The sequence below is a fragment of the Phaethon aethereus genome (genome assembly GCF_964289735.1).
Source record: "Phaethon aethereus genome assembly, chromosome: 16".
In the NCBI taxonomy this organism is placed as follows: Eukaryota; Metazoa; Chordata; class Aves; order Phaethontiformes; family Phaethontidae; genus Phaethon; species Phaethon aethereus.
The window spans coordinates 9661033-9949390 of NC_138592.1; the positions used below are offsets into that span (position 1 = coordinate 9661033).

Below are 288358 nucleotides of genomic sequence, written 5' to 3' on the forward strand. Positions count from 1 at the left end.
AGCGGCGCGGCCCAGCCTCACCTGGCGACTCCTTCCGGCGGCGGCGGCAGTAGCGGCGGCTCCGAGAGCTCCGGCTGCGCTTCACATTCAAACGGCGGTGAGAGGGCGCGGCGGCGGCACCGTGAGCGCATCACGCAGGGCGGTGACACCGCTCGGTGTCCGGGCCAATCAGCGGCCTCGCCTTCCCTGACGCGCTTCGCTGTGAGCCAATCATTGCCCCGCTCCCTGCAGGGGCGGCCGACCAATGGCCAGGCTCTTCCCACAAGGCCCCGGGACGCATCTCGGAGCTGCGGCGGGAGCCTTAGCCCCCGCAAGCCCGGGCCTGGGGGTAGGCCGGACGGTTCCCGAGGGCCATGGCGGGCAGAAGCTGCGCCGGGTTGGGACTGAGGGGGCGGCCTAGAGGCCGGACAGAGGGGGCTGTGGGGGTCCTGGCGCCCAGGAGGGCAGAAAGCGAGGGCGGCCGAAGGGCGAGAGCCCTTTTATTTATTAAAAAGGAGTTAAAAAAAAACAACCCAAAAGAAACAAAACCTCTAACAGTGAAAGCCCCATAATTAGCATCAGTGATCTACTGTCATATTGATTAGAGCAGGCTGTAGGTTTACAAGCCTTCTAATAAACTACACAAGAAAGCAAACACCACTTCTTAAAACTTTATTGATTTACCACTTGATTAGAGCATGGAATATTGTAACAGTATTATACATAGTATTTTCATGTAGAAAACTTTACATATTTTTTTCATATTATATAATTCTGGTCTTCTCTCAAAAATGTATACATCCACTGGGCAAGGAATGCTCTTTAAATAATTGATATTAAATGCACTTAATATGGAGATCTTAAAAAAAAAAAGTAGGCATTTTAAATATGTGAAAACATACATTTTACACAGAAATAACATTAAAGGTGCTGAACAAACTGAATTTACACATTAAAGGGAGCTGCACTTTGGCCAGAAAAAGCTTAGTTCTATTTCAGACTAAGTTACTATTGTTAATCTCTCTCAGTCTTACTATTAAGAACAAGATAAAATTTGGGGGTGGGGGGTGGTGGTGTTTGCTTGTATTAGCAGACATTGTTTTCTTCCGTTTACAGTTTGGAAGGTAAGATATGAGACAAACTGCTGCAAAACCCAGTATTTTCTTGTACTGTAAAACAATAGAATCAATATGAAAGGGAGTTTTTAGGGTTTTCCTCATTAGCATCCTCCCCCTGCCTAACTATTTCCTAGAGGGTTCCAAAATAGAAGTAATAATAAATATCATGCAGTCTCCATGTTTATACCATTAGAGGTAAATCAGTTTATAGTTTAGTTTGTTGTATAACACTACATTAGAAGTCTAAGAGGTTATTTCCTATTATTCCATGTATTGCACAGATGTCTCGATCTCTGCCAGGATATGCTGACACAGAACCTTGTTCTCATTCACAGTTCCACTAAAGCCAATAAAACCACTACAGGCCAATAAAGTCAGTGTCAGCAGAGCCAGGACAAGATCAGAACCAGCAGTGACTACTGCAGGAGTTTTGGCTCATCATTTTTAGCTTCATTAAGATGTCTAAGGGTTATGATCTTTCTGACTGTATAAGGGAAAGTAAATAACTGATGGGAATAAAACCATTTCAGGTATTATTTACTCTTATTGCATTTAAACATGTACAGTCAATCAATTCCAGAAAATTGGCAGGATTAAGGCTGTTATAATCCAATTTCATTCCACTCCCCCTTCTCCTTCATGCACTACAGTCTAGTATGCTTTGATGTCACATACCTAATTTCAGCAGTTTATAAATGATATAAATACAATAAAAGCTTTAATTAAGTAAAAGAAGAGTCTCAGAACGAAGGCTGAAGGAAAGGACTGTTAAACGCCCTTATTCTATATGCAGAGATAATACAAATGTTGCACATGACAGTAAAGCAAGCCCAAATTGCAACTATAAAGTAATTCAAGATCTGAAAATTAAGAGACTGGTTTCAAGACATGAACTGTAAGGCTTTCAAAACTCTAAAAGACAGAAGCAGCATGCAATTTTAAGAAGTTCATTATTTGATACGAGATAAGGGTATACATTCAATGAGGCAGTGACACATTCAAAATTTGAAAAGTAAAGTCTCAAATATTTTCTTTAGGACTATCTAGGACCAGAAGAAAGGGAATAGCCTATTCTTAGATTTAAATAGAATGAAAATAAATACCTCATTTTTACTGTAATTGATGCAGTGACATTATCAGAAATGAGCAACTATACTACATGCAACAGAAAAGGACATTTCAAATGCAGTAAGTATCAGCATTGCTTGTTTTTCAGTCTTTTGCTATTGTAAAATAAATCCATATATTACCTTCCACTAAATATTAGTGTATCGATTTAATGTAACGGGCATTTAAAACTTAGAGAGCTACAACCACCATTTACTTTTCTTTGGTTAAAAATAAAAATGTGAAAGCCTTATCACTGATATTGACTGCAAAAACCAGTCCCAAACAATGGTTATATAGAACAAGCCAATTTACTAAAGAGCACCATATGAACCCTTTAGAAACAGCTCGCAAAAGAAAAGGAAAAAAAGGGAAAAGAATCCCAACAGCCAACCCAAAAGAATCCCAACAATCTCAACTAAGGCCATGCTGCCAGGAAACAACTTAAAAAGCAAAGTAACAGGTTAAACACTTAATACTGTTCAAGTAGGTTGGTTTTTTTGTGTGTGTGGTTGGTTGTTGTTGTTTTTTTTTTTTTTTTTTTTTACTACTGTTATATCTTAGGTTTGCTACTATGGATAGCAGAGCAGTTAATATAACACCTTTGTTTACCTTATTTTAGGAAGTGGAACCTCTCCTCCCATCCTGCCACACTACTGCAGTTTAGAGAAGTCTTAAAACTTGAAATTATAATTATTTCAAAGGACAGGCCTCAGTCCTGCATGACTTCAACTGTAAACTAGTATTCTGTCACAGAAACAGTTGTCACTGAAGACTGATGCATTTCAATGAAAGAAGGAAAAATCTCTAGGGCAAGCAAAGCTGCAGTGCTAAGTCATGTTTACTTCACAGATACCAATATATTTCTATGCTTTGAAGGGAACTCTTATACTTACATGAACTTGTTTAATTTTGCTAAAGCAGTTTCATGGGAATTAAATTTTTGTTTTAGATCACAATAGGAACCAATAGTTGAGAACAAAAATCATTTGCACAAAAAGACAATCAGAAGTTGCCTGCAGTAAAGAGACAGAACCTCGTATGTATTAAGGACAGGACTCCTTGCTAAACAGACACAATCACGACTAAATACATAGTACTCAAAGGTAAAAAAGGTGGTTTTGTTTGTTCTGAACCTTGTTTTTAATATTACTGTATACGGTCTGTCCATGATCTGGCAACATATGAAAGTAAATGGAAAGTTTAAATATCCTTTTTTAAAAAAATACCTTTAACTCAAGACTAACAAGCTAAATAGAGTTGCTATTGTGTGCTCCTGATGTAAAACCTTCCATAAAAACAAAAACAAGCCTCAGAAGATGAAGCACTGATATTAAAAAGTTTTTAAAATGACTTGTTTAACAGGAGGAAAACCCTTTCCTCAAATATCCTACAAGTTGTCCACTTCAAAAACCGTAACACACTGCCTAGTCTAGTCATGTACACACAAAGAAAAACCCAGAATGATCTTAGGTGGTCATTAGCCACTGCAGTATAGTTTATTATGAATACATGTGCTAACATCACAAGGCTATACAACTATATTCATTATTTCCAACGGGCATAATTTCTGTTGAGGAATCCAGCTGATTCATCAGATTTAGCTGGGATGCAAGACTGAACAACTGATAAAAGTCTTGAAGAGACAGACTTGATCATAAGGATGACTAGTATTGAAACAAAGAGACTTTATATCTACTGTATTAACTCTGTAAGCAATAACTTAAATAAAACTGCCGGTAGTTTTGTAGGATGGACAGAACAGGATTTTTTTTCCTCCTCAGTGCCACTGTGGTAAGAGTAACTTGCTGCTGTTTTGATACACAAGGGTTCTATTTCTTCCCCATCCACTTTAATCCATCTCTTGAACATAGCCTTATGTACAAACCAAAGTAACCAACCCTCCTTAGGGCTACCATGAAGGTAAGTTCATCCCAGTTGTCCGTATCTGCTCCTCCGTTATACAGATTTTGAACACAACACCTATACGCAGGAAGAACTTCCGTAGCACAGCTCGAAGCTCAGGAATCAGGTCAAATTGCATGATTTCACACAAGTATGGATAATACGTTGAAGCATGTGCCCTAAACTATCAAAGAAAATATGAAAAAAAGAACATTATTACTATAGGAAAGCACAGAGTTTTTCCACATTCATGGCTACACCAACTTGTTAAAACACAAGGTCTCAACCAATTAAAGGCCCCACCAGATGGCCAAAGGGTCATCAAGCACAGTGTCTGTTTTCTGCAGCCACCTTAGCAGATGCCTACAGGAAACCATACACAGAGGGTGCATTTGGCGTTACTTCTCTAAAATAGACTATTTTGTGGCTCAGGGATTTCTCAGGCTAGAGGTGGTAGCAGGGACTACTTGTAGAAACACCCCCCTCTGGTATGAATTTGTCCAGTTGCTTCTCCAGCCTCTTGAAAATATCATTCACAATACATAACAAAGCCTTCCATAGCTGAACCAGTCTGTGAAGAAGTATCTCCATTATGTGTGTGTGTGTTGGGGTTGTTTTCCCCGCCTCCAGTGACTTGCCATCTCCAAAACTCTCATTCACCATCTCTTCCAGTACAAGCATTATCAGTCTTTCCCCTCTTCATGCTAATAATGACTTTATGCACCTCATTTTTATTTCTTTTCTGGATTAAAGATAACTGAGTAAAAGTCTAACCTACATACAGTTCAATGTACGGGAGCCAGTCTACATCCTTCTTCCTGTTACACTCTATCAACCCTTTCAGTGCAGGGGATCAGAACGGCAAACAGTATTTAAGATGCAAATCTGTTATGAATTTACATGACAAGAAGTATGTTTTGTTGTCTATTCCTTTCCTAATAATGCTCAGTATTAGATACAGGGAAAGTTAATGGAACACTTTCACCACAGAACTTTTTATTATAAAAAGATACTGGGATTGTATGCTAAGAAATGGCCAAGGTGCCATTTTAAGCTACAGAGAGTTAAGACTATTCTCACAACACACTGTGACCACAGGGACATCACTGAATTGCTGCTATGTAGAGAAGCCAAGATACTACTATGACTACAAATTTCTTAAAATATTGGTAAACTGCAATAAAATGTACCAAACAACACAAGAGTGAAGTGAAATTACACAGTTTGCAATATAGAAAAAAATACACTGGGGAAAAAAAAATACACTTTAAAATGAAGTTCAACAGTACTGGGAAGCTTAAAAAATAAAGTAAGGAACTTCCAAAAGTTTCCCTCCATGTCCTAATGTACTGACTATTTGCATTCACCTTTTCTTCAATGGGCTGAGATCCTGAAAATTATTTTTTGCCATCACTGTAAAGGAACCAGAATTCCAACTTTATAGTGGTGAAATTTACCTCTACCATTCTTGTGCAGCACAAGCCCATCCTTTATTGCACGCTCATTGCACTTTTATATGAAAGCTCTTTAGTAATTCTATCAATATTTCTATACAGCTGTGAATTTCATGGATGCAGTCTGATTTTTACAGTGTAGAATGCTTGCAAAAAATGGAGATGTAACAATTGCTGTATTTCAAGGAGAGTCCACACTACGTAAGTGAACTAGCCACCTTGCAATACAGATTATAATAAAGACTGAATTCAACAGAAGCAGAAATGAAAAAATACCTGAATACAAACAGACATGACTTCCAGCCTGTTCTTACCTTTTCATCACTGATTTTTAGTGTTTTTGTTAAAAGCAACAGCAGGAGATTGGTCCAAGCTTCTCTGTGGCTTTCTGAGTTGACGGTAATAAAATATGCCAGAGCCTCACTGCATACACTGGAGAGATGAGATAGTTCAGACAAACGATAAAGAAAACCCATTAAAAGTTTTTGTAACATGCACCATTTGTCCCTTCATAGTGTATTTTGTTTTCAAGCAAGATGTGGAAGGGCCTTATTTTCCTCATAAACATTCTGTAATTAAAGTGGTGTCATCTTCAACCTGCAAACATTATTTCCTGAGCCTTACACTGGGACAGCTTAGGCAACAGCAACATGAAAAGAGTTCTCCCTCCAAATCTAGACTGCTTTATTAAAGATCTGCAGAGCTCAGCATCACAGATTAAAGAGGGATTACTGTTTTATTAATAATTTTTTGTCCTTGCTGTAGACTGTCAACACAAGGTACAAACTGTACCACTTACTATGGCTGTTTGGAGTGCTAGTTTAGTTAAAGGGATGGAACCTCCCCTTTTACACACTAAAAAGATTACTATGTCCATAGATGCTGATAAATCAGAATGCTACTGAAATCCACTGCAGTGCCAACAGCAAATTTAAGAGTTCTTTACATTTGATTAGAGATTAGTACTCTGAACGTTTATGTACCAACAACTGACTTTTCAAATAAAGGGGAACCGAATCCCATTTTGTATTCATTTAGCATAATTTTCTACATTTACCTAAGTTCCAGGTACACGGCAGCTTATACTGCACTCTTATTTAGATTACTGTTTCTTATTATACTTCTGAATATCATTATGTACTGAGACATGAAAAATATTCATACACTACCACTTTTGTAAAGAAAAGCTTATGTCAGGCAAGAAGGCGCTTCATTTATTCCAAGTAGATTCTTTATTAAAACTTAATTTAGCAATAAAGAAGCAGTGGTCCCCTATCTGTATCTTCATATACTTTGCATGTTCTGCTCAGCAGCTTAGAACGTTTGTATCCAGGGATACACCACAGCGGCTGAAAACAGAATATATCAGAGCCAAGCCGATACTCTTACCTAAGCAGTCGTTGTTGTACAGCATCCCAGGAGTCTCGGCGGTTTTCATCCACGTACATTCGAAAGAGTATTCTCAAGCAGCAAGCCAAGCTGCTCGTCTCTTGTTTTAAGAGATTGGGTTTTGATTTACCCTTGAACCCTAGAAATCAGTTACACATAGGGAGAGAGGGAACGTTAACTCTTGGCTAGTAACTACAAACGTGAAAGTTTATGAACAATACCTCCACTAGTGAACACTAATGATTTCTTGTCCCAATGGTACTTCCTCCTCCTTGATTTTGACTGAGAGCAAATTTATAAAGATATTTAACTACAGTAGTACCAACTGCGTAGCTCTACTTTAATCAAGAAAGCAAGTAATTCTGTTTCCTATATTATCTAAGTCATCAGGAAGGAGACAAGTAATAAAAGCATGCAATACTGTCAGATAAGCAGTAGAGATTATTGCAATGGTATACTTCCGTATCTCGATAGCTAGAGCTGTAAGTGGAGCTCAGTACTTTTATCAAACTAAAAATAAAAGCCTCACCTGCTCTCCATAACACGGTTCGCTGTTCGTAATTTGAATTAAAGGCTTTTGAAAACGAATGAGACTCTTGCAGGCAATCTAGTAACTTAAAAAGGTGATTTGAAGACATGTATTTATACATTCCTTGGTCTTCTGTGTCAATGTGGATATCTGCATCCAATGCATCTCGCTGGGGGGGAAAGCGAGGGAGAAGGCATGTCAATAATATACCCTTTTTATATGATGTTAAGAGACTTTGATACTTCACATACCATACACCACTAACTCCAGATTCCATTTTTAGATACAAGGGAAATATTAGTGCAATACAAGACAGCAGAATGGTCCTGTCAAATATCAGACGTACTCTAAAAGAGAGAAGTTATGATCTATCCTAGTTACTGCTAAGAAAAAAAAAAATAAAAAATCAAGAACAACAAGAGAAGAACCTCTCTTATCAATGCATAAAAAAAAGTCATAGCAATACAATATAGACTGTTTCCTCTCCTCTAGGAACTGCCCGAGTAGGTCTGCTGAATTCTGAAAAGCATCAAAATGAACCACAAAAATAGTGCAAGTTTAAATGTTGCATAGTGTAGAAATTCCCCATCTTTGGCTAGTGTCAAGTTTCATTAAAATTGGTCAACACTTTTTAGCAAATTAAATTTATAATTTAACTATACCATCTCCAAAACACTGCCTGAATGCACTAGCCCAAACTTTTAGCTTAGTGCTTTATCAACATAGCCAAGTAAGAACTACCCTGCACTATTCCCTAGAATCATAATTTTCAGGGACAAGGACCTTTCCGAGGCAGGTAATGAGTATAATCTTGACTATTAAGCTTGCCGAAGTTCAACTTCTGCATCTCCTCCTGTGTAAACACCTAGAGGCTAAGCAAAGCCTCAACTGCGGCTAAATGAAGACACTCAGCCTAAACAGGAAAGAATGCTCTCCCCAAAACAAACAAAAAGCATTCTTGATGAGTATTTACTCATTATAATATTGATAATAAAAATAATTGCAATACAATTATAATAATCCAACAGGTAGACTGCCAGGAAACACTGGAGGCAGTCAAAGAAATTACAGCTTAAAAGTAACGACACACACATGCAGACTAGTGCTGATAGAAAGAGGAAGAGACTATATACTCTAATTTGTAAACGCACTTCAGAGCATTCTATAGTCTTTGTACTTTACTGCCACAACAAGGTTATAAATAAGTTTGATGGTACCTGAGCTGCAGCCATGTGCTCAGCATCTTCCTTCTTGCTTGTTGCTGGATAGAACACTATATTATCAATGGTCTGTATCAACTCCAGCTGTACTACACACTTTATAAGGAGGCCAGCAAATAGTTTCTGGTCTAATGAAATGGAGAAATGTAACAAGTTTCAGAAGCAACTTATGACAATTCATTTACAACAGGCTAGCTACATTAACATTATCATGTAATATTAATGTAACACTACATAATCATTTTGGTATTTAGTGATGCTGTGAATTATCTTAAAGAGAAAATTTCTCTGCAAGGCATAAACACAGAAGTACCCCAAGATAAATATGTACCCCAAGTTTAACTGCCCAAAAACTTTCTCTAGAGAACTACAGAAGTGGACCGAGTGTCTACAGAGGTTCGTTTAATAAACTTGCATGTTTTCCTTACTTGTATAAGGACCACCTTTCCAGCTGTCATCTGTTGGATTTGAAAATTGACTTTGTCCTCTTTCTGAAGCATTTTTATCCATGCTGCTTAAAGACTGGTGATCTAGGTCTAAATCCTAGAAAATAATGCAGAACAATTCTAGCAATCCAAAACACTAAATACCAACCAGCTATCAGTTTTCAGATGACTTCACTAATCTTAGATTCAAAGGCTTCCTGCATCTATTCTTTACCTTATTTTACAACGACACCAAGTACAAGTAAATGTCAATTCCAGTATTTGTTGTAAAGCACTACTATAAAATATTTCAAAAGCTGAACTAACCCTTCAAGCTCGTTTGTTGCACTGAATTAACTCTTACCAAGTGTTTTTCAGCTGAATCTTCCTCCATTCCCACAGGCCTCCATGTCAACAAGCTTCCCAAAGTAAAAAAAAAAAAGTAAATATTGTTGCTCTGGACTTGGATATTAGTACGAGAATGAGATTTATGAACTTACACATGAGGAATAGTAGTTTTGAAGATTTCTAGCATACAATTGCATGTCTGGCCCCAGACTTCAGGGCTGAATTTCTGTCCATTTAGTATTACCAGGTTTTCTAGGCAGTTTGTACCTGATCGAGCCAACTGCTCATTATCTGTAAAATAAATGTTCCATATTTATCAACTTCTACAATATAAATGAGAAAATTAAGCATTCTCTATTACTGTTCCATTAAACGTTTTTACCAATATTGTGAAATGCATGGTATCTTAGCTCAAAGCCTAATTACAAAGTATATTACAATAGTATCAAGCTTAGGAACCTACTGAATAAAAAACAGTGTTTAAAAATAGACTTCATTAGATTGAAATCCAAACAGGGAAGACAAAGGACAGGAGAGAAACAGAAAGGAAGCATACAGCAAGACAAAGGAAGGAAAAGTATGATCCCCCCACATTCCATGCTAGCAATATGCAGGATTTCAGGCATAAGAGTTGGGAGTCCAAAAGAACACACATTCTTTAGAAAATCATATTTAAAAGTACTAGATGGTTGAGAGAAGGAGGAGGGAAGAGAGGAAAAGAAAAAAAAAATCAGAATGCATTCATGTATAAATATACAGGTGTAAATAAATGTGGAATTTTATCCATACAGCCAAATAGAGAAGTGTTAATCTGCCAACAACCCAACTCTTTAAAAGCTTTTGCTCTGTCACAATAGTACCATAAACACATTAACAGAAGAGCTGTCTAACTGATTAAATTGAATGATGCTCAGGTATTTAAGATACTGCATCCATGTATTACATAACATATTGTCCTAATGGTAGTTTTTATTCTTCCAAAATTCAGTTAACTTTACCCTTCTTGAGTAACAGGCATTTAAAAAATACATTAATCAAAAGATACAAGTAAAGAAGCTACCTTGTTTTACACACCAGTGTAACTGTGCAAGTATGTCAGGAAGAAGGATCTCATTTAAAGCTTCATAAAATTGCGTAAATACATCACAGATGGCATAAAGTGCATGGTTGCATGTAGTGGTCATCCATTCAGATTTCTAGAAGAAAAAAAATTAAAGTCTTTGTTTTTATGTGTGTTCTTCTATGAAGATAGCACTTGGCTTATGCATGGCTATTCAGCAAAGGACATGGCCTCCGAGATGAGGAGTAGAATTTAGATAAAAGTAAAAAGCCTCACTATTGCAGATGTCTTGTCAGAAGCATTTAGTTGGCCACATGAATACTATTTCAGAAAACTATACATTTTCACAGCAAAGTGTGAATATTCTCCTTGAAAATACTTAGACAGGTTGATCACTGGATACTATGAGAAGTTGCATGCATTTCATGCAGAATACAACAACATATCATTATGTTTGGGGCAGTATGGGGTAGAAATACACTGACAAGACAAACAATGCAAACTGCTGCCTTGATTGTTGAGTTCTTAAAACAACAACTTTAAGGTTTGCTTGCTCTTTTTTTTTTTTAATTGTTTTGTTTTTACCTCTGTTTGTTGTTCAGGAAGTTTCATATTATCAAAAATCCGAAACACAATTCTGAACAGATCTTGCCACCAGTGATTTTCAAAGGTATGGCCATAACTCTTCATTATTTCAAACATCACTGTTAAGCCTCTATAACGCAAGCAAATAAAGGAAGAGATGTTAAAAAGTCTACCCGTGATCTCTTCACTAATGGGGGGGGGGGGGGAAAGAGAGAAAAAAAGCTTTATTACCTTGTTCGAACATCTAACTTGCAACGATTGATGATACAAGAAAGTTCAAATAAAATGGGAAACCATCCTCTGACCCATACTCTGTCCCCAGGAGCAACATTCATGTCATCACTTGTGTACTCTCTTAATACCTTGGAGATGGACAGGAAAAAAGAGAATTAAAAAAAAAAAAAATCTCAAAAATCTTTAAGTCTGACAGATTTAGATACTACTAGTGGCACAGACACATTGGAAAAGTTAGCTTAGTTTCTACCGTAACACTCAAATCCTTTGAAATATAAGTATAAATCCAAGACATGACTGTTTGTGAAAATACTGGAAAAAATTATGGAAAATAAATACTTAAATCTGTTTTACTTAAGTCCTACTAAAGGCTTTATGAGTAGCAGAGGTTTAAACTTCAGAAAGCAAGTTTAACAGTGACAGGCAACAATTATACAAATATAGGTAACAAGGAAATCTAAGTTTGGCATAAACCAGTTCCACACCTTTCTGGCATATTGAATACAGCATGCACATCTTGCTATGGTACCATGCAACTGCAATCTAATTCCAGGCTCTTTTCAACAAAGTAATTATTATATTAAGTGTTCGCACAACAGACTGATGTAGAAAAATATGCACGTCTAACCAATTTAACTAGACATAACTAGGGTTAAGAAGTGTTGTTTTCTAAGTCATCCTAACAGTATTAAAAAAAGGACTATTTCATTCAGTATTTCCAATTTGGACAGATGAGACTTAACATTTTTTCATTAGTCCTAGCTTACTGCTTACATAATACCAAAATGACTCCTAATTGTGAATAAGCTTTTAAATACAAACACTTGCTGCTAGAAGACTGAAGTTTCAAGTCTGAAAGCTCTTTCTTAGTTACAAGATTAGTCTCAGTTTAACAGTAGAAGATAGTGTAAGAATACACAAGGGTAAAAATTTAAAAGAAAATACCTGTGGTCTTTCTGAAACATATTTTGCACAATACCGAATAAGTCTAATAGCTTCCATGCTGGTGTCCGGAAATGCAACATTACAGGCAAACTCAGAAAGACATTTTACTGCATCCTGAAATGAGTCAATTGCTGCTGGAAAGTGCTGTTGAAAAATATTTGCTGTGAAGAACAGACAGATACACTTTTTAAAAATTACTGATATCGAAATCCATAGATAAACTGGTATTGATCTACAGATATCGGCCATGGTATGCCACTACCAAATGGACAAACATGAAAGGACCAGATCTTCTAGATTAAATATGGTTCTCTGTCTTCCTTTGCATTCTTCCCCATCCCACCTCACCACCCAAATTTGTCAGCATCACATTTTCTCAGGTTGGATAATTACCAATTTTATAATCTAGGATTATTTCATGGCTTCTTATATGGTTCAGTTTCCTCTCACAGCATATGCAACCCAAAACTCTTAAAATATTTTGAGAAATAGGAATAAAGCTTGATAGCTTGATGTTAGCTTCCCTGCTGTGAACTAAGTTACCTAAATTTACCTAAATTATCTAAGCCTGTAATTATTCATATTCAGTAGCAAGAAAGGAAAAAGCAGTTAAGATTTCAGACTTAAGGGACAGACTAAACATATAACAAATCCAATGTGTACAAGCTTTTGAACAAACTACAACTCCCAAGATCTATGTAATTCAAGTTAGCAAAAATGTTTTGTTACTATTTGCATTTATTAATACTGTCCATAGCTTTTTTCCCTCCACGTTACTTAGTGGGAAAAGGGTAGTTTCAGGACATTTAAGAAAGCTCCAATCAATATTGAAGGTCCATTTCAAGAATATTTGAGCTGGTTGTCTTCCTTTGAAAGTGAGAGCAGTATGTTGTTCAAATATACTTTTAGAGCAGTTAAGGCTGCATGAACTAAACACTATAAGCAGTCACGCATCAGCATCACAAGCTTTATGATCCCCACCATACAATACTGAATCGGCATTTAAATTTCTGAAATGTGTTCCTTAATCCAAAACAACTTATTGTGACAGATGGGCAACATACAAACTTATAGATATCCTGCTACAGAACTTTGGATGTTTGGAATAGACTCAATATCTGTTTTTTCCTGTCCATAGCAATCAGGAAACTTAACAGGTAAGACCTAGCTTCAGAGATTAAACAGTCTGTCTGCAAGGTCTTGTGTTTATTTACCTGGAAATATAAAAGTCTTATTCATATGGGCCTTTTAAACCAGAATCACAGCAGCTGAGCTAATTTGGGTACTCAAATCTGTCAAGCATTACTTACTAACTATGTGTGCTGTAGTTTGAAAGGCCAGCTCCACAATATTCCCATCGTGGTCTGATGCTGCTTGATGAAAGACTGCAAAGATATTCTTCCAGCCTGAACGAATATTACCAGCTTGAGAGTTCACCATCTGAGCAATACAGCGTATTACCATGTCCCGAATAGTTGGAGATCTCAAAAAGAAAAAAAAAGGCTTTCAGGAGTGGCACCATTTTACACTGGCACAAAGTAACCGTGCCATTTCCACGTACACAACAATCTAAGTCACACCAAGTAACATCTTTAAGTACAACCAAAGCAAGCAAGCAGAGACATTGCAGTGCATCACACCTGTTTTTCTTCATAATATGCTCAAAAGGCCTTAGGAAGTCTTTCTGGAAGCGGAAGTTGGCTAACTCGCCCTTCTCAAGAAATTTCATTGACAGCTGCCTTAATGAGTCTACTGCAAATATAGCGACATCTTCATTAGGGTTACATCCAACCTAGAAGAAAAGCATATTTTCAAACACTTACCAGATAACATTACTTATATGAGTAAACAAATTAATCATTCAAGTTTCATGTCAGTCCACGAAAAATCTCTAGCATGTTCTAGTTTTCAGATATTTAGAAGATTGTGTGTTACTTTGAGAGGGCTTTCTCAGTCATTTCATCCAACTAAACAGACCCATGGATTTTTGTATGCAACCACTGCAAAACTGTAATAGCCATCTACACACAAAAAAAAAATTTAACACTTTGGTTCAAAAACCCCACCCAAACGTGGTCCAGTTTCCTAAGGAAAATAACTTTGTTCTTCCAGGATCTTCCGTATATATTTTAGAGGAAAACTAACTTGGCATTTGATCAGAAGGATAAGACAATGGCATAAAGAGAAATTACAAATACAAAATCATATAATGAAGTGATCAAAGATCACTTCCATAAACATTTCCATTTGTATTTATATAGTTTAGCTTTTTAAATAGGTGCTTCCTTTAGGTGCCATTAATGGATTTGTTTTTTTTTTTAAATATCACAACCTACACCACTAAGAACATAAAAGGAAAAAGCTGATTAAAGAAGTCCTGCTATTCATGTACGTTCTGTAACTTGATTTTAAGAAATACCTTATTGAAGTGATCTCCAATCACGTGCCAAATCCTTGACCACTGCAGCCTAATACGATTCATGTTGTAATAGGATATCTCCACTATCTTCTGCAGGCTGAACATGCGTGGATGGTGTGGGGAAGCCAGCTCATCCATGGAAACAGCACATAGCCATCGGACAAAGTCAACTGAACATTAAAACACACTACTGTAAGTTCAGGATGTTACATTAGATGAGTTCCTGTAACCCACCCAGTGGTCAGCATACATACCTATTGCATTTCCATCCAGCCTAGTTGATCCTGTAAATATCCTATGGAACAAATAAATGAGTTGCAGTTTTAGCTGCGCATCCACAAGAGAGTCAATCACATCTTAGTGCTGTAGGCAAGTGTCAGCACATCTCCTGGAGGTAATAACCCGTGCCATGAACTCTGCAACTGTTTTATTCTTACTCCTTGTCAGCAGTTCATGTGCTTCTCCTACTCTTAGCATTTCTCTTCCCTGCTGCAAGTCACAGGCTACTATCCTCCTTCCTCACTGCAGGAAACAGGCACAGACTCACATTGTTATCCAGGGCAAGTAGTGCTGGAACACTCATTTGGGTGACAGTATATTAAATTTCACAGGGTGAATAAAAAGACATTAAGAAAGCTTTGCTGCAGGACTTTACCAGATGCAAGCCACTTGCTTTCTTTACATAGTTCAAGAATACTCTAAGCTGTGGCCATCAAAACAGGTAGCAGGAAGACTATGGATGCACCATTGTCTGTTCTTCCCCTTCAGTTGTTCAGAGTCTTAAGAGGACTTCAGAGGACTGATCGCAGTTCATACAGAACACTGATAAGTGGAGAATATTCTCAAATCGTTGAGGCTTTCATATGGTAATAGACACATTTGTGTTACAATAAATACTAGAAGTCTGAACCTATGATTCTACAGCCTTACCCAATAATTTCCATAACTACAAAAAAAGTCCCCTTCCAACACATAGTTTATGATAGAAGCACCTCTTTCAACAACACTTTAGAAGGACAAATAAGAAAGATAATGATTTGGACAAGAATGCAGTGACTAATGAATAAAGAACTGAAGAACAGCAACTGAAGAAATGGTGAAATACTGAAATTCACAAGACCAAAGAAAATGGCATTATTTAATAGAATAATGGCATTCATTCATTTCGGATACCTGTCCTGTTCAGGCTAAAACAGAGAAAAAAAATACACAGAATACACACACGTAAGTTAGCAACAATTGCCAGACAGATTTCTAAACCAAAAATAGCTAAATACTGCAATACCAACCTAATTCTGTTTTTCACTGGCTTAGTCCAAAAAAAACACATGAAAAACACATGCATACACAGTGCCCTGTCTCACAATACACTACGTTAGTTATACTGCTATTTAATGGCAGTCTGTCTTTTGTGACTATTACATGCCTAAAGAGAGATACTGATGGGATCCATAGAAAGCTTCTAAGTATCAGCATCTTTCCCACAAGAGAAATAGGCTTCAAGAACAAAAGTCTCTGACAGAATCTGCAAACAAAGTGAGGATGGCCAGTAACTTCAAGTCACATTTTCCAAAGAAAGAGATTATGTTCTCACTACCTGTCTACTGCTACCACTACACTCTGTGAACTGGTCTCTCCCACAGACTCTTGAATGCTCGCCATATGCCGTTTATCAGCTCCACTTCCAACGAGGTTACCTGCAATAAAAAGCCATTAAAAACCAGTACCTAGAATCATGAAATTGTGACTTAATATTAACCCAAACTTTATACAAGTAGACAAAAGAAAAGTGACTACTGCTTCCAATTAGCTTGTAATTTACATGGAACAGGTGGTGCCTTTGCCAGATCTGTCCCAGATTATTACAAAATTTAACATCCAGTAAGAAGTACGGTTTGCTTTTCCACCCCCCTGCTTACAGCATTGTGTTTTGACCATCATGTTTATTAAGTTAAGATGATTTAATGCTGTTAATAAGATTGGAAATGAGAAAATAATATTTTAAAATATTAACTTTAAGTCAGATACAAGTAGTTAATGTTGGGCACAGTTCTGTTATATTGAGCATCATGATTACACACAGCATCAACTCCAGAGTATTTTCAAATTAAAGTTTCCTTGATGATTTTACAAAGATTAAGACAAGTTGCCTTGTCCTTCTAATTTACAGCTTAAAATCTAAGCTTTGTTTCTTGCACGTACTGCAGGAACAATAGGAACTGGAACAACAAATCCAACATGCAGAGATAAGAAATTCCTTTGGGAAACAAATTATCAATTATAGAAACATCAGATAAATGGCTTATGTTTTTACTACTAAAAACAGAGCATAAAAAGAACTAACTGGCAATACTGGTAACAAAACCATGACTTCGTAAATATGGTAAAACAGTTTTGACAACATATTCCAACAAATAAATCTGATGAAGTTTTGCTAAATAGCTTAATCCAATTACAAAGTTAGAACAGATTTTGTAATTACGAATACATCTTGAAATATACGGTTCCATTTTTTAAAGTTTCATTAATCCAATATAGCTTCCCCTGGAAGCAAGTAAATATATTTTAATATCTTATAACTGACTTTTTCAGTCATCATACTTCACTTATATGTGCATCTTTGTGAAGTTCAAGATTATTAATCTTACCTAATCCCAAAACCATAAACTCTTCCCCTCCAGATACATAGCCTTTAATGCTTCCTTCCCTTTCACGGCCAGAGCCAGATAAATACCGAGTTTTCACACCAGTTCCTATAAGTTGTGCTAGTTCCAGCTGGCTAATACATTTCAAGATCTAAAACAAAGCAGCAAAAAATAATTAAACATTGTGTTTCTGGAAACGATCATATTTTTATTCCTAGCATATTTACATTTAGTATTTAGAACCTTCCCAGGTTCTCTAACCTTTAAAACAACTTCGACAATGGTAGCAGTTTTGATGTAGCTGAAACATTACTAATACAACTGGAAACTAAGTTGAGCAATTCATTCAAGGTCACCAGCTGCCATGAATCACTCCAATATCAGAAAAAAAAAAAAAAAACAAACAAAAAACCAGTACTCATTGGAGCTCTATAGGAAACCTATAGGAAACCTTTTTATTATTTCTCACAGCATCAAGTTGCAAAACTATAAATACCTTGTAGTTGATGTTCTAGAAAGTTCATTGTCCCAGAGAGATGAAAAGACTGAATTATTGAAGCTACCACTTTGAGTAACGACGTTCCAACGCAGACAGCGAGAATGCCAAAATTGTGCCTTGCCATAAGCACAAAATTGACTCTTCTGTCTTACTCCCCCACTGCAACATCCCTTGAACTGGCACAAGCATTTGTGAGTGTATACTGTAAGCCAGGTCCAAGTAATTTGTCAGCTAGGAGTAGCTTTTGGCTCATATTATCACGTAGCCAAAGAACTAGTGCCAGAGAACATAATGCTCATTTTAGCAGCAGCACAGATTTATGTTTGATTAAAGAGCTCCTGGAAAATATGCTTTAAGAAAATACATATGATCCCAATAGCTTATCTTTACCTATCCCTCACCAAGTTATTTAGCCCTAATTTTTTCATGTGGTCACAATGTAAATGTTGCCAAAAGCTACACAGACAGATCGGGACTCACGAGCTAGAATATTTTTTGTTTACGTGAACAAGAATACAATAGTTTCTGTGAAGAATTCTCTGAAGTCAAACGAGATTTTAATATGGTTTTAATTTCATAGCAAAAGCACTTACAAAAATTACAATATTGGTCACACAGTGTCTATAGGGTCTGTCAAAAAAAATTCAGTGCATTATTTTATATATATACATGCACACATATGAAAAAACCCTAACAAAATAATGCACTTGCATCCACATTTTAAACAAGGTTCTGACACATGCTGAGAGCTAAATGCAGTTACTAAAGACTGAAAGCAGTAGAAGAACAAAATCCTGCAAGTTTTCAAAAGGATAATGCAGCTGCACTATTTAAACTACTCAAGTTTTTACCTCATGCCAAGAGTTTCCAAGATAGTTGCCATCTGTGTGAGCAACTGTAATAAGTGTCTTAATGGTATCTATGTTCTTCTGTTTCATTTCTGTAATACTGGAACTGGCGGTCAACAAGGAAAAACGAGCAAGGGCTTGTACATAAGCATCTCGTTCAAGCTACAAGACAGAGAAAAAAGCATCATAATCAAATCCCTGAAGAGCTACAGAAAGCTACTTCTCCAGCATGCCTACACAATTTTCCTTCTATGTATAGTGGGCAATTACATTAGCGCACTTTCCAGCTGAAGGAAAGTAGGAGGCAAGTTAGCAAACTATCTTAAATAGAGGACTCAGCAATAAATTGAAAGCAGAGTTGAAGAAAAACTTGAGGATAACAAAATCTTAAAACAAAACTAAAAAGAGATAATATTTTATTTTATCATTTCAAGAAATTAGATGAGACGCTGCATTTTCTATGTATAAATTGTTTGTAATTCTTCACCTCCCTCCCAGAGCCTACACTGCCTTTAGGAAGCCCCATGTTAAGTCTTATACAAACCTGCATTCCAAAGATACAGGCTATTCTAATTGCACATCGTATTCCTTCCAAACAAAGGGATGCAACTTCTGTGTCATCACAGTTCTGCAAGCCAACGCTGTAAGCTGCCAGCAGTGGAGTCCATACAAGCTAAAGAACAGAAGAAACTAAGTTCAGAAATCTATTATAATTTTAGCCCAAAACACTAGACAACTGAAACCAAATATATCCAAAGAGTCTACCTATTGCATTACCTAACTCGGAGTAATTTTCCACTTTTTTCCATGCTTAATACTCTTAGCAATGAAGATACAAGGAGAACGTCACACTTACTTTGAACATAGGTCTGACATGATCCAGATGAGTGGCGCTAGTAAAAGGAGCCTTTGCGTGGCTTACGGCCTCCATGAGGGCTTTCGCTGTTTTAGCCATTTGTTCCATCTCCAAGTTGTACAACAACCTCCGCTGCTTCTCGTTAGCTACACCTAAGGGGAACACCACACAGCTGCATTGCTTTCTTTTTTTATAAGAGCATATTCCATGTCATCACTTTTAGCATCACAAAACCTTAAATAAAGGTATTGCAAGTGAAGTCTAAAGATAAAAATCTTCCAGAATGTTAAAATTTGGGAGACTGTCATAGGCTGCAAGCAAGTAAGTCCAGCACTAAAACCCATACCCCAACTTCAGACTTTATTCTATACAAAATAAGTGTTTCAGCCCTTAGTTATGCACCACATGTTATGATCTAATCATTGGAAGTCAGAGGGGCATACATTAAGTTGCTCTGCCTGTAAAAATGGATGGAAAATCCTTTATCTTCTTAGGCTGACATCCTTCAAACAAAACTAGCCCTCACCAACTTCATAAATAATTAGCTTAGTGTTTCTTTATCCTTATACTAAAGGTTGCAACTTCAATTTTCAAGCAAATCTATTTCATTAATATTTTGACCTTGGAAACCTGCAAACAGCACAGAAAACACTGAAAAAGCCCACTATGCTGAAGATTCAGAATTCAATGATTTAAACTAAATTAATAGCAACTAGTCTGAGTAAAAGTAGAGTACAACTGGGGATATTGGTTTCTAGTGTACACTAGACACAGAAGTCCTCATTTGGTCTAGATGAGGATAGGTGGGTATAGAGCATGACAAACTCCCTGATCTCCCCCGTTTCAAAGCTTAGCACTAGGACTGTGGCACATCAGCCTCTGAACTACAACATGCTACTGATCGGGAGAAAAAAAAACCCAACCCAAAACAAAACCCCACCTGTTGCCTAGCACATAAAACCAGTAAGTTAACTTGCAAAGTAAGTGCCGCCTTCATTTATCCTACCATTTTCCCCTCACACTTCCATTTAAAAAGAAAACAAAACAAACAAAACCAATCTAGTTTCTAGTGCCTCTGCAATGGTGCCAGATGCATTTACACAGCTACGTTTCCATCACAGAAGTAGCAGTTTTAAGTAATAACTGAGCCAGTTTCATTCCAAGTATCTACATTAGCCATCCTAAATGTAATTTGTGTATTGCACAAAGATGTTTTCAAAAAGGGATCTGAACTCCACTATGCCATCCTGAAAGTTACTGCAATAGTTCAAGAGCACTGTGGGCTTTCCAGTTTCTAGTTCCTTCTTACTTGGTTTACTACACTTGGTTGTAATTGCATATTCTTTTGTCTCTTTCATCGCAATTTTCTTTCCTTCTATTTCTTCATAGATTGTGGATAAATACTCTACTGGCAGGTCTTTACTGTCATTGATTCCTCGATTCATTTTAATGTATTGCTCCTTTGTCATTTTGTTTTTCACCTGTAAAAGAGAATGGAGGTTGGATATCAGATTTTGAATGCAAGTTCCAGGGAAATTTTAAGTTTTTTGTGGGGGTTTTTTTTTTTTAATCTCTACCTGTGGACTGTGCAAGTCTGTAGTCAGCATTATAATAGAGTATGCCAAAACATAGGCAGTGTCAGCACTAGCAAACAGTGTTTGCCTAAGGGAGGAAAAAAAACAAAACAGGTTTTTAGAGCCCTAACACCTCAATCCATTAGCTCTATTTCTACATGGAAGAAAAATACCCAGAAGTGCTATGTATTCAACCGAAGAACTAACAGAGCCTAAAATTAGTTTTTAGAAACACATGAAGCCCCAAGTGTTTTAAAAAGCAAATAAAAAGGGAAAAAAATATAAAAGCATCTTCTTCACAATGTTGAAAACTACCAATGACTGCAATCTTCAGGTACATTCCCAGAAGATTATACATTATCCTTCTTTGGGTAATCCAATAAAAGCTAAAGAACAGCTTATTTTTCACTCCCAGGGTTTCATAGAGAATTATACAAAACCAACCCAGTGATGCACCAACTGGACTAAGGAATGGGGACCAATTAAGCCTGAACACCTAAGCTAAACATCAATGCTAGCTTTAGAATGCCTTAGAAACAATAGCAACACTGCCTACTAACATACATACATTTTGCTCAACAGCTAATGGGCAAGCAAAAGCATGTGTAATATCTTATTAGCTATTTATGCTATGTATTTTTAATTTTAGCAATTGCTACTTCTTATTACTGTTGTTTACACTTGACTGATCTACATTTGTTTAAAAACAGAACAGTTACTACAGCAGCAATTTAACATAATTAGGGCTTCCCTCTTTGAAGAATTCCTTCTAGCAAGTATTTGGGATTTAAAGAAATACCCGCATCGTATACTTTCTATCCAAAGTTTCCATTTTGCCTAGCTGCTGAAGAAGCTCAGCACCAATATTAGCAACAAGATCTGCTCCTCATACAAGCCTGTAGAAATTCCTGGCCTGGTATGAGTGTGAGTTGCATCTTGCCCCTAAGGGCCACAAACAATACAGCCATGCTTCAGGCACTTCTCCAATACAAAGGTTTTCAATTACCGTTGGTTGCATTCAATATATCTAGCAGCAAACTTCTCCATTAATCTATCGATCTTTTGGGCTTCACCCGGCAGACGAAAACCTTCCAGAAATATACGTAGAGCAGAGACAAAGTCTTTTCCACAGAAATCAAGCTGGTCTACATAGGCATACATCACTTCCTTGTTAAGCTTGTTGCTTTCCCCAAGAAATTCCCCTACTTGAGTCTGAAAACACAAGAAACAGTTATTACTGTGTAATCCAACTGCCAGCTTTACAATAAAGTTTATAATACAGGAATTGCACAGCTGTCAGTTTTGTAAGACTGACACGCTTCACTGCACAGGCAGAGCAACCGTTAGAGAGATGACAAGAAAAAATGTCATTAGAAAATGCCTCTAGTCTGCATATTCCTACTTCCCTCGCTCCCCAAGGCGAGATCTGCATTACTGTAGAGCCAAGGAAAGCTGAATTGTGCCCAGTTTCACATGCAGTAGAGAATGCTTTGCCACTGCAGTACATGATACTCATTTGCTGGCAAGACACTGTTAATGCAGATAAAACACATGCTCCAATTTATGGGGAATCCCTTCAGCACTTTATCGTAAACACAGCTATTTTACTAAAAAGCCTGGGACAGCAAGTAAATAGAAAGTAGCATTGGTATTAAGTACCTTCATTAGAACCCTTACATTTTCAGTTATCTATTAATGAAATATGAACTAAAGAGAGAGTGCAGACATCAGAAGACAGGGGCAAGAGTATCAGCAGAGTCTTACAGAACAGAGGCGTTCTTCTTGGTGCAAAAATTGTGCTATGTCCTCTGATGTAGTGCCAAGCATTCCCTGCTCCTGTAGATATTGTATTCCTCTCTTTGGTTTTTTATTAAACCTATTCATTAAAAAAATGGGGAAATTCAGACATACAACTGAAAAATATCATAGCTTATAAAAATCAGTTTACAGTGCCCTTCTAAACCAAATATTCTGTGCTGTAGCTTTGTGTCTTTTTTTCTAGTTAGAAAAAAAGTCAAAGAATGTGCAATAAGTGTTAACTATATCACACCATAGGCTCCAACTCATAAGGTACATTCAGTTGCTGATAAGCTTAAAAGTTATTGCTGGAAAACCCACATAAAAACTGACCCTTTTGAAATATTAAAAATTAAGATAATTTCCATGAAATACTAAAAATGTTGCTGTTCAAGACCTTTTTACAGCACTTAAAGACATAAATATTTTCAAATTAATGAAGAAGACGTATAGTTGGACAATGATTTAACTTTCTAAACTATGTGTCAATAAGAGACAAGAAATGGTGTAAGAGATGTAAGACAACTGTAGGCCTGCCTGCTCAAATCAATTTCTCTCCAGGTGTATACACACCTTCCTCTCTTGCGAGGCTGAACCAGCAAAGCTGGTTTTGGAAAACAAAGGAAAGCTGTGAAACCACCCAAGATTTTACTGAATTCCTTTTAACTACAGTAGCCTCCACCATTTGCTTTCAACAAAAGCAGGCAAGAGTCTTCAGCATTAAGATCAATTTGCAGGTGTCCCTGCAGGTCTGACTGTGTAAGACCATAAGAAACAATATGGTTGTACACAGGTTCTTTTTTACTAGTGAACTTTTACTTTCCTGTTATACCGGACTTACAGTTCTATCCCATGTTCAATTATTTCCTTTTGTTGCTTGATGACTTCAAATTGCTCAGGATCATCTGGGATAGCGGTCTGGGTACCAACACTTCCAACTCCTGAAGACACAGTGGAGTCCAAGGAACTGACACTACTCCGTCTCCCTCCAGCCTCCAGGCATTTACCTTCAGCCATTTCCTGTTCAGATGGTTTATATGAACCTATTTATAAACAGGGGGAGACTTAAGTTATCCTCTTCAGTCAAAAGGTTTTAGTTATAAAACTTTTTAGTATAAATTTATGAGTCAATATTCTTATTTCATCACATATACTTTTTAGCAGTCTATACTACATGAAGATGTTATATTGATGCAATTCTAAAATAATTCAACAAAAGGCATAAGAGCAGCAAGCAGCTATGGAGAAATTCTTGCACTTCAACTTAGTAACTGCAAGATTTGTCATATGTCTTGTTCTACATAAGCCAGCTTTTACGGTGTAGACAATGGTCTGGCTAAAAACTCTTCAATAGAACCTGGTTATTTGAACCAGACACTTGGAGAGTCAGTTACTGCAACAGTATTAACAATTGTTTGTTAAATACTTCATATATATAAACAAACCATTATGTAAAAACCTAGCATCCACACTTCTGAATAGCTTCTAAACACTGAATAAAAACAGGGACAAACTTATTAACCAAATTAGTCTCTCCACAAGGAAACAATCTTACCCAAGCTAGCCTGATGATTCGGGTTCACATAAAGGTCTTTGCTCCATTCTACCATACATTTTAAAATAGAAACCAAACATTCAAGTCCTTTTTTCCTCAGGCTTAGTTCCTAAAAAACATAAAACAAAAAACCCAAACCAATATATGTATATCCACAAGTTTTTTAGAAGGCACTACATCACACCGTTCAAATCTTACCAAGTTTGTCAGCTTGGGGGAATTCTATTGGTTATAGAAAGTTTCTGCCCCTTGACTATTTAGGCTAGATACATCCAGGCCAAAAGCAACCATAATCAGACTGACACCAGAACACATTCCAGCTGCTTTAAGAAGACAGTCTATTGATGACTGATGAGTACAACCAAGGGACAACATATACCAAATCCTACATGCAGCCCCTTTGTTGTATAAATGATTATGACCATCCAATAAAGCCTCCATAGTGTCAGACCTCTCCACAAGCAAAACAAGTGTCTCACTATCTCACTACCTTAGCTGTCAGTGGTTCTATTCAGAATCTGAAACAAAGGCTTCCTGGTTCTTACATCCCTTTTCTTGTCAAAGGACCACAGGGGGGAGAAAAAATAACATTCGGAAGCATTGACACAATTCTAATCAAAGGTGTGAGGTGCACTCCATTCCGAGACCAACCCTGGCACCAAGTTCACTTCAGCCCTGAAAGCCTTTAGGCTGGGCTAGAAAAAAAAAAAAAAAAAAAAAACAAACAGTGCTCTAGGACAAGGCCAATGTCAGAAATACCTGCTCTTGCTGAAAGCAGTCTATACTCCACTCTTTCTCTAAGGACTTGGAATGTGTAAGTTAAAGAGAAAACAAACAACTTGCAGTGGGGATATGGTACAAGAAGTTTGTGCCAAGCAAAGACAAGATGAAGCTACTGCTGGTTCATAAGCCCCAGAAGGAAAATCATTTGAGTAAGGCAGAGGAAGGCTCATTTGATTGTCTCTCCCATGGCAGCTGAACAAAAGAGCTCAGACCAAGCCTAGTATCACATTGCAAATATACAGCAAAATCAGCAGCATCCAATTGCAAATTAGCTAACTAATAAAAAGTAACATCATTAGGTGACAGACAACATGAACCCCTGGAAGTATCAATAATGACGCAGAGACAGCACCATTTAAGGGAAATAAAAAAAAAAAAAGTACCTTATCTTCAAAGTTGTTTTTCTTACCTGTAAAGGTGTCATTCCCAACTCATGCCCACTTCGTCCCTGCGCAATTTTGGACAAATCATTTACAAGGCGTTCAAATATATTGGCAGCGTTTAAGTCACAGTCATAGTTAACATAAATATCCACTACACACTGGGCATCTTGAAAATAAAAGAAAGTATGAGTATTAGGACTCAGTGTAATAGCATTTTTAAAAGGAATCAGCCACCTGGAGCAGGCAGTGGGGACAAATCCAGACATTTAACCCTAGCACTATGGGGGATCAAATTAATTTTCACACTTAAACATTATATGTAGCATTTGTCTTCAAAATAATTTTCGTCTGCTGCCAAGGAAGTGACTGCTTTTCACAACAATGGAAGTACCTGCACAAATTCTAGTCAAAGTCTGAATCACCATCCATTTGTGTTCAAAGGAGCTTGAAGATGTCTCTAGAATATTCAGGAAGATCTCTTTGAAGAAGACCTGCAAAATAAATGATGTAAAGGACTTGATGATCTGAAACTTATTAGAACCATGTCAAATGTACAAATCCATTTCTATTCAGTAATTTCTCTTGAAGAGTATCATCTCATGTATATTAGAATTTGAATACAGTAGTAATATAATAGTTTAGTAAGCAAACAAAACTAAGACATTCACTTCTAAGTTCCAGCTGTCTTTTTATCATTGCAGTATTTTTATTTGAGAACTAGAGCATCGTACAAATGATAGATAACTAAGTCTCTCACCTCAATCTGCATTTTTAAATGGGTCTTAAAATTCGAAAGCAGCGTGAGAAAGATGGCAAGAGAGAGCTCAAATACATCAGGAACAGAAGAGACCCCATTTTTAGATAACGCTACACAAAGATATTGCTTGATTGCATTGATGAACATTTCGTGTGTCCTGAAAACCGGACCAGCATTTTGCAGTACCGAGAGAAGAAGCTGAAGAGACACAATCTTGGAACGCAATTCATGGGATCTAGAAAAAGTCAACATTAAACAGATTTTTTTTTTCTGAATACATACTTGTATTCAACATGAGCATTATAACATTTCTTCCATGTCAAGAAGAAATGACTGCTATTTTAATTAATTTCAATACCGGGGTCGAGGGGGTGGAAATGAGCCTGCAAGTGATTTTGGACAACATCTACCAATCCAGAAGTATTAACATCTTAGACTAGGATAACAGATGCAACTCAGTGCTACTAAGAAGCATTCCCCCACTCCTCCATTAAAAATTTCACAAATACCATAGTCAAGACCACTTCAACTGACAATATTAATAAGCCTATTACACAAAAAAATCCTCTCAATTGTTAAATTTTTAATAGTTTGAAGCAAGTTTCAATCCTAGATTCATCAAGCTAACTGAAACAAGGGCCTGACAGGTGAATTTTGAATACCTGCTTTACTATGCAGCAGCTACTTAATTGTCTCCAAAAGCTACCTGAAGAGGACAGTGTAATAAATACAGTCTCATTACTTGGGATCTGGTGGTCCATCACCAAGTGGTTTCATGGAGAGCTTGCACAATGACCTGAACACAAGGAAGGCATCCTTTTGTAGAACATGGGAAAATTTGGCAGCAGCTTGATGTCCAGATACATCTGTTTCCTTGAGACCAAGAAACACAACATTAGATCCTTAGTGAGACAAAGGAACAGAGCAACCAGGAAGACTCCACAATTCCTCTGAGGATTAGCTACAGATTAAAAAACCAGTATATTTGGCAAAGTTTAAACTAAACCTGAACAGGACTACAAGTGATCTAGATCTTTTCACACATGTTGACTGACTCTTCCCCTCCACTCCCAACTCTGTATTAAAATACAACTAACATAATCTATTTTAGACCAGTTGTTTTCAATATCTACTTAAATTGCAGTCGGTGCTTCCTTTTTGAACCCTAGCAGAACACATACATTAAAGCTTCTGTCTGATCCCTCCCCAGAATCCTACTGTATTGGTTGGCATCATAAAAACATTTCTCCTTCCCTAAATATACATTAGCATCCAATGAAGTTATTTACCAGATTATCAGTGGAGGAAACAGATTGCCCATCATCTGGAATCCCATTGGTTTGCACATTTTCATTACTAGAGCCAGAAAGAGCAATATCTGCAGTCTCTAATGCAGGTAGAGCCTTAACTGTTTCTGTTACTTGCTTTTCTTCAGCCACTAAATGGGAAAAAGTAAAACTGATTAACATCACTTGTTGAGCTTTTTTTCCCCATGATTTTGTGAAGCTCTACAACCAAATGCGACAGAAGCAGCACTGGTAAACTAGAAAGTTTCTCAGCTACCAGCAAAATAAGAATATTGTGAGACAATAAAAACCTGTCCTTACTGCCTTAGTAGGTGTTCTTGACAAGATACTTAGTAAAAAAAAAAAAAAAAATACCATGCTTTTATAATCACAGGAATAAAAGTTTGGCAATACACATGCATCTGTTTTACTTTAGGAGACTTTACTACCTTTCACAGCTGACTTGACCACATCTTCCAGGATGCCTTTAACCATTTCCTTTCCTCCATCAGTTGTTTCCTCTAATGAAATACACAGAGATAATTTTGAATTCAGTACTTTTGTTTAGGAAGAAGATGGAAAAGAGAAACATGACAGAAGCAGAAGGGTTAGAAATTACAGACTTTCTTTAGTAGTTCTCTAAAGCCATTTCCAAGAAGTCATACAAAATTTGATTTTATTTCCATTGTTTAAAACAAAGCACTGATATTTTTAACGCAGTGGTTTTGTCATTTGTATTTATCAACTGCTATGAACTTTTAGTTTTGGAATAGCCTACGTTCCTAATTTGGATACAGTATATGCTTATCATAAGGTCTTCATAACACACATTATTTTACCACAGGACTTCAATTACCTCAAACTGATTCCGTCACTTCCCATGTACCATGATTATTCTCTTCCTTTCCTTACCCTTTATCAACCTAATCAAGTCAAATTCCATTATAATTCTATACACATAAACTATATATAGTTGTACTAGAATTCTAACGAACACGTGAGCCTTTCTTCAGTGGTTATAATGTTGTAGACAAGCCAAGGATGGGCTGTATACTCCAAATAACTACCGAGAAAATGCAAGCATGATTTGAGCCAATAACCCAAACCATTTCTCCCCAAAATAGCCTACAAGAGCGTTTTCTAATATAAACATTGTATTTGATAGCAATAGACACAACCTATTCTTGTTCACCTGATGCTGAAAGAGTCAGATCCTGCTCCAACTTCACATCTCCATTTTCTGCCCTCTCAGGCTCACCGTTCGTTAATTCCACACTTAGAGGAGCAGTGGGTTTGCCTTCCTGATAACTGTGCTTTAACTGACCAATCTTCGGAGATTTGGACACTACTTGAATTGCTGGAGACTGGGATTTTTGCTGATTTGTTTTTTCTACTTCTCTGGATTCTTGTAGCTTGAAAAACCAATATGAAAAAGTTAATCTAAGGCGCAAAACATGATAAGGGAAAACAGACATCTGTGATGACTGATGTTCCTTTGTGAATTCACATGTTAACAAGAAACAAACAGAGAAGATACAATCACTTAGCCAAATTAAAAATATGCTCTTCAAGCTTATTTTAAACATACCCCATCATTTGTTCATACAAAGCCATTTGGCAGAAACTACAGTATGAAACCAGCTTATCAGCAATAAGCTTCATTTTTTTTTTTTAAATCAGTCAGAATGCTGCATTGCAGGATTTAACAGGGTGGTTTTTTTTTTTTTCAAATTACAAATTAATAGATATCAAACTACCATGACAGGCCCATTAAAAATAATAATAAAAAAGTTTTCTGTTCATTTGTCAAGCCTAAACATTTGAGATGAGCAAAAGTAATAGTTACATACAGCTTGATTTTCCATCCGTGTAAAAATGACATTTAACATCTGCGTAAGGGTAGCTTTGGCAGTTGTCTGATTAATAAGATTTTTACTGGCCAGATAGATGTTGTAACAGGTTCTAACAGTCTGAAGAATTGTTCCTTCATGAATTTCTATATACGGAGATGTTACTGCAGTAAGGAGAGCCTGAAAAAGTCCGTAACACAGTAAAAATGAAATCTAAGCAAGTAGACAGCAATACACTTCAGGCAGGTCTATCACAACAAGTTTTCCACTAAGGGAGATATTCTACCTCCAAATAAAACAGTTACCATTATATTCTATGGCTTAATTTCTATGAAAGGGCCAACTGGTCTACACTGCCATCAAATTAGGTTACTAGAAGGTTCACCAACTTCTAACATCAGCTACATTAGTCCAAATATATTTCAGAACCTAACACACACCACTGGTACTACTATGCCTTGTTGAGAACATACACTGCAGATCTCCCTGGAAAAATGGACATGAGTGCAGACAGGCTAGAGCAACAGGCCATGATACTGCACCACAGTTACAGTGCCTTCAGTTGATGGCCTAATGGAAATGGGCATTACTAGCCTAGAAGATGAACATCAAGGTGTCTGCAAGATAAAGTATCCAGGCCATGGCTCATTGCAAAAAGAAGGACAAACATTTATAAATTATTCCCTTATGTTCTGGAGGAAACACATTTCACACAGCCTGATAGGAATGCATAAAACACATTTCACAAGAGGAAATACATTTCACACAGCAAGTATGACCTGGTGACAGCCTCCCTAAATTCAATGACACATCTAAGTGTAAGAAATGGAGAAACTGGGCCATAAATAGTGCTTCACATGAAATTTTTTTCATTTACATAAATCAAAGACAGAGAATGCAAATTAATATTGCACTAAAATGAACCAAATAAAATACCTTAATTATCTGCAGTTGTACTCCTTCATCTGTTTGAGGACCCTGAAAACAATTGCAAATGGTTTCAACTATTCGGTCAATAAGCCGTTTTCCAGGAGCTCCACTGTCTGGAGCATTGCCAGTGATATGTCCATAGGCAATGAGTTTCTAGGTAGAAAGAATGCAGGTTAGACAACCATATACTGCTAACTAAAACACAGTTAAGTACATCATAAAAAAGGGTGTTTTGGACAGCATACTTAACCATTTCAACACAAAAATTTAACACCATCAGTAGGCTGGCTACCAAGTACTTCGACTGTTCAGACATCTAGACAAAACAGACTTAGTAAGTCTTTTCCACCAGGCCATTTCTTCCTACCATAACCAAAGTTTTCTAACATCAATCTTCATACCCATTCACAACAGAAAGGTTCTGCCCTTAATTGCATTCATTTTTTCTATAAGAACCTAAAGAGCCACAAGGTAGAAAGATTCTAGAGTCTGACCTCCCATCAACATCAACAGTACAAGAAACACCATGATAAATATTCCTTTTATAGAGCACCACAGACAAAACATCTTTACTGAATAATGTAAGCACTCATGGGCTTCAGTAAAGGCTTGTTTCACTATAAAACAATACACACACACACGTTTTTGACTTCGACAAGACACACTTTCAGCCAAGTCTGATCACCTATTTTGCATGGTTTATGCATCTAGGCAGCCATAGTGGCTATCTGCACAGCTGTATGTACTCAGGACAGCATTACTACTTCACTCTAAGAAAGCCAACAGCACACAAGATTTTCAAACTGCATGTTCTTCTATTTCACTCTGTCCAAGTACCTGTAAACAATCCAGCGAAGTACTGACAATGCGTGGAGACTTTGACTGGCAGGCCAGTTCAAATGGAAGGAAATATTTATCTGCTTCAATGAAGTTTGCTTTTGGTGGAGCAGCAGTGCCTTCTCTAGGTCAGATAAGAAGAATTATTAATTTTTCTAACCATGTACATCACGGCAAACTACACTTCCTCCTTCTCTAAATTTAAAGCTGAACGGTACATAGCAGCATACAAATGTAATGCAAGTTTCTCTCACACATGCTTCCTTAAAGGAAGTTTGATTTTCTTTAAAAATCAGTATTGCATCTATCTTTTTCATAAGATTCTTCAGCTTAACTCTTCCCTCACTACACTCCAACACTATCCCGCTACCTGAAATACTGGGGAACTCCTACATAACTTAAATGATAATCTATCAAAGTTATTCTGAATTAATTAGACAGAGCCCATAAGAGGAATACTAAGCAAAGAGAAACACATTAGGGGCTTATTTTAAATCATTGCACAATGCTGGAAAAGTGTTTTAAAATTTGGATTTAAGTAATATTTAAATTGGTATTCTTGGTCTAGGTAGTTAAGAACATATACTGTCAGAGGATACCTACTGCTCTTTATGACTTCCTATCAGGCTATATTAAGCCCAGTAAAAGGAAGTGAGGAAACTAGCACCGTTTAGAAGTCTTGCAATTTTTTCACAGTGAAATTCAGAGGCAGTTGTGGCTTGAGTACCCATACCCACAAACATCGTTCAACTGGAACACACAGACCATATCATATTTTTGGCAGAAAGGTGTGTAACTGGGTGTTCACAAATTCATAGTTGTAATGTATATACACTCCTACATTTCTACTATCAAATTATTCCACTTGCTGTTTTCTGGCATAGTTTACAGCAATGAATAACTTACCTTTGCTTTTCCAGCTCCGTTTTTATTTCATCTGGAAGAAAAAAATTCAAAGCATTTAAACACACAACATAAGGTATCGTCATCAATAACACAAATAAGGAAAATGTAATAAAGCAAAGCTGCTTCAAACCAGAAGACTTACACTTCAGTATTTGCTATTGCTTTCCTATAACATTTTCAGCTTCAGAGATCATAGAAAGTTACACCATTTATTGGAAGGCATCTCTCTCAGCTTCTACATGAAAAAGCTAATTTTTCCAAACATTCTTAACAAAAGATATCTTTAGAAAACACAGGTATAGTATGCAACTTTTATTCAAGAATAAGTCTACGTCATAGAGAGCTCAGGTCTGCAGAAATCTTTAAGCCACTGCATAAACCATTAGTTCGATGCATCAGACCCTCCTGTTAACTACAATGCTAGTTAGCCTGCTTTTGTTAAACCTCACAGCATGACATCAGCTGAACAAACTCCCAACAGATAACAAGTCTTAAATGCATGCTGTCATTTTGCCAAGCTTTTTTTTTTAATTACAATTTTAGGGAACTTCTTATAAAATTAAATACAGAAAAAAGGATGTTTCTTTCTCATTTCTATTGTATACAGCAGCAAATCCCAAAGATGCTAGTATGGCTTTTTGAAGATTTCTAACATATCACCAAGATGCACAATACAGACCAGAACTGCACTACACCAGACATAGCATAAGCATGTGCTGTGAACACTGACAAAAAAATATCAAACACAGCACACACAGTAAGGCTGCACAGCCACAATAATTTGTAACACCATGTGGAATCCTGTCCATCCCACCCTATCTCATGTGCCCGCAAATGATCATGCCTACAAAACTTGTTTCAACTGCAAAGTTATCAGAAACTGAACATTCCCTCAGTACTTGTTCTCCACCACTCTGGAGAGGCACCATTGTTTGGCACTAGGTGTTCAGAGTTCAGGCGATTTCAGTTCTGTGAACCTCAATAATGCCTTCTGTCTCAGAAGCATCAATACACAAAACATACTTACAAACAAGGACTGCAACAAACACTTATTACAGGTTTCTGCACTGTCCTGTTGTTCAATGAATGTTACAGGAATTAATCCTTGCAGAGTATGCCTATTTTGTAACATTACAACCCCTATTTTAATAGGGAAAACAGATGCAAAATGTGGAGGAAATCTGTATAACTACAAGCTGTGTTAAGCTGCATCCAGGACTGGGACTTGGTATTCTGTCTGCCGTACTCTCTCATTAATGAAAGCCAACGCAGTCAGCAGCCAAGAAAGCAGCAGTATGACATCCACCAGCAATAAATGATGTAACAAGAACTGAAGGAACATTGTCCACCCTATAGTCAACAAAAGACTAGACAACAGAAAAATTGAAGATTCAACAGACCCACAATGCGTCACATTCAGAAGCTCACCATTTTCTAATCAGGTCCATCATGCAAATAACACTGCCCAGTAGTTTCAAAGGAGACAATTTTCACTTGCCAGTATTGCACAAGCCAGCGGCAAGGCAACTAGCTGAGCGCATAGCCCCAGTGCCTGGGATTTCAGAATTATAAGTAGCTTTGCAGCTCTGCAACAGTGCAAACCCAGCGTCATCATCCCCCAATACTTCAGGCTTCAACTGGCAAGGAGAGTCAACAGAATGGAGACTGTTGATAAGAAATAACCAAGGTTTCCCATGCCAAACAGACAATGTAAATCTTAACACAGCAACACGTCTTGGATCACTGTTTTCCTCATTCCAGTATCCAGTTGGTTTATTAACAAGATGGCTAGTCAGAAGTTCAATTCATCCAACTTTGATTTCCTCTTGATTTTATTAATTTCCCCATCTTTAGCATCACATCATGATCCACAGAACTACTGAGAACAACATACACTAAAGGACCTACCAATTTATTGTGTCCCTATTTAGATCTGTCTTGTTATTACAGCAGTGTATTCCTGTTGCCTACAGGAACTGGCTGCTTAAAACACAGTTTTCTGGGTAGTTTTACACATTCAGAACACTTAGTCCTACCTCCAGGTCTTGGCAGAGAAAGGCCTATTTTAGCTATAGCCAGAACCCCAAGTACAGCAGGATGCCAGGGTGGTGAGCTATAAACACAGTTAATGCTGTATTTCAGGCACTCTGTAGAACTAGGGTTTAGTTTTTTGAGGGTTTTCCCAGTGTGTCCCCCCCTTTATTTTTAAACACTTGCAAAAACTCACTCTCTGAACCAAGTTTATTTTTTACAAAGCAGAAAGACTGCCCAAGTCAGCCCAGTGGTCCTCCTTGCACTCAAAATGATAACTGGTCTAGTTTGGAAATAAAAGGCTTCCTTGATTTGATAGTATTTTGGTCAAATCAGACTAGACACTTTTTGATTACTCACAGGTATTTCTACAGCACATGAAATAGAAAGCTATTTTACATATAAAAGAGTTGATGCATATTTTTCCCATTGGCAGATCAATAAAGTGATTATCATCAGAGATAGAGTAAAAGAAAAAAAAATCCATGTATGATACGTCTAACTCAGTGAATGCGAGTTTTCTTTAGGGGCTTCCTTTTTTGCGCACTTAACCACTTCCCACGCCTCAGCAGCTGCCACTTCAGAAGTCGTGGACAATCCTAACTTTAGCAATCTTTGAGCTGAAACTGAAATCTGTTTAGTGCCCACTAGTCTGGCCAGCCTATTACTCAAAGCTTGTCTCAGTTCATCCAGTTCAATTTTGGCATCCTTCTTCCCACTGCACCCAGCTGCTGGCAGAAGGCAAGCTGAAGGTGATACACACCATCTTCATTCTGTGAGAGGTGGACAAGGAGGGCGTGTTAGGGAATCAAAATAAAAATTCCTCACCTAAACAGTTTGTTTAAAAACAAACAAAAAATTAATCAAACTATAGTAGGAATATTACAGCAATGAGTCCACCCAAGAAAATAAAAAGGTTATCTTGTAAAATTTAATACTGTGCAAGAAAAAAGTTTCATTGTTAGGATATGTTATTCTCAGCTACAGAATTGCTCACTTCCACACTTAGGGTGTAACCAAGTAAGGCTTTTTTTTCCAAATCTCTATATCTTACTGAAATAATTTCTCTTTCTTTCAAAGAGATCACTTCCCCCCATACTGATTGGTAGCAAAGCAGCAAAAAAAGTTTTGAATTGAAACTTCACAAAGATTTTAGCATCCCATATTAGAGGAATGACAGTTTCACTCTCAGAAATACTCCATAAATTAAAAAAAAAAAAATCTAAGGCCTGACCAAGTTCCCTACAATTTTATTATATAAAGGTTTCTCTCAAGCCATCTAAAAACACCTGCACCACAACAGTATTTTACTAGATAATGCTAGCAGAAAAGAATAAATGAAAGGACAAAAGCAAGTTACAGGCATGCCTCTGCTACTGATTGCATCAAAGCAGTTTGGAAACCTCCACATCTGAAGCGCCCATTTGGTGGTCTGACCACCAAAAGCGGTGGAAACAGAAATCGTTGCCTAACTGAAGTCTGTTGCCATGAACAGCTTGCCAAGCCCTGACCAGGCACAGATGGCTCCCAGAAACCTACTGCCGCTGTCACTCTTCTCTTCCAGCCATAGGATTAAGGGGCACAGCCCAATTCCCTTCCGCAGCTACAGAACACGGTCTGAATTTTGGTCAACATCTGGTCATCACAGCACAACACTGAGCCCTCACTCGCTGCTTTCGGTACTTGAGCCACCTGCTACTTTCAACGCCAGAATATATCAGCATACATCACACCTACTTCAGTCAGAAACATCTTCAACTCCAGGCACTAGGTGCGCTGCCCACTCAACACAAGCCTTTCAGCATTCCTACCAGGCACTGGAATAACAAGCAAGGCCTTGCAGCAATTTCTTCCAGAGCTTCTGGCCATAATAAAAGCAGGATGAAGCTCATGCTAAGAGTAGCTACCATTTTATATTAGATGGATGGTTTAAGTTTGCTTGTATTGAAAACTGTATATTAAAATGGCAGAAAAAATTGCCCGTCTGCAATTAGATGCATCCTATGTTAATGTACAGTCAAGTTTGTCTTCAGTGGAAGCAAACTAGTTCCTGTGCAGAAAATGGCAGAGCTTGTGCTAGCACAAGGACACAAGCAATGTCTTTCCACGGCTTGTCAGAACACCAGACAGCAGTGCCAATACAAACACACAGAGCAGGAGCAAAAGCTTCCCTCCCCCCAACCCAGTAAGCTCTACTGCATTGCCTAGCTCCAGGCTGCCTTCAACTTAAATCAAAAAACCAACACCCCACATTTATTGGTTCTATCCATCTACAGAGACCCCTACAGAAAAGGCTGCCACAGCGAAGCAAGACTATCTCCTCTTTGCCCCAGCGTTCTCAAAACATGCTAGCCAAGAGGCTACTAAACTAAGAAATGCAAACTTACTTTAGGCACCTGTTATTTATACTCAGAGACTTCTTAAACACACAACTAGATTCCTAAGTGAAGGCATGGTTTAAGAGACTTTTTTGTAAAACTCATTAACCACCTAACTAAACAAATTCAGATGTTTACAAAGCTCGAGGACACGTACATGGAGGTGCCTGGGCAACCAAAGAAGGTCACATAACTAAGTTGGCTGCACAGCATGTCATTAAAAACAGCCCTAATGGAGCAAGAGTAATAGTTTACATGAGAGACCTAGGCACACAATTAGCATTAAACCAGTATGAACTGCTGTGATACATACTGCCTGCGTTCCACTGTAAATTTTTCAAGATAGAGATTATTTTAGTAGATTTACTACGAACCACGTGTACCTAGAGCTCCATGTAAATGCCTATTAAGGAACTATTTTTAAACAATACACTGTCTGTCCGTTGAAAACAAGTTTTCTTAAAAACAGTTTTCTAAAGCAGAGCAGAACAGGTTCTCTGTTTAAAAACCTCCATTTCTCCCAATCTCTCCTGGGGTTTACTGGCACTAAGAATACAGGATACAACCGTTACACCTACTGATGAAGCAAGAGACTGAATGAAGGAATCTATTCAAACTCTGCTTACTCAACATTAACACTGTCTATTTCAAAGGAGGGGGTGGACAGAGTAAAAAAAACAGAAACAACCAACCCCAAAAACACCACTGGGAACAGGTTTTGTTCCTTTTCTTCCACACTTCTTATCCTATTTGAGCCTATGTTATTTCTCATTTCTACAAAGTAATGAAGATATTTTGCAGTCCAAAACTGCACAGTATTAGTCCAGTGACAGGTATATTACTGGGAAAGGAAGAGGGGGAAAAAAGGGTAAGAAAAATTTAAAATTAGAACAGTAAAACTATTAGAACAGATTCAAATTAGAATTAAAGAATAGCTGTATTTTCTACATAAGAATGACAGCAATTTTCAGTAGTAACTTGCTTAAGAACTCAGGATTTGAACACATTCAAAACAATAAAGAACTCACGTAAAAGAAAACAAGACCATCATTCACACAGTTCGAAATACATTCCTCTGTCTCACCAAACAAAAAAATTAAAGCATATGTAATGAACAGAAATACTACTACAATAACACTACAGCAGGAATTGTAGAAGCAGTAAAGCAGAAATTGTAGAAATAGTTGCAGGTTAATTTATATTTGGTAGTTCTAAAATACACCAGCTCTTCTCTGTTTCAAAAAAAGATTCATCATAGACTTCCCTAGTCCCAAGCGCAGATATCATTTACACATGACCTGTGCCTGTGTTGACTGGATTATATGTGGTACAATACCTCAAGGCTCCATTAAAGAGACCATTATATAAATAAGACAGCACAGCAAACAGAATTTAGTAAGAGGTAGAAAGGGATTATTCAAAGTATGACACTTAGAAAAGAAAAAAAGACAACAACAGCTGACACAATTACCAGTTTCATAAAGCAAACTTCACATTTCTCTCAAACTGAATTAATTTTACTCAGAGTTAACTGGCCTTTGGCCTTTTTTATTATTCAAAACACTGAGGCTTCTTTCATCCATAACAGTTTGTGTACATTACAAAGTTTGGTCTGAATGCCTCAAGTTACCACAAGTAATGTTCTCCCCACATTTCATAGCATATTTACTATTGCACAGGGCTTGACAGTTAAGCTAACATTTTTGAAACTGAAGTCATAGTCTTAGTTAATATAAAGTATAAACTTAATAAAACTTAAGTATATGTAAGTAAAAGTAATTTTTTTATTTGAGTAAAAAAAAAAGCTTGACTTAAACAGAATAAAGGAGAGGGGGAATCACATGTAAATAAAAGAAACCACATTCATTTTAGCAACTTAAAATAATGCAACGACCTTCACCAAATATAACAGAGGTCTTTTAGTACAGTAATCAAGGCCCTGCTAGGGCAGGACAGTTGGGCAACAGAAGGTTATCTATTCATGCTGACCTCTGCTGTAGTCCAGGAAAGCACATGGACTTTTTTTTTTTCCAAGCAAGACTAGCAAAAAAAAGTCCATCATCACAAGCATTAACTGCCCTTGAGTGTACTGTACCTTAAAATATGCAGACATAGAATAGTTATGATCCAACAGGCAAATACTAATAGGTGGCTATTGCACAATACCCCTCTCCCAAAATCATAATCTTTGATGTGTTAGCAAACGTAAAGACCTTCACTAGTAATCTTCCAAGAAACTTCCCTTTCTCACCCTCTAGATGTATTTACATAGCAGCAAAACAGGTTCCCAGTCCTGTAAATGGGTTGGGTGCATGCTGGGGGAGTTGCGGAAGAAATCAGGAAAATGAAGTAGGAAGTAAGTAGTCTCTAACTGCTAGGGCACACACTATACTATTGCTCACAATGTCAACTTTAAATAATAATTTAAAAATAACCTTCTATCTGACTACTTTTCTCTGGGTATACTATCACGACAATTAGCTCCTACAAATTTCTTGAAGGTAAGGACTGTGGGCAGGAACATTAAAGTGACAGCTATTTTTCAAGCTTGCTTTCACAGTGCACTGGACAGAAATTGCATCTGCCCAGTTTCCTTATGTACTTAACCTGTCTTTTCTTCTGGATACAGTATATGTTCTCAAATTAAAGAAAAATATTCTAATAGATACATCACCTTTGCAGAGTAAGAAAGGCCACAGAGAACTCCAATTGTAAGAGCTATACTGCTTTACCCAATTTATTTTTTCCCCCCTTCACAATATACCATATGTTTTCAGAACTTGAACACAGAGACCTGTATCATCAATTTGTACTTGGAGGAGATTTCAGGACTAGACCACCAACTTTGCAGAAAGTATTTTCAGTTCTGCAAGACACCACAGACATTGTATGTATTTGGCTACACTGCTAACAGTTTTTAGCCAGTCCAACCATGCGTTGGAGATAAGATGTCACAAAATTACTAGCACTGGAAGATTTGAGACGCCACTAGTCGAATGCCTTAAACAGCCCATTTCCTAGTTTAAACGCTTATAATAAATTTTCTCAAAATCACTTCTAAAGTGACAAACACAACCCCCTTTTGTTTCATATCGAGACCAGAACTTAATAAAACAGATACTTGGGGTTTTTCTCCTCGCGTTTGCGCGACTCGTATGATAGAGCGAGCCTTCCCCCAACTCCGAAGTCCCGAGCTCAGCCGGAGCCCCGGCTAGCAGCCTCGCAGCCGGGGGCCCGGGGTCCCCTCGCAGCCGCCGGGGACCCGACGTGGCAGAGGGCACCACCGAGAGTGGTAACACCGCCTCCCGCCCCCGCCGGGCCGGGCGAGCGGGGATTCCTTTCCCCCACCGCCAGCGGCGTCCTCTGCCAGCCCCGCGGGCCGGGCCGGGCCAGGCGGACTCACCCAGCGCCACCTGGCAGGCTCTCCGCAGCTGACCGTGCGGGGGCCGCTTCGCCTCCTTCTCTGCCAGGATCTTCTCCAGGGCCCGCGACACAAACATGCTCTTGGTGCGGGCGTCCTGCTCGCGGGCCGAGGGCTGCATGGCGGAGCGGCCCCGCCGCGGGGCACGGAGGGGATCGCCGGGGCCGGCGCTCAAAACCCGCGGCCGCGCCGCGACCCCATCATCCGGAAGAGACGCACCTCCCTCAGCAGCCGCCACCGCGCCACGGCCACGGCGCCGCCATATTGGCACCGTCACGTGACTCAGGCTACCACCCCGCCTTCCCGCGTTGACCTCCGACCCGATACGCGATGCCGGCACCGTCACGTGACTCAGCCTACCACCCCGCCTTCCCGCGATGACCTCCGACCCCTTACGCGATGCCGATCGTGACAGACGGCGAGGGGTGGGCGGGGCTTTCGGAGGGGGCGGGGCCCGAGGAGGGGCGGTGGCGGCTGTAGTGGGGACGTCGGCGCACCTGGGCGCTGAGAAGGAGCCACTGACTGCGATTAACTAGAATTGGCGCCACCTCCCGCAGCTGCTCGGCCGCTCGTGGCGGTGGGTGCGCGCGCGGCCGCTTCTCTGTGCGGGCGTCTGCGGGCGGGGCCTGCCCGGCATCACCAGCTTCCCCTGGAAACGGGGCTCCCGCACACGCGCTGGGCACTTCCCGGCTGCTTAAAAAAAAAAAGAAATTGGCCCCTTTTCTTGTCCCCACGCTTTCTGGGGGCAAAACCTGACTGAATTCCTTGCTGTAATGCAAAATGCTTCAGTGGAAATTGGTCTGTTGCGGCTCAGGTACAAATTTCAATACCAGTTGCAAGTACCGTTACTTTTGCAATTATTTGTTGTAATTAAGTTATAATTACTAAAAGGGAAATCATGTTAATACAACACTTACAAGGCTTCTAATCTAAGCATCTCAAGATTTAGCATTATTGCCATTAACTTCCACAGAACGAGTCCTGCAAAGAGGCACTGAGAAAGTACATGTGTGAAAGACCCAAAGTTGTACATCAAAGAAGAATCACTAAAAATTGAATTTCAAGTCCCAGAAGTTGAGTGTCATCTTATAACCTTATGCCCAACCACATCTTTTCCCTTTATGCTTTGGCCTACGTGGTAGGGTACCTTACACCCAAAATCAAATTCTGGACTCTTAGAAAGCCAGTATAACCTCTGGAAATAATCTGTAGAAGTAATTTACTCCTTTGACACTCTCCATCATAATCTGGCAACTATCACTGGAATGCAGTCATCTCTTCGATGTCATTCCACAATGGACTTAGTCAAATTTATATGACCACATTTAACTGCGAATGCAGGGACACATTAGATTATCTAGATTGTAATTTTATTTCCATATTTCCCAAGCAGCAGGACTCTAATTCTTTAAAATGTCATTAATGAGTCCTTACTATCAAGTTGTCAAGAGTTGCAATTTTTGTCCTAGAAACCACTAACAAAGGCTCCAAACCCAAAACACCTGTACAAAGCATTAGTTTAGTGTTATTTAACAGGAAAAATGGACAGGTACTTCGTGATCACCTCTATTGCCCAGGGACTTACGTGGACTGGTTCACACAGAGCTGAGGACTCCATTTGTATGGAAAAATATGAGTTAGAGGATAGGAAATCAGAAATTATAACAAGGCCGGATAAAAAGCAGGGAAGGGCCTCTATCTGAAAACAGTTTTTAAGGTTTGTTAGTATCTGATGACTTGGGTTTTCCTTGGAGATCAGCAGTTCAAGTATTGGTGTGATATGAGTGGGATTTCACGGTTTGTCATTAAATCATGATTTATTGGCGTGCAACTGGCTCAAAAATCTGCTAGTTATATCTGTTCTCTTGCCAAGGATAGGATGTTCTGCCTCTTCTGCTACCAGAAAATGTACCATGTAATAAAGGTGAGACACTGTTGGAAAGTTGAAGTCCTTCTGAGAGTTTGTCAGCTGAAGCTGTCACAAGGCAACTGGCTTGAACTTTCCTCTGCATTAAGTGAATAATGTAAGTTCAGAGTGAATCGTTATTCCAAGCCAGAATCACAGAAACGCGAGGCTGGCAAGTACTTCAATAGATCATTTAGTCCTTCTCTAAGCACAAAAGCAGAATGTTGCCTCTTCATTAAAAGCTCTAATAGAGGACATTCAACAGCTTTTCAGCTAGTTGCCTCCAGTGTTTTGCTAACTATCCAATTAGGAAATTCTTCCTAATATCTGCTCTGGATGTTAACTGTTATCCACTAACAGATGGAAGGACTAGGTCATGATAGGAATATCAGAAAAATAGAGACAAATAATGTAGAAATCAGGGCATTAATTTTTTTTTTTTAAAAAAAGACATTTCCACATCGTGACTATAGTTTCATTTTGGTTTTCTACTGAAAGTGTCTTACGGTCTCGTTCCTCCTGTATTTTGTTTGAATTTCTGGTCTCCTATACAAAAGACATTAATTCCTGTTGTCATATAGATGTGATGATTTCACTCTTCTTGTAGCCTCAGTGACATAACTGTTTTCACATTAAGAGTAGATTTCCTCCTCAAGCTTTGTGCTGAGACTCTGTGTGTTAATTTCATTGTACAATACAGTGAAACCATGTAAGGTATGCTTCTTTGGGAGCAACTAACTTCATTAAATATTTAGAAAAATGCAGCTGACTTCAGAATGCTGAAGTAGCCCATGTTTTTTCCTGGTGTTTTCCTAGCAGGATTCAGTATGCTACTATTTTTAAATAGTATCAGCTGTGTAATCATGGTATATATTCGCTCTTTGTTTTTAAGTATGTTATACATCTAAAAGTTTTGGGTATTAAGCCATTACATGATCTAGTTTTTTGTATGGGATATCCAGTCCCATGAGATATTTCATAATATCCTTTGGGCTTGTGATCACCATAAGGTTTTAAACCCTATTTATATATCTTTGTACACCTGTGATCACTTAAGTGTGCCATTTCTGAGTATGATACCACTTCTGGTATCAGGGGGTTGAGAGACAGTTTACATGCCAGGTGGTTCAATTAATTTGCATTGAAGACTAAAATACAAATGGTCTGATGGGGTTTAATTGTAGTTCTCAAAACCTTGCTCCAAAAAGGCAAAGTCTGAAAAATAGGCTTTTCAGGTTAATGCTGATGCAGTGTGTCTCTGGGAGGGAATTAGGAAGGTGGCTTGCTGTGCATCTCATGACTCAGCTGCCTCCTTTAATTCCTGCTCCCAGCTCCACTGTAGCTCTGCTATACCACAGGCTCTCAAATCCTCTCCACAGGGTATCTCAACAACTATCTTACTGACCAGGCAACATCTAATTTAATTTGCTCTGTTCTGAAGGGCAAGAAATTCAGTACAAACCTTAAGAGCCTCATTACTGACTAAAAAAAAAAATGACAAAAAGGAACAATATCAAATTTCTTCTGGCTAGTTTAATTTAACACATCCAAAATAAGAAAAGGCTTCATGTGTCACCATAATAATGCCTGTCTATTACAAAGGGAGAGATGGAGAAATAGCACACAAAAAAGAGAGCACAGCATCACCTGTCACAGAGTCAAGTACTGACATTGAGAGCTCAGAAGTCAAGAGACAAACTGACTGTGCTTGGACTCAAGAGTAATTTCATTTCATTACTAAAATCCACAGTCTTGATATAGATAGGTAAGAATACACATCGGAGAACATGATGGCCAAGTTAGAAGGGAAGATTTGGCTGATACAGTTTAACCAGTAGTCAGACTTGAGTGAACAACAGTCGTGTTGGGAAGGTGACAGAATGTTACAGAATAAAAACTTAGTGGAAGCTAAGTAGTAATGGTAAGGAAATGAGACCTATCTCTCAAAAAGCTATGAGTTCAGCCATAACAAGATAAAATGTGTGGTTATTAGAACAAGAAAAGGAGCAGAGAGCCCAAGAATTAAGGGACGCTTATTCAAAAAGGAGAGCTTTCATTTTCATTTACACCACGGACTATTGTGATTATTAACCTTCTTATGGGTGGGTCCTTTTTACACTCTGAAGCTCCCAAAGAACCTCATCCTTTATTGTTACAGATAATGTTCAGGTAAGTCTCTGCAGACCTTGGTTAGCATCTGGGAAGCCCTTGCCATGCCTTGCCTGCCTTTTATTATTGTAGGATTTGAGGCAGAAGAGAGAAGATTCCCAACACAGACTGATTGCGCACAGACCAAAGTGTGCACAGTTGCCATGGTTGACCACACTGTTATTTCAAACACACATATGTATCCAACACAGCCTGAGAAATGCATATATGGGTATAGACTGTCCCTTGATCCGCTAGTACTAGCTTCTGAAGCAGCTGTCCGAGGAACAGCCTCCTCCCTTCCTTCATCAGCACTGGGTCCCAGGCACAGGGGCAGATGGTTCTAATTGCTAACCCTTTTTTGCAGAAATGTACTTTTTCCCTTGATTAGGCTTAATGCCTGCCTCTGATTTTTGTATGATCATGTGTAATCCATATGCAGTAAACAGATAGCTTGTCATCTATGCTAAACTGTCTCCTTACCAACACTGATGATCTCAGGATGCCCAGGAGGTCTGGAGTACTGACAGAATCTTTATTTTCCTTCTCCAAATGGTAGTGAGAGACCTTTGTGCATTCTTGAAATGTAATGATGCACTGCAGGTTTTGGACAGGCTGAAGGGCAGGACATAGCAATACTCCGCTCCATTTGGGCGAGCAGGCAGAAAGGACACCGGTAAATGTACAAAATCTGTGAAGAAAATAGAGGGTAGAATACCTCGCCTGTGGCATTTGTCTTGTTACATGTGACAGGAGTTGGAAACAAATCATGATCCTTCTTCTTTCTTGTAGGTGCAGCCCACTCAGCAATATCCCGATATCCTCAAGCCAAGTGAGTCTTGGAAGGGAATCTTACACAGGATGTAGTATCTGTGAGAAACACAAGAAAACAAACCCCCTCTTTCTCAGAGAAGAGAAAACTAGAAAAATGCAAAACCTATTAAGATGTTTTCTGTGAATCATGCTAAGATGCAGATGGGCCTTGAGAATGACAAAGAAAACTATGTCCATATGGTAGTCTATAGAAACTGAAATAAGGGCTTTTAATACTTTTTTTAGTTTTCAGTTTTCCAGACTGGTCTAGTGGCTTGAGGAATTCCCAACAGCTCAGTGCATCTGTGTTTAATGCCTCTAGTCAAGGACTTTTACCAGAAGGTCAAAATATACGTTGATCACTAACTTAAGGTGCTGCAGCATGTTTAGCTCCCTCCAAGTGCAATGATACCAATTCTTGCTTATCAACTGGCAGTAAATGGCACTGATGAGCATGATTTCATGTAAGGAGGGAAAAGTTAATATGAGAAGCAGTGAATGTCAGGACAGTTTATTTCCAGGCCAGCAGCATTAAATTGATACCCTGGAGTTCAGATTTCTGCGGTGGGGCTTAGCGTACCACACTGAACTGTTTCTCTTGGCTGAAGTGATCAGCTGTTATTATCAAAATGTAAAGTTCTAATCATGTTGGAACTGCCTGTTCTCTGCTGTTGCATATGTGATAGCAATACTTCTAACACATTTTTCCAGCAAAATGGTTAACCAATCAACGATTGGATGCTGTGCAGTCCAAGACTAGATTTTATGAGAATTCACAGTCAAATTCACTTTCTGAAATGTACCAGTGCAAATAGCCAGATCATTCTCAGGACACCTCCTCAAGGAAACTTTTCTGTTGCCCTTTCATTTCCCCCCAAAGGGTTAGTGCTCTGGGATGTCAACTGATTAGGCCCTCCCACCCATACAGTTTTACTTGGATGCTACTTCTGTCTCAGCAAAACCAATACAGTTCTGCTTTCCTTAGCCTTCCTTAGGCTTCCTTGCCTTCTTTCTACGTGCAGACAGTGGCAAAATAGGAGTAAGACATTAATTTTGGATTCTATCTCCTTTAAAGTGCTTGTGTTTGGAGCCTTTGTTATGAAAGTTCAGATTTATCTTCCCTAAATGCAGGAGCTTAGTGACTGAAGCCCCTAAATCCAATGCCTGGTTCAAAATAGTATAGGTTCCTCATTTAAGCATACCAGTTAAGTGCTTAATGATGGGTGGGATGAAGTGAAGTGGGATGAAGTACTCCTGGGTGAAGTGCAGGTTTCGGTTCTTATTTTGTTTTCTCATATCTAATGGGCATGGAAGTGATCCCATAACATTTAAAAACTTTTTTTAATTTAATGAATTAATAAAATAAATTTTCAATTAATTTAAAAAAATTAATGATGGGGAAAGAATGGCATAGTCTAAATTTTCTCCTTCAGTACTTGAAACTCAAACAGCACAGCATTACATTGCAAAACAATGAAATGGACCAAAATGGATGTAAATAATAATAAGCAACTTCAAAAGGGAAAGAAAATTAATAGGTTGGAAAGGTCATTTAAGGCATTGTAAGTACATAACATAATTTGTTATAATTCTTTAAAATATTTTGTTAGCTTTGCCCACAAACTTTTAGTGTCTGGTGGAATTATTTAAATGGAATATCAAATCTAAGACAAATGAATAAACAGTGAGTGGAATTTAGCAAACCTACTTCCAAGATGCTGGAATTCAGATGGTACTTGGCTGAGCACAGGGCCAAGTCTATACAAGAAGTGCTTTGGCAGTATAAACATATCAGGATGCTATGGGGGTAATTCTAGCAGTGATATTAATGGTGAAGGTCTGAAGCAATGAATCTGCAAAGTTTGCCCAAACAGCTTAGAGATACAGTTCCATGACATGAGGTATCTATTATCCCCCTCCCTGATAAATTCACACTCGTGTGGTACCAGCAAAGCATTCCTAGTGTGAACCACTAGAACTGCTTTGCTGGCAATTCATTCTAGCTAACAGCGAAGTATAGTTTTGTCTTTACAATGTTAACCACAATAGGAAATTTTGCCAGCATAGCTACATTAACTGCAGAACGCACTTCATCGCAATAATTGTTAAGCAGAGACCTGAACCATTTAATAATGAGACTGCTGTATAACATCTTCACTACCCTACCCATTGTAAATTACATTGAATTCACTGGACTTTGGATTTACAGCAATATGAGTCAGAGTGAAATTTAGGCCAAGGAGACACATTTTGAGCTTTCCTATAATTGACATACCTGCTAAAAGATTAAAGTAGTTGATTCCCCTCCAGTTCTCTAATTGTTTTCTAGATTTCATTCATCTATGGGTTTTTTGGTTTGTTTTGTTTCATTTTAGAGGAACTGGGACAGATCATCAACTGAGGTAAACATATACATATAGATGGTGTCCCTTGTACAAATTTGTTTGTTCATCTCCAATATCTGCAGTAAAGAGCAAACGTATTCCTCTGGAATTTAGCTGCAAGCTGTTAGAAAAAAAAGTTCTGAAGCCAGCTGTGTAGTTTATACAGGATTCTGCTTAATGCTATATGGGGATCCAGTGTTTGTTTTATTGTACTGATAGATTGCACCTCCACATGCCAGTATTTTTAGTTGCATATATTTCAAATATGCTCACAATCAAATATGACTGCAAAAACAATCCCCCAAGAACTAACTGCCCACATGTGCTATTGCTCTCTGTACATCTGATTCTTCTTTCACTTACATTGGTGTAAATCAAGGGTAATTCTACTTTTATCAGTGAGATTACAGTGATGCAGAAGTGACATAACTAGAAGGCAAATAAGGCCCTGAATCTTTTTTGAGGGACGCTGACTTAGTTATTGACACAAGAAAAGCTGTAATTACTGTCAGCAGCATTGCAGAACTAATTAAGCGGCAGAAGCTCTTCATGTATTGTCAGCCAAATTATCAGTTCTGATTTTAGGATTTTTATTGTGGGACAGAATTAGTTTTCATGGGAAAAGCAAAATGGATACAGGCTAATTTTTAGGAAATGGATTGAACAGACAGTTTTACAGATAATTTTTTTTTTACTTGTATATCAAGCAAAAAACTTGTGTTTCAAATCATATAGTAGTATCTGAATTCCTAAGTATAGGGTTACAACTGAGGTTATGGTTTTGACTTAAAAGAGACAAGAGTCAATACTAGGCTTCAGTTACAATGAGCTCTTTGACTGTTGTAGTGGCATATGAAGAACATTAATTTGGTGAATGGCAGGCTCTCCTATTTAAAGTTCGAGTTATAGGTAGGCTCAAGTTTGAGACTTACTGAGGTTAAAGAACAGTTGTCTATGGACTTTCACGGAGTAACAAGTGCACATACTGGGAGATGGAGTCTATTTAGTTTCCAGACAACTTTCACCTCCCCTTGTGATTTGCAATAGAATCATTGCTGCGATTGGGATTAGGTTTGTGTAGCTGAAGTTAGATCTGGAGGAGAAGGCATTCTGGAATATAGTGCTTTGTAGTCACAATAAGTTGAGGTTCAGAGTTAGGGGAAGTGTTAGGCCCTTGTAAGACAGGAATTCCTCTGGAATTTGGCTAAATTTAAGGCAGGAAATGTCAATAGGTACTGAAGTATAATTAGTTTTGAACTTTGTCAAGGACTGAGTTTTAGTCAGGATTCTTATTAGAAGTGAAACTCACTGGGGTTTTTTGCTAGGCCTGTTTTACAAGGACAAATTTGCATTAATTGAGGGCTGGTATCATCAGTGGCTACAAACATATGTATGTCAGGCTGAAAGCGGTTGCTTTTTTCAAGTTAACACGAGAATTGAGATTGGGTTTAGGATTGAGATCCAGGTTAAGCTTTGGGTTCTGACTCCTTAAGGGAGGTTAGGCTAGAGTTTAGAATAGGTCTCTGGGTTCACAGTAGCACTCATACCACCAAGGCTTGCCAATTACATTCCTCTTTGGAGATGATAAAGGTCTTTTCTTAGCATTAGAATTATGGTCAAGGTAGAATTAGGGTTAGAGTTCAGACTTATCAAGAGAAGTGAATTAAAGTTAAGCCTGAGTCTGAAAGGGGTGCCTACATGACGTTTACAGCAGGATCTACTGGGATGATGCTGACTGTGTTCAGTTTTAGAGGAGGTTGATGATGGGATTTCCTCCTTAGGTTTAACATAACAGTCAAAGTCAGGACTGGGGTTAATGTTTGGGGTAGGTTCTGATTCTTTTGTGTATACAAGGAATTGTTCAGAAAGGTATTCAAAAAGCAGACAAGACAAGTTTACTGTTGATATCATCAGGTGTTGATGAACAATTGTTTTTCGGACTGCTTTAAGTCAATAGCTGAGAGCCAACAGTGAGGTTAGACTTAGGGCTAGTATTAGGCTTAGATAATAAATTTGCTAGGGAAGATGAGCTAAAATCAGGCCTTCATCTACTGGGATAAAATGAGAGATATTTGGAGTAGTATTAATTTTGTGGAGGAGAAAGACTTCTTACTTAGAGTTATCAACAAGGAGGATGGAGCTTAGTTTAAACATCAGTAAGGTGGTCTCTCAGATGTCCACGAAACTGCATTGAGGAGCTGGAAGATGAAGAGGGATTTAAAGTCTTCCATATAGTTAGAGTCAGAACTAAAGTTAGGTCTGAGCTTACAAGGGACAGCTGAATTTAGGTTATTAACTGTTTAGTTTGTTAACTGTTATAAGTCAGCAAAACAAAAGTAGTTTGGTGACTCACATCCTTTTAGCAATTCCTATTATGCATGACACCAACATCATCATTATTGTAAACCAAAGGAGACAGTCAGTCATCCATGCCAAATGGAACATCTTTCAGGAAACAGTTTCACACATGCAGTATAATCTGGAAAAACAAACAAACAAGCATGTCACTCCTCACTGGGTGCCGTGTGGTAGAAATATCACCATAAAAAAATTTAGGCATCTGAAACAGGTTTGCAAATTTCTTTTCTTGAAACCAGCGTAAAAAATATTGGATGTCCTTTTGTCCCTAGCAAATTCTTTGGACTTGCCCCAGGAGAGTACAATGGATCCTGTATGTTGCATACAGTTTATTTATGGGACCTGTTCTTTCTGCTTGACTTCTCTTCAGTCTGTTCCATTTTCTCACCAGTTTGCTTCTGTACTACTTTTAATGACCTAAGAAAATTTGCTGTGCTGTTTACTCACTGAAAGAGCACACTTGGTAAAAATCTATAGCTTATTCTTGCTAGTGTAATAAAGTAGGAAATTTGAGGAACTGATATGTGATCTGCAGCAGTACTCATTAGGTAGATTAAACCCTTTCGGCAATATCATAGGTCACAAAACACAGTGGAGGAGATAGCTCTCCAGCAGAGGGCCTTCCTCAGCCACAATAAAAGTAACTCAGAAATAGTAGTATTTATGCCATAACAAGACACTCACCCCCATGATGATATTCTGCCTAGGGTAAGGTCCATGACAAAGAATAGCAGGTCTGTTATTTATATTCTTTCCTATTTTATTATTGACGTGTCTCTCACTTGTTTGAGCTATTACAGGTCTGCCACTGTGCACACATGTGACAGGGATCACATGCTAGGAACTCCCACCCACAACCCAGAACCACTCTCATTTCTGTTTTCTTGAAATAGAGCCTTCTTCCTCTTTATTCCTTTCTCTCTTTTTCTCTTTCATAGAAATGTAAGTATTTTTAAAATACAAGCACATTTCTTGAGAAATTGGCTAAAGAGGAGTTAGCATGCAACTGCATATAGAGGCCAAGGATACTTGAATCATTTGTACCAAACTAATGAGTTCACTAGATCACAGACTGTGTGAGGATATAAGAAAGAAAATGTGGAAGAGGTGGAGAATAGTTCTTTTAAAAATCTGTAACTCCAAAGAAAGTGCAACCCCATGGATGCAGCCTTTAAGAGAGATTATGACCTTTTTCCATTACTCACATGCAAAAAAGGTTAGGCTGGGTATTATTCTGAGGAGTTCCTTGAGGAGATTTCTGCTCTCAATGGGTAATATTCTGGGCACACATAACTGTAGACAATTAATTCCCACAAAGCATTTTCCATGCTCACTTAATATAAGGACAACAGCTATAGAAAGATGGGTCAGTTCTGGGTGGGACCTTGTCGGAGTGTCAGAAGTTTAAGACTATGAGCTCACATAGCCAGAGTGCTACTGAATAAAAAATAGTATCTGCATGCAACATTGGCCTTTAAAAAGGCTCAAATCTTCCTCATCCCTGCCTGTTTGAAGCATCACTTACTGCTAAAGAAACTAGTTCTTACTCAACATATTTAGATAGTTTTACTTTGCCCAACTAGAATCCATGGGCGTCTCTAGTTTGTATTTTATGGGCCACTTCATGTCTTCTTTCAAAACAGCTCATGCTGCAGAAAGTCAGCAGGACTGATCCAAAAGTCAACTAGAGGGTATGTTGCAGGTTACACAGTTACCCAGGCAGACTGAGTGGTTTAATATGTCCTTAAACAATCTATGATCAGGTGTTGCAAAGCAGCCATGTAAATGGAAGGCCAGAGCCAGTCTTGTGGCTGCTATTCAGAGGCCACACAGATTAAACCATTTAGTTTTATTTGCACAAAACACTCAGATCTCCTTTTCAATATTCACACTGGGAGTACTATGCATTTTATTGGAGTAAGCATTGCTTGACACAGCTAATAGAAAGTTTCCCTACAGTTTCTTGACTAGAATGCTTCAGCAGTGGCAGTTCAGTGGTACAGGGAGGGATCTGTCTGCACCTTTGGCAAGTAACACTACAAAAAGGCAAGGAACCAAGGAGTATGAAATGAGAATAAATTCAATTCAACATTGTGACAAGCCAACAATCCACAGCACGGCCCAATTCTCTAGGGTCCACAAGGATTGCACAGTGCAGAAGGGAAAAGCTTTCACATTTTCTAAAACACTTTATATCCTTTTTATTTGCTACTTGTGCCTGAACTGCCCTTACAGGTTTTCAAACCACTTCTGCTGAGTGTTGTTCATCCAACTAGGGAATAAAAACATTTTCGTGTGATTTACATAACCAGGTAACACAATCAGCTTGAATTTCAAACATCAACTGTCAGATGGATAAAATGACAGAAAATGATAGATAGAAAATGATCTATAGACAAAACATATATATTCTTTCCCCTCACAAGTATATCATCATGAAAACCACGCTTCACTTTCAAATCCAAATTCTTCAGGCACCGTAGAGAAAATTATGATTATGGAATCAATACATGGAGTGAAAACCAAGCCCCCAAACCTGCAGAAAACAAGTAGAATTTGAAAGACTGCTGAAAATCATGTCTACTTGGGTGCATTCTAGGGAAAGAAAAAAGGGGCAGCACCGCTGAACAAAGCATTCCCTCTGGCTTGCTAACCTTTGCTTATAGCTCCTAGTGAGGTCAGTGTAAGGTTACAACCGATTGGCTCTTTGAAAATCAAGCCTGTTATTTAGGCGGTCAGGAATGCTGTTTGAATTTATCTTAACAGTTAGATGTCATAGCATTTGAAGTATTGTTGCATTTGAAGTATTGTTAGTAGCTGGGAACACATCTGCATTGGGCTTATTAATTTGAAAAAGCCAAGAGAGCTAAACGCCCATACTGAGTAAGATGCACGGTTTCCCATTATACCACCGTTTTCCTTCGGAGTTGTATTAGGTTGGTTTATGCTTTTTCCAGTCTCAGCACTTGTTTAAACCGGTTTTCTTCACGTGAGGGCGCTGAAGGCCTAGCTCCTGAAAGGGCATGCACTGCTTGGGTTTGCAGCAGTACTGCTCCGAAGTAGCACAAGACCAAACCAAAAAAAAAAGAAAGAAAAAAAAAGTAAAAGAAAAAGAAAGGATCATTACAGCGTAAATAATTAATTTTAGTTACACATATTAACATGATGAATCTTGGGTGCTAGAGGTGGGAAGAGACTATTGTCATGCAGATCCTAAGAGAGGGCCATGTGTTCCTCTCTGCCTTGGGTCAGATGACCAGAAGCTCATCCAGGAGAAGTGTGTCGTGTCTGCTTCTCTGTGATCAATACCTCTTCCACACAGGTGAGCAGACAGAGACATGCCAGAGTTAGCCCACTAAGCTAAACAGGGACCTGGAGATTTTGTTTGTATTTGCCTCCATTGCATGGGATCCTAGTTGCCTCCAATCCAAATTCACAGCTACTGTTCAGCTCATTTTAGTTCCAGGAGTTAATATCGAATTCAGCAGCAGATCTGGACCCCTCACAGACTGAAAGAGTTCACTTCATCCAGATTATCTTGCTCTTCCCTCTAGCTTCTCCTTTTCAAAGAGCTTTTTATGGCATTAATCTGCACAGTAGTAAACTTTTTTTTTTTAAAGATCTATAAGCAGAGCATCTACTTTCTGTCACTTCTTCACAATTGAATTGTCATTCAAGCTGTAAAGTACTAGCTAAACTCAAGAGGTAACAAAAGCAATATTCCATTGATGTCATAAGCAAAGCCACTTTTCCTAGCTAAATCACATATGACTAATATATTGGTCATGCTGATGTGCTGGGTTGTGGTTTAAATGTTTCTAATGACGTTCTGTAACTATTTATATGACTACTGCTTCACAATAATCTGGAAGTTAATTTGAAACATTTCCAGTCTGTTTCAGCTAGTGGAAATTCAACTACTTCCCACCATTGGTTCAGATATTTTAAACCCCTCTGTCCTCCTGGAATTTTTCAGCTGTAGCTTGATTTTGCTTACAATACTATATAAATAAAAAAGCAACAAGACAGGATGTGTTAATTATCACACATGCAAAATCAGATCCTGAATGAAGGGGTGCTGTAAACTGTGGGTCCTTTCAATGTTGATTTCTTTGCTAACATTTTTCTGCTACTGATCATAGCACTTTAGCCCTCCTTCCTGGGCTAAAGGCAGGCATATATTCCAGATGACCCTCTCTCTAATAATTTATGCTATTAAAAACCAGATGGCTCAAGTCCCCTTGTAGTCAAGCACAAACACTGAGGTGAGAATGGGGAAGAGTAAGTCTCCCTCCTTCGTTGTGGGGCTTACTCAGTTGCCCATCCTACTGACTGTCTATAGAAAAGCAATTTGTCTTTGAGAGGCTCGTTTCCCACTCACTAGCTGTGAAACAATGATCTCTATGTGGTCACCTGAATTCCCAGGTTTCACTGAAGTGGACATGGAAAGCTGGCAGAAGATTATGAGCACAAAACCTATCAAAAACTGAGAAGCATGAAGGCCCCTTCTAAATGTGCTTGTATGCCCTTTGACAGGTGGGAGGGTTGTCTGCATGTTTTGCTAAGCAAGGCATTTCCAGAATGTCTATGATTATGGATGATGAAGAAAAAACCTGTAAGGGAAAGTGGCAAGAAAGGGAATGCCCTAAATCATCTGAAGATCCTGAACTGTCTTGGGTCTCCTGGGAAGAAAAAAGTGAGATACTCAATGAACATGTCCTCCTGTACCGCACACAGGGAAATTAGGACAGCACTGTCAACAATGGCTGTGTCTAGGATACTTATCACAGTGGGGAGCATAAGCACAATCTTGTCCCTATTACATGACACGGAAACCACACTGCTGTAAATGAGACCAGAGACACAGCTACATTCCCTTAAACCTGCAATATACTGGGCTCTGTCTACCGTGGGTTCATCTAATCAACATTCCTTTTAAGTCCAGTATTGATCAGTGACTTGTATCTACTCAGTAATTTTAAACCAACTGAGCTGTTTTCCTTGACTCTTGTGTCAGCATGTATGAAAAAAGACACGATTTTCAGAAGAGTGTATACCCGATTTGCATACAGTTATGGGGGCAGCACATGTAAATCATCAAAATTTACCATCACTGGCTGCTTGTGACACATTTGCTAACCAAATGGCATGGGAATGCCAAACCTGAACCAAATGCCTATTAGATATCTTGCTTGGGAGAGAGAAGAAAGGCTTGGGAAAAATAAAAATGTTGCAACTATGTACCCAAATTGCACTGTGTTCTATTCAAGGCACTATAGAAATATACAATAAAAACCAGATTCTACCTCCAATTACAGATGTAATAAAATTTGTCATCCCTTATCAGTGTAATATGGCTGCTTTCTTACAGTAAATTGCATAAACTCCTGCATGATAAAACACTGCCTTGTTCTTATTATACAATATGATACGTCTTTCTGTTTCTAAAAGTTTTAACAGTTCCCAGATAAAGAGATGCTTGTTCTCATAATGACAGACAGACACTTAACTTTTGGTGCTGTCTTGGCCCTGCCTCTTTCAGACCACTATGTATCTATAATGTTTTATGCGTTATCTTTACAGAAAATTTCAAATGCTTGCAGTGGCTTCATACGCTTGTCATATTAAAAAGTAGCACTGGGAATTTCAAAATCCATTTAGTACAGGCAAATAGTTAAGTAATATTTTAATATAAGTAACAAAAAAGCAGGAGAGAGAGATTAGAAGAAAAATAGAAGAATTACTTCCTTTCTGCACCAGCAAATTCAAACAAAGACAAAACACAACCAAGACATTTAGAGACAATTTCATTGCGTTATGCCTTTCAACATGGTCAATCAGATGGGAAAGACCTTGAGTAACCTGATTTTCACGTGCTCAGAAAGCATGGGTGCATTGCCATTGCTCTGTGAAGAGGCCAGAAGCCAAGTCACAGTGTTAATCACTCATAGAGCTGTGAGATCTGAGCAAAGAGAGATCCACAGTTATAAGAAAATAATGTGTACTCTGGTTTCATAAGCAGTGAAATCCCCTGTAATTTTGCTGCACACATTCAGAAGCTGAGAAACTGGAAGTCTGGGGATCTCACTGGCATTCCCACAGATCTGCTTCATCTCCTATGCCAATTGCAAGACCTAACATTTTGTTAGCAATCCAGTTAGCGTGGGAACTACAACGAACAGTACAGCCGGTCGTGAGTTAATAAGGACCCACTGCCATGTAACGTGAGTTTGCCTCAGCCCAATACAGCCATTTCTAGGCTCTGTTGCAATACAGCACATGCTGTAGTGCTGTTCAACCATGGAGAGAGCTTGGAGTGGGGCAGAATGGGAGAATGGTTTAGGTCAAAGAATTTGTTGGCCACGGCTGGTTTAGATCTGGCTCATATTTTGCCTGAAGCCTCAAAATTTGTTGATAACATGGCTTGTATGACTTTGATTATGGCTTATCCTTATATGTCAATGCCCAGCCTGTAAAAGATTATCTGTTTCAGCTCTTAGTCGCTTGGGTGTGTTTTCCATATGCCACAACCTTACACTGACAGGTCAGTCTACAAAGTATTTTACTCCAGATTAAGGAAGGAATCAGAGAACAAATACATGCCTCTCATGTGACCTCTAACACATACCTGTAATTTAAGTGTAGAACAACCTACAGTTTCTGTCAGCAGATGGCAAGTTGGTTCACTTAAAGATACAGAAAGCAGAAAATAGGATCAGAATCTCCTTCCTATTCTCACATTGTAATACATATGAAAATTTAGCACAATATACAAAAACAAATATTAAATATTGCCCAGGCTTTTGCATTCTGTGCCAATGCGAGATTGAGTCAACATGTCCTGGTAGGATTATTGCAGTAACTGAAGAAAGTACTTTTCTATGGTGAGAACCTGGCAGCCTTGTTCACTGGTTAGCTTTTTCTACAGTGCTGAATCCAAGCATTTGTGAAGCAGGAATACAGCTTCCCAAATTATCAGGTTGCCTTAAAAGGCATGAGATTTTACAGAATTTAAACCCAGTATGTTCTCTATTAGCCTTCTGATTGTAAGGACTCACGTTTTTAAGATTTTCTCACCAGTCTCAAAAGCTATGCATCCACTTGAAAAATGAAAGAAATGCTCTCACAAATCATGGCTACTTTCCTAAAGCAGTGGTGGCATATCCTCAATGACAGGATATGTGAAGCTAAACCTAGTAATTGCTTGTTTCTAACCAGAATGTCACTCAAAATAGCTCTGACTAGGGGGACTGAATTAGAATGATTTCATCCAGACATCTCATAAAAAAGTGATCATGTACTCTTTTTCCTCCACTCTTCTAACATCTCTGCACTTTGATGAGAAAACAGGAAACACATTTATTTTTTAAATGACCAGGACAGATAGGACAATGTAATAATTCCCACTGTTAACCTATATGGAACTTCAGAACAAGCAGGACAGGGAAGCAACACATCGAACTTCTTTGCAAATAACAAATTCATGATCCCGAAAAAGGTAAGAAATAATATGCAGCCTTCAAACTTAGTAGCTACCGGAACAGCACTGAGTATGGCAGATACACATATATTTGCACATGAATGTAGTATGTCTATTTTACAGCCTTCTAAAGTAAAAACAAAAGTGTCAAAATGAGGCCATGAAGTTGGCCTGTCAAAGAAAGAATAGCCATCAACATGATAATGGTGGAAGAGACTAAGAGCCCTTTACACGTTTAGGGGTACTTTTGGTTGGTGGTTTGACATGGTATTAGTGGTGTCCCTTTGTCCTCCTGATAAGACTATCTGCTTGATATATCACAAAAAAAAGTTTTAGTCTACATTACATTCAAACAGTGCCTCACTGAGGGCTTCGTTCAGCTGAGCACCAAACGTACCCAGGCTTTCCATCACATGGCATAACGTCTTAATGTCTTCCAACCCACATAGTGTCTTAATCTCCTAAGACACGCAGTTCTAATGTCAAATTAGGCACACTCAGCAAACAGTGCTCTCATCACACTGAAATGAGATTTTGCAACTAACTGCAGTGAAAGAATAATGGGTTTGGTATCGCGCTCAGAAATATTTTCAAAGTTTTAAAATTCTTTTCCTTAAAATATTTTAAGATCACATTAGCTGATTTTCTGAGGGGAGAATGTAAGTTATTTGGCTAATTGAAAAGCAACACAGACTAGCTCAACATTACTACTGAATATAGCACTGTGCTGCATGCAGAGTTTAACTGCATGATGTGCATTCATGGTTGGAGGCCTACAAGGAAAGAAAGCCTTTCAAATAGAACAGAAGGCAGATAAACAGGGAAAGAATACAAGTATCCACATGTATGTGTTTGCAAGTAAATTCAGTGCCAATTACAAGAATTACTATTAAACTGATGTAAAGAGCTAGTTGTAGCAAATATGCCTGTAGTGCAAGACATAAATCAAGAGCATACAATGCCTAACAGGTGGACACAGTTCACAGTTTGTATAAGCTACTTCCTTGGCAAGAAGCTTCTCTGGATTTCTGCCCAGGGGCCAGGTGCTCCTCACTGACTGACGGGGCTAACCTCACAGCACTTCCCCCACTGGCGTACGCTACATATTTTGCATTGGGAAGGAAACCTCACCTTAAAAAAAAAGATGCAGAATAGGCAGGAAAATTCTTGGGAGAAGAGCACCGGTCTGTAAGTAGCTCAGTATCCAGTCCAGCATTAGCAGAAATTCCTCGTAGATCTTTTCCCTTCTGCTGCCCATTTTTAATCATTTCCGTAGGGACTGATTCTATTTATTCTGCTTGGCTTCTAGCTGTTTTCTCTGCTGTCCAGTAATGTACTTATTCATGTATTTCCCAGGGGACTCCACATTTGATTGCCTGTCTAAATTTTTTCCTGTTCAACACTGCGTGCCCTAAAATCAATACATTCAGATGGTAAAGAGCTCTCCCATTGCTAACAATATAATTAACTGTAAGATTACTAAAACAAATTATTAAGTGGGTACTCATATGAGTATTCAGGTGGTATTAGCAAGACATTTCATCATGAGTTTTATACACAATTCTCTCCCTCTCATTCCCACTGTTTTCATCAAATCCAGATCTCAGACCTTCTGCACCTTTCTGACCAACTTACTGCCAGCAGCTTTGCACTGAACTTGCCTTTCTACCCAGCTCTGAAATTTGAGAAAAGAACACTGACAATGTAAACAGCACCAGGCAATGTCATGATATGAAAAAAAAAAAAAAAAAGAAAAAAAATCATTTGACAGGAGAAGCAATATAGCTGTATTTACACAGTGCTATGCCAGACAAATTTAGACAGCTGTTTCTGTAATTAGTCCACATACAGCACTCCACTAATGCAATGATACTCTTCTACCTCCACAGACAGGACTCCAAAGCTTACACCAGTATTTCTGCACAGCGCTGATATTTTATCTTTTACCTTGAAGTAATTTACAAAAGATAATAGCCATATATGGAACATGTGAGATTTATACAATTCTAAGCGAATAAAAATTAAATTCTTCTGTCCTTATAAAAGCTGACAGGACTGAACAGATTTTCAGCTGTCTCTCTCACAAGAGAACTTGGACTTTCGTATTAAAAAAACTGAAAAACTACCACTTTGGCTAAATGCAAAATCTGCAGTTTTCATATTTTTCACATTTCAAAGGTTCAGCAACAGGTCCAAAGAAAGCAGACACTTCTCCCACAGAAAAATTTTGTTAAAATCCCACATTTCAATCACAAACAAATTAGAGAGGTGGGTTTTTTTCAGTAGTCCTGGCAGAAGGAGCTCCTTACTGAAATCAGTGGTGGTCTGGTACCTATTAGGTAGAATACAAGACTAACATGACTTAGTACTTCAGTACTAAGTACTTCACATCTTCAAGTATATATCTGAATAGAATATATATTGAATATATACCAGATATCAGGGCTATACAAAAGCAGACAAAGACCCTTTGATCCTGAACTGCAGTCTCTGTTCATTGTCATAATAACAAATAATATGTAACAATAATAGCATCTGTTAGGAACATAACAGTGTTTAGACAATCAGAGATGCAATAGAACCTGAAGATCAGATTTTAAATCTAAGTGTTCATATATACAAATATGATTACCTTCATGGCCCATTTTACTGAACACACATTGCTCCCACTGACTGATAACAGTGTGGCAGGTAGCAGCCCTAAAACCAGTCATTTTAAGAAGCTTAAGATACTCAGGCTTGAAAATTTGAGACTATTTTCCTTTTACTGTCTTTAGAAGCACGTCTAGGCCAGAAAAGCCTACAATCACTTAAACATAAAAACATTAGAAAAAACTTCTCTTTAAAAAAAAAAAGAAGTGGTGTATTTATTTTTAAAAAATAGCAGCCAGAGTGAGAGAGCAGATGGGAAAAATGTTTTTGCCAATCACTGCTTTTGACTGAAGAGTGAGAAGTCTAATTGAGTGGAAAGATGCGAATGACATTGAGTAGCTCCCACACCCTGAAGTGCCCGAGAGGTGGAAGACCCAGGGCTGGATAATCGCTCACTTCCAATTTTTCCTGTCTGAGAGGTGATAATGAGATTTCATTTGCCATGGAAGCAAATGCTAGTTAGAATTGCATGTATCTGAATGTCACGGGACTGACTTGTTACACATCCTACCTCCTGCACGGAAAAGCCTGTTTTGCAGTGTGTTTTGCTTTTCACATAGGTAATACTGTTACTATTCAGATTTTCTTGACAGAAGCCTTGTGTTCAGTAAAAAATGAAGGAAACTGAATGCTAAGTTACCAAAGACACTTGTTTACAATATAACAAAATCCTGTCAGAATTTCTTAAACCGAACGGAGTTGAACAATGTTTGCAGATTTGTAGGGTTTTAGCAACTGCTCTCCACCTCTGACACACACACCTGTGCATCAGCCCTGATTTTCCTTACTAGTGAGATGACTTCAGTCACAAGGAGAGCTATTAGTAGCACCAGGAATTAAGCTGATAAATGACCTTCTCTCTGACATTTCATCTGATCTTTATATCTCATCATTTCTTGTAAGAAACTCAGAGAGTCATCAAGAAATGTCCCTGGCTTTTACCATACAGTACAGATTTTATTCATGCATGTGCAGAACTTTTCATGTTTTTCACAAAGCCAGTTCAAGACAGTTCCTTGGCTCCTTGATTCAGATTTAAGAAGACTTGTTTCCTCTCAGCAGGAAAGGCTTCCTTTCTCTGCTCATTACTGTATTCATTTATTCTCAATTTGCTTTTAGGTGTTCCTTAGAGGAAACTTCATTTAGACAAAAGGAGCTTTGTTCTGGTTTCACCTCTTTTATCTTCTGCCTACTGGGCCAGAATTAACATGTGTACCCCAACAGGTCTAGTGAGCTCTCCAGTCACCCTTATTTTATTTAAGCTTAATTTTCTTTATTCTTTCAGTGATTCTCAAATACTTTATGAGACTCAATGTTACTGTAACAAAAGAAACATTGACAAAACTGAAGTGTGTGTGTGGTGAAATTGGGGGTATAGGACTGATTCTTTCCCTCTCCTTCTGGACTGTTCAGGTTATAAAGTGCAAAACAATTTTTCTATGCTATTATCACTGGAAACTTTTCCACAACTTTCTTGAATGTCTCTGTCTCATCATTATGTTGGCTTTTTTGGCCTTCTTTTTAAAACTGGTATTTTAGTGCTCATTTCCCCCTATATCTGTGTACTTCTTTATTAAATCCCAGCTATCATTTTAAGGAAACTTCCTATAGAAAAATGTAGTTGCAGTATGTTGTACTGACATAGAAGAAAGAAGCTATTAACTGTCCTGGTCTGGTATTATTAGGAAGCATGCTCAATTTGAAACTGAAATGGTCTGTAATTTTTTCAGCCAGTAGAGTGGAAAAATAATCTCCATATCAGAGGTCATTCAAATGAAATGTGAGGACTCAGATTTACTGAACCCAACCCCCTCCAACCTTATGCACATGGGTATTGTCAATGACTTCAGTTGTCCTATTGGTATGACTTCCTTGCACAAGCTTTGTTTGTTGCTATGACCTGGTGCATACAAAACAGAACTGTAGCCAAAGCCCAAACTTCACACACAAAACATTGACTTCTACTCCTCTAAAGGAGCACAGGAAAGATGGGGCTCTGCAGGGATTTTGGTGCTTGAACAATGAAAATACAGCTCTAGTGCAAGCAGTGCCCAAAGCATCAGCCGTTCAAAGAGAAAGCTTTGTCTGCACACTTCTAAAGAGGTGTTCCCTCTCCTTATGCCTGGGAGAAACCAAAACCTAAGAGGCATTTTGCCTTCTTCCCCAGGGACTGGCAGAGCTCAGGGCTGCTGTGTGAAGTCTGCAAGGACTTCCAGAAAAGCCTGAATTGTGGACGTCCATTTCAGGGCTTGGGACTATTTGTGTAATAGATCATCATGGAGATCAGCAATGGGTGTAACGTTGTAAAATCAGCTGCACAATCTAGTTCAACTCAACATCCTCAGAAGGGGAAAGAAAATCCTGCTTACCATTTTATACTTTATAGTCACTTAACACTAGGGTGCACCTATGAGCTGTAAAATCCAAACCTCATGCATGCTGAAGGCAAACACCTTAGACTTTGTAAGTACTTTTTGTTTAAACAAAGCATTCTGTAGCATGTTAGCTACATTCAGTTCAAATTAACTTTTTTTTTTTCTGGAAAGCAATTCCAGCATAGCATTGAGTCTACATGGTGATATTTTTCTTCAGTTTTGAAAAAGAAATAGTATTTTTTCATTTCTTTTCCAGTCAAGAATTCTGAACAAAACTTCACATTTTTTACCTCTGGACTTAGATTAGAAAATTTCAGCCAAAATGAGGATTTCTCAAAAGTACTGATCTTCTAAAAACAAAGGTGCCATAACTGACATGTTTGCTATTGTTAATGCAATTCGGTTGTTAAGAAAAGCTGCAGGGAAAACAGATCTGTCCCATTTCCTTCCATCTTCAGTCTGAGACCTTCTGCATTCTGTGTTCTGGGCCATTAGTGTTTATACCAACTTCCATCTTCTGTGGCAAAGCAAATATAGGCCTCCTCTTAACTTTAATCTGCTATTGCTGGCTTCCTGTTATGACTTGTACAGCATTTTCACTGTAATTCAAATGAAAGTGTTCTGTGATTTCACAACCGATACTGTCAGTTTAACAGTATTTTTATTGCTACACCTACTTTTAATGTTTCTGCACAAAATCAGCAAGAGAAAAAAAAAAGCTCCCTTTGAAAATATCCATAAGGCAAAAAAAGTCTGATTCCCGTTCTCTAGTGGGACTCCTGTAGTCAATTAGTATTCTGCTAGAGCTGGGTGATGATTTCCCAGAATGTCTTTCTGCTCCTACACTGTCAGCTCACAGCCCATGCACTGACCTTATAGAAGTGGTTATAATTCCATGGACTGCATCCAGCATTGATGCACGCAGCAACGTAAGGTTGTGGTTTCATCAATGGCTTTGAACTGATCTGCATGTGAGTTACTGCCAAAGGAGGCAGTCCCATCTCCCAGCCCTGCCCTTACCACAAGACCTTACCCCTCCTCTCATACCAGCAGTAGTTCTGGGGGAGTTGCACACAGAGGCAGTCAGGGAGCAAATCTGACTTAAAAGGGACCTTTTGTTTGTTTGCCTTCCAGTTAATTTTCAGCTGGATCAGCTGATCAGTTCCTGATCCTGCTCACCACAGTGTCACAAAGGAGGTGGTGAAAACACGGAGCTATGTAGAAAGGGGAAAAAGGGTAGCTCACGCTTAGATTGACTCAAGTCCAACCATAAAACCACAGTCTAAGCTACATGCAGAACTAATTTTTTCCCAATTACTTGAATTCAGCCCTATGAATATAGCGTATGTGCACTACAATAACCATGGAGAGAGTTTTACCCTAAATACAAGATGGCCAGGGATACTGTAAATGGCAAACTTATGTATTATGACATTTTGTGCTAATGTGACATCTAACTTAGTAAAAGATCTTTAGTTTATCAAATGCAAACCTCCCTTACTCTTAGTATTTAGTGGAGAAGAGTTCACATCATCTCACAAATGCATATTACTCATGTCCCCAGTATTTTAAAAAAAAAAATTCTATCTGACCAAAATTACAGGTGCATTAAAAACCAGAAATTACATCTCTGGTTAAATACATTTGGAGCAGTGAGTGTCAAAGAAGCAGCTGATGCAGCATCATGTTATACGATGTCTTGCTCCTTTCCCTTATGCCAGCACAGGGAGTAGACCCCAACTGAGTCAATCACTTAAGCATAATCTTAATTTAAGCATGTGAATGATCCATCAAACCTCTTAAGCACATGTTGCAGCTGAAAGCCAGCAGACAACAGATTGCCGCGTTATTGCCAATCCCTAGCCCTCAAAATCAAGAACTACATCTTCAAAACCAAAGGTGCATGAGATAAAGCAGAGAATAGAACTGGAAAAAAGAAGAGTGGATGGATGGATGCCTGCTGGATAGCATGTATTTCACAAAACGCTTTTTCTCTGAGCTTCAAATCTCTGTTCCATGAGGGAGACTCTTTTTCTGTTTCTAGTTATGAAAACCACGCGAGTTTAGAAGCAGCTGCATAATTTTATTCTCTACCTCTTTGTTACTTTTTTAATACACATTGGTCATGCTGACACAAAGGTAGGTGGCTTTTCCTGTAAGATGCACTGATGATTGAAAATAATACACATGCAGTTAGGAAAAAGCAATTTATAGACAAAACCAAGCACCATCATTCATGTTATTTTTTCTTCATGTACTTCTAGAGAAAAAAATGCAAAAAGTTACTTTTGCCTGGTTGTGTCAGCTCAGGGCAAATACTTATCTGCAATACAATCTGCAGAACTTCCAGCAGTCTCTCTTAGTATTCCCCCAAAACAACAAATTTCACAAGAATGTCAGCAGGAAACGTAAGGAAGTGCAAAGTTGTAAATGATCTCATATAGGAAAAAATTACTTGGAACTACCCCAGTTTAATTAGCTATTTCATAAAAATCTGACAAACTTCCAATTAATAAAATAAAAATCATCCTACTTCAAGCATATTGAATTTTGATGAGTCCTCTTTTTCCCACCTCTAGTTCTGGTGCTTTAGATAAAAGTACCTAAGCCTGCTCTCAAGACAATGTTTCTCTGTTGTTGACTTTAGAGGGAAAAGAGCATATCATGTAACAGCGCATGTCAGGAATACTAGAATTGCTTTCTGCACACTACTTAAAAACAAAAAGTCTTAAAAATATCCTGAATTGTGCAAGAACCTTTTTATTAATTAAACCAAAAATCTTCTCTCAGTTCAAGAGCCCAATGAGAACCCTTAATTACATAATCAAAAATTATATCAGGAAAGAGCATCACGAAAATCTCATTATGCACTTTTTAGTACGTGATTAGTTTTAAGTAGGTGGGTATGATTAAGGAAGAGAAAAGGAGGGGAAATATGATAAAAGCGGTGAATCTGGCAGTGGAAAGAAAAGAGGTATCAGAGAAGTGAATAATAACAAATACAACCTCCTCCCAGAGTGTCTTCAAAAATTGGGTGTCTTTTCATACATTATAGAATGTATGAAAAAAGACATGTTTCTTCCTCAATTATATGCATTTAAGACTTGACACAAAGCTCACTGAAGCATATGAAAAGGAAATAGGCTGCATTTTCAATTAATTAGTGAGTTCAAAATCAGGAATATGTTAAAGAAGTTTTGTCCATCTCATCTGACCTTATGATGGAAACAACTCTCAATTCTCATTGTGCTGTCCCTCTGCTGAGTGAAACTGTGATATAACATTTTACAAAATGTGTGCAGGTCCCATGACATAGTTTATAGTATCCCCTTCTTTCTTCTCAAATCCTGAATTCTTTTTGTCATTAAGTTGTGTTAACCTTCCGTTTTCTCTGGGATATTAGAGTTATCAAATAAGTAGGTACATGGGGATGCCAAGGAGAAGCATAAGCTTCAGGCACTGCTGTCTCATCACACTCCCAGATGGCCTGAACACCATGATTAAAATCTGAGTTGATGACTGTAAACTTGTGCGACATCTTGGGGGCCCCTTGGAGTGGGCTCTGCAAGTCAAAGCTGGGAACCGTGAACTCCTGAATTCCAGTTTGGCACATATTGACACCGTGTTCTTGGGCAGCCACTTCAGCCATCTACATCTCTGTTGCCCCATTTTCAAATGGACATAATAATACTTACTTCCTTCTGCCACACACTGCGAGTCCAATTAAGTGCTTTCAGAGTTTAACTGAAAGTGTCTACAACATTATGCTCTAATCAAAGAGAATTCCACCCAACCCTGCCTAGCAATCCTGTTTCTTTGTTCTCCATGCTTACTCTAAGCCTCTCTCTTTTTGTTCCAAGTCACTCTTTCTATAACTTCCAAGTTACCTGAGCATTTTTATTCTAAATTTTTTTTATGCTGATGTTAAAAAAGGAAATGCAAATGCTCCACTGGCTGTCTAGGTTCCTGGAGAGTGAGAACCTCAGAAATTATTTCTGCAAAGCTCACTGCAATCTACCTCTATATATCTTGCTTCAAGATAAATCATTTGGAGAAAGCAAAAGGATTAATTCTTAGCTAGAATAAATCAGTAGTGGCTTTAGTGAAATCGGTAAGCTGCAATGAATTATATAGCGGTAGGTGAAAGGTGATTCATGCCCACTACACACAGGCCAGAATCTGATTTCAATTACACTGGTGGAAATCTCTATTAACTACATGATTTTGACTGAAGTTTCTAGAATTACTCTGCATATCTACAGATACAGTGATGGGTTTTAAATTAGTTACTGCCATTCACTAAACAGTTTCTGGAGTTAGGGTTTATTCTCTGCTCAGCAGCAGCCATAAAAGCGAGCAGCATTTTAGAACCTATATGGGAACAGCACACAGAACATCATGATACCACTGAACAAATCCCTGACACACATACATCTTCAATGTATTGCAGAAATCCCTTACTACCATCTCTGAAAGGATATAGTAGAACTGCTACAGGTACAGAGAAGGGGAATAAAGATGGTCAACCATGTAAAATGGCTTCAATATGAGGAGAGTCTAACAGATTAAGGCATTTTAACTTGATGTGGAGACCACTGAGGGGAAATATGTTAAAGGTCTGCAAAACCTTAAATGGTGAGTAAAGTACAGATAGTGATTAAACTCTGTTTCTTGCAATACTAAAGTTAAGGTGCAACCAAGGAAATGATCAGTTCTGAAGAAAAAGGAAGTATTTTTTTTCATACAGTACATCATTAAATGTGGAACCAATTGCTAAAGGATCCTAGAAAAGCCAAAAGTTTAAATGTGTGCAAAAGGCTTTAGGAGCATTCACTGGGAAATAGGCCCATTGGTGGCTATTAAAAAGAATGGTCCAGATACAACCTCTAGCTCAGGAAATCCTTAAACTACCTTGAGCCAGGTACGTCGTACAAAGGGCTTACGTGCCAAAATTGTTTTGGGGAACCACATTTCAGCTGACCTATTGGTTTCCTATGAGTCCTTGGGCATTTCTATACTGCTCAGTGAAATAGGCTGTGGACTAGTAAATGCTGAACTGAGATGGCAAGTTTAGGGTGCCTCTTGGACATCATGTACCAGATCTGGAAACAGTGTAACTGTGACGATGTAAGCAATAGCTCTGTCATACTTGCTTTCCCGCAGCACTTGCTAGCTCATATGTAGCTCCACACAAAGCTCTCTCTCAGCTTTAAGCTTCTCTTAAAGTTAGCTTGCCATACATGGGCTATTCAAGACCCACGTTCACCAAGAGATGCAGATAAACCACCTTGTACATCAACACACAGGAACCCAGAATTCAGCAGCTCTTTCAGCACAACAATAACAACATACACACAACAACCCAGTGGAGATCTATACAGGAAAGTAATGAACGTTCAGATACCTTGTCTCTTAGATGCATGCTGTACACAACATTATCATCCACACACTTTTCACCAGAGGGAGGTTTGATAAACTGTGAAACTGCAGTGTACCAAATTCCACTGAAAAGCTGTATAAACATTTTCATAAATCAAAGCATGTGAGGCTGGAGTTTATTTAGCACCACAAAAAATAAATAAATGTATGGGATTGGTTCATATAAATCATATATGCAATGTGTGTACAGACAAAAGGTCGTGCAAAATGTGTAATGCACTTGAGCATCTACCTTTGTCATCGAGTTTACTTTGAAACTAAGCATAAGCAGGTATTTTCCATAAGCAGATTTCGATAAGCAGGGATTTGATTCAAAATTTCCTAAAGTTAGCAGGAAGAACATTAACTTCATCAAACTCCAGAATGGTATGCTTTTGGGAAGCCTGATGAACAGATACTCCTTTCAGAAAGGAATAACGACAGTTAAAGGAGAAAAAAAAAAACACTGGGGAAGAGACAGGTGGGTGGTTTATCAGATCTTTCTTGCTGAGGCTAAAAGGTATATCAGCATAAACTAACAAATTCAACAATCACTTCGGATTTCTAAATCTTATTCTGCAGCAAATAGGGTCCCAATTACATTCCATACAACTTTCTGGGCACTTTCCTAGAGCCTTCAGCAGGCCAACGGTGACTAATGTTTTCTCCTACAAGAGTGAATACAGCCAGCATGCAGACAAACATGTAACTGCTGATTATTTCCTTTGGTATCGCGATACCATGTAGAGACCTTACCACCTTGGTGCTACTGTGGTAGACAATGCACAAATATAACAGCTCCAAACAACTTATGTGCACATGTAAATCAATTATATCTTCACGAAAGATGGTGAATTTCATGGTAATTGATATATCAGCCTCCTGATAATTGACTCCCTGACTGTTTTACAAAGTAGCAGCATTTTTTGTTTGCTTTTGAAGTGCTCACTTGAAAAAAATATTGACAGTAAAAATTATCTTCAAAACTGAACTTCCTTTTTGAAAATATAAAAAAAAAAGAAAAAGAGGCAAAAAGAAAACAAGTTAGAAGGAAGATATATTCAATTGAAGCTTCATTCAGTTAACATACAATATCCCTTTAAGAATAAAAGAGAGCTTGCTGGCTAATTACAGATTTCTGTCTTTAAAATGAAATGTCACGCTAGTAACTAATAAAATATCCATTCTGAAGTAAGGATTATGTGTACGTCTGAGATAATTTGGAAGGAAATAAAGTAAACAGGAATCGAAAAAAACCTCCACACTTTATCCAAATGAATTTTCCCACAACTAAAAGAAAACTATGTCTAAAAAGAGTGAAAATTCTCCCTTTAATTTTATTGTAAACTTTTTTCTTAACATTTTAATCTTTCCAGTCACAAGTAACATCCTCTGAAAAATCCTCACACAGTGACGCTTCGAATGCTGACAATAAAGCTAGAAAAGAATTTTGAAGCAATGGAGCTCATATACAATATCAACACAAAGGCACGCACACCACAGTACTGCAGGCATTGCTCAGATAACATCCTGCTGGTTCTATGATGGCGTCCTGTCTCAGCATTTGCTACGGAAATGAAATTATTGTAACACTTTTGAGGCAAACACAGGAGAAAGAGTTAAAAAATTAACAACTTTCAAACGAACAACTTTCTCATTCAGCCACAGGGTGGGGGCGTAGCTTTGGGGATGCTGATTTTTCCTAGCAGAGTGTATTGTTATTTAAACCATTAGGATCTTGTAGAAGAGTCTTGCCACTTGCCCCAAACAGAAAAAAACATTTGATGATTTTTTAAAAGACATCAAATAGAGACACGCTAACTAAATAAATGAAAATGCTGTAGTGCCTTTCGGAAGAAAACAAGAAGTTAAACACAATCAACTTGAAAGAAAACCAGTGAATTTAGGGTCTGACCTGACCTTCTGAAGACTTTGCTTCCTTGTCCTTGTCTCAGGCCTGCGCTGTGGTTGGTGCTCCTCCATCACCCTTAGCGCTCCTCGGTAGAGCGCTCCTGCATAAAATCGACAATTATCCCTGGCTACTCCCTTCCCCTCAGTGCTTTTCCCTCAGATATTTAGGGATACAAGAGCTTTCCCACATTTTTCTTCCCATTTTGAGCAATTGTTTCAGACTGACATAGGGTGAAGGAAATGTTTCTCATTGATGAGGTTGCAGAAAGTGGTATTACAACGTATCACGAGAGTTATGTTTGTGAAGGTGCACTTGTGCCCCTTCACCCAAGGCTACATCATAAGATGCAGCAACCAATATATTATTGGCACGTGATAAAGACAATTTCCATGCCTAGTACTGAAAGCATCTTAGATGTTTTCTTTATCGTGCAGACCTGCAGTCTACTGCAACCGTATCTTGACTGAAGAGCTGTTTATTCATTTAATGTTATATGAGATCCATGAAGCCTAAATCAGACTTCAGGATGACAATTTTGTATGCCATTATTTTCTCCTGAATAGAAAACTTAACGGGTAGAATAAAGCAGATCAATCAAGACAGAAAAAAGTCACTGTTAAGTTAAAATACTGAAAGAAGTATTTTGTTTTAGCCTGAAGATGATGATGATTCATTACATTATTTATGCTAGTGTTTAAGGTAATAGATTAGCTCTAACCTTACGCCACTTAAAAATTCACATTATTAGCGTTTCTAAAATTTCCTCTTGAAAGTTTTTTTCTTAATTCTAAATAAATAAATATGTGTTTGTAGTGTGAAGAAAGCCTGGCAGCTTTCTTATGGTTTAATGAAGACGTTTGGGAGAATCTCCACTGGTATGAATCAAGTTAGCTTTTTAGAAGTCAGTGGGAGCAGCACAAACTTGCAAGACTGGGTCTATTTTTGTGTGCAGTTTACCCCATTCACCCCTGCCCTTACGCCTTTCACTCACTTTGCACAAGCAGTTACAACCAACTTAAAAAAAATGTATTTTTGATTCATGGCAATGAAACACTTACGTTTGTCGTATATATTCTCCTTTGGAAACCTGCAATAGCTTATTTCTGCACATTTGTGTACATTCTGGTGCGTGTATTCCCGTATGTACTTCCGTGTACGAGTTGTGTTTGCGTGTCCACCCCTCAGCATGGTGCTGGGGAGGGGGGGTCCCCCCTTCGGGTGCAATTCTCTGTATGTGCAGGTAGCTGTGGTGTGTGCCTCTCCCAGTGCTGTATGAGCGTGGTGTGGAGTGTGCAGGCTGCGTGTGTGAGCCCAGTGTCGGGGTGAGCTGTGTGAACGTGGTGCGGCGGGTGCAGGGGCACGGCGTGTTAAGGGTGTGGGAATGGGGGTGTGAGTGCAGGGTGCGTGGTGTGCGTGAGGCGTGTGTATGTGTCGGGGTGAGGGAGTGCGGGGTGTGAGGAGTGTGTGGTGTTGGGGGGTGTGTGTGTGGTGTGAGGAGTGTGTGGTGTTGGGGGTGTGTGTGTGGTGTGAGGAGTTGAGGGAGCGCAGTTGTGAGGGGGGGTGTACGCGTGGTGTGAAGAGATGAAGGAGCACGAGTGTGAGGTGATGAGGGAGCGCGGGTGTGAGGAGTGTGCGTGTGGTGTGAGGAGATGCGGGAGCGCGGGCGTGTGCTGTGAGGGGTGTGTGCAGGTGCGAGGGAGCGTGGGGAGGGGAGGGCAAGGCCGCGCGCCACCGCCTCGCCCCACCCCTTGACCCCCGCTCGCCCGCGCTCTCGCCGCGCCGCCCCGCCAGGCAGCTGCCCGCCGCTGGCCCGGCCAGGCCCCCAGGGGCCGGGCTCCGCCGCCTTCGCCCTCCCCGCCCCGCCCTCCCTGCCCGCCTCTCTCTCCCTCCCCCCTACCCCCGCCGCCGGGGCTTCCCTTCCCTCTCCATTCAGCGCTGCCTCGCTGCTGAGCGCTCGCCGCGCCGCTACCCCGGCATGTCCCGCAGCCGGGCCCCCCTCAGCGACCGGCCCCTGTAGCGCCTCCACCCGCGGGCGAGACAGGGCCGAGGGGGCGGCAGGGGGTGCCGTCACCCATCCGCGCCGGGACCGCGCGGCCATGGGGGGCTCCTGAGGTGGCCGAGGAGAGCGGCGGGGAAGCGGAACGCCTCGCCCCGCGGCCGCCACCATGGAGGCGCCGCCGCCGCCACCCGGCGCCCCCAGCGCCGCGGAGCCCGCCGGCTGCCCCAAGGACACTGACCGCCAGCTGCGCCTCCGCCTCTGCGTCCTCAACGAGATCCTCAGCACCGAGCGGGACTACGTGGGGACCCTCCACTTCCTGCAGTCGGTGAGCGGCGGCGCCGCGGGGCGCGGGCGGGGGAAGCCCCCTCAGGGGCACCGCGGGGGTTGGGCGGGCGGGCGGCCCAGCGCGGCTCGGCTCGGCTCCTCCCTGGGCGGGCTGGGGGCTGCGAGTGCGTCCCGGCGGCGCGGCAGCGCTTGGCTCAACTTGTGGGAAGAGCCTGGGGCCAGGCCCGCTCCGCCGAGGGGGAGTTCCTTCTGCTCGAGAGGCTGAGGAGGGGGTGGATGTGCGAGGGGCCGGCGTGGGTCTGTGGGCAGAGCGGGACTGCCAGCGCCCGCGTTTTCTCCGCCGGTGAGGAAAACCCTGCCAACGGGGCGGTGGAAGTGCCGGCTCTCGCAGCATCCTGGCGGTGCCGGGCCGCTGGGCCGTGGGCAGCCCGCGGGTGTTTCTGCCTCGCCGGGGGGTGACGGGGGCGATCCATAAATGCATTGGCTTTTCAGAATGTCTCATCCCTTTTGCTGTTGTTGTTTGGAAGTTGCTGTTACACCCACTTAGAAACTCTACCCCTATTGCCTGTTATTTATAAATAGATGCTGTCTATATTTTGCTTTAATGGTAAACATAAATTTGTGATTGGGCCGGGTGTATCTGTGCATGTGGAGACAATTATACCCGCCTTCTGAAATTACCCACGGACTAGTTCAGAAGTAAAAATCCATCTGGATATTTCCTTTTTCCTATGTAGTCTCTAGATGTGGAATTCATCAGCATACCACCACACTCCTGCAAATAACTAGACGAGTCTGCAGTAAAAGTTACTAGATAACAGATATGCCATAAAAAAGAAGAAGAATAAACTGTTTGATCACACAGAGATCAAGAATCAAAGCAGGGGAAGTGTCTGCAGAGATTTCTAAGAGATTGGACAGGACAGAAATTCTTTCTGGTGTTTTGCTAGATAAGTACTAAACCCTGATTTCATCTAAATGGGCTTAAACCCTGGACTCTTTTTGACTTGTCTTTCTGGCAAGGTTTTTGTTTGTTTGTTAAAATCAGTTTGTCTTCAGTGTTTTTCAGATTCACCCAAGTGGCAAACTGTCTAGCATAAAAGATAAATGAAAAGGATGTGGCTGCTTTATGAACTAGTCTCTACTTAAATCCTTCTTTTGTCTCTCAAATAGTTGAACTCCGAGTCTTTAATTTCAGAAAGCTTCCAAGTGAAGTGCCAGTTAGCTTCCTTTAGAACTGTGATTCTGTCTCAGTGTGAGGAGATTCTTAAAAAAGCTGCAAGTTGCAGAAGTGCCCCACCCTACAGACAAAACAAAACCAAACCCTCAGGAAACTCCTCTGTCCTAAGTACTGAATTTGAGATTTTGTCAGCTGCAGGCTGGAATGCAGATTGAAGCGGCATGCATTTTTAGCTTCAGTTCTTACAGATGCATTCACAGTGTTAACTAATGGAGTTTTCATATATTAAAAAATATTTATATTCATTAACTTGGCAGTTTTCAGGAGAGCAGTAATATACCTTAGGTAATGGCAGGAGAAGGTACTGACAGAGTACACGTGGCTGTGGTCTCAGGATGGCAGTGCAGTCAGAGCCTTCACAGTCACTTTGGTACCAGCTACTAGGTGTAGATTGGCTGTAGTATTATCTTGGGGGGGGTTGATTCTGATAGTGCAGCTTTACCCCTTTACTTTTTTTACTTTATGGATTTTGTGTTTTGGTAATTATGTTTGAATAAAGCACTGAGGGATAGCATCTTTCCTATCTCTAGGCCTTGGTTTAGAACAGCATTCACACACAGCCTTAAGTTTAAGCATATGACGAATGTTCATGTGTTATCCAAAATAATGACAGTTTCTTCAATCACTGACCGAGGTCTTATGGGCTGAATATCTATACAACTGCATTCGGGTAGTTGAATGGTATTAGCACCAAGGAAAGGAGAATGAGGTTCTACTACAGTATCTGAGGGTAAAAAGAGCAGTAGTGGGATGAATTTTTTGAAAATAAAATTTGGAGTGAGACATATTTTTTGCATAAATTTGGTGGATGGCCATAACTTAATACCTTCTAACAAGATACCACAAAAGAAAGAATACTGTCCTTCCTCCCTCATCAGACAGCTGACATGACATGCGTGGATAATATCATCTATATAGTCACTGGAATTACAGGCAGTTGTAAGGCAAAAGTTTTGCCTCATGACACTAATAAAAGTAATGCTGTAGCACTGGGACCCTGCATTCTCAAATCTACTTGGGCCTCACAAATAAAGTCCATTTTACTCCCATTTAATGTCTGAGTGCTCTGACATTACTGTACAGGAACTGCTGCTCCTGCCCCATGGGTCTCTTTCTTACCATCTCGTGTTCTGTGTGAGGAGCACTTACCTGGTGCAAAATAAATGTAAACTATTAGACTTTCTGGGATAATGCACCTAGTTAAAACTCAAAAGTGGTTGGGTGATTTTAGTTTTGGGTTTTTTTTTAGTAGTGTGAATTGTACTGAAATTAATTATACTTCCATATGTTGCAGAAGCAATTTTGGCTGTAGTGGAGAAAAGACTGCAGTTCCCAGATCTTACAGAAACTTGTTCCTGTCAAACGTGAGATGAGAGATATGCGGGGTTACAGGTTCCTTTTGCTTAAGAAACTTTAATAGCTTTGATAAATAAAGACTAAATCTCATATCTTTCTATTGTCAGAATGAGTTTTCCCTAAGTAGGATGGGACAGTTGTGCTTTAGAAAAAAGTTAGGTGAGGGAATTGATGCTCTTTGTTAAATATTTGCTATTGAAGCTCTAGTCCTCATTAAGTATTCTCAATAAACAATGTTTTAAAAAGCAAACAGCTAAATTCTATGGGTTTATTCACAGCACTGAGGTTGCTTGCTAGCAGCAGCTTCCTGTGTTCCCTGGTAATGTAAAAGAATCTCTGAAGTATTTAATACTATGGATTTGCAAATAAATCAAAGTAACTTCGATTTATTACGAGTATTTTGGTCCTTTTTAGAAGACTAATATGTAACCATGTTAAAGGAAAGGTTTCCTCTTTGTTTTCTTTTTGTATACTTAGAGACTTTTTCCTGCTAAGCTGCAGGGAAAGTAGGTTCACTATAAACATAAGGACTCAGTCTTTATTTGCTTTGCCTAAAAGATTGTGGTCCCTATTTTGCTTCCATAAATTAATAAAGTGGGTATCATTAAGGTTATAGAACTTGGAGTTCTCTTTTTCTCACAATAAAAATTGTAAGAACAGTTTGCTATAAATTTTGTACTCATTTAATAAAAATGCTCCAGATGTTTACCTATTTAAATAAAATTTAGTCCCACAATCTGTTATATTTCATACCTCAAGTAATTCTGACAAAAGGAGTTTTATCTGCAAATTTAACATAGGTGTCCCATGCCACTACAGCTAAATTAGGTTATTCAGTCTGTTAGGTTTAATACATACTATTAATTTTTCACTGTGTATGTTGTTTGTAACATTTTTATTCCATTGAATTTTGGTCACAAGAAGGCATTCCTGGTCAGTTTTATACCTGTTTAGTTTCTGGTACTCCTGTTGATAGGTTGTGTTACAGTATTATGTATCAGAACTGTGGAGTGAATGAAACCCAGTAGCTTTTCTCTGTGGTTTGTTCCAGATCTCGCAAGATGAGATGATCAATTCCAAGGCATATGGCTATTTATTTTTTTAAACAGAGTCTGGAATTTATATGAAACGGTAATACAATACAGATATAATACTCATATGCATATCATTATTTTTGTGCTCTTACTTTTCCTAGATTAAGCCTCAAAATGAGAAGTTATGATGCTGACAGAGGGCAATCTCTTTTCTACCAGCTCACAGCTGATGATCTGCAGTTATTGGTTTAATTATGAATATGCATGTGCTGTATTGCGTCCCGTCATACCTGCCATTTTGTTAGGCAGGTATGATGTTGCAAAATACGGAATCCTCCTTGAAAAAACGCTAAGTAAATCAGCAGTATTAATAGATAATACTGCAGTTATACAGATAATAACTTTACTAATAAAGGCTCATTGCACAGCCAAACCTTTTAAGCAGCACAGAGAACTACAGGGAATGGATGAAAATGTACTGCTGCCAACATCATTAAAGAACTACTGATCGAATAAGAAGCAAAGTGGAAATTTGTCAGAAGCTAATGGAACTTTAGTGAAAGTTACTGATGGAGTGAGATAAACTTCAAAGAGATAAAGGCAGATAATTCTGTTGTAAGTCTCTGGTGAGATCATAAACCATAAGGATTTTCAGTCTCCAGACTTCAAGATTCAACTAATCCTTTGCCTGCCCTTGGCCTCTTTTAACTCTCTGCAACATATGCAGAAATGTTTATATTTTATATGTGATCTTGTAAATATTTCTTTTCTATGTGACAAAATTAAGCCAGGTGATAATTTAATTTGAGTGACCAGTCGGGTAAATATCAAAGCATCTGTCTGGTGGCACGCAGTCTTGCACATGAATGTGTGGCTGACAGCAGAGTCTTTGGGTACTGAGGTGGAATGTCTGCACATTGCAGCCCTTAAGCTTACCCGTTCTCTAGGTATCTGTTCTTGCTTGTCAATCTGTATGGAGAAGTCACAGATAATTCATTGAGAAAAGAAAGGTTGTGATTTGTTTGAATGCCTCATGGTCATTCCACAGAATCCCAGTCAAATCTGTGATACTAATATTGCAGTAATTAAAGACCAGCTTTCAAGTAAGGAGCGCTGAGCAATTTCAGACATACGTCATTGACCATCATTCTAAAAACAGACTGAATAGTGGGTACACAACAGTTAGATGCCAGTATTTAAAGGTTTGGTTTACCAGTTTGTAGGTATAATCATATGAATTACATGTGAAAGTGTAATAACAGTAATTATCCAATACAGTATATGACAAAGGTAGGTATTTTGTTGCATACAATTTTTTTCCATCCGTTAATTTTATTCAACACTTACCTCTAACCTGCACATGCAGCTACCACAACTTAGGTAATTGCAAGTATATAATGCCAAATTGTTCTTTACACTGTATACAAATATGGCTCTTTCATCTTTCCAAAGACAAACCACCAACTTGTAAATTTTCATGTCAGAATGATCAGGATGTACTTTTAGCTTGAGCAATTGCTGTGTGTTCTGTGCAGGCATGAGAACAGTATGAAAGTTCAACTGTCCTTATCAGACAGGTATAAAGTTGGATAAGTAGTTGTACCAGGACTATTTTTAGGTTTTAATATTACGCCATCCTGTATTTTTACATGAAGACATCAATTGTACAAATGTTATGTTAGGACACATGCCATCAGATAAATTAACCCACATCCTATGGACTCAAAATATTTATCTTATGCTCCCTTTTCTTGCTTGCTTTGTAGTTGTAATTTATCTAGTATCTCTGGATTTTGCACTCCACCCATCCTGAAATATGATAAGCATCACAGGTTTTTTTTTCTCTCTCATATTTCACAATCTTGTTTGCATCCAAGATTAGGGCTCTGGTGCTCAGATAGAGTAGCAAACAGACCATTTGTCTCAGCTGTGAGGTGTGGTTTCCTGTCCTACCCTGTTCTCTGCCTGTTTTATCCTCAGTAGATACAGATAAACTCTCATTCTGGAAGGTGAACCATATGGTTTGGGTAATGTTGCTGCTTTATTATGAGACAGCTAAAAGAGCAATTGGGGAGAGGAAGGAGATGGAAAAGGAAATTTGTTTGGAAGTAATCTAACTTAGCTTTGCTGTTGTTTCGGTCTGTTAGTCACGTGCACTCACCTATAGCCAGTTTTTACGACTGTGAATGACCAAGATTTTCTACTGTTGTAGAAAACATGCGACATGTCTTAACAACATGGCACATTCTTCTTAAAAGCCCAGTTTCTGATGCTGAGGAAGATCGCAGTTTTCATTTTAAGTGGCATGTTTGTAGCCCATCTGGTTGTAAAGGAGAGGTTGAAGATACATCATCAGCAAAACATGAATGCTTATGAGTTTTTAGGGTATTGTGTTATGACTCTTGAATATTTGGAACTGGCAATTCTGCTAGTAGAGTTTTCTGTTCAGTGTAGTGCAAAATTAGCTGCTAGGAGCTGAAATGCAAACAGTTTAAGAGGTTCTTTTGCTCTGGATACAAAGAGAATGTGAAGAAAATAGTCTGGATGTAGAAAGTGAAGCAGAAGTGAAAAACAGAAAAGCAAAACAAAGCAAAGAGAAAGCTCTGAAAGTATTTATTCATCTGAGCCTGTGGTCTGCAGAGCCCAGTTTGAGACATGGGTCTGAGAGCAGGGATGAAGGATACGGAATTGCCAGGTTCTTTTCTGCTCAGAGATGCATGTCTGAGTTTAGTTTCTCACTTGGAAAATTGTGTGACTAGCCCATGCCTTTTGCAGCGAGGCTTCACAAATCAAAGGTATATGGGAGTACAGCAGATTTTTTCATATGAACAAAGCTGTTTAATTCTTTTTGAACTCGCATAGAATCGCCACAATGAGAAAATACCAAGAAATCCCCTATGTATTTCTACCAGTTTACTGCCACACAGGTGAAAACTAAATCTCCTTTCTCTTTGCTTCCCTTAGCTGGTTCCAGCTTGGAGTGCATCTGACACTTGTTATTCTTTATCTCGGACCTACTGTGGTCTTGTTACATCCTTCAGAATGCAGTGTTTGACCTGGCTCTGCATCTCTCCCTCCTCTCAACTGCAGTGATACCATCAATCAGCCCTTTTGCCATTTGTCCCTCCCTCTCACAGCAGGGGTGCCAGTTGTTGTCTGAACATGTGTCATGGTCTCTGGGGTGGGAGGGAGAGCTTGGCTGCCCCGTGCTTTCCCAGCGCCACGCTGGTGCCTCTGCAACAAAACTCACTTGCAGTAGCAGCCTGGGAGCCGGGTGGGTGTAAGGGAGGGACAGAGACCCTGGGCTTTGGTAGGAAAGGGCATGTGGATCTAAAAGTGAAACAAGCATCACAGATGGCAGAAATTACTTGAGTGAGCTGCTCTACACATAGCTGAACGCATGTTTGATTTTACACAATTTTTGGCTGATTTTTGCAGGAAGCAGACTGATACCCATTATGGGAGCTTGTTTGTTCCTAAATAGAGGAAGAAAAAAAGTTTGAAAGCTTTGCTAGTTTTCCACTTCCTAGTTTGTGTCACAGGCAGAAGTACTGCTTTGCAGGGGTGGGAAATATGGTTCTACAATTTTACATCATATCATAGAATCATGAAAAATAGTCTTGGAGAGGATCTTGACAAATCATAGAATCATTTAGGTTGGAAAAGACCTTTAAGATCATCAAGTCCAGCTGTTAACCTAGCACTGCTAAGTCCACTACTAAACCATGTCCCTAAGTGCCACATCTACATGTCTTTGAAATCCCTCCAGGGATGGTGACTCGACCACTTCCCTGGGCAGCCTGTTCCAGTGCTTGACAACCCTTTTGGTGAAGAAATTTTGCCTAATATCCAATCTAAACCTCCCCTGGTGCAACTTGAGGCTGTTTCCTCTTGTCTTATCACTTGTTACTTGGGAGAAGAGACCAACACCCACCTCACTACAACCTCCTTTCAGGTAGTTGTAGAGAGCGATAAGGTCTCCCCTGAGCCTCCTTTTCTCCAGGCTAAACAACTCCAGTTCTCTCATCATGTTCAGCATGTTCATCATGACAAACCATCCCATCATGTTCTGATCTGAAAGGAGGGTCATTCCTGATGGTTTATCCTGGTGTTTAATGTCCTTATTATGAGAAATGTCTTCCTAATGCCTAATGTAATGTCTGATCTTTTTTTGCAGTGAGTACAGAGGTGATCTCTTTTTCTTTGCATCAATCCCTCAAATATTTCATGGATGTTTTCACATTTCATTTCAGACTAGAGTAAATTGTCAAATTATTTAACTTTTTTCTCAGAAACTATTTAATTTTACCCCAATAATTGCTGTGCTATTATCTGGATTCTCTAATCTATCTGTTTCTTGAACTCCAGTACCCAAAACGCAGGCAAAAGACACTCCCAAGGCTTTAGCAGTACTGAGGGAATGAATTTCTTCACATTTTTTGTACATTATACAGGAGTTTTACTGTAGCACAGGAGCATCAAGAAAGATTTATCTGAGTTTGTACCTGTATTTGAGGACAACTCATTGCTCTTACCAGTGACAGTGACTAGGTGTCTCCATGGAGGATTTATGGGAGCAGTCTAATATTTAGACTTGTGGGATGTGCCCTGGAAGGCCAAGACTGAACCCTCCTTAAGGGGAAGAGAGTCATGTGTTTTCAAGCCAGCTTTCTTACGTTCAGATCCTGGCAGTCCCAGAGGCATCCTGCTCTGACAGGGTATCTGAGGCTTGAAAAAGCAGGATCTCCCAAGTGCAGTGTCTGCCTGCAGGCATCCAGATGAGTCTGTGACAGATGAAGCTTTCAAGAAATTACTTATTTCTGTTGCCTTCTGTTTCCTTCAGTTACTTGCAAGAAAATATAAGGGACTATGTGTGAATTTCCCTCCTCTTACCAGTTGTAGAATCCCTTTTCTGTTGTTTTTGTTTTCAGCCTCAAATGGATTCTCAGCCTGTGGTGGGTGTTTTCTTGGTAAAGGCCTTATAACTAAAGTTGTAGTGTGTTTTAGGATGTAAATGGTAATGTATGTTTTGACTTTGGTGATGCTTGAAATGCCTGTGCAGTGGCAGTCTATACTGGTCACCACCAGAGAGAGTACTGCTGACCCACATGTATCTGCTTATTCCCTAGGCCGGCCTTATCTGCAAGGACTATCATCAGTTTTCTTACATGAAATGGGGATTTAATGACAAAGCTTTGCAGAAACCTTAGTTGACCTCTCGGATCTTGTTGGACCAGGCCTTTCTTGTGGCCAAGACTTTCAAATCTCCTGTACATCATCTCCTTTTTTGAGATACTCTTGAAATTAGGAAATAGAAATACATTCTGTGGACTCATCTAGTTTGTGAAGATTTTTTTCATTTGCAAATAGCATTTGCCAAGACTGCAGAAATCTGTTTTGTGGATCAAATCTTTGATATTGTTCTGAATGGTTTTATCTCCCAGTTTCTCTATGTGGCAAGGTTTCTTTGCAGTCGTCTTTGAGCCAGGTCCTTTTGGTTTGTGCTTTAGATGATGTGAAAGCATGTGTTGTTCACTAATGCTGCTGCTTATTACCGTTGTCTTTGTATTGTGGTGGGATACTTAATCCATATTTACACAGCAGTATTTCCATTAAATGCTCTGAATTGACAGATGATCCCTTGTTTAGTGCAATCAAAAGTGATGCTCTTTCAGAGTGCATGAAGGCTGTTTGAATTAAGGATGTAAAAAGTAGGGTTGGACTTGTGGCATATGCTGGCTGCTATTTCCTCTTAGGGTGGCTTCAATCCATTCCTCCCCATCCCCCTTCTTGTCTCTGTTTCTGGCTCAATATTTTGTGTTCTGCTTTCAACTTGTGTTGAAGCAACCAGTCCTGTCTCTCTGAAGGATGGACTGGAAGCATCACTATCTTAGCATGTTTCTTATCTATTTTAAAGAGTTCCCATTTAGCAGTGAGAATGACTGCAGCATTCTCATACTTTAAAAGCTAGAGGCAAGAAAAAGATTTGAAATATGCAGCAATGATTCTATGATTCTCAATCAGCTACAGAGACTTCATTATGGAGCAATGCAATTCATGCAAAGCCATCTCTCATCCAGAGACTGAATGCTACCTTTTACTACTTTTCCCTGCTGGATCACAAACTGAGGCTTGGACTGGGTGTTGCACCAACAGCATGTCCAAGACTTGAGCAAGTCTTGGATTTAAATATTACTGCAGTTGAAGATTGCTGCTTGATTGCCTAGCCAAGCCTGATTAAAGCTTTAACACTGCCTTCTGCATGTATGATTGAGTCAAGCTGTAGTGGACATTCAGAACTGCAGTAGATCTGTACTGGGAGAGAACCTCAGGGTGGTTATCTGGACTAAAATCCTGAACTCCTGCATATACACCTTCCTTCACTCTTCTGCAGAAGTCACTCATCTGAAGAGGCCTTGGTTCCCTTTGAACTGCAGATCTCAAGACCAGAGTAAGAGAAAACAGCTCTGTGGTGAGAAAACAGTTCCTTCACTGTTCCTAATGAGCCCTCCTCCTTAGAAGAATAACTCTTTGCTTACACAGCTGATAGCCATATGTCAAGCAGTGAGATAGCGATTGCCCAAAGCTGAATGGGAGCTCTCATAGGGCCCTTGAAACCTAGTGACAGAAAGACAGGTATTGACCATTCTGGGCATCATGACGCTTATGTATGAAAGCCTGTCTGCTTTTTCATCCAGTGCTATTAGCACAAGAACTTGTCGCACTGCTCACCCCTTCCCTGAGTGGTCTACTTGTAAAGAAAGAGGCCAGCACAGTCCTTTGCAACTGGTGACCCTGACTGCTGAGGTTGCCACCAAGGAGTGATGCTTGTCTTTCTGATCTGAGCAATTTATTAAGAAACAGCTTTGAACCTGTGAGACTCATTTTACTAGGTGGCTGTCAGATGTTCACTACCTTTGTACATAATAGAATGGGCTTAGATTTAAAAAAGCCTAGCAACATCATCCACATCTTCTTATATATTTTCTTATCTACAGTAAATCACATCAGAGATAACACTTTTGTCTTGAAAGTTTCACCTCGTTATGCTTCTGGTATCGTAGTGTGGTTTGAGTAACTTGGAACAACCTGCCATGGGATACATGAGGGAAATACATGTCAGGAAAGAGGGCAGAACATAAAAGGCTGCATTTGGGCATTATTTTAGAGGCTGAGGAGGCTGACTATGAGAGGAGTGCCCTGATATTCCAAGTGTCACTGGTGGAGGGCCCTGCTTTGGGGACAGACTCCTGATAAGAACTTGCATTTTAGTGAGTTCTTATCTCAGATAGGTGGGTGGGTTTTAGCTACACAGCAAAGTCTCTGGTCCCATGGGACTTTCAGTCTAATCTGACAACTGCTTTGAATTCATCACCTCACAGGGAGCCGTGTGCTGTTAACCTCATCATTAGGTGGTTGAAGAAGCCCCATTCGTTTTGTTTGAAGGGGCAATAACAGAAGGTTGTAAAACTTTTGACCTGGTAAAATGTTTTGGACTCTGAAACCTGATTCTTAAACAGAATCCTGGTTGTTGTGGGAACAATGGACAAGCCTAATGTAGGTATATATGAGTAGGCTGTGTGCTATTTAATATTTATGTCACAGAGGAGAAGGCATGGAGGCAAAAGTTTATCTGTCTTGTTAGATCTGATCAGTTAATGCCCTGTATTGTTAAGCAAGAGACTTAGGCTACCAATGTAGTAAACAAAACAGTGCCAGGCTTTATTCTCTGTCCCTGAAGCCAACTGGCATGATCTGGTCTTGTCTTGTACAACTCTCTGGGTCTCAAAGTAGGATGGCTGCATTCAGACTGCCTATTGGGAATGGTCCTTGGCCCATCCTAACTCTGGCACCATGCCTGAGAATTGTTTAGAAGAATGCTAGTAGGCCTGGGCCAAAGGGTGCCAGGAAATACTCTTAGCAGTTTTCTAACAGAATTGCAAGGCTCAGGTCCATGTCCTGGCACAGTTAGCAGTCTGAGGTCCCACCCCGTGCTGTGGCACATCTTGCTAAAATAGGACTCTGGTGGAACAGTGATGGCCGTGGCAGAGCTGACGCCCAAACCCAGTTCTAGCTTTTCTGTGGTGGTGGCTGGTGCGGACGGGTTTATTTCCAATGGTTTGGTGTTCTGCTAATGTTCTAGGAACCAGGCCAGAAGTGTTGGAAATACGTTTTGTCAGCCTTCCTTAGATTTTTGTCATTACCTGAGGTCTTCTATTTTCTTGATCTGCAGAGGAGGAGACAAAAAGGAAATACAGTTTGAATGGGTGGGGACTACTTTAGGACAGTGTGAAAAGGAACTAGATGTTAATTACCTAATTCTGAGTGTCATTACTAACAGTTGTGAGCTGAGATAGCATAGACTGAAAGCACTGTGGTCCTTTACATGAAGTGCCGCTTGCTCATTTCTGTTTTATTTACTTCCCTTTTTATTGTGGAAAATCAAAGGCTTCAAATGCTAATCAGTGGACACTTGTATATAGTTTTTTAGCTCCTGTCCCTCTGGGTGCTGGTGGTTCTGTCTCTGTGTTACCAACACTGTGCTCAGAAGTCAGCTCAGATGGGAAGCAGCTGTTTGTGAGGAGAGGGTGTTGACAAGAGACAGAGTAAGGGAAGAACAGTGGGGGAAGATTTCCAAAGAGCTGCAGAAGTGTGTTTGAATGCTCATAGCAATTTTCAGAGGCATGATCCCTCAACAGGAAAAGGAGAGATGGATATTGGGAAGGCATTTTTCTCAGAGTTTGGCTCCTTTGGCTTTTAAAACTTTACATGTGAAACTCTCCCTGTTGCAAATACATGCTGCCTCCTTTGCACTGGCACAAGTGTTTTGCTCACATGTGAGGACAACATGTTCTGAAAACTTCTCAGTAAATAAATAATGATTTTCAGGCTATATGGACCAAAGATGACCAATGATGAGGCATCGTTGAAAAGTGAGATTTACCAATTAAGTTATTTATACAAGACAAAAGTACCACTGGAGTTTTTAACTTAGTCATTAAATGATAGAGGGCAGACAAAATACAGTGCATTTAGTGTTGCAGCATCTGTTTTGCTGGGCTTTTTACTGAGTCAGACCTCCAGCTTTGCCACTGAATTTCTAGATTTCTGCTGTATTCAGTCCTCTGGCCTTCACATTGCACTTACATTCTTGGTCTACCGTTGAGTTCCTTTGCAGTGGATCGCAAAACAGTTGCACAAGGACGGATAATCTTATTGCACACTTTTTTTACTTCTGTGCATTCCTCCTCCTCTGTTCATCACTCACAAGTAGTATTTGCCAGAGTAACTGCGCTTAGAAGTTAGGGAGCAAGAGCAAAAAGTACTTAGAAACAAAAATGGACCAATAAATTTAAGGTATAGTCAAGGCTTTTGAACTAAATGCAATTGGAAAGTGTATTGGTTCTAGATGAATGGAAGAAGTCAAAAAGAAGGACAGATCAGTACTGCTGGAATTAGAACAGGTCATTGCAGACATATTACATCATTAGATAGTCTTTCACTATTCACCAACTATGATGGTTCTCTGAAAAATCATCTGTGGGCAGTTCCTGTTGTTATAAATTAAAAATTGTGCACAGTTTTTATTTGCTTTGGTTTTTGTTGTTGGTTGGATTTGGGGTTTTTGTATGTTTGCCAAATGGGGCAAAGTTTTCTTACTCTTCACTCGGTAAGCAGAATATTCTCTGAAGAAATGTGCGTTTTCCTCTTTTTTTTTTTTTTGGACTATTAAGCATCTCTCTCTTTAAATACTTAAAGTACTCAGCTGTGTCTTGATTCTGACATAGTGACCAGATCAAGCTGATGAAAATTTGCTTTATGGATGGATTTGTTCGTGAAGGGTGCTGGAATTTTGCTGCAATGACACAGAGTAGCAGAGAAAAAGGAAAAAAGAAAAATTACTTAGGATGGTCATCTGTTTTGCATTATGTCTGGCAGAGCACCTTTTGAGGATTCTGCTACCTTTATGGACTTTATCCTGCGGGGTGCTGAAGCCAGGAGGAGATAGAAAAGCTCAGCATGTTCTAGCAGGTGCCTATCACCTTGCAGTATTGCCATTTTCTGTGTATAGAATATGAGCATCATGAACAGTGAGGTACATCTGGGAATTTCACTCTGACCTCAGTTTCCTTCCCTATTTAAAAACAGCTTAATGTGCATCTTGACATAAAATAAAGCTAGAAAGAACAGCCAGACTCTTGATTGGTTTTGTCTGTTATACAGTGTATGCACTATGTATGTGTGTGTTGTAAGATATCCTTTTGCACAATAGAGGCCAATGCATCTTTCTTAAGCAGTTGCACAAGAAAAGCCACAATATTTGGAAAGTAAAGTATGAATCAAAATTTTTACAGCACACAACCAGAGGAACTGAAATTTGCAATCAGCAAGCAAGAATGAAATTGCAGTGGCAGCAGTTGCTGTGTCCAGGTGGTGTGTGTTCAGAGGCAAGGCTGCATGACATCAGTTCTCTTTTAATGTGGTTCTGGGTGAGCTGCTGGGGCAGCATGGTATCAAAAACCGGCTTAACCCAGTGGAAAGAAAATCTCAAGCTGTTTTACTTGGAGAAGAAAAAGAATTTTGCTTTGCAGTGCATTAAGAATAAAGATACTAGTCTGTGTTTATGCAGCACTTTTGGGGCTGTATTATCTCAAAATAGAAAACCAGTATTTAGCAGATGGGGAAACTGAGGCACAGAAAGGCAAAATGACTTGTCCAAAAGTTGCAGGGGAAGTAACTGACAGAGCCAGCAACTGAAGCTAAATACCTTATCTTTGTTCCTTACCTCTTTTAGCAGAACAAGCAGAGCAAAAGATGTCTTACAAGCTATACACCTTTTTTTTGAAAAAGCTCAACAAAAATTTTAATTCTTCAGTTCAGTCTTCTGGCAACCAGCTGACACATCCTTGGCAGTTAGTGCTTGATGAATTGGTAGTCTTAGCAGTCCTCCTGGAATTGAGCTAGGCATAACCAGAGGCAGTACTGACAATCTTTGGGCACAGACCAAGAATCTATGGAGATAGGAGGCATTAACAATTTTCCATTCTGGGAGTACCTCTGCTGGATGCAAGAGACTGTGCTGGGGGAGTTTTCCTGCCGTAGTCCCATGTGAACAGACGGTGTAGAATGTAAGTCTTGGCTCTTCAGGAATTGCCAGTCGGCAGCTTCCCATTGTGCTCAGTGAGTAACAAAAATGTAAATAAAGAAGCTAGGTTATGTCTCAGAATTACTTTGGCAGTTGTCTGAACAGTTGTGCTTATGCTAGAATCTCAGCAAGTGCAAGTGCAAACATTCAGACATCTGGTTGCTTGACACTTGCCTAGTCTGCTTGTGTGTATGTTAGCTGCTGAAAGTAACTCTTCTCAACACCATGCAGAAGTACTTTTCAAAGCAGTAAGTGCAAGCCTGAGTTCTGCAATCAAGCACACATTGAGCACAAAGGGTGTAAAAAGGCAGAAATGAAGTGAAAATGTCAGTGGTTTGAATGTACTGCTGGTGCTTCCTCTGTTCACTGGAAAAGCCAGTCTGTTCCAGCGAAGTAAAACTACCTAAGGACAAACTGAATCCAAGGAGAGATTTGGAAAAAGTTTAGTTATAAAAGTCAGTATATAGAAGATTTCATTGTGTGGCTTCCCTGCACTTCTTGATTTTTTTAGTGAAGAGGTTGAACTTCAGAGATGCCACAGAAAGGAATTTTCTTCCTCTGTAATTTTTTAGCTCCAAGGTTCAGACTTAAACTTTGAAGGCAAATTAAAGAAGTAGTTGAATCCTGAAATTCACTGCACAAACCTGTCCTTTGGGACAGGAGGATTTATTTTTCGTATGTTTTGCACCTCTCTGCACACTACTGATATTCCAAAGAAGGCTTCAGCTGCCGCCTTTTCATTAATTTGTTGGGTGTTGTCCTAATTCTCTTTATTTTCCACATAAAAAGACTTTTGTTCACCAGTTTTCACTCTGTCAGAGGCCACTACTGCCTTGTTTAAACTAACACAGTACCAAAATAAAAACAGTAGCCTAAGGTATCTCTGCAAATCATGATACTTCTGAATAAGAGACCGGTGAGATTTTGAGGGAGAGTGGCTTGATGAGAAGTGGAGTAATGCCCTCACAGGAAGGTTACTTTCCTTTTCTCTGACCCCAGCTGATGCGATCTTCCTAGAAAGCCAAGACATATGCTTGAGACACCTGGTGTGATGGGCTGTAGCCCAAAGTGGTGGTAGACTGTTTTCTCCACTCAGTTCAGCATTCCTGCATCAGTATAACCTCCTGTTGTGTCTTGTTTCCCACATCACAAATTCTTCATTGTCCCCACATATATTTCTATTCTGCTCCACTCCAGCAGTTTATGAGGTGGGATGGATGTACCTTTGTCCAAGGGGAAGGAGAGGAGAGAACATAGTGTTTTCAGCCTCCTTACAGCTACTGCTGGAGCAGGGAAGTGACACTGTTGCACGGCTGAAAGGAGACGGACATGCGAAGGTGTAGTGGGACTGGTTAGTACAGAGCAGAACACAACATTAATATTGTGGATACTTTGGGATTATAATTTCAGTATTGCCTGGCCACTGCAAACAATTGGACATGCCAGTGTATGTGATACACCATTATCCTGGAATCCTTATTCCACATCATTATCTTAGAGTACAGTAGACCAAACCAGAAGACGTTCGCACCAATTTCACTCCGATTTACTGCTTAGGTCTTTGATTTATGTTTGTAGGCATGTTTAAATGGGGTGACCATGACAGTTACCACCATGCCTGTTTGCCCTGCCAGATTCCTAGAAGTTGAAGTCCCATGGTATGAATGGATGTCTGGGGCTTGTACCCTCAGCTGCTATAGTTTACAGCTTAATGTATAAATGCAGACTAAAGGCTGTGGTGGTTTGTTTAAATGCTTAGATGTTGAGTTGTAGAGGGCAGTGCTTAATGATGGCTTCAGCCATCTCATTTAAGTCAGTTCGCAAACGAGAGTCACAGTCCTTAGCCCAAATGCATGTTAATTAACAATTTACAGTTATCTGTAGGGTGACAACCGGAGTGGTTGAGGATTAGGCACTCGCCTATTTTGCCAGGTGTACTTTAGACGCAGTAAACACTAGGAAAGTGGTAGGGAAGATACTTGAGGGCTTTCAAACGCAGTGTTTGGTAGAGCTTCTCTGCTGGACGTCTGAAGTGGTGCTGTATACCTGGGCTGGCTGACAGTACACTATGGATATTGGTTTTATTTGGACTGTGTGAGGGCAGTAGCTGTGAGGGTAGAAGAGCTCAGGCATGGTCTTGCTGTACAACTGCTTGCATCTAGACTGAGCTCTGATGGCTCTTCCAAACCTTTGCTGGTCACCTGAGTCATCTGCAACAAACCTTCACCGTAAGACTAGAGCTTGTTTTTTGGAATCAAGAAATGTTAAAAACAGATGATATTTGTGTGACGATTTCAAAGGAGGAAGAGAAACATGTGCTGTCTTAGTCTGCTTCTGTTTTCCAGGCTTATGTTATTATATTTGCTGTGTAAGCAAGTTTCAGCTAAGGTGGTGGAATTGGTCAGAAGGGTTGAGACTTTCAGATGAAGTGAGAATAAATTCCCTAGGGTTTGTTTGGGACTTTTTGTATGTCAGGAGTAATTTGGGCTTGAGCTTACTTTTTTTGACTAATGATACACCAGCAGTGGCACTAGTCACAGAAGTCTCATGATCTGTTCGTTTCAAAGCTTGTTATTTAGAGATGGACTACCTGTCCATTTAATGTGCATTTAAGTGGAATTTGGCTAAACGAATAATTTCTGTCTTCACTCATTGTTACATAAATCTTTTCCTAAAGGAAAAAAAAAAATCTTTTTCCCAGCAGTCTAAACACCAGGCAGTGACATGAGCTAGTTACAGATCTCCCTGTATGTTGTATGTCTTGGTGATGTGCTGGGGCAACTCTGCTGCTTTTGGATAGGATGCACAATGCCATCCACCAGGAACATCCCTCCAATTAGAGACACCCAGCATTGTTTCCAGCACATACGTCTTCATATGGGGCTTTGTGATGCTGTCAGGATTCAGGGCTCCAAAGGGGTGATCTGCTTTGCACTACCTGGAAGAAAAAGGTTTGATGCTCTGATGCTTTGATGTAGATCTCCTTAACAGCACTCTTCTGAAAAACGGGCACTGTTTGTGCCCCACAAGGCAGTCCTTTTATCACACTTTGTCCTTGTTGAGGGAGTTACTCTGTTTATAGGAGTGACAGAGAAGGAAGAGAAAAGATGTATATCAGTTTCAGATTAGTTTCAAATGTGAAGTTCTGACGTGCAGTGAAATCCTATAGCAAGTTCTCTCTCCACATCTTTCTTTAATCAGCACTGAAATGAGATCTACGTGAGGTGTGCATGTTGTGCGTACCAGAATTTCATACCCAATGAAGAAGTTCTCATTGGTTTCAGGCAGAATATATTTTAGGAGAGAAATTGAGAGTAACCATGAAATGCCAATTCTCCATGTGTTCTATCTCCTCTTAGAGAGAGATGGGTGTGAGCAGGGGAGGGTTAACATGGGACAGGAAGAGGTAAAAGCTTTTAATCTCAGATACCATCAACTAGGAACGTTTTCATGGGTCCAGAACTTGAGAAAAGTCATTGTATAAAGGTCTCCTGATTCAGGATTATGAGAGAATGCTGAAAACCTGTTTATTTAATCTTCAGAGCTATGGGGTAGGGTTTTTTTGTTATTTTTGGTGTTACATGCACAAAACCCTGCTTTTTCCTGTATTCATCTGCTCTTACTGTTCATTTGCCGGTTCTGATTGGAGCTGCCCCTATAGCGATTATAGTATAAAATAACTATTTCCAAACTGATTCTAGTACTTATTTTAACCTTCAAGGTGATAAACAGAAGGGTGTGAACCGCTGAGAAATAAAGTATCTTTGTTTTTCCCTTCTTGTAAAGGTTCTCAGTAATTTTGCATGTAAAGGAAGTATATACCCAAAGATGTAAAGAAGATGGCAAGAGAACAAATTAGAAAAATAATGTCTTTTACCTATTTCAGATTAATCTGAATTTATAGTCTGTTTAAGTTTATATGTAAAGTTTTTATATGTAAAAAACTTAATTTTGCTGGCAGTATTACAAAAGCAGGAGTGGTAATACTTCTAAAACACCTCTGAAATTGGTTTTCTGTGAAGTGGTGAATATACAACAGAAGAGGGAAGGGATTCAGTTAGGCTTGTGCCTGCAGAAAAAGAGGTGTTGTGTGCCAGTCCCTGCCTGCACAGGGCCTGGGGTCCACGTGCGCTGCACCAGGAAGGTACTGTACGCTGCTTACTGCCCAGGAACAGTAAAAGATGAGGCCTGGCTTGAATACTGGCACCGTCCTACCGAAATGTCTTGTTTGGCAGTAAGTTGCTGATAGTTCTGTGATTCTATGTGTTTGTTCTTTAGTTTCTAAAACTTACGCCAGGTAGGTCCTCACACACCACATATATTCTTTGCCCATTTATTAATGGGATGTACCTTCTAGACAGAAGAATTATGGGATTCTGGTTTTTTGGTAGTGAATTCTTGGCTATTACTGATTCAAGTGGAGTCTTAATGAGTTTACATAGCAGTCATAACTCCAAATTCGTAACCTATTGATGTGTGGTACCAACTGCTAAAGCATGCATGAGCTGGAAATCTTGGCAGAGTCTGGAGTGAGTTATGGAAGGTATTCATGCATAAAGAGTGTAGTGCTAAATATTACATGATGCTGCTCCTCCTCAGCAGCTCATATCAGCTTTCCAGGTCTCAAATTCTCCAGTTGCAGTGTCTGTTTCTTCAACAAAACAATTTAAAATAAAACAACAACAAAACTTTTGCTATTTTTTCATATACTACTATGTGAATCCTTCATTAAATAAAATGTCAGGGAGGTATAGATTCATTTCAGTGGTGGAAACACTGTAGAAACTTCAATCCCTGCTGCTCTGAATTTTAAGAGGGGAAAAAATGGGATCTACAAATGAGCGGGGGAAACTGAGGCCAGCAGTGCTTCAGTGGCAGAAGTAACTCCCAACAGAGTGATGCGATTGCTCCAAGGGCTGGGGATGAAGGAGCAAGAAGAAGGCACTACTCATTATTTCTGGGTGATAGCTTTCTTTGGAGAACAGATGAGCACAGAGTAGAGCCAAGAGTAGGCACAGGAAGGCAGAGGCATGCCCATGGAAGAGATGTAAAAGGCTAAAAAATCCAGTCAGAAGACTCAGGAACTGAGATCTACTTTTCTCTTAAGAAGCAACTGAAGAGCTGTTAGCATGAGAAGAAACTGATGCCATTCGTCTGACATACTACTTCATACCCTTTCCTGTGTGCAAACCCTAAGTGTTTGTATACAAGAGCAGAGAGTCGATCTGTGTTTTCCTGCTGGGATTTGCCACCTAGACTGTACTGCTTGGATGCCGTGCTAGTCGGCGTATGCAGCCTTGGCTCTGCTCCTTAGAAAATGAGCATGGAGATTTTGGTGTTTACTGAATAAACAGCTGAATGCTGTAGTCTGTTTTTTGTTTATCTGTATTCGTGGCAGACATAAACATCACATGAGGACAAGGAAGGCTGTGAGAGACAGTGGGGACATGGGAAAAAGATTAATGGGCTATATAAAGCCAGAATGACTAAATTGTGGCAAGTTCTTTTGAATTAATCTGTTAAAAATCAGGCATGAGTAATAAATTCTTACACCTGTATGGCTAAAATGGAAAGAATTCTTAAAGTAGTCATTTTTTTATTGAAGTTCTTTGCTTAACAGGACAATGTCTAGTTTTGTGTATAAGCTCCCTAGGTTGTTGGTATCCAGAAAAGAACAACAGGAATGTTCTAAAGCAAAGCTTGAATGAATTTGGATTGTTTAGGCTGAAAAAGTTGCTGAGATGAAGGGAGTAAACTTGTCCTATCAATGGATACAGAGAAAAGAAGTAATGGGTTTAAATTGCAGCAACTGAGAAAATTAGGAGATGCTTTCAAAATGTCAGGATAATGAAGCAGTGAAATAGATAAAGGGAATGTTGTGAAGTGTCTGAACTAGTTCTTGTTGAGAACGAATGAGACAGACTGCTGACAGAAGTGTAAAAGATACTTTGCGCCTGCCTTGGTGTACAGGGTGGCATTCTGATCTCATAGTCCTGATTTCCTTCATTCTTTGATTTTCAGCAGTGTAGAGGAATTAGTCAAAGGCTGTTTTAAGTGCTTTTAGGCAGCTTTCCTGTCTGATTATTTCCGCTTATCTTTATGTATTCATAACATTGGAGCCTTCTGCACAGGAAAGACGTGGACCTGTTGGAGCGGGTCCAGAGGAGGCCGCAAAGATGATCAGAGGGATGGAACACCTCTCCTATGGGGACAGGCTGAGAGAGTTGGGGTGGTTCATCCTGGAGAAGAGAAGGCTCTGGGGAGACGTTATTGCAGCCTTCCAGTACTTGAAGGGCGTTTGTAAGAACGATGGGGACAGACTTTTTAGCAGGACCTGTAGCGATAGGACAAGGGGTAGTGAAAAAAAGAGGGTAGACTTAGACTAGATAGAAGGAAGACATTTTTCACACTGAGGGTGGTAAAGCACTGGCCCAGGTTGCCCAGAGAGGTGGCAGATGCCCCATCTCTGGAAACATTCCAAGTCAGGTTGACCAGGGCTCTGAGCAACCTGATCTAGTTGGGGATATCCCTGCTCACTGCAGGGGGGTTGGACCGGATGACCTTTAAAGGTCTCTTCCAGCCCAAATAATTCTATGATTCTATAACCCTTATGGGTTGTAGAATGGTCTCATTGAAACTTGTGAGGGCTCTGTAGTATATCTGAGTGAAAAGTTAGGTAGTTTAGCTTGAAGTGTTCCTTTTAGTGTCAGCCAGCTTAGTTCAAGGCACCATGTGGAAGCAAAGGAGTAGTTCACACAAACTGGCTGAGAGCAGGCACAGTAACTTCCAGCAGCAAAGTGGCAACCAAGTAGAAGGGGTGGTGAAGTCCTAAATCACTCCAGTCCTTAGCATAAGTAGATATGACTTAGCTTTGTAAGCCACTCAAAACCTACTCTAACTTCTCCAAAAGCCAAGCATATTTACAAACAGAACAAATCCCTAAAAACACGTAAAAAGTGTGTATTTTTTTTTAATAATAGTAAAACAAGTGGAAAAAAGTAATCTTGTAGCTACAAATTTCCCCAAAGTCAGAATGTGGAATCCAGTTTTATGATGCTGTTACCAGGAGTAGGAAGGGGTACCATGGGGGACGTCCTGTGGTACTGGGTGGATGTTTTGCATTTGGGGGAGATTAATCATGTATAATTATTGCCTAGATCCTCCCTTTTTGTCAGGTAATTTGTTTTCTTTCTGGTTTCAAATATGTCCTGCAAATATGATGACCTAAAGATTTTGTGGAAATCCATATATCATGTTTGGAAGCTCTCACCTTGTATAAAATAAGCCAGCCTCTTATATATATCTTAAATTCAGAATGTTTCAGAAAACTCCCTACCTTTTCTATTTCATTCTTACCTGAAAAAAATAAGCTGTATTTAAACTATATTAGCATCCAAAAGACAACAATATAAATTTGTGACATGACTGTCAGGATACTAATATCCTCCATCGTGTGAGGAACACAGTTGTTTTACACCACTTGTATGTTTTTGTAAATATTCAAAATCATCTAACTTGATTAAGAATTTTCTCCTAATTAGGACAGTGTGCAACTGCTCCACATTTCTGGCTAGTCACTTTGGTCAAAAGAATACAAGCATGTTTTGTCTGCCTGGTGGATTCTCAGAGGTATAAATCACTGGAGCATTCTCAATTGTACATTGAAAGTCTCTTTCCAGGTTCTCCTGGGGGAACTAGACACTGCCTGTCAGCTTTCCCTACGTGCTGGGCTCTGCTATCTCTGCGCAGAGGAGCACCGTAGTGGAATGGAGGTTTGCTGTGCAGATGAAAGAATTTTGCCCATTGTTCATAAGTTACAATTTAGCTCCAGAACCTGGCTGGTTTCACCTTTTTTGAATGTTCTTGGCATCCAGCTGCCTCATTTCCAGTCATCTTTGTCCTGGCTAGTTTCATTTTGCTGTGAAGTGGCTTCCTCACACCACTTCCTTAGTGGTACAGCTGCATTTTTCACTCTTGTAGACAGCATTTTCCCCTTAGCACTCTTGCCTCTCAGCCCAATATTCCCACACTTTATAAATATGCTTGCAGTGGTGCCATAAGCTGTCCCTTCTTATTTATGGATAGAGTTGCAAATTTGATCCAGATGGTGCTGTTTTCAAAAGTCTGCTTCTGAAATCTGTTTGCAAGATACGATCTGCCTGAGCATATGCCTGATGGGCTGTTTTCAGGAGATCTCCTTTCAGGACTCCTGGTTATTTTTGCTGTATCAAAGTTGTGCTTCCTTAAATGACTTGAGTCAGTGGGATTGGATCCTTTTGTTTGCCAAAGCAGCACAGGCAGTGTCTAAAAGCTGCTAAGACTTAATTGTTATTTTGTCATAATTGTTTCCAAGAGACTTTTTTGCTCTTTGAGCTTAATGAGGACAAAATATTATTGTACAATATGTAGTAAAATGACAATTAATGATACCATTAGTAATAATTTCTAGCTTTCTATCAAGAGACGTTTGACAGTAGCTCTATCTGCAATAGGGGATGTGGTTTCTCAGAACGCGTGGCAGAGTGCTAGCCGCGTTTCATGGTGCACATGCTGACTGGGTGTGTCCAAGCTACCCAAGACCACTCACAGTTTGCACACTAGCCTTCTTGGTTTCTCTTGTGGACTTGATCTCATGCAATTCGTATTGCCTCTTTTTCTTTTCTCTCCCTTTGTTCTCTCTTTACATGCTTACATTCCTTTGTTCTCAAAACTGGGGGGGGGGGGAAATCATCTTTGGAGTGTAGTGTGCCTTAGCATTTTTTCTTAAGCATGCAAATTACCACAGAAGGCTTGAGGAGGTCTCTGACAGTTTCCGTTTTACAAAGCTGTATCTCTGGAGGGCAGAATAAAAAAACCCCACAGTTGTACAGCAGAGGTGTGTAGTGAAGTCTGGGCTTCAGTCAAATTGAGACCAGCTTGTCAAATAAGAGTGTACCAGCAGTGAAAGGCTCAGAACTCAAAAAGCAAAGAATTAAAATACTGCTCTCCTCACTCCCAAAAAATCCCTGCCAAAAAACGCTTGTGATTTTAAAGATGGCTAAACTCTTATGGTCGTTAGGCCTCTGCTCTGTATCATTTGTCATGTAGTTCATTTGCTGGTCCATAATCATCGGTTTACACATTCAGCTGCTTGTTCTTCTAGGTAGAAATCGTGCTGGCAATTTAGCAGGAAGAGCATGGGTAGTTGTCATCTTCCATGGTAAGCCTGAACTGTGCCTCTTCATGGGAGAGACGTCTGGGTTGTCTATACATTTAAGTTCTTTAGTAGATGTCTTTGAGGAGACTGAGTAACTAATGACTGTGGGGGGAAAAAATAATGCGAATTACTTTTGTCCTGAGCTTTTAAATCGCAGCGATTGCGTTGCGAGAAAGACTTGCAAAATGGAGGTATCTTTCTATCTTGTTCCACTAATTCAGGGTCAGGGGAACTTAGCAAAACCTGCTTTTGAGTGTTAGTGCTACACTGCACAAAACATGTAGGACAGTGGCCCAAAGCCTCTTTCAGGCGACCTCCAGCTGCTGTTGACAACTACTGAACAGATACGTGCTTTGATGTGTAGAATTGTTGAGGCAATTTGACTTCTCTATTTCAATGGGTATAAAAGCTCAACAGTGTGTTAAGTGCTTGGTAGGAGAGAGGCTGGAGCTCTCTCCTGCAGCAGAAGAGCAGTTGTTCTGTTGTCATGCATTGTTGGCATTGCAGCTTTTTGATAGTTCATTTTCCATAACCTTCCAACACAGAAGCAATGCATGTATCTTCAGACAACATGTTAATAAGACTAGCCTCTCTAAGAAGTTATCACACCAGAAACCATTGATATTTGTGGGCCACTTCTTCATTATTTGGCAAAATTGGTGTGTAAGACTCTGAGAAGAGTTACTTCTGCCCCACCTATCTTACCAAGAGTCACTATCCTAGCAGTGACAAACTGTTAAAGTTTCACACTTCTGACAATAAAATGATGTTAACTGAAGGCGGTCTTGAAATTTGTTCCTTGAAGGAATTTGACTTTGCTGTTGTCACTGCACCTCTGAGTGCACCTCTGGAAGCATTGTGAAGAGTCATGCACATGCCATGAACACTCCCAGTGAGAAGAGATCAATGTATAGCACAGAGAGAGAACATATGAACAAACAAGCAAGCTGATTAGGCTGCCTTCTGGTCTTACCCTGTTATTCTTACAGCTCTTCAAAAAGATAACTCTACTGCTCCAAGTTATCTTCATGTTGGTGGAGTGCTGAGGCAGGTTATTTAGAATATGGACCTGCCCTTTCTTTTTATCTTGCGCATTGTACTGCCGAGCAAGCTTTGTAAATGTTTGTTTTAAATTATGTAGATCTCCAAAATTGGGGAGAGCTTTCTAATTCTATGTCAATATTGGCTCAAACAGCCACATTAAAAATACAGACAACTATGTTTTGTCACAGCAGAACACTCAATATTGTACTAATCCTTGCTGAGAAGGCCTCCTCCCTTCTGCACTGCTTTTTAACTAATGGGAATAAAATACAACAATAAAATTTTTTTGGTTATGTCCTTAAATCAGATTTGCTTATAGCTTTTATAATTTTTGTTGTTATTACCAGGGAAGTCATAACTAGTTTCCACATGGTGTGTCTTGTCTTATTGAGCTGCTGGGGCAAGGGCTGTGTTATAGGGGTGTTAAGGATGTGAAAGAAAGGAGGGAGTCAGAGAGAGGTGCCTGGTTTGCCCTGTTTTAACTGATTTGAAAGAGTAAGTTGTCTTGATTTCATTAATATTTTTGGAAACTTTATGAGGTCCTGAAAGAAACAATGGATGAATTCTCTCTGCTTCCCTCCCTGCCCTGCTTCCTGTCCTGCACTCCCTTTAGATTTTCTTTTGGGCAAGTACTCATCCATATGCCCATAAAGTAGATTCTTCAATTGCTCCTTCCAAGGCAGGTCTTTGAAATGAAACATGTCATCATCGTATGTATAGGTTACTTGAAAACTAAGATGTTTCGTGATTTTTTTTTTTTTTTTTTTTTCCCCCCTGCAGATCATAACATTCCTTTCTCTATATGAAAATTTTCAACCAAACCCCAGGAATTTCCTACAACACAGTTTAATTTAAAACTTCTTGTTCAAAACTTCTGGGTTTTTTTACATTTTTGTGTTGAAAGAATATTGTGAGTAGAAGACGGCATTTTCTTGATGAATTTTTAAACTTAAGTAAATCCAGTGTTTTCAGTGGGAAAGTATTTAATCCCAAATTTGTGAGAGAACTCTTGTGTCAGGTGACTGTCTCCAACACTGGCACGTGGTGATTTAGGAGCCCTAACAGCTGACTCTGCAGCTGAATGTCCTCTCAACAGTGGCTGAGACAGGACCCTAGAGTTTCAGATGCTGGGAGCTAGAGTGGGGGGGCTGCGCATCCTGAACTTACAGAGGTTAAAAGCAGTTTTTTCACTGACTTAGCAGAGTATGCGTTTCGTGAGATTCTCTTTCTGCCCTCACAGTGGTTCAGTAGATGAATTAGGGTAGGCAGCTTACTATTCTGTGTCTGCTTCCGTAAAACAAGATTAAAACTGTTATACAGAGTGGTTATGAAGCCTACTTAATTATTCTCTATAATACACTTTTTACATCTTTGGAAGTCATGCAGGAGGGTAAGTTTTCATATGTGTTGTGAGTTTTGTGAGCCAGAGATGCAGTGAACAAGGATCATCATGAGCACAATGACAGTGGAAAAGAGCAGTACAATGGTAAATGTATGTACACCATGAATTTGCCTTTTATGATGTTTTTGGATGGATTCTTTAGTAAAGATTTCCATTTTTGCATAAAATCATGGCATTGTATGTGTCTGGAGAGCTTGGAAAGAGGGGAGATAGAAGAAAGAGGTGAAATTTTGGTTATCATATGGCACAATTAACTAATTAACTCGGGGAGTGTGTGTCTCGGGTTTCACTGGGCAATGGTTGTTTTACTATGGCTCTTGGTTTTGGCACCAGATTTTCTCCTTTTGTCATAGAAACTGTCAAAAAAGAGTTCAGCATGGAGTCTAGGTCCTTTTGGGCTGTTACCTGTTGCCATGTTTATTTCCTCTTTTTTTTTTTTTTGTTACACACTACAGACTGTTAATAAACTCGTTTTGCCCAGTAAGTGAGAGCAGAAAGTGACATCACTGCTGTCAGAATTCCTGTTGCGATGGGGAAATCTGAGCGTGTTGTTTATCCTTACTGCTGCTTCTCTAGTTAACTATTGCAGAAGTTAGAACTTCGGTTTACATATTTTCCTTTGAAACTTGCTGTACAACACAAAGGATATCCCACCTTTGCAAAGGTTTCGTCATCAGTGAGCTGCTGCTCAGGTCTGTTAGCACAAAGCAGCCTGCCCATGCGTTTAGCGCGAGGGGTAGCAGTGGGTTGCTTTGTTACGTTCTGCCACGGACTTTGACGCAGACTAGAAATCCCTGCGGAAGCCTGGGAGCCATTTTAGGAACAGGTGCCAGTGTTTGAGAGCTTTGCTCCCTTCCCTGCACACATTGACATCTCTGAAAAGTGTGAATTTGATTTATAGGGAGACGGGAAGAATTGTAGGATGGGAAAAGGAACAGGAAAGAGAAAAATTGGAGAGGAGGGAGGGGGAAGGGGAAAGTGGTCACGGAAAGGGAAACAGAGACAGACAGAAGACAGAGAAAGAACTGTTTCCCCTTTTATGAGGAAAGGGAGCCTTCAAATCAAGATGACTTAGTTCAGCTGTGCATGCCACTTAATACCCATGAACTTGCAATTAAATGCGGAAGTGGCAGATGAGGCAAGCTAAAAGAAGATATTGTTAAATAGTCGGCCTTGGAGGATGCAGGGGGAAACTCAGAAAATGGACAGAGCCCAAGTCATGAATAAGCACTCAGTTTCCTGGGATTCTGCTGCTGGTGGGAGGAGTGCTGGAGGTGCTGGAGGCCTCTGTCATTCAGAAACGCCGCAGTGGCAGAGGCCCTTTGTCCTTCTCCCCTGGATGCTGCCACAAAGAGAGGTTTTATTCAATTTCATGGTGCTGAGTCGACAGGCCTCTTTCTACTGAGCAAAGGGTTTCTTCCCTGGGCCAAGCTCTCAGAGAGCTTTGCAGAGAGGCTCTGTGAACCTCGATTGTTGTTTGGCTTGGAAGTACATTGTTTGCTGCTTGAATTTTTCTTGATCTTCTGCCTAGATAACCTCAACTGGTTCCTATTTTGCTTTGGAAAATTACACGTGCCTGTTTCCTGGATTATTTTATACTATGGAGACACCCAAAAGGAGTCAGGACTGTTACTTTGTGGGCTGGCCAGAAGGTTCTGAAGTGTTTTTGTTTTGGGTTACAGGGTAAAAGCTTACCTACTCTCCTAATGACAGTTCGCACGTAATTGTGTGTTTCTAGTAACCTCTGCTGGCTGGTGAGAGGTAATCCCCACTTATTCCTGTAAATCCATTTTACCTCTTGCTTCTGGCCAGAAGGTAAACTTTTATAGTTGAAACATCAGCTAAAGCTTTGAAAGCATTTTGGAATTCTTCAGGCTGGAAGATGCTCTGTGTGTGTGAGGTTCCTGGGAACCATGGGCAGATGGTGATTTGACAGTGTAGGATAAAGCTATCTCATTTATTCCCCTGTCAGATACCTTTTGAGTATTGGAATGGGAAAAGGTTTTCTTAATGAGTGGAACTCAAAAGATGCTTTGCTGACTTTAACAACATCTGATCTACAAAATTCATAACCTCTGAGAGCAGAACGGGGGTTCTCGTGCCATGATCTGCCAGACTCACTGGAGACAAACAAAAGGAGATTTAACTTCAATAAGGACTCAACAAAAAGTGAACACATTCTTTGGGATCAAACCTTATCTCACAAATCTGTGGCAAGCATCTGAAAAGCTCATGTATTAAAGATGCTTTTGTAAACTAGGTTTTTGGGTTTTTTATTACTCTAAGGACTAAAGCAGTATTCAGATTATAACACATGATTTAAACTGAAGTGTGTATATTATTAATAGGGACTAGTATGTGTCCTAGCTTGTAGAGAGTAAAAGTAGGTCATTCTGACTCCTCTGTAGCATTACAACTCCAACACCAATTTGCCTCAGCATATGAAATCAGGCTGAGGGAAGCCCTTGAATGGGGTGGTTATTTTGGTAGCCTTTCTGACTGGTACTGTCATAACATTCTGCCAGTTCCTTTTAACTTGGTTCTCTTCCCAAGGTTGTGTCTGTTTGATAGTTTGGAATTGTTTAGAAGGTTACTTTATTTCTTTCACCATGTATGCGGTTGGATTCGGGAGGCTGACCTGTGTTGGTGCTGCTGTGGAAGGGACAACAAGCAGTTTTTCTTGCTGTCATTTGGCAGGGAAGAGATCCAGAAAGCTGATGCAAAGCTAGTAGTTCTTTTTGTTACTACAGTGCTGTGTGGATTAGGCATTGTTGTAAAGGAGACATTTGGCTGCCTGATACCAGTTGCCTGCAAATTGCCTCTACAGTGCAAATGTAGCTGTTAACTAACTCTCTGTGGCATCTATAACTTCTCATAGTCAAGTATGCTGGCACTGGATAACATAGTGCGCTACCCACTATCAAGTATAGATTCTTAGTAGTTACAGAGATAAGGTGGGACCAGCTTTGCATGAAGTTCTGATTCTGTGCCCGACACACCTTGCTATCCACATCATATGTGCTCTCACACCAACAAGATGCACCCAGGCATGACTGGGAAAACCTATTGAAAATGTCATCTTGTATTAATATAAGCAACTGCTTTGATCACAAACTGTGAAATGATTGGAAGTCTGGGAATCACGTGCAGTCTTAAGCATGTTATGACATTTTCTTTGGATTGGAGGAGCCCCCTAAAAGTTTTATGGAACATTTCAGGTCTGCAGCTGGGTTGGTAATCACAGAACAGGATGTGTCTTAAATACATGCTATCAATATATGCCTACTGCTTGTAGTCAACACTGTCAGATATGGATGGAATGTGGAATAAAGCAGCTCCCCAAATTGAGACTGCCTATGTCACCCAAACTTTTGTTTGTGGTTAGGGAAAGCATTGCTGGGAATTTTTCTCAGAGTAGTTCATCTCTCCCATCATTTCCAGCTCTCCGTACTCCTGGCTGATTTGGTGATTTGGCCCTTGTGCAAAGATTCCTGTCTAAGGGAAGATATGTCTGTTTATAGTTTTTATTTCTCTTCTCTCTGTTTTCAAGCATATGGAAAAATGTGGAATAAACAATGTTGAATAGATTTACTCTGCACTGTCATCTCCATGATTTAATCACAAACTACTGGGGCTGCATTGTGCTTTGCCAGCATGAATGTTTTATCTCTTGAGGCCTTTCAGGCTGCTGCATGAGTTGTCTTTGCTGCCTAAACCAAATCCCTGGAAGGATTATTGCCCCGTGGCAGGCAGCCATTTGACTGTTTCTTGAAACACTCAATTCCAGTGGCCAGTTCTAGCTCTGTTACTGTGACCAATTGGCCAGCATGTAACCTGTGATTCTTTGAGCAGAAAGAGACTGGTGGAAATGGACGGGAGGATGAGACGGACAATGGGAAAAAGGACAAGACTTTAGATTCAGGTGGGAATCAAAGGCAGATAGAGGAAATAAATGATTTTGTTCCTAGCAATACTGATTACACATTAGCAGCTGTAATTGACATGTGTCAAAGATCTCTTTTGTTGCAGTCCTGTACCAACAGCCATATGGTAGCACTGTAAAGGAGTTACGTATCAGACAAACTCCAGCTGTCCCTACCTTCAGTTGAACACTTATGCTCTTTTGCCTCAACGTAAACGGATGCCCCTTTCCACTCTTAATTCGTATTTCACTTGGATTTCAAAATGAGGAGACATGAATTATTTTCTTGGCTTGGGTAATATTTCTTTGTAGACCATAAAGCTGGTAAGAGCCCAGTGTAAAGCAATAATATCACAGTAACAACTTGCATTGTATGTTAGCAGGACTCTGAGTAATGTAGTGTAGAATACAAACACATGCAGCAGCTAAAATGCCCCTGGTAACACCACCAGCATTTTAAAAACATATACATGTGTGCATGTTTAAATGGGGAAGTAAGAAAAGATGGCAAGGAAAGCCGATCGATATCGGCCAACATCTTGGTAGAGGCTAGGGCAAGCTCTCACAGTTGAGTTGGGCAAAGTGATGCAATGGAGGCAGATTGTCCTCTACTGTAAACTGGCTGAATTCTGTGTTGGATTCAGTGCAGACAGATGATTCTGGCCCACGCTTTTCAGGAACAAATTATTTCTGTCAGAGGCCAAAGAACAGTCATAGTATACAAGGAGAGAGATCCAGCACTGCAGGTTAGCGTGGCTGAGTATCCTGTAGCCAGGACAGGCAGTGTTAAAGAGGAAATGCTGTCTGTTCGTGGAACACTGAGTAAGGGACACATCTGCATCCTAATTCAGCGTATCTGAGGTGGAATAAGTTATGTGATGGACTTTGTGTATAGCTCAAGTGCAGATTCAGTGGAGCTTAGGAATATTGCACCATGGTGCGCATTATGTCTTCCTGCGCTCTTCGTGTTGTATGCCTGTTGCGGCGCTGTCGGTTTCTCCTGGGAGTTTCCATCCTTTTGCATATGTAGATCTGACCAGCCTCACTGGTATGGGGTGTGTGACTAAAAGCTTCCAGATGAAACACCTTAACCCAGTTCTCTCTCAAAAGGTGATGCCCTTCAGTGATTCCTCAAAATGGTCCTGACTAGTAGTCCTGTTGGCATTTGTACAAAAAGTTCAGGCTCTTGTGAGAATAGATACATCCATCTTTTCCTCTGCCTGAAGACTGCAGGGCTGCTGTGTATTGGCTGGGCAGTCATGAGATCTCAAGTGTAAGTGGAATGAATTTTGTGTTCCCCTTTTGATGCATTTAATTTTCTAAAGTGTCAATCCAGCTTTTTTATCAACACTTGAATCCTCTCAAAAAAAAAGAAAAAAAATTTAAAAAATCTTATGAAATCTGTTTTCTCTAAGGGTGAAGTAACTGAGAGCAGTAGAGTGGGAAATAAAGGGGTCAAGAAAACAAGTTTCTCGCTTTGTAATGTCTGGTACGGGCTCTGGAGTCACCTGGATTTTAGTTGGGATAACTGTGAGCAGAATGTGATTTGATAATTTTGTTTCAGTCCTGAGTGAACTATCAGGTGTTCTTTGTTCTTGAAGTACATGTATTTTTTAATGATCTGAATCTTTCTTGACTGAATCTGTGTTGTTCTGATACCCTCAGAACGCTTTTGAAAGCTGAAGCACAGCAATGGGCTCACTTAGCTGCTGTTGGCTGGAGCTCCCTTGGCACTCGCTGTCGCTCATCTGTTGTTGTACATTATTCAGAGGCAGTCAAGTGGAGACAGTTTTATACAAGTTCACAGGAAGAAAATGAGGGCAAATCTCCAGGAGATGGTTCTGGCTGATAGTACCCTCTCCCAGATGAGACCACTGCAGAGAGGAGCTCCTCAAAATGATTTTATTTCCTTCTCGCATGTTGCTTGTTGCGGACACCAAATCAAAGTGAGCTCAGGAATAATGCAGAGGAGTCTTTAAATCCTCATATATTCCTTGCATCTTAAAGATCTTCTGTGGTTGTTTAATGGAGCATTTACAAGGTGTAAAGCTGTGTCCACAAAGATAATGATAAATAATAAAAATACTTAGCAAGGCACTAGAGTTTGGAACTGAATCGCTGCTGCTCACAGGATTTATCAATCTGAAGTCTAAAGAAGTATCTAAGTCAAGAGAAGAAGAAAGGGAACACTAAAGAGTTAACCCTGACTACAGCCTGAGATCACCAGGAAGTTTTAGCATTACTCTAAGTGCAGCTATAGGAAGTCTGATGGTGATATGTACATTACATCCTGGTCTAACAACATCACAGGTGGGATGTGTCTCTCTGCGTTGTTGTTTCAGTATTTTTTTTAAAGGATTGTCTTTGCTAATACTTATATTTTTTTAGTGAAGCACCACAGTCTTGTCAGCAACTATTTTTGTGGGGGGGAAAAAAGTACTATTTTGGCTTAATCTTTCTGAAGAAGCTTTGTCAACCATTGAATTCAATGTCATTTAATAATTAGCCCTTCCTATGAAGGGAATATGGCTTCTGAGTCGTCAGTGACCTAAAGATCTCATCTAACAACCATTAATACTGAGGGGGATATTTTGTGAATAGACCGTCTCAGACCTTTAAGTAACACTCCCAGGTGTACTGCTTTCTCTTGTAGTCACTTGGGCTGGAGGATATCTGCAGCCTTGTTCTGCATCCAAGACAGTGTAGGTGCTAAATATTTACTGTAATGATAACATTGGCATATGCAAACGAAGTTACCCTCTATCATTGTCATTTTATTATGTAGCCCCTGTATTTTACACTTTTATTGCTTGCAGTTGAATTAATTCCAGAGAACATAATTTCATTGGGTGAAATGAAATCAAACAAATAGGATGCTTCCCACAGAAATTTTGGAGCCTTCTTCAGTCTTCCCTTATCTCTTTTTGCCGCATTCATCTATCTTACTAGAGTAATTTCTAGATCAATCGTGTGTTTCCAGGGGCAGAAAAAAAAAAGTGTTTTAAATTCTAAATCATGTTGTGGCCCCCAGGCTGCTTTTGTATATAGCTTTGATCTCATGTGTAGTGAGGTTCAGCACTTTCTTTGACTGCTGTATGTTGCTGCTAGAGATAAATAAGACATGTTCTTTGCAGCCCAGTAGCCAAGAGAGAGGAAGACAAAGACAGGCGCTTCTCATCTGTGATCTTCAGCAGAGAGCTATTAGCTACTGGAAAGGGGATGTGATCTTGTAGTTGCTGCAACAAAAGAAGAAACTGGACTTCATGTGCTCTGTATTTCAGCGAGAGAATTATGCTGTAGTTTGGATCACTCTTCTGTGCAGAAAAGATTTTTTTGCACCTCTTGGGGTTTCATCATTTCTGAATAAAAGTTTTTTTCTTTTTTTCCTGTCTTTCTGTATTCCTTTCATTGGATCAGACTGGGTTCCCAGAAAGACTGCAGAATTCCTTTGGAAGGAGCTTCATGCGGCAGTCTTGAAGCAGAATTCAGAACATCGTGTGTAACCAAATGGCCTGCTTTGTAGTACTGACTAACTTTCAGTATTCCCCTCTGCAGTGCAGATGCATGCTTGCAAAGGGCTGGAATGATGGTCAAACTGCACAGAGGTATTAGGAGGAAGAAGCAAGTCAGGAATGAAGCAATAGAGAACATGAACCAGTGGTAAATGGACTGGGAACACTCCTTTTTTTTCATACGCATCATTAGGAATAGTGGAAGTGACAGAGTAGAAATGGAGCTGAAGGGAATACACCCCCCACCCCAATGGCTTTTGCTCATGCCCAACCTATTTTTGCCTTCTGAACTAGCCTTTCTCAACATGCAAGCCAAGAAATGTGGCTACCCAGAAGCATCAGGTTTTCTGTACACATGCAGCATACCCGGTATTTCCCAGGAAGTGGTAGGTTCTTGCATGCTACTCCAATTCGGCTTTGAAAAGGAAATCCTATACTTCCAAACACAGAAAAAAGATAGCCTACCTATCCATCAGGTTGAATATGTTTGGCTTAGAGCATCAAACAGTGCAAGGCTTTTCCAGGTAATTCCCTCAGGAGCTGCTGTCCCAGCTACCGGACAGCTGGAGGTTTTCTGTTGCCACAACAGTTTTGGAATTGGTTTCCTGCACTCTTCCCTCCTGTTTTGTTTGACTAATTACTGTGGTAAATCTGAGTCCTGTCACTCTGAGGGGTTAAAAACGATTTTTCAAGAACTGCTTTGTATCACGTCTCTGCTTGGGGGAGTCTTTCTTTGTGATTTCTTGCAACTAGTAACTCAATTCAAACGAAAACAGGCCTGAAATCCAGGGCCCCACACCTAATCAGGTCAGTGCTAGGAACTCCCCCACAGAGCTCTGTTTGAAATCGTTCACAGCTTGGCCTGCATACAGGGAGCACCCTTATCTCTGAACTGGTGTCTAGCCCGTGGCTAGCAGTCTAGCTCTCTCTGTGTCACCTCTGCTGATAGTTCCAAATGTCCTTGTAGTAGATACTCATCATTTCATTGGCATTGCAGATTTGCTCTGAGACTTTGGTATCACTTCAGCAGGGGGTGAAGTAGGTTGGGGATGGTGTGTGTGGCGGGACTGCACAAGGACTGCCCGTCGGACAGCTTGGTACCTTTGCCTCCTTTTCCTCCACTGTGGTAGGAGATACCACAGTGCCTAATTGCTGAAGCAGCTGACTGGGTGGAACCAGCCTCAGAGCGGCAGCACTTTAGACCTACGTGCGTATATTCAATGCCACATCATAGACCGTGGTATAAATAGAAGAGTTGTGATGCTGGAGTATGCTGAGAAGCTAACCCTAAATTAGAGGCGTGGTTCTGAAGCTGTTCCCATGGGTGGAAAGAATAGGGAAAGGAGAGACTTCCATAACATGTACTTTCCTGTTTAACCCCGGCAGTACTGGTTAATGTGTTACACTGGAGGAAATGGAGCACAGAGTAAAGTAAATTAGCAGCTGGAGGGAGGAGGAAAACAGGAAGATTTAGATGACATTGATCAGTGGGCTATAGATCACAGGTATCTATAACCTCCTCTTAGAGTGAAAGGAACAGCACAGTGCTAACTTCTGGGGCATACAACTGACTGCACGGCTCGGGCATCTTTGAAAGGAGTCAGACTCAAGCAGTGCTGTAATTTGCAAAAGCAGCTAAATTTCAAAGACCCCAGATCAGTTCCTCTAGTCTGCTATGGAAGAATCCAGAGTAGTTGTACCGACTAGGTAGAAATTACCTTCAGAAGTCAAGAGGAGAAGTTAACTCAGAATATTTTGCCCAGGGAGATTTAATCTTTCCTCTGTTGGGGCAAATCCAGGTTATTATTGTGTTCTGTACTTGGGCAAAAGAGAAGCTGACATGGCTGCCATTTGTTTGTGTCTGTGCTAGCAGATGCACACACTGCATAGGTACGCAGGACAGACTGTACTTTTTTCCTGTGTAACTCCCCTGGGATCCTTGACGACCCCATGGGCAGAATGGAGTGACATAGAGAAGAATCAGGCCTAGTGATTTTCTAAATACTGTGTGAGAATTGAAATACTCCCTGTCTTGCTTAGTTCAGAGGAATGATTGTGGCTGCAGTGAAGAAAGTTGAGGCGTGTTGCAAGTGAGTGTATGGATGTTACTCATTTTGGGAGGCCATTAGACTCACTGTTCCCTGCTAATGCATTTAGGGCTGTGATGCATTACAGGCTGAACATCTGGCTTGGTTTTTACAGGCATCACTAGAGTGTCATCTTCTCCTGAAGTGTTAAATTCCACAAAATACTGTAATTCTAGCCAAGCCAAGAAGTTAACCTCTACAGCATCATGAAGCTTGAGCTTCACATGGCTGCTTGCATAAGGCTGGAAAGCAAACACAACATTAATTGTGATGCCATTAGGAATTGTATGGGACTTAAGAAGTCAGGTAGATAGTAACTCTCCCTCACTTGCTTCCATAGTAATGTTTTAGATGTGTCTGAAAAATATATCCCCAATCAGATGTTGTTGCTATCTTGTGCGTTTCACTTCCAGGCAGTTTTGGTGAGGCTGATGGGCTTGACACTTTTTGAGACTGAGGCCTTCTGTTGCAGCAGGGCAAACACAGGCAGTAGCAGCACTCTTTAACCTTCAGTGCAGTTCACCTACTCTGTGTTTGAAAGGGAAGTTAAATTTCTCTTTACTTAGACCACCACCAAGATTACAGATAAGTGCTTACAGCAGTGGTGGTTTTGGAAGAATTCATTTGTGACCCACAGAACTTTTTTTCACACAGTTGCCAAATAATAAAAATACTAGGGCATTACTAGAGTGAGATAAATTCAACTTGATATCCAGATTTTAATATAATCATATAGAAAAATTAGCTTAACATATTTTAAATATTATTTACCAGCTCCAAGCCCTGCATGTAGCCAGTCTTCTCTTCCCTATATTTTAATTGATTAACAGCTGTACAGCATCAGGCTGTATCAGCTTGTGTCTTCTATTCATGTGTGTCTTGCCTCAGGTGAGAATTACAACTGTCTTGCTGCTGAGATGGCAAATAACCAAATTACAAGAGTCCCTATTTCTAAAGGAGTAGGGACATCAAAGTCAAGTGTTGGTCAAATCTTGCTACACAATATCACTGAAGGTTTGCTGTACTTCGATAATGCCTAGGTGATCAACTGGTTGTTCTGGTACAAAGCTTCTTGTCTTGGCTACCAGAACATGGCAGAGTCATCAGGAAAAGGTGGCACTTTTCAGGTATGAAGGCCATCAGTTTTATGAGAAAATCTTAAAATCGTTTTGGCCATGGTGTTCATGGAATTCTAAACCTCACTAAGGCAACTCATGGCATCACCTTAGCTTTTTCTGGATAACCTTGTTTGTTTTTTCTCCTGACTAAAGAAAAGGGAATTCTCAAGTTCTTAGAAGTATGAAGTCGGCTTGAGCAGTTCTGTATGTGCAGCCCTTGCAAATGTGTGATTATGCACATAATAGGATGAGGATGAATCCATTTTGTGGATCTTTGGGCCTCTCCAGTTTCCTCTGGAAGTGATTTCCCATGAGCTGAGATGGATTTTAGTAAAGCAGAGAGAATACTCACAACAGGGAGCCACTTGAATGGGAACTTTTGTACAGGCACAACGTGAACAAAGCAAAATGATAAATTGACATAAGCATGTCTGTCTGCCTCAAAGCATGATTTGGTGCCATATTTACCAACAGATTCTGAGGTCAATTCTTTGCTAGAAACAATGGGTCTCTTATTCAAAAGCCACTTCTATAAACAAAAATTTAATGAACAGCTATAAACAACAGAAGTGTAAAAAGATGTTCAATATATATATGTTTAAATCAGTGAATTAAGGAACCTAAAGTAGATCAAGAAAAATGCATGGAACCTTGACTTGTAAGCCAGAGCAGCCATCTGAACAGAAAGGACAAGCAAAGTAAGAAAGAAGTTTTGCTCAGTTAGTCGGACCCCAGGGCCCTTTTGAGCACTAATGTAGCATTGGATGAATCCGTATGAATCTGCACGGGCTGCGAGAGCCTGGATCTCACCACAGCCCTCACCATTGTGTCCTGCCCTAGACAGCATCTGCTTCCATTTTGTTTAAGCCACAACTTGTCTTCTGTGTGGCTAAAAAGAAAAAGAACATCACAGCACATGGTTTAGAGATGTCTGTATGAGAGTCTGCCTACAGGATGATCAACTTCATTGAATAGCAGAAAAAATAGTTTATAAGCTGTTATGACTAGACTGCTGACAATTGCATGAGTTCAGTTTGCACAGGTATGGCTACTCATATGTTTTTAATGCAGCATAGACATACTTCTGAGTCTGCAGAGAGCCTGAAAATGTAGATCTGAGGATGTGCACTATGTCACACATCTAAGTGCTCCACTAACTGTGAGGACACTGTTGATAATGGCAGCTGTGTTAACATTTTTCCTGAGATGTGAAAGAAGGGGAGGACTTATCTGCACAGTTTACTGTGAGCAGCATCTCCTTGGTACCATGAGTAGATCACATGTGGAGATCCCACCATTTATTTCTAAACAAAGTATGGTCCTGTTATTTGGGTGGTGTATTCCAACATAGCCCTTTAAGAGATAGAAACACGCTTTCACTCCTGCGGTAGTAGGAGGTGGTGAAGGCAGCTGATGTCTTGTGCTGATTTTCTTGCCCCCCAGCAAGTGTCCCTAGTGCAGCTGTTCAGGAGACAGTGGATAATGTGGACAGATTGTGTAACCCAGCTCAGTGAAAGCAGCCATACAAGGTGTTCCGTATTAGAAAGGAAAAACATCCAAGATCTATCAGCGTAGCTACCCGAGTTTCAGAGCAGTTTGGTGTCCAGCAGGTATCACTGGTGTCACTGAGCAAATGCATACTCAGTATGTTGGGAAAGTAGATTTCCGAAGTTGATAGGAGCAAGTGAAAGTTAGTTTTCTGGTTTGGAAACTGCTGGCCTAAGCCCTAGTTTCTATGCTGTTATTTGTTTCTATATTAGTACAACTTTGACTATTAAAGAATAAAATTTACAGGACATCATTAATACTGACTTTCCTGGAAAGTCAGTTTGTTATGGAAACAAGGTTTGCATCTTGAAAACAGTCTTTGCTTCTTAAGTGCATGGTGAATGCACGTACATACATACGTATATATATTAAAGAAAAAAAAAAGTGGAGTCTTATTGTTGTCCAGTGAAGACTGTTTTAGAGTTAAAAAAAAATGTAATGGAAAAGTTTGCACTAGTTTCATATTTACTAAAAAATGTATCTTGTGAAATGTGTATACTTTAGGGCCTGAAAATGTTGTCAATTATGAAAGCTGTCTATAGCATTTACTGAGAGATGAGAGACTGTATGTGCTTTCACGTGGATCCTCTACAACACATTGTGTCCTCCACTGGTTGTTTTATAGAGTTCAAGTTTCGTTCTACGCTAACCTCATTAGCTTCATTATGCAATCCTCATCTTGTCCCTCGAGATGTGTCCATTGTCAACGGCAGCTGCATTTGCTTATTACAAGAACCTCAGTCATTAGTAGCATCAATACAAAGCAAAGCTCTTAATAGAACCCCAGATTACAATTATAAATCAATACAAATTTCTTAAGTGCAGTAGCAATAGATAGCTTTGGATGCATTCACCCTAAGGGCTACTCCTTTATATGTATTTTTAATTGTTTTCTCCCAAAATTGTCTTCTCTACTAGGTGGAAGAATAAGTAGAGTTTGTGCCTTGACAAGTCAGATCATACTTATTTTCAAGATGAATGGGTAAAACTGAGAATCCTGCATCTGTGGAAGTTTGTGTCTCTCAACAGTTCTTAGACATGTTGTAGTGCATTGCTATGACGCGGACTGAGTATCCTACATGCAGAGCTGGTTGAAATTCAGATCCTGCAATTCAGATAGATCCTCTTATATGTTAACTTCCAATATTTCAAAAAGTCCTCTCATCCCAAATTGTGACTAATTGGCTAGTTCTAATTAGGAGGAACGGGTTCTAATATGAAGGATGAATCAACATTTCTGTTGCGCATTGTGGAGATGGGTTACGAGTTGGGGCTGTACAGGAGCTGCAGCTCTTAAGGCTTTTGCAACGTGATTCCATATCTGTTTAGGCCATAGTTTCTTTTTTAATCATAGTATTTTTGTTTTGCAAAATCGGAGTTATTGCTACAGATAATAGATGCATAGAACTAATACATTGTAATGCTTATGTAGTAACTAGGACAACAGAATGCGGGAAGCAAGCAATGCGATGTAAGTCCTTGGTCTCAGTCCAGGACAGTGAATTGTTGTGTTAAGGGGAAAGCCTAAAGTGTCTCGCTGTTACACCATCCCTCTGGGTCAAAGGAACTTTGCTCCTTGCCACACTGTGGAAAGAGGTGATACAACTTCACTAATCCTCTCCGTCTGGTACCATATACTAACAGTGCACTGGAATTCCTCATGTACAAGGAAGTCTAAAATCTCCGGGGAAGGACACCCCTCACATCAGAGCTGAATTCAACTTTCTAGGCATGTTTCCAAGATTCAAGTGTTACTGAATGCTTTGGGAAGAACTTGGAGCTGACATTTCTCTGGGAGATGTTAATGAAAGGCAGGGGGTGAGAGGCGGCTGGTTTCCTTAGGAACACAAAGACCTTAATCATTCCATTTCTGCATTCTGATATTGGTTGCCTGTAACATTTTATATTGATTTCAGGATTCTTTTATATTCACTGTACTGCAATAATTAAGCGATTTGTGAGTGTTTGACTAATATTCTGTCATTTGATGTACGTTATAATTAAAAATCCCTGCATTGTTTTTCATGTCTGTGTGATTGTCAGAACAATTTATAACACTGCTGCTTGAAAGTAGAATTGATTTTTCTAGGGACATCTGTGCTGATCAGTTGCTCATCTTATTTAAATTTTGTTATAAATAGCATGCACACTTCTCCTTTTAAGTACTCTGAGCACTGGTAATTTTGCTTGCATTTAATAGTCAGATTTCCTGTGGCTTCTGTGGTGGGTACTGAAGTTATAAGTGCATTTTTGTTGATACGACTTCAGAAGTAGAGAGAAGTGCAAGCCATCAGTGAAAAAGTCTGCTGTGTGCAGAAATACTGTTAGGAATATCACTTGCAATGGGAGACTTAGTCTCTGTAACTACCTCATTGTAGTTGCTGCCATGTAAAATTGATGCTTCTGGGTCAGTGACAGCTTATGTTGCTACGTGACACTTGGGTAACTGAGCCTATCTTTCTTTGTGAGGGAGGCTTTCAGGTCCTTATATTTCCTCTTAGTGGGTAAATACTGAAGGCAACAGTATTTAATGTGGCAACAACTTTGGAGGCTCTTGGGAATCCTGGAGATACAGTCTGATTGTGTCATCATTCCTCTAGTTCCCATCAGGGAGAGTTGCTGAACTACCAGGCACGCTGACGAGACCGTAACTTTGGTACATTCTGCTTCCAGATAAACGTCCAAAGGCAGTCGGGCATGTCTGATGCTTTCATTTTCTTGGCTAAATGCCTCAAGTCCTGGCAATGCTGGAGATTCAGGAGTGACGTGAACTTCATCAGTCCTCGGATTTCAGAAATAGAACAACATCCTTTTTCACCATCTGAATTATGTAGTCCTTAATTAATCACAAAAGAGCTTTGGAACAAGGAGGAAACAGCCGTATTTTTTTATGAGAGGGTTTGTAGGAAGTGTCAATTATAATGGTTGCTATGTGAGAGTGAGGGCTGGAATCTGTCCCTGTGTTGCTATGTGACATCATTGACACACTTGATACCTGAGCAGCAAAATCACATATCCTATTTGAAATGCCCTTCCAGATTTCACCCCATAAATAGAACCTTTCTGGGGCATTAGAGAACTGGAGCTCCTCAGGAGCCAGCATCATTGCAATCAGCACACACAAATAGGTTACTTTAAGCTGTGAAACCGGGCCTTGAGCAGAATCTTGAATCAAAGGAACTGTTGGCAATGTTATGCAAATGTCAGCCTGACAAAGGCTCATACTTTTTGGTGCTCTCATTGTGACTTAAAGCAGACATTGAAAGGATGGGTAGAGCTGGACTGTGACTTCTTCTATTAATTTCACGTAGTCCTGTATGAAAAAGTATTCATTTCTTCCCTGAATTGTTTCCTCTCCTTACATGCAGACTGTCACTTTAGTCCTTGTTTATAAAAAAAGATGTGCTCATGTAGCCCAAGAAGTGATTTCAAACCAAATCTCTATTCTTGTGCAAACCTCTTTTAGCAGTGGTTATTTGCAGTTTAGCTTAGTTAAGTTTAAACATTTAACCTGATGTAAGATACTTCCATAGAAATCAGTGTCTACATAGAAGTTTGCACCTGATTAACTAAATCCCTTTAAATCAACAAGGTCAAAATACTGTCCTTTCCCCACATTTGAAAAATCCCATACTTCTTCATTGTCACTTAAAGTCTAGATATGAGTGATTGCTTGAACTAAGTTATTGTAACTGCCTCATTTCTAGTCTCAGTGGTAACTATGTTTTTTCCTGCCAATTGTCCAGTATTTGTCAAAATCAGATCAGTGCATCAGTAAACCTAAACCTTTGCAAAGAACTATCCTTAGCTTCCTCAGCAACCCAAGCAGTGAAACAGTAGTTTTGGCCTGGTGAAGGATCTCTACCGATTTAATTAAACCAGTGCAGACTTGTGTACAAATAATTCTTTACATTCACTGGATGAGCTAAGGAGGTTTAGGATTTTGATAAGCACTCAAGAGTTCAGTGGCTTCTAGGTAAAGCCCCTTTGGACTTTTCTCAGTTGCAAAATTTGACTAGAAATTGCATGAATTATTATTTGTTGTTTTGTGATGTTGCCATATTCCTGTAGTTACATTTTCAGCACTGAAGCTCAGAGATATGTGAACTAAAGGATTAAAGAGGAGGGAAAAAAACCCCCACTTTTTTGGCCATCAGGCCTTAATTTCATTCTTTCACTGTTCTTGGTTTCTGAAAACACTGTCCTGTAGTTGCTTGTCGAAGGTGCGGGGCCAAATATGGAAAGAATACGCTAGGAGGAGATCACTTTTATTCCTCTGTCATATTTTGTAATTGTTAGGCTGATAGGGTCCTGTGATGATCTCTGTGATTGACTTAACTGTTGAAGAGCAACATATATCTATTTTTATTATTTTGTTTTTATTATTGTGTTTGTGCTTCAAAATCCCTTTGCAGCGGGCTGTGGACTGTAAAAAACATCATCACTGATTTTATAAAATGCTTTGAGCACCTCTGACAACAGACTGAAAAGAAATGGAACTTACTTCTGGCATTGTCATGGAATTTAAGTAATTCCCCAAGTGTCAGTACAAAGCACAGTCATTCCAGCAGCTGGTATTACCTCTGAGTAATAATACCTGCTTTTATCTCTTCTGTTCTCCACCTAGATCGTAGATAAGATATTTGTCTTCATTAATGGAACAAGATGTGAATGGAGTTCGATACTACATAATCCTACCACTGGTACACTTCATGGAGAAAAGAATATAGTTGCCTCATTGTTTTAGCAGCCAGCATGTTGATGGTATCAATAAGAACCCGGGGATATTGTAGAACCGGTGATTTTAAGAGCACCTGCTTTATACAAAGAAGCTGTAAATCTGTCAGAGGCTTGCCATTTCTGGTGTATGTTGTGTAGAGGGTTTGGCTGTTTTGCGGGGAAAAAAATGCCACTTCCCTGTCCATGCAACCAGTTCAAAACCAATCTGTCAATCTGAAAGATGATTTACAAGAGACAGTTGTAAGTGCATGTCCTACCAAAACTAACAAAAACATCACATGATAGAATACAGGACATTAGTTAGAATAACTTGTGAGATATTCAGCCAGTCACAGAATTGTCTCTGCAACATGCTTTTAGATAGGACAAAAAGTTCTACGATGATTGAAACTTTATCTAATGAGTCTGAGGGTTAAAAAAAAAATCCTTGCATGACTCGCTGTTTTTTTACCTGGCATAAACCTTCCCATAGTTAATGGTCACCACAATGAGCCTTTGGACAACAGAGTATGCCTTTTAACCATTTATTCTATGGCTTATGTGGTAGAGGCTAGCCTATGCTAGTATATAGTGAATGAATCTTTTCAAATCTGTTAACATTAAGTTTTTTGGAAGGAAAACAGTTGGAAAATGTTGTTCTTCCATTACGACTCTTTTGCTGAATTTGAAGGGTGTCACTGACTGGTGTGATGACTCAAAAGGAAGTGGCACATAGGAGAGGCTTTTTTAATAAACTGTGCTCTTAGTTCTTGAATGCCAGGTGAGAGTCAGCAAAGAAGGTTCACCTTAAGGGAACCGGTATTTCCCTACACATTTTAGGCAGTTAGCTTCTATTGCCTTGCAGTTTAGCGGTATTGGCTTCTATTGCTATGTAGTTCAGTCATATAATTTTTATCTCTAAAGAGCTTTGCTTTCCATCCTGAGGATGCTACAATGGAAGAATAATGATGCAAGTTAGACTTAATTGTTCTTGGTGAGTGGAATGGTAAGGAGAAAGGATTTAAGTATATTTGCCAGTGTCTTTAGATGTTTCTGTGGTATATACCTCAGTGATGTATCATAAGGTATATGCTGATTAATTTAATCTTCTGCTGAATAGTTTTGAAGAGCTCAGCTTCCATGTTGCGATCAAGCAGCTTTCTGGTACCTGCTTTCATAAGGAGGTTTCATTTTCAGCTACTTGATGAAAAACTGGTGGTGGCTGTCAGGAATAGAAGGTATTTCATGTGGAAGACAGCTCCGTTAATAGGATATGTATATTTTGTGTCCATTCGTGAAGTTAAGAGTAGCTCTGTGTTGTCCTTGATTTCGTTCCCTTATGCTATCCTGAAGCACACTTTTTGATTCCTCCCCACTCTCAAGTAAAATCTGACGCTTTATCCGTTGCTAGGATGTGAGTGTTCTATTCTTTCTTCTTGGATCCTTTTTTTCATGTTCCCTTACTGAGTTTATTTTATGCCAGGGTGCCAGAAGAAATTAAAACTAGAGGGACTTTTATTCATACCTACTCCAAAATCTGTATCTTAAACCAGTCCCTTAAGAACATAAGTAATTGAAAACAATTCAATTGAAAACAATTGAAACTGGAGACTGGAAAGGCTCTGTGATTAGAATGGCTGGCCTCTAATTCTAGTCCTGCTGCTTGTTTGTAGTTTGACTTTGTAATCCCCTCAGAGGCTTAGACTTCATGACAAGTTTGCTTCTGTTTTTAATTGTCCAGCCTCCATAGCTAGTGCCCAATTTTCACAAGTGGTCACTGCCACTTGTGTTCAAGTCGGTATGAATTTTGCCACAAGACTGGTATCTCTTCTGCTTTGTTCGTGTTTCTCTGTTGATCATAGTTTAAGGGCAGCTCTGCACAAGGATGTTTCTTGTCACAATGGTTTCTCTGAAGGGTTTAGCTTATTCACATCCTGTTTCTCTAATGACTCTCATCTTAATAGCTAGTGTAATTCCTATGGCTTTGACATAGTTTAAAAGTATATATCCGAGTATGTGTTCTGTTAATATTTATGTATACAAAATGGGTCAAATGTGGAAAAACGAGATGGTAATGTAGTAAATGGAAAACTGTTCATGGAAAACTAATGTTCACTAGGAAAGAAAACACGTAAAAACCTCAATGGGGACCAGGTCGTAGATGCAATGGGTAAAGGAAAGAGAAGCAGAGTTTCTTAGGGGTCAACTTTTCACCTCAGTGACATACCTAGTATCCCATTGACTTGATAGGATTTCACACATGAAAGCAATTAATCCACCCCCAAAAATTGGATGCCAAGTACATGGGAGGAGGTGCCCTGGCGAGTATTAAAAGTTATTATGTGAATGTCATCTCTGGAAATTATCAGAAACTAGTAGAGTATGCTGGTGGAACAAGCAGTTTGCACTTGCTCTCTAACACTTCTTCCTTAAGCAACTACTCCTTGCCACTATAAGACTTAGGATGGATAGGCTTTGTCTAAATTTATACAACATATATGTTGTCACAGTGAGGATGCAGACAAATGATTCTGTTTCCATTTTACAAATGAGGAAATACAGCTGGAGAAATTGAAGCGATTTACTGCCGGTTGTAGGTGGATTATTCCAGGTTGTAAATGGCAACATTTTATTGTTGGGATTTAAATTCAAGCATTGCTAGTTTGTCATTCTGTGTTTAAATTTAACAACACTGAATAGATTATGACTAAAGAACAATTAAAATTAGCCCTTGACACTGAAAGACAATGGCTTTTTAATCAGTGAAAAAATATTTTTCTCTAAACAATTCTGTGTATTCTGGCAGGGGGTGAAGTAATTCCCTTCTGTTGGGCTAGTCATATTGATTTAAGAAGCTGAAGTCTCTAGAAACAATACACAAGAAACACAAAGGGTAAGAATAAGCTGGACTCTTGGGAGAGAAGCAAATGAGAAAAAAAATTTCCTGTGAAATTCTTTACCCAAACAGAAGTCTTGGACAACTGAAGAGAGGGAAAGTGTAGAGAGGGTTAGAGGAACTGAAGATGTGTATGTATTGCATAACACTGAAGATGTCTTTGTGTGGCTGTTAATACAAAAAAACCCATAAGCTTTGGTCTAAGCCACAGGTGTTTAGGTTTCTATAAAATCAAAATCTTTTTTAACCAGTTGTAAGTTGCATTGTTGGTCTGACGTGCAAGCCATGTCCCATGTTGCGTTACCAACGGGGAGTTCCTGTGTTAAATGTCTTTCTGAGAAAGAGGTAGGTGGTGAGTACTTGGCATGAAATTTGGAGATCCAAATGCAGAGAATGCAGAGGCACCAAGACTGAGGGGAACAGATCCTGCCAGATCTTAAACCCTGGGGCATGTCTTGGAGTAATGTGAACCAAGAGGCATAAAGCAGTCAAGTGTGTCTGCCGTCTTTAAAGAGACCTCCATGAACAGACTGCATGGAGCCAGTGCGGGTTATGTTTCCTGTCCTCACGAGGCCTGGGAAGAGACTGTACCATCAGGAAACCAACTACCTTCTGATACAGAAGTGATGCATTTGCTTTCTTTTTGCCCCTAAACTAGAACAAAACATCCTATCACATATTGTAATCCCCAAAGCAAGGATGTTATAATTGGATTTATCAAAGAGCAAGAAAAGAAACAATGGAGCATAGAAATCTTGGCAAGGTATATGAGTATGTTCCTGGGCAGTACTCATATTGCCACCGTAACTTTTTTTTATCATGTCAAAGACAGCATTTCATTCCAGCTTATGTCAAAATTAATTAGTAATTTCTGGGACAAAATTTAGGCATGTTCTAAATTTTAAGCAAGGGTTCTCTGAAGTCACTGCACTGAGGTGTAGACTAGTTTGCACTCCAGTGCTGTCTTATGCCAGGGCAGTATGTGAAACTTTGTAAGGAAAAGTTGGCCTTCTGTTCACCTCCCTCACTTCTTCATAGACCTGCCTTTCTCCTTCACCCATATTCTCTATTGTTCCTTCTGCTGTTTCTGGAAGAGGCTGAAGAAAAGAAGTTTGAATTCTGGGAAGGAAATTGTCCCTTGTGCTGTACCTCCTTTTGACAGGCCCTTTTGGATAATTGTGCTTTCAGTGTGATACACATATATAGGTATCATGAATCTATTTTGATGAGAACAGTGGGCTTCAGTGTATATAACATGCCTTTGTCCATGCCTACCTGTACTATGACTTTTTTACTTCGATATCAATTTCTGATCAAAGTTCCTCTCATAATTACCTGGAAAGACTTAGTTTCTACCTATTTTAATATGATCAGTGTTCTATTTGTTTTAGAGGGGTTTGAAATAGCCCAATATTTTGCATAGAGTTTGCTTGAATCATGCCATCCCTCTTTTGCAGATTAACGGTGATTTATTAAGCTTTTGTAGGAAAAAAACCCAAGAAGCACTTAAAACATATTTTCCTGTAATAAACCTGTGGTTATTTTGTGGCTTCAGTATTCAGATCTCAAAAATTAATTCTTTAAATTAAATGGAAATTATTATTAAATGAAATACTTAGAAAATAAAAAAATGTCAGCATCTTCTATGATGAAAGGAAGGAATTTCCTAGAAATTGCTGCTCTTCATTTGGGGAATAAGGCTTAATATTATTTGTTATAGTAGTAAAGTTACAATGTTTTTTAGTTAAAAGCAACGGCTTTTGAAGGGAATGCTAGGATAATGGGAAGGTTTTGTAACTATGGGATTGTAATTAATTGTCTAGATTCTGAACAGTCATTGCCATTACCTTCCTGCCTCCCATACACAAGTGCCAGCGGCAGTGTAATGCACAGGAGAACCTTGGATCCAGGGCCATGGGTTACATCTCAGAAGATTTCTGGCATCCCTGGTTCTGCATGCATGGTTCATTCCTTTGAGTTCTGCCTTAAAGATGAAGTTTGGTTTCTGACAGTTCTTCTGTAATTAGAAGCATTGCTGGCAGCTCCAGGGTAAGGGGTAGGATGAAGATGAGGTCCCAGCCTGCTTCTACATTCAGTAATTGACACGGCGTCAGGAGCGATGTGATGAAAGCTATGTAAATTAGCACTGTGATGATGAGCCAGAAATCCCATCAGCAGGAAAGGACCGGTCACCTTTAAGGCTGAGGTCAACACTTCTTAATTCTGTAGAATTATGCCAGTTCAATCAGCATGTGCATTTGAAACAGAAACTGATCCTTTATTTCCTGGTGTCAAGGAGGGAAGAGCAACCAGTTAAGTGAGAGTCGATAGAGACAACTGAGTATAAAAGTGATTCACCTTGTCTGTGGTGTCTCAGTCTGTGCGTCGCTATGGATAGTCACCATTAATATGTCCTTCCAGCTGACCAATGCAGCTTTTCAAACTAACAAGTAGTATGTATTTTGGTGACACCTTTGCATGCCAAAATGGCATTTCAGGCTTGTGTTTTTGTGTTACTGGCATTCAGACACAGCAGAGTTAGGAGAGCACCAAACCCTTTGTCAGAACAGGGAGAGAAAGTAAATCAGAGGGTGAAGAAGAGGGGAGAGAAGCCGGAAGACTCTTACCCTTAGGAATGTCTTGGAATCTCTCTAATGTGTACATCGCAGGCTGAGCCTTGTTTTTACGTTACTGGAGAGAAATCCCCACGCAGGAAGTGGTACGCTGCACTCTCCATCTGTTTGTAGTGCTGCAGGGCTCAGGCAGCACAGCAATGCCAGCACACTGAGGAATTTGTAGATCCTTTGAAAGAGAGTGCTCACTTTTGATCAATATGATGGTGACCTCTCCTTGTCTTTCTCTCAGGAAGTTCTCCCATTCTTATGGAGTTACGCAGAAGTAACAGCATGTTTTTCTTGTCACAGTTTTCTTGTTTGTAGCTCACATAAACTTGTGGGATGGTTACTTGATGAAGATCCCTCAGTGCAACCAGTCCACCTGCACTGACCTTTTAAACTATATGGTCATGCATAGCTTTACAGTAGTCTTTAATAAATAAAGAGGCTCTATACGGTTTCTATATCTAGCAAGCAGAAAGAAAATGCTTTGCTTTTACTGTTTTCTGCTCCAGTTGCTAGAAGTCTTGACACAAGAAATAACATAGACTTTTTGTAGGTAGTCACATCTTGCCTTATCTTGCTTTCCAGAGCAGTAAATGAAGCCAACAAATATTTGGATTCCTAGCTGGAGAGAGCCAGGAGTCACTGGAAAAGTGTCAGAGCAGACAACAGCCATTTCCCACTGAGGTGTCTTGCATGGCCTCGAGGACTGTGCTACTTGGGGGTGGGGAGTCAAAAGAAAAAAAACACAGTCACCTTGCCAGGTATATACAAAGGGATTCCTGTGCTGACTTCTTACAGGTTCCACTTAAATCTAGAGGCACTCATAGCATGACAGACTGCATTTTCTGTGAAAACCGAAAAGACATCATCAGAATCTAATCGTACACAGGCACTTAGCTATAATGCTCATGTGTTTCCAGTTGTGAGGCTATTTTAGTAGAGCATGCAGGCATGTGCATTGCCCTGAAGGAGGTTTTAGTTCTTTAGGAGGGGAATTAAAGAATAAGTAAAATAAAGACTTTTTGTGACATCCTATGCTTATTGCTTCCTGCTGTGGTTTCTTGATACTTTACATGGGTGTTTTGTATCACCTACTTTCTGTCTTCAGTGGGTGGCTGACAGCAAGAGCAAGCCACTGTTCTTCGACATGACTGTTTTTATATTGTCAGGAATGTTGGTGTCAGAGCTGTGTATTGGTTTTTCAAGGTTCAGTTAAATGCCCTGAAATTTTTTTTGGTTATTTCTCCTTTTGCTTCCCTTTGGCTTCCTATCTGGGAGACTGGCAGGGACTACTTTCCCTTTGGCTGAGCTTTCCTCCCAAGACATCCAGCAGAAGTTAATGCCTTTGGCCACAGCAAGCCCATGACTTTGCTGGGCTCACAGCCATTGCTGAGCAGACACGAAGCTGCACCAGCGCAAACCTTTTGCGAAGTGGCAAAAGTTCCTATCTGCACTGGCTTCCCTAACAAAGCCAGAGTAAGCTGCTCCAGTGCCAACTGAGGCTTGCAGCAGTTTGTCCTGTATACATTAGGGTAAAGCAAGAAGGATTACTTGGGTCTGACTGCTGATGGTCATGACCAAAACCAGTTCCTCAGTGTAGACAAGACTGGAGTTATGTCTCCAAGTCTTTCCTGTGCTTGAATGTGGAAAGCAGGAAGCGTGCATCAGGAGTTGTTGACTCTGCCCACTGCTTTGTGCTCCGGTTTAACAGATGCACGTGAGACATTTCCCAAAGTCGAGAAGCCTAGTGTACTCTCTGGAAAAAAAACCCAACAGGAAAAATGAAACAGGTGGCACTGTATATGATAAAATGGGGACGTTTAAGTACAGAAAAGGTCCTTAGATTGCCAAGAGGCAGATACCATGTTTTGTTCGTAGCTTTACTGCCTGTTACTTGTTTTAGTTTAAGGACAAGCAGGCTGCCATTTTAACAGGACAAAAGCCACACTGTTGAAATGAAAGCAGCTCTCTGTACTTGAGTGGATGGATGGAGAAGGCTTGATACTGAAGCCACATGTCTTTGCTTTTGAAAATTTTTGAGAAAAACCCTGTGCCCTCCCCCTCCCTGTATATCAAGCCATGCTTCTTAACTTACAAGTACTTGCCACTCAGTTAACACCTTTTCTCATGCACGCACCAGCAGGGTGTTAGTCACAGGATGTTACAGTGAAACCCTTAAGCCTCTGTTACTTAATATTCAGAAAGTGTACATAATAGTGGATTAGTGTGGCAGGTTCTGCTGTAGCTTTGTGCTTGATGCATGCAGAATGGTCAACTGTCTTGCTCTGCTGGGCTATACTGAGCTTCAAAGACAGGGTGTAAAAGACAAAGCATTGCAGCCCCATCCTCACCGTCTCCCCAGTTCGACTTGAGTAGCTTAGTGTGTTACCGTGGAAGGTGGGTGCTCTCCAAGGTAAGTTTTAGAAAGCGCGGAGCTGTGGGTGCAGCAGCTTAAACAGCTCTAATTTGTGTCTAACTTGCTTACGTGTATTATCAGTAATGCTCAGGTGAGTGGGCGATGAGGCAGTTCAGGAAGCTGAGGTGGCTGTAAGGGAATTACTTAATTTTTGTGTGGTTAGTGTTTGGCTGTTTTGAGTTACCTTAGCCGGCTGCACTCAGGCTGCAGTTGCCTAATTGCATAAGCAGCAATGTTGGTACAAGGCAGAGGACAGGAATATGCAGCCAGGGACTGGGTGCAGAGGGGGTTTTGGTTGATGTAATTGCCTGTGGAATCGTGCCCACATTGCCATCTTGTATTGCTGCTTTAATACCTAGGCTGGAGAAAACCACAGGATGGCTTTCAGTGTCAATAGATTGAAACAGGAAGATGGGCTCTTCCCAGGTCAGGCAAGAGTGATTCCCCAGGGTACAGAGAGCAGGCAACTCTGCTTAGGCTCTTAGCAGAGAAGGAAGAGTTGCAGTCCCACTTTTACTCCTCTCTCTGCTTTATCCACCATCTGTAGTGCATTTAAACACAGTTCCTTAACTTGGTACATGGCTCAAATAAAAACAAAAAAGGTTTTAATAAAGGATCCTGTATGGAGGTGACAGTTGATGGAGCATCCAAAATTCTTTTCTTGGGATCTTCACTGTACAAGGCTGAAACAAACTCTCTAGAAAAGATGCCTCTATAAGCTTTCAGGGTAATTTTTATAAACACTTATTCCTAAAAAGCTTTTCTATCTACTGTATTTTCTGTGGGAATGACCAACACTTTAAAACTTCGAGGTCTAAATGCAATTTTGTATGTGTGTTTTGCTTTTAAGTTGGTTTATGTAGTTGTGCTTAGGTATGCAAATTGGATGCGTTTTTTCTCTGAACAGTCAGCTATTTAGGCAAAGTAACTGTGTGAAAATACATCCACAAATGGAGCCTATTTACAATCCAGGACCTCACACTTTATTCTGTATAAGTAAAATTGGTTACTGTTTTAATACAAAACTGAGTTAAAACAGGCATTTATTTAATTGGCAGAACTTGAAAGTCCAGCTTTATTTATGTAGGGAATTCCGAGCATCTGAATAGATGCACCACAAGTCACTGGCAATCTGAGACTGTTGCTTTTATTAAATTCTGGGGTGTTTTTCCATTCTAAATATTTTATTACAAATAAAAGCCCTGCTATGTGTGAGCACTCAGTAACTGGCAATCAGCTGGGTTCACAGATGCGGTTAGGACTCTTGCAAAGGCTAAATTCAATCCAGTGTGTAAACGTGGTGGATGAAGTGTTAAATAAGCTATTTGCTTTGGCCCAGCATGGACCTGGGCTTTGGCAGCATATTTAGAGGTTTGTTCTTTGCGCTGGTAGAGATGGGTCATTGGAGGAAGTAGTGCCAGCAGTGTCTGGGGTGACTGACGATGGACTTGGATGGGGTGCTGCTGCATGGGATGAATGGCAGGAGTATCGGCTCCAAAGGGAACTCCTTGTGTGGATTTCTTGGCTAGACAGTAGGTGCTACTATTCAGCCTCTAATGAAAAGGCAGCTGAGGGGAAAATATTTGAGAAGAGAAAATGGCAGCCTGAATGAATGGACTGCTAAATGCACCAGCCAGTGCACTGGCACGTAGGCAGTGTGGTCAGTGTCCTTTTCTTAGCAGCGACAATTCCTGCGGCTGGATGGGGGTGGTGGGCAAAGCCATAGCTAATCCTAGCTCCAGGTCTGCAGATATGAAGTTACCTGCATTAAAAATAATTGTTCCAATTTTCAGAGAACTGTCCTGGTCATAGGGCCCTAAGCTGCTTCAGTCATTCTTTTTGCAATGCAAGGGAGAAACCTGTGGCATTACTGAGAAAGGAACAGGTTGAAGGAACCTAAGTTGGGTTGGAGAGATGTTTCGTGTCTCCCAGCAATGTAACTTGGTTGACTTCAGATGAAGAGAACTCAAATTTTAGTTGTTTTTCTTTTAAAACATCAGAATAATTTGAACAAGCTGTTTTGATCCCAAAGCCACTTCTAGTAAAATTAAAATTTTAGTAATTCCTTTTAAGATTTTCCATCTATTTGCACCTCTGTAAGGAAAGGGCAAATGGATACCAAAGCTACATTTTTAGCTTTGCTCTAAAATATACGTAAATTAAAAACACAACCGCTAGCTCACTTTCAGCACCGCCCTCCTAATACAGCACAAAGCATTTGACCCATCAGTTCTAAATAACTCCAAGCGAAGGTGACCTTATAATATAGCCTGTAGTTAAGAGAGCCCTGTCCATCCTCATACATAGCCAGGCAGCACTTGTATGTCCTCGCAAACATTCAGAACAAGTCAGAGGCCATGGGAATGCTGGGGAGAGCAGTCTGCTTGCTGGAGCCATTCAGTTCAGGGTCTGCTAGCAAGCTTCACTCTCTCTCAACTTCCCCTTTATGTTTAAAATATAATGGTCTAATTCTTTGCTCTGATTCAGAGGAAGCTGGGGTTTAAGGCTGTGTGTGATATGATTGTGTTCTGCAAGAACATGTGTGCAGTGAAGAAATGCCATAATGAGAGGGAGCTATTCTTTAGTCTGTCACAACAAAATAAATGTACGTGAAAGGGAACTATGAAACCCAGCTCTTTGGCTGGCTTGGGGCAGTAGGACAGGCGATATTTTTAGACTGTGCTCTTGTCTAGCTCTTTGACCTGACAAAATGGCATAATTTTCCACTTGTCTGAGGAGGAATGGCACAGGTTACTGCTGAATATTGAATACAGTGAAGAATTTAGGTCTGGCTAGGCACCCCAAACTGGTGCTTTTTTGAATAGCCCAAATATTTTAAGTCTGTAAAACTGGGCAGGAACCCTGACATGAGTAAGCCCTCTGAGGGTGTTTCTGAGGTGCTCTGTGGACAGAGGTTGGCTCCAGCCCACTCTGCAGTGGGCTTGTGCCTCTCTGTAGAGGATAGGGGTGTAGGGCTATGTGGGAAAGAGAAGAAAAAAGACCCAAGACCCATAAATGACATTGTCTGCCTTCAGGGAGGTATCTGGTTTGGTTAAAATTTTGGCATTGTATTTCATAATTAATTGAGGATTTTCTCCTGCCTGTTTGTCCAGTTCAGTCTTTGCTTACTGCTTTATTCCAGTATACGAAAGATGGCTGGAAAACAGTGTACCATCACCACTAACAGCTGCAGTCAGATGGTGCACACTTTAAACGGTGCAGACGTCGTTAGATTGGGCTCAGTTAGGAAGAGTAGCTCAGATCAGCTACTGTACTTTCAGAAAGCAGCTTTTCATCAACTAAACTGTTTGTTCCTGCTCAGGGCTAGTGATGAAAAATGTGCTTGTGAGGTTGATTTTTCTAATTCCTCTTTTAAACCAACATGTGAAAGATGTTGTTTCTTTTTTTCCTCTTTTTTATGTGTAAATAATTGCAATTACATCAAGGCAGATTTTGCAAGGTGCAGCTGTGTGTGCAACCCATCTTTCTCTGCATGCAAGCATAATCAGCAGTTGTGTGTGAGCACTGGCTGGGGGTAAAGCACATGTAAAGTGGCAACTCTGAAGCTGTGTTACTTTCTTTTCTGTGGTAGGAAGTATAAATACCTTGTGTTTCTTTAAAAAAAAAAAAAAGAAAAAAACAACAAAACAACCAACTCTAAATTAGCAGCTCTTTTGACTAGTTAGTCAAATGTTGAAATATTTCCTGCTATGTTGCCTGGAAATACTTCTCCTGAGGTGAAATAATGATGTATTTGAAACCAGACAAAACCCCCTGTTTTGTTTGTTTTACGTAAAAGTTGAGTGAAGAAGCCTGAATTCTTGGATAGAAAAGGTGCATTAAGTGCTGAGTAGTTTTTGCAAACTTATTCCCTGTACTTACAGAGAGTAAGAGGGAGACCAGGGATCTTTAATTCTTATTTACAGCATTATTCTTTAGTGAATTATGGAATTGTAATACAGACAAATATTTACTACATAGTCAAAATGTAGAAATGGTTATCTCTGTAAACAGATACTTTATTTTCTCAGAAGACTTCTAGCATGGCCTAACCAGCAGTTTGTATAAAGACAATAAACTGGAGACTAAACTTCGCTTTCATTGATTTCAGGGGGTGATGTGTCACATTGCCTTGTGGCCTTTGCGTGGGGAAGACAAAAATTCAGATCAGCATCCTTCTTGAGATTAATTTTCCTTTCCATTTACCTTTAGCTCACAAATAAACATACCCTAACTGCTGGTTTTATGAGGTGGGAGAATTCATAGCAGGGAGAGTTTGACATGCTGTTTGCTCCTTGAAAGCAGCCCAAGCTGCATGAACCACACATTATCTGGTGTGCTCTGGTAGGAGGGGGAGACAGCCAATTCCATGAACATCAGCCCATTCTGCCTTGAACAGAAAAGGCTTGGGGTAGTTGACTTCCCTCTTTTTTTTTTTTTCTCTTTCCTGCTGTCCTCCCCCTTCCCCTCGTGGGATTCTACTCCTTTTCACCAAATCACATATTTTTCCATGTATTTGAAGTTCTTGGAAACCTTTTCACAGGCTGCAGAGAAACAGCCACTCTCCTTAAGCTCCAGTGGTGAGAATCCCAGAATGTCACGGCATTTTTTGGAGTTTGTACTGCCTCCACGGAAAGCTGCGTTCCGCATTGTCACCCCACAGGCACTTAAGCAGATTTCTCCCAGCAGGAAATTTAAAGCTCTAAAGGCCAGGAATGCTTGTGTGCTGCACCAGAGCCCCAGTCGCTGGCTGTGAAGGAAGAAAAGTTCCATAAGAATTTACAGCCCCAGCCAGGGAGCCCATACAGACACTGCTGCTGCTGGTAAGCAGCCTGAGGGGACCTGACTGCGGTTGCTGCACAGGCAGACACCAGGATAATCTTTAAACTATCAATAACTTTGGAATTTAAGTCCCTTGACCCATGACTGCACCTGTGTCTAGTATGCCTGCATGGAGATTCTCAAGTGCAGTTATTACTACGTGCTGTCTAAGATCTGGTAGCCAATATGCCTGAAATATCAGGACAGTTTCACTGGGATTTCTCGTAGTTGCTGCTAATTCTAGTACTAGTTTTTTGGATAAGGCACCTGCGGATTTCAATGCTTCTCATTTTACCTCAGCTATGAAGGCTGATTGAAACCTGTGAGCGGATAAACAGATCTGATGCAAATACTTCTGAGGACCTCTCTAAGGTGAAATGTCTTTTTTTTGACATTTGGTTCTTTTGTAGCTCTGAATTTTATCTGTTGAGAAGGTACAATTCTTTTCAGTCAGCTTGCACTCTTGGGTCCTTTAAAACTTTAGAATCAAGCACAAATATTTGTACGTTATATGTGCATTTGAGAGTTTGATTTGATAACCTGATAGAAACCCAGCACGTGTAAGTCAGAGCATGGAATACTGTTCGTTTAGCTTGGTAGCCACTTACATACACATGAATTGAGGTCAGATAGACATCTCCTTGAGAAGATACCCATAGAAGCAATCTCAATATTTAGATCCAAAGTCTGATGCTAAACTAGCTTATGAGACTCTAAGTACGTATCAGCTGGGCATAGACAAAATGTTTCTAGTGAAATAGGATCCTGGGATTTTGTTACGTTTGCAGTGTAGATCAAGTTTGTGGGTCAGCTGAGATCATGGTACTGTGGCCCCGTGTAGATTCACAACATAATTTATAACAAGTGTAAGTGAACCTGGTGGCAGTAAGCTCAACTGGTCTGCTTCAGTTGGCTCAGAGATTCAGTCTAAGCTTGAAAATTGGTATTATTCAATACCATCACATAAACTCAGTTGGAAGACTAAGGGCCAGGTTGTCAGGTGGGTCTACTCACATGCAAATCGGTGAAGTGTATGTGGACTTAGACCCCTGCACATTTGGGCAGTTCTGTTTGCTTGACCATTCACTTGAAGTGATAGTTAACTTTGTGGCTCTGAAATGATCAGCTCATTACACATATTCAGAAACTGAGTATGCAAGACAAGATTCAACATTTTTTAAGCTTTTATCTGTTCTCTATGACCCTTACCTGCTGAGGGGATGACACTGATGAAATCCTAGCCGATGTTGCAACTAATGTAAAAAAATTCCATGGACTTTAATGATACTAGATTTCATTTTAAAGTTTTTCTCTATCTTCTCTATTCAGTGTTTAATGTATTAAGACACTGTCACTGGAAAGAGAGAGAGTAGAAGAGGGAGAGAATAACATTTCTGATATTAATGGAATCATGAAATACTAATTGAAGAAATGCCAATTTTTGCTACAGTTTAACATCTGGACTTGACTATTTTGGGGGACTACTTGATGTTTCTAGACACTCTGATGCTTCTACCTCCCTCTTGAAAAAGGAGTAGCTGTGTAGAGCCTGAAACTTGATTAAACATTCCCTGGTACTGATTAGGATCTTAGCAGTTTGAGACATCACTAATCTAGAACGGGTTGCAGTCTGCAGGATTCTCTCTGTTATGTACATAGTGAATGTAAGTAATATGGGTTAAATCCTGAAGTATTTATATGTTGTTTACTGGGCCCTTAGTCCTGAAGCAAACCTTTGTTAAAATAACATAAAGGCTAAGCAGACACAGACGTGTCAGGATTTATTCCTCTACATAAAAGAGGAATGAAGTAAAACACGCTATTCAAACAAACTGCGCTCTGAAATAATTTTGAAAAGTTCCACAGTGCAGTAAGATGATCAAAATCATCTCATGATTGTAGAACAGGGAGAAAGACATGAAGAGGCCAATAAAAGGGAGAATATTCCAAAGGCTTGAGAGAATTAGGCACATAACTTTCTTAAACTCCTTTGAAAATCCAAACGAATACATTTTCTGTTGATATTAAAAATAGGCTGGAGTCATACCGGGATAGATATTCACAGAAGGGCATGCTTAAGCTATGGGTCTGCAAAGGAGAAGAGTTTTTTTAAAAAATCTACTATAATGAGGATATTCAAAATTATTTAGGGATAGTGTAGGAGAGAGGGAGAGCATGAAGAAGAGTTGAGAGTACGGGAGATATGAAGAGATTAGTAAAAATGAGTCCTGAAGGACTTCAAAGGTGAAAAATGTAACTTTTCTTGGGCCCTGAAATTGATTGGGATCTTTTGACTTGTCTGAGGATGCAAATATTAGTAACTGAGGGGAGGAGGGGATAGCAGAGGTCAGGGCAATGGTAGAGGAAACAATGGACCCCTCTGCAGCACCAGCCTCTCTTTCACTTCACAAAAAGTTTTTTGTAATTCAAATGAAAACAAACCCTCCTTAAGAAAGGGATCTCTCTTTGGAGAAACACTGCAACATACTTCACTCTCACTTCCCTTTGGTTTCACCTTCCTTCATCAGTCAATGCATGAATGAATTTGTTCTGACCTTTTTTTGTTGTTGCAGAATTCCGGTGTAAACATCGGCACACTGGAAATACAGATACAGCCTGGGATCTTTTTGGGGCTTTCTTCGTAAATTACTTTTTCTGGGGGAAGTGCTGCTAGATCAATTCACTTGTAATGAGTCCCAGAACACTACCGTGCTGAGAATGTCTGTGCACATTAATTTTTCTTGTGTCAACTTGCAATGCCCCTATGTTCGTAGCATCCATGCTGAGAGACACAGTCGCTGGTTCACTTTTAGAAACAATTCAGTAACACTCATTGCCCTGGAACTTTGTATTTGCAGATGCTGTGAAACTGGTATAGGCAAGGAGGGTGGTCTAATCTAAACTTGTCACCCATGCACTCTCTTGATGGAAAGAGAAGGGCATTTCTAGAGGGTAATTCAGTCCTTCTTCTTAAACATCACTCCTAGAGTGCAGTGACTCATCCTCTGAAGTTGCCTGCCCATTGCTTTCTGTTGTAGAGGGAATCTATATCATTAACTTAGGGTAGGTTTCAACTTTTAGGTGTGTGCAATTAGATGAGGTGAATCCTAGCCACAGTGATTTGTTGACAGAAACCATTGTGTGGTGGACCCATGTCAAGAGAGTCAAAGTAAGTAAAAAGTGATTGGAATGTCTGAGTCCCTCAAGCACCATTGAAAATCCCAGTGCTATGCAATGACAGTATTTTGCAACTGTTTTTCATTAACTTTGATGTTATAGACAGTATAACACTCGATGGCAAGACAGATGTAAGATAAATCAGCCAAGAGTGGTCATAATGGCATGAGCCTTAAAATGCAGGATTGGTTGAGGACAAGTCAGTCTGATTTTTGGAAATATCTCAGTCATATAGCTTACATAAGCAGTGGCTATTTCTCTTTTGTAGTGTATAAAGTAATAATCCAGTTTGTTTATTCAAGCATTTTATTCATACATACCCTTACGTAATTTTAAACAGCTGAGTTTCTGAATGCTTCCCCATATTTCATTTGGTGCTTATCAGGATTCACCATATGTCAGTCTAAGAAGTGGGGAAGAGGTTTCAAATTGCCTTAGTTAATGTTTATTCAATTGTCAGTATCAGTGGAGGTTTTGTAATATGTATAGATATTTTTATTGCTTATATAGCTATACAATTATAAAAAATACCCGGGGAAAGTATGCTTCGATAAAAAAGATCTTTCCTTTGTGATACATCTGGATTTTGCAACTGTAACTGCATTTGTTTGCTGGTGGTCTTTGCAGTTTCACCTGATATGGAGTCTTTTTGCAAATGGCCATGCAGTCTTCTGTGGGGAGAGATGATTCATGCTGTAACATCCATGCTTTTGTGTTTGTGAAATGATTTTTATGCTAAATGACAACACTGGAATGAAAAAAAAATCAAAAGAAGGGAAGTGTGGGGGTGGGGGTGGAGTTGGGGCATATAAGCAAGAAAGACATTGTCCCCAGGGATATGGGAGTAATAGTTCTGAAGACAGATAGCTTCATATTTGCTTTCAAAAATGGTGAAACGAGTATCATAGAGCATAGGTGATCAGTATAAATAGTTCACCTCTTTTCATGTTTAACATAGACCAAGATTATGCAAGGGCTGTAACCTTTGGAAAAGAAGTGTCATTTTAAAAACTGTGCAGCAGAGTCTGTTTGACCTTCTACTTAGCAGCAGGCAACGATGCAAGCTTACAGCTCAGACTGCCTGAACAGTTTGCAGAGAATGAGTTTGATATTCAGTAATGTACATGACTTCTTTTTTTTTTTCTTTTTAAAATCATCATGGTTAGCTAATAGTTTAGTTCCTCATCAGGGGATAGATCAAAAAATAAGTATGTACCAATAAGCTTTGAAGGTTTAAAACCAATTTGATACACAGGAAGCCTGAAATTAGGGCAATAAAAGATATTTCTGATGCTATTTCCTCTTACTAAACACCTTTGCCTACCAGGCAAGTCCCTGTTCAGCTGTTTGCTGATGAATTAATTTGGCTGTAGATCTGAGCTACTTTTTGCAGAGTTGCTCTCTCTTGCAGCTGTGGCTCTTCATTGTTTTAAGATGATTTAGAGAAAAATATTCTTCATAGGTGAACTACTCTGTGCAGGAATTGCAGTATAATGCACTCATCTTAAGTTTGTTCTTCCTTTACCAGACATTGATAATTTAAAATGTGTTTTTACAGAAATCTTAACATAGCAGACAGTAATTGAGCAATGAGTGAATACAGTATTGCCAGGTCACGGTGTAAGAGGTACAGTAATATATTGTTTAAAAGTAGTAGCGTTGCTTCAGTCTTGCTCCGTTTTACATGTGTAATGCTGGTGATGTCAAAGGAGTTGCTTCTGATTTCCAGTATTCTAACTGAAATTTCACAACTGAAAAACCTGAATCAGGCCCAGTATTCTACATGTATATGCTGGCTTTTGTCCAGGAAGGTAAGAGATGTTTGAAAACAAATTGTCTGAATTTACACAAGAATGACTTAATCTGTCTTTAAAATCCAGCTGTCCCTAGAATGGAAGTCAGTAAACGTTGGCTAACAGTGCACAGTACTGCAGACCACTCCAGGAGCAACAGAACTGAAGTAGGTTCACCTCCAATTGAAGTTACTTGATTCCCAATTGATTGTTCACCCAAAGCTGTGCTAGCATTCAGTGAAAGATCCGCATTCAGCTATTACAACATGCTTAAAGGGAATGCTGAAAGATTCAGTTTTCTGTAAAAATGCACGCTGAGTTGTTATGAAGGGGGAAAAAACAAGTTGTGGTAGGATTTATTTTATATAAATAGGCCTGTGCGGTCATTGTTACATTATTTTGAGATTTATTGCATTGTCTTTCAGACTTCAGTGCAGGTGAGAACAGCAGTTCACATGTAGGATGCAGGATATTTATGTTTCCTGTCATTTGTGTAGAGCTTTAGCTTATGAGCTGCATATCTGATAGAAGGCAAAAGAACATGATCAGGATGACAAGGTTCAAAGCTGACAGTTGAGTAACATGAGCAAGGATGCACCTGCACTTAAAACACAAACCTCAGCAAACATTAATTTTAAATCATCAGACTATTTCAGTAGAGCTGTGTTCCCACAGGGCTTTCAAGCTGCTTTGCTAAAGACAATGGAGTTTTTCGGTATCTTGCTTGTACTGCAATGGAGGCAAAGGCTTATCTAACAGCCATATTTATTGGCAACACTTAAGTAATGAAAAAGAAAGAAAATTACACTTGCAAGTTGTTGTTCAGATACTTTTGACAAGTTTTACTCTGTATCGTCAGAGACATATTAATGCCTAGCCCCTATGCTGTAGTTGCGAAGTGAAGATGTCAGTGATGATTAAATGATGAAATTCATTATCCATGTCACCTCTTCATTTTTCACTGTGAACGTGTTTTCTTGGAATCAAAATGTCTGCACTTGCAAGAAGCTTTAAACGATTGCACAAACATAGAGCAATATATCCATTTTAATACTGAAAATACTAGGCTCATCTAGATCCCTACATTCTTCTGAATCAGTCCTGACCACTGATGAGTTTGACAAAATTGTCTCAATAAGAAATTGCAGTCACCTCTTCAGGAAAAAGGTTTCACAGGATTGTGCTTTCAGATATGGCTCCTTCTGGATATGGTAGCCAGTTGCCTCATCATTGTCTGTTTCTGTTCTCCCTTTTGTTTCCTGCAGTGTTATGCACAATTTGCCTGCCTTGCTGTTTAATCAGAGATCTCTTGCTATTTCTGAACATTTGAGGAAGTATCTGCCTTAGACGTGAATTTTGAGAGGGGGCACGAGCCTTGTCCCTAGTATTTGCCAGGTGTTACGTACACTACATTTTCCCTAATGAAGTTGAGGCTACAAATCAAAGTTCAACACAGGCCATTTGAAAAGCATTTGAGAGAAATCCCAGTTGTTTCAGTCTGTTTCATGTGAGAGCAACTCACAATTAGCAGATTCTTTCCTTAAAGTATGCTTCATGTTTTTGTGGTTCAGAGGTGCAGCAAAGACACTCAAAGCAACAAGTGACGGTAGATTGTAAGGGTAGCGAACTGAAGAACAAAACACTTGTCATGAAAAAGGGCCATTAAAAAGTACTTATTTACTGAAATGAACTTTTATACCTAAATGGCATTCTAGATTTGTAATGTGGTTTTAGTAGTATTTGTTGGAAGGAACTTACCCAACATGACATGGTACAGAGAGGAAGCATTTCATTCTGCTCATTCTAATTTGTCATAGATTTGCTTGAATCCTGCAAGGCATTTGTACTGTAAGACAAACTATAAACTGTGTTTATGCATGACATGAGGAGCATCAGACATGCCCTGCTGAGCTTGGAAGCAGCAGACCTCTATGGCAACGAGTCACAGTGCACAAATAAATGTTATGTTGATGCAGCAGCAGAATTTTAAACAAAAAGTCCTCTGTGGGCTGTTTTCCTAATGATTAGCACACATGCATGGAAGATGAGACCTTCACAGACCTTTATCAGGAGAATTAAAATTTATCAGCCTGGTTTCCCGTTTTTTTCTGTACATTGTGCTGTGACCTGTTTTTGTTCTGGACCCATGGGCTCTGCCAGTCCTTCTCCCCTCTTCTGTTGTGGAAGCAGTAGTCCACCATACAGCTTGAGTTGCTCAGAGACCGGGCACAGTGTGAGCACAGCAGGACTCTACAAATGGCAAGAGAGCAAATGCAGCATCTGTGGGGATAAGAAGGAAAGATGTCATGTTATTTGCCATCTTTTTATCTCTGTTTTTTGTGAAATTTTAAACTTTTATATCCACCCTGATCAGCATACAACAAGCAGATAGAATGGAGCAGAGTCTACTTTTGTTGCCTGTTCATCTCTCTCTAGCTATTCAACAGTGTCTTACTGATCTGATGTTTGATCGTTGTTTCAGTGTAGTGTGTATCACAAGCTGCTGCCCTTTCCCGAATCCCTGATAGTTCGTAAGTGTAGGAAACCAACAGCATGCCACAGTAGTGAGTTCCACTTTTGATTGTGGTGGAGAGGTGATTGTGATCATCCTCCTGTGTCCTAGGAATGATTTTCAGAGTCCCCAAGTCTTAGGAAAGTTTTTCAAGAGCTCCCAAGAAAGCTGACCCCTATGCTTTCACATACCCCTGGAGGACGGTGAGTTCATTTTTGCAGAGATCAAAAGTGTTGCCATTGAAAAGGGTTATACTGAGGTGTCCCTGAAAGTTCCTCATGGAAAATGTCAAGGACTAGACCCCTTGAATTTATATGTGAGTTGTGCAGAGTGTGAAGAGATTGGAGCAGCCAGAGAGAGCATTTTTGCTCAGTAACTTTTTAGGTGGCAGAAGAACTTTCACCCCTTCACCTACTTCCTCTTCAATAATAATATGTTTTGGAATATAAATAAGATATGGACATGGCAGGCTTTCCAATATCCACCACCACCTGCTCTCTTTTTTCATCACCTTTGCCATGTCCTGGCCCAAATACCTGTCTGATTTTTCCAGATAAATCAGTTAGTCTAATAAAAGATCATACCATTCCCTGTAGCTATGTTTCCCAAAGAGACTTGCGTACTGCTTGTGTAATGGGTCTTAGAGTTTGTGTCACCAGGTGAGTAGAGGGATGCTATTGGTACGGATGAGCTTAGAGCCTAGTAAAACCAGTAGCAGAAAAAAAAATTGCTTGAGAAGTTTGGAAAAAACTGATCTGAATGTCTGAACAGCATTTCTGGGAAAAGGGCTGCTTTTTCCAAGCTAGAAGCGGTTTGGAAGGAAAGTAGCATTGTCACATGAACAGGGCATGCAACGTTAGCTCTATGAGCTGCTGTTTAATAGCCTGTGTTTATCATGCTTCTTAATTTGTATGACTGTGTTGCAAGAGATTCTGTTTGCATATGAGAAGGTATTGAAAACTGGGGAACAGTTTTGAATCCACTAAGTTTTGATTTTTTTGGGGGGATTGCATTTTGGAGAGTAGACTGCTAAATTTCTGGGTCCAAAATCTCTTGTAACTGTCGTCTTTTATTATTATTGGAGAGACTGCCTGTTCATGCACATCAAAACAAATCAGAGACTGTAGGAGATTTGACAAACTATTGACAAAGTTGACTGCCTCTTTCCCTTTTATGTCTTTCATCCTTTCTGCTCTCTCCCTACTTCTATGCCTTTCTCATTTTTTGTTTGATTTTTCTCTCTCCTTTTCTCCCTTTCTTGCGCTCATATTAAATGATCTTTTCAGACAAGCATCACAGAAAAGCTGTTTTGGAGATTAACACAGTCTCTGCTTTTTTATTGACTACCCTGTAACAGCTAATGTGATTTGCATTTCTGTTTACCAGCTTTCTATTATTAAACCCACCATACTGGGACTGTATGCAGGTAACTATTAGTCACCAGTGGAGCTGCTGATTGTGTAGATTAATTAATCATTCCAATTGGATTCATTGTCTTGAAACAGATGTGATTAGAGCAAGGAAAAGTCTCTGCCTGGCTTATCTTTTGAGAATGAATGACTTTAGTATGATGTGCTACCTTATATAAATCAGATGCCTGATTATTAATGCTCAGATATCACACCCAGCACTGAAGTGGGAGGGCACAGCTATTCCTGTAAATCCTCCTGGCATTAGTCCTCATGCTGGACACTTCATCTCAGACAGTTCCCTGACTGTTGCCAAGGCGCTGGGCAGTACATTAACATTGCAGCGGTTCCTGGCCAGATTATTGGCAAAGTGGACTGGCTGGTCCTTAGAAAATTCCTCTACTGCTGCTGGTACACATGTCCTGTTCCTTTAATGCAGGAATGTGTTCTTCAGACTTCTTAGTCCACACAACCTACTCCAAGCTCTCCATATCTAGCTGGAGTCTAGCCAGGATCTCCTTCCTGTTTAGCAATACAAGAGGAGCAACGTGGCTGTAGCCCTTGAAATTTGTTCAAAAGCAGGTTGAGAATCCAGGGCTGAAAACAAATGTAAGGTCTGTGTGCCTCATTAATCTTTTTTTTTATTGCTGCCTGTTCTGTAAAGTGTGAATGGCTGATAAGTGACAGAGAGCCATGGCTAAGCAGAAGCTGAGATGTGCCCCTTTTAGTGCTGGACGTCAGAGGGACATGTTCGCTGTCTTCCAACCAAAATACCAGAGGCGAAAGCATTCCATAAGCTCTTAAGTTTGGTTCAGTGATACTGCTTCTTATCAGGTTGTAAGCTGCTGCCAATCCCGACAGGCAAAAGGAAAAAAGAAAAAGCTGAGTGTGCATCAGCTGACATGGGCATTGCTTAGGAATAGTTCAACTTTTAAAAGCCTTTTATTATCAAGCTGCAACAAAGCTGCTTTGTACCATAAGTACAAAGAAATGACCCGCTTCGCCTCTCTGTCTCAGGTGGGTAAGAAAAGTTCCTTTCTGCCTTGTTCACAGCACTCCCCAGGGCTCACTCCTTTGTGTGGGAGGCGAGTTAGAAACCACTAACAAGAACAGAGAGGAAAGCCCTCTACACTTCTGTGCATGGGTCATGTAGTTTATCACAGCAGATTCTGTCCTCACTGGCTTCCCTTCAGTCTCACCTGCGGGTATTTGCAACTCTCTTTGCTGATGCCTACTCTCAGTGCAGAAGTACCCTTTAGCAAATAGTTGCTAAAACGGTGGAGGCTTGAGGTAGAAATCCCATACAGTGTGCTTTGCTAAAGCCTTCCCACTGGATCAAATATGCTGTGGGTACTGAATAGTGCAAATGCAAGTAGGTCCCGACTTCCAGTAGCCAGAATTATGCTCTAAAGGCCGATATGCAGATCACTGTCCATTGGTATCTGGCCTGGAGCTTTTTATTGATTTGCCTGTTAAAGCCAAAGTTGTGCAGATTTGCGGGAAGGGAAAACCTGGCCTAGGTGAAAAGTTCCAGCATTGTTTTGCCTGATTTTAACCAAACGAAATACAGTGAACAGGATAATGTATCCCAGGCACTGTCTGGCGATTCCCATTTCCCTTCCCCAAGTATTGAGTCTGTTGAACTTGTCCATAACCCTAGCTGATCACTTTGACATGCCTCAGATCCAGCAGCATGAATGTCCTTTTGTCGTTCTTTGCAGTCCTTTTTGCTGACATATGTCTTGATGTGCATCAGGCACGCTGCCCCCCAAAGTCAAAACAGCTGCATCTTAGAGAGAGGGAAAGCCTTCAAAGAAAAAACAAATAGTCCCTCGCTGTGGTCTATTGGTAGTAACAGATAATTAAGTCTAAAAGTTTCAACAGAGAGAAGACATTTATGGCCAGGCAAAACTCAACAACTTTGTAGCAAATGTCTTTTGTGTTACCTGGAATGCAGTTCCCAGTTTAAGAACTGTGGTTGTGATTTGGTAAATGTTTACATTCTTTCAGTCTTAAAGGTAATTAGCTGCCCTGTGTTGATGGGAACCTAGAGGATATAAAAGAGTGAAAATCAAACTCTATCAAGCCATTTGAACATAATATTTTGTATCTCTGCAGGCATTTCTTCACCGGATCCGCCAGAATGCTGTGGACAAAGCAGAGAAGTACATAACAGAGGAGAACGTTAAGGTATTTCTTCTATCTTCCGCATTTCCTTGGTAGGGAAAATGATATATAATGAAGGGCTAGATTCAGGGATACAAATATCAAATGTCCTCATGTCATATTGATGCTTATTATTTAACTGGTTCCCTAAGGAAAAGAGGCTCATGTTGACAGTTTATCTGTCAATCTGTTTGCCCGTTCGCATAGCTGTCATCTTCCAGCAATTTTTCATCCCACCAGCTAATTTCAGTAAAACTTGACAACAGTGTAGTGTTGTCAGAGATACTAACTTTTGGCAAGATTTGTGAAATGGTGGGTAGAGGACAGAGAGGCCTTTTCAGTGTCTTTGAGAGGAAAGGCAGGGAATGCACAGCCCTTGTCTGTTTTGCTTGACAGTAGTATTCAGTTAGCCAATTTGCATCTGCTGTCTTTTACAAATCTGAAATTGATAAGGCTTATGAGAAGGAGGCAGGCATGTTCCTTTGTGTTCTAGTGGGAAGGAATTTGGGTTCTTGTGGGGGTACTAAGTAACAGGAGAACCTTGCATGAAGAGGTTCCTGAATAAATTTTGCACTGGAAAGAGATATGGGACATAGAACACAGAGCTGTGAGGTACGAGCTTCTCTAGTGCCTATGGTTACAGGAGGCTTTGTTGTTGGTTATTTTCATAAATACAAGCAATGCTTTCTTGTAGTAATTTGGCTTAAAACCCTCCTTGTACACATATGCATGTGAAACCAAAACCCCTTTTGTACATGTATGCAAGTGAAACCTGATGATCAGTGGGACAAGGTGCAGTTTGTTTGCCATTAGAGGCTACAGGAGTAGCTCCTAAGTTAGCAGAAACTTTGCCCTTTACACCTGTGGGAGCAGGGCACAGCAATAACAGGAATATCACACCAGCCAGTGTTACCGCAGTTGGCATGCATTTCCCCAAGTCTGGTTCCTCCATTTCACACATACTAGTATTACCTGAATGTGTAGAGATCCTAGAAGGGCTCTAGCCTCCATTTTTGCTATTCATTCTCCAGGCTAGCAATACTGTAGTATTGACTGACTGGCATCAGCAAGACAACTTGGCAGCTTTGTGGAGCTAAGCCTCTTGCTGTCTTCAAATTTGCAAGTCCCTGCTTCCCAGAAACTCACCATCTAGACTCTGAAGTAAGTTTGGAGGTGGCTGAAGAAAAAGTAGACAAGTGCGTAGTGACAATAGATCTGGTGTGCAGAGAAGTGTGTAAAAAGTAAGTTCTGCATGGGAAATAAACCTACACAGCCATTTGCTAATTTGATGAAGAGCCACAGATGCTGATGAAAGTTATTATTCTATCGTTATTCATATATTATCAAAATGAATATTAATTATAACTGCCACATAATCAGATGCAGTGCCCACAAAGCTTGTGTGGAAGAATCCATATTTTCTCCGCTGATTTAAATGTATTTGTATTTGAAATTTCATCACACTCCTCTGGGGAAGTACTGCTTCATTTTTGTGTCATTCTTGAGGTGCCTGGGGGGTCTTTGTGAGACCTCATTTATTCTTATTATTACAATACCCAGCTTTCAATAGCCAAGCTTCTCTTCAGTAATAAAGGGCCTACACCTATTGCTGGTGAAATAGAATCACAAAGGCACAGTTTTCGTGATCAGAGTCAATATTATTTCCCCCTCCTGCCACCCTTCTCCCCCAACCCCAAATAATTTCATTGTCTTTCCTGCAGTTGATAGTTGTTCTTTCTTTCCCTTTCCTTTCCTTCCTCCTTGCTGTTAGAAGCAGGACAAGCAAGGTGGTGTTGGGACTTGTGATAACTTTGCCTGCTAATATTATGTTACCAGAGAGCTGTGAAGTGGCTGGCAGCAGCAAGGATGGTAGCAGAGACTATATAAATGGTGTGGCAGCTTATGTAAGGAGAAGCCTGTCTTTTCCTCTCTTCAAGCAGCAGAAATGTCTAGAGGAAAATACAAGGTATTCTGGCAGTCACTCACCTCTGAGCAAAAGGAGAAAGTGCTTTTTTAGGATAATTTGATTTATTGCTCCCAGTATTATTTTTGCAGGTTTCTCCTACAGCTGGCACTAAGCACTGGAGATTTCAGTAATCTTTGGCCACCATATCCCCTTCCAGAAAGGCCACATTGAGTCCTGTGCCAGGCCTAGATTTTACAGGTACTCCAGTGATTAACAGCTGCAGCAACATCATTTAAAAAAAAAAAAAAAAAAAAAAATTTTAGTTTATTCGCTGCCTCATGTGGGAATAACTCTGTTGATATGTTAGTATTATGCTACATTTGCAGCAGGGCACTGATGTAATTTTACTGATACGGTAGGTTGAAGGCAGTACAACTTGAGGGTGTACGCAAGCTGCCAGACATAGATCCTCGCATGAGGCTTCTAAATGGTAACTGTGTATTAGATATAGAAGCACATGCAGTTAAGGTCTCTCTGCTGCCTTGATTTTCAATTGACTCTTCTTATCTGTGAATTCTGCTGCAAGCAGAGCTCTACTGACCACTATGGAATTCGTTAGATTACACAGATATTCCTTGGATCAAAAAATACCCCTCGAAAACTGCTCCTGAAGGTTAAAATCATCCCTGACATGTTTTCCTCTTCCTTGTTAATCCCCCTTTGGCACAGCTTCTGGCAAGGCCATGCAGACAGAGGCTACTGTGTCATCACATCAGTTTCAGCCGTGTGACAGAACCATCGTATGGTCTGCTTGAATTAGCCTGGGGAGTTTTCTGGAAGCAATCAAATGGTCGTATCTGCTGTTATTTTGGCACAGAGCCCACCAGTGCAAATTCAGTGTCTTGGAATCTTTTAGTTTATTCTGAGCTAGAAAGGAGCTATGAGGCACAAGTATACATTAATGATGGTGCATACTACCGTATCTCAGTATTCCTGGAGTGAGAGGGGCGCAAAGACAAGGGAGATGCAATAGGTTCTGCTATGCACGTGCAGCCAGCTTGCAGAAGGGGTTTGAGAGAAATACTCTGCCCATCCTCGGATAACAGCAGGTATAGAGTTGAACCTGGGTACATGCAGAGAGGAAGGCTCCTTGAATTCCTGACCTTGTCTACCCCTGCAAAACCAGAGAGAAACTGGTTTTAAACCAGGAATTGAGACTTCATTCCTGTCTTCAATGATTAGACTTAATTTACAGATTATTGTTTTTCTGAATTACTGCCACATCATCAGCCACCAGGCTGAATCAGTGTCACATCTGGTGAATAAATTCCAATGCATAAAGTTGAAAAGCTTAGTGTTACAATAAGGTACTTAGGGAAGTGTTAGAAGATGTTAGGCTCGATCACTTCCCACACTGAATGCCAGGAAGATGAGGGCTAGCCCTGTCAGACTGCACACTTTGGGGTTCAGAGGAGCATCACCCACCCACTGTGCAAGACCTGGGAGGCTGCTTCCAATGTGAAAGCTGGTTTGACTGCACTGCAGATCTTCTCTTTGCAAGTGGCATGGATAAAGCAGAGCGAGAGAAAATGTTGTCTGCAATACGTATGTCACTGCAAACTCCAGGGTTTACTCTGCCCATTCAGACTTTCCGCCGGTGGCTGTCAATACTGATGGCTGTGTCACCATGCATCAGGGCTTCTACCTCCATGTAGGTAGCATTCTATCTCCTATATGTGTATTCACACTTTCTTCTCATAGTTTGTATGAAAATGATTAAGACTTATAAAGTTTACGTGTTTATAGCAGCTTTCACTCTGGCAGTTTATTCCCCTTAGCGCATGTATATGCAAATCACTAGGGATCATGTAGCCGTGAGATTGCACGGTTTTAGTACACTTCTAAACTAGGGGCCTCTGTCCCGTTATGTATGCCTTGTAGAACCACTGAGATCAGCGAAAGAGAACTCTAAAATGCTGTTCTTGTCATTTGCAAGCATTTTACACTATTCTGTACTCCTGTCAGTGAAGTGCTAGGTCCTGTGTGGCAGAGCTTTGGTCTCTTGTTTACAGGTACATCATTGTGTGTGATAGCTTCAAGTCCCTTTCTTCCAGAAAGTGATTTCTAATGCATGGGAAGGAAAGGCAAATGACTTCCCGCTTCTATATCCTGCAAAGTGAGTTTGGTCCTTGTGATTCCATTCACCTGGCTGGTCCCATAGGAAATCTTCTCTAGACTTGAAAGAGGTTGCTCACATTCATCATGCTCAGGTATCTGGAAAGATACTGGAAAGATAAACCTTCATTTACAGCAGGTACTTCAGTAGCAATAAAGATTTCTGTAGGGAGCCAGGAAAGGGGCAAATACAGTGTAATTCATTCTGTATGAGTCCCTGTCTGTGCTTTAGATCCTACCGCAGGAAGTCTAGAGCCACAATATTTTGGTGCTACTACTTTAACAAAACACTCTCAGATATATTAACAGCTACCAATGTTTTTCTCTTTATATTTCAGATCTTATTTTCTAACATTGAAGACATTCTTGGTGTTCACAAGGAGTTCCTGGCTGCCCTGGAATTTTGTTTACAACCAGAACCTCAGTCTCAGCATGAACTGGGAAATGTTTTCTTAAAATTTGTAAGTACAATGACTTAACGCTATCTGAAAATGCAGTTTCCTGTCATAAGCTCCCATGCCCCTTAGCTAGCCCTAATCTCTAAGTCTTGTGGCAATACCATGACAATGTACGTCTTGTATGAAAGTTGTACGTAGGGTGGGAAAAAAACTTGTGAATGAGGTTAGAACAATGGAAACCACATCAAACTCAGCTAAACAACGAGGTATTTTTAGAAACCCTTCCTTTTCCCATTGAATATTTTTTCCTTTTGTTTTCCACCCAGCTGATCACATTTCATTGCTGAGAATTTGCTTTGGTCCCAAATGTTTCAAAAGAAGCAGCAAAATTTCAAGTAAATTAATAATTTTTGTGTGTTTTAAAATTTAAAAAAATTGAAACCCTCAAAGATCAAAATTAAAAACAAAAGGACAATACATCATTTATAGTAGTTAGTGTCTGTGCATATACTTATCCTTCAGTAAATGAAAGGCGGTGTGAGATGGCTTACCTTGCTGAAATGCAGCACAAGTTACAACATGCAGCCTTTTAGCATGGAATAAACAAGTACCTGCATTATGTAGCTCAAAAGTAAATAAAATTTGGCTTTTGGAATCATAATGTGAGCTCAAGAATCCCAGAGATAGAAAATGCAAAGTAGTCATATGATACAAATTCACTCTGCCAGTCCCAGGCTCTTCAGAACATTTTGACAATTTCTTTCTGTGTCATCTGACTTTATGCCTGATAGCTGTATTATTTGTTCTCCTACTACATCCATAATATGATCAGTTATAATCTGGACTCCTTTAAATGCAAAGTTACCTAATTTACATGTATAATAATTTGAAGTTGCACATTTTTTTCACTTGGAGCAGCCCTCCTGAGATGTTTGAAAATTAGGAAGCATGTACATAATAGCCATTTCTTCAAATTCTTATTAACTGCATTAAGCCACAGGCCAACTTCCTATCAAAATATGCTCTATTACGCTTTCATGATCAAAATTCATGCTCTCACAATTCATCAGATTTGAGCGGACAGCAATTATACAGCCATTCATTGCTTGTAGAGCTTTACCAACTACACCCCCTTGTTTAATTTTTACTTATGCTGTAGTGTCAGAAAGTGTTACATTGAGACCATGCCCTAAAATCATATCAGATGTGATGACTAACTGTCAGCTGCTGAAAAACATACTGGTGAACTTAAAGACTTGAATACCCGCTAGAATCATTGCCTACCAACAAGATGTGCTCTGCTAATATATTAGTATTCATTAGCAAGGGCATCAAAATTAGAGGGCTTGTGAGTGATGCTGTCAGATTGTCTATGGTGTTCCAGAGTGGCACTGAATAAACAGAAATGTTAATGTCCTGTCACTTGACTGAATTCAAGCCTGGTAGTCATTATTAGTGGTTTTGTGTATATGAACATATAATTTTGTAACTTTATTACTGTTAAATTTAATCATTAGGTAATATTCCTTATTTATCAAACGTGCGACAATAATGCATAGGCATGAGTGCTGGTGAGAATTTGTCTTCAGACAGAGGCAGTTTGACTGGGATCAGCTTACGCTGCTGTCTGTGGAATGCATTGCAAACAAATGTATACATCAACTGTTTTGTGTTCCCTTAGGGAAGAAGCAGCTTATGCAGAAGGAAGTAAAACATAGATTCAATTCAGAATATATAGAAAAAGCTTGTCTCATCTATAATTACCTTAAGGAAATGTAGTAATACCATTAGGAGCATTGTGTTACCTCAAGTCTGAGTAAGGAACAGGCAGCAGAAGGTTATCAAGAGAGGAAGAAATAATTTGTCCTTGCTTGCAGATTGTGCCTAGGTATTAGGAGGCAAGCTTCACTGTGGGTATTTGAGTGAGGGAGGTGGGATTTGTGCCCTGTCACAGTAAAGGCTTCCACAGTGAGTCTACAGCAAGTGACAGGGAGATGCCAGTGGCAACTGTGGTTCAGAGTGAGTCTTCAGTTCCTTTCTGCTCAGGCTTCCAAAGCTCCATTTCCCTAATTGGGGCTGTTCTGATGAGGCAGAGGCATTCATGAAAAAAACCCTATGCCTCAGAAACAGTACTCCTGAAGGTGTTTCCATGGTGCTGAAACCATTTTTTTTTTTTTTAAATGGTGTACAGTATTTTGCCCTCAGAAGAAGCTCCTGCAGCACACTCAAGGTTTCCTGGAGAAAAAGCCAACAGTTCTCTCCCAGTGATGCACTCCTGCAACTGGCTGAAGAGCTTTTTTCAGAGTGCATGTTGTTAGTCAGTGTACCCAGGGAAAACATGGGTAACGTATTTCTTTGGTCTTTCATTTTGGGTAAGGTTCTCTTGTTGCAATGTGCTTAGAAGAAATGCTAGGAGGAACACTCTCAGCCCTGCTTTATCATCGTCATCAAATCACAATGTATCCTCAGGGGAGTTTGCAGTGAGTAAGTGACATAAGGCCTGTGTATCTTGAATGTATCAGTGTATCTTCTATCGTGATAACCTGGCAAGGTCATTCTTAGTCCTGATTATGAACACAGACCTTGTCAGCAGCCAGATGTTAGTGCAGGTGCTTTTCTTCAGAAACTCAATGTTAAAAAATGCTCATAAATTTGGTGACTAGCTTGAGGATTCTTGAAGCACTGTTTTTTCCAGGTACTGCATTTCTTAGTGGTGCATGTTTTCTGTAAATTTCCTTGTATCATACATCCTTTATAGAGATCCCCAGATTCCCCATGTGGAGTTCCACCAGTCTGTAGTGTTTGGGTCCTGTTCAAGAGATCTATGTATCCTAAATTTCCTCTAACCTACATAGGCCTGACTCTTTTCCTGGTTTACCTTGGCCTGGAAGAGCCTCACTCAACAACAGTCTACCAATATTCAGAAACAGGACACCGCTTTTAGTTGTTATGAACCTCCAGGATCAGAGTTGATCCATTTACAATAATGTTAGGACGTTCTCCCCTGGAGCGCAGAAGGATTCAGATCTTGAGTAACAACTCAAGCAAGCAAGCAGATTTTGCAAGGGTTCCAAAAGCACATTGATTTTTTGAAGTATTTTAACAGATAATGAAATGCACTTGCTCTGATATTCAGGTGTGAAAAATTGTTTTACTTCAGAAGGCAGATATTGTTTGCCCTCGTGTATTCCATTTGATCAGATGATCATGAGAAGATCACTGTCTGGTGCTAGAATTTCTTCTGGAGTTGTAGTTCAGTAGGACCATAGCAGACAGTAAAAAAAATACTTAAACATTCATTCAAAATAGAATCTGCAGCCTTAAACAAAATGGCGTGTAGAATAAGTCTTTAACATCAGAGAGAGCATATACACTGAACTTGGAATAATCACACCTCATCAGCCTAGGCTCTTTTGGGCAGATCATGAAAACGCATGACTCTGCAGAACAGAAGGGCAGAGAAATGACAGATGCTTAATTTCTGATATTGCCATATTGCTATAAGTTCGGCAATGTAATAGAAACTTCTTTGAGGGAAACGTGTTTTCTTCTCATTTATAGGAGCAATGTTGCATGAGTGATCAGTTCTACTGTCTAAGTCACCAGGGATCTTGTTTTGTTGGGAATTATATCTTCTGTTTTGTTTAGGTTTTTCATGTTGACAAAATTGGTTTCAGCCTGCTTTGAAACAAGAAAATGCCATGCCTTGTTAAAAATATGTCCAAATAAAATTGTCTTATTTGCTTTTTCTAGTCAAAACTATTTTCAAATTTGCACTAATTTGTGGGCAGTTCTAATGAACCCAAAATAACATATTTGGAGAATAAACTATTGGTTAAAGATTTATTTTAACCAAACTAAGAACAGTATAGACTTATTTCTGTCACCAAAATCAGAAGGTCTAGCTATGTATCCAGCAGATTTGCTGAGTAAGAAGGTGCCATTTTTATGTGGTCACATCTCTGACCATAATTGCACTTTAACATAGAGTAACTGCAGGTTCAGAATTCCTGGGCTAACATCTGTAATTATGTAACTGATAATTTCCTCGCCAGGAGATGGGAGAGTCCAGAACTGAATGTCACCCAGAGAGGAAATTAAACACTTCAGACACTGAGTAATTTAAAGCATAGTTCTCATATTTGTGGACCTCATGCATGAAGGACAGCTGGAAAAGACTTGATGAAAGCACTCTGGTGTGTGTATAATTATTGTACTGACTCAAGCTTTAGCAAAGGGATTTTGTTGTGATCTAATTATAACCTCCCAAAACTCCAGGCACTCAAAGCTGCAGTCAGAAACCTGAGCAATGACATTTTGTGTGCATTGGTGTAACGGATGCTGTTGTGTTAATGGTTACTATTTTTAGTTTCAAGCATGATTGTGGGCATCCAGGGAGTTGAGGAGAGGTGACAGAAGGGAATGTAGGAGAAACTCACATATCTGTCGTCTTATTCTACAACTCTCCAGTTTTTATGGTTGAAAACAATCCCATGCCTCTCAATTACCTCCTTTCAATTGTGCTGTGGACCCACCCCTGCCTTTTCCTGCATCTGGTGGTCAGAAGCCTTTGATTCTTTTCAGCTTCCCAGTATTAAACTTCAGTACTAATATGAACAGCTGTAGATGAAGGATAAAAGTCTCGAACGTTTGCATTCCAGCTCTTTGCACCATACTCCTTGTGGCTGTTGTTTTATTTGCTTTGTAGGATTGTTGTTGTGTTTGGACATACATCTATTTATTCTCAATTCTTCCTTTGGAAGTACAGGGAGGGGAAAAAAAATTTCATCAGATTAGTGATAAACCAAACCCAAAAGCATTTTACAGTCTCTGAGTATGTACATCCTAGCCATTGAGCGTCTGACCACAATGTCAAATTCTCCTGAACTAATATTAACACAAATCCTTTTCCATATGACAATAGTGAAGGGAATGCTCAGTGAGTGCAGCTGTATTTGCATGGATTCATGTTACCTAACTCTTCCAGTTGGCAATAGCTTTTTGTCTGGATCACTATGAGCTGTCTTAAAAGTAGGTAGTTGCTGCAGGTATCTTCAGCTAACACAAGGAAACTCTACATCTCTGAAGAGTGCTAGGAGTCCAATTACAACTCAAAAATTAACTTCCTAGTTCTGGGGAGATTAAAAGGTTCAGATAGAATGTTTTCAGGACAGGATCCTAAATAGAAAATTAATGATCTGAAAACCACAACAAACTCTGGAGGGCATTGTCTACATGGCATGGTGCCCTGAGATGCCAGGTCTGGAAAGCCTTGCATATTTCCCCAGCAGAGTGCCATGCTAATGCATCTAAATTACTCCTGATATGCAAAGTAGCTTGTCTCTGCATGGCACTGCATTGTGGCGTAGAAGCCAACCTGAACCAGGAAAGAAACTAATATTGTGAAAAGCAACCAAAAAATGATGGATATTTTTGGCTTCTGAATCATTTAACCTGACTAAAGCGTATTACGGTCTCCTGACACATCTTTCATTCCAGTGAATGCAATACTGGAATCTCGGAGCATAGCTGCTGAAAATTCAGCCCTTCTCAACAGCCTTGAAAGGATCAACCAGCTCCTTGCCTGATCTGCTCAGGCATGGAAATAATTGTTATTGCTTCTTTTATGAATCATTTCAGTGTTTCCAGATATCTGATGTTTGCAATGGGTTCAGCATCTCTGGTCATTTTAGTTAGAAGAAGTTGCACTGTGTGTGATTCTGGTAATCAGTAAAGCAGAACTTGGTGCTGCCAGCTGACCCTTGTTTCTTAACAGGGGATTTCATTCCACTGCATGTGCTGGTGGGTCTGACATATTCCAGTGTAAGTACCTCAATCTAGTTGTGAAGCTACCTTTCCCTTCCTTTAATTTCTGTAATATGTTGGTTATTTTGTGTGTATTTGATGAAATTCTTCCATTTAGGGAAACTGTTGTGGACAGCTGACCCACTATTTAGTGTTGCATCAAAATGGTGAAGTCTGCTGCTTGTTTCAGAACACAAAGTGAACCAGCCAACTCATTGGGCGTTCCCCCTCAGCCCTGAAAGGCAGGGGGTTTCCAGCTGGTTGCTTTGTGTTATAGTTCCCCTCCAGATCTCTGAGGTTCTTCCAGGCCTTGGTTCTTCCCAGCCACCTCTGTTTCTTCCTCCTGCAGGAGTGGTCAGCACAGCTCAGAAATGTCAGCCCCCTTCCTCCTGGCTTTACTCTGCTCCTGGCTAATCTGCTGGAATATTTTGACACACATGCAAGTATCCCTCAGATGGCAAAATCAGTTATTTCAGCAAAGAATACATTATTTCAGTGATGCATTAAGGGGAAAAGTGCTGGAAGTCTCTGTGCTCAGGAAGCTGATGTTAACTTACAACAGAGTAAGTTCGGAATTAGTGCAACAACTCTGTATGTTTTTCATGATAGAGGAGCATCATGCGCTTCATGTAAACTGCAATCCTAATGCCACTCTGAGTGCACACCCCTTTGTAAAGAATTTGGTATCAGACTGTGACAAAATAGTCACTCCAGTTTTGTCTGAGTCAATAAGTCACTGTGTTTTTACTTGCAGAAAGACAAATTCTTTGTGTACGAGGAGTACTGTAGCAACCATGAGAAAGCACTCAGACTGCTGATGGAATTGAACAAGATCCCAACAGTGAGAACATTCCTTCTGGTAAGCACCTTCTTTAGCGCTCTTGACTTAATGATCTGACTTTGCACTGTACTCATAATAACCCTTTGGTATCCCAGGAACGCTGGGCATTTTGCAGACATTACCGATTCCAGGTATGCAGCACGCAGGATAGATAGGTATTGAAACCACTGATGAGTTCAGGCGCAGAACTAAGCACAGTTTCAGTGGAAACAGGGATTTTTAAATTTTTTTTTTAAAAGAAGCAACAGAAGATTTGAGCAAAGATTGTGAAAGGAGTAATGCAGTAAGTCAGCAGCAGGGCTGTGACTAGTTCCCAGTGGATCTGACTCCCTGCTCAGTTCTCTGACCAATTCACCATCTGCAGACCCACCAGAAAAATGTGGCCTGCTTCTGACACCCTTTTCCAGTCCAGTTGTGGGCAAGAAATGTAGTCTGGATGAATTGTTTTGACTGCATCACTGCTGCTTATATCAAAAAATGACCCAACTCCCCACCCAACCTGTGATGTACTAGTGGTATGTTGGGAGGGACTGTGGCATACAGCCTTCAAATGCCTCTATCGAGGCTGGGCTGGGAAGCAACTAGTGGACAGTGTCTTCTGCCCAGCATTCCTTGTTTTTCTTTCTTTTCTTGGATGTTTCTTCTCCTAGACTTCATCCCAATTCTGCTTGATTTTTGGATGTCTTATTTTCCTGGCAATGAATGCATGGCATTTGGAATGGGGTTGGCATGTAGGTGAGGGACTAATTCAGCACATTAGCTTTTTTTTCTTAGTAAATACTATGAGTTAAAATAAAGGCTGTCTCTTTTGCAAAGAACCTGTGCTGCTTTCTGTGTTTCTTCTTCCTTTCTGCCAAAGGTCCGCTCTTTCCCAATATAGTACATCAAAAGGAAACTTCTGCATAAATGTTTGTCACAAGCAGGGCCAGAGCATTCTTTTAGCCACAAAATATAGGCCTCAGAGGGAGCAGCAGGGACAAGCACTCATGCTATTGGGTAGTCAGAATCTCTTTGTCATGTCTGAGTTTTAATGAACCTTGTTAAACCATTAGTTTGAGTCACCAGATGACCCTTCCCTTGCTCATGCGTTCCTCTGGGTGCTTCTGTTGAGGGAAACTAATGAGAAAGAGGAGAGACAAAAGTGCATGTAAACACCTTTCTTCCCAACATTCAGAGATTTCTCCACTTCCACTGGATTGGCAAAAGCCTCCTGTCTGTGTTAGCGGCAGCAGCTGGCAAACTGATTACGAAGCACATAAAAGATGTCACACTGTCCGCTGTGGCTTGCTGCAGCACCTGAATCCAAGAGCCTCTTAAAATAGCAGTAAATATGGGAGGAGAGGCTACACTGAAGTGTCTACTTTGCTGTGGCTGCTGTAATTTCTTCCAGGCCTCCCTTCTGTCCGCTGCCTCCTAAAGCCAATGATATAATGCCACCACGCAGAGAAAGCTGCATTAAAATACAAAGCTTTGCTTGTGAGGATAGATTTGGCCCAATTGCCCCCTTACAGCTGCTGAAATATAGAATGTGGGAATGTGTTTGAAAAATTAGTAAGTGTTAAAGGGCATTTTTGAGCCCAGAGCTAGAGAGAGGGCTGAAAGAAGAGATGGGAAGGACTGAATCACTCGAGACTTGGAAAATTGGACAGGGAGCTTTGTGAGCTTGTAGCCAACGCCACAGATCTAGAATAGCCTGGGGAAGGGTTATTTTACAGACGATTGTCTGTAAAAATACCAGTTAGAACTAATGAGATTTATGTATGATGTCTGTGAACATTCCTTGAAGAGGAGGATTGTTGAACTACAGCCAAAAATCCACTAAATTTCAGAGTGTGTCTGAGCCACAGCACACGTTTCACAGGGCAAAATGTTATCAGTGATGCCCCAAAGCGAGCACATCTTGGCTGAACTGAATTTAAACTTGAGCTTCTGTTGACAGGACAGGTTTGCAGCTGGGGTGATTTTTTTGGAGCAAAGCTGTCCAGATTCAGGGTCAAACATAGGATTGTAGACTAGTTTATCTGAAATAGATTTGAAGTCCATCTGAGTCCAATACCTGCCTCTGGCAGCAGCCAATAACGGAATCTTCAGGGAAATGTATAAAAAGCTTACAGTAGGTCAGTATTTGTTTATCACACAGAGATTACAGGCTGTTGTGACAAAGTAAGGACAAGTCAGGGATTGTAGGGTTGTTTTTTTTTTGATGTCTTTTTTTGATGTCGTACCCAGTTCTTATACTCCCCTTCAATGTGAATCCCTGGAAGTGAATTTCCATAAACTACTGAGACATTTGAGCATCAGATGTTTTGAGATAGTGAGTGCAAATTTATCTGTGAAATGATTTTTCTGGAATGCGGGGCCCCTCCAAACTTGTGTGAACTCATTGTGTGAGTATTGCAAGGGTTGATCAGTTGCTGCTTCTGTTCCTCAGCCTAAAATCTATTTGGACTTGGATTTCTTTGGTGCATTGGTCCAATAATTGTCCCCTTCCTTACTGTGTTTAAAGAACACCGAGTCATAATTTTTCTAGGTATAGAAATGCCCTTCACCTTCTTTCTGCTTGGAAGACAAAGAGCTTTGCAAAATTGACGCTGAACACCCCCCCTCCTTTTTTTTTTTTTTTTTTAAATGAACATCAGAATTAATGAAACCTAATTTCCTTAAAGTTCATTGCCTCTTGCACCTCTTGCCTTGCCTGCATGTCCCGTAGCTTTTTTTGCTGGGCAAGCAGCAATACGTGCTGTGGCTGGTTGAGAGCTGCATGTGTGCTGGTTAGCCAGCCAGCGTGGCCATGCTGTTTGTCGAGCTGTGCTTAGACATAATGTTTTGCCAGAGAATTGGTAGATGTGATACAGAGGACTCATTTCAATTCCCCTTCAATTTCCTTCAGACATAAGGATTGGACCAGGGTTAATTATATGATTACTAGTTAGTAGGCTTTATTTTAGCCTTCAAGAGTTTTCTGGACCAACAGTGCAAACTTTGCATAGTGAACGAAGACAAATGGTCCTATCGGTTGTGGGGCTAGGCTGGATTCTTTTAGGTAATGTTGCATCTAGGTTTGCTGATTTGTCATCATATTGTTATGGGATTTTTTTGAGTCACCAGGTGTATATTATTTCTCTGGGAAGATACCTTCCTATACAACAGCCACTGTTATCCAGAGCAAGTTTTCTTCTGCTGATGCACAAAGAACTTTGCAGGCTTGATGACTGTTTCAGTGGTGAATAAAATCCGATTTTCTGTATCTTAAGTGTGGCAAAGTGCTTTCCGGCCTTCGTAAATGTTGTAGGAATACAAAATCATGTCAAAGAGCATCTGAAAGCTTTGTGTCTGAGGTAACGTTTGTTTCCTTTTTTGATTATAGGGTTGCATGCTTTTGGGAGGCAGAAAGACGACAGACATTCCACTAGAGGGTTATCTGCTGACTCCAATTCAGAGGATTTGCAAATATCCACTTCTGCTTAAGGTAAACCAAAAAGTATTTCTCCAGATGGTGGTTTTATTCTTGGAGTTATTCTGCAATTTTTTAGCCCTGACTTTTGTTGTCAGTACTACCTTCCTGGTTTGCACTTCTAAGAGTTGGATCCTCTCTGAAGAAAATGGCTTTTTATGGGTACGGTCAAAAAGCTGGCTGATGCTGACAGGCTGCTAAATCTTGTAATGGTGTGGGTAGACCAGACAGGGTAACTTACTGACTAACTAATGCCTTTTGACTTCGGTGCTCTTCAGATGTTTACTAAGGCTTGTGAGTGCTATTTTAGCCACTTCCTGAAAAGCTGTGTTCGGGTAGAATTATATCAGTGTTCTGAGGGACTGAATGGCTCTGGGGACTGGAAATGGGATACATCTTTCATCACAAGGTCTCTAGTTTGAGTGTGTTCAGGTCAGTAATGATCAAAATCCTGTATCTGACAGCTGTTTGGAGGCTTGTTTGAAAACTGTTTGGTCGTCTCATCTGAGTTCCCAACAGATAGGTGTCATTGCAGAAATGACTACTGCAGTTGGTACTAATTGGCCCCCTTGCTAGAATTCTTACTGTAGGAGCTAAAGAACAAAAGACCCGAAAAGAGCTAACTTGCTTCTCATCCCTTCAGGTCAGGGCTGGGTTGCATGCCTGTTGGGACAAGGAAAGGGAAAAGGAGAAAGAAGTTGCTGGGGGAGCTTGCATCACCGGTGGCCTTGTAGCTACTCTGTGACTAACAGCCATCAATCTTCAGTGATATCAATCTCTTTCTCAATCAGAGTAACATTACATTTACTAAAATAAAATTAATTAATAAAAGATATAAGAAGAAATTGCTTCATATTCTGAAAGAAAGGTCCCTTCGTGAATTGTTGAAGAAAGTAAGAATTCTGTGGTGCTCTTGGTCAGACACTGACCACATGAATCAACTGTATGTCATGTAAAGCTATCGCAGTGCTGTGTCCACGCATTCAGCGTGAATAAGGGTTTTCATAGGTACAAGCTGGTTAGCTCAATACTGATCCGCTGCTCCATTTAAAATTGCTTCATCTGATAAATGTTTAAATTATTTCTTTCCATCCAGTTGGAGCTTTCAGAACTGAATTTTCAAAATGTCTTTCCTACAGGTGGAATCATTCTGTTGTCTATGCAGCTGTGCACAAACCCCTCTTATAGCAGACATTCATGCACAGTTCCTTATGGACCTAGCTACTGGGATTTATGGGTATACAGCCAGTCTATCAGTCCAGTCAATCTGTCCACGACTCCACTTACAGTTTGAACAAACAAAAGTGCGCTCAATTTAGGCACATAGCAGGAGAAGCTAATGTGCGAGACTGCTACAAACATTTCCACGGTATTTATGATAGTCAAGATAGGGCAAGGATGCCTAGATCAGGAAAGCAAGTAAGTGGCTCCAGCTCTGGTTTATCTTCAGAGAGGACTGGTTATGTAGACATAATTGAAATCCTAATGATGCCTCAGTTTAAGTCTGCTGTGTTTATTTGGGGTTAGTGTGGGGAGAATTTGGTGCCCGTTCAGTCTGTGGATCTGCGTGATGACTGTGAGCAACATCCATGTGCACAGAAAAGGAGTTCCTATAGCATTTGATATGGTAAACGGACCAGGGGATGTGGGGACCTTAAAGTGCGCATTCTTGACCAAGTTTTTTGATATTTATGTCTTCTAATTTTCACTCTGTGGTGTGTTCTGTGATTGTTATCTAACTGTGTGTTCAAGACTGAAAATCAGAGATTGTTTTGATTCCTTACAGAGGTGCCTCTTCTATTTCCCAAGAAACTTCAACCAGAGATAGTGGCTGGGTTCTTACTTTTAAACTGATTTTTATATTTGTGCTGTTACTACAAAATGTAGAGTTAATATCCTGCAGATTTCCTGTCATGGTTACCCTTTGTGTGAAGGGAGTCATTAATGGGTACAGAGCCTGAAGACCAGGTTCCTTCATCTATTTATTCCATGCTGGAGACATCTTAATCCAACCAGAGCGGTCAATATCTGGTGTACCCTTTCTATGCTTACCTAAAAGTGATCTTTAACCAGTTCTACCCCACTATTTTCCAAACTTTTTGGACCAAAAGATCACTGCTAGCACTCTGTATTTTTTATATTTTTCTCTGTGTCCTTGATAAGCTTGAAGTAGCTCTGAAGTCAGTGTGGTTTCATGTATCTGATCTGACTACTCAATATGTGGATCACCAGTCATCTCTCAAGCACAGTTTGGGGATCTCAGCTCTAAGCCACGTACACAGCTGTCTTAGAGACCTCCCTACATTTCTTCACCTCAGTGCTGCTTCTTTTTCTCTTTTCATTATGTTTTGGTTGCTGAATCACCCATTGCTAATGAGACCTGCTTAACTTCTAAGCTTTCTGGAAAACATGATTATAAGTGGTATATTTCTATCAGGTTGAATAATCTGTAGACTTTTTATCTACTGACAGAAGCTAGACTTGCAAATTAAAATTTCTATTCTGTTTTAAAAGCTCTTCAAAATGCTAGAATGGCAGAACCTGCCAATGCTACTAATTTTCCTGAAATCTCAGGGCTTTTACTCAAACGTCATGAGGATGCTGGTTACAGAAACACACCCAAAAGAAATGCACACCTTTGATTACAAGGTAGTAGCATCATTGATGCAATGACATTTTGGTATTCTTCAGCTTCAATTTTCTCATTCCTCTGTACCGTTTTAGGGCAGGTCTTTCGGAAAGTATGTATCAGGGATTGGAAGAGTTATGAATGGACCAGTTTTATCTTGCTTTTCTTTAAGAATTTGTTTTGCAAGAGGGTATTAAAAGAAGATTAGAACAAAATAAATATTTTAAACTATAATTCAGATCTTTCCAAGTTCAATGGCAACTGAAGTCATTAGGCTCTGGGGATCAAATATAGGCCAGTGGAAATAAACTGGTGGTTTCCACTTTCTCACACGTGTACAGTTGTGTATGTCAAAAAGGGAGGCTCAAACCTCCCTCCTTTGAAAGCCAAAGCCAAGACCTACAAGGCTAGGGCTTCAAGCCACAGAAGGGTAGAATAAAGATAAATCTGTCCTCTGATGCCAGCACTGTGACTGCTTTTGGGCCTGGGGACTCTGGTGTTTGGCTCTGGTGTGGTTCACCGAGACCCATGCGTACTTGTTGAACAAATAGCCAGGAAGGGAGCAAATGGGAGGAGCTGTGTTGAGGCATCTCGTGATGTTCCATTCCTTTTTTCCTATGGATTTCTTTTTGTATATAGGGTGATATAAATCACACGCTGTTCACTACTTGAAATTTCCTGGACAGGAAATAAAAGTTTTAAGAAAAAGCTGAGGGGAATTTTGTTTCAGTTAGGCAACAAATCTGCCTCATTCAGTGAGACTATGCCATTACTAGAGGTTGTTCAGTTCAGAAAATATCTGTGATCAGTTGATGCTGATTTTCAGAAGTAGTAATTTCATAGTGAATAATTGTATCCCCTTCAAGACTTGTTTGGTACTTGCTAGCACGAAATTACCAGAGTGGACACGAATGTTTCAGATGTGAGAACAGCTGAAGGAAATTACAGGCTGATTCTGCTAGAGCTGACCAAGAAAATGCAACTCTCCAAGCAAAAAAAAAAAAAGGCATATTTTAAAATAACACAACCCTCAAATTAAGTGTTTGCTCTCCCTTTGCTGCTGAACTGCAGTTATTGCTCCTGAAATAGCTATTTTGTATTCATGGGGATTGGATCTTATTTTATCTAATTCCCAGGGCAAACAGATACTATTGTATTCCAACTGATTAGAAAAGTCATAGACTAGTGCTATCCTACTTTCCTCTTTTACTTTTTGTTTTTAGGAAGAGTTTGCGAACATCCAGATTTTCTGATAACTTTGATACGACCTTGTTATATAGCGTAAGAATTTAGTACAGCTAAGTAGTTAGGTTTGATAAAGATAGTATGAACACAGTAACTCAGACTTGTCTGTGTTTGAAAGTCAACCTAAAGAGTAGAGTAAGGCACATATTTAAAACACTGTAACTATTTTTTTTATTAATACCATATGTGAGTATTCTTTTTCAGAATAATAGCATCTAGCACGGAGTTAATTTGGGTTACTTAATTAGGAATAATGTACTGAAATATCTCCAAGTGCAGATATACTGTAAACATAAATTACCAATAATTTCCAATATAAAGGATGGCATCCTGAAATTGGTGATCTTGTGTTTTCTCATCCTCTGATGAAGCTATTTGGTTTTTTGAACTAACAAATCATGGAGACAAAACAATGATTCAAATGATGGTGATTAATAAATTTCAATTTTACCTGTAGTTTCCATTTTTTGTGAACTAAATATTGCAACTTTGGAATGGCTGACTGGAAACAGGTTTTTTGGTTGGGTTTTTTTATTTTTTGAGCTTTAAAATTTTGGTTGTTTTCTTTGGAACACTGTCTACTTTGCAAGGCTTATATATGGTTTGAAGGGTGGGACTCAAACCTAGCTGTAGTGTTTCATAATCTCTGTGCATATAGAGAAATACTGATATTAATATTTTTGTGCCTAATACAGTTTTTGTCTGCTTCAGATAGCATGCAAGAAAATTTAGCATGAAATTTGTTGGTCAGTAAATTACTTTTATTCCCAATCCAAAACCTCCCTAATGTGACTTCCACTTCTTTTTCTTGCTGTCAAAGTTCAGCAAATGATTTGAACTGTATTTGGGGGTGTAGGATTTCTAAATATTTGTTAGCCGTGAGCTTCATTATAAAATTTCCTTAAAAGTGAGAAAGGGGCTTAGACTAGACTTGAACAAAACAAAACTGTCCTGGCTGTGATGGGCATTATGATTTGGTAAGAAGAAAAGAAGCGAAGGCAAATGGATGCACAGACCTTGAGAGCATATACTGTGTGAGCGTCTTAAAACTCCAGCGTGTGTACGTACACTGGAAAGCTTTCCAAGTGAGTATTTCTAGCAGAACGTTTTGGGTTAAGGCAGCTCTGTCTCACCGACGATAATTGTATGACTCTGTATTAATTAGTGTGAACTATACTACTTAAAAGTAGAAGCAGTTGTTGTGTAAACCAATCTCTGAACAAAAATAGCCTTTTTCCCTTAATAAAGAGCATTTAAGTCAGCAAGAAGAAAACCCTAGGGGAGTGGTGATCACGAGTTAATCACACCATTGGGGGTGGGGATTAGGAGCAGTCCTTTCTGTCTCCTTCCTCCCAACACACCAGGAATGTGCAGCGCATGATAGCCGCAGCCCTACAGGCTCCTGATAGCCCAGTGCCTGTCGCAGAGGTGGTTTCTTGTTTGATGTCTGTTCTCGTATGGAATCGCTCGGACTCCAGCCAGAAATGCACATTCCACCTCTGATCCTTTAAAAATACCTCATAATGTACACAAGTCCGCGGACGATTTAGGGCAGTAATTACGTATTGCTTCATGTCATAGAAGACTCATTGGTCCTAGGAGGGAAAGAAAAACCGGAATGCAGAAAACCTGAGTGACCAGATGCAGAATCCTCTTGAAAGGGAAAGCCCAACAGTGAGGCACACAGGCCTTAAGAAATGCAGTGCCTGGACTTTGAAAGGGAAAGATGGGAAGCCAATGGTGTGGATACAGAGCAGGATAAAGAAAGGTTAACTCACTGTCTCCCCTCTTTTCCCTCTCCATTTTTCTCAGAGCTGTTTAAGGAACAGAACCTTCCAACTGGATGTAATTGAATATATTTAATCTTTGGGGGTTTAGTTTTTTGTCCTCCCCCCTGCCCCCCCAAAGTGCTGTTGCTCTTAGATTCATGACATTGCCTGGTAGAAATCCAACTCTGAGGCACAACATTAAGAATTATTTATACCCTACAGAGTTGTAAGGAACACTGCCAATTTGTAAATCATACTTCTGTCTTCCACACTTCTTTTATATAATCACAAATAATTCGTAATATTTATAAAACTGGAAACATGTTTTTGTTACATTTTAATTTAGCATATGTCATAGATTTGATGGTGCATCGAATATAATAAGTTTTACTGATTTATCATTGCTTGTCTAGTCTTTACCCTGCAGAAACATGACACAATTAGAAATTCTAAAAATATACAGAATAAAAAAACCTGCTTGGCGGGTACACAGGTAGAGCCTGGTGTAACATTTACTTTCTGGTTAGTTTAAGTGGAAAATAATTTTTAATACAAGCAAATATTAAAAAATGTAAAATATGAATATAAACCTCCTGGAAACTTTTATGTTAACAGAAGGGTTTGGGTTTTTTTTAAAAGCACATTTTGGAACTGAACTGTTTATTAACACAACTTTTTGAACTGATAAACAAAGAAATATATTGTCTTTGTTATCTCTGTAATCTTGAGATATTCAGTAAGTAACCAACGAATGTGTCTCTGAAACTGTAATGTATGCATGCAGTGGTTTGTAGCGCAAAGCGAGAGAGCCTGTCAAGCAATTATTTGCACCAGTCAGTGCACAGTGTTAACATTCATTGCACAAAATCCATGTTAAGCCATGTCTGAGAGTCCTCAAGAGTATAAAGACAGGAGGAAGGAGATTTTAAAATGGAGACTTGTAAAATTCATCTGCAAAACATGTGTTCTGTTGTCAGTTTTAAGTACACAATCATTTTTGTGTGGCAGGAGAGGACATGGGGAAGGATGACAGAGACTTCTTTTTTAATAAAGATCAGAAAAACATCCTTTTTTCTAGGAAATATTAAACTTGTGTTTACATTTAAAAAACCTCTAGTTTCCTCTGCCTGCCTGCATTATTTGCTCATCATCGCTCCTGCCACCTCTTTGCGTCTTCCTGTGTAATATTCTTTTTACCGAGTTCTCTCCTCTTTTTTATTTTGGTTGGTTGTTTTTTTGGGGGTTAACCACAATTAGTGAATATACAAATATGAGCTTTATGGAGGACAAGACAGTCATACCCAAAGGTTTACTATCTGGTCTGTCTCTCAGCTGCCTTTCAAAACGTCAAATGCTCTCAGAGTTTACACATCATAAATCTGTCAATAAAACAAATAAGCACCCAGAGCTCCCTGACTGATTTCAGAAGTGCTAGGCTCTGCAATTTTGGGGAATGGCAGTCAGAGCAGCAGGACTCTTCCTCACACGGCTTAAGACCGGGCAGTGGTGAGACAAAGTTCTCTGACTGTCTGTGCTGCTGAGGCAACTGACTTCCCCAGCCAGCACCCTCCCTGCCTTTTCCAGCCTCCTTTCCTGCTCCTTGGGCAGAACTGCAGGCAGCTAGCAGGAGTGGGGAAGATGCTGTGTTTATTGCAGCAGAGGGCTGCTGTGAATGGGAAGTGCTTCCTCGGTATCTTGGTGATATTTCAGAAAAGGATGGTTAGACAGTGCTAGTGTATACATACCTGTTTCCAAAGCAGTGTGGGTGACACCTGACATGCAGAACTTACTTGGTTTTTAATGAGAGTCACATAGCAAAAATTCTGCACTCTGTTTTGGAAGCGTGGAGCAGAGTTTAGTGTCACCAAGGTGCAACACCTTTCTCCTGCCTTTCACATGCTAAAGGTGACTTCTGTCTAAAGACCTTTGTAGAGCAGATCTATGAATCAACACAAGGACAGAGAAAGCTCCTTGATTTAGCAGCACAGAGTGTCTGGATTAGCAAAGTGGTTTGATTAGCAGCTATTATAGTTACTGTAAGTTAATGCAAGCTTCAGCAGAACTTGAACTTAAACCCATATCCCACTACTCTGTGACAGGCCATGTAACTTGAGCTTAAAAGTACCCGTCAGTTTAGGAGCAGTGCTTGTATTACAGGGTTGTGCGACTAACTCAGGCAAGGCAAGCCCCAGTAATACTCAAGGTCATACCTGAAATCACAGTGTCCGCACCAAGCAAGACAGCATGGCACAAAAATCTTTAACGCCAATATGGCAAAATTTTGTGTGGTGAAGAGACACTTACTTAGGTTAACATGCTGATGTGGAGAAGCAAAAGGCAAATCAAACCACAGAGTCAGCCTAGTTGGAGCCCATGACAGGCATTTGGGGATTGCAGTCACTTATTTTGGGTGGACAACTGTAATGGGCTGTCTTTGCCCTTAGCTGTGGGAACTATGGATTGAAGCAATTCAGATATGTTCAGCCCACAGTTCTGTGTAGGGTCTCTGCCTATATTCTTGTGTCTTATGCAGAATGATGCAATTCAGCAGCAGTTTGCCATTTAGACACAGGACTTTAAAACAACCAAATAACATGTTGAGGCAAAACAGAACATAGTGAGAAAGTTAAATGTTCCAGGCAATGTAAAAATGTGGGTCTTAAACACCGTATTATGTATCAAGATGAAATTACCAGCCTTAGTTAAGGCTTCTTTAATGTATCTTTATCCAATTGTGGCTGACTATAAAATAGTATTGGTCTAAAAAATGATTAATTGCGAGTTGACAATGGTTGCCTCTTTTTGCCAAACTGGTTAATATTATCGGGTCCCAAGTTTTCCCACTACTGTATTTCAGTGGGCAGCATTTAACTGGGCTGTTGTGCATTCAATAAAGTGGAGCAGAGTCTCTTAGGAACTCCTTCAGAGCAGACATGTTGTTCATCTCTATGTTAATCTCTCCAGTCAAAACATGTGCCCCAACCTCCTAAACACAATTTGGGGAAGAGTCCCTGCTAAACTCCCACTGCTCTCTTGGCCTCTCCCCCTCCAGAACTTTTTTCCACTTTGACTTTTGGGGGACCCTCTTCACTTGCCATGGGCCTGTCTTGGAGTTTAAAACACTGAACTGAGTGCCAGAAAGTCTTGGTTCTGCAAGTGACTTGCCATTGGACAAGTTAATCTTCTGTAAATGAATTTCCTCCTTCATAAAATTATTACTACATTTCCTGACACATAAAAACATGGGACAGCTACGGCTAGTGCATTTCCCTGCAGTTTATGGACACACAGACTCATCATGCACAGAGCTGTAGGTGCTTATCTGCATGGTTGACCTTGGCTGGCTGCTGGTTGTCCACCCAGCCATTCTCTCACTCATACTGTTTGATGGGGTGGGGGAGAAAATAAGATGAAAAAATGCTTGTGAATCAAGATAAAGATGGGGAGATCACTTACTAATTACTATCACAGGCAACACAGATTTGACTCTATTTATTGCTAATTAAAATATATTTGGCTGGTGAGAAACAAAAACACCTTCCCCCACTGTTTTCCCCAGGCTCAACTTCACTCTTGCATTCCCAACTCCTGTACTTTCCCCCTAGCCCTGAACCCAGGGCGTGTGGGGAATAGGGGCTTGCAGTCAGTATGTCGCACTTCTTCTTTGCTGTTCCTTCATCCTCACACTTTTCTCTGCTCCAGCGTGAGCTCTCCTGGGGCTGCTGCTGTTCTTGAGGATAAACCTGGTCCTGTGTGGGTCCTTTATGGGCTGCAGTTCCTGTTAGGAGAGCCTGCTCCTGCATGGCCTCTCTACCTGCCATGGTTTCTTTAGGGAACATCTACCTGCTGCAGTGTGGATATCTGCTCTGTCATGGTCCTCTCCATGGGCTTGGGAAAGATACCTGCTCCAGCATCGTCTTTCCATGGGCTGTAGGGAAATCTCTGCTCTGGCACCTGAAGCACATCCCTGCTCCTGGGAAGGCGCCTCGCAGGCCTTGGTGCTCCCAGGGCTGCTTCTCACACGTTTTTGCTCTCTGCCTTGCCACGTTTTGCCCTTTCTTAAACACGTTTTCATAGAGGCACCACCAGCTTCTCCAGTGGGCTCAGCTGGGTCCTGCTGTGGGTCTGTTGCAGAGCTGGCTGGAACCGGCTGGAACTGGCACAGGGCAGCTCCTCACCTCACCTCTCCTCCCCTGCCAGCGCCTGGGTACAGACACCCGGTACGCTGAGGTATCTCAGTGAGGAGAGGTGTCTCACTGGAATCCTGCTTTGGGCCCCGAGACGGGCTTCTCATGAGGGCAGTTCCACTCAGGTAACGTTTGCACGTTGGTTGCATTTTTCTGCTCGTTACAGATCTAAACAACCTAGGTCCTAAAGCTTCATATGGATTGGGATTAATCTATAGCTGATCATTTCTGTAAGTACTGTGGGTGGGGTATACAGCCTAGCATTTTTCCTGTAAGGCCATAGTTCACAGAAAACCCCGCTTCCGTAGCTCTAGTGGTTCCTCAGAAGACCTGCTATGGGCAGAATTTTTATCTGATCGAAGTGGCCTGATCCAGCATCACTGACATACTGGATGAACATCAGTAGGGCTGGTATAGCATCTAGCCATGGCTAGGTCAACAGTCCATCGCATGTCTTTGAAGTGAGCAGTGTTTTTTATGTAATCTTTTAATTTAGTTGGCCTTAGTTCACACTAGTAGCAAACATATATGACATAGGAAAACATGTTTGGCTTGAACTCTCTTAATTTGTCATATTTAACATGAGTGATTACTTCGTTTATTTAGCAGCATTCGTATAAAATGGCAACCTTGCACAGCTGAAGAACAGAAAACAGCATCTACAGTAACATGCTCCTAACTTCTCTTTAATTTTGCAGTGGTTCTGGCATTTTCCTGTGGGATTTCACTAATGCTTATGCCTTTCTATAACCCGCTTCTAAGTTTACGTTGCATGTTTTCTTTTTTTTTTGAAGGAATTAGCTAAGAGGACTCCCTCTAAGCATCCTGATCACCCAGCTGTCCAGAACGCATTGCAGGCAATGAAGACAGTCTGCACAAATATCAACGAGACCAAGAGACAAATGGAAAAACTGGAAGCCCTTGAACAGTTGCAGTCCCACATTGAAGGATGGGAGGTAGGACGTGGGACTAGCAAGCTCCTTGGAGACAGTTTGCTACACAGTTTAATGGGCTGAAGTATTGTGACTCATACTGCATACAGGGATTTCTGTTTCTTACACGCTGTGTAAATGCTCTTGAAGGTGTGGGTGGCATCACTCTGACGAGTTTAGAATTTAGTGTTTATTTTGGGTATGCAGGCTGCTGCTAAACTGTAATAGAACAAATGGACTATGAAAGAAAGGAAGATGTTAGAGCTAGAATGGACTGAAATTTCAAATGGGCAGATCTCATTTGAAAGACAAAGAGGTCTAGAAGATGAAATCAGGGCTGGTCTCAATAATGGAAGTTTCTCTTTCCATTTCTACAAGCCTTTAGTTTTCCTGTGAGCTTTGAAAGTTAGCTTATTTAGCTTCATACAGATTTCCTGTATAAAAGAGAAAGGTTAGATTAGCAAGCATTAGGTTAGAAAGCAAGTGGTATATTTGTGTTTGTTCCAGTTAAATAACTCATGGGTGGGTTTCTAGTGATTTGTTTATCAGTAGGTGGATCTGTGTAGGTAGAAGCATTTACAATGGAAGGGAGAAAAATTAGAGATTTGGAAAACTACAATGTGAAGCTTGGGGGAAGAGGAAATCTGAAAAAAGAGCCACTCAGTAGAAATACTGGGAAGTCAGAATGGTGTGCAAAGGGTTGGCAGCTTATCTTGTGATGACTTTAGTTGAAGTTCTTGAATCAGTGGAGTTGGAAGCCTCTGGGAGGTGCACCACAGGGAGTCAGTGGTGTTAAATGGTCTCATGGAGAGAATGGCGTTGGCGTTCAGTGATGCTGACATTTAAAATGTTGAGGCTGATCATTGCCAGCTGAGGATTTCTTAGCTGAGGACATTTTATTAGAGGTCATGTAAACTTCCTAATGTTGGGACTCTCGGGTGCTCTCCGTGGCTCTCTTGGGTTATTTTTTATCTTTTGTGTATGTTTTAAACCTTGCTCATTTTTTTCCCTGAAGAATGTTCTTGGCATCCAGCTAAAGATGTGAGAACAACCCAGATATCCAGCTGTGTATTTTTTGGATAGCAAGCTCAGCAAAGTCATATAATGTTCTATATAGCAAGACTTCTAGAAACAGATAAAACCATTTCAGGTTCAGTGCAACTCATGAGTCATCTAGGCAAGAGGCATGGTTTGAACTCTGAAGCCTGAAGCATGACTATTAAAGTGTCCATGATGCTATAAATGAAGTGGTATCCAAACTTACTGGGTTTTGTTGTTTGTTTTTTGTTTTTGTTCTTTAGGGTTTAACTTAACCACAGCAACATTCTGGGGCTGAAAACCCTTTCAGATTTGTTTATATACACTGTTTTGTAACAAAGTCACCTAGGTCACTCAGCTCAAAATTTCAAAAAGGAAGAAGTGTTTTTCCTTCCCAGTAAGCTGTGGAACATTTCTAAATTTAAATTAATTAATTTAAAACTAATTAATTCAAAGGAGGAAAACTAGATTTATATTTCACAGATACATGCCAATGCTCAACATGGCAGCATTTTTTTCTTCTGAATATGTAAGAAATTTGAAACTGATTGACAGTTTCCTAGGGGCCTTGTAAATTATGGCTCTAGAGCAAAGTGCTATGTTTGTAAATAACTGGTTTTATTTTTTTCAGATGTATTTCACAGTTTATTTCTAATGAGAAGGGTTCATAATTTCTATCTATGGAAAGCTGCAATTGCTGGATTAAATAAATTTTTTGCTTAACAATGTAGTGATATAAGCTACCGAGCTGGTTGTAGGAGGAAGTCTACAAAGGAAATTTATGCCTATTTTTGATATATCTGATGCCAATCTCTTCTATGAAATTGAAAATTTGCCTTTTCCATTAGCATGGATATGGATTCTGAAACACTGGTGCCATGTATATACACTTACATACCATACATGCTAATTTGATAAGGCCTACAGCTTCCAACTGTTTTAATCCAAGGCATCTAAATTGTCAAAAAGAAGTGAAGATCAGCATACTTACGACCAAGTATTTTACAATTATAAGGGATGTAGCCTGAATGTGGGGAGTGTGCAAGCAGTCCAACATGGAATTTGGCATTAATTTGTTCACATAATTTGGAACAGTCTCCACCTTGTCTGGTGTTTCTGTTTAACCAAACTAGCAGTTTCACTGGTTTCTGTGACTTCACACTTCCTTCCAACTGTCCCAATGGACCATCCCTGATCTGATCCTCATCCTGTTGCCATCGCTGCCACCCTCAATATTTCCAACATGAAGAACAATGTAACATCATTTTGCTTCTGCAGTGTCTCTTCTTCTTGCCCTTGAGAGTCATCTGTAACTTCGATAAGAGCAGTAGTTGTTTTTTAGAGCACTTTCCTCAGTTCATCATTTTTTCTTCAACATCCCCACCCTCCAGTCTGCATCTCCCTCTCTAATACAACTGTCACTATCAGACACTGAGCATGTACTGGCATCATCCTGTCAATCTCTTTCTGAGACAGATTATAATGAGGGGACATGTTAAACTAGGCCAAGTCTGGGAAGCTGCTGAAAGCCTGCAGCTTAATCAGAGGTCTGTTCATCAAAATGAACTCTGCTTAGATTCATTCTTTTGGAATGCACAGAATCCTTGTAGATGTGTGTTATGGCTTAGTCTCAGGCAGGTCAATTTGATTCTGGTTAATCCTTCTGGGAAACAAAGATTAGTTTAAAAAAGTGGAAAGAGAAGTAGAGGATGCATGAGAAGACCAACTTTTGTATACAATGTTTTTGTTTGCTTACTGATGAACAAGTTAATATGCTGTTTCTTTTAACTCTGTATTGATTTTTCAGTGGGGAGAGCTCTTCCTCATGAGTCCTTGTGAATTATTTTTACTGAACAATTGCTACATATCCCCAAATTCTCCCAGTCTGAAATACATAGGGAAGCAAAACCCCCATCACAGAACAGCATGAGTTGTAAGATATGTGTTAGTACTTAGGCAGATCAGTCATTTTATAATTGGCTGTAATTTGCAATTCCACCAGCTATGATGTTTTGTTCTCCTCCTCCAGCTTAGTCCCACTTAGAAAGGTGAGAAATCCTGTGTTGTCTCTGAAAACATCAAATAAAACTTCTTACTCTGTTCCTTACTATTGAAAAACCTCTCAAATGGGTATAAATGGGAAGTAGCTAGGTCAACAGCAAACAGGAAATGCATCAACAATATTTAGATACCATCATGATGGGTCTGATGGAAAAATAAAGATTCTTAGATTTTAGGGCGAGAAGCAACCGTTGCAATCATTTGCTTTCACTTCCTGCACGAAGTAGGCCAGATAATTTTGCCCAGCGATTCCTGTGTTGATAAAAGATTGCCTTCAATTACTGATGTTACTGTGCCCATTGCTTTTGCTGTCTTTGGGTATCTTTCGGAAAATTAAGTACTTGATGTTGAGGTGCTCTGAAGCCTTGATTTCTTCCTGGGCAAACCACATGAGGAGCATGCTTTTATGTTGTACAGTCAGTTGGTTTCTGTTCCTATTTGTGCATGTGCTAGTAGGCCTTTGGTGTCATAATTCTGAGGTATAGTGATTTCTCCTGGAGATAGTAACAGGTCATTTTCAAAATAAGTAGTGCTCATTTCTGGACATATATTAACTCTTCCTATAGAATTATTAAGAAAATAAAAACATATTAGGACAGCAGATGGAACTATTGCATCTAGCTAGTACCTGCATCATTCTATGCAGAATATATAGAAACACACATGTGGAGCACACAAATTGGTGCTGCATACTTGGCAGCCTTTAGAGAATAGCTGCTTCCTTGTTAACTAAAAGCAAGGTATGGACAGCACAGCTGGCAAGGTTTGATTTAGAAAATGCTGTAAGCAGAGCTTTATTCACACCTTTAGAGTGAGTGCATTGCAGATAGAAAGGCTGATTGCAATTCAGTGATTTCCCCTGAATAGCTTGATGACAGCAGACTGTACCTTTCTCAAAAAATCCAAAACAAGACAAAAAGCCAATCACTCATGCAATGTCTAAAATCATTCAAACAAATCATTCTGCGGGGACTTTCTAGATGAAGCTGGATTTCACGCCAGTGCACAGATATGTCTCCAGTTTCTTTAAGTGGGATGAATTGTGTTTTACAAATTTTAGCTATTATTTGTGATTATAGGGTTAATTCACCTTTGGAAATCAAGCTGTTTTGTTGATAATTAATGTCTTGCAATCCAAAGTCAGTTCTCTTTTCCTGTAAGACTCAAGGCAGTGGGTCATATAATCTAATTTACTTCCTTATCTGCATGCTGACCATGGAAGGAAGTTGCCGGTACCCTAAGTTGTTCTTTCTCCTGACTCAGAGAGAAATGCGGAAACTAATAAGTGATCCAGTACTGGGTGGTAAATGTTTCCAATGCCTCAGGATGTTTTTCTGAAAAGGGACCTTTATTGATAGGATGCTCTTGTACCTTCAAAGTAATACTAATCAAGGAATTTAAGGCTGGTGCCTAAGATTTAGCCAAACCATCTTGTTTGGTCAATGGAACAGTTGAGGAGCAGATTCCCAACTGTGTGCATTCAGAATGTGGGGACACGTGGAGTTTGTCTATCCTGAGAGCAACCTGGGACAGTCCTATAGTTGTTTTTCATTTGTGTCCAACTGCTGTGGTCCTAAAGGGCCCCATTTCAAGGACTGTGTGATCACTTTTCCTAGGAATAATCTGAGTAACAGTTTCGGGAGTGAACGGTTTAGTTATCTACTGTGGTTTTCAGCTTCTGGGCATCCTCATAGGCTAAAGTGTCTTGAGCACCAAGCTCAGTTATCTCTATGGCTCTCTAGTGCATATAATGGCTTGCACATAGCAGCTAGCACATGTCCGGGACCCAACCTCTGATTTTTATGGCTATGTTTCTAACTTCCTTGTGTTTATTAAAACTCCAGAAAGGAGAGTGCCTGCATAAGCTTTTGAAAAAAAGAGTTGGAGAGACATATCGCCACTGAGATTATTTTGCAGAGAGATGCTTAATAGTGATGCATGTCAGTATCAGAGCTACAATGTTAGGGAAATACCATTATTATTTTATAAAGCATTCCTAAAGCCATCACTTGTGATATTTGCAATGATAGCTCAGGATATGAAAGCAACACTAATCGTCTGGAGAGACTCAAAACGCAAAAATGCAGCTGCTTTGAGGGTGAAAGATCTCTTCAGGAGAAGTCTCCTGGAATTTAATAGGGAAGATTTATTGTAGTGTATGAGGACTCCAAAAAAATATTTGTAATGCAGAGGAAACATCATGTGTTTAGCCGCATTAAGAAATCAAGGACTTCCTCCTTATGAATGCATTAGTTATTTCACAGTTTAATGACATGCAGATAAAATAACAGTGTTTTAGTAAAAATCCTTCATTTTGCACACAGACACAAAGTTAAAAATAAAGAATATCTCTTTTCTGTGTTTCAGGGGTCAAATCTGACAGATATCTGCACGCAGCTCTTGCTCCAAGGGACTTTGTTAAAAATCTCTGCAGGAAATATCCAGGAGAGAATGTTCTTTCTATTCGATAATCTACTGGTCTATTGCAAGAGGAAATCCAGGTGAGTCCTTCTGTCTTTACAGTTTTATAATGGGACCATTCAGAAGTTTTGTTAAGTAGAAAGTATGATCAATTACTGATCACTCACTGTATTCCCTGTTGCTCTGTAGGGCTGAGTCACAGGTGTGACTATTGCTATTACTAAGACTATAAGAGAAAGAAGTCATTATATGGTAGGATAAATATTTCAGACTGTAATGGGATCCCCACCCTGAGAAGTGTGCAATCCAAAGACAGAAGTTGATACAGTGCAGAAAAATCAGAGTGAGTTCTTACAGCTGGAAAGCTTCCCCAGAGCAGATGGGTCTCCAGGAGTGATGTGAAGAAGGAGGCCTTGCCAACTTTCATTGTGAGGTTATTCCAAGCAGAAGAGGGTGACATGAAAAATGGTATAAAGCCAAGAAAAGAGAAAGTGGAAGACTAAGAAAACATTAAATAGATGAAGGGCACAGAGGAGTGAGGAAGAGATGGAAATTAGCAAGTTGCCATTCAGCATTTGCAGCCCATGTGTTCTGTGTGTTGTCTTTCTTTCTTATCCTAGAAACAATTTTCATCATCATTCCACCTTATAAAACTTTAGCATTATTAACACCTGTTTATTATTAAAATAATGTTGACAGTGTGGAGGGCAATTTGCTTCTGCAGCAATTATACTGTATTTCAGTTCTTAAGGTTTTCACCTTCACAGCTTCAGTCTCATTCTCATGTGTTGGTCTTTTCTGAATTTACAATGCATTGTCTACACTCCAGATTCTCCTCCTACTTCCTTTCCTGTAATATCCTCCCTCTTCTTCAAGTTGTACTTCTCTACTGGTGATGGCCAAGTAGAATGGACAACCCAATTAGAACTTCTCAAAAACCAGAGTGTTCTCTCCAAAGGAAATTCTCATGTCTCAAAACTTGGATTTATTTCCCAGTTTTTTATTCAATGGAAGTTTTTGAACCATTAAGCTGGGAAAAAATAATTTCAGTAATTTTCAGACTTTTTGTGTGGATAATGCTGAAACTATACAACATAAATACAAATTATTAGGTGAAATCTACATTAGAAATTATTAGAATGTAATATAAACATTTAAATTAAATTGAATTGGAAAAAAATTTACAGAATTCAATCCTATGTGGCTTTTAATATTATCTAACTGAAGCGTTCTGACTGCTGAAATGAAGGAAGAAAAATGAAACATTTAGTTTTGACACTTTACCAGATTTGTCAAAATCCAGACTTCCATATGAAACGGAGTTGATAAATTTGTGTGTCTCCTAACAGAAAAGTATTCCTTACCAAAAAAAAAAAAAAAATCGATTTGATATCTAATCTTTTACGTCTTCAGAGCTCTTAGATACTCGTTTTCTAGTCCCGTTTGTAGTTCAGGTTAGCCTTGCCCCTCCCACGCTGTCCAGGCATTTTTCCCGGAATACTAAGGTTTAGAAAACAAAATGTTCTACTGCCTTTTAAGCAACTCTCTGTTTTCATACAGGAGATATTACTGAGCTTCTCTGTAGTTTGGCTTGATTTTGGAGAAGGCTGCTGTAACACTTTGGTTTTCCCAAAGGATCACTATTGTTTGTCTTTTTCTAATAATGTAGCTTGAACTGAAGAAATGTCCACAATCTGATTTCCATTAAAAAGTAGAATATTTTATTAAGTCTGCTGGGAATTGCCTAATATAAAAGATATATTTAGGGATTGCTGAGCGACTTTAATTTTGGATATTTCTCCTGTCTAGCTGCTATTTATAATTAGTCCAGGATGCAAATGAATGTCTGTCCAGTTGTGCTGGTGTGATCATTTGGCCAGCTGCTTGACAAACAATTGATGTGTTAGTGGGACGCAGATTTTGAAAAAAAACCCCAACACACAACCCCAGAACTGCCTCTGTCTGTTCCTAATTTGAAATTGGATGACTTGGTTCTCATCTCACTTGTACTATGCTTATCAGGCCAGGTTGGATGGGGCATTGAGCAACCTGGTTCAGTGGAAGGTGTCCCTGCCCATGGCAGGGGGGTTGGAACTAAATGGTTTTTAACATCCCATCGAAAACCATTCGATTATTCTATGATTCTATCTTGTAGAAATCACTGGAGTTTTTCTTGATTGAAAAGTGCAATCAAAATTCAGGTCTCAATCTTTGATAAGTAGTCAGCAATGCAGCCATTTGAATTTGGGCGTCATATCTTTTCACAATAGCATAAATTAGGACTACTGTTGTTGAGACCAGTTTAAGATGTGTTTAGAATCAGAATTAGATCTGTGATTTTTAGAGCTAAGACTGCAATCTCATCTTTTGCAGAAGCTTAGGGAAGTCTGACAAACTGATGACATAGATTTTCGGGGCTGAGTATTGTTTTGTGTTTTTAGCAGGATCATAGACTGCTGTTTAAATTGAACCCTGATGTCAGGAACAATGTGTTTCATGTGGGGAAATGGGCTGAGTGTTTAAAGGATTTCACTAAGGCTGCCAGGACAGCTTTTCTTTTGACTCCAACAGTCGTCTTTAGGAAATGATCTAATATCTCCAAGGTCTCGGTCCCTGTCCATTTGATTGGATGTAAATACATATTCATCACTAAAGGTATATTTTTCACTAAAGCTACTTGTAAAAGGAAAAATTGTTCAGAAAAACATGGTGATTCTCTTCTCACCTCAGTTTATCACAGATATTTCACTTTGACAGAAATTTTCTCCCCAGCTGTTTTTTATTGCAATATTCCTTGACTCTTAAGAGCTTCTGGCAAGTTGCCACAGCAATCCCTTCACTCAACAGAGTTTGGACACCTGCCACCTCAAAGGATGATCATTTGATGAATTGTGTTTTGGTTCACATAGCAGGGTTGTTCTTAGATATTAAAGCTCAGCAGGTGTCAGTTGGATAGTTTTAAAACTATTCTAGACATAAAAATCAGAACATAACTAGCAATGAAAAGTTCTTTCCTGAAATTTTTATAAGACCCTTCAACAGAGGCACTATAAAGCTTACGGATAAGGAGATTAACTTTGGTGAAAAATCACCATAGCAGCACCTTCACAAATGCTGCACACAGTGACATTTAACATACATACGACAGACTGTGTGACACTAGCCTCTTTACGTGTTTCACTTCGTATTAGAAACTTGGTACACGTACCACAAATTTGTCAAAGCTTGAGGCAAATGTAACGTTGTGTCAGGTGATATTGCAGTTTTCATCCCAAAGCCATGTGCTGTTCAGTTGTACTGGCATTTCAATCAGTTAGTTGACAAGAATGTAAATCTTGAAGGCATCCCAATCTTCACATAATCTTGCAAAATAAGCTCTTTATCACTCTACTGACCCTGTTGTACGCTTATCTTTGTGACCTGATTGAGCATTCCAAATATTCAAAATCAGATACGTGGTCAAATACCACAAAACACTATATTGGAATCCTTCTTTAATACTCATACCTCAGATTGATTTATGCATATATATGTTACACTATTTGCTTTTGTGTTGCTAACAGTCTAAATCCTAATTGCAGAGTTACTGGGAAAAAAACGTCTAAACGGACAAAGTCAATCAATGGGTCCCTGTACATCTTCAGGGGACGAATAAATACAGAAGTCATGGAGGTGGAGAATGTGGAAGATGGAACAGGTAAGAGACCAAATACTGTCTTTTAACACACAGCAAGTCCAGATCTTGTGTTGGAAGTTGATACAAAAGTACTTGTTCATCTCCTTTAATGAAATACTAAGCAAGCTATATAACTTTTGATGCATTCATTATTAGACCAACTCATATAGTTGAAAGACTGGACATGCTTTCAGGCATTAGTCTTTCATTCTGAAATGACCTTATGAAGAGTTTGTGTACCCTGAAGCTTGTCTATTTTTTCTCCTAATTCAAGTTAATTTGGTAAAAGATACTTTATCTTCCTTCCATCCTTTCTTTGCTTACATCTTAAGCCGTTGCAGCTATAATAACAGAACTTCTGGATCTTCTTCTCATTAAGAATACTACCAAATATTAGTGTTAGCGTCAAATCAGTAGCATGGAATGTGGCCATGAACAAAATATGGGAATGCAGTTCTGTTACAATTCTTGTCCTGACACGGGCATGAAGACTGGATATGGGTTTCTGTTTTCATCCACAAAGGCCGCACCAGCCCCTGCCCCTATTGTAATAAATCAGGAATTAATATTATATCCTTTATCAGTTGACATTTAAAGAGTTCCCATGTCCTACGGACAAAAATCCTTACAGTGCAAGAAGTTAGAGGATGTGTCTGAGTGTCCCCAGAAAGTTCAGAACAAACCTGAACAAACATCACAGACTTTTTCACTGATGTCATTGTATTTAAAGTATTTTAGTTCTTTTTCTGAGGTGAAATTACAAAGTGTCACTCATAGGACTGAAACATCCAGTCAGTTGAACAGCCTAGCCATGGATACTTCTATTAATATTTGTACTTCCAGAGTGGTAAGTAACAACCGGTCACATGGACAGTCAGTAAGACTGATGCATGAGGAACACCTCCAGAAATTAAGCTCTTCAGAGAAGAAGATTTTTATTAAGGTGTCCCGCACTGATTTGATTAAAGTAGCAATCCACCTGTTCACTGTGTGCGTTACGCTTTGGGTTTTTACAGCAGATTACCACAGCAACGGCTACACTGTGACAAATGGCTGGAAGATACACAACACAGCCAAAAACAAATGGTTTGTTTGTATGGCCAAGACTGCAGAGGACAAACAGAAATGGCTGGATGCTATAATCAAGGAAAGGGAGCAGAGAGAGAGTAAGTGGATAATGTATTTTCTAATACACTGAATGAACTTCTGTACAAAGGAGAAGTGTATATGCCTGTGTAAGTATCTGAAAGAAAAAGAAAAGGTTGCAGTTTTTTCTCCATGGGCAGAATTAAAATCTGTCCTTAATGACAGAGAAAATCAAGTGATTGAAAACAAATATTTCTGATTGTGTATCTTGGGGTTTTTATGGATTTGCGTCACTGTATTTATCAAATATTTTTGTTTGCCAGAGGCAGTTTATTTGATGCACTGATTTACTGTGAAAAAAAAATTAAATTAATCTATTTCATTTTTTGGTCTTTTATTTTTAAGTAAGATAAAATTGTATTTGTATTTATCAGTAAAAGGAAAGAAGAAAATCCAGTGTGCAGCCTTTTTCCAGAGGCAATGCCACAAAGTTGTTCTTGCAAACTTGGCCTCCATGATCTTGAAATAAACAGAACAGTTAATGGAGAAAAGCACTAGATATATTATGCTTAGACTGAGAACAGTGGCAAATGTATGCAGATGCTTGTCACTTTTATCTTCTGGAATGAAACAAAAACTAATCTTATCTTAAAACGGTGTTGTACAATAGAAGCAAGCTCCCAAAGCCTTGAATCAGGGTAGGTGATAAAAGTTCTGAGTTTCTTTAAAAGTCGTAACTATCTTTCACAAGTGAACTTGCTTCCCTGTTTGCTCAATGGGAAAAATAGTAGCTCATTGCCAGAGGAAATGACATTTACTTTAAAATATTCTGTGCCTGACTTTTAGAAATGGTTCTCCTCTCTGCACACACAACTCCAGTAAAGGTGTACTTGCTCATCTATGCTGATACTGAAAGAGGTCAGTCTGAAACCCTTTTTTAGTAGTGTGTTTTCAGAACTTAGACTTGCTAAGCAATAATGCTTTAGATTTTTAAGGTATTTTAAGAAAGTTATGGATCTGTCACAGAACTTTAATGAAAGCAGAGAATCTAAGTCCTTTAATGACCTTTGAAATCCAAACCTTAGTTTTTATGTTACAATGCTTTGTATCTAATCTGCTAAATGCAATGCACATTGCAGTGTTGTTACCATAAAACATTTCTAACATACCTTATCATATATGAACCCAAATACACCATTTGCTAATAGCAAGGATGCTACCTTCAAAATGTAGATTGGGCATGGTGTAAATTCACAAGAACTACCTGAAAGCAACAGAGAGAATCAGTTTTGATTTATTTATATATTTTATTTTATTAAAAGGAAGTGTTATACCATTCTGAGTTGGTGATCTGTGCTCATTGGTCAGTTCTGCATCCCACTCTACTGTAAGGATCCTGATCTTCCACATGATATGTATTTTTAATAAAATAATTTTTTTGGGCCTTACTTTTACCCTCAGAGTGCTAAATCATATCTCCATTTCATAGTGAGTTTTCACTTTGTGAGGTCACTAGTGTGCTGCGGAATTTCCTGTGCATCAGGTAAAATGTGTGAGGAGAGAGAAGGTTCAATAGGAAGTAAAAAGACAGGACTAGAAAAACAGTCCAAATATAAACAGGGAGCTTGAGAACATGGGGAGGTGACTGAAGTAAATACTAGGAAGGGAAAAAGAACTATTCCTTAATAGAAAGTTTCTCAGAGTTTTCCATGCAGAATTGGCTAGTAAGAGTGGTTTTTTTCCTGATGCTTTTTGTCATACAGTTTTATGATGTGGCAGCTGACAACAGCCACACGGGATAAGCATAGCTATTCTGGCAGACATTCCAGGCCTATTGGAAAATCTCCTTTGGATTAGAGTACTTGCAAAGTCACAGAGATATCAATGTTTGGATTAGAAAGCTTGTTGAGATTCCCAATTCTGTAGGATGAGTTAGGTAGAATGTGCATTCCAGTCTGCCATTTACATCAGAGTCTGGGGAATTCAGTGATGTAACACCAGCAGGAAACATGTATACTATTACACAGGCTGTGTTCTATCACAAGTTCACGTTGCAAATTAGCCTTGGCTACACGTGTCAGCATTCGCATGGAATTGGATCACAGTGTTCAGGGAAGAAGAGGATGGAAGAATAACAGTAATAAGCCAGGGGATTTGTGGAGCCAAAACCTTTAGCCAGATATTGGACACATGAAAGAAATACTGTATTTGAAAGACAAAATGTTGTGCAAGTCTAATTTCTGGAACATGCATTTCAAGCTGCTAAAACAAATGCAATAAATGTTTTCAAAAAGCTAGAAAGCAGCTCTGATGACGCAGAAGACTATTAATTCATTTCAGTATCTTACCATAAAGCAACAAGATTTATGTCCAGTTAGGGTGAACTGTTCTTCTCAAAGAATGTACAGTTTTCATTTTCTAGCTTTATACTAATAGCTTAAATTCTGCCTAATGTCAATATCTGTAAAAATTAGGCACACAAGTACAGGACCAATTCAGGCTGCCTGTTTTCAAGCTAATCTTAGAGTTGTCTAAAATCTGTGCCTCTGTTTTGGACTCCAGAGTTGCCTAGATTTGCAAGTTCTAGAATAATAGCCAGAAAACAGAACTATTTTTTCAGGCTAGAAGAGATGAAACATCTACAGCAGCAAAACAGCTTTTCTAATGTCCTGTCCTTCTAAAGCAATTTGCAAATCTAAAGAGAAGAGTGCCAGAGCATGCCAGTTATGATGATAGTTGTAACATAGACCTATTGTTTTCAGAGATCATCGTCCTGACTGTAGCAATTATCAAGTTAACCTGACCTGTGTGGAAACTCATACAAAGTAGATGTGAAATTTTCTCTATATTCAATTATCTATCATTCCTTAAATCATTCAGTATTTCTTTCATTGACTGGAATTGTCAAATTGCATTTTTAGCCTAAGGTTATTAGTAAATAGGCTAATTAATAAAGGATGAGAAAATAATGTTCCTGTCTAGTTTTGATTTATTTAAGGATGTGAATTTGATTTCAGCAGTTTTGTATTTTTGGCATCAAGTAATAGAACACTCAAAAAGTCAGCTGCTTTTTCAAGCATTTAGCTGCATTGAACAAGTCTTATGCCAGCAGTTAGTTCAGGGTCAAAAGTGAAATTGCAACAGGAAATCAGTTTCAGAAGGTATATGTTTTATCTTGCTTTGTTTGGAACTTCTCCATGTTCTGCAAACCATTCTACTTTGAGTGATGTGATGTAACCTTAAGTTTAAAGCTACTTTTTACAATGGAGAAGAAAAGCTGCAAGCATTTCATTGGAGCTAAACTCACCAATGACAGTTTTGTACTTAGATAAATAAATGACCTAATTTCTCCCTTATTTGGAAAATAAGTCAGTTAATTTTTGTTGTTCTACCCCTTTGTCTGTTTGGCCTCAGCCTTTGACTTTGAGCAAACACTTTATCGGATGTTAAGGATCTGAAGGAATTTCTGCTTTGTATTCCAGGTTTGAAACTGGGAATGGAGAGGGATGCATACGTCATGATTGCAGAGAAAGGAGAGAAGCTGTACCAAATGATGATGAGCAAGAAAGTGAACCTTATCAAAGACAGGAGGAGAAAATTAAGTACTGTTCCCAAGTGCTTCCTTGGCAAGTAAGTGGCATTTGAATTGAAAAGGTCCTTTCATACCAATTAAAAGAATGGACTCTGGATTTTCTGGGTATGGCATTGTGAGGTCAGATCAGATGTGCTTTGATGCAGCTTAATTGAAAAGGCCATAACCCCCATTACAGTTGTGATTTATTAAAATTAACCATTGGTTTCTATTTTATGCCATACTCAGGCTGTATAGTGACAGCTCATTCTATTGTACAGTAACTCATAACAGCTGTTTCAAATCAGCAAAAGGAATAAGAAAAAACTACCTTAACTCCCACAAGCTCAGGGCTGTTGGTGGCATAGCCTGTATCCTCTTTTGTATACAAGCAAATGCTTACCAGGTGATGTTTAAATCCAGCAGAACTGTCCAAGTTTCAAGATTGAATTTAGAAGTTTCCTGTTTGTCCATGTAACAGACACAAATTAAATTTTGTGCATCAGGAGACCTGATGCATTTGTTAGAAGTATAGGACCTTCTTGACTGGAAAAAAACACTTTCACTCAGGCTAGATACTACAAAATAATTCTTAAGGATGACATGTATGAGGCAGTAGAATAGACACCCTGTGGACGAATCAGATCAGAGATTAGATGTGGTAGCAGTGGGGCTGTTGTAGGGAAATGTCCTGCACGGCATACAGGGAAACACATTAGTTGACCTGAGAAGACTTTTCTGCCTCAGCTACTTATGATTGAAATGATCATTTGTGGGAGGAAAAAAGTTCTGAAAGGAAGATTATCCATTAATTTCCCTTCCCTCCTCCTGGTCTCTGTAATGGCAGTTTGCAGGCAGCATTCCTTGTGTACAGGGTGTGGAAATGATGCATTGTCTTTCTGCCTGACAGAAGGCAATCTGGTAGCATAGGCTGGCCATATTTCAGTTGTAAAAAAATTCTTGCTTTTTGGAGATTTGGATGCTTCTTTTTTCTTCTCACACACTGCCCACCCCCCAGCTGATCTTGTTGGATTCAAATTGAAACCTTTAAGCTCTGATTTTGGAGGCATGATATAGCATTTCCTATTTTCCATGCAACAAGAAGTACCAGATCAGAAACTTATGTTCCTCCAGTGCTGATATATATGAGACTGTTGTGGATTCTGTGATATTTTGCTTAGTCTCAAGTCTTACCTGGGATTTCCTGCTTCTCCTTTTTCTTTTAAAATGTCTGTTTTCTTACATGCTCCACAATCTCTCCTGCTCATTGCCCTCAGTTTGCTTGACAGCCACCTGACACTCCAGTAGTGAGGACTTGACCTAACTTCGCCAATGGGTAACTGAGCCCAGGCTGAGATACAGGTATCCTGATCTCTGACAAAAGCATTATTTCTGCTAGCGTTACAGCCTTCCCCACAGAAAATAACTCTGCTGGTATCTTTTCGACAGTCACTTGTTGGTACAGTCCTGGGCAACTCAGTTGAGTGCAACTCAATCAGTACAATCCAGTCATGACTCATGTATTTTTCATATCATTCCTGGGGCTTCCCCTGAACAATGCATATTGTCTGTGACCTATTCATTTTTTCAGATATTCCTGCCTAAGGGAGTCACTAACAACTGTGCAGGCATGTACTTTGTGGATTTCTGGTACGTGCAGCTGAGAGTAACACTAAAGCCACAAAAAATAATTTTTCTCTTGGCCTTTGGATATCAGATAGCATCTAATAATTCAAGAGATAAAATGTGTTTGCAGGAAAAAAAAGCATGAACTAATCCTAATATCTTCAGAAATATCACATGCATTTATTTATAAGGCTGTTTATTGAATGTAACTTCAGCAACTGACTTCCTTGAGTGCAAATCTATTTTCCTAACCACTCCTCAGGTGTATTGGCATGAAGTCATGTGACTAGTGATACAACGGGAAAGATGTGTGTTGGTGCCAATATATGTAAATTATATGCTTGCCATACTTCTTTTCAGCACTGCACTAGATTGATTGCAAAACCTTGAACTGTGCTGAGCTTGTAATAGAGAGGCTCTGTTAACCTCAGGAGATTCCAAACATATCTGATCAGATTGCACAAATCTGGACGGGTTGGATTTTCCTGAGTGGAAACCCAGCTGCTCCAAGTACCTTAATTTCAGAGGTATAGTTGGGGGATGGTGTCCTGACTTGCATGCCAGATGAGAACTGAGCATGGCAGCACTGGGAAGTGAGGGTACTCTCAGTCACACTGGAGAACTACTTAGGACAAGATGAGGAAACAAATCAAGCTTTGCCATCCACTTTTTGAGTTGATGCCTTCTTAGCAACAGTCCAGCACGTGCCTAAAATCCTCTTGGAATTTTTCTGGATAATGCACTTTTCGGTGCTTATAAAGCCTTCAGAGCAAATGATTACTGTTTTTGCTTATGAATCAAATGCCACAGAAGCCTTAAAGTAGCTCTTAAGAAAACCGCCCCATGGTTTTGAAGCTTCAGGTCTGTGAGAGTAGTGTTCAGTTATTTTTCTTTTTCAGCTTGTGATTTCAAACTTTAAGAAGACTGCCTTACATTTGCAATCCAAAGAAACACAGTTGCAAATAAAAGAAGCAGAAAAGCTAACAAGTTAGCAGTGTTCTGCTAAAGTTTTGGGCAACTGTTTGTGCTGTAAACTGCCATAGACCCATTGCACTTGATGGAAAAATGTATAGCAGCTGGGCATCTACCCTGGGCACTTAACGTGATTACAGTCATTGGCTAGCATGTCTGTGATGGGGCACTCCGCAGAGTGTGTGTCTTGTATTCTCAGTAATGAGTGTGGAGGATCGTTCTTACTTCTCTTCCCTCTGCACTTTATATTCTGCTTCAGCTTTTAAATGCTTCTAGAAACAGTTCAGAATCACTGGGAAATTAAAAATGAGCTTTCCTTAGGAGATAGAGAGTCCGACTCATCGCTACAGTACTCTGGCTTTAGGAGTTTTACAAAACTCTGCTGGTTTCCATGGGATTCCCCTGGCATAGTTGAATAGATTCTCCTGCTTTTTCTACACTATGACAGTTGCATAGTAGCCCCTCAGCAAACCAAAGTTTTCGATATTGAAGTTGTTGTTGTTATTCTCAAGGCAAAATGCAAATACTAGCTACAGCTTAGATGAGTCAGCTCTGATAAACATGAAGAGACTGAAAATACTCCATTTAGAGCCCACAAGCGGAGGCATGGATACTGGTTTTGATAAGCAGCAACCCTCTGCACATTGGCAAGCACCCAAGCGGTTTATTGAACTCAGATTTCCCATATGTCGCTCTACTTTCATATATTCCTTTTGTTCTTCTCTATGAATGTAACACATTTCTAGTATAATCGCTAATTAACCTGGCAAACAACTCAGCCCCTGGGGCTTTGGCAGTGCTGTATTCATCAGGCTTGCAATGTCCATTTTTCTGTACTTACTGTTTCTAATTGAGTAACATCCTACATATTTTTTGATTTATTCTGTCCATATGTGCAGCTCTGCCCCTCACCAGAGAGAGGTTTTGTTTTGTGCTGCATGAGCAGACAGACTTAGCACCTTTTGTCTATAGATTAGAAGCATCATTTATTTATCTGCTAGGCACCAACTCCAGTAAACGACCTTACATTAACCTGGGATTTGGGCGCTCTCTTACTGCTTTGTGCTTGAATACAGTAGATTGAATCTTCTGCCCTAAGTCCTACTGTGATTACATTAAAGCCAATGCAATTACACTACTGGGGCAGGATGGGTGGGCAGGCAGAAGTAAGACCCGGTGAAGAAAGATGAACATATGTAACTAAGACCACAAACACTGCTTGGAGGGATAGTTTGGATAGAAGTAGCTGTTTTCTGTACTGTCCAATTTGTTGTTTTTAAGGTCATCAGTTAATCTTGCTTTCCTTTTCACCCTTGTACGTCTGGATTGCTCAATGAAATAAGAATTTGCAGCATCTTTATAGATCCAGCCAGGTCGTCTTTCCTTTTGTGTGCAAGCTATTATGATGAGCTAAGGGGAGTGGTGGGAACAGTCATGAATAGGAGATCTGGATCTTCTGCAGAGCATTTCCTCCAGATATATAGGAAATCAAGCCACCTAGTAGAGGTATCATCACTTACAACAGTTTTCATGCTTGCTTCAAGGACACAGTCTCCTGTCATTGGCTGATGACTTGCAGAGGCATGTATCTGCTTATATTCAGAGCGAAAAAGCTAATTGTTTCTGTTCTGCTTCCCTTTGCAGTGAGTTTGTATCATGGCTCACAGAGATTGGAGAGATAAGCAAACCAGAGGAAGGGGTCAACCTGGGACAGGCACTATTGGAAAATGGAATTATTCATCATGGTGAGTGGCCTATACCATAACGAGATATCTGATTTCAGTAATGCCCCGGAAAAGAGAGTGGAAAACTGAGTGCAGCTGTTCACATGATTTTCAAATACTTTCCTGTACCATACACATCAAATCCTCAAAATGTTTAATGACTTTTGGGATTAATGAGTGGGCAAATTTATGTCATGAAAACAGGACTTGTCGGGTATCCATCTTTGTTGTGGGCTATGTGAGGTGTATATTCCTTTGTACTTTGAGTGTTTGAAAATCTGTAGTGATCAATAAATACAGCTTTCCATAGGAGACATCAGCAATACAGAGGATAGTTGAGTAGTGCTCTTTTAGAGTGGGGCACAGTAAGAACAGAGTGAGGGGCTCCAGACGATGGGTTATTCCTTCTAATGAGACTGCTTATGATAAAGGAAAGAGATCATGGAGGGTTTGTTGTGAGATTTGTTCTTCCGAGCTCATTTGGCAAGAATGTCTCTCTTAAAAATAGTGATGCACCGTATTTCTTCATCACACCCAGCAGATGATCATGAAGTGTTGGGATGAGGAGCATTTTAAAGAGTAGGATATATATACCATATATGCTACCATACAAAAGTGGTATATGACCAAAGTAGCACAAGATGCTTGTTTGAAAATTTTTCTGTGCTATCCACATTTCTGCTAAAATAAGGTCTTTCTCCAGATTACGTCCTTTAAATCCATGTTTGTCCTGCTGTTTCCTATTATTTTCATATTATGTTATGCAGACAGAGGAACATAGTCATATTCTAGTTAAACAGCAAATGCCCCAATTTCAACCTTAAGGTGAGTTTAGCTGCAAAATGCACATCAAAGGAATAAGGTATATAGGTCTTAAGTCACCCGTGGTCTACATTTCCATACAATCTCTTAGAAACCAATTTAAATAGGGGAGCCATTTAATTAGGCTAGTCTTGCTTTAATCTCTTGGTTAACTCAGCTCCACAAACTTGTCTTTCAGGTGACAATAACACTGTTAAGGAATTATGTCTGTTATCTTCTTTTAATTAATGCATAGTGAAATCTAATATGAGCAGTACCATAATCCTTCACATACTTCCACATATACTTCCACCCCGAGCTATCAAGACATACTTTCAGGCACATTCAGACTTTGAAGAGCTTTGAGCATGAGCTCAAAAGCACTGTATGCTTTTGAGTACTTGGCCCTAACGGTGGCTTTGGAGAACTGAAACACTCTGGCTCCAATGTGTAGGGAACCCTCTTTGGAGGAAGAATGCTCTTTTGTGGTCATGGCCTTACTTGCCTATGTTCTGAATTTGTACACTTGCACTGTTGGTGCAAAAGGCTCTCCTGAGACTTGTTATTTCATGATGACTGTTTACCTTGCCTTAACATCATACTTTGACACTTTCAGCAGTGTCCTTTTTTCTAAATACAAATTTACATCTCAAAGAACGTTGTGCTGTTATATCTACTGCTCTCTTCTTATTCAAATGCCTTGAGTAAGATGCATTTGGTCTGGTTTTAATGTTACCTTTTAGTGAGAGTTCTTGATGTTAGTGACAATTATTGCTAGACATTGGAAGGTATTTGCAACGTTGCATTTACTTAAGGAAATACCTTTGAGATTTTGATAAATCATTAGATATGGAAGTATCCCATTACGTGTCTCCTAATGTAGCAAGAACTTAAAACTTAAGCACCAATAATGAAGCCCTTACCGCTATTCTACATTAAGCAACATCTTTTATCTTTTGTTTTCACTTGGCATAACATTACTGTCAGGTGAAAACTGCTGATCTCTCAGCCTGCCTGAGAAGCAGGGCCATAGAAGATTGCTAAATGCTGAGCTCTGTGTGTTTTATCACTCAGTTTTTGCTGTATCCCCCTTAATTCTGGCTGTTTTATCTGGGACTGCTGATGTGGAAGTTCTGGTACCTGTCACAGAGAGCAGAAGTGATCAGAACCTGATCTGCTGTGTACCAGACCCAAAAGACGCTTTCTGCAGGCTTGATTCTCAGTTGGATTTAGAAATACAAAATCCAGAGCATGCAGACAGTCAGGGAAGTCAGTATCTTACACAGCATAGAGATTCCGCTGTATACAAAAGGATATGCATCAGATCTTTCAAATTTTGTTTTACTCTGTGAAATTAAGGAAAAATATAATCAAAAGCAGGCATCTTAATTAAATATTCATAGACCAGGATGTCCTGTGTAATGAGGGAAGGTCTTAAGAATTTCTGGTCTCTGCCTTCTAAACAATTATCCTGCCCACTCTGCAAGGGGCAAACTAAATCTCAAAGTGAGTGCTGGTACTTCTGAGTCTGCCTAACCTAGTTTAATTGTCGTTAGTCATCCAGTACAATCAGTTTTCTCAGGTTAATCAAACTCAGGCTAAGATGCATCTTAAATAGTGTAAATCCATATTTTTTCTCCATTCATAAAATGCTGTGCCTACACTGTGAAATACTGCATCAGAAATACTCAAGGGTGCTCCAGCACAAAGATCTGGCCATGGTTTCTTTACACTGGCAAAGGCAGGAAAGTTTACAGCGACTAAGCTACTCTGCTGTCTGCTTTGCTTGCTCTTCTCTAGATTTCCTCCTCTTTCTCTATGTAGTTGTAGAAGTCTTCATTAAATTAAGCTGTGAACAATGGCATTTCTATACTATGTGCTGTAAAGCCTGGAGGATACTTTATTACTTTTTTTTTTGAATTTGAACAATCATTGTCACTTTTTACTTATAATTACCAGTTATTTACTACTCAATGAAAAAATAATTTCTACTAGTTACTAAATTACTAACTTCAGTATGAGGGTTTCCCACTTCCATATTCTATTGAAATAGTTTGCCTTAGAATAGAGACAGGATAAACCTACATATAATTGGATATAGATGTCAACCCTCTTCCAGTCTGGTGCATTGGATAAATCTATTTGAAACTGGATATGGTTTTAAACTCTTTTTCTGATTTTTGTCCAATGCTTCTTTTGAAATGGTTCCTTATCACACTGAAGCATCTTTTGTGTCCTTGTCTTTAAACCCTATCAGTATTTAGCAATACCCAATAAGATTTTAACTACCTTACTGTGGAATGGCTATTCTGGGTGAAAAAACAGTCTCTCAAAAGTACTATTTAATTTTTAGAAGGAACTCACTAGTAAATACAAGAGCTATGGTGGAAGAATACTTCTAACAGCTGTAGTTCCTCCCACCAGCATGCTTCTGCTTTTGGAATTGCAGAACTTTGGACAACTGCAAAAATTACTTTAGCGCTGTGGTAACTGTTATGGGAATTTGGAGGCACTTTGCTCAAAACTTATCGAAAAAAGTCAGATGGTCCCAATTACCTTCACAAGGACTGTTTCCAAAGCCTTACATAAATTGACTCTGGTGTATGAGGAAGAAATTTCAATTTTATTTGAACTGCAGTATTTTAGAAAACTACTTTTGTTGGGGGAGCTATTCAGAAGTGCACATAAGCATATCTATATACAATAAGGGGAAATTTGAAGAGCTGAGCCCTCTCTTCAGGAAAGAATACATAGCAGCAAATACTTAGGTGTATACATGCCAACTGGCCTATGAAGAACATGGCAGGGGAGAAAAGACTAATTTTAATTATCATACTGCTGTTTTAGTTTCAGATAAGCATCAATTTAAGAATGAGCAGGTGATGTACAGATTTCGCTATGATGATGGAACGTACAAGCCAAGAAGTGAATTGGAAGACATCATGTCCAAGGTTTGTATTATCATTCTCAGCTGGAAGCTTGTGATTTGCAGCAAAAGTGTTTTCTCTACCTCTGAATGTTGTTGGCCTCTTGTATAGGAGATCCCTAATGCTGTTTATCTTTGTTGTATTAAGCTATCCATCCTAATGTCCTAATGTCATAGAAGACATTGACTCTAGAGAGAGGAGGCAGAGCTTAGCAATAAATAACAATACAGTTGTGACTGCACCCAAGACCGCTGATTACAATCCTAATATAGTAACAAAAGGTCTTAAAAGAAAACAGTAGGCCATAATACAGCATGTCTGCTGAAAATCTGGGCATTATGGTTCAGGGAGATAGAAAAGATCAATATTTAACTGCTGTTCCTGATAATTGTATGTCAGATGATTTCTGTTGATCCCATATCTGCCTATATACCTTTTAATAAATTGGATTTCTTCTTACGAACATCAGTTTATGGGTTAATTTTGCAGAAGGTTTAATGGAGAAAATGTTGGAATGGAGGTGATTAGAGATAAAAGAACAGTTTTTTCGGCTTCTGGAGGCAGGGAAAGAGGGAAGAATGTTTGACAGAGAGGATAAGGGAACTGTTTTGAAAAACAGTTAAATCAATAGATAATTCCAGCTGAGTGGAGACATCAGGGTCAAGGTTTTGGTAGCTTTACCTAGTCAGTGTTTCTTTGAAAAGGAAAAAGCTGATAATACCGTGCACCTTTCCTTCTTCAGGGTGTGAGGCTCTACTGCCGACTACACTGCCTTTATACTCCAGTGGTAAAGTAAGTTCACCTTCATGATCCCCTTGTATGTATTATCTGGACTTGTTAAAAGGATGACATGTTCTTATTGAAATCTTTCTTATTATAAACAGTAAGTTTCTGCATTTGCTTGGCTCTTTTACTACCCTTCTATCTCCACAGTTTAGATCTGTAGTTGTACTTCTGCTGGAGGATGTTGGAACTGGGTTCTAGGGGAGTGAAAAGCTAATGTTATAGTCTTCCTGACATTTATTTCCTCTATCAGTTCATGAGAGCTGTTAGCATGACACAAGTTTATTTGTTACTCTGGCATTTTCTGTGAGTTAAAGTTGGTGTGATTAATACATGACTTCTGATTCAGGGCAGATTGTGCAGTGTGGTGGTAGCTGCTGTATTATTTGCGTTGTAGAAAATCTAAACAGACATTAAAGTGATGTAAACGGATTCCAATGTGATGCTAGGATTCTTTCATTCAGAGCGCCCTAAACAAACAAAAACCAATCTGAAGCGGAATAAAACCTGAAGCTGTAATTTGAAAAAACCCTGAAAATTTTGGGTGGAATCTTCAGAACTTAGTTCTGTATAAATAAATTCTGAAGAATTGAGATAATCTGCAAGCACTAGTTAACTCTCTTCCCAGATCCCAGGATATGATTTTCAGATGTTGTTGCCTTACTGTGACATCAGTTGAACATTTTTGGCCTATAATGGAAACCACCTGTAGGTGTTCTGTTTAGATGTTTATGATTGAAAATTAGGCATTTTCACTTAGGAGAACTTCATTTTTACATACAAGAAACTGATGAGGAAGGAGAAATCTCTGGTGGGCATGGCTGGACTCCCAAATTCAACAAAACTGACCTCTTGTCCATGAGTTGTACAACAGATGTTTCACTGAGAGATGTCATTGTCATGCTAAAAAGGAGCAGAAAAGGTAGTTACAGTTCATCAGTCATAAATCGGCCTAATCTGATCTCTGTTTTTTTTCCCAGAATAGCCGTTCTTCAATAGTACAGATTTCACTTAGCCTAAAGGGTATGGAGAGAGCAGGAAGGTGTGATGCAGCCCTTGGTAGGCAATATGGTTATGTATGTGCATATGCATATGCATGTGTGTATTTGCACATACACATTTCACCCCTTAAGATGGCAATTCACATGCAGAGTAGGAATAATGGTAAGTGAAGCTGAAAAAATTTCACTGACCTCAGGGTACCCACAAACTGAAAGGGATGTAGTCTTATGCTTTAGGGAATCAACAAGAACAAAATAACTAACATAGGCCTGTCTTGTGGTGTTTTACCGATGTGTTACTCTTGTAATAGAATCCCAGCTGGAGAATCTTCTAGTATCAAGATTAATCTGTGTTAGTGACAGCATTAACCTAAACTCTGTATGACCAGTGAAAAATAACAGATTGTCAGAAGTTTCAGGATGCTTCTGGATAGACTTAATGTTCTCAATATGTTCAAGCTCTTCCTCCCACTGTTCTCTTTCCTACTCGCTCTTCCTTTTATGTCTCTCTTAGAAAACTGAATCTCCTAGCTGCCATCCTTTCATGTCTTCTTATCATGTCCTTTTACCTCTGACAAGCCTACTGTTAGCCTAAAGGAGCTAGCTTTTAGCCAAGTTAGTTGTGCAAAGCCTATTACTTTCTGCTGTGCCTTTGGAACCACTTCTTTATCTGGCATCTTCAAACTGCCGATCCCTGCAATAATGCTAGCAAGGTTGATGAGGCATACTTTTTTGGTACAACCTTCCTTCTAGAAAATTGGCAAAACTGCTTGGAGTAGCAGGTACATGTGCCAAGACAATCTGGAGGAATCATAAAGTTCAAAATTCAACTATTTTGTTGACAACCTGGGAATGTAATTTTGCTTAGTTGTCTTCCCTGGAAACCTGGGAGTTTCCATTGTAGCCTTTGCCGTTGTAATTTTCTTTAAGTAAACTCTGACACTGATGTACTTTGAGGATAAGATGATATACCCCACTGGAAACAACGCATGCTACTTTGGGGATGACACATAAAAAGTAAAACATTTGGAAAAATCTCAGGTGCAGAGAAGGTTCTGAATATGCTTCTGATCTATTTTGTGGAAGTTGTGAGGATGGGAGAACTTGCTCACGCTTACACATGTGATGGACAATATTTCAGTGTGTAGATGGGCTAGAGCCTGTGAAGAACATTACATTCCTTTAGCTTCTGTGAGGCAGCAAGGTTCTGCCAAAATTTCAGTGGTTCCTGCATCTATATTTGACTATTCACTTGCAGCTCATGGTTCTGGATAACATTCTATGATTCATGCTCTACTCCTGTTCAGGCTAGATTGAAATGGGGGGAAAAGTCAGTGAAGTAATGTTGAAATATTCATCTTGACGAATATTTAACTACAAGCAGTGAAAGACTGGGCCTTGGACCAAGATCCTGATGCCAGCTTATTCAGAACTCTAGCTCTATGTCAGCATCTGTATTAAAATGTTGGGAATTGCTTCTGACAATCTGGAAACCCCTACTTATTAGTAATCAATATTTTAGTGCTTTGCTTTATTGTTCTGACATTTCAAAAGCACATTTTCTCAAGATAAGATTGTGAGAGGAAAAACTGCCCAGAAGACTCCCACAGTTTTGTGCTGGGTTTAGCACATTACTGGAAGACAAGTCAAAAAATGTGTGTAAGCAGTATGAGAAAAGCTTTTGTTCTGAGGACACATATTTCTGGAAATGCTGTCATGTTTTTTTTGTTTTGTTTTGCTTGTGTGTGTGTCGTCCCGCCCTCTCCCCCCCCAATTTCTGAAAGTCCTGCTTCCCTTTCTAATTTCTCACACCCTGCATTCTGCAAACACACAGGCATTTCTGCTGCATTTATTTAAAAAAGCCAGTCACAACATATTTGTAACTGTAGATGATTAGCAAAAGGAAAACATGAGTAGGATGAATTTATATGGTGGTTTGATTTTAGATTTTTAGAAAAAAGGAAATATCAAATGGTGTGGTGCTAATGAAAGACAGAACTGAAGAATAGAATCTTCTCTTGAGCTGCTGTATAGATACATCCGGACTGTAAAACAGTCACAGTGGCTGTGGAAGTTTCCACAGTCATGCCAGTGAACCTTAAGCTTGAAACCGAAGGACCACCTCCAAGGGTGAGAGAGGAATTAATTCTTCATAGCCATTCAGCATTTGGCCTCTCTACTGAGACTCTCAATAAGAGGGAGCCAATTAATGCAAATTAATTGTGGTAATGGCTTTTGTGATGTGGAACTAGGAACTGGATCAAGACCACCAAACTTATTTCACACGGGCCAGTAAACAGCCTTAAAATGGAAAGAACTTTTCATTCTCTCATGAGCTGGATTAAATCCAGTGACCTGGATGTGAAAGGTGTTAGAGCCCAATGTCCTGAGCTGCATAGTCCTCTTATATTTGTATCAAAATTCTTCAGAAGTATTTTATGAAAGACTAAAAATGTCAGTTATCTCCATGGCTCTGAGAAGAGGAACGGAAACAAACTACTAAATGCAGCAAGTTCCTTATTTCAGGAACAGTGCTGCTCTCTACAAGGGCTGTGTGTGAGATGGTGCAAGTTGTGTTACAAGACCTAAATACAACCTATCTAATGTCATAAAAGAATATCATGTACTCTATTTGTATCTGGCTATTCTGTGATATTTTGCTAAAGGAAGTAAAATCTGAACAGGTGCGGAGAATCGGGAAAATCTCCCTTGACATAGTAGGCTAAAAGGTGCTTAATTCAGGGAGCCTACGAAAAGGGGGCACAGAGGGAATATGTAGGGTCACTGCCTATGAATACATTAATGGGTAGATTAGAGAAGAATTATTTAAGCTTATAGATGGAGCTGGCACTGAGCCAATAAATGTAAACTGGACATGAATGGATTTAGGATGGAAACTAGAAGATTACTTCCAGTCAGAAGAGTGTGATTTTCAACAGGACCAATGGTGGCAATGTTCTAACCTGAGTTAAAGCAGCAGCTCGGTACATGTGTGGGTAGAATGTCCTGGTTGCCTCTGGCAGGAGTATGAGCTTTCTGAAAATAGCTTGAAACAAAACCTAGAGAAATTTGAAATAACACTGCTCTGTATTGATCTGAAATATCTTTCTAATTCAAGTTGTTAGAAAAGCTTAAAAACTAGTCCTTTCTTCTAGAGGAAAAGGATATCTGCTTCCTATTCTTTGTCATATTTATTTGTGGCTGGGAGTCTCATTTTTTTTTTCCCATTTATAATTCTTGTCTTGTCAACTTCATAATAGTAGGTCACAATAGTATACATAGGTTTAGAGTGTAAAAGAAATGTTTACCATTTTGTCCTGATTTTCCCTGATTTCTCTTTCTTAATTAGAGACCGTGACTACCACCTAAAGACCTACAAATCAGTAATCCCTGCAAGTAAACTAGTGGATTGGCTTATTGCGCAGGTAAGAAAATTTTAAGATACTGCTTTCTTTGATAAGTAGTTTAAGCTTTCAGTTTCATTTAAAAGTAAATAAAACACGTGTACCTTGAGAACATAATTAAACATGTTCTGATTTTTTGAACTTAAAATCTTCGTCTTTCTGTTACTTTTCATTTGGTGAACACTTATTATTTGGCAGCATAAAGAGGAAGAAAGTCCTTTGTTAGCCCTAGGAGTGGTGAACTGGCTGTTCTCAGATCTTTTCTATTGCTTGTGATTTTTCTGAAAACATTTAAAGCAATGTTGATCTCATTTTCTCTCATATAGGTGTGGTACAATTTTATTGAAAAATTAATCTGGAATTTTACACCAACAACTACACCATTGTCTTTAGAAATTGTAGTTGCCCCACATTTAACTAGTAATTACCAAGAAGAGCCTGTAGCTTGGGAAATTAAAAATTTAGCTTTGATATTCTAAAGCAATCTAAAGGGAAAGTGTGGTGTGCCGTGTTGCTTACCATCATAGAGTCAAATGCACATTCTGATTTTGTCTTAAATGATGGTCTGTTTCACAATCACATTAAGTCCTGTACTGCCAAAATGACATAAAGGGAGTCTAGTTTGAATGAGATTCAGGCCTCTGACAACCAGGGATGTTGTCCTTCAGAAATGTTTCCTGCAATTGCATTTGACATCCTCTTACATTAATAAGATTGATATGATTTAAGGTTGTTCTGTGCCAAATAATTGAATGAGAATGGAGTCAATTGTTTTCCTGTTAAGAGCATAGAGGAGAGCAAGGATATTAGTACTGAGGTTGTCGTATCAGTTACATGTGATTTAATGGGACCTTATTCATGGAAAGCTGAGGGGGAAAAAAAGTCGTCTTTGGCTGAAGGAGAGAGATGTAATCAGGCTAATTGGGCCAAAATAATAGTTTAATCATAGAGCTCTAGGCAGTAGAAAGACTCAGATAGCCAGGTAAAACATCAACTCTTGGTCTGGAAAAGGTAACTCATTTCCTTCCCCATTTTTCTTCATTGTGGTAGGTTAACCTGGCTGTTAGTTCTGCTTACTGAACTTTGCATTAATATTGGACCAGAATGTATCAAAGCCAGATACGGAGATACAGAAGACTCTGTAATTTATATTGTATATATGTGTGCATACATACATTTATACAGATGCAAAGATGAGGGAAATTTCTTCTGTGCTCAGTTAAAGGGGAACATTGTTAAACATTTACATCACTGTCTGACTTAGACAAATTCCTGTCTGTGTGGCTAAATCAATCTTTGCTCGTAGATCCTGACAAACAGTAATTTTCATGGGGGTTCGCTTGGAGTTTTCGTACTAGATTGAACTAAATTCTAGCAACCTTTAATATTTCGGCTATATCAGCTAACAACAGATTTTAGTGAGCTAATGAATACTCAGCTTCTTGCACAGTAGTGCATTTATTTAACTACTCAGATTAGTTAAACCTTCAAAATTAGTTAAAATTAGTTAAACCTAACTCAAAGTTAAACATTTCAGTTTAACTTTAGGCATCTGTTTTGAAAATCTTGGGGATGATGTCTGGTCTGATAACTACCTGTTACAGAAAATGCTGGGATATATTTACTTCTGTTTCTGACAATCAATTTGCATCATGATTTTAGTTTAGCAACGGTGCACAGAAAAAGCGAGGACTATTGTTTCTGTTAGATTTAGTGGCATAGGGATGACTGTCTTGAAGCATAGTCTCTCTCATTTCTGTTTGCAATTTGGGCTGTAAATGCCAGTGGGAGCCCTCCCTAATGAGAAAGCTGTTTTTAATTGCCTTGACCTTTACAAATATTAGTAAGACTGAACAGAGCAAAAGAGTAAGAACTTTTTTTATCATCAAAGAAACAGCATCAGCTGTATTTTGTACCCTGACCCTCCTACCTGGAAATTGTTGGCTATTATACTTCTGACAAGAGATAAGTTGGGTCCTCAGTGAGGCTTAATCTTGTGTACATTTGCACAGTTGTATTCAAATGTGGTTAATGTTATTATCCCCTATGTATTCTATATATTCAGAGTCTGGGACTGGATCAGCATTAAGAGCTCTATTATTAGATGTGCAGTGCATTTGTGGCTCTGTAGACATAAGGCATCTGCAGGAGCTACATATCTCAGACTATAGGTTTATTAATAAAGTGCCCTGTGATATGCTAGCACAGACTACTCACTATGAGGGAGTTTTTGTATGAGAGAGAGGACAGTCATGGGATTTCCTAATGACACGGAAATTTAATGCTAAATTTGCTTGATGTCTCTTTATTGCTTATAGCTCTTCACAATAGCTGGCTCCTATTGCAGTTATTCCTATAGTATGTCTTAGGGAAATTGTGCATGAGACACTAAAATAAAGCATTAAGCATGATGATGGAGCACGTATAAGCATATGATTGGAGATGGAAGTGTTTATGCCTCTTCCAGAGGCACAAAGACAAATCCTAGAAAACATAATTCTGTATTAGAGTTCTCCATAGGCATTACTTTATGACCCTTTGAATGTAAGAGAGAAATGGTGTCAGCAGTCAGAGCCTGAAAGGAGAAATGTCCAATCTATATCCATGGATTTAAACTGAAAGTGGCTGTGAGTTATATTATGGTCCCGATGTATATTTGGAGGTAGTCCTTGAAGGGAAGAGGCTCCTTCTTTCATTGATTCTGGACTCTCAACTGTTTTTTTACAATCTAATCTTTCTCCCACTGCCAGCAGGCTGAGAAAAAAGAACAACACAGACCTCACTTATAAATGTCAGAGCTCTTGTACTTCACAGCATCTTAGGTGCTACTGAGCGTGCACTAAAAGACTGCACTGCCACAAAAACAGTAGTTTTGTCATCTGGCTGAAGTTTATCCAGACCTCCAGAAATGATCTGTGATAAAACACTACCAGTTGAATGCCCAGTCCTAAGTCTAAGAAACATAAAATGGCAATTTTATGAAAGGTAGAATGAAAGTAAAGGGACAAATGCAAAGCAGAAACCTGCTGGTAAGATTCTTCAGGTCTTTTGCTCCAGTGGGTCTTGTCTCTTCCCATCCCTCCCTCCCATTTTTTGATTACAGTACATATTGCAGCTTTGTGCATTGCATTACCTTAGGCTTCCTTCCCACTTGGAAAGGAGCACTTCATAATCTTAAGACTCTCCTCTTCCACGATATCAACAAAATATTTAAAAGTGGTTTGGTTGCTGTTCTTAACTTATCTGTGTTCATCTGCTTTCTTTTCTCCTACATGTGGGTTGTAAACAATCTAGGTCAGAGGATGTCTTAATTGCTGGGCTTATGCATCTTAAAACAATCAGCCATGGACCATGATTAGGGCTTTAGACATCATATCATTACCAGAACTAGACAACAATAATAATAATAATAATAATGGTGGCAGTAGTAATATTATTAATAATAGTATGATCTGAACATGATTCTTCAGTACTGTGGTACTGTCTGTAAACTGTTTCTATAATTCTGCTGACCCAAATTCAGTGATTGTGTTTGAATAAACCTAAATTATCTTGTCAAAACCAGTGTATCTAGTTTCACATCCAAATTCTGTATGAAAAAGTTATGAGACACATGTTCTGTCAAGATTCTTGGTTGTAAGTGGTTCTTTTTTCTTAAGATTTTTGTTACTGCTTTCATTGTATTTGGACAAATTGCTACGTAACATTTATAAGTACTTACAGATGAGCTGAAATGATCTATTTTAAGTTATATTTTATAATTAGAGAATGCTGTTTTGCTAAGGGAATATTTTGAGGCCAAGTTAACATCATCAGGAGTAGCCAAATCTGGTTTAGAGCCTTCCTACACAAAGATTTTGTTGTCTAAAACAAAAGTAGATTACTAAAGGTTAAGAGAGTAACATCAGAAGGCATTTCTCCTCCAGTTTATTTACAGTTGAAAGAATAAATTAGATTTTTAATTCCCAGCCTCTGCAAAATAAACAATCCATTTATCCCATAAAGTAACACAAAGTGAGTGTTGAGAATTGTCACATGATAGGATGTTGAAAATGAGGAAAGACTTAAGAAGACTTGGAATTAGTTTACAGTAGAAGTTAAACTTCAGGTTTATTAAAGCCCTTTTCTTGGCTTTCCTTGTGTGATTACATAACCATGCAGTTCTTCCAGAACTGCCTTGGTTGTTTTCCTACCAAGACAATGGTATTTAGTTCTTAATTTGTAAATGTCAGGCCTTTTTTTGCTCTCAGAAAGTCCCTTCAACAAGAGCCAGTAATGCTGCTGATTGGCAAGAGGTGATCCTGTTTTATCCTGTATTTAAATAGTATCTTTACACCATAGCAATGTTCTTTGCCAGTATTTGCCTGGCGAATAGCTACTGCTCTCCTTAGTAGGACCTGAAGCAGGACTGACGTGCTGCTGACAAGATCAGAGGGCTCTTGGTCTGCAAGCTGGTTTGCTTAAAGTCAGTACCCTACTCTGCAGTTGCTGCTAGAGCTTCAGGACATCTAGTTCTCCAGATGGAGGGAAAAAAATAAGGTGTAATACTTGTGTAGCATGCAGCTTCTAATTTAGTAGGACCGCAAGTAATATGCTGACATTGCTTCTCTGCCAAAGCAGCAGGTCGCCCGCCTGCTGGAATGAGCTGACCAACTGCTGTTAGTGAGATAACAGATCCCAGGTCTCTTGTGCCTGTCTGGGGACTGGGAAGAAGGTAATCTTGCATCAAGTGACCAGTGTTAACAATGTTTTTCATCTGGGGAAGACCGATAGTGCCTGCTGACTTTTACCAGCACTGTTTAGAACTTATATGTCTGCCTAAAAAGTACAGGCAGCATGTTTGTAAAGTCTTCACTTGTGGCTGCAAATTAACAGATATATAGAGAAACAGTATTTAACCAAATTGTAGATGCAAAACTTAATGCTGCCATTTCAGGTAAATTTGCAAATCGCCTTTGGTACCTGTTTTGAAATACTACATTCAAGGCTTCAGGCAGTGAGAAACTGAAGCCTTTGTTCATAGTATGGTCTGCTGTGTAAGAAAAGAATGCCACTGCAACTTTAATCAGTCTGACCTTTGGAGTTTACATACACTGGGTTTACTCAGGTTTTTCTCCCTTTGGTTCAATATAGATAAGATCTCTCAACTTCTTTCTCTAAGAATTAGTTTTATTGTCTGTGGCTAATGGGTCCTGAAGTCCAACACTATGATTGCAAATAAAAAGTCCTTACATTGAGATAATATTATGTCCCTTTGTGGGTTAAACAAGCTACTTTCCAGAATCCTGGTCTTTGTCCTCCTAGTTCCTGTAGAAGGCAAGAGATGCTATATTTAGGAATGAATGCGATTTGGGCAACGGGGTAGCTATTTCAATTTCTTGCTATTGTTCCCTACAAAGAGCATCCTGCTAATTTCAGAGCCGCGAGCTATGCAGTGGGGAAGGGGAATAATTTAGCTTAGGAAGTTGTCTGAGATGTAATATTTATCCTCTTTTTTTCTAGGGAGACTGTCAGACTCGGGAGGAAGCTGTCGCACTGGGTGTTGGACTCTGCAATAACGGCTTCATGCATCATGGTAATTCATCAATATTACTTCCCGCAGTCAATTAAAGTAGCTCCTACTTCAGTCAGATTAGCTGACTGTCTGAAAATCCCTTTTCTATAGGCTGTGCCATACATGCTGACATGTATACAATGGCAGGCATCCCAGCAAGTCCTTCTAAAAAGAAGTCTTCGAGCTTATGCACAATGTCTAAGCCTAGTACCTTCCCAAGTGAATCCCCTTGCTAATAGTTATGATGAGCCCTGAAGCAATTAGACAAGCTAGAAGGGGAATGGTGTTTTACTGCATCTCTTTCAGAGCCATGAGACCAATGCACAAGCCAAGTACTGTGGCTATATATCCTGAAATATCACTGAGAAATGTCAAGTACAAAGTAAAATTGCCTAGTTCTTGCCACTTGGACACAAGCACAATCCTCAGTGCTGAATCCCTGAACCTTCCAAATCTGGAGTGCCACACTGCAAAGTCAGACATCATCCATCCTCAGTGACGCTTCTGCTAAACTGGGAAAGTAAACAAACCACAACTGTATCAGTAGCAGATAGCACATACAAAGTCCAAAGAGTAAAGCACAGTTTGTCCAATGAATCATCCAGGTTTATTCATAAATAACATTTGCTCTTCATATTTTGAATAGGGTTTTTGAGAGCAGATTATTGTAAATAACTAATAGAGAATTTGCATAGTACTTAATAAGAATGTAAGGGTACTTCTTTCTCTTTAAAGAATTTGATCTGTCTTGATCCCATGTAAACTTTTTTCATTCATAGCATCTTTTGGCAAGGAGTTCCTTTGCGTAAGTATGTGTTGAATGAAGAAGTTGTTCCTCAGGTTTTAAAATTGTCACTTGCTACTTTTATTTGAAGCCCCCAAAGTCTCTTACTTGAAAACATGGTAAAGAACTTTGTCACGCTTTCCAGAATTTTATAGATCTCATTTCCCACTCAATTCCTTTTTAGGTTGAAAAGCCTTAGTCTATTTAGCCATCTCACTTACCTTTAAACAGCCATTTTAACCCTCTTTGCTTCTTTTATAGTTTTACCATAGTAATTTTGACATGGAAAAGGAGCATAAGGTATTGAGTAGCTTCTTTCTTCCAAGAGGATCTTCTGCATTTTATATGCATGCTACATGCCAGGGAGGTCAGACAGCATATCATGAGCTACTATGCACTGCAAAGAGAAGTATGTCCCTAAAATAGAGTGGTAGCTTAAATACAGAGCTGAATAGCTGGCTGAAAGGGATGCATCTGGTCTTTGTTCTGTAAAGACTGGGGAAATTTTTAAGAGTTCCTTTAACTTACTCTTTTGTTTCTCTCTTTTTCTATGTAAATGCATGTATGTATTTCATATATATTGTTTCCAGTTCTGGAGAAAAGTGAATTTAAGGATGAATCCTTATATTTCCGCTTTTATGCTGATGAGGAGATGGAAGGCACCAGTTCCAAGAGCAAACAATTACGTAATGACTTCAAGCTCATGGAAAACATCCTGGGAAAGAGTCTTCTGGTAAGAATAATGTTAATGTAAACCTTGATATTTCTGTGAAGTGGGTATTGTTTTATAATAGAGGTGACTGAGAAGGAAAATTATAATAGAGTAGAATTGAAATGGGGAATTGCATCTGTAGCTAGACTTTTCTTCACTGCATAAGTACTAATTCTTGAGCTACTTTGCTGTAGAGCTCCAATTTCTGTAGCTCTGACTTTTCTAGCTGGGCAGATCACATAGCTTATTTTAGTAGCAAGGGAAATCTGTAAGTTGCAGGGTCCCTTCTCTAGCGTGTGACCATCCTGCACTGCCTGGGAGCTTTGGATTCACAGCTCGCGCACACACACACATGCAAATGCAAGTACATTCCTGCCTATTTCTGATAGGTCTGAAGAAGAGAGGAGACTCAGGGATATGACTATTTTATCCAGTTCACAGCCCGAACCCTTTCTAGTCCCATGAAGCCCTTGAAAGAGTCTGGAAGTGAACTGGGAGATGGAGATGTTGTCTTAGCAGGCAATATATGTTTCTTGAGTTTGCTGAGCAGGCACCACAGTGTTGTTATGGTGGAGGAGAAAGTAATGGGCATTACTATCTTGGGAGAGGTCTGCCTTCAAGTTTAAACACAGTTCAAACACCCTTATATGTGAGGTAGATTCAGATGCAAGTTGAAAGACTGGTAAGAACACAGGTATTTCAGGACATCATTGTCCAAGTCATATGAATATGCCCTTCATTACTGCATCAAGTATCAGATTTACTTTGTTTATGGAAACCATTTTCAAAAAAATACTGTTCTTTATGTTCATGCTTTTGTAATGTTACTGTTATCTCCAGATTCCCACCTTACTAAATGCTATCACAGTCCTTCCTGCACTGTGATTATTCTAATGCTGTTTGGACTTGGTAGTCAGATTGGTGTAAACTCTTTGTTCCGAGATCCTTGTTTACTGCCAGTGGCTCCAGGCCCATCTTTTTCTCCGTTTGAACACTGACAGAATGCAAGAGTAGGATAAAAACTTGTTTCAGAAACTACAAAAGCAGAATTGCTGGAAAAGATCCAGAGGTCCATTATATGGGAAAATTTTTCCTGTGGTTCACACAGACTTCACTGTCTCACTGTTGTCTTGTCTCCCAGGAGACCAATCTGTGTTTGTCTGAATGGCCAGAAGTAATATTTAAAGCACCATGGTCCCTCAAAATATTCCAATCTGTGTTTGTCTGAATGGCCAGAAGTAATATTTAAAGCACCGTGGTCCCTCAAAATTATTCCTCTATGCATCTAGTGCCAGAGACTGGAGTGCCAGGTTAATATGATTATCCTCACGGAGAGTTGTTGGATAAAGGGAAGCAGTTAAAAGGTGGTACACTTTGTGTTGTTTTTTTTTTAATTGTGATTTACAAAGCACTCAGAGATCATTTTCATGTAAGTTGGTGGTAACTGCCATTATTCAGATATTTTTAATTTTCTGCCTTATCAAAGACATGACAGTTTGAGGAAACAGATTGACCAGTATGTCTCTTCCACTTTTTTCTGTCAGTTCAAGGCACTTCTGTTAAAATGCCGAAACTCACAATGGTGATATGTTAGCTGTGAAATGAGGTATTTAAAGTTCTTTGATTCTGTTTTCTATTAATGTAATAGTCATTTATTAGTATTCACTAAAGAGACAGAACAGACAAGCAAGCCTTGCACGTGGACTACTTACTAGTGGTTAATCGTAATCACTAAGTAGCCACTCCATAAAATTTGGTAACTGAAGTATTTGCAGCAGGAATAATTTTAATATTACTATTATTGCAGTTCTGAAGTGCATCGGTCAGCCTCTGTCAAAATACAGTCGCATCTAAAAAGTAAGCAGTCTGAAATGAACAGCACATGCTCAATAAGAAATCTCCTACTTAGAGGGCACAGATTTTTGTCAAATGAGTAGTAGTCATGCTAAAGTTATGAGTTGCCCTCATTTTCACAAGTAATTTAGCAGTCCTGTGAATGTTTGTAAAGAAGATCCCACAAATAGCAGTACAGTAAATGCATTACACTTATCCACAAAAAAACCCTGTGCCTGACTTCTGTGTTATTCTGTGTTTAGCAAGTGTGAGCAGCTGGAATCCTGTGGCTTTCATGTCTTTGGAACATCACTACTTGCCTCTTTACATTCATGATAGCATTGATCCTTCCCATCCCCCGATCCCACCATAGGAAGTTTAACGGAATTTCCTCTGCACCGGCTTTTGAAACATGCTTTTCTACTGCCATGAAATCCCAGCTGTTAAATGGACAGATTCCCCCACCCCCTTCATCTAATTTTGCTCTATCACAGTAGAGCTTGCCCTTGAAAACAGAAAACAACAGAAGCTTTGGCAAATACATCATTAGAAATGCCAAGGAAAAAAGTGCTTTCAGTCTAAAAAATGCACTTCAAACAAAATTTAATACTCATTTATTTGTGCAATTGTTTCTTATTGAAGGACATAAATTTTGACAAACTGAAAAAATATACAACATTCTTTGCATAGTTGAAGAGAATTTGGATTTTGGATTGACTCCAAGCATTGTGACTTGGTTACTGCAGTGTGCTGTTAACTTGTGATCAGCACCTCTCCTTGTTAGCCTAAGCCAGCCACAACACAAATTAAAGCCAGTAGCTTCAAGCTGAATGTCAGACAAGGATATTTGCCTGTAGAGATGGGCCTCCATCAAAGCCGCCTAAGAGATTTAATGCAGACACAATGCTAGAGTCCCCAGAAGACTCTAGTGTGTTGCTCATCTGATCTCAAAAGAAAAGCATTTCCAATGATTTCTAAAGACGATGCCTGTGTACGTTTTATGTAGCATTCTCAAAATTGTTGTGCTGGATTGGAAATCTGGAGTGTAAGTCTAAACCTCAACTTTCCAGACCTGTGATATCTCCCACATTTCTCTAGGGTATCCCATATTTTTTCTTCTCAGTAGTGTGTTGCAGTAGTTGCAGGAGAAAGTAGTTGCTGTGTCCCACTGCAGTTCACAGCCAGGGCTGTGGCATGTCCTGGAATTCAACTCATGCAGGGGCTTGAGTACTGTAGCATATTCGATGAAAGCCAGTGGTTTGAGCACAGAAGTCAGGGCTACCTGGGTTTTAATTTACCTTCTCACATAAACTCACTGTGTGACCTGAGCAAGACCTTAAGTCACTCCATGCCTCAATTTACCATCTGCAAATTAGAATAAATCTCATCTATCCACAGGGCTTTGCTACTGCTGTTACATCTAGAATCAGCTTTGAAAATAAAGTGTCCTTATAATTCAGTAGTTCAGATACCAAGTACTATCATTTGCATTCATGTCTTCTCCGTTTTAAGCCAGCTAATCCAATAAACATAGCATTCACCTTAAAATTCTTATAAAACTATAGAATACACTTCTATTCTAACTATGAATAAATAATAATAATTTGTATTACTCAAACAGAGCCATACTTGGTCCTTAATAAAAGTATCTTCTATCTTTAATCATTCCAGGAGAATTCTTTTTGTGTGTTGTGCTAATATAAAATGACCTAATTCTGCAAAATTTCATCAGAGAGAGAGCAAAAGAGAGATTTCCCTTTGTTCTTCATTATACTGGTGTACCACAGTCTATTGTAGCTTGAGAATTCAAATCACTGATTTAAAACACCCCTGGGAAGAGGACCACTAATAACAGCCCATCCTCTAGGGATTTCTGATCTCCCAAGGAGACAGGCTGGCAAGTCAGTAACAGGAGGTGTCCACCATCCAGGTGTATGTGGCCAGATAAGGGCTTTGAGTGGATTTGGGTACTAAAAATTACAGTGAACTCTGACGTGAAAAACATCCTGTAGGCTGTAAATCTTTCACTGTTCAGAATGAACAGCTCAATTTCAAAGCTCACAAACCGGAAGAAACTTTGAGTAATTTTGTATATATCAAACCTTTTTTTGCTAATGTGGCAAAATATACCTTTAGAGATAATAGTAGTAAGGGGTGCCTTAAATTCTGGAGCTTCTCACTGGAAAGAAATTTTGTCTTGTCAAATTTTTAGTGGCCCAGAGCTTTGGACTTTTGAAAGGCTGGGGAGACTGGAACAACCTTGGGAGATGAGGTGGCAGGAAAATAGGTCTCTAGAAATGAATGCTGCTGAGGGCCACAGAAACCTCATCAGTTTTATGAAGCATTCAGACTTGACACTATCTGATAAGTCAATGATCCTTAAGAAATTCTTGACCAAGTCAGGCTGTTCATATGTGTCCAACAGAGAAGAGCTTATGCTGGAGAGCTGTAGGGAAAGCTGTGAGAAGAAGGATGTGCATCCTGGAGCCTAGGTTAGCTGCTCTGCCTGTGCTGCCTTTTCTGCTGCTTATGTCCCCAGGAGTTTAGGCTGAGAGTTCCTGCTTCTGCATGAACAGTAGGAGCAGCCTGGAGAGGCTGCCAAGAGTGAAATGGATCCAGTTCCTTCACCTCCTTCACTGGGGGAATCCTAGTGCCCAACCCAAGGCCACAACTGCATTGTGTATGCAGTTTGAGGGATCAGCGAGTGTGGTGGGTAAACGGGGCACTATACCCTGACCATTAAAATCATGCTCTCGTGATATTAGCATGATGCAATGCTGGAAGCTACCCCATAGCTGAGCATCAAGCTACTTCACATCTCTGTCGTCTTCATTCTCCTGGAAATCTGTCAGATCTCCCTTCACAGACACTGAGCATCCTGATGCCACAAGTGTTTTCTGACTACATAAACCTCCTCGTACAGGAAGGGGGAGAAATGGAGAGGTACCACATGGGCATCTGTCCTGGTTTCAGCCAGGATAGAGTTGATTTTCTTCACAGAAGCTAGTGTGAGACTATGTTTTGGATTTGGGATGAGAAGATGTTGATAACGTGCTGATGTTTTGAGCTGTTGCTAAGCAGTCAAGGACAGTCCAGCTTCTCGTGCTGGGCTGCCAGTGAGCAGGCTGGGGGTGCACGGGGAGCTGGGAGGGGACACAGCCAGGACAGCTGACCCCGACTCGCCAAAGAGATATTCCCCACCATACAGTCATGCCCAGTACATAAACAGCGGGAATCACTGCTTGGGGACGGGCTATTGATCGCTGGGTGGTAAGCAATTGCTGTATCGGGCATCACTTGTTCTTGTACATTCTTTTGTTGGCATTACTATTGTTATTGTTGTTTCCTTCTCTCTTTCTGTCCTATTAAACTGTTTTTATCTCAACCCATGAGTTTTTTCCCAATTCTCTCCCCCGTCCCACTGGGGGAGGGGGGAGTGAGTGAGTGGCTGCGTGGTGCTTAGTTGCCAGCTGGGGCTAAACCACAACAGCATCATGACTCACATGCCAAAAATGCTTCATGAATATAACAGATACAGGTATAATAGACCATTCTTTGCATAGCTTTTCTTCTCACCACTCTCCCTTCCACCCCCACCTCTGCCAAAATTTTCTTTGAATATTTTCTGACTACATTTGCCCTCTGGTTTTGATTAAACATGCTTATTTCTTATATGGTCTCATGTTTTAACGTGATTGTCTTTCAAGATTAAACAGCTGCTGCCTTACGTTCGAAAAACTGATTGGATTTCAGAGGCACAGAAATAATTCTTGTAGGTGTCAAGTTAGTTAATTGCTTTGGAGTCCTTAGGGATGAATGGTGTTCAGCTATGGAACTGCAAGGTATTACTACATTATAATAAAGAAAGAATCATAGCCTTCTCCAAGTATTGCATATTGAACGTTATCTATAGTCTACCTTTTCATAAGAGTGTCCCCAGTACAGGAGCATCAGTATACAAGAACATGAGATTTCTTTCTTTACAACATGGTGATGAAGTTCCTAATTTTGATGCACTTGGGGTTTCTGAGAAGTGTTTCAGTTCTTTGCTTTCAAACAATACTTTTTTGCAGTACTAATGAACAGAGAAAAGTAGGTTATTAAAAATGATAGTGTGTAAAAGATCTTCATGCATATCTGCACCCAAGAGATCATGTAAGTTTGTGTAGCTGCTGGCTTCTTAAGTTTGGCAAATCAAAGTCTCCAAATTTTTAAATATCTTTTCACATATGCTTTCAAAATCCAACAAAAGAAACTGAACAGTCCCTTCAAATGTAAAATGAGAATTGGTTGGGGGAGCTATCCTAGAAACTTTCTATTTAATCCCAAATGTGAAGTGATAAAAGTAAGTATTGTGTTGGGCTGAAACTCATTATACTTGCAACACTAAAAATCTAACCAGTGATATACCCAATTTTCTAAGCTGTCCTTTTATTAAACATGCATAAATAGCATCGTTTCTGAAAATATTTTGTTAGAAATATCCAAGAATGGCAAACTTACCTTTCACTCTTTTCAGTTTCCTGTCCACCATTTAATTTGAACATCACCTGATGAGGATTTTTCCCCTGCAGGTATATTATGTCATGCATTATTTTAACATGGCTGTATGGCTCCTGCAGGAAAGGGTGATTCTATATCTTTAATTTTTTTCTAAGGTGAATTGCTGTAAAGGACAAAGCTTATAGGCTGATGACATTGACTTTAATAGAAAAAGGACAGTATTTTAAAATAGTGCAGGAATTATCAGAATCAAGGAAGTAATTCTCAGTAATTTTTTTTCCCAGTGGCATGCCAGATTATGGATAGCTTTTTTTCCATTCAATACAATTTTAATTTATCACATGGTTCTTAAATTTGTAGTGTTTGCTCAAATGCAAGATGATTATCTGGTAGAATTTCCACTTGTCCATTTACCAGTGGCCAGGCTTGCTTTATTTTTTTAAAACGGGAAGTTATTTTTTTTAATAAACCACTAGAAAAGGACGATGAAACATATATTTGCCATGATTGATATGATTTTAAAAAATATTTATAAGGCAGGTCTGTGTGACCTCAGTGCAAATAAGAGGAAGCAGATTCTTAGTAGCAAGAACTACCAAGTCTTCTGTCAACCATAAAAGGTCAAACTGAGCACATGACATAAGTCTTGTATTTTTTCCCTTACACAAAGCTTATGTGCCTGTTCTCTAGAGGAAGGACCTACAGATATCAGAAATTGTTCTCTCGCTGGTCATCCAGAATTTTAGCCAGCCAAATTATGATGTAATTTATGCAGTGGGTAGTATTATCTATATGAAAAGGGCCTGAGATCCCCAATTTATTTGAAACATGATAGCTAAGAAGGACTCATAGGTTGTTCATTATTGGGTATGTGGGTTGTATTTTAAAAAAGAAAAAAATTGCTACAGTTTGATCTGTAAGTACATTCACCAATGGAAAATAGTGAATATTGATGAATTCCATAACCTAAAAGTGTGAAAGATCTAATGAAGAATGAAGGACTAGAAGTTAAAACCAAATGCAGTTTCTAATAGAAGAGTTGATTAATTATTGGAACAAGCTCTTAAAGGCGGGAATAGATTTTTCACTTCTTAAAGACTGCAGATCATAATTGGATAACTCTCTGCAAGTTCTGTCTTAGTATATAGTAAGGGCTCAATGCAGAAATAACTAGATTAAATTTTATGGCTTATGTTATGTAGGAGATCAGACCAAATGATCTAATAGTTCCTTTTAGCCTTAAGATCTACAAGTCTATGTCAATCATGGCTTGCAATGAAAAGTCCAGTTTCTCATCTCCATCATTCAGCTTTTCAGCTAACTCCATATATATGAAGCATTACCTTGTGCTCTTTTTAAGATTTTACCAGAAGAGGATGACTATGGATTTGACATGGAAGAAAAGAACAAAGCAATCGTGGTGAAGTCAGTTCGACGAGGGTCTTCTGCAGAGGTGACTTTCATAAATATTTTGGTTTTGGTACCTAAGAATATTTCAATGCTTTGAAAAAGTACAAAACCATCCTTTTAAGGTCTGCTTCATTTTAAAGGCAGCTAATAGAAAATCAGGTATCTTCTACAATTTCTGTGGTAATAAACTGTTTCTGTAAATTGCTAAGTGTTTTGGCATCCTTGGGTGACTTGGTGAGTATTTTTTGTAAGTGATAGGACAACAGCAGTCTCTCTGTGTGATGGTAGTGTACCTCAGGTTCATTAAAAACGTAAATTTGAGGAGAAAGTAACATTTAAGGAAAGTAACATTGTTTTGGGATAGCAAAGATGTTCAATGTGAAACAGGTTTATATAAGTGAAAGCTATATTTATAGATTTATATTTTTTCCTTAAAAAGTACGCACTCATTTCTCTCCCTGGTATTTTCTAAGAACTCTACAGAATATATTTGCTTTGTTTCTTTGAGGCACATAGATGGCCCAAATGTCATAGGATCTGAGTATTTCATAACCATTTATCCATACTAAACCCTTGAGTGGATAACACAATGTGGTCCTCCATTTACTGATATAAGGCACAGACAGACTGAAAGTCTATTTTTTAAAATCTCTTTAGGTGAGAGCACCTTTTAGCACCTATGAAGATGAGAGGACTAAATGACTTGCCCAGTGTTACATAGTAAATTCTGGCAATGCCCAGACAGTACTTCTAATTAAAAGTCTGGGACAACCATTACAGAATTTTTTAATGTCCACAATCATTTGCTGGTCAGTGCTGTAGGCTACAGATAACTCCTGGATGACTTGCCCAGTGCAAACAGCTGAAGTGGACAGACTGATTTTAGCAAGTTGAGAATGTCAAACAGGAAGGAATTTTGAACTGAAATTTAATATTAGAATTAAATTATTTCAGTAATCCTGATTTGCGTTTGTTTTATGGTTACCAAAGAAACCAATCCTATACTCTACCTCATGCTCAAAATCAACATAGATTGGCCAAAGATTTTATTAATCTAAACCTCTGCTGTAAGCTATTGCCTGACAGATAAGCCTTCTGCCCTTCCTTTGGCAGGATGCCTGTGGAATATCCTGCAAATCTGTTGTGTTTTAAGGCAACAAAAGCACATAATTTTCTAAGGAATCTTTTTCTTGATCTTCCAAGACAAACTATATGTGACTATAAGCCCGTCTTTTCAACTTGATCTTAAAATACTGCTCCAGAAAAGAACTAAACCTGCATCTCTCTGAACCAGAGGGCTGACAGCTCATTCTGGAAAGACCTGAGTCCAACAGTAATGCATTTCATTCATTGGGCTTTTTTAATTGCTTTGTGATACTAGAAGGATATCCAGCATGTAGTTCTGTGTGGCTCAGCAGCTGTAGGACATTGAGAGACCCTATGCTTGCTGTCACACTCTTCAGGAACAAAAATAAAGACATGCAGCTTTGCTTTGCAGTGTCCATCACAGTGCTTTGCATTCATTAGGACTGTCAAACTTTAGGCCAGAATAAGGTTCCAGTTTCACTAATTAAGTGGGAACAAATCTAGTACTTGCATGGATTTATTCAAGATTAACACATTCTGTTTGTGTGATTGTGATCTCTTTTTCCTAATATACCTGGAAAAAACCTGTCATGCACAAGTTGTGGTGGCATACAGCATTGAACTTGATGCATGTACAACAAGGGTTTTTGGGGTTTTTATTCAAAATCGGAGTTGCCAAGCATTGTTCTTTCTATCATTAGTGTCTTTTTTTTTTCCTCAAGATTGTTTAGAAACCGTTTTGTGAGCTGTTAGATTTGCCTATGCCAGAAGCAGTTCCCAAACTGTGTTTAAAAGTTGTTAAGAAAAGAATGGCTGGAGCAATGTCATCAATTTAGTAAATGTCATCATTTACTAGTTTTTGCCCTAGTGGGCACTACTCATGGTCTCCTGATCATTCTCTCCTGATTCTGAGTGATGAGCAGCGCTCAGCCCAGGACTCTTGCCTGTGGAAGTTGTCCCCCCATGCTCCTGGCAGCAGCTGCCTGTGACTGTTAACACTTGCTCAGCTCACCTAGATGGAAGGTCACAAAAAAATCACATAGCAGTGGTTGGTTGATGTGGGCTGTGGCAGATCCCATGCCTGTTCCAGGTTCACATGTCTTCAGAAAGTCAGTGTTTTCTCAGTTTGTACCTTACCTTCCTTTCTAACGCAGCTCACTTGCAGGTTAATTGTAGCTGGCTTTATTCCCACAAGTTTTAATCCTGGAGCTGGTTTATGAATGATAACTCTATCAGAAGGAAGCAACAGTGAAAAAAATTATCCTTTTGGGATGTGTGGTTGGTGTCTTACTCTGAACAGCCAACTGACAAGCAGATGTCTAGCATTTGAACAGAACGTGTTCAACAAGCAGCCAGTTGGCCAATGGCCGTGGGGATGAACAGCAAATAGCAAGCTGCTGGCGTTTCGGGAAAAAACAATGGCCTGGATCCAGACAACTGCATTGAGTTGTCATAAGGAACATCTGTTATTCAGAAGCTCTGTGACACTGTAGGTCTTTACTCTTAAAGATACATGCTGTCTAATCTTTCTTAGCCTGGTTAGTTATATCCCAGTAGAGTAGCAGAGTTTTATTTGAAAGTTACTAGTTTGTAGGGTTTGATATGCTACTTTGTACCTCATACATTCATAGATTTGCTATGACTATGTGTGCAGGTAGGTGTCCCGTATACACAAGCAATAAGTTAGGAATATGGAGGTCATCCACAGGTAAAGAGATTGCAGATATGCAAAGAGTTTAGCTAATTGCACATGCATTAAGTGCGTGAGCTACTTTGAGAAAATCAGGCCTAATACATAATGACTTTAGAAATTTATGTGATAATTATTACTTTATAAGAAATTCATCAGCATAAGAAAGTACAAATAGCAGAAAAATTTCCATTGAATTATAAATCAAAGTTTGTGAAATTCTATCTTAACTTAAAATCTCTATTGCTATTTATGCCTATTATTCATTTTAGAGATAATTTACAAAAAAGAAAGTTGAAAAATATTTTTTACAGGTACACAAGAGGATGTTGTCAACTGTAGAGAGCTTGAGAATTAAATCAAGGAGAGCTCTTTATAGTTTTTCCTTATAATAGCTTTGATTTGAGAAAAAAAGTATAGGTTTTGTAGGTAAACTGTTCTCTCACTTTCAGACCACAAAATACAACTAACAAAAGCCAAGCCATGCATAGACATAGTCAGCAGGGATTTCCAGGCCTACATTACCAGATTCATTTTTGCAACAGGTCAGATTTCATATGTGAGAGTAGTACTGTTTAGACCTCCTTTTTCCAAGTCAACGAATTTGTTAATGGATTCCAGGTAGAATAGGAAAAGGGTTTGTCACATTTAGAAGAAAGCCCAACTGCTGGATCTTGAAGTGATAGGAAGTAATTCTAACCTGGGAAGGGTTAATAATTTTTTTTTTTCTTTCAACTCCATTAAAAGGAATTTTATGTTTCCTTGATATCCTAACACCTACTCTAAGTGCTGCTATGTCACATTTTAACTGATCAAGAGGTATGTTTAGGGTTATTGTCCAGTGGGCAGAATAGAGGATCTCAGTTGTGTCATCGAATCTGTCTCTAACTTCCTGTGTGAGCATGACCAACTAACTAAAGTTAGGTGCAAAACCTAGGAATTAAAATTAAAATCTTGTGGCTTTTTATGCTGTTGAAGAGCCAGTACTTCACTTAAAGCAGAGACAGGCTTTTACCACCACTTTAAAACCAGGTTACATTTACTTATATGACTATAGGTATAGATTGGTTTTGCATGGCTAGTGGTTGAAAACTATGTTCTTGGCTCCCCGTGCCTGAGCTATAAGTTGTAGGAAGTCGCACTTCTGTATCTCACTGGATAAGGCGGCCAGTCTATTATAGTCCCCTATTTTTTAGTCCCCCTTTTTTAATATAGTCTCCTTTTTTTAGTAGTCCCCTATTAAAAAAAATTGGAGCAGAAAGAGATATCCATTGCAAAGTAAGATATATCTGGGGAGTGGCATATTTATACAGATACTGGTGAACTCTCTCTGTTTTCTGTAAATGCAGACAACTTTAAGGGTGACTGACAAATGATTTGATGAACTAGCACTGTATATGCAGTATTCTGTAGGACAATATCCTAGGAACAGTTGAAACTTGAAGCCTGAATTTTCAGAGATGCTCCCAATGATCCAAAGTTTTCTCTGGTGTTTGTTTCATTTGCAGATGGCTGGCCTGCAGACAGGAAGAAAAATCTATTCCATCAATGAGGACTTAATTTTCCTGCGCCCATTTTCAGAAGTGGAAACCATCTTAAACCAGTCCTTCTGCTCACGCAGGCCACTTAGGCTTCTGGTAGCCACCAAATCGAAAGAGTAAGTGCCAAGATGGGCAGACAGAAAAGATTATCTAGAAACATCCATTACTAAATATTTCTTCCAGAATTTGTAGTGAACACTCTGTAAACACTTTGGTATGCAGAACTGTTCAACAGGAAAACAAATAACATACATGAAAGAGGTACAAGAGTCACAGGTTGTTTTCAGTGATGAGCTTTGTCCTTCTAGAAGTAGTTAGGATGTATTCTCTTTATACTGCAGTTAACTTTTGGCTTCTTTGTGCACGAACAGAACTGAACCACAAAGATTGCCATTCGGTCTCAGGTGTGAAGCTTCTCAGACTAATATATGTCCCAGGAAAAGCAATTTTCACCCCATTAAAGCTTGGCTTATTTTTGGATGACTCTAACGATATTAGCCCTTACAGTTTTTCAGTCCATTATTGTATCTTATAATGAGGCTTGGCCCTGTTAATGTCTCGTGGATTCTTAGATTCTATTATCCCAGAATCTGTCATAGAATTGAATGTTGCAGTGAGCACTTGATACTAAATTCTAGTCCAGGATGTCTTGTCCAGTCTGTTGGTTTTTTTTAATGCAAAAGATCCTCAGCCGGTATAAGTCAGCAGAGCTGCACTGAAGTTTGCCTAGAAATGAAAGGGAATATAAATACCATGTTAAGTTTCTGTTCTGTGTTATTCACTTAAAGATGTAATAAATTTGGAAGTGCCAAATTTTAATTAACAAAGAGAATCTCTCATCTGCCTTGGAGAACGAAGATGGAATGGATGATTTCTTCAGGTCTATTCATTTGTTATTTTTTTGTAAACTATGTGGGTGCTTTCTTTAATCCAAAACACGGTTGTGAATGCCAGGGAAAGATGCTTAGAACTGCCCAGAACTCTGGCAGCCTAACTTAAAATGCTGCTTTCTCTTCCCCTTGATTTACCTGCAGGATTATTAAAATCCCAGATTGTCCTGAAGCACTTTGCTTTCAGATACGGGGAGCAGCACCACCATATGTTCATGCAGTAGGAAGAGGTAAGTGGAAAGGCTGTGGTACAGTTAAGCTTGGAGCACAGCTAAATATATATACATGAATATATAAAGTGTATGTGTCTATACATATCTCTATCAAGAAAAATCCAGGTTTCATTGTCAAACTTGTTCTAGGCAAGTTCTGACAACTTATTTTAATAACCATATTGACTAGGAACCCCTGTCATAGAGAAGGATCACAGTCATATATAAAACCATAGAACAATGAGATAGTTCCTGCCTCATAGTGCTTATAACCTAAACGCATTGTAAGAAAATAGTATCATTATTATGAACTGAGTGTTGGATCACTAATACCATCAACACAAATCAAGGAATAACTTAATTCTACAGTAGAATAAACTTGGTGATACTGCAATCCACAGTACTGTGGAAAGACTTTTGAGAAAGCATTGTCACTTGAGCTCTTGCATAGTGATCCTAAGCGTTTGTCTTCTAAGATTACTAAGATACAGCTTTTTGGACACAGGGAATATAAATTTAAAACTGAGGTGTCTGAGAAAAAGTTGAGGTGTAATGCTGTCTGTTGCTTCCTCAGTATTTTTGCCAGTGGTCAGCCACAGTTTGGATCACTGCAGTTGTGAATGTGCTACAGGTTGGTAGGCACATCATGTTTCTTAATGGACATCACAAAGTATGATATAAGACTTGAAGACTACTCCCTTTACATTGGCTTATACTACTATAAATTACCAATATAAGATAGAGGCAAACTGCTTTCCTTGCCTTTTTTTAAAAGGAGGAAACACGCTTTGACAGAGATATTTACTATTTCTGTAACTGAAATGTGAACTGAGCTGCAAATGAAGCACAGCTCCCACCTTTATTTTCAGCAGATGCAGAAAATACGACCTTTCAGACATGTACCGTTTTGTTCTTTCAGAACAAATACATTTATCCAAATATGTGCAATTAGTATACAGACAACAGGCAACACCCGAATGCAACAGTGTTCTCAGGGAGACACATTTATTAAACTCTTTCATAACAGCACCTATAACCACTTTTTAACAGTCTGAAGAGTGCAAACAAAGGGCCAGCTAGAAAGTTTCTCCTTTTTCAGGGTTTGGCTAGCAGAAGACAAATTGCACTTGGAATAAAACTGTATGAATTTTAAATGATGGTGCCTTAAAAAAGTTAAACACCTTAACTGTAGATTTCTAGGAGCTGGATTTGGGTCTGAGTCTTGTTCACGTGAATCTGGAGTACATCCACTGAAATTGGTTACTGCACTCTAGACTTACTCTAGTTTTAAGTACATCACAGTCTTTTTCTTAGACCATGGCAAATTGCATAACATGCAAGGGCTCTGTATCTTTCAAGTGCAACAAGCTGAAATAAATATAACTGTTTACATTTAAGCAAGACCTCAGCTAATGTCATCATAAAGCTAGAAGAGCCGTATAAGAATCCCAAATGATGTCCCACAGGAATTTGAATTTCTAGCATGAATGCATTTAGATCTAGGAGGTGTCTGTTTTTCCCAGCACTACTGAAAATATGAAGGATAGATGCATGATGTTTTCCTTATACGACAAAGCTCTCAAAATACTTAGTAGCAAAAGCATGACAGCATTCAACTAGCTTTTTCTTCTTACTCTTCTTAACTAGAAACCCTTTGTGAACTTTCCAATTTTCTCTTCCATAGTCAGATGACTTTACTGTCTAACTCCTCTCCTGTTGATTTTTCAGGTTCTGAGGCTGCTGCTGTAGGCCTTCATCCAGGGCAGTGTATTTTGAAAGTTAATGGGAATAATGCAACACATGGAAATTATATGGAAGTTCTGGAGCACTTTACAGCCTACAGGGCCAGACAACAGGAAGCACTGGTATGAATAGAAAACCTCAAAGGAAGTACATTAATTCCTGCCCTTCTTCTGTCCTTCCCTTCTATGCTTTTATGCTCACTAACTATTCAGAAAAAACACTTCTACATGTCTCTTTTGACTGACTTACTCTCATGCCAAGGTCCTAGTATAACTGAGGGAGCCAATTACAGTTGCCTATAGGTGCAAAACATCTACAAATAATATGTATGCCAATTCATACACTGCACACAGTATTATTAACTACAGATAAAACTAGAAGTTCACCCAGATATTGATCTAGATTTTACATTCTCTGAAGTTCAGAGGAAATCTGGGGGACTGTTGATACTTCAGCCAACTTAGAAAGATATAAACTTGATAGCTAGATTCACCTTTTGTAGTCCAAACAATACAGAGATAGGGCATTTTTACTGAGGTCATAGCTGAAGCCTGTATTTCTTGAAAGGGGTTGTACCAGTGGGTGTACAGAACACACGAAGATGCTGAGGAGGACAGAGTTCAGCAAGCAGCATCCACTGCATATCTGAATGGCAGTCATCCTGGCTCCAGCAAAGAAGACTCTTCACTGGAAGGAGGTGCTGAATTGGATCCCCTTCAAAATAGCCAGCAGGAATCAGGTAAAGATTCTCATGGGAGAGGGAAACCTAGGGAAGATTTAGGGGCTTCGGGAAGGAAAACTGCAGTAGAAATATAAAGTGTAATTATTATTGTAGAATGTCTCTTGTCTTAATAAAGCTTTATAATAGGATGAGGCCTACCAGAGGAAGTACTCTTATGCTGCAGGTTATTTAGAAGAAGAAAAAACTGAGGTACACACAGAAGTCATATCCCTGTGACTTTCTGATGTTTACAAGAGAGTTTCTGGAATGAAAAGGCTTAGCATTTTCAGAATCATTTGGTAGCCCCTGCAAACCAGTAATTCATGGGCAATAGCGGCTGGAGAGGGAAGGTCTGCAAGGAACTCCATCTAGAATAATCTATGTTTTCTGTGATTTGAGATTAATAATTAAGATTTTTAAATTACTCGGATCTGGAGTGTGTTTGCACAGCATGTTACCACTGTGTCAGCAAAAGCTGTGGGTGTATTTCCTCCAAATTAGAAAAGTGTAACTCATAAAAAATGCTGCTTTACCTTCATGTTGAGAGTATATTCGGAAAAGTAGATTTTAAGGGAGAATATGGAAGTCAGATTCAATCCAAAGGACTGAGCCTGGACTCTCTGAATGCCATTGGCAACTTCTCCAGGGACAGATGTGGATCCCATCTAAGGTCTGATGAGCCTGGTTATCTAATGGTCAAACAGTGTGGCTCCGTGGTGGAACAGCTGGAGCGGTGCCTTGGTAGAGGCACGTGAGCAATTCTCTGGCAAATCTCAATCCAACTATAATTTAAATCTGTTCTCTGGTGACAATAGCATTGCTGTGTGTAAAAAAATGTTACCTCCTCACCTCACCTCTGTCCTGCCATCTCAGTCTTATAGCTGCACAGAAAATGTATTGGGAGCATTTCCCAAAATTGGACAGAAAAGTGGCAGTCTTCCAGAGGGTGAAGACAAACAAGACTGAGATTAACATAATTCCCTTCCCTTCTGCTGGGGTCTGGGTGTCTGAATGCTGAACAGAACTAAAAGTAGTGTCCTGTGCATGGATGTGTGCATGCACACATGGAAGAACGTGAGCATGTGGATTGGAGCATGTGGATTGTCTAAACCTCTATCATTGCCTCCAGTAGTGGCCAACAGCAAATGTCTTCGAGTATTCTCCTGGCCTCTAGCAGTATGTGGTTCAGAGACTCCTTGAGCGAAAGGCTGTGTCTTTGTGTCTTTGCATTTAATAACACCTCTCAACAGGTTTCTCCTCCCTGTGCATTCCTGTATACATGTGTGGTGCCAAACACCTCTAATGACTTATTTTGGTTCCAGCCCAGACACCACAGACCATCAGCTCTCCACTGATCATTGGTGAAGATACACCTCTCATTAGCCTGACTGTGGATAACACCCACCTGGAGCATGGGGTTGTGTACGAATATGTCAGCAGTGCAGGAATCAAATCCTTTGTTCTGGAGAAAATTGTGGAACCAAAAGGTTGCTTCAATCTCACTGCAAAGGTACCGAAAAACATACACGGCCAGCTTCATTTTTAAACAGAACAGGCAGGCATTTCTCTGGTGGCTTGGCTTGGCTCTTCAGATGAGGTGGCACATGGTTCTCTCAACCCTGCCTGGAGTATTTTTCATTAGAATGCACCAAGTTATAATATGGTTGGTATAAGCAAGTCAGCAAGTGCTTGCAGGATTTTAGCTGTTGAGGTGGAGTGAGGGGACCCTCAGTTGTGGGTTCTTGTTTTTATCTGTCTGGTAACATACTCTTTGCTGGTACCAAAGATGAATCCTTTCAGGCAAGAATTTGCTTTACCTTGGAAGAAAATCAAGCAGCTTTTTACCATCTGATAGGCTGGATGGGTCACTAAAGGAGGCAAGTAGAGCTGCTGCTAGTGGAAAGCAGCAGTGCACTTAGTATTTTTGTCATCTGTGACAATAATGAGCCAATAGTAAATGTTTCTGTCACATCCCAGTAACATTATTGTTATGTCCCATGAAACTACACCAGAGCAGGTAACTTTTGACAGTGCGCAGTGGATATTTTGATCCATTTCAGTTTTTCTAAAAATTTTTGAGGAATGTTTTATGACTCTGGGTATTAGACATGATAGTAATTCCCAGGCGGTAATAAAGGCAACTTATTCTGAAGGCAGCTTTATTTAGCCTTGACAACATGGGGGCTTTACCTCTTATTCAGTGGAAGAAAACTGTATTTCCCCTCTGTGTCAAGTTTCGTATCATTGACATCCTGTCTTTTTGTTTAGATTTTAGAAGCCTTTGCTGCTGAGGACAATCACTTCGTAAGGAATTGCAAAAGACTTATATCCCTAAGCAGTGCTGTGGCCACCATGCCCCAGTATGAATTCCGGCAAATCTGTGACACTAAGCTGGAAAGCATTAGCAGAAGGCTTACAAACTACCAAGAGGTACAACACTACTAGTTATCGGTTAAGTCTTAGTATTCTTTATTAATGAATCCAAACTGGTTTAGAGGTAGCTATCCTTAGAGGCATGAAAACAGCTCTGCAAGTTATTGAAATTGCAAGTTTGAGGAAAAAGGACCTTATCTGTAAATCACTCCTTTCAGCTTGTCAGAGCTGTGGCTTAGAACATATTATTGCAGGATCATTTCCACCATATCAGTGAATAAATATGACAACAGAATGATCAGTGTCTGATTTAACATGAACATAAGTGCAGTGTATTGTAGTGCAAACAAACTATGTGTGCTTTTTTGTGCAGTTACCTGAGCTGTTTGAAAACAGAGTCTTAGAAGGTATATCTAATTGGTTTCATTTGTTGTTTTATGAGCTTTTTTTTAATGTGTTATTCCAGCTGCAGCAGAAATCATATGATTCTGGAATAGGAGGCAGGAAGAGAAAAGGATTGTCTGTATTGCATCATAAGTCTTTTCCGATCTAAATCGTCCTATGATTCTATGATAATTTTTTGCAAGTAAAGTAGCACATGCTTTCTTTGTTATCTCCCAGTTTGCAGATGAATTGAAAACAAAGGTAAGCCCAGCCTTTAAACAAGCCATCATGGAACCACATTCCCTCAACAGCATGGATTTCTGCCCCACCAACTGCCATGTTAACCTCATGGAGGTATCATACCCCAAAAGCACTACCTCAGCAGGGAGGTCGTTCAGCATTCGCATTGGACGGAAACCCTCTATTATTGGTCTTGATCCAGAACAAGGTGATCATTAACTTTTGAGTCGTACTGATTTTATCTGCATGAAAAGTTGTGTCTTTCCACTGCTCAGCAAGGTCAAAATAAGTTACAAAGAAACACAGTCTTGCCGGTACCCTTTTATTCTCCTTAAAATTTTATAGTAAAATGACAGCCTTCTTGTGTTGTAAAATAGTAATGCCTTTAATCATAGGGAGGCTTCAGGTCAAATGTTTTTACTAGCTAAGCAGTGTGGTCATCTCATGATAATTAAGTGTCCTGAGTATTGTTTGCACTTAGTAGAGGTGACTTACTGACTAAAAGAAAAGTGAATGAGGACTAATTGCAGTGCTAGTGCTGTGAAGAGAGGCTACGTTCAGGGGGAAAACATGAGTCAATCAGATTGCAGTGCTGTTTTCTTTTGTGATTACTAAATAAATTCCATGCATTGGAGCTGAAAGTCTCTACTCTGTCGAGGGGATCCATTTTCTAATGAATAGCTGTTACATAGCATTTCTCCTACAACCTGATTATTTGAGTTCCAACATTTCTTCATCATGATCTCACCTAATATGCTTCAGAATCATTGTCTTGTGAAAGTCAGAGTGCAGAAATGTTTGGAAGAGACACAGGGGAGTGTAGACTAACCAATCTTCTGAAGAATGGCGTTGACTATTCAAAATGAGGTCAATAAAGCAGCCCTGCTCGCTTCAAGATATTAAAATTCCATAATATTTTTAATGCAAGCTAAGGTGGTTAGCAGAGTACTGTACCAGAACTGTCAGCATTTTTAAATTAAAAGGAATTTTATTTACTGTCTGTAAGGACATAATCCTATTTCTTTTTTTCTATATATGCATGTGTGTGTGTAAATGTTTGTAAAACTGGAATAATAACACAGACCAACTCCTGAGAACCTGAATTCATTAACATTTCAACAAATGCTTTTAGATACTATCCATGTTGTGTATATGAATATATGTGTGGACAGTTGTTGTCTTTACTTCCATTATTTAACCTGTTTCTGGACTGCAGTAAATTCAAAACATCTAGTTGGCATACCAGGAAAAAAAACCACTTCTCTCTTGTTTTTTTTTTAAAGAATGTTTTTGTCATAGAATGTAATTATATAAAATAATTCTGTGAAATTTTATTGTTTTCTGTTAAAATTCCACCTATCCTAAACTATCATTATTGGGATGGAGTGGGGAAAGTCACGAGAGCCATACTAACTAGACACTTCAATGTTTAGTAGGTACCTTAAATCCAGTCTCATATACTCAACATTGCATCACCACTATGGCTGCACCATCCTGGAGATGCCTGACCCCAGAAGATGGCGATCTTGATGGTAGCTTTGCCCAGCAGAACGGAGGAACAATTCAGGAAGAAAGGGGACTCAGTTTTCTGCTCAAACAGGAAGATCGGGAGATACAGGACTCATACTTACACCTTTTTAACAAACTTGACGTTGCAGTGAAGGAAATGAAGCAGTATGTCATCCAGATAAATAAGTGAGTAAAGAATCCTGCATGCACTGCAGAGAACAATTCTGATAAAATGGAGGCATTAACCTCAGAAAACACACTGTGCCTATCGGCCCCAACTGTCAGAATCTTTTACTCACCTATTCACACATGCACTTGCATTACAGCTCCTTGCTGGTTGTGTCAAACCTACTCCTGTGCAGATTCACCAGTGTGTGTATTATTGTCCTTTGCTCCTAAAAGTCTACCTGAATTCAACAGTCCACTGATTTGCTTACTATATATTCCAATACAAGGATCTAAATGGTGCCAGCAGCAGTTTTGGAATTCTATAGAGAGTCCCTACCCTTGAGATTTTGTCTGTCATAAGGCAGACTTCAGCAAAACTTGTCGTTTCAGGCAGCTTTCTTTATGGCACCTGTGCTTTCCTTTCCTCTTTTAGTCTTTTTCTCTTTCTCATCATGGGTCATTGAATAAGTAATGAAGGATTTGAGTAGTATGTGTATTGTGCATAACTGGCAGGGTTTTGGTAGCAGGGGCTGCAGGGGTGATCTGTGTGGGAGAAGGCCATAAGCTGCCCTGAGCTGCTCATGGCCACTTCCAGGAATCCCAGTAACAAAAAAGAACAGGCCATCGTGCACCAAAACTTCAACTGACCATAAAGCATGTGGAACCTTGGCTTAAACATACTTAAGAAAGGGTGGTAGCCACTGTGTAGAGCCAGCGAGCTGAGGCACTACCCCAGAGGAGAAACCCAGTGCCTTGGATGGAGAAAGCAAAGACTTCGGCGAAGTAAAAACAGCCCTTTCAGGCCACCATGGTTACAGTGTTTAAGCTGTACATTATGGAGGTAGGGTACCTGTGGAAACAGGACCTTTTAGATTCATGGATTTCAATTAATCCCTTTCAGAGTTTGCAATTTTACATAGTTGTAGTCTATGTAAAATGCTGGCAAGGCTGCTTTTGATTTCACATAGCTGAATTACAGCCTTAGTCATTGCAGCTCATTTGTGAGACTTCCCACCAGTCCCTGAGAGCTGTATGTTTTACTTTTGCAGACTTTTGTCCACCATAACAGAACCTACAGAAGGTGGTGCCTGTGAGCCACCATCTACTGAGGAGACATCTCCACCTTCCCTGGGAACGGAAGAGAGTGATCCTGACAAAGCTGAGCATGGTGGAATCAAGAAGGTCTGTTTCAAAGTTTCTGAGGAGGACCAGGAAGACTCTGGACATGATACAATGAGTTTCAGAGACTCCTACAGGTTAGCCCAAAGATTGTGCCACTTTTACCTTACTAATGCAACATTTTGAAGTTCTAATCCTGGTATGAATTCAACAAGCAGGTTGTTTTCCAGTCAGTCAATTATTCTGTATTCACTTAGTAAAGTATTCTCTAGCTACAGTTATTTCATTAAATTTATTACCATGGGGACATACACGGCAAAAAACCTTTCCTCATAACAATGCCAAAATACCAATGCTTCAAGAAAGTGGAGTAAAATGAAATAAATAGGTCTAGTGTGACTTTCCCTTTATATATTGTACAGCTGGAAACTACAGAAGCTCAGCAGAGTTTGCAGACTGCTTGGCCTTATAATAGCTGCTATTGTAATGGGATGTTTCCATTCAGTTCTGCAAACAATTTTCCCGAAAGAAGACACTGAGAAACAGAAATGGACGTTGAGTTTTTTTATTTTTAATGGGCCTTTGAAACCACAAATGCAAATGTTTATTCAGGTGTCTCAAAATCTTGTTTTTGGGACATAATTGACTGCTGCTTCTCCAGGAATATTTGCTACCACAGGAGATCTCACACTCTCCAAACCTGTCTTTCTTGGGAGGAAGCATTTGGAAATTCAGCTTCATAAGAAATGCAATAACAAGTCGCAGTCATGTCTGACCATTGCAATTTTACATCCTTAATAGGCCATTTTTACATTTATAGTAAGACCATAGGACTTTGCCTATACGAAGGAGTAAAGACACTTTACAGTGAGTTGAGAGGATTAGGGTGACCTGAATGATGTGTCTTTGAAACTTCAACACTACAGGCCTGAGTCTTCACTTGCTGTTTGTTTTGTACTAGTACAAGTAGTAATATGTTACATTTATGCAGGACTGCAGAAATGACAGAATCGGAACAATTCACATTGGAAAAGGACTGTGGAGCCCACATGGTCCAATCTCTTGCTCAGAACAGGTCCAGCAAGATTGGTTGCTCAGGATCTTTTCCAGTTGAATATTGAACAACTCAATGCACAGCAGATACGAAGTCAGTAAAGAAACAGAACCAGCACTTGCAACGCTGAGATCTGTGGCATCTATTTATTGTGCCAGATTTAGATCTGCACATGTGCTCTGAAATTTTTATAGTGAAATGTGCTATATTTCTTTTGTTGTTAATAGGAATCCCATTTATGAACACTTTAGTTTAAATGGTTTCTATAATTGAGGCTAATCTATTCTGGGTAACAAAGTGACATCCAAACCAGTCTCTGTGGGTCTGTCACTTGTTCTGAAATTTTACACATAATGTGAGAAAGATTATTCTGTCTTATCTTTATTAGACAGAGGCAGAGCATATATTACAGATAATAGTTCCACAAGGGGGAATAAAATGTATTTTGATGGGCTTTGATCTGAAAAACTACTGAGGAGCTACAAAAATAAGCAAATTGCAGATAATAAAATATCTTGTTTGCATTAGCCATATTTCTTTCTCCGGAATCATTTGGAGGTATAAGTCAAATTTCGTAACAGTTTGTACTGCAGAGTAGTTGCCATAAGTATTCAACTTCTTCAGAGAAAGTAGATTTCTTTGATGATAGGTTTAACAAAGGACAGGCAAGAATCCCAGTTAGGGTTCTTTCAATTGCTAATCTATTTTCCTCTCATCTCAGTTTAAAATAAAAACAGAGGAAGAGACAATATGGAGAAATTTGTAGGCTTTGTTTGGGCTTGTACCATTAGAAACACTGTGTCACTTAATTGGAGGGGGACAGACTGAGATCCATAGCCTTTTGATTACTTTTATTAAGTTATGGTTGGTGTAAACTGAACTTCAAACAGAGGAGATTAATACAAGAATTTTCCATGTGTGCATGAGCCAACATTGGTGTGAAGCCAACTGTAGTGACTCCTCTGCTTCCTGAGATAATTTTAGGATCTGCAGTGCCTGATTCTCCAATGGTATAGATTCCTTAAATTTCCTCTCCCGTCTCCAATATCACTGCTACTTCAGCTTCACTGTACGCTCAAGTTGGATGTTGTTAATAACTTGAGAATTGGTAACAAATGTTGAATTTAGTGGAGATTCAGTCTCGTACTTTTCTCCACTACTCGATGCCCATTGAGCATGTTTAATGATGTGACCCCAATGACGTCTGTGGTGGGAAGTCCATTTTCATTATTTATAGGATCCAGGCAATATATTAAGCTCTAAGGGGTCACTACAAAAGGAAAAAGACATCCTCTTACAGTGCCAGCCCCAGAGGCCTTTCTTAATGGTTGTTCTGCATGTCATTACTTTTTCTTTTGTATATGTGTAACAGAATAAGTTTTGGGGATTGCAGTGTTAATAAAAACAGAATGATAGTATATCGGAGACGGGGTGTAAAGACAGCTTTTTTTCAGTTGCCTTCTTTGCTTTTCTTTCTAGTGAATGTAACAGTAACCGGGACTCAGTGTTGTCATACACCAGCGTACGGAGTAATAGCTCTTACTTGGGCAGTGATGAGATGGGATCCGGTGAGTACAAGCATAGGTTACATGCATATTTCTCATACCAGACCCCCTAGTAGAGATGATAAGTCCTTCGTGATTATAAGCAATTTGTTTAAGTCGCAAATGTGGTTTCTTCAAAAGTGATCACAAGAACAGACAGATTTATTCTTTTTCTAATGAACCACAGTAAATTTGGAATATGGAAGAGGTATTAGGCAGGGATAAGCTTCCTTAGTTATCGGACATTTGCATTATATGAAAAATCATGGGTGTTGTGATCTATGAATTAGAGATAAGGCAGCAATCATTTTTCACCCGCCCCTGTGCGAAGATGTGCTTGTGTCATCTGTGGCCTCATCACAGATTATGTTGGTAAGACAGTTATAAGCTTTTCATCTTTCCTTCGTTAGGAGATGAGCTTCCCAATGATATGAGGATCCCTTTAGACAAACAAGACAAACTTCATGGCTGTCTGGAACATCTTTTTAACCAGGTATGTAAAGCATTACTATTACACAGAATTGCTTTCAAAATCAATTTTGATCTGTGTCAATACAAGAAATTGGAAGTATCAAATTGTTTAGTGAAATCATATTTTGAGAGAAGGCAAACTATCAAAATTTTGATAACAGTATAAGCAAGAATATTATAGGACAATTTCAGGAATCAATTTTGTCAACATTCAAGTTGCCTCAAGTGATTTAAGCAAGGTTGACCTGCCGTATCTCAGGCATTAGACTGAGGGGGGAAAAAAGCTTTCATGGAAAAAAAAAAGATAAACAGAATTCTAATACCTGGTATGATCTAAACGGACCACATTTACAGCTCCCAGGAGAGTCCTCCCAAGTTTAGCCAACAGATGTCTTTATAGATGTATAGCACCAGAGAATTGTTTTGTGTTTTTATCTCATCAGCATGTAGATCATCGTTGTGCAAAACGCTGTGTTCAATGTGAGGCTCTTGAGGCCAGTTCATGGTTAGAAAGTCTTAATGCTACTTGTCAACAAGAAATCATTCCAAAATACAAGTAGCATGGCTTTTGCGTTTTCCTGCAAGAGTTCTGTTCAGATTTTCTTCTGCAAGTCTTACTGACACTGATCGAAAACATTCCAATTGTAGGTTGATGCAATCAATGCACTTCTAAAAGGACCAGTAATAACTAAGGCCTTTGAAGAAACCAAGCACTTTCCAATGGACCACAGTTTGCAAGGTAAAGAAAAAGCTTGATTGTATTTAATAATGTGATTTGCTAGGACTTAGGAGCTTAACATGAATGCACGTATGCTATATGGCCACACAGAGTTACTTAACTATGCAGTCTACCCATATATTAATGGCAGGTACTGTCTGACCACTGAAATTTTAAAAGTGGTCATCCTTAAAAAGTCATTTTCACATGAATTCCTTATGAAACACACAATACTTTTCTGTTCTATGCTGCTGAATCCTCACAGCTCTTTCACAAGTCTCCAAATCTGTCCTTTGATTTGAACACAGATACATATCTCAAAAGGTAGAAGGTAGATAGGTCAGATATAAGGTAAATGAGCACTCTGATAAGCTGATGAGGGGCTGACCACTGTAGGCACCAAAATGTTCTGCCTGAGTTTGCCTAATGACTTACTCTGCTTTTCTTCAGATGGATAATTGCCAGAGTAAACTCATCCTTACGTGATACTTATTTCGAAAACTGATTCCCACAGAGAGCAAAGAAATGATACCGTGTTTTCTTTTTCCTCAGGGAGCATAATGAGACTTTGGTCTTAATGGTTTTGAGGCCCAGGATGTGGTTTCTTCTCTCACTGAAATACACAGGACTTTATTTTCTGAACATTTGCTGCATTTCCTTTCCCACTTGAAATCTGAAATGTTTCCTACTATTCCTACTATGCTTCAGGTGCTGTAGTCATGCCCCCCCGCTCCAACCTTTGGCAAGCTCTATTTTTAAGTTACAGTGGCAAACTCTAGAAGAGAGCTGCTTCTGCTTTTTTTTTTCCTGACTCCAGAAATAACTCCTATGAAGTTCTGTTACGTGAACTCATCTCTACAAACACATTCACATTTACATAGAATATCTGATAGTCTTTCTGTGCGCTGTTTGAATGAAGAAATAACAGACACCCTGTGTTCACTTCCTTTGTTTTATTTTGCTTAAACAGAGTCCCATTTATTAAAACTAGATTAATTACACTGAGAGAGTCTTTTAGTTAACTGAAGGTAACTGATGATCCCACGTTTATCACACTAAGGAACAGACAAGCCCTGCTTACATTCAGCTGGAATCCCAGACCAAAGTGTCAGTTAATAGCTATCATAGACACCTTTCAGTGATGGATGTACATTTGAATGCTATCCCGTTTCTGTTCACGAGCATTTATTTGGCACGGTTTTTCTGTGTTTCTGTCTGCTTATGCATTTTATCACCAACAATGGGATATTTGGCTTAGCTACATAGCTAAGTCATAGAGAATAAATCTTCTACCCTGTAATTAAATAATTAGCTTCCATCAGGTGAAAGAAAGCAGAATATTTCATAACTTCTCATCAGTATTACAGGATGTCACAGCTGCAGCCAAAAAGTTGATCTGATTCTGCACAGCCAGAGACTCTCAATCTACCTGATACAGCTGCCTGCACATTATTAAAGGCAGAGAAAACAGAAGGGAATTCTGTGCTTTGTGAGTAGCACTGAGCTCCCTTCACTGTCCGCGTCACCCACGTACTTAACTTTTAGTCTGCAATCCTGAAACCAATGCTAGGAGCCTGCTGATCATGAGATCTTAGGAATAGTCTTTTTTTCCTCCTGTATTAGATCTATTTAAGAACCTTTTTCATTCACAGTTGTTGTGATTCATACTGTATCTCTGCTTTCATCTGTAAACACATTATAACTCATAAGCCACTCTCAGCTATGTCTTGTTTCCTTAATTTTTTCTAGAATTTAAACAGAAGGAAGAAACCACAGTTAGGTGCCGGAATAACATTCAAGCCAGCATTCAAGAAGATCCATGGAACCTTCCATTGCGCATCAAGAGCCTTGTTGAAATCATACAAAAACACGTGGAAGGTCTGTAAATAAGGAAAAGTTTATTATCGGCTTCAGGGAGAAAAGGTCTTGATCTAATCAAGCCTAGCAGTTCATTTTATCATTTTATCTCAATTTGTAATAAGGCTGTATTGGGCTCCAGAGAAGAACAGGTAAAACAGGTTATTGTTTGCAGACTCCCAGTGGTGTATGGTAAAATGTCACCTGAGCAGCAATTCCAAAGAACTTTCCCTTATATTACTTCATCAGCCCATTCAGACAGAATGATATCAGACTGATCTATTTCCCTGTGCTTCTTTTAACCCTTTTAGAAAATGAAGAGAGAGATGCTTAGTTTATTCCAAAATAAAATGAATGTTGATCAGATACTACAACATGAGAAACCGTTGCAGTCTGGTTGGACTAGAACAGGAGATGAATCTGATGTTTACAGTCCAGTGCAGAGCACTGGACAGAATTCACCTCCTTAGGGATTCATCTGCATGTGCAATTTGTTTCATGGTAATTAACAGAGCATTTAGCCTGTAAAATTCTTTGACTTACACCTTGTTTCTTTTTCAGTCATTAACACATCTGTGTGAGTAAGGGCTACTAGAGTAAATAGAAATGGCCATGTAGGGGCCAGGGACTGTGGGAAATGAGGAGACTGTTAACCAAATGCCATCAAATCTACCTTGGTATCATGTTGATGAGAGCATTCCTTTTCTTCACTGTTTTAGATGGGAAGAATCAGCTGCTTTTGGCCTTGTTAAAATGCACAGGTAAGGGGTTTTGATTTGTTGCAAAACAACATCATACATACAGAAGTCCCTAACACTTATGGTTTTATGAGCATGCATGTGCATACACCAGAATGTTATGTTTTTCCTAATGTTTTTAGCATTTAGGTTTCTCCCTGGCATTTTATGCTAACATTTCTCATGCGTTGCATCTAGGGCAACTTTTCCATGCATCTGACATCTGTTCTTCAGTTTACATTATTTCAATTCATTGTAGGCTGTCAGTGTTACCTGGCTGGTCGCTGGTGTTTCACAAGTGCTGTTTTTCTTTTTACTGTCTTCATTTTTTCCTTTGTACAATCCTCTTTCCCAGATGGCCTTTACTGTTTCCTGCTGTGGTGAGAACATGCAGCAAAAATGAGACCGATTGCAAAACTTTCTGTAAGACCGTGGACTCTGTCATCTTTCCAAACAGAGCAGGCGTGTTAGGAGTTAGGATTGTGTGTACTGAAATTATAGCCAGGAGCAGACTAAGAGCCTAACTGCACAGGCAGCACCTAAATATGCTGTGGACATCATTAGTGTGTCACCATGCACAAAACATTGTGCTCACACATCAAGGGACAGCCTTTCCCAGGAGTGAATGTGCAGTCTTTTTGTGATTGAAACACCTACTTGGTGTACTTCTGTTTGAAAATGAGGCAATAAATAACTGGAATAGGCTGTTGTTATTTCACTGTGCCAGGTTTGATTCTCAAGTCTTGAGAGAATGAAGATGAGAGATTTGCATGGCTCTAAGTCACCTCTCTGCTCCAGCCAGGGCTGGTCCATGAGTCTGTCCAACCCAACCTGTGGCATCAGTCGTGTCCATAAAGGCTGTTTTACTGGTAGCAGATATGATGACTCCCTAAGTCTCTGCCTGTGCCCTATCTCCTGCAGCATTTCCATGAACATCCTCTGGAAAGAACAGAGGAGCAGATGGCACTGAACTGGCTATGGCAGCCTTATGGCACCAGGGACTCCCTTGCCTCAAAGGCACTCCTGAGCTCTCTCTGCTTTACTTCCAGCAGTACAGAGGTGTACTGCTGGAAGGATTGGTTGCCCTTAAGCTGAGAATATGGCCCAGGGCCTGGAGTGTATTAGTTGGTCTATTGTGTTCAGCGCTTTATAAAAATAATCTAGATCTTCAAAGCCTCTGGGTGGTATCTTCAGCTTCTTTCTCTGGGGAGCACTGCCTTGACAATGAGAGACTGCTGTACTGCAGTGCCCGCTGGAGAAATCCTGGGTGCCTGGGAAGTAGCTCTTCACTTATTCATGTGCCTCTTTGGCCTGCAATCCCCTTAAGTGTGTCAAGGTTGACTTGACCAGCATGTGGCTGCCTGGCAGGCAGACTGGAAGCAAAGTTAACACAGGGGAAATTCTCCCAGGAAACATAAACCAATTGGTACCGTATGGGCAGGCCCAGTTAATGCATTAAGCATATGGGAAGCCCACAAAATACAGATGGATGGGAGAAGATGAATCTCTAATAGCCCAGGAGAGATGTAATGGCAGAGAGCTTCTTTCAAGAGTTCTCTTGCTTCTGTAAACATAAAAAGAAGAGAATCAATCCAGATATGGCATTGAGGAGTTACAGCTCTTCCCAGTCAGAAGAATGAGTTGCAGGTGGCAGAGGCAGTAATAAACAGTTAGGTGGACTAGAAAACTTCCAAACATGCATGTACCCCAGCTACGCTATCTGTACACTCAGGTCAGACAGGAAGAAGAGGTTATCTGTTAAGTCTGCGCAAAGCTACAGCAGAAGCCAAATGTCATGTGTGCGCACACACACATGCAAACTGACTCTTTGGCAGTGAGATTAAAGACAAGTATACTCATGACTTCTGTGTGTTTCTCTCCTCTTCTTTGGCAGATACTGAGCTACAGCTGAGACGTGATTCCATCTTCTGTCAGTCTCTTGTGGCTGCTGTTTGCACCTTTTCAGAGCAGTTAGTGGCTGCTCTCAACTATCGATACAACAACAATGGGGAATACGAAGAGAGCAGCAGAGATGCCAGCAGAAAATGGCTGGAACAGATAGCAGCCACTGGTGTCTTACTAAACTACCAATCTCTTCTCTCCCCCACTGTGGTAAGATGAAGAGTTGTGGCACCCTTGGGTCTGCTCACACTTGCCCGTATGCTTCTCTGCCACTCCCAGCACAGCCAGAGCCCTTTGTTCTAGCAGCATGTTTAGACATTTAGACACCTCAAGCTCTGGAGATTCCCACTGACAGCCGTACTGCATATCTCATCATTTGCATCTCCTCACAAATACTGGACCCACTGTCACACTAGAAGACTATAGAAATCTGCCTGCCTTCGTATTTGGAATGATGCTGCTGCATCTAGCGAGGTTTTACAACTCAGTTGTTGGTGACGCATGTGTGGCCTGCCATCTTCCGGTGAAAACATACACTTCAACAAATAGGCGACAAAGTTCTGAGTATTTAAAGAGTTCGGGCAATGTGAAAATCTAGGCTTTTGTTCATACACTGGTCACTTTTCTAGATAGAGTGCAGTCTCTCTCTTGCTTCCATGGTGCTGGTGTTTGAAGCACCATGTCCAAGGAGGAGAGAAGCTGGGCTTGCATAGTTCATCTGCACGTAATGAACAGATAAGTCACAGCTACAATGGATAAGCTACTGTAACTGCAAAAATGTTAAAAAAGGAATATAAAAAAGACACGTAGCTCTGGCACTATAGAGAAATTACTTTTTTTGTCACTGTAAACATTGTAGGTTGAGTGTGGGCTTTTTAAATACAATCCAAACTATATGTGTATGTAACTATTTCTTTACATTGTGTGGAATGTATGAACATTTATTTCACAGTAAATGTTTGTAGGTATAAAGTTTGGAGAAAGAGATCCCTTCAAATTTATTCAGTCCTTAATCCTCTCTACTGTCTGTGAATTACATAAAATGACATCTAAGCAAAGGGTAGCTAAGCTTGTATCACAAAGTTAAAGAGCCATTAGTAATTACCTGCCTGGGATGGAGTTAATGGAAGGCTCCAGGTTCTGCTCTAGGGCTCCTGAACCAAAGCATGCCCATAACAACTATACCTTCCTGCCATTGATCTCTTTCAGGCAGATTATAACTTACTTATATCTGTTTCTTTGCTGTACAGAAGGAGGAATGTACCATGCTGGAAGACATCCAGGTCACTCTGACTGAACTGGACAAAGTTGCCTTCTATTTCAAGCAGCTGGATGAAAGTCTTGTAGCAAGTGAGTATTCTCTGTTTCTTTGAAGCTCTTTTGTTCTTGTTTGTTTTATAGGTTAATATCCTCCATAATTATAAATCTAACAGACCATGTCTGACCTGGAGAGTACTGAGCAGCTTCTCTGAAGCGCTGTTCTATCCCCTCAGCTTCTGCTGCAAACATACAGCATAAAAAGCAGGACTGACATTGTGGGATGCTGGTGGCATGTTCTGTGATTTGTAACTACAGTCTATGCCAGCGTACCTTACCTGTGTGATTTCGCACATAGGGAGATATGACAGGTGATGAGCTGCTCCTGACAGATGTTTGTAATTCAGCACACTTCCTAAGGTAGAAGGACTGTCCCTTCCCAGCATTTCTGGGTCCTGTGTCCCACCCTGCCAGATCTCTGTCCATGTTTACTGACTATGACATGCCATAAGACAAGATGGGATTTGAATTATTAAACATGTTTATTGTATTAGCATCAAACATCATGCTAGGTCATGCTAACTGTGTATCTTTTTAAGTATGATATTTCAGAGCCTGCATGTAAAGAGTAAAGGCTCTCCCTTATTCATCTAATGGTGGAGATGTGAAATGTCATTAGATAATCTAACAAACTCAGATAGCAATGGTTTCACGTTTCTCCTGCTGTGGTAAAGCAACAAGTGTTTTATCTTTATTTCTCCAGATACTCATGTCTTCTATCACATTGAAGGAAGTCGTCAGGCCTTGAAAGTTATCTTTTATCTTGACAGCTACTACTTCTCCAAACTGCCTTCGCGGTTTCAGAATGGGGGAAGCTTGAAACTGCACACGGTGCTCTTTACAAAAGGTGTCTATAAAAAGCTTTCTTGAGAAAAATAAGCTAACTGATGATGTTGAAAGATTCAAAAGAAAGAATGACCATGAAGCTGTTAACATTAATACAGCTGAGAACTACAGGCATATTTAAGAAGCAGATGTTTCTATTCTAGGAGGACCTGGGGAGTGCTAGATTTTAGAATAAGACACAGTCATGAGAACAAGATATGCTTGTTTGGGGCTTTCTTATTCCTTCCTGTAAAGATCCAGGCCATAGAAACATTATGTTGGACTACATGGACAATCTGATCTAGTATCATATCACGAGGTGTTCCCAGAAACACTAGAGACAAGTGTTTTTAAAAGCATACAACATGACAGAATCATCTGGGCTGCAAATTGACTTGATAAGCAAATATTCCCACCAAAATACAGTACAGGAGATTTCCTTCAAGGGGATATTAACGAGGAGTAATTACTGTTACAACTGCTTTCTGTGAAGCTCACCTTTAGGATACTACCACTATATGCCCATACTGGGAAATGCATTAAATTTATGCAGTAACAGAATCAGCTTTGACATGATCCAACAGTCATTTGCTGAGCAGTGAGATGATATAGACATAAATAAATAAATGAATAAAAAGAAAACCAATAACATAGGTTTAGTAAAATGTTTTCTTCTTCAGCTCTGGAGAGTATGGAGGGGCAACCACAACCGGCTGGATCATCTGTAGAAGAACTTCCGCAGCAAATTAATGGTGTTTCACTTGAAAAAGTGCAGCAATACTACCGTAAACTCAGGTATTTCATGCTTCTCCTTTGCCTTAAAAGACATTGAAAAGAGCGCTCCTTGCTAAGGACCTTAAAATTTAATGAAAAACAGATCCTGTTCCTGATGGTTTCTTGTACAAATATGATTTTTGGATATCCTTATCCTGTAGGAAACCTGTTAATTTCTTTCCACAGTTAAGCTCGTTCTAAAGTAGTGCACTGTACAGGATGAAATTTCCATCTAATTTGACTTCAGAATTTTGTGCAGAGCTAAAATTACATTAAAAAGAGGATTTGGAATGTTTTAGTACAGACTCTGTAAATTACTGCAGTCAAAATGCTTCATTCAATAAGAAAGCGGATCTTGAAGTATAAGATTTCTAGCATAGCCTTCTCAGAGGTTTTATACAAGATGGTATACATATATGTGCTTGGAATGAGACACACCAACTAATGTAGTCCTTGCTGGCCTTTTTGCAGGACATTTTACCTAGAGAGATCAAACTTGCCCACTGATTCCAATGCTACTGCAGTGAAGATTGACCAGGTATTGCTATTGTGTTTATTTCTACGTGAGTTGGTCTCTAAAATCCCAGTCGTGGGATACCCATATGGCAGACCTGTGCAAACCCAACCATCATTTAAAAAATACTCACTGCCCTAAAGAAGTGATCTGAATTTCTCTGAAGCTTGACTACAGTTCTTTTCTTTAGAAGAAAATGTGCAGAACCGGGGTAGACACAAATCCCTTAACTTAAGCACTAATAAGACTCCGTATCACCCTGACTGCTCCTGCTAAATTAGGCACTGATGTTAGACAGAATGAATTCATCTTCTTCTACCACACATGCATGAACATGAACAAACGTTCAATTTGCAATTTATGCTTTACTCACAATTATAGAAGAAAACAACCGGAAAATAGTGTTGCCCAGCATCTCATGTAAAGGCAGTCTGTCTGACTGGGGCAGGTGACATATGTGAATACGTGCGTGTACGGCATTACATGCTACTGCAGGGAAGACAAAATCAGACGCTGTCTTTGCAATTGTAATATACATTGTAAACAATCTTTGTGATTTGCGGTAATTGCCAAAAATTGCCCCAAGCCTAAGTAATTGTTGGTATTTTTCCACTTCCAAATTTGATATATATATTCTAAATAGCTGTTACTCTGAGGCAGTTACTCTTGTGTAGATTATTGTGCTTAGAGTAGGATAAAGAGTTGTAAATGTCTTTATAACTGAAAGTGTAAGTATGCTTTTTTTTTTTCTTTGTTTAGCTTATTCGCCCCATTAATGCAATGGATGAGCTTTGCAGGCTGATGAAGTCTTTCATTAATACAAAACCAACCCAGTCAGGATATTCTAGCAGTAGCACATCAGGAGCTGGCCTGCTACCTATATCCTCTGAGCTCTGTTATCGCCTTGGAGCCTGTCAGATTACTATGTGCGGCACTGGGATGCAGAGGTGAGGTTTAAGAAACCTATGTGTTGCTGGTGTGATGAGAACTTCTGTCCTTTCTAGAGATTGGAGCAATATATTTGATTCTGTTCAAAGCAGTATAAAGGTAGATCATAAGGGAATATAGTAAGAACATAAATCTACTGCCATCTTTATTTTAGGGTAGGTTGTGACTTTTAATACTTTTGTTAATAATTAGTATTGACCCACAAACCGTTTTATGTTTCAGTGCATCAACCAATGCAACTGACCGAGTGCTCTCATTGCATGTAACTTTCAGTCAACGTTTTCTTCAGTACCACACTGAAAATGTAGAAAGTTGCTCAAAAATAACTTTAGAATCTTGGTGTGTGCAAGCAGTGATTCTAAACACACCACTGTCCTTCCATTGTCTCAAAACCATTGAGTAAAGAAAAAGATTCATTTGTGAATAATTTCACGTGAATCAATGCCGAAGAGCAGTGAAACATAGCCTTGTAGTAAAAATGCTGGAGACTCAAACAATTGCAGTATCTAGGTATAATGACACTGGAAATGCAGGACTGAGGTAATTTCCTAGTTTTGTAAGTAAAAAACCTAAAAAAGTAAATATAAGAACACTAGCTAACAGAAGTCATGCTTAACAGGTAAGTGTCCTGTACGTACCTATTTATACATTTTAAAATATGATCTGTGATTTAACATCTCTTATTCCCACATTCAGAAGTACATTGAGTGTGTCCCTGGAGCAAGCAGCCATACTGGCTCGAAGTCACGGACTTCTGCCCAAGTGTATCATGCAAGCTACAGACATCATGCGGAAGCAAGTAAGGCTTTGTATGTGTGTCTGTTGCATGCCACCATTTTCATGCCAGTAACATCATTGTACAAACATCAGTTTATGTCGATGTGGCACTGTATTTTGTGCACTACAAACCCATACAGCCAAACTTCTATTAATGTCTAAATAGCTACACATATATTTGACAGGAACAAATTAACTTTTGCATGTACAGCCATTACAGCCACTAAAATATATGCCTCGGTGTACATTATTTAAAGTGTGTGCCTTCATGGCTAGAAAGCAGAGACTATCCAGTATATTTAAGACGATTTCTGGACATAGAAAACCCCCAAGTTTCAATCACAGTGTTAAATGGTAGAAATTCCCTAGTGCTAGACAGCAGCACTTGTAAAGTGCTTTGGGACTAATTCCATCTTTTAAGTAAACACAGATGACTAATGTATCCACCCAATGGATTCCAAATCTTCTAAAAGTAGTTAATGGATTCTCAAATAGAAACCATACTCCCATTATAATATTTTCCCCTAAGGATCAGATGCTTTATTGATACTGTCAGTACCATAAATTCTCTGTTTCCTTAGGGGCCAAGGGTTGAAATCTCTGCCAAGAATCTGAAAGTGATGGACCAAATGCCACAGTGTGCGCCTCGGTAGGTTATTATGTGTTATGCATTTTATCTGAGTGGTGGTTTTATGTTTCTGTAACAATTGTGGAGTTCCGGTTGTAACCAAAGATGCTCTTAGTAGCAAGAGTTGAAAAAAGAAAAAAATCCAGTTTTTTTTCTCACTGTACTAAACTAAGTGCACCGTAGATTAATCAGTTTTGCTACTTACAATCCGTAGATCATTAACTTCAAAGGTTTCTGCATTTTATGAATAAAACGTAACTGATCAGAGAGAAGGGTCTTTTTTGGACTGATGCTGTGAGTTGGCAAAGCTAGTGATTGCCAGCCATCTGTGGAATGCTTAGAAAGAAAAATTCCTGAACGGCAACTCTGACTGCAGATACGCAAAGGTAATTTCATAGGCTGATACTGTTGTGTGCTTAGAAGAGCTCGGCTGTGTGGTTATGGCAGAGCCGGTTTAAGAGCAAGCACTTCAAGTCAGAGTGACCATACAGTAAAGCAGCTCTAAGGAAGGTCAGTCACCCAGGGTTATATATGTTTTTGTCTAGAAAACAACTGTGAAAAGCACTGTACATTTGTAAATCCTCCTGCACCTAATGGGAGCTAGAGATGTTCATCATCTCTCTCTACAGGGTAAGAATACCTTTATTTTTAAGAAAAGTATCTCTGGCCAATTTCCTCCAATTTCATGTATCAGAGAGAAGAGAATATTCTTTCACAAACTGTAACACACAATTTCCCCACAATGGTAGGAACCAATTGTCATGATTTAGATGACTATATATAGAATCAGACTGTACAAATATCAGAGAAACTTCTGATTCTACTCCTGTTAATGGTGGTGTTTACATGAAGGCAAAACAATTCTGGCATTCAGGAGCCAGCATCAGAAAGGATACAGTAAAGTCTCTGCCATCCCTTCAGAGAGAGCGGGTGTATTTGCTAGTGCTAGAGTCCTCCAAAGAATGTATTAGTTTAGTGTCAAGAAGACACTGATATCTTACCCATTAAGACTTACACGTTAGAAAAAAGAAAAAAAAAAGCAAGGCTTGTTTAGACTATCTGCTCTTCAAAATGTGTATAGGAAATTATTTTAAACTTTAGAGACCATGATGACGCTTACTCTCATGGCCTGGCCTTGGTTTATTTTCTGAGAGACCTTAAGAACAACTTTTGCATTTAGAACCTTATCCTTCTGTTAGACTGTAATTTCTATTTCAAAAAGGAATTTTGTGTTGGCTCCGGTACCACCTCCCCAGTGTCATACATCAGCGTTTTAGCAGCGTGGTTATTTTGCCTTGTTAATGGCCAAACATTACTTTGTTTCCATTTTTATGACTGTAACGGCATGCTATGTTCAAAAAGAAACAGCTTTACAAACAAATCATAAGATGAGGCATTTTTCTTCTTCCATGTACACTCTAAATCACAATGACACTTAGATTATTTCAGGGTAATAAAGCTCAGATACGCGCGTTCCTACTGGGCTCCATCATCATAATGTGAAATAAAACTGAGCAAAGGTAAAAGGAGATCTGGTACGTTTATGTTAATCCTCAGGCTTGTATTTCCTAGCCTGAAGGTTGTCACACTCTGTGGTAGCAGTCTTGAAAGAGAAGTTAGAAAAGACTTGAGTTTATTCAAGTGTAAAGTAATACCACAGTCCATCATATATGAATGACAGTCAAGATGCACTTAGGTTTAACCACTGGCCTCAATTTGCTAAGCTTGTGATTCAAAAAATTTAGCTGAAAACATGATTAGTAATTTCAAAGCTTGTTCAACCATGTCAACGAGCAAATATGTTCTTTTATCTATTTGGTATCCCAGTCTCTATGAGGGGTGAACTCTTTTGTTCAGGAAAAACGCTGAACTGGGTTTAAAACAAAAGTAGAAAAAGAGAGAAGAGGCTGTTGAAGACCCAAACTGGGCCGAAGTTAAAAGGGAGTGAGGGAAAGTCTCAAATAGTATTTAAACAATAATTGTAAATACTTTAGTTAATAAATCATTAGTGGCACTTCTAAATTTGCAATTATTAAAATTAAAAATAGCAGTATTCTTGACACCAGATTACCTCTAAAGCTTGCAGAATGATAAAGGAGAAGTTGGCTCTCATATCCTATGCCAGTAACTTCATGTCAAATACCATTCTTGTGATATTTAATACTGTACTCTTCATCTGCCTCGAAGACTCTATAGGTTGTGCCAGCCACCTACAGATGGAGATTTATAAAAGTGAGAGGCGCAGCTATGTTGCGGCATCGCTGAAGCATTCAGCTGTGAGCAGCCCTGTCTGAGGACCCACGCTAACTGATGCTGATGGTGCTGAATCAAGAGGGGAAGAGATGTCGCTCTGGTTTAGCAGGAGGTGAACCCGCTGGACCCAGGCACCAAAAATCTGCCTTTGAACTCCCGCAGCAGGTCCAGCGATTCTTGTCTTGCTTTGACTTCTTGAGAAAATTCTTGAAACAAACACCACAGAGCTAAGATGGATGTTACTGCCATTTGCTAGATGCCTTGAAAAGTGGTAATTATATGTCAAGAAAGCGCAGTTTTATTGATGACTTGTTTGTGATACCACCTAAAAGTTGTGGACTTCAAGATACGGATCAGTTAAGAAAAGCCAGAATGACGCATTTCTCTCTCCTGGCACTGCATCTGGCATCCACTTAATTGCCAGCATAATTTTGGTCAGTGTCCTTAAGCAGTAGCTTCATAAACACCAATTTTTCATGAACTGACCTGCACTTCTGAACAATGAATAGCACAATCTATGGTTTATTCAAATATGAACATAAAAAATTTCTTCTGGAGTTATTTTCCACTTCAGCCCAGTGAGAACCAATCTCTCTATGCTGCAGAGTATACATTCCATAATACTTCTTAACATTACTTCATTTTACTTACTGTAGCTGTCAGGTTTTTGATTAATTCTTTTTACTAATGCCCTGTTATGTACTCTGGAAATACAGTCCTATTTAAGAGAAGAGATTGAGAGTGAAGGATTTTAAAGGAAACTTAACAAAGGAAAAATACAGTCTTATAATCCGATTATTTGAACAGATGTAGTTTTTAAAACAGGTCAGAAGAACTATACTTATTTATGTGGAGTGGAATATGTGTTTTCAATCATGTTATTATATATACAAGATTTAAATAAAAATTATATTGTTTAAAATGGGACCAATACGCTGGCAATTACACAGCTACTCCCAGTTTACTGAAAAAAAAAAAAAAAGAAAATCTACATTATTTAAAATCTTTCAATATTTAAGTAGTCTTTAATACAGTTGTTCAGATGTATTAGGGATGCTTTTAAGTTAAAAGAAAAAAGGAATCATGTATATAATGTACTTTATTTTTTCTTGTTTGAAAAATTGTTCTCCATTCTGTCAGTATTATCCTAAGCACAGTAGTTTTTTCCAAATTACTGGCTGAAACTAACTGAAACATGTCAGCAGTCTCAGGACAGAAATAATGTTCTTTTGGAGTGAGTGCCTTAATACGACCACCCGTCCCCGTCAGCTGTAGCAAGTGGCAGTAGGAGGGTGTGTAGGAAATGTACCATTCCTCTGGTTCTGCACAACCTCGTTTAAAACAGTTCGTAGTTCAGAGATCCAGAAGCGCTTTGCAATGATGTATGTTCTAGAAAATAAAGGTTGGGGGTTTTTATTTGTGAGGTTGTTTGGTTTTTAGCTGGCTTAATTTTATTAATATCCAAACCAACTCAAAAATTAAAATTAGATTTTTTCCATTTGGATATAAAGATCTGTTAAATTTTTTTTAGTCTACACATCAACAAAAAGCGGCTAATGACAAGTTTGGGGATGCAGATTGTGCTGACCTTGTTTCTTAATTTTAAAAATTTTTTTCTTCCTTCACAGACTGAGATGATTTTGGGGAAGGAACATGTTTTGTTTAATCTCTTACTTTTAACTGTTTTCTCTCACCTACCAGCAACCTGTTGTAGGGAACTAGGACAACCCATCAGTTGCCAGCTGTCAGATACAGGGGTTTGTTAGTGAGTATCCAGTTTGGATGGCAGCCTGATGAGCAGATCATTATTTCAATGCACTTTCTGGTTTTTTTTGTTAGTTTTGGATGAGTTATCCTTGCCATTCACTGTTTGAAGAAGAAATGGATGTTTCTTTACTGAATCCTCAACTTAAAATGTACTTAGTATTATAAGAACTGTAGGAACACACAAAAGTAGAAAGAACACCTAGGCCAAGATCCTCGCTTTGCCTACATCAGCTCCGTTTAGCGGAACTGCAGCAATTTACACAGCCTGGTGAGGACCCTGGCCCCTGCTTACACAGTCACCGTAAACATTGAAGATGCATAGAGGAGTATCTAAGGGCATTTACACTGTGCACTGTTTTACATTGAAAATGTATATGTTATTCTCCTTGAAAACGTGATAGAAGTTTTTATTATTAAAAGTTGGTTTATATTATAAGGAAAGAAGGTATGATCTTATTTTTCTGTTATACCCTTTAGTTCCTTACCTCTCTAAGTTCTGCTGAAACGTTTAAGTGCAGATATTTGTATGGAGCAATGAGGAGTCAGAACTTTAAACTGTAAGGGAAAAGTAGTTTTTGGTATCAGGTCGAACTGCCAGTGTAGAGCAAAACTCTTCCTGTTTGTGCAGTGTTGGCTACAGCTGGGGTTTCACTGCAGACTGCCTATTGAAGTAGAAAAGAAAAACTGTTTTGATGCTGTGAAATTGCAAGGTTTGAATCCAGTGCTGGAAAAAACAGGCTCAAGTGGAAAATAAGAGGGCAATGCACAAGCCAACCTGCAAGTAGAGAGAGTGGATTAGAATTTCTGTGGCCAAAAGCAAAGTAAGAACCGAGTGGCAGATTTCATAGATCTGGAGTGTCTGATACACTGGAAGTGTGGAAAACACAGTCGAGATGGACAAAATGGACCTAGCAGCGTGGTGATGAGGTGTGCAAGCAGCTGGCTGAAGGACAGAGGGCAAGGCTGAAAAGGAAGCAGGGGCTGGGTGGCAGCTGCAAGTGGAATTGCTTGTGTATCAGTCTTGTAATTGCCTTTGCTCGGCATTTTCATTAACCACTGAAGCACAGATCCCTCGAGCCTGGGGCTGATGCTGAGTTAGGAGACACTGACCTCAAGAAGGATCGGGTGCAGACACAAAAAATCCCTGGCAGCCTTTCGAGACTCAAAGGGATGAAATGAATGGGATGAAATTTTACAGTATGGCTATTAGCTCATGCACTTGAAGATTAAACAAAGTATTTTGCCATATTTCCTGTTAATTGATAATAAAAGGACCTTGATTATACAGTTTGTCACACGATGACTCAGATGCAATTTGATAGAATCATGAAAGCTCAGCCTGCGCTCAGAGACAGATTTCCAGTTGGGATAGAATCATTCAGGTTGGAAAAGACTATTAAGATAATCAGGTTCAAGGCACTGGGCAGAGGCCAAATAGTTAAGTGAAACTGCAGTAGCTAGATGTTGAGGAAAGATGCTAAAGTGGTATCAATGAAGTGGATACAATTCTGCAAGATAAGTGCAGGAAAGCCTGATTTATTTAGTCTAAGACACAAGTGTAACCAGTAGCTTTATAAGATGATAATGAGCAAGGTAAAGGTAGTTCAATCTCAACACAAATACAGCCATGAGGAGGAAAAGGAGTACAAGCAATTAGCGATAAATACTGGCTGAAAAGTGTGGTGAGCCTCAGAAATCCTTTTCCCCAACCAGGCTCTGACAAGAAAGAAGTAACTTTTACAGAGGGGCTGGTAGAAGACGAAGCAGTGGTGCCCAGAGGGACAAGGTGTCCTTCCCCATCCAGCCCCACTTGGCTGTAGAAGCCACATTTGGCTGTGACAGGAGATAGTGTGAACAGTCCCTGCTTTGTCGAATTTAATCCATGGCATTTGGAAAGGTGTAAACTGCTTTTCAAATCCAAGCCTTGGCTCTCTGTTAGCATTAGACATTTTCATATTCCAGTATTCATTTGCAGACTGAAATACTGGGATTTTTAGGTGAGAAACCACAGATTTAGACAAACGCACATCTCATTTCCATTTAGAATAAGAAACATTGAAAAGAAAAATCCACCTGGATTCTGGTATATCCTTTTTCCTCTGTCATATTTTCTTATCAGCAAATGGTGCTAATTTGGGAATATTATGAGCACTAATTATTTCATGGCTCTAAAGTGATTTGAAGATATGAAACACTAAGGCCTAACAATCAGAATTTCAATGTAAAAATAATTTGAAACACTCCTACTTCCATACCAGCATGTATAGTATTTCATCTGTCATAACACTTGGCATTATAAATGTCTGACGCAGCTTCTAAGCACCTGGTCATTGTTCATTGGTAAAAGGGAAAAAAACCCACCAACCCCTAACCCAACAAACGGCTCAGGAAACCAGCTTATCCATGGAAGCATAGCACATAGACTTACTGATAAGATAGCAGTGATTAATCAAATTACCCAGTACAATTTGTATGTAAGACTAGTATTTGTGTAGCACTAGAGTGTTCAAATATGACATTCAGATGTGCCAGAGAAGTCTGTCTGCGGTAGCTACTTATCTTAACAGGGAAGGAAAGCCTTCAAACAGCAAAAGGTGTTTTTCCCAGTTTTTAGAATGAGAGTCCTGGCTTAGCTTAGCACCAGGAAACCTTTCTCCTGCTGTTGGTTTCTGATCCTCCTCTTCCTTCCCATGCAAAACTCCATTCTGTTCCGTGTTAAATAATGTAGTGCAATAGCAGTTTTGACAGTACTGTCGCAGCATCACTACACTACCTTGCTAAAGCAGACTTTGTTTAACAGAAACTGAAAAAATTCTAGTGTCCTGAAGACATGAATTTCCGAGCGCTCGGTCTCACCATGCCCAATTTCCTTTGCTGTACTGAGCAATTCACTTTTCCTCCCTGCTTTGGGGAGGGAACTGGGGAACTATTTTCTTACCACTGGTATTGTGAAGATTCAAAGGAGAAAAATTGTAAACTGCTTTGAAAACTGTCAGTGCTTTACATATATAGTATAGTTCTACTGACTTGAAAAATGGGAAGCTAGATGGAAAAAAGAATAAACATCAAAGACACATAAAAATCTCTGCTTTTAATTCCCATAAATATATTGATTGAGAGCACTTGGTAGAAGGAAGAATGACAGAGTGTATTTTTTATGTACTTGCTCTGCCTCATTTCAGGATTCAGAAGTACTATGCATTAATAGCATCAAGGAACCTAATTTAACGTAACTTTTCGTTAGGGAAAAAGAATAAACAAACACTCATTTGTGTGAAATTTCTTCAGACTCCCTTATCTTCAGCAGTTCCTACTCCTTGATTTGAAGAATATCAGAATTCAGAACATAAGTAAATGTTAGGTGAATAATATTTTTAAAATATGGTCTTGGCAAGAGGATATTCAATTTGGATTGCGGAGTAGCACCTTTTTGTTTGCAAAAGAATAGATAAGTTTTTTATCACACAGTTTGGGATGAGGATAACACTGTTTATTTAAGGTCTTATTAACTGTCAGCATATGTACCCAGAGAATCAGGCTCTGATGCACTGTTGCAATCCAGCGTACCAGAAGAAAGATTTGTTGTACCTGGACCCCAATCAGTTGAATGGGTTACGCCTTTGTATGCTGAAGCCTTCACTGGCTTCAGTGCTGAATTAAAGACGAAGGACCTGATTATCTTAGAACAATAGGCTTGCTTTTCGTAGTTAACATTTGACAGATGTTTCTAGATGAGCTAAAATCACTACACTAATACAACAGCATAGAACAGACAAATAACTCATTGAAGAGGACAGAGAACTTTTGCAAGGCCTTTAGTTTTGCCCGTTTTACAAAGGGCAGGAATGGCCACAGTAATCTGACCATAGGGTGAGCCAAATTTAAAAGGCTTTTAAAAGTTAATTGATGATCAGCTATAGGAGCTCAAGTCAGATTTCTATAGCATTACTGCATTTACAGCTCATTTTGCACCTAAGATCAATTACCTCGTCTGGGCAGGGGGGCAATTCTGAAATGACACAAGTTGTATAGTGCGTTTTTGCATGAAACAGAACTTTTCATGGTTTTAGGAAAAATGTTCCTAAGAGTTGGTATTTTTATATCAGTTTATAGGCTTGGCATTTTCAAATGTTTTGTAAAAAGAAAAAATGTACAGAATATTTGAGAGGGTTTTTCCAGTTAAGTTCGAGGGATTCTAGTGTACTAATAGCGTTCTATTTTTCTTCATGTTTCTGTATTTTTAACTAAGCATGTGTATCCTGCATCAAGATAAAAGTCTTAATATAATTTGTTCAACTTTTTGTGTTGCATCGTCTAATCCATGTTGTCATTTTAGCGTTACTGATCTGTGTGTTTGGTATGCCGTATGCTCTCTGTCTGTCAGAGGTGAAATCAATGCCCAGATGGGTCTGAACATTTCTGGACATTTCTATTGGCTTATTAAAAGTACTTGGGCTATTGCTTTAAGCAGAACCTTTTGGACTTCAAGGAGATAGAGAAAGTAAAAAGAAAACTGTATTTGATGGTCAAATCCTTTTCTTTGTTTTGTGGGACAAGGGACAACAAGAAGAGCTCTTTCCTGCTGTGTGCAAATGGCATTCTGTCTTTATAGGGCATGAACTGAAGAACTAGATCTCTGTCCCCTCTTTCAAAAGAATGACAAAAACTGGAGCCAGGAGAATGCTTTGCTGCCTTTGATTCCCCCAACCGTGCATCTAAAATTTCCCTTGACCCTGAAACTGAGACAGGTACTGAGTTTTCCCTCAGAGTATTAAACTCAGCTTCTCATGTTCTGACAGTTATTCAGAATACCAAAATTGGTTACAACATTTATTATTTCCATGGTGAATGTGTTGCATCAAGTGCATGGCAATCCAGCAGTTAGAATGAGGAAGTTCTGGACAGCCAGCCAGACTTCCCTGGTCATCTCACCCTACTCATAAACGCCTCTTGCCTTTGATACACTCAGCTCATCGGTGCTCTCAGCTATCTTTAAAATGGGAACTCTTCATTTTCCTGTCTATCCAGGGGAGACGTTCCATTCGCTGAAAGAATCAACTGAAGAGATTAAATCTGCATACCTGAAAGGATTCAATAGGTTTCCAAAACAGAAGAGATTAACCTAAGAGTTAAATCCCTTCATCTGTGCCTCTGGTCAAGACAGTATGTTTTGGGCTTCCTTCTCTTTGTAGAAATAGAGAGAAACATGTCAAAGGAGAAATTAAAGAACAGTTTTGTTTGTGGCTTCCTGTGTGGTGAAAAATTAACCTGGTTTGTCCTATTATTGCATGTTGAGATATATTAGGTTTTGGTTCTCAGCCAAAATCACCCTGTCAAATGCCCTAAGTCCTCAAAGTCTTCAGTGGCCTGGACATTATTATAAGGCAAGAACAAGCCTCTAGTTTTTAACAGTGGTTTTCAACAGTGGCTTTATTTGCGCTTCGGTTGCAAGAAACTTAAAGAGGTGCTACTGGTTCAGCAACTCCTGAACAAGAAACCTGTTTCAACCTTAAAAGAGTTGAATATATGACACTGGGACAAAAACCAAAGAGAAACAAAGTAAGCCAGCGTGCCATAGATAGAAACAATAACAGGCTACTCTCCAAACAATTTTTCATGCTGGAGAAAATCACAGAAATCAGAGAATGAGGCAGTTGGTGCATGTCTCCCCTCTCTCACTAACAAGTTTTGCAGAGCTGTGTGGTCACACTTCAAATTTTTGGAGATACTATTCTGTTTCAGAGGCTACTTCTCCTATACAGAAGGAAGAGGGAAAACAGAAAAATAAGGTAGATTAGATAGATAGGCATAAGGAATTCAAATTAAGAAACAGAGACCTCAACTAATAAGCTTTTCTTCCAAGGGTGACACAGATCATGAAAGGGACATTGAAGTAGTCTTACAGAGTGCATTAAGATCCCTAGCCCAATGTTTCTCAACCCACCAAGAGCACAACATTTCCCCTTGCTTATCAGCATCAGTTTTTATAAAGTTCCTGGCCTTTTCCCTGGTGAATTTGGCTGGCTTGCTTTCAGCCCTTCTCCTTTGATTCTAATCACCTGGACAACCTGCTAGTCACCAGAAAAGGAATTAACAGCTTGCTTATTGGAAATCAGTTGAGATGTCTGCATTTTTTTTCATTTTACTGTTCAGGAGAGATGAGGGCCACAGCCTGTGACTGTGCCAGTTCTCTGCCTTAGAATCTTAATAGCATGTTCAATAGCCTGGACTCATAAGCTGTCTTGGGCAAAGAACAAACAGCACCAGGGAATCTTCAAAATGAGAACTTGTACTACTACTCCCAGTTCTAACCCCATCCATGGCTTACATAGAAGTGATGTGAAGTAAAATTCTGCTGCCTTAGAACAATAGGGCAAAAGAGTAAGTAATCCCAGTTCAGAGCAATAAGAACTATTTTTAGAAAGTCTCCAACAGCTCTTTTTCCTTGTACAGCTACCGGTAACAGTGGCTCACCCAGGGGCACGCTGCTTCTGCTGCTGCTGAGGGTGCCAAGGGGCAATGCTGAAGACCTGCTGACAAACTGCGTGCTGCGCTTGCTGTCTGCTCCCAGCTCACCAGCTGCTGTCATCGTCTGCAGGCAGACTGCTACAGCCCAACCAGACCCAGACCAGGGTACCCCAGAGACCATCTGCTTCCAAACTTTTCCTACAGGGAGACCTAGACTTTAAATCTGCCAGGATAGGGGCTGCCTACCCCTAGCAGGCACAAGTATACAGGAGGAAATTTTGGGAGGAAGACACACTACTTGTCCTCTTTGCCCAGTCTCCACCTGGGCAGTTTTATGCCAAGCAGTTTTTTGCTACAGCTGACCATAGCCTGAATCTTCAGTGCAATTTCCTATCTTTTTTTTTTTAATTGTTGTCCTGTACTCATTAAAAGGCTGGGAGTAGTCTCCAGGGATTAACTGTTTTCATCTTACAGATAGCTTTCTATTAAAATAAATGTCTGTCTGTCTGTCTTGTATAGGTAGTTCTGTTTTACACTGACAATTTAACTAATACATCATGATTTCCCCACATTGAGCAGCAAAAACCAGTTCCTCCAGGCTTATCCATTGGTATCTACACAGCTTCAATGAAATATCTTTCTCCACCATTTCAGGTCATTACATTTATGCTGAGAAAGTTAATGTTTGGACAGTGTGTTTGCTGCATTGAACAACTCCGTTTCTATTTTCAGTTGTGTTCTCTTTATTGCAAGGTCTAGTGAATGGCTGACAGCATTTTAAGTCAGTACAAAGTAATACCTTCTCCATGGAGCAAAAAGAACAAAGATTACCTTTTTGCTGGTTTTCCTTCACAATTTAAATGATTCCTTGTTGAAAATGTAGTTCTGTTGATTTTTCGGTCGTGGAAGCTGTGCCTAGTTCTGCCTGTGATTAAGATGCATTCTCTGAGGAGCAAAAAGATGAGAAGGCTGTTGGTATTTCCCCCAGTTCCTGACAAAGCAGGCTAGCTAATATAGACAAGCTAGACAAAAAAACCCAAAACAAAACCCAAGACCAACCCCATAGCTGTAAGGCTGTACATTCCAGGACCAAATCCTGAACAAATTGCTCAGATTCTCTACTGAATTTCTTTTCTTTTCTCTACAAAATTTCTTGATTGGAAAGAAAGCAATAAACCTCCTGATGCTTACACTTCTGAACTGACCTAAACTGTTCCCTCGCCTGTTCAGGTTTGTCTCAACAAAGCTGTTTGTTTGCTTTAGGATACTTTTTCTTCACCTTACTCACCTGTTGCCAGTAATCAAAGGTAGTTAGCAGCTCCCTGGCTAGTGTGAATACCAAAGAGTTACTACTACTTTTCTAGTCAGCCTGGGGAAGCTGAACTGCCTCTAAATAGGTCCGCTTTATCTAAGAAGTCAAAGCTCCCTCGGAGCCCTTTCACAATCCTTCCTGGTAGTCATGATTCACCGTTTGAAAAATACTTCTCCATGCCAAAATAATGACTCATTTTGCAAAACGTCAATTAATGCCCTGCAGGGTCCGCAAAAAAATAGATCTGTTTTTAATGAATTAGGATTAAAATTAGTAATTAATGTTTGAATCAAGTGATTATTTTCTTGATCCTGCTTAAAATTAAATTTGGTTATAAGCACTTTGAAGGCAATGAGCAAGGAATCATTATTATTTAATCAGCTTTAAATTACTTACATAATTACTTACATGAGTGATGTATTTTCATCTTGAGATAAAAATAATTAGTATGGCTTTATCACAGTTTTAATGTGCAAAAATCAAATTCAAATTATTAGTGGTGCTTGAATACTTGCTTTTTTGATGGAATTAATCTGCAAATTATTGCATGAAAGTTAATGAAGCTATCACATGAATGCATTGCTTGGAAAGAGTGATTTGGAAAGGATGCATCATTTATCTCCGATCCCATGTGAACTCAGCTCTATTTTATTTTTCAGGGGGTTTTATTAAAGTTTTCTGAAATAATAAGCAATTTTATAGCTTATAATAGCTTTATAATGTGTCCTGCTGCAAGAAAAAACAAAGTTTGGGCCTTCTTTCTTTTGCCTACCCGGGTGTAAATCAAATGTAGATTCCATAATTCAGTGGAATCACAATGCTATAGTGTATATACAACCCAAGCCCAGCAACAACCAACGGGTTTGAGTATGTAATTCAAACACAACAAAAGTTTTACAATTTTTAAACACTATGTACCAAACATTCACCTAATTCTTGCCTATCTATATACTATTTCACAAATTGTCATGCATTCTCTTACTAATAGCATATCATCAGTTTAACTATCTAAAAGACTTTGTAAGGAAGGCAAGATTAGGAAAATAGTTGAAGTATTTTTACCTTTTAAAGTAATGTAACTTTAAAAGGCAATTTAACTGCCTTTTAACAGATGGAGATAAAAAGGACGTGCCAGTATAATGTCATTAGTCAGAAGTGCTTTATGGTCCACATTTATTAAAATTTCTCATTAGAGAATTACACTAGGGTTTTGAGATGCAGTCTAGACCGTGACTGTGGTTCGCTTATTTTTGTAAAGAGGAGATAATTACGAAGTTCAGAACAGAAGTTTGCCAACTGTTCAGGTTCTTTGGGGTTTTCACTCCTGCTTTTTATAACAAACAATCCTTATTTACCAACAAATTTCTCTAGCTTTAGCAGTTAGTGACTGCCTCAGCTGAATCTCTCACCACCAGCTGGTCAACATAGGGCTATATTTACTGGTGATCTCGTATTTCATCTTCTGTTCCGCATCCTCTTAGGCACACTACACTTACTAAAGATGCTGCTGTTATCCCTACCTCTGACATTTTGCTGCGGTGGAATTAACATTTTCCTCCCTTACTCACTAAGGATATTACCTGTGTTCTCAGCTCCTCGTCTGAGTGATAGCCAGCTCTGCGTTGAGATCAAGCACTTACTGTATCTGCTCCTCCTCTGACTGCAGTTTCTGACTAGCTTGCAATAATATTGAAATGTATTTATGTCCACAGCATCCCTATAAAGTAGGAAGCACATTTCCCCACTGTACAGAGGGGAAAAAAAAGAACAAGATCTTAGAGATCTAATTCTAACCGAAATGACTGTGTTAAAATGGTTGAAAGACAGGAAACAAATGGTAGTTTTCACCTAGGATGGGTGTGATCAGCACTACCCTTCTCAGTTCTGTCTTGGGATCCACCAGGACTTGTTCACCAATGATTTGAAAAAAGAATTTCAAATCATAAAATGTTATTTAGAATAACAAAATCCAAAGGCAATTGAAAAGAGCTGCAGAAGAATGTTGCAGTAATGACTAGCTGAAGTGATTAAATGGCAACTAAAATTCCGTATCAGTAACTGCAGAGATCATATGACAAAAAATAATTAGGCATTGGATGTACAAAGTCAGGTTTTAAATCTGATACCCAAACCTTGGAAAATCTGTCAGAGTTTTTGTGGACCATTCTCGATAAACATTAGTTCAGAGCTCTGTGGCTATCAATCAAAGAAACTAGAACAATAGAATTACTAGGAAAGGAAAAGAAACCAGAGCAGAAAACCTATTAATTCATTGGTGCCCCTGAGTCTTAAACACTACAAGAATTATTCTTATGGTTTAGGCCTTCAAACACTTTTCAAGTACCTTGAGAATCTGCACACAAGCAAAGGCCCAGTGTCATACAAGAAGCTTTTTGTGCAGCATAGAAATAAGTCCCTTTCATAGGAGCCCAGGCTTCCTCTGACCACTGAACCATCCTTACTTTAAATTCAGCAACTGTTCCTCCTGCCCTTCCTCTCTGTATATACCCCAAAAAGCTTCTTGTTGAAAAGCTCTGGGCTTCTCCCTCCATCAGTGAGTTTCCTTTAGTTTGGGTTTTTTTCCCCATTAAAAAATGTCAGAAATACTATTTAAAATCTGCCTTAACTAAGTCTACTCTCAGAGTGATGAAAATCTTTATCTTAATTTGTAGCTTAATTCCTCATCACTAGGTAAGTTTTATTGATGGATACACATAAAATTGTAAAATACATTAAATCTCATGGAAATATCAGTATTTAGCAGCAGTAAGAAAAAACCCTGCTGGTTTCAACAGCTTTTTTCAGACAAAAAAGTAGGCAGGGGGAGAGACTTTATGACAAGTAACCATGACTTACAAAACCATAGGCCCACTTAGTATGCCTCTTTTTGATAAAGGTTCCAGGAAACTTCCCGATTTCCAGCTAGTAGTGGAATTAAAGCTACAATTTCAGCACACATCTGCATTAGCAATCCATAGCAACTACAGAGACTGTGCATTTACTGACTGATAAACAGCATTATCCCTCTTTGCATGTAGAGAAATTAAATATAGAGACGGTAAATTACCATGTCAAGATAGCAAAGAAGAGAACAAGATTCATCTCTTCCTCAGTCTTAAACTTTTTCTGCTGGGCCAAGCCACCTTGCTTATGGCTTTCAGAAAGTCACTGGTGGTCAGCACACAGTCTATGCAGGCTTTTTCTCCTCCCAAAAGAGCCAAATACTAGCTAGCTGTTAAAGCTGTGTAAGTTTGTATCACAGTTGAAAATATACTTCTGGATTCATGGTCAAGGAAAGTCATAAAAGGACACATGCACTCTTCCAAATTAATGCCATATTAGATGTAAATCTGAAATTTGCAGTGTCAGATTTTGAAAAATGGCAGGGGGTGCAGAATTAAAACTAAAAAAACCTGTTAAGCAAAGAAATTCCTACTATGTCTTTGCAGTTATGCTGTCTAGATCTAAAGCTGAAAGGAGAATGCATTAAGAATACCAGGCTAGGTTTTCAATGCTGCCTGGAATAGCTGGATCCCTTAAAGAGAGAAAAGAAGTAAATATTCAGATAGCTCCACTGGGATAAATTGGCTGGTTTTGTCAGTAGGACATTTCAAAATAATAACCCATATAGCTATACACGCACACACGTAAAATAACGAGCTTTCCAAAACAGAAATACATATAGAGGTTGTCTTTTCTATGTAGAAAGATTCAACAGACCCTGTAATGACAAAGCAGGTGAGTTAGTTGTAACTGCCTTAAACTGGTCCTCCCGGTGATATTCTTTACTGCAGTTGAATGACACTCAAACAGATGTGAAATTGTTTCTTACCTCTGAAAGCCAGAGGAAATGAAGGGAATCTCTCCCAGTCTCTCTCCAAATGAATTTTCCCACTTACTAATACGAGTAAGAAGCAAACATGCCAGCAGACACAGGAAATTGTTTTTGGAAATAAATTTTTGATCGATAAAACTGAATGATCATTATTAAGGGTGATTATTAAAAATGAATTTCACTGTTCATATCTTTTTGCACATGATGCCATTCACATGATTTGTTGCATAATATCACTCCAGTAATATTACTTTTTTCTCCCCACTTGCTCGTCTGGAGAAACCACAGATGATGAACTGCTATAGAGACGCCCCATCACTAGCTTCAAACATGTTCAGCCTCATTAGTTTTAGACAGACCAGCCCATAAAAATCTTCAAACATACTGAGAGGTTCCATGTGTGTCCCAAAACCAATATACACAGCAAACTGCAATCTGTGTAAAACTGCAAAATCCCTCAAATTAAAAGACAGCACAAGCCTCTACTCACAGTCCTTTCACATTATTGCAGTAGTATGACTTGAATGTGTTCAGAGTAGTATCACCAATAATGGAAGTTGATCCCAGCAGGCGCAGAAACGTAATGTCTTTTCCATACACTCCGATTACCTTAAAGTGGCAGAGGTTTGGCATTGTCAAACTATTCAGTTATTGATTGGCCTTTAGATAGAGAGCACTTGTTTCCAGTTTCTCACTTTAACCCTGTGTTCCATTAAACTCACTACAGTTAGCACTCAGAATAAATTGCATTTTGGAAGATTAACTAAGTCAGATGGTAAGGCTAAGTGCACAATCTATTCTCTCTCCTACCAATTACTTACAGTTCATCAGCTCTTGCAATAAAAAAAAATGAGAAAGGTAAAAGTCTCAGAAAGAGCAGGGTTAAAAGGGGGTGGTATGTTTTAATAACTTGATTCCCCCCCCCCCCTTTTCCACAAAACAGTGGAGAGCATGGGACTGCCAAAGGGAAGACTGAGACATTCTTTCATTTCCTGACTGAAAATACCTTAAGAGATGACTGTTTCACAAAACCAAGTCAGGATGCATTTTTTCCTGTTTAAGCCAGCTTCCTCACAGGAAGAATGATCATTTGATATTAAAATTAAAATCAATGCTAAAGGATCAATAGCTAATCCTTCAGATGAATCCCTTCAACAGTACCTAAAAAGCTTTTGGCTAATTCTTTTTAAAATGTGTCTCCACTGGAAGCAGTGAAAATATAGTCAGTATAAGGGGAAGGAGAATTTTGTTCCCTGCATTATCACCCTGTGTACAGCTCTTCCAATCCTGCGGTAAGTGCTACAGTATGATTTAGTATGGGATGCTGTAGAACAAAAATGACAATATGCCAGATCGTAAAATAATAAATTCTTTTCTTCTATTTATAGTTTCTTCACAATCTTCTATCTTATATGGAAGAGACTTTTAATAAACAACTGTCTTTGCAGAACCACAAAACATCATCACTTTATACATACAACAGTGAGAAGAGAGAGGTTGGCATCTACCCATGTGACTGACATGTCCTGCAACACTGAAATCCTTACCTCTTGTTTAGTCTTTCCCTAGACAAAACTTCAGCAGAAACCAACAGATTTCCGTTCATTTAATTTAGTTCTCTGAAAAATCCCTTCCTTTGATTCTAGATACTGCTTGGCAAAGCAGTTAATGTATGCATAAATGTAAGGTCGAATGGATTGGTTGCCTAAGAGCAAGGGTACGCAGTGTACATCGAGAGCCACTCCTGCAGCCAGAAAGATGTCCAGCTGCACGGTTCTAGCCCCGTCCTGTGCCGGTTTTGGCACTCATCTGACTTTTCTGTGAGCTGATTCAACTCGTTTAACTCAGCAGAAATCTATTCATCCTTTCCCTGGTGTTTCCTGCTCAGTTAGCAAGCTGAATCAGCTCACAGCAAGGTTCAGTGAATCAGTGCAAGGTGAGGGAGGAAAGCACGGAGTGCGGAGCAGTGGAAGCAGGCTGTCCTCCTTTCAGCAGAAGTGAGCTGTGGTACTGCCTTCTCCATGTTGTGTAACTTCACTCTGAGATACTTCAGTAAAATCTGGTATTCACCTTTCTGGAACTCTGGACACAGATGTACCTAAGAAAAGATTTTCCTGGTGGCCAGCTGAGGGGTTCAGGCACAGGCACTACAATTACTATGAAGACGGCTGCTGGCAGCTAAGGATGTTAGCATTGCCAGGGGCTTGCCATTGCCTCCCTGCTGCTGCTCAGGGCCCTACATCTGAACAAACAGCTCATGCCAGCACTTCTCATCTGCTTCAGTGCAAAGCTGGAGGGCTCACTTCATCCCACCACTGAATGCTGCTTGGTAAACTTGGGCTGACTTTGTGCCAAAACGCACAACGAGCAGATGGCTAACCTACCCTGTTGCTTCTGACTGTGCATCCACCAAAGGCATAGTGAAAACTGTCTGGTAACATCCGTCATCTTTTGCGTGGCCTTCAGTTTTACACCTCAGGGGAGGGGAGAGAAAGCTGAAGGGAGATGATGGGAGATGAAGACGTTCATCTGGGTGAAGGACCCTGGGAAAAGATTATAACAATAACAATTTCTTTTTCAGTAGAAAGGAACACTGTGGAGCCTACTATACATGATGGCGCTGTACTATTTAGAGATTTAAAAAGTATAGTCTTGACAGGAAACCTGAAGGATGAAAACTGTTGCTGTCTTCACTGGTTTCGTACTTTGACCAATGGAAAAAACAGGGTGCTGTAGAACAGAACAGGAAAACAAGTGCAATCTTCTTTCACTGACTCCCAGCTCACCAAGGTTGGCAAGTGTTTTTTTGAAGTGAGTTTAAAGATCAATTACCAGGTTAGAAATGAAATTTTTTGCAATTTCTATCAGTGATGAGCTCCAGAGAGAATTCCTTTGTTAGTGGCACCACATGGGATCAGAACACATCTTCAGATGCTGTCAGTGAACCAGAAAGCAGCAAGAGGATTTCACAGCGGGGGGAAAGAATAATCTTATGAGTCTCTGAAATTAGTGCCCTGCTGGTCTGCTGAATGTGGGCAAAATCCATGATTAAATCTGCTATAATTCCTGCTTTGCTGTCTGCTGTTGTCGGGCTTTACATCAAAGACAGGTCAAAATCTTAATCTGCATTCATCTTGCATATCTGTTGAAGATAGTAAAAAAAAAAAAAAAACCCAAAATTTACCAGGGTCAGATTTGATTTCTTCTAAATAATTTCCTGGTTATAGGCTTTTTACAATTATCTGTTCTGCTGCACTTGTTTTTCCTGAACTATGGAACTTTTAGCTAATACATATGATACAAACATATCTGCATCTTCAGGGCACAACAAAATGCTCTGAGATCATTTATTTACTAGAAACAGCTAATGGGATGAGCAGAGGCATACTGAGTATGAGAAAGAATGCCATAAATTACTCTCTGCTCTTTAAGAAGTAAGAACATGAAAACTATTAAACACAAAAAGTCCTTTATCCTGAAAGTCCCACAGACTACATGGTGGGGACGAAAAGACTATTGCACTTCATTGTAAACATGAATGAAAATGATGAATAAACTAAAATAAGATTAACTGTTGCTCCTAGTCTTGTTGTGTCAACTTCTGGCCAAAAGTTTTCTTGTCTGCAGAGACCATTGAGAGAGATGTGGAATTAGAGCATAGAAAGGATACGAACACCTACAATGAATCTAAAAGTTAAATCAAATGCTGTGCATGTCTGCAGGCCTCTGGTCTCATTCTTTAAGATTTCTTTTCTTGTAAAACACAAGCCAAACTCTCAAAATGCTGTAACTGTACTTTCCAGATTTGCCTCCTTACTTGTTAGTCTTTTCCAGACACCACAGTGTACAATGCATACTAGCATTTAGAAGATGAACGTTTATATTTTACTAGCTGGCAGATCCACTCTGAAGGTGGCTATACTTCAGTGGGTGTTTTATTACTTCTGCCTATGAACTCAGCTCAGAATGAAGGCAACATATCGGAAGATAAAAATTAGGAGACTATCAGTATTTGGATAAATAAATATTTAAACTGGCTTACATATAAGCCAGAATTTTCTGATGAAGAAAGATCACAGAAGATGTAATCATACCAAAGATTAGATTCTTAGGGAAAACATAAATGCCTTGTAGAAATTATTGTTCCAAAGAAATCAAAGGCAATTGTTTTGTCCCCTTTCCCATGCAGTCACAGGAATATTACTTAAACAGTAAAGAAAATGTAAGGCGTTTACTGGCAATATATGACTAGTTGAGAGGAACTGATGACCTTCAGCTGTGCCCTTAGCTATTCATCCCAACTGATTTTTAAGCTCCTGAATGGTCTGTGCTAAAATGGTCACTTCAGGAAGCAAGAATAGAAGTACAGACAGAATTTATGCTGATCTGTAACACAAAGGGGTATTGTTGATCTGTAAGGGGTATTGTTGAAGAAGTCTAAGACATTGTCTAATGAAAGAATGCTTAAATTCTCTTCTTTTTATAGCACAAATAATTGACTTGTCTCCACTCACATATTACACCAATGATGGAACCATGTACAAATCTCACATTAGTCAGGACTCATTGGATAAGGCTGCCAACGTACGATTAATTAAGTGTTCTTTTTCTCCGAATGGTCAGATAAATAACTGGTATAATAATCAAGCCAAATGGCCTGCACCGAATCCATGGCGATTCCCGTTGAAAATCCCAGCTTCCAGGGGGTGGGGTGTCTGTACAGCTCACGAGTGGGTAGAGGTATTTTATTATTCTCTGTAGCTTGACCAGGAGATGGCGGTAATTCCCTTTGCATAAGTAAGAAAGCTCAACAACATAACTCGAAAACGCAGGCAAGGTGTTTAGGGGAGGGGGGGAGAAATTAATCAAATAGCCTGCTACAGCTAAGTGAATACAATTACATTGCAGATAACAGAAGGAATACAGCTAAGCTCTTTTTCTTGTTTCTGTGACTATTTTCACTATTTCTTTGGTGTCTGGAAGAAAGACAAATTACTGGAAAGATACACAGCTCACGGAGCTTTCAGTTAGGTATTATTTTTAGAACTAATCACATCTGCATATTGCAGAGAGAACAACACATTTCTAGCTGGCATTCAGCAGCTGTATGTTAATGTTATATTTGTGAAAATATGCTCCAAAGCTTGTACATTAGAAAGAACTTCAATATGCAGAAGAGACCACCTTCCCCCCAGGCACCTCCGCAGTGAAATGCACAATATGCTTGTACCAGTGCTGTGACTCTAGACACGCAGCTCAGCAGCACTCCTCCATGCTATTGCCCCTTTGTGTTGTATCCCTCTTCCTCCCTTACAGCTTGATAGATAGATCCCATCGATTCTTGTGCTATCCTTAGAGCATATCCTGAGTATGTTCTGTAAATCCTCTTCTGCCTCAGTTTCAGCCAACCCTTTCACCTACTCGCATCGCTCCTGAACTTCCCTTCTGAAAGAAGCAGTAGGCATTGTGTGCCTATGCTTGAAACTCTTCCTCTCTGGCCTGCAAAATGCATGTGCACAAAAAAGTCTTTTGAAACAGTTTATTTCCCTCATTTTGCTCAATTTATATAAATATTCTGCAGAGGGAATATCCAGGCAGGCCTGCTGAAAGATATAGTGATTTTGGTGTGGCTATTAAAAGGTATTAATGATAACCACATTTCAAAATAATATTTATTCTGGAAATATAAGAGTTATAAATTTATTAAATTACCATGACATATCCATGTGTGGTATAATTGATGCTGCCCCATTAATCTCAATCCAAAAGATATATGCTGATTTTTACCAGCCGAGAATCTGGCAGAATGACTGGAGGAATACAACGTTCCCCATTTGACCAGTCAAAAGAGTTAACATTCCAAAAGTAATGATGAACATTCCTGGCAAACAGCTTGCAGAAGCTCCCGTGAGAGACATTTTTTACATCAAATATTCATTACATCATTACAAATATACACCACCATTTAGTCAACAATGGTATGTCAATGTAAGAAAAGGCAAAGGTCTTTCTGTAGATTATGTCCTGTGGATTTTAAAAGACTTCTGCAGGACAGATTATGTAAGTAAGGACTGTTGGAATAGGACCTTCTCTGCCTCTTTGTCATTTTACTTTCCTTAGGTATGTGTGATAATTTCAGTGCTCTGTCTAAGCCATGTAACTCTGCTGTCATCTGCATCTCATAGAAAAATTATTTATCCCTGCCTTGTCAGTCTAAATTCCTTCTACTACCCAGACAGAAGAACTTCTCATGTCGTCTTTTTGCTGGCTGCCATTAGCTACTTCCCTATCACTGTATCCTCCATCCCGCAGGCATATAAATTCCAGTCCCTTCAGGCTAACACTGAAGCACTGCAGACAGTACACCCTAAATTCAGTAACTTTACACTGGACCACACTATGTCAAGACGGTATTTTGCAAGTAAACGTGAGCATATGCTGTGTGTGCTCCAAGCAAGCTGGCTAAACTTTATTTCAAGCCAAGAAGATGAAAAATCGCATTAGCACAGCCTGGAGCATCGTGGAGTAAATTCACATCACCCAGAGGGTGAAGGACAGGTATTGCCTTTCTAGAAATAATTCTTGTGCATCTACAAAAGCCAGTCCAGTTTTAACTGGTTGTGGATGTAACCAGTCTCCACTTAGCATTTCTCTTTAACTTATGGGGCAATGAAGTTCTTTGTGATGGCCACAGTCCAGCCCTGTCTGGAGAAACTGTCAATGCCTTCAAATGAATTAGACAGTAAGTGGTACTGAAAGGTTTTGTGAGGAACCAACTTTTGAATGATTCCGTTTGCTTCAAAAAGATCACACTTGCATTCGGATAGCTATTGCAATCTGTCACTAAGGCGAGTGGCAACTTCTATTTCAGCCACAACATGTAAATTAAGTACAGCCTTTGGTCTCTTAATGAATTGAAAATATATGTCAACACTGGGTACCTCAGTGTGTGCCACCTGGATGGAAGCATGCTGCCGTGGCATTAATGAAAACAACATGGAAGAGGTTAGCATTATCTCTCCATTAGATTTTTATCATCCTGTCTTATAATAATCCAAAGACAGAAATAACAGGCTTTGTATTAATATTTATTTGCTTTATAGTGTATTATTGTATGCACATTAAAAAGTATTACCGTTTACCATTACTGCATTATTTGATCAATATAAAGAACGAAGACTTTTCTCCTGTTAGCCAGTATTAAATAGCACAGTTTGCTTTTAGGAAGTTTCTTTAAACACTTTTTCATTCTTTGTATACTTCCCATCTACAGCTTCATTATCAGTATTATATATTGATCATATAATATTATTGATTATGTATTGGTTTAGCTTTATATTGGAACCATCTGATGAAGTTTTCAAGATTGATTTCTTCAGTGTCAGCTTGTTGGGTTTACCCCCGTATAGTCACAAAATCATCAAAGCAGATACAAGGCTATTTGCTGGAATACACCAAATCATGAGTTAACTTTTTTTAGTGAGGAAATCAGTTAGTTCCAAAAAAGACAGGTGCCACAGCACAATTCAAGTATATCAGAAATAATATGACTAGCGGGCAAAATGAGAAGGTCCAAAAAGTCATTGTCCCTTGCTGTTTTACCACAAACTAATCTGCGTATATATATGGTATATACTGGTGATGATAAGCTTGAGAAATTGTATTTTTCTTAGATGTGATTATTATAACTGGAATAACATGTCACAGTGACAGTAAATCGTGTTTGTTTAACCTCAATCTAATATTTGATCATTAGAAGGAACTACTTCTTCACAATGTCTTGGCTGGACTACCTCTTCACATTTTCCTTTAAGAACACCAAGTGCTTTCCATTTGTCTAATAAAAAAACTGTGATTTAAATTTAAATTTAAATTGTGCTCCACGCCTGTCATTTCCCAATATTTTGTAACCATTCCCCAATTAACAAAAAAATTTCCCTTTTTCATTTGTCCTTTACAAAAGCTAAGCTTTTGTAATTTTTGCCAGATACTTGGTGTCTACTTCCTTGATCCTAGTCAGAAATCATATTTACGGCAACTATATATTCTTAAAAGTTTAAGACAAAGAAAACCAAACCCAATTAGGGTCAGTGATTCCATTTCAAACCTAGGTCAGGACAGACAGCCTCGAAAGCTACTGGAACGTCATCCAATAAAATGATATCCACTTCAATTCACCCAAAAGTTACAGCTCCAAGAGTACAACAGAACATGGAGTTCCCCACAACTGTAAATCAGGATCATGCTCACATTCAACATCAATTTCCTTCCATCCTAACTATCAGTAAGGTTATTTCAACCTGAGCACTGGCATCAGCAGATATGTCCCCTCACTTAACCATTGCAACTTTTTCCAAATGGCCTCTAATCTTCTTAGTTGTCGAGATGCAGGATAGAAAAACATCTGTCAATAAACATAGCTTCAGCTTCCTAAGTCCCTCCGTAATTCTCATTCCAGTCAATGTCAGAGTAATTGCAGTTTCATATGATCAATGTCCTAGCCCAAGTACAGTCCTCCATCTGCATAAATATTTCCTGATCTGTCTTTTCACCTAGCCCTGGGAGATCAGTAATTGTTTTCCATTATAATCATTTTACCATTTCAGTCTTTAGCCTCAAGTTCAAGGTGTCTCTGAGTTGCCAACCATGTGAATGTTATTCTGTTTTCAGCATGATGTCCTTCCTCATTTATGCTGTCATATCTCCTCCTCCTTTCTCAGTGAGAATTGCTTGTCCTTAAACTCTGTATCTGGGTAATGTAATATTACAGCCTATTTCCTGAACTGACCACATTTCAGTTACTCCAATTACACCAGAGTTCTCTTTAAGCAGCAGATGTCCTTGCTCTTCCAAATCTCGTTTTCTGTTTCTCCCCGCCTCATCATGCCCTCCAGCACACAAAGTATTCACCTGCTAAACAGTAAACAGAAGCTCGTCTGCCACATTCAAGCGTTTTTCATACCTGTCTAAGTGGAAGAGGGGATGGTTGTGCAGTTATTATCTCTGTGAAATAGAAATCTAGGATCTTGTATCAGACAGGGATTAGCCCCAGTTTCAACAACAGGAGGTGCTCAGTAAAACCCTGTAACACAGACAAGGCAAAACAGCGTTACATCGGAAGAGTTTTTCCATGTTTGTAGCTTGTGTAAGCTCCTAGAGTCAACAGTAACTTTTCGTGACTGGAGAGAGAGAGGCCTCTACATCAGCTGTAAAAGAGCATCTGTATCAGTTTCCTGTCACCAATTGCTAAAAGCTAGAACAAATGACAATGCACCTGTGAAAAGACAGGTCCAAAACTCATAGATGTCTGTGGATATTTTCACTTCACTTGAATGTTTCTGGATCTCAAAGTCAGGCTCTTTGTCATACAGCTTGCAACATTTATTTCCGCAGATAGGTCTGCATTAGCAAGACGACCATAACATGTCTTTCCTTTGTCCTTAGGCTGGAACAATTACAGTCCATCTGTCACTCTGCCTTTTTTCCCAAGGGGATAGGCATGTAGTCTTACATTTTCTGTTTTATGTTTCCAGGAACCCTGGCTGTACTAGTGCTACAACTCTGAACACCAGAGGCCTCTCCTCCTGCTCTAGGGAAATACAGCTTAACACCCAAGCTCATCAACGTTAGTCATAAAAATGGCATAAGCTTTTCCAGCTCACACACTCACTGCACATTTTATTTCATTTTTATTTTACTTGAGTACATGTACTGCATATGCATTAAGCAGGCTATGTCAGAAGCATCATTCTAGAAACATATTTAACTCGACAGCCTGCTCAAACGGAACAGCAGTGTTACTCATTACATATTGGACTGAAAGTCCTACCAGAGCAAAGACTTCCAGTGGAAGATTTCCTACCGCTCTCTGACCTACCCAGAAGAGAGGAATTGCTATTCTCTGCCTCAGTTCTGAGCAACACATCACCATGTTGTATTCAAAGTCAGGATACGACAATCCAAATAAAGGACAATTTTGTTTCTCAGAATATGCAAATAGGAGCAAAATTAGAATCTGTTGTCTGCAAGATCAATAAAAACAAACCAAGCTGTCTGTGTATATTTGCTCTCACTAGCATTACTTTCTGAGCTACCATGGGTTAAGTTTAAATTTCTGATCTAATTACATTCAAATTACAAAGCAATGGCATGTATGAATTTGTCCTTCTGTAAAAAAGTACATTTTTTTTCTCCATGTTCTTGCATTTAAAAAATAGAACATTTGGCATTTTTTTAAGTGCCTACAAATGAGTTGAAAGGATGCCAAAAAGAATACGTGTTAGAAAGCTGAAACCCATGAAGTATCACTGGCATGAGATACCAAAAAAGCATCTGAGGGTTTTCATTGTGGCATCTCTGAGGGAACAATAAAATATCTCGAAGCCCTAAGAAAGCATAGTCAGGTACGTGAGCACTTAGTAACTGGAATTCAAATACAAGTGAAAAAGAATATTATTAGAAATATTTTTTTTCCTCTTCTTTTCACAAGTCTAACCAATTTCTAGTGCTGAAGAGGAGCATAAGTCAGCAAGGTCACAGATACTGTGAATATAAAATGTCTAACTCATATCAGCTCTTCTGTACTCTACAAATGGTAGTTAAATGATCCTCACAGCTCCCAGGCTAAATAACTAGCCCAATTTTACAAGTGGAAAAGTGCCAGCTCAGGTCCCCAATCCAACATGGGCATAGGTATTCTTTTTCACTCAGCTACCTAGATTGAAGCAGAAGCTACCTTGCCTTCATGAAAGTCAGATGCAAGGGATGGAAAAAAATCCAGGCCTGAAATTTCCATCTTTCTTCTGTCTTATTTGCAAAAGAGGAGGAAGAGACAAGAAATGCTATTTTTGAGAAACATCCCGTGCAACAGTGTGCGGTGCCTCCATGTGTGAGGCTGGTCTGTTCACTAGCAGTTACCTCAGTGTTTAGTTTGTCTATCATAAGGTCAGACTTGCTGCCAAGGCTGGAGAAGTTGCTTTCCCACTGCATTTATACCATTACAGTGTTAAAAAAATTCTCTCAGAACCAGCACCCTATTTAGAGCAGTACAAGACCCATCTGAAACAAGTAAAGCTCACTACTGTTACTTTTATTTATTCCACAGGTGCTAAGAGCCAGATCAGAAAGACAGAATCACAGAATCACTAAGGTTGGAAAGGACCTTCAAGATCATCAAGTCCAACCATTAATCCAGCGCCACCATGTTCCCTAAACCATGTCTTGAAGCACCACATCCACACGTTTTTTGAACACTTCCAGAGATGGCGACTCCACCACCTCCCTGGGCAGCCTGTTCCAATGCCTGACCAACAGACAACTGTACTGCATCCAAAGCTGGCCTGATTCCACAAGAAACTTGTCCTGTCCTCCCAGCTCACCAACCTGCCCAGGACAGTGGAGGTCTCTGCAGTTTCACTGAAGGTCATTCATAATAAGAGGTAATTGTGTATCACTTACACACACTGTGCACTCTCAGACTGCAACCAAAACAAAAATTCTGATCAAAAGATTTAGCTAGCCTGTCTTTATGGATTATAATGACCACTCTTAGTCCTAACTGACCGGAAGAGATGGCAAATGTCAGTTTTACCTCAAGCTCACACATACCTTCTGTTGCTAGAAAGATGATGTGACTTCCTTCCTTAGGATAGGTGGTCTCCTTGGTTTCCTGGCAAGAAATGCATATTATTTACAATACTAAGACTCTTAGTCAAGTATATGTTGCCAAACATTCATGTCCTAGAAATACTGCTGTTTCCGATTAGTCATTACACCAACTATGTATGATGCCATATGGCCTTAATAACATGCCTGTCACTTTCAGAGAGTAATTACTTCAATTTTGGCAGCATTAATCTGCAATATTTGCTGTCTCTTTGGATGACATTGTAATGGTGCAATGCAAAAGTGATCAACATTTCCCAGGCTGTGAGAAAGGCAGTGTCTGAACAGATTATGATTTAAACCAGGCAAGGGCATTTTCCTTGAAAAACAATAAATTATTTTCACTAATGCTATTTTTAGGAATATTTGGGAAGGGAGGAAGGGACCACATTACTCATATAGAATTGCTAAAATCCTCCAAGATTCAAAATTTGAACATAAAAAAATGCAGAGAAAACACTGCCTGTTTCCAGATCACTCCAAATAGTAAAAAATACAATGGCTGAATCAGAAAAAGTAATTTATGGTTATATTCTGTGGTCAACAAACCAGCTAAGGAAACCACTTATCTTTGTAGGTTGAGTACAGGTTTTAAATCCTTGTACCAATCTAATTCTGAAGGATTCTAATTTTAATTGCTGGATAAAAGCAATAGTGTGGCTTTGTAACTGATTAGAGATCCTCTATGAGAGTCAATGAGCTGGATGTGGCCGCCCTCTAGGTATTGCAAAACTGCTTCATAAATTTGTGAAGCAATAGTTCACACATTACTGCTCATATATATCAGTGTAGTCTCAAATGACTTATGACCTGATTTGGTCTCATTACACATGTAGTGAAGTGATGTCTGCCACTATTTTAATTGCTTGCAAGTCTGAGAAGTGGAAACGGAAGTCAGAATTTGTTAGCCTGCACAAACACCAAGTAAAATTAACACGATGAAAGCCTGGACTTACGTTCACTTCATCCTGTGCATACATAGACTAATATCCTGTCAAGACCTACATATGTTCTTAGCATTATTACCATTAGCATTCCTGTTGATGTGAATGGAAGTAAAGTTAGCATATGAGTCTGAGCAGAACTAGAAGCAGAATGACATTAGCACAAGACAAGACAAAAAGCTCAGAGATAGTACGGGCCCGTACCATACCTTCCTTGTCAAGTCACTTACAAGAACCTGTGGAAAATCAATAGTATCAATCATTGATTTGATATATGATCGTACATAAAATGATCATCCTATGATTATACATAAAACATATATCTTTTCTAGGTAGAAGGAAAGCCCACCTGCTGTAAAAGATTAATAAAGCCTTCATTTGCCATTCTGTTGTCTTCAGACGGTCAGTCCTGGCCCTAAGCACAATACCTCAGTGCACCTGACCACTTGCAGAAACTGCATGTACTGAATAGCCTGGATGCTTACACACCCACTCACAAAGTCACTATCCATATACTTATGCCCACTTAACGTACCCAATATGTTTGTCAGCATATGGAACTATTCTAGATTTTACAAATGTTTTTCTTGGATGCATACCTTTACAGTTACAGTTCTAGATTAAATTTGGATAGATCCATGTGATATGCTACATTGATATAATAAACTATACACACATAAATGATCCACATCCCATTGAAAAGGAAAATTATTAACACTGTATCCTGTATTAATCTGTCAGTTGGACATACATGTAGAGGAAATCTCAAGCAGGGATACAATTAATGCACTTGCACAAGGTCCGAGTCATTATTTGTCATTACCAGAATACTGGCCATATACTCAATACAGAACAACATCTCTACATTGAAAGGCAGGGAATTCAGCTATGCAACAAAATTGTGGTGTTCCTAATGAAAGAAGTCGCTTCGGATTTTCAAGGATTCCACTGAAACAGAGTGGCTTCTGTCCCTATGGAATGAGAAAGAGACTCACAAAGGAATTTGAAAAGAGTGATATCACAAGCTTTGTTTGATTATGGAGAAGACGTGAGCTTATTTCTAGGCCTGTCAGTTGATTGTTATATACATCAATTATCATTTACCATGCACAGGAACATGATGATCCTCTTCTACCTCCCACCACATATTTCATTGTAAACAAGGAACACAGACATTCCTTCAGTGTGTTCTACTTTTCACAAACTGCCACTCATTTCTGATGCTGTCATTACAGATTATGTTTTTTGTACAGGACAGAATGATTAATCATTTTTGTGAAACCACACAAGCTGATAAATGAAAGGCAGAAGGTACTTGGTATAAAAATCCTAAGCCCAGGTGGGTGCAAGCCTGCACAATAAAACAGCATTGAAGATTCTGAAAGCAGTTAAGGTGTTAACATGGCTAGTTCCAATAACAAAAACAGTCTTTATTTTTATAGGATATACCATAACATATAGAGCAAAAGAGTCTCTTTTTGGTGGTGTTTGCTAACAAATTCAATGTCAAAATTTGTATTTATTTCACTGGATGAGTCCAAAACAAAGCAGAATGTCTGCATATATTTCTGCTGCTTCATTGTTCTCCTCTAAGCTCTACAAAGCACTCATGGACGCTGACCTGCTTTTCATATTCACAGATACAGTCAAGCAGTTCCTTAATAGTATTTCTATGCCATATGATCTAATCCTTTGTAAAGATTTTAGGTACCTTTGAGCAAGAAATCCTGCACAGAAGTCACATAATAGTATTAGTGCAGCTCTCCACAGGGGCTAAATAGACTTGTTGAGAAGGACTTTGCTGAGCAGGGCTTCTCAAGTCAAGCTTGGCAGCTCCCTGGTGGTAATTCAGGTATCTGCTTTGTGCTGTGCAGACACCCCTTTGTTTTCCTTTACCCAAGATCTGCATCACCCTCAGCTTCGCTTCTACAGTTCTTTCCCTAGCCTGGCTGATTCCACAGTCTTTTATTGCAGATCAAGAAATATACTTCTGATTTATGTATGTGGCTGCTGTCAAGATTATAAAATAATATTAACTCCTTCATTTCAGTGGGAAAAACTGTTGCATAGCTAAAAAATGAAGATGCTTCCACACTCTAAACAAGCAGGGACTTGTACACCATACCCTAGAAATATGCTGCTGACATCAAGCCTGAATTATCTGTGGGGAACGAGAAAGGACAATCCGAAAGAACATTAATCACCTTTCTATATGCAATAAGGTGCATATAATGATCTTCACTGTCAAAAGTCACAAGACTTTTGCTCAGAGGGCCAAGGAGAAGAAGGACCTTCAACGAGAGTTCACAGGCAGGAAATGAAATGGCAGAAGGGATTTGGGGTACCTGCAGTTGGGTCTCAGAGTGACCAAGCAACATCAGTCTCATCAGCCTCTGCTAGCTCACTTAGTCTCTAACAGCAAGGATTCAGGATACCTATCAGACCTTATTCCAACAGCACAGCAGTCAGCTCATCAGGTAACCAGGCCCAAAAAGGAATAATGCATCTGAAGTGCTCAGGAGCTGCTTAGGATTGCCTTCACCATTCTTACGGCAGTATTCTGTACTTCTAAGCCTTATAGGAAACCTGTGAATTATACAAACAGGTATAGGACTAGCATCCTTCAATGTTTATAGAACACCCTGAACGATTCAGCAGCATTGCTGGGAATCTGACATTGCTCAGTTCTAAGAGGCTGCTCAGATTCAAAGAGCTCAAATTTGAGTTCTTGGGAATGATCAGTTTCTTCCTGCAACAGGTTTTGCCAAAAGTTTATGACGTGAAAAACATTTGAGATGCCACCAGGCAAAACAGCTCATTCAGCTGAACTGCTTGCCCAGACCTCATTTCAGAAGGGTGGGAAGTCATTATGTACCAAAAAAGCAAGCACCTGGACATTTCCTTTTCGCTTTGCTTCCCTGTTCCTTGCAAATGAAGACGGCAGTATCTACCGACACAGATCTCAACATAGGAGATTGCTCGTAAGGATATGACTTAGTGAAATGGGGGGTAATGGAAGCATATAATTTTCTCAGTCCTGTTCCTATAGTTGCTGCTCTTCTGAATCTGAAAACTCCCCATTGGCCTCTACTGTAGAAACAAATATAAAAACGACGGAGCAAGGCAGGCGGGTAGGGATTGGAAAACAGCATTTCCTAAAGAACAAAACTAAATACAGCAGCACAAAGCTAAATACTCAGAAAGTTTCAGGGACATAGTCATTGAAGAAATTGAATGGTATCCCCATGGATTTTACAAACGTTGTCATAAAGACATTCTGATTGAATTGATCCATTCCAGAAATGTTGGAGATAAAACATTCCCCAGAGCTCAGATACAGAATCAATTTTCTGTGATTTAAGTATTCACTATGCATCAAATGCATACTACACTATACGCATCTACACACAATTATCAAATGCATGCTCTTAGCCAATAACAAATGTGAGATAAATTAGTTAGAGTAAACCTTGGTGAAAGAGACTTAAGTTAATTCTTTTGAGTCCATACTTAGAGCAGGCTAAAAGAATGCATGTAGTTTTACTAATATTCAGTTGCGTGTGGCAACTCATTAAGCCACAGTAACTCAATTGTGTATCAGATTTTTAGTGGCTCATCTCATTATGTAAACATGTTTAAATGCATAATTATCACTTCTTGCATGTTGCAACTGCACACTTAACTTATAAATTAGCAGTCCTTTTATCTTGCTAAATAACCAAGTGATAGAAAATTATAGGATGTTTATGTGAGAGGCTAGATTGTATCTTAATTTTTCTCATATCTTTTACCTGTCCAAATACAAATAATTTAAATGAGAATTCTACATCTAAGTAAAGAAATCTTGTCCCTAAATACCTTGGTGGTTCTGTACCCTAATTACTTTCTTCTTTCAGCACTACTGCGCAGCCTTTCCAAAGATGGATACAAGAGCAGTGATTGTTTGTTTCAAGGTTGCTGTTAAGAAAGAAGAAGATCAATCCTGTAGGTCATCACAGGAACTGGAGGAGGAATGCAGCACCTGGATGCAGGGTGTAGTTAGCAATATTTATGCTTGCCAGGCTATTCATTCTCTACGGCCTGCAGTGTATATCTATAATTTCCCAAGGCAGATCTGCCATTACATACATCACCCAGTGAGTGCAAACAGAAAGATTTATCAGCACATTAGCAAACGTCTTCATGAAGAACAAACAAATATTTCCCTCAGTGAAATTAAAATTAAATGTCAGTGGCATGGCTGCCAAATGTTCATCTGCACTCAAATTGGTGTGTACTGAGATCAAGAATCAGATACTTTTTCAACAATTCTAAATCTCCTGAGGGCCAAACTGTGGAAAGGGGACCCAAGGATGGATTGGCGAGTAAGCAGAGAAGAGAATAGAACAGCAAAAGAAGAAATAAATGAGAGATTAACAGCATTATCAGAAATCTATTTTTTTGGCAGAAGATTTTAAGATATCAGCACCACTTATCTAATTACCAATGACAAGTGCCAGTGAGATTCAGCATTGCCACTGCTGTGAATACCAAGGAAATATGCTCAGTTACGTGTGATCTCCAAAAATTCTTTCAAATACGATAGAAAACTATGGTTACAGATAAATGCTCACAAAGACTGACACAGTGGCACGGCCCGAGTCTAACCACTTTAGAAACATGAACAACTTCTTTAGCAGCTCTTTCTGCAAGCTTATTCTTACACACACGAAAAACAGGAACAAGTTGAAATTTTCGTCCTTCCCAAGCTTATAATATAACTAGGAAAGAAGTATCAGGTGTTCTTATCAGTCTATATACAATACATTCACAATAATAAACCCTACAGATCCTACATAAAGTGTCTGTGTCGCTCCAGTTTCTCTGTGTCAAAGCTTACTAGTAGCTTCTGCTGGAAAACTAATCATCTTCTAAAACTGCTGTAAAGCGAAATGGTTGTTTCAAATGCAGCAATGCACCATCGCTACAATTTAACGTACAAAATTCCAGCTCCCCTCATAGACATCTATAAATCTGTGCCCTTTAGACCAGAACTATCGTGAATGCCAGCTTGCTAAGCCCCCCTAATTTAATGACATACATTTATTTGGAAATACTGTAGCAGAACAGCTTCAAAAGCATTACTTTGGCATTATTACGCTCTGAGAAATTATGGTGGTTTGGGTCTTCTAGCCTAATTAGATTCCATTTTGTTCAGTCATCCTCAAACGAAACTTCTATTTTCAAAGGATTTTGTGAACAGTCTGCTAATGAAAGAGAATTTATAGTATTTATGGGGCAACAGTATAAATGGAATTTAATAGCCAAGTGCCAGCAGGGAACCCTCTAATCTTTATCGAATGCTGATTAGCGACCAAGGGTTTCTGGTGAGATAATGAGCCCTGGACTGGCTTCTATCCAGTTTTTGACACTGGCACCAATGTACATCTACTAATTGCTAGAGGAATACATATAATAACTGAACTTCAACTAATTAGTGGAGGTTTAACCAAGTCATTGAAGTTTGTATCTTTGAAATTCACAAAAAAATCAAAAGTCAGATTAATTTCCACAGGCACTTAACATACACCTTAAGTTTATCCTATGCAAATAAATGAAGAGATGAATTTCCAGAACTGGGTGACTCCTCAAGAAAATTGTCGTTGGAATGAGAGTGTATTACAAGAACTTCCATCAGTCCAGACCTAGGAACTAAAAATGGTCCTGTCACCGAAATCGGGAATAAACCTCGTAACACCAATGTAGTGTTAAAAGGCAGGCATTCTTTATTCACGGCGCCGGGAACACAGGGGATAGCTCCTCCTAAATCGTGTTCATCGATCAGTTAAAAAATCAAACATTTATAGGCAAGATTAATACATATTCATCAAGTGTCCATACAATGATTGGTTAAGTATTCCTCGCTTACCATGTAAATGACCACGCATGCTCACTATAATTTCTTGGGATTTTACTTCCTTAATCTTTTGAGTCGGAGGGTTTCTTGAGTGGGTGGTCTCTGAGTCGGTGGTCGCGATCTCCCCCTGCCGGAATTACCTTTCCTTCTAAGTTCATTTAAACTTGGCAACACTAAATAGATCTTCACGGGCTGTCGGTCCAATATGCAATCATTCACCCCACAGTCCTTTGTTTTAAGACAAGACTATAAAATGAATAATTACCCACCCACCGGACCGTAGAACTGACCAAGGTGTTCCTTCTTTCTGACTACTTGTTATTAGAACAAAACATAATACCATGATCACAATGTTACACTTAACTCCTTGATAATTAAATCAAGATGGGAAGGGTTAGGTGGGTTCTTGAGCAGCATAATGGTTCGAGGTGCATAATGTTCTTAGAGTTACAACTTGCAAAGCTATTTTCTAACCCTATTTTATTTTAATTCCCTTCCTCCTTGGTTACATCTCCCCCCTTCGGAAGTTTTGAAATAATTTCTTTTCAATATTTCCATTACAAATTAATTTCCTTATTAACATTCAATCACTTTGTTGTATGATGGTAGGAGCATTATTAGTTAGTCTATTTAAATTTTGGTGTTTTGTAGTCAATTCAAGTGTAATTCTGCTATCAATGGTAGCTCTTTTTGTAAATTCCTTTTTCAAACAATGATAAATGAATAATATTCCCAAAGATATTATTAATAATAACAACACAGTACCAATTAAGGACTTCACCCAAGAACTCAAGTTCCATCCCAATCCACTGAAAATTTTATCAAACCAATTTTCGTACATGTCTTGTTGCATTTCCTGAGTATCCTTTTTTTATTTTTCTCAATAAGTCCAAATCATATTCAACATCCTGAGTAACATTTGGGATATGTATGCAACAATCATCTATCCTATCCCTCGGGTATCCACAAACTCCATGTTCTTTTAGTAAGAGCATATCTAGAGCTATCCTATTTTGTAGGGTCATCTTCAAAGTGGCTTGTAACTGTAAATTTAGTTGGTTAAATCCTTTCCTCATTATTTTGGCTAATCTTTTCACTTGACCTGTCAACTTATATAACCAATCCCTATTCCTGTAAGTTGCCAAGGGAGTCAATAAGGATTCTAAGGTTCATCCAAGTTTCACTCCTGTCGAGGGTTCATTCCAATCATCATCATCAATTTGTGATCTTTTTGTCCATATTAACTGTAAATTTTCAGAATCTCCCCTAAAGGGAGCTTTCTTTCAGATTGGACATAATGTTGGCATTCCTAAAGTAATTTGTTTTACTTTCCCATCCATCGGTAAATGGGTGGTCCAAGTTCCATTACTCATTGCCCAAACTAAATGTCCCGGGCTCTGAACTGTAGACCTTCTACAACTAAATATTGATCCCCTTCTAATTTTATATACACTAGTCAAATTTAAATCGTTCTTGAGTCCTCTGCACCAACACCCATATTTCAGTGTAGCTGCTAAGGGAGGAACTTCTTGGACTGCTCTATCAACTGCACTGCAATTACATATCTTTTTACAATTCCACCAGGGTACTATGTCTTCCTTTTCCCTGGATGTGGTTCCCTTGTCATTAACTGCTGGGAAAACTGTAAAGACTGTTCCGTCCCAGGCAAAACACCATGAAGTATTAGCCATATATTGAAATTGAGATAGAATAGCCATAGACCACATTGAAACCCATGCAACCTCTGCCTCTCGCTTAGTCTGATTTTCACAATTATGGACTACACGTCCAGCTTCCTTGGGATCATGTACAGGGAGGCCTCTACTTATTTCTTTGCATAATTGTTTATCCCTTGTGCTTACTGAGCTCAAGTTTGTTGTTAAGATTACCCACGGAATTGATTCACCTACTGCTCTTGGAATTGGAAGACATGCGGTTATTTGGGTTACATTTTGTAAATTTGCAAATTTTTTTATCAATCCTACCATAAAATTTTCTTCTGGAGTTCTCCTTGGAATGTATATTAGCTGCTCTGCTTCACTCTTCCTTCCAATTGATCTATTATCATCTCAAACAATGCTCCCAACATCATCAGTTTCCAAATCAAAACCCATTTTTCCACATTTTCCAATGAACATGTTTTAAAGTCAACTTTGCAGTCTCTGAATCCCTATTGATGACCTTCCATGCCGGGGCTTTCTTCACTCGGGTGTCGTGTATGCCCGGTTCCACTCCTCCAACCTTGATTGCAGTATAAGTTGTTAAGAGTACCTAGAATGGTCCCCTCCACTTTTCCTGCAGTGGTTCAGAGTTCCAAGTTTAAAGATCACCTGGCTGATACTGATGTACAGGCGTATCCAAGGCAAGTGACCTAGTCAGCACAATATATCTCCGAAGTGCTCCAAGAACTTTTCCTAAAGAAATCAGATACACTTTCAAATCAGTTTCCCCAGCTACCTTCATGTCCCCTGGGATTAAAGGAGTCTGGTACAGTTTACCATACAGGACTTCATATGGACTTATACCGTCTCTTGATCTTGGTTGGATCCTGATTCTCAAGAGAGTTAGTGGTAAAGCCTGTGGCCACTTCAAAGATGTTTCCTGACAAATTTTACTTATTTGTCTTTTCAACATTTGATTCAATCTCTCAATTTTTCCACTCGATTGTGGCCTCCAAGGGGTATATAAGTCCCATTTTATACCCAAAATTTTACTGATCTGTTGAACTACATCTGCCACAAAGTGTGGTCCCCTATCAGAAGACATTCCCAATGGCATTCCAAATCTTGGTATTATTTCCTTCAACAACACTTTAACTACCTCTCTAGCTTTGTTGGTGCGGTAAGGGAAGGCCTCCAGCCATCCAGAAAATGTATCAATTAGTACTAATAAATACCTGTATCCATTCTGACTGGGTAACTCAGAGAAATCAATTTGCCAATAATCTCCTGAAGAATTTCCTTGTTTTATCATTGCTAGAGGTGGCCTCTTTTGGTTCATGAGGTTATTTTTAAGGCAGATTGGACATTTAGCTATTATTGATTTAACTATTCCTACACATACTACAGATGTTTTTAAACTTGAAACCATAGCATCTACTGCCCAGTGTGTTTGTTCATGTTTTTCCTTTGCAAGTTCTGTCATAATTTGTGGGGTTACTATCACCTGATTTTTTGTTTTACTGGTACTAGTGCAAGGATACCTCGTTCTGCGGCCTCTTTTGCAGCTTTGTCTGCCAATCGATTACCTATATTTACAACCGTCTGACCAAACTGATGAGCTTTACAATGCATTACCGCCACTTCTTTCGGTCTCTGCACATCTTCCAGGAGTTGGAGAATTTCTTCTTTATACTTTATTGATGTTCCTTGGGCTGACAGCAGTCCCCTTTTTTGCCAGAGGGCTCCATGAGCATGGATCACACCAAATGCATATTTAGAATCAGTCCAAATATTTACCCTTTTTCCTTCTGCTATTTGTAGAGCCCGCCTCAACGCCACCAATTCTGCTTTCTGTGCTGAGGTACTTACAGGTAGTGTCCTTGATTCCAATACCTCAGAGGTGGTGACAACAGCATATCCAGCCATTCGTTTTCCTTCTCATACAAAACTGCTTCCATCTGTGTATAACTCCAGATCAGGCTTTTCCAGAGGTTCATCTCTCAGGTCTGGTCTACTGGAATAAACTTGTTCAATAGTTAACAAACAATCATGTTCCAAATTTCCTGTTGGATTCTCTGTTGACAAAACTATTGCTGGATTAACAATCGGTGTGGTTTTCAATTCCACATCATCTTGTTCCAATAGGACAACCTGATACTTCAGCATTCTGCTGGGGGATAGCCAGTGACCCCCCTTTTGCTCTAGAACAGTTACTACCATATGCGGTACATACACCACCATCTTTTGATCCATGGTCAATTTTTGAGCTTCTTGGATCAGCAATACTGTTGCTGCCACAGTGCGTAAACATCCTGGCCATCCTTTACTCACGTTGTCAAGTTGTTTAGAGAAGTACCTCACTGGTCGTCTCCAGGGTCCCAGCCGTTGCGTCAGCACTCCAAGAGCCAGATGTTGCCTTTCATGTGCAAACAACTCAAAACGTTTGGTCACATCAGGTAATCCCAGAGCAGGTGCCATCATTAATGCCTTTTTCAGTTCTTTGAATGATTTCTGACATTGAGGTGTCCAAGTCAGATACTGATCCTTGGATTCCTTTAAAGCCTCATACGGTGGCTTTACATACAATCCATAATCCAAAATTCAAAGTCGGCACCACCCAATCATTCCCAGAAAAGTTCTCAATGCTTTCGGGCTACTTGGTTCAGGAATTTGACAGATAGCTTCTTTTCTTTCATTTCCCAATTGTCTCTGTCCTTGGGATATTTCAAATCCCAAATAAATTACTGTTTCTTTTCCTATTTGGGCCTTATTTCTGGAGACTCTATATCCTCCTTGGCCTAGAAAATTTAGTAAACTGATAGCAGAACACCTCCCTTTTGGTCCTGTCTCTTCCATATCTCTAATTCCTTAGCCAATTGATTCCCAAATATCGTAGGGCTATTTTTGAATCCTTGTGGAAGTACAGTCCATATCAATTGGGTCTTTCGTCCTGTGGCCAGACTTTCCCACTCAAAAGCAAATATGTTTTGGTTGCCTATATCTAGAGGTATGCAGAAGAAGGCATCCTTTAAATCTAGTACAGTAAACCATTTATGTTCCTCTTTCAAAGAAGTCAGTAAAATATATGGATTAGCCACTACTGGGTGTATATCTTGGACTATCTGATTTATAACTCTTAAATCCTGAACCAATCGGTATTCCTTGCCTCCGGATTTCCTTACTGGTAATATGGGAGTGTTATATTCTGATTCACACTCTACCAATAGTCTATATTCTAAAAATTTTGTAATCAACCCCTTTAATCCTTTTCGAGCCTCCCACTTAATAGGATATTGTTTTTGTCTTACCGGTTTGGCTCCAGGTTTTAAAATCACCTTTACCAGCTCTGCCAGTTTAGATCATCCCAGAATTCCACTCGCCCAGACCAAAGGAATAACTGCATTTTCCACTTCTTCTGGAATCTGTTCTTCCCTGTAGGAATCCTGTAACATAAACACTCTTGCCTCTATGGCTTTTGATTCTGGTATTAACAATTTGATTTCTCCATCTTTGAAAGTTATTTGTGCATCTAATTTACTCAATAGATCTCGTCCCAACAAAGACAGTGGGCATTCAGGCATATACAGAAACTGGTGAGTTACCCATTGTTTTCCCAATTTAAACTTTAATGCCTCTAAAAATGGCCAATTTTCCTTCTGCCCTGTCGCACCAACATCATCTACTGATTTGTGACTAAATTTCCCTTTACATGTATTCAATACTGAGTAAGTAGCTCCAGAAACTCTATTTCTTCATTCCCTAGCTTCAATGTAACCAGACGTTCAGCTAGGGTTGATTCCCCTGGTCCCCTTCATAGTTATTCATCCAGAGTCATTAATTTAATTGCCTGGAGAGCCGGATCTAATTCTCCTGCCTTAGGACATTCTCTTTTCCAGTGCCCACACTTCTTGCAAACAGCACATTGATCTTCTGCTAATCGAGGCTTATTTTCCTTCTCTCTCCCATATTCATTCCTCGTCCTCTCCCTCTGCCTATCCTGTTATTCCCTGCCAAAACTGCTGGTAGCTTTCCACCCCTTCGGGTTTGCCTCACCTATTTTTCTTTTACTCTATTGTTATATACAGCCTAAGCAATTTCAAGCATTTTACCTTAGCCACCCTTTCGGGATCCTCCCAATAGGTACCTGCAGTCTCTTTCCATGATCTTAAATCAGTAAGTGAAAAAGGAACTTTCACTACCACTGAACAATCATTCCCCACTGCTTCTTGGAGAGGGGCTTGGAGGGAAGTTAGTCTTACTTCCCCCCCTCCTTCTCCCTGAAATTGGGCTAAATCCCACTGCTTCCCCTTCCTTGGGAGCAGTAGGAGGACTATCATCCTCCGAATTTTGGACCTCTCTTCCCCTTTCCCACCTTTGGTGAGGAGCAACCATTAATTCAATATCTTCCTCCTCAGTTCCATTTTTCCAACAATTTTCTTTAGTATTACAAGTAGAACAACCCCTTTTCGAGTTCTCATCACATTTTCCCTTTTTCACAATGTTTACCATGGGATCATACGGATGTATTCCACACTGTCTCTGCCATTCTGGATGATTTTGTAGTGTAAAGAACAAATCAACATAAGCCATTTCTTCCCATTTACCCTCCTTTTTACAAAACAACATTAATTGCAAGATGGTGTTATATTGCAATGTCCCATTTTCTGGCCATTTCTCCCCACTGTCCAACCTATACATTGGCCACCAATGATTGCAATACTCAATTAATTGCTTCCGAGTCAGAGGATCACCTCCCAGATCTTTCCAATGCCTCAAAATACATCCCAAAGGTGTTTTTTTTGTGGGATAGATCTTTTACTCGGAAATGTTCCCATCTTCCCAAGACTAGTGGGTGTGATTGTGCACTATCACAGGCACTAGTCGGAGGGACCCCTACTCTCCTCGAGGGTCCCTCTGGATCTTCTAGCCCCCTGCTAGAAATCCCCCAACCTCCTTACCTGGGCCCCTAGCCCAACCTTGCGAGGCTTTCACCGCATCTTATAGGCAGGCATTCCTTGTGAGGGTCTTGTACCCTCACCCTTTCCAGAGGTACCTTTCAGCCCTACTCTGCATAGCTTTCACCGCGCCTTACAAGCGAGCTAGTGGGACTCGAACCCACGTTACTTCAATCCTTTAAAGAATGCCTTATTACCTTTCCAGGGGACTTGCTCAGAATTCTTCGGTCCGGGGATCAGAGGTCCTCCCCGAGAATCCCTCGGTGCCGGCTGGAGGTCCTGTGATCCCACAGATCCATTGAGATTCACAAGCAGTGTCCCATCTGGGTCGCCAAAACTGTCACCGAAATCGGGAATAAACCTCGTAACACCAATGTAGTGTTAAAAGGCAGGCATTCTTTATTCACGGCGCCGGGAACACAGGGGATAGCTCCTCCTAAATCGTGTTCATCGATCAGTTAAAAAATCAAACATTTATAGGCAAGATTAATACATATTCATCAAGTGTCCATACAATGATTGGTTAAGTATTCCTCGCTTACCATGTAAATGACCACGCATGCTCACTATAATTTCTTGGGATTTTACTTCCTTAATCTTTTGAGTCGGAGGGTTTCTTGAGTGGGTGGTCTCTGAGTCGGTGGTCGCGATCTCCCCCTGCCGGAATTACCTTTCCTTCTAAGTTCATTTAAACTTGGCAACACTAAATAGATCTTCACGGGCTGTCGGTCCAATATGCAATCATTCACCCCACAGTCCTTTGTTTTAAGACAAGACTATAGAATGAATAATTACCCACCCACCGGACCGTAGAACTGACCAAGGTGTTCCTTCTTTCTGACTACTTGTTATTAGAACAAAACATAACACCATGATCACAATGTTACACTTAACTCCTTGATAATTAAATCAAGATGGGAAGGGTTAGGTGGGTTCTCGAGCAGCATTGCTGGTGCATAATGTTCTTAGAGTTACAACTTGCTACAAATTCACAAACCTTTTTTCTAACCCTATTTTATTTTAATTCCCTTCCTCCTTGGTTACAGTCCCATGCCAAACTGAAAAAGTTTGTGCACTGAAAAAGTGCACCCCTAGAGTAATCGATTTCAGTCCTCATAATAGGTTCTGCCTGTGAACCTAATTATCAGGTCCTGAAAGTTCAAGTGTTCAAACGAAAAATCACTGAACCCTGAGAACTTTAACATCTAGAGCCATTTTTTCTATCTTCACTAAGAAGGCCACCACACTGAAACTTGAGATTTTGTTAGACACTCGCACAGCCAAGCACAGAATTTTATGCATTTCTAGAACCAAGACCCCAAATTTTTTAAGCTTTTGTATTTGAATGGAATTTTGTCTCCATCCAGCAATCCCCAAAACATTTTTTCCCTAAGTGCACATTTCAAAATTCATGAGTACTTATTTAATTGCAAAAAAGTTTCACTACAAATCTCAAGATCTATAAAAATGGGAGTGACCCAGAGTAAAAGGCAAAAAAATCCCAAAACACAAAAAGGCAAAACCACCCCAAATACTGTGTTGCCGCTCCTGATGCACAAGGAACTAAACGATGCCACAAGTACCACACTCAGGATGAGTGCAGCAGAGCGAGTTCTGGTTCTCCTCTGTCTCCCATCAGAACCTCCTGCAACTCCAAAAGTGTCCACAAACCTTAATTCACAGTATCAATCAGTGCATGTTCTTGTCACAGCTTTAGGATCCCTCAGCAGTTACATACCTGAATGATAAAGGTCCAACAATGTACTGAAGTTTATCTCCCTTCTCCCACTGTGCCATAAACCTTAAACACCCTCTTAAATGAGCAAGAGGGATACTGTCATTAATTAGGATCTGTTAAACAAGTGAGAATAAAAAAACCCAATAGCTTGTGGGTGCCAATGGATAGGTGTGACTGATAAAAGAAAGAATAAGACTGCTGTCAGAGAGTTCTGTACAGCATTATAAGTAATACAGATTGAGGGGAATTTCCAAACAGTTATTTGACTAAATGAAATTTGAAATTAAAAAAGGAAAACATATACATTCCATCCAGCTAAAAAATGCAGTTCCAAAATACATGCAATTGCTATTTTGGCTTGGAAAGGGGAAGCTGCACAAATAATTAACTAACATAACATTTCAAACCTATTGTATTAATGACATAAATATATACACCTTTAATGGGTGGCTGCTGGTTATAATTACATCTCAATGGGTGAGAGAAACAATTACTTCAGATTCAACAGTACAAATCCCCAAAGCTGAAATGATGCATCTGAAAAAATCAAAAATCTCTTTATGATTTTCTCTTCCAGATAAGAAAATCAGGTTGTTTTGACCCAATTCAAGATTGAAAAAAAACCTGAGTTCGTATAAAATTACAGTCCTGAGCAGGGAGACAGAGAGGAAACACACAAGATATGAGAGAACAGTGACGTTATTGTGAGATTACCGATGGCATGAACTGACAGTGCTTGAATTACTCGGTAAGAATTGCTCATATGGAAGTTTTCAGTTTGTTAGTTGCAAAGTACTTAGAATAACGAACTGCACTAAATTCAGTATGGAACGGTGATAGATAAGCACACACATATGGAAAACTACCAGAGGTTTGCTAATGCCCTGCAGGTTTTTCTTATTTGTCTTCCCTTTTGCTTATCTACCACTAATCCAGAGAGAGGTGAGAAGCCAACTCATTAACCTTATGCAGGACATGGGTAAATAATTTCGTGCTTATTAGCATGCAGATCAACATCACAGTTTTCTGGTAAATTTTCTCTAAAATCCTTTTGGAGCTTCAAAAGCTCTGCAAAATCTATATTGATGGCATGATCTTCTATGGGCATCTCCTACAAAGAATATTTCAAGCTCTGTCTCCTTGAAGTACTTCATAAAAAAAAAAATAATTAGAATTAGTATTCACCTGTATCCAAAAAATAAAATGAAATTTTATTGCAGTGATGACCTTCTGCATAGCTCAGAAAATAAACTTTGCTTATGTATCTATGTATTGCAGCTGACCTAATTTTTATGATTAATTTATTTCCCATAAGGACTACAGTGACTAGCAGGTGGTTCTTCACCTTCTTCCAGCTGCAAGATAATGCATACCAGAAGATCTGTGTGAGCTATGCTGCTGTTCTAGACACCATAGGAGAACTAAACACCAGGGAGATCTATGCTCTCCTACCTCCGTAATAAATGGGGTTTTTCTTGTTGTATTCTCAAGAGATGTGTATTTGTCAGTGATTATAACTTGTGGTCTCTGGCATTTCTCCTAATTGGAGCTTTTTTAAAAAAACAGTACTTACCATAACTGCATGTAAGGATTGTGGGGCATGAAAACCTTAACAAAGATTTTTAACATTTTTATTTTCAGTAGTCCTGTCTCTCTAAGAAAAAAGCTCACAACACAACAACAAACATAGTTTTGTACAAACATAGGTACTGTGTTGTTTTGCACCAAGCAGATGAATCAGCGTAATATACCACTTGCCAGTTCCTCTGCAGAGTGCTGCTTTGGGACTCTTGAAGTTGGACAGAATGAGTCAACTTTAATGGCCAGAGATAATTATTTCCTTAGATTGCATTGGCACTGGTCTCTTAAATGCAGATCCCCTGAAACATTTCTCATGGTTGAAGGGTTCGGACAAAATCCAGACTAATTTTTTTCCTCTTTGTAATTGAGAATTAGACTTCAAGTGGGCATGAATATTCACCGGTAACACAGGACATCTGCTGAAATCTCTTTTAATTTATCAAGCAGCATAGGGATATAACTAGTGACAGTAGGTGGCCAAAAGTTCAAAAATGGGTAGCTTCATGGGGTTCCTGGGTGTTTTTGAACTTTTATGACCAGTGAGAAACATCTCTGGTGTAGAAGGATATGCATATAAGACACTGTTTCATAGATTTTTGTCTTTTTACAAGAGCAAAAAGCCACAATGTGTCTTGAGTGTGTGAAGAATGTGGATGTCCCCATTAGTGAATACCATTCCTATTTATACCCTGTTGGATATTTGCTTAACAAGTCTGAGCTGGCAGGTTGAAAAGCTACTGTAACGTGGCTAGTGCATGTTCAGAAGGTAATGTCAGGGATGTAAAATAAGACTATCAAAGGGTTAATTTAAAAGACTTCTAGAATAAAATGAATTTCATTCTGTGTAACAATGTTTAAAGGCTATAGTATGAATTTGTAGTGGATCTAAGGGCACAGGAGAAAATATAAACCCTTTACGCTTCTAAGAAGGCTTCTCCAATTGAGGTCCAGAATTTCAGTCAGAAATAAGAATTCTCACACCTTCTGTCTGTCGCATTCTATCTGTAACTGGAATTTCATCTAAGACTCTATAGTTTTGATTTAGATACATTTCCCACAGAACGTTTGCAAACCACTTCCTCTTATGCCTAGTGCTGAGATCTAAGGGGCCTTGTTTCTCCTGCAAAGCCAAATCACAGGCATCTGAAACAAATGGAGAGACTACTGAAGAGCATTCTTTTTGGGATACAACTTTCTCAGTTGATTTTCCATAAATAAGCTCTTGCATAAATTGAGAGGTTGTCTCTGAATTCTCAGTAGATGTTTAAAAAAAAAAAAAAAGGCAGTGAGAAAAGAGCATATCATCATATGACAATAAAATGAGTAAGAGCTACCAAAGGCAAGCATTTAGTAAAATAATGCCAGTGTGGAAAGCTCAAGACAGATGAAAAGCGTGTATCACACTAGAGTGATCTCTGCATGCAAAGTGATGTAAGGGAAGTAGTCCCCAGTCTGACTGCAGTCAATCACTGCAGTTTTATTTTTATTTGGCTTTGGTTAATGAAAAAGTTCATTAGATTTCTAAATTGCATGATAAGCAGCCTCATTGCAGGTATGTCTATTTGACCTACAATGAAATATACCTTTTGACACCCAACTTGGGCATCAGAAGTTGTTGGTCACAAGGCACAGTCTGAATATGCTTTATCCTGAAAGCAATTGACAGCTGTTGCTCATTTGACTCACACTTTTAGTATATTCCTTTACAGGTAATCAAAACAGTTTGGAACATACATGATAAAATGCTTTTCATCAGCAGTGTGTGCTATTCATGTGCTACTAAGGTAGGAAAATGTTGGCAACATACTGGAGAAATGTTGCAGAATCAATCTCAAGATTAATTTCTAAGTAGTGGACCTTTCTAGACCTATGGGTGAGACTATATCTACTATATTTTCAAGACCAGCATTTCTAGACATATGCTATTCGTTTTTTATTCGTCCAAAGCAGGTGGAGAATGCAAAACTGGGGGGGAAGAGAAAAAACACTGTACATGGTGAACATCAGTTCTGCTGTAATCATATAAGGTCATAAAATCTCCTTGAGAAATTAGGAATGCTTGTATCACACGCCTTTCTTGCTAATAGGATTTGGGTACTGATGGAGATTACATTTTAGATTAGATATACCTCCGGTTTCATCCAGTTTGGAAATTCCTATACTAAACGGAAATGGAACAAAATGAACTTCAACTACTAAGGCTTGGCTATCATATCATCGAGTTCTCATCATCCTCCAGGGACTATATAGACTTATCTCCCGCCATATGTTCTACCTGCTATAGCTAGCTGAATAAATACTTCTTCAAAGCAGAACAAAAATTTACTATCCATGTGCTGCACAGCCTTTAGGCAGCACTTATTAATTGCCAGGTCTTCCTGTCATGTTCTTTCACAGAAGCAGTATATTTCAAGAAGGGCAAGAGAAGGTAAGAAAGAATTACCAAAAAACTCCACAATAACAGTTTTGAACATTTCATGACTACTTCCTGAATGTTCATTTTCACTACTAGGTCTCTTCCACATTCATTGGAAAAATCAGTTCTTAAGAAATCGAACTGTTTTGAAGCTTGTTTATATTATGGAGGGAACATTTGGGGGGTGAGGAGGGTGAAGGCATGTGTTTATTCTTCAAAAAGAGCAAATTTGTGCCTTGCTTACATCTGAATATGCCTGCCACAAAGTATCCCATTCAAAGATTATTATACTTGATATCATTAAAAAGCTGTCATTTAAAGAATGGTGTCTCTCTCTTGAATGCGCATGCAAGAGTTACTCAGAATTAGATGTCTTAATTCACCCTCTAGTTCAAATTTTTACTTTCAGCTAGTTTCAGTTTAACCTTACCATATCATTAAAACATGAAACTCTTCACATAAAGAAATGAAATCTGGTCCTCCCTGCAGATGTCTTCATGCTATTTGCATACAGCAGAGATGTAAGCTGGTAGGTGACTTTAATGTTTCTTCTGTACACATGTAAGATTTGGTATACTCTATCCCCTTGGCTTGCTTAAGCTAGCAAGGAGATCTGGGTAAAAGCCATTATTATTACTCAAGGCCAAAACTCAAGTGTCAAGATAAGCTTCTTAAAATATGAATGCTTACTAGACAGCTCCATTTCTGGCTTCTCATTCTTCCAAACTTTCTCTGCCTTTAAAAATGATTTTGGTATGTTTGAAAATATAGAGTCACATTCATTTACTGTAATTGAACACAGAAATAGAATATTGATTTGCACAAACTAATTGGACACTGCCCATCCATTTACATGAATAAATGTCTAACAGGCACATAAAATTACAGGAACTATGCTCGAATATTGGGCACTCAATTTCATTCAGCCAGGCTTCTGAAGTGATCAAAACCAAGGCTTTGGATTGTAAATTTAAGTTTCTACAAAACCTTTTTTGCCTTGCTTTATTACTATTGACAAACCATCTTTGCTTTATTTATAATGTTCGCTGAGTAATACAAAGGCCTGATACATCTTATACTTGAGATAGGTAAGTTACATGATAAATGGAGTTCATTTTTCTTACGTTGTTAATTTAAAGACTAGTATTGCTATTTCAAATAAGCTGCTGTGTTCTCTGAGTCTTTGGCCATATATCCTTTGTACAGAGGTTATTTATTATTTCTACTGCACCACTGGTGTACACAGCTTCTTACAATTACTGATTATATGACAGGAGAAAGATTTCAGTCAATCATGGTCAAGAAGAAAAATGTTATTTTCTCACCTCTGCTGATAGCTTTATTAGCATCAGGCTAAATTCATTCCTAGGTAACATCATTGATTCCAATGGCACTACAACAGCAGTGAATTACGTGCTCATATCCCATTTATTTATCTGTCCTTTCACAGTTAGCCACCACAGCTTATCTACTCTATGCCCTGAAGATGGACAGTCTAATTTTTAGGGTGCCTTCTTTAAGAAATGGAAGACCTCAGTTCATTTCACTTTGTACTGAATTAGCTTTCAAACCTTTCAGACCTCGGCCTGAGTATCAATAGGCTAAAAAGCACCTCTCCTACGCTGCATCCACTGCATATATTTTAGTCATTTCCATTAGATGAAACAGCCTCAAAAGGATGCCCTTACTCGCAGAGTACCCAAAAGCCTGCTAGCAGGCTGTTCTCCTGCCATATGGGAGATTTGGATTCAAGGCCCTGCTACAAATCGGGTTGTCTCTCACATCATAGAAGAGGGAATGCTTTACAGTAGGCTTTTGGGTTTGATAAGTTACGCATTGGCCTCACTAAATACTATACTCAGGTGCTTTCTCTGCGAAGCTCCAAGACAAAGCCCTGAAAAAAGCTATCAGATCGACTAACAGATGGAAAAGAACACTGGTTTGAAAATCACATGGGCATTATTTGTGAATGATTTCTTTAGGAGGTTGGCAGTTTCAGTAGTTACAACATACACATTTCCTTACTTGCCTCTAAGCTCCAAGAGTTTTTTGCTGCAGAGAAGCATGTGTTTTGGGATCCCAGCAGTGCTTCAGTGCTCTCCCCAGATCTGAAAGTGATAGCTAGATGCTTTCACATAAATCCAGAGACTTCACTGATGTGTAAGAGCAACAGTCTTTGTAGATTGGAGTCATGGCTTTATTTCAACAGCTTACTACAAAGGCTCTTAGTTTCCCATCCTCAAATAACAAGCAGTCTCCAGAAATTATTAAATGACAAAGATATCCAAGAGACAAATCTGCTGTTTCTTTGGTCTGGTCAGAAGAGCAAAGGTCTCTTCCTTTTATTAAGCTTACTATCTGTTAATCTGTAGTGATTTCAGGTTAATTGCTACTTATATTTGGAATTTCTTACCTACTGAATTTGAATTGTTGATGAACTGCTTATGGAAAGCTTAGAAATCTAGATCTGGGTCAGTGAGAGCAAAAGTTACTGCTCTTAATAAAAGCTTTTACAATATAGAGCATTAAATCTAGTTTGGTTAGGGTTTTCCTTCTAAAGGTATGTTGTCCATCCAGCTCTTTCAGCAAGAGATATCCAGCATCTTTTCTTGAATAGCAAAGTACATCAGTATCTTTCTTATTTTGATTAATGTAAATGATTTGCCTGCAGCAATCAGACTCTGTTTGCCAGGATAGTCATTATACAGTGACAGAGATTAGTGAGGTACTTAATCAAAAAGAGCAGTGATTGATACTCCATCAGTTTTGGTCTTTAATCAGTGAAGCTTTCATCCAATCATCAGCCATTAAAGAGTCTCATTTATCTGATTACTTCTGGAGTACTGGACTTAAAAAAGAAACATATAAAGGTAAGCTATAGCCTTCATGTGACATTACCCAGATATATGACTGCTTTTTCAGCCTTCTGTAGCGGGGGAAAAATAAGCCATATCAACAATTATTTATACAGGATGGTTTTCTCAGGTGGTTGCAATGAGGATGGGGGATTTTTCAGTTCAGCTATAGAGCACTATTATAATTTAGCCTCAGGTCAACAATGACCAAAACTCATTTTCATTTTATAGCTCTGGAGGCCTACTGTAAATGAGTTGGTGGTCTCAGTCCAGTTCCTAGAAAGCAGCAAAGTTGCCAATAAATTTGTCACTTTTCATTTCTTCACATAATGGTTGACCTAGATTATAGGATGGAGAAACCAACTGAAATAATTGAAATTTCTTTCAGAAGTTATATATAATTTAATGTGGCACAGCATAAGTGAGCCAGCTCCTGGACCCTCTCAACTTTCTTTGCACATTAGCAACATGTCTAATCACTACAAAATGGAAGATGTGTTTCACAGCATGTACCATGAAACTGCAGAAATCCCAAGCAATTCTTCAAGAGCTTTAAGAGTCTCCCAGCTTTGATGAATTATGGTACAAACATGCCTAAACTGGACTCTCAGGTAGTATGGAGTTATTAAGAAAGAACTTAATGCTCAATTTTGATGTACAGAGAGGTGCAAAATAGCTGGTGATAATTGTGGAGTTGAGGTAGATCCACCAACAGATACAAAGGCAAATAAAATGAAAATAATGAAGCTGTGAGATTCTACTTCCTCCCAATAGTCACATTGGAATGGAATGAAAAGACAAAAACCATCAATTAAATAGCTGAAAGTGTAAAAGGTACTAAAAAGACAGGATACAGACAGACAAAACTCAATCATAGAATTAGGAAAAATATTCTTTTTTTCACATTCTCAGAACTGTACATTTTTCAAAATGCATGTCAACATGTGAAATTAGCACAATGGTACATGTACTCATGGTATCTCCAAGCAACATTGATACATATGAGCACACATACTTTTCACAAGTGGAAACACATGGACAGTTCTGAGCCTTTAGTGAGAATAATTCATTCCCCCAAAATATATCCTCTTATGCATATGAGTGGTGTAATTGCATAACAGTAAATGAATTTACACAGGTGGAAAAATCAGTGTATTCTGGAAAGCCTGGACAGTCATATTAATTATCAATCAAATCTCACTAAATTAGAAGCATTGGAAGAATTCCTCAAAGCAGCTGCTTCAGCTATATACCTTGGTCCAGCAATAATTTGGCTGAGACAACACAGTCTATTAAACACATATCATGCTCTTACTCTTGGCTCTGTGTTAATGTAGACGAGATGCATGGGTAAGAAATCTTGGTGCTTGCAAAAGGGAAAAAGGATGTATGTGTGGCAGATAAATCTGGTGGTTTGGAGATGATCATGTTGAATACTGATATTGTACAAATTATGGAATTTATTCACACCAGTTATATTTCCACTGCTGGGATAGAAAAGGTACTTGTGTTTAGAAAGGAAAGCATGATTTTTCTATCACCACAATCCTTCAAAATAACTAATATAAATTGTGTTGAAAAACCCCCACAGTTTTCATTTTACTTTTAAGTTCAAAAAGGGTATACTGACTGTACACATTCCTGACATCCATAATTAAAACCAGGCATGGTGACAAGAGCGACTGGGGCAAATTGCAATGGGATAGTAAACCCACATAGTACAACTACATTGGGTTGCATTTTAACCGAGATAATAAAAACAAGTAGTGACCGAACATTATTTTGTCCTAGACTTATGAAACAAAATTGACAGAACTCAAGCCTACTTCCCAAACATGAGCTCTCTGATTCACTGAATGCCAGAGCAAACCAGGAGAAACTCCCATGAAGTTGGCAACACAGGTGGTGCTATAACAAAACCGGAAATTAGAATACTTCAGGAGTAAAATGCTGAAGTCAACAGTTAGACTGTTTCATAAAAACTATGGATCTATCCCGAATGTTACTCATCCAAATGAAGACAAACTCCCTATTTTGTACTGGTAGGTGGCAGAAGACTATGAAGCCTTTCTGGTTTTCTGCCTTCCCCAGATATGCTGGGGGACTTGAGGCGTTTTGTAGGCAGTACATAAGGAGTTTACTGTTGCCAGACATCTCTTCCCAGGTAAACCTTTTATCTCTTGTGTTGTCAGACTAGGCCGAGCACAGTATCCTGTAAAGAACTGTATCTCCTTCAACAGAATTGTTCAGTAACCTACTAACCGTCTGCACTATTACTCATCAATGCCTCACTTTCTTGCCACGGCTCAAATAAGACACACAAAGTGACAGAGACTCAAAATGAAACACACAAAATTACTATGCATATAGGAAACTAGGGGGATACTTCTTTCTTTCATGCAAAGAAATCCTTTGTATAATCTCAGTCTTAGGACTTCTTTCTCATCTTTCTTAACTATACCTACCAGTTGTACCAAACTTTTCATCAGTAGATCTCAAATTGCTTTACAACGGAGGTCACTGTCATTACAGCACTGGTCAAAGCTGAGTCTCAGGGGAAGATGCCAATTTCAACAGGCTTCTGGTTCAGAATCATTTGACACTGGAACACTGCATTTGATGTTTTCATTTCAAAGAAACTTTCATTGCTGTTCCCTAGACACATTCCCATGATAAACTTTCTATATTTCCCCCTTTCTCCTTGCGATAGAGGAATTAGTACCCGCTTCTTAATTGTGCTGGGTAAATGAACTCCACAAGGTGATTTACCTTGAATAGGCTGTCACTAAATTTTAATGGTTTATGATTCTCCCCAGAAAGTCAAGTTAGCCACCTTCCTCATGCTATTCTGAGTACAGCCTGAGATATGCAAAAAACTAGTGATGTTCATGTCAACAACATTGAATTTTCAGATTCCTAGATCATAGAAACTCTCCCTCCCCGTTTCCTCACATTATTTACGTTGCAAAAGCATCCCAAGGATCACAATGTAACAGCCCTTAACATCTTACTTTTTACCTCATTGCACAGATCATTTAGCTAAAGAATTTTCCATGTTGTTTAAGCTACAATACAATTGATCATAATTATTTCCTATACTATTCTGAAAGGATTGTTTATCATATTGTTGCTACATAAGGATGTAAAGAACACAAGAATCATACAGAGACACTTTCTCCAGTATTCCAATATATGACACAACACTGGAAGAAAATTGAAATTTAAAGCTGCCCGACCCAGTAAAAGAGCACTTAGCTGTCATCAGGAGATGTTGTAATGTGCATGGTTAAAAATAGGGTTAGCAAATTTTCCCCTCAGCCATCCAAATACACTGACATGTATTGTTATTGGCACAAAAATGGGGGTTACTTTCTTTATGACTCTCATTTACATTTATGTAGTTTCAGGATTCTGAAAGAGTAAAAGATTCATAACATTTAAACAACTGGTTACTAACGTATAGACTGGATGAATCATCTCATTGGGACCTGCTTTCAGTTGAGCTGCCACAGTTTATAAATAGTAGCAATAACCATAACAAAATAAATCCACTTCAGCAAACAACGTAACTGTACACTCAAATTCCTTTTTACTGAGAAACTATACAACTACTACTGAATCCTTAAAGTTTTTCCTAAAATCATGGCCAAGCTTCCATTGGCTTCCAAAATCAGGCTGGTCTTGGCTGTTTTTGAAAATCCCATTCTTATATATACCCTTGAATACAGTTTTATTACAGACTTAAATTTAGGTGTGTGCTAAGTTTGTTGCTAAATGAACAAGATTGTATGACAGGATTGCATACAACAACAGGACATTGAATCCCGTGGGTCCCTGACAGTCTTATGTTTATATTAACTGAGGACAACGATAGCATCTCAGCTAAATAAATCCTATCAGCTAACTTGTAAGTTGAGATACCGACTCCAGCTTGTCTTGCTATAGATGGAATGTTCTTAATTTTGAAAATAGGTAATGAAAGACAGTTTCTGATGTCACAAACTGGCATGGGAAATCAACATTTCATTTCACATTTGTTTTCAACAGTGGGAGAAATTCAACCTGGTATGAAAAGTAAAGTTTTCACTGGCTTTATGGAATTCTACTGAATGAAATTAGGTTTGCACTAACTATGGAATTTGCAGGTATTTACTCAAAAATTAGACTAAGATGGGGATTTTTTTTTTTAAAGACCAATTATGTCTGCAAATTTGTTTCATGACTTGCAATTTGAAAGGTATTTCAAAGGAAATAAAGGCATATTAATCCATGCTTCCTGAGGTTTATTCTTCATTATATTCTGTTGAATTGTTATCCAACAGCTAAACAAAATGTACAAGTTTTATACAATATATAATTCTGCAAAAGAAGCCAACTTAGATCATGATCTCCTCCCCATCTCCTCTTGATTCAAAAGCTATCTTTCAGTCTTTATGCCTTATTTTAAAAGGGCTATTCCTGGCCTATTTTACTAGATATTAAATGCGTAGATCTCAAAGGTAGAGTAAATTTTCTGGAATTTCTGAGAAGAGGATAGATTCTAATCAAATGGCACATCCCTCAGGATATGATCACAAGTGCTCTTTTAAGTGGAAGAGATAAAATATTAACATCTGCTAAGCTTTTTGTGACTGTTTTTTTAACTTTCATGGGTCTGGTAGAAAAGAAATGAAAAAATACTAAATTAATGCACACAACCCACGAGTTCAAATGCCAGCAACTCATGCCCATCAGGGACAATGTAGTATTAAATCCTCCTCTCCTAAAGGGACTACTGTGCTTAACACCCTAATGGGTTCCTAATAAAAGAAAGGGGAAAGACTTTTTCATGGTTCCATATGAATGTACAGTATGTTAGTAATCCAGTAAATTATTGTTTTTCCATTCACAAATATATGATTTTTTTTTTTTTATTTGAGGTTGCTCAATCCTGAAAAATAGTGGTACAAGTCTTCCAGAAATATTTCCTGAATCTCAGCAGAGATTTTTAGTGCTAACAAAGGATTTTCACTGTGGCCTAAAGAAAAAAAAAGGCACAAACTACAATCTCTGCCCCTCACAAAATATTGCTGTATGTTACTAACACTATAAAGTATTAACATCACTGGGGAAATAATTTCAGTTG

The 288358-nt window shown here is 39.4% G+C and overlaps 2 protein-coding genes across 3 annotated transcripts; one reads left to right on the top strand and one right to left on the bottom strand.

Moving 5' to 3' along the window:
- Positions 1-3949: 3949 nt before the first annotated feature.
- Positions 3950-40224, bottom strand: ARFGEF2 (ARF guanine nucleotide exchange factor 2). Of its 2 annotated transcripts, none has more exons than XM_082007297.1 (39): positions 40036-40224; positions 32224-32254; positions 31318-31441; positions 30487-30633; positions 29551-29730; positions 28893-29112; positions 28150-28221; positions 27704-27852; positions 27157-27287; positions 26415-26649; positions 26049-26148; positions 25684-25823; positions 24492-24600; positions 23778-23979; positions 22904-23015; positions 22146-22351; positions 21143-21227; positions 20875-21046; positions 19566-19717; positions 19254-19382; positions 18713-18871; positions 17366-17513; positions 16315-16414; positions 14972-15012; positions 14718-14887; positions 13939-14090; positions 13609-13781; positions 12299-12459; positions 11351-11481; positions 11120-11249; positions 10535-10670; positions 9627-9765; positions 9491-9545; positions 9130-9244; positions 8699-8829; positions 7482-7650; positions 6953-7091; positions 5878-5995; positions 3950-4293 (listed from the first exon to the last, which is right to left on the bottom strand). In XM_082007297.1, exons 1-39 carry the CDS (start codon positions 40172-40174, stop codon positions 4117-4119), a joined length of 5379 nt encoding a protein of 1792 aa, XP_081863423.1. In that variant the 5' UTR covers positions 40175-40224; the 3' UTR covers positions 3950-4116. The 2 variants fall into 2 exon arrangements, with proteins under 2 accessions (XP_081863423.1, XP_081863422.1); XM_082007296.1 differs by having other exon boundaries at positions 28147-28221.
- A 31282-nt stretch (positions 40225-71506) lies between these two features.
- PREX1 (phosphatidylinositol-3,4,5-trisphosphate dependent Rac exchange factor 1) lies at positions 71507-236118 on the top strand (the record flags this gene model as incomplete). Its single annotated transcript, XM_082007383.1, has 40 exons — positions 71507-71823; positions 138871-138942; positions 143338-143460; positions 149957-150061; positions 153411-153512; positions 164122-164283; positions 169726-169859; positions 173361-173476; positions 174472-174621; positions 178024-178171; positions 182355-182455; positions 186083-186186; positions 186905-186954; positions 191296-191371; positions 196853-196925; positions 198279-198421; positions 206097-206189; positions 210431-210579; positions 211498-211583; positions 213294-213430; positions 213876-214047; positions 215352-215539; positions 216298-216459; positions 217024-217234; positions 218460-218721; positions 219753-219959; positions 222356-222444; positions 222831-222913; positions 223540-223630; positions 225359-225487; positions 226186-226227; positions 228098-228315; positions 229356-229455; positions 230126-230269; positions 230928-231042; positions 231493-231559; positions 232295-232482; positions 233180-233282; positions 233842-233909; positions 236076-236118. The coding sequence occupies exons 1-40, from the start codon at positions 71665-71667 to the stop codon at positions 236116-236118; spliced, it is 4965 nt and encodes a 1654-aa protein (XP_081863509.1). The 5' UTR covers positions 71507-71664.
- Between the last annotated feature and the right edge of the window lie 52240 nt (positions 236119-288358).

What these genes read in the sequence shown, in the direction of transcription:
- ARFGEF2 (XM_082007296.1), bottom strand. Translation starts at nt 40,174, where the DNA reads ATGCAGCCCTCGGCCCGCGAGCAGGACGCCCGCACCAAGAGCATGTTT. An exon ending in CAAGTCAGCTGTGAAAGGTA is followed by an intron (nt 27,853 to 28,146) that starts GTAAAGTCTCCT and finishes TTTCCCATTTAG; the next exon opens with TGGCTGAAGAAAAGCAAGTA. An exon ending in AAGAAGAACGCCTCTGTTCT is followed by an intron (nt 22,352 to 22,903) that starts GTAAGACTCTGC and finishes TTGTGTTTTCAG; the next exon opens with ACTCAAGTAGGGGAATTTCT.